Source organism: Canis lupus, chromosome 1, assembly GCF_011100685.1.
Source record: "Canis lupus familiaris isolate Mischka breed German Shepherd chromosome 1, alternate assembly UU_Cfam_GSD_1.0, whole genome shotgun sequence".
In the NCBI taxonomy this organism is placed as follows: domain Eukaryota; kingdom Metazoa; phylum Chordata; class Mammalia; order Carnivora; family Canidae; genus Canis; species Canis lupus.
Genome location: NC_049222.1, coordinates 69,907,457 through 70,195,814, shown reverse-complemented (window position 1 = coordinate 70,195,814; position 288,358 = coordinate 69,907,457). Strand labels below are relative to the sequence as shown.

Below are 288,358 nucleotides of genomic sequence, written 5' to 3'. Positions count from 1 at the left end.
TACCGCACAATGAAGTTAGCCACTAACACCCATTGGAGCGAGTCTAGCTATAAGCAAGATTCAAAGCATACTTACTTCTGAGAGTTGAGCTCATGACCTGTATCTCCCCCATTCTGATTGCATGTACACATACTACTAACATCCTTATGTTCGATAACGGACAGAAGTTGTGTGAGAAGCAAGTGAACCTTGTAGGCCCAGATGTCTGGTGTGTCCATGTTGAATAAGTAGATTTTTTAGGAACATCGTCACTTAGAATGGAGATAGATTTTAACTGCAAATAATGAGAATCCTGATGAAAACGAGCTTTAAAACATACTTACTTCTGAGAGTTGAGCACATGTGCTATCCCACTCAGTTGTACACTGCCTGTGGATATACTTTCTAACTTCCTCATTTTATATGCTGCTCAGAAGCTGTGTGTGAGGCAAGTGACAAACTGCAGGCATGGAGAGCTCGTGTCTCTGAGTTCAATACACCTTTTGCAATGGAAAATCCTACAGTAGAATGATGTTTGCTTGTAACTCCAGTAGGCGCAAGTATACCTGTAAGCTGGCTACAAGACATTACTTACTTCAGAGAGTTGAAAACAGTGCTGTCCCTGGCCCTTTCACACCGCCTGTTGATACAATTTATACATCCTATTTAAGATGATTGTCAGAAACTGCAAGAGATCTAGACAGCAAGTTGGAGGCCTAGAATGTTTGTGTCCCCTTGTACACTACAGCGGTTTAATGGAAGCCCCTCACCGACACAGGTGCTAAGTTCTTACTCCAATAAGAACGAAGCTAGTTGAAAGCTGGCTTCAAGACATACTTAATTCTGAGAGTTGAGATTATTGCAGGAAACCCTCACATCCTGACTGCCTATAGACTTAGGTTCCAATATCCTTGAGTTTGATGCTCAGAGAACTTGTGTGAAAAGCATGTGGAAGTTGCAGGCCCAGAGGCCTGGTGTATCCGATTCAATACAGCGATTTCCTAGTAACATGCTCAATTTAAATGGAGCTGAGTTCTAACCTGCATAAATAGGAAGCTAACTGAAATCAGGCTCGAATGCATACTGACTTCTGAGAGTTGAGCCTAGGAGCTGTCGCTCACAGTCCCACACTACCTGGGGATTTAGTTTCCAACATCCTCATTAGATGTGTGACAGAAAAGCCTGAGAGGCAAATGGCAAGCTGCAGTCCTGGAAGGCTTGTGTCTTTGAGTTCAAGACAGCTTTTGTTTGGCAAATCCTACCACACAATGAAGTTAGCCACTAACTCCCATTGGAGCAAGTCCAGCTAAGCTGGATTCAAGGCATACTTATTTCTGAGAGTTGACCCCATGACCTGTATCTCCCCCTCCAGGTAGCGTGTACTCTTAGCTTATAACACTTATTTTCGATGGCTAACAGAACTTGTGTGAGAGGCAATGAACATTGCAGGCCCAGATATCTCGTGTGGCAATGTTGAATACAGTGATTTCCCTGGAATGTCGTCACGTAGAATGGAGCCAGACACTAACTGCCATAATGAGAGACCTGAGGAAAACTGACTTCAAGGCATACTTACTTCTGAGAGGTGAGCACACGTGCTGTCCCTTGCAGTTACACACTACCTGTGGATATAGTTTCTAACCACCTCAATTTATATGCTGGTGAAAAGCTGCATGTGAGGAAACTGGCAAACTGCAGCCATGGAGGGCATGTGTCTCTGAGTTCAATACACCTTTCGCAATGGAAAATCCTACAGTAGAATGGTGTTTTCTTGTAACTCCCGTAGGAGCAAGTATACTTGTAAGCCGGCTACAAGACAAACTTACTTCAGAGAGTTGAACAGAGATGCTGTACCTGGCCCTATCACACTGCTTGTTGATAATATTTATGACATCCTATCTAAGATGATTGTCAGAGGCTGCAAGAACCTGAGCAACAAGGTTGCAGGCCTGGAAGGTTTGTGTCTCCTAGTACAGTATAGCGGTTTAATGAAGCCCCCTCACCGAGAAAGGTGCAAAGTTCTAACTCCAATAAGAACGAAGCTAGTTGAAAGCTAGCTTCAAGACATACGAACTTCTGAGAGTTGAGCTTATTGCAGAACACTCTCACATCCTGACTACCTGTCGACTTAGGTTCCAACATCCTTATGTTTGATGCTGGCAGAAGTTGTGTGCACGTGGAAGTTGCAGGGCCAGACACCTAGAGTAACTGATTCAATACAGAGATTTCCTTGTAACATGCTGAATTTGAATGGAGCGGGGTTCTAACTCGCATATATAACAATTTAGCTGAAATCCGGTTTGAAGGCATATTACTTCTGAGAGTTGAGCCAAGGTGCTGTTGCTCCCAGTTCCGCACTGCCTGGGGATTTAGTTTCCACCATCCTCAATTAGATGCCTGACAGAAGAGCTGAGAGACAAATGTCAAGTGCAGGCCTGGAAGGCTTGTGTCTCTGAGATCAATACACCTTTTCAAATGGAAAATTCCACAAAAGAATGGTGTTTGCTTGGTGTTTCCTAACTCCCGTAGGAGCAAGTATACTTGTGTGCTGGCTGCAAGATATACTTATTTCAGAGAGTTGAACACACATTCTGTCCCTTGTAATTTCACTGCCTGCTGTGTAAAATCTTAAATCCTATATTAGATGATTGTCAGAAGCTGTGAGAGAGCTGGGAGGCAAGTAACAGGCCTAGAAGTTTTGGTCTCCTGGTACACTACTGCGCTTTAATGGAACCTCTTCACTGAGATAGGTGCTAACTTGTAACTCCAATAAGAATGAAGCAAAGTGAAAGATGGCTTCAAGACATACTTACTTCTGAGAGTTGAGCTTATTGCAGAACACTCTCGCATCCTTACTGCCTGTCAACTTAGGTTGCAACATCCTTATGTTTGATGCTGACAGAAGTTGTGTGAAAAGCATGTGGAAATTGCAGGAACAGACGCCTGGAGTATCTGATTCAAAAGAGCGATTTCTTAGTAACCTGCTGAATTTGAATGGAGCTTGGTTCTAACTGGCATACATGAGAGGCTAGCTGAAATCAGGCTTGAAAGCATACTTACTTCTGAGAGTTGAGCCTAAGTGCTGTCGCTCCCAGTTCCACACTGCCTGGGGATTTAGTTTCCACCATCCTCAATTAGATGCCAGACAGAAGAGCCTAAGAGGCAACTGTCAAGTGCAGGCCTGGAGACTTGTGTTTCCGAGTACAATACACCTTCTCAAGTGGAAAATCCTATAAAAGAATGGTGTTTGCTTGTAACTCTCCTAGGAGCAAGTACTCTTGTATGCTGGCTGCAAGATATATTTACTTCAGAGACTTGAACACACGTTTTGACCATTGTAATTTCACTGCCAGCTGTATAAATTCTTACATTCTATTTTAGATGATTGTCAGAAGCTGCGAGAAATCTGGGCAGCAAGTAAAATGCCTAGAAGTTTGCGTTTCCTGGCAACTACAGCGCTTTAATGGAACCCCCTCACAGAGAAAGGTGCTAAGTTCTAACTCCAATAGAATGAAGCGAGTTAAAAGCTGCCTTCAAGACATACTGAATTCTGAGAGTTGAGCTATTTGCAGGACCCTCCCACATCCTGACTGCCTGTGGAACTCACTCACTACATCCTGTGTTAGATGCTGGCACAAGTTGGGTGAAAAGCAGGTGGAAGTTGCAGGCCAGATGCCCAGTGTATCCAATTCAATACAGCGATTTCCTAGTAACATGCTGAATTTGAGTGGATCTTGGTTCTAACAGGCATACATGGGAAGCTAGCTGAAATCTGGCTTGAAGGCATACTTACTTCTGAGAGTTGAGCCGAGGTGATATTCCCACCTCCACACTGCCTGTGGATTTCACTTCAAATATCCTCAGTTAGATGGCTGACAGTAGAGCATGAGAGACAAATGGCTGGCTGCAGGCATGGGAGGCTTGTGTCTCCGAATTGAAGACAGCTTTGCCTTGGGAATTCCGACCTCACAAGGAAGTTGGACACCAACACCCATTGGAGCGAGTGAAGCTGTAAGTGGGATTCGAGGCATACTTCCTTCGGAGAGTTGAGCTCCTGTGTAAATCCCCTGGACTGATTGCCTGTTTTCTCAGCTCCCAACATGCTTTATGTTTGATGCCGACTGAAGTTGTGTTTAGGGGCAAGTGAACCTCATAAGCCCAGATGTCTGGTGAGTCCATGTTGCATACAGTGATTTCCTAGGAATATCATCACCTAGAGTGGACCTAGATTCTAACTGCCGTAAATGAGAGGCCTCATGAAAACTGGCTTAAAGACATACTCGGTTCTGCGAGTTTAGCACACGTGCTGCCCTTCGCAGTTCCACACTACCTGTGGATATAGTTTTGAACACCCTCATTTTAGATGCTGTTCATAAGCAGCGTGTGAGGCAAGTGGCAGAGTGCAGGCATGGAGGGCTGGTATCTCCGAGTCTAATGCACCTTTTGCAATGGAAAAATCCCACCGAAAAAGGGTGTTTGCTTGTAACTTCCATAGGAGCAAGGATGCTTGTGAGCTGGCTACAAGACTTACTGACTTCAGGGAGTTGAACAAAGGTGCCATTCCTGGCCCATTCACACTGCCTGTTGGTATCATATATAACATCCTATCTACGATTGTCAGAGTCTGTGTGAAACGAAGCAAAAAGGTTGGAAGCCTGGAAAGTGTGTGTCTCCTAGAACGGTAAAGAGGTTTAATGGAAGCCCCTCACCAAGAAAAGTGCTAAGTTCTAACTGCAATAAGAACAAAGCTTGTGGAAAGCTGGCTTCAAGACATACTGACTTCTGAGAGTTGTGCTGTTTGCAGGACCCTCCCGCATCATGACTGCCTGTGAATCTCACTCTCAACATCCTGTGTTAGATGCTATCCCAAGTTGCAAAAAAGCCTGTGGATGTTGCAGGCCCAGAGGCCCAGTGTGTGCGATTCAATACAGCGATTTCCTAGCAACATGCTGAATTTGAGTGGATCTTGGTTCTAACAGGCATACAGGGGAAGCTAGCTGAAATCTGGCTTGAAGGCATACTTACTTCTGAGAGTTGAGCCTAGGTGATGTCGCTCCCCCTGCCACACTGCCTGCAGATTTCATTTCAAACATCCTCAATTAGATGCCTGACAGAAGACTATGAGAGACAAATGGCAAGCTGCAGGCATGGGAGGCTTGTGTCTCCGAGTTCAAGACAGCTTTTGCCTTGGGAAATCCTACTTCACAAGGAAGTTGGACACCAACACCCATTGGAGCGAGTGAAGCTGTAAGTGGCATTTGAGGCATACATCCTTCTGAGACTTGAGCTCCTGATATGTCACTCCCCTGGGCTGATTGCCTGTTCTCTCAGCTCACAACATCCTTATGTTCGATGCTTGACTGAAGTTGTGTTTAGGGGCAAGTGAACCTCGTATGCCCAGATGTCTGGTGAGTCCATGTTGCCTACAGCGATTTCTTAGGAACATTGTCACTTAGAGTGGACCTAGATTCTAACTGCTGTAAGTGAGAGGCCTCAAGAAAACTGACTTCAAGGAACATACAGTTCTGCAAGCTGAGCACACGGGCTGCCCTTCGCAGTTCCACACTACCCGTGGATATAGTTTTGAATACCCTCATTTTAGATACTGATCATAAGCAGCGAGTGAGGCAAGTGGCACAGTGCAGGCATGGAGGGCTGGTGTCTCGGAGTCTAATGCACCATTTGCAATGGAAAATCCCACTATAAAAGAGTGTTTGCTTGTAACTCCCCTAGGAGCATGTATGATGTTAGCTGGCTTACAAGACATACTGACTTCAGGGAGTTGAACACAGGTGCCGTCCCTGGCCCTTTCACACTGCCTGCTGGTATCATATATAACATCCTACCTTGGAGGATTGTCAGAGGCTCTGTGAAACTAAGCAACCAGGTTGCAAGACTGGATGCTGGGTGTCTCCTATTGTGGTAGATCGGTTTAATGGAAGCCACTCACCGAGAAAGTTGCTAAAATTGAACCGCAATAAGAACGAAGCTACAGAAAAGCTGGCTTCAAGACATACTGACATCTGAAAGTTGCGCTGTTTTCAGGACCCTCCCACATGCTGACTGCCTGTGGATCTCATTCACAACTTCCTGTGTTAGATGATGGCACAGTTGCTTAAAAGCTTGTGGACGTAAAAAAAAAAAAAAAAAAAAAAAAGCTTGTGGACGTTGCAGGGCCAGAGGAGGCACGGTGTGTGCGATTCAATACAGTGATTTCCGAGTAACATGCTCAATTTGAGTGGATCTTGGTTCTAACAGCCATACACGGGAAGCCAGCTGAAATCCGGCTTGAAGGCATATTTACTTCTGAGAGTTGAGCCTAGCTGCTGTCAAACCCACTGCCACACTGCCTGCAGATTTCATTTCAAACATCCTCAATTAGATGCCGGACAGAAGAGTATGAGAGACAAATGGCAAGCTGTAGGCATGGTAGGCTTGTGTCTCCGAGTTTAAAACAGCCTTTGCCTTGGGAAATCCTACCTCGCAAGGAAGCTGGCCACTAACACCCATTGGAGCAAGTGAAGCTGTAAGTGGGATTCGAGGCCTACTTCCTTCAGAGTTGAGCTCCTGAAGTGTTAATCCCCCAGGCTGATTGCCTGTTCTCTCAGCTCCCACATCCTTATGTTCGATGCCTGACTGAGATTGTGTTTAGGGGCAAGTGAACCTTGTAAGCTCAGATGTCTGGTGAGTCCATGTTGCAAACAGCGATTTCCTAGGAGCGTCATCACTTAGAGTGGACCTAAATTCTAACTGCTGTAAATGAAAGGCCTCATGAAAATAGGCTTCAAGGCATACTCACTTCTGCTAGCAGAGGACACATGCTGTCCTTTGCAGATCCACAGTACCTGTGGATATAGTTTAGAACACCCTCATTTTAGATGTTGGTCAAAAGCAGCGAGTGAGGCAAGTGGCACAGTGCAGGCATGGAGGGCTGGTGTCTCAGAGTCTAATGCACCTTTTGCAATGGAAAAATCCCACTGAGAGACGGTGTTCGCTTGTAACTCCCCTAGGAGCATGTATGATGTTAGCTGGCTTACAAGACTTACTGACTTCAGGCAGTTGAACACAGGCGCGACCCTGGCCCATTTCACACTGCCTCTTGGTATCCTATGTAACATCCTATCTAAGAGGATTGTCAGAGGCAGTGAGAAACTAAGCAACAAGGTTGCAAGCTTGGATGGTGTGTGTCTCCTATTACAGTAGATTGGTTTATTGGAAACCCCTCACCGAGAAAGGTGCTAAGTTCTAACTGCAATAAGAACGAAGCTATGGGAAAGCAGGATTCAAGACATACTGACATCTGAGAGTTGCGCTGTTTGCAGGGCCCTCCCGCATCCTGATTGCCTGTGGAACCCACTCACTACATCCTGTGTTAGATGCTGGCACAGATTGGGTAAAAAGGTTCTGGACCGTGCATGCCCAGAGGCCTGGCATGTGTGATTCAATACAGTGATTTCCCAGTACCATGCTGAATTTGAGTTGATCTTGGTTCTAACAGGCATAGAGGGGAAGCTAGCTGAAATCTGGCTTAAAGACATACTTATTTCTGAGAGTTGAGCCAAGGTGATGTCGCTCCCACTGCCACATTGCCTGCAGATTTCATTTCAAATATCCTCAATTAGATGCCTGACAGAAGAGTAAGAGAGACAAATGGCAAGGTGCAGGCATGGGAAGCTTGTGTCTCCAAGTTCAAGACAGATTTTACCTTGGGAAATCCTACCTCACGAGGAAGTTGGCCACTAACACCCATTGGAGCGAGTGAAGCTGTAAGGGGGATTCGAGGCATACTTCCTTCGGAGAGTTGAGCTCCTGACCTGTAAATACCCCGGGCTGATTCCAGTTCTCTCAGGTCCCAACATCCTTATGTTCGATGCCTGACTGCAGGCACAGAGGCTCTGTGAAACTAAGCAACAAGGTTAGAACCCTGGAAGGTGTGTGTCTCCATATACAGTAGAGCGGTTTAATGGAAGCCCCTCACCGAGAAAGTGCTAAGTTTTAACTGGAATAAGAACAAAGCTACTGGAAAGCTGGCTTCAAGACATACTGACTTCTGAGAGTCCTGACTGCCTGTGGATCTAACTCGCAACATCCTTGTTACATGCTGGCACAATTTGGGTAAAAAGTCTGTGGATGTTGCAGACCCAGAGGCCAGGTGTGCGCTATTCAATACAGCAATTTCCTAGTAACATGCTGAATTTGAGTGGATCTTGGTTCTAATAGGCATACAGGAGAAGCTAGCTGAAATCTGGTTTGAAGGCATACTTACATCTAAGAGTTGAGCCTAGGTGATGTCGCTCCCACTGCCACCCTGCCTGCGGATTCCATTTCAAACATCCTCAGTTAGATGCCTGACAGAAGGATATGGAGACAAATATCAAGCTGCAGGCATGAGAGGCTTGTGTCTCCGAGTACAAGACAGCTTTTGCCTTAGGAAATCCTACCTCACAAGGAAATGGGCCACTAATACACATTGGAGCGAGTGTATGTGTAAGTTGGATTCGACACATACTCCTTTGGAGATTTCAGCTCCTGACCTGTAAATCCCCCGGGCTGCCTGTACACTCAGGCCCCAACATCTTTCTGTTCGATGCCTGATTGCGGTTGTGTTTCAGGGCAAGTGAACCTCGTAAGCCCAGATGTCTGGTGAGTCCATGTGGCATTGAGCGATTCCCTAGGAACATCGTCACTCAGAGTGGACCTAGATTCTAACTGCCGTAAATGAGTGGCCTCATGAACACTGGCTTCAAGGCATACTCACTTCTGTGAACTGAGCACACCTGCTTTCCTTGCAGCTCCACACTACATGTGGATATAGTTTCTAATACCTTCATTTTAGATGCTGGTCATAAGCAGCCTGTGAAGCAAGTGGCAGAGTGTAGGCATGGAGGGCTGGTGTCTCGGAGTCTAATGCTCCATTTGCAATGGAAACATCTCACCGTCAACTGGTGTTTGCTTGTAAGTCCCCTAGGATCAAGAATGCTTTGAGCTGGCTACGAGACTTACTGACATCAGGGAGTTGAACACAAGTGCCGTCCCTGGCCCAGTCACCCTGCCTTTTGGAATATGTAACATCTGTTCTACGAGGATTGTCAGAGGCTTGGTGAAACTAAGCAAGAAGGTTGGAAGCCTGGAAGGTGTGTGTCTCTTCGTACGGTAGAACAGTTTAATGGAAGACCCTCACGGAGAAAGTGCTAAGTTCTACTGGCAATAAGAACGAAACTACTGGAAACCTGGCTTTGAGACATACTGTCTTCTGAGAGTTGCGGTATTTGCCGGAGCTTCCCGCATCCTGACTGCCTGTGGATCTCACTCGCGACATCCAGCGTTAGATGCTGGCAGAAGTAAAAAGCCTGTGAACGTTGCAGAACCAGAGGCCCGGTGTGTGGGATTTCCTAGTAATATGCTGAATTTGAGTGGATCTTGGTTCTACCAGGCATACAGGGGAAGCTAGCTGAAATGTGGCTTGAAGGCATATTTACCTCTGAGTGTTGAGACTATGTGATGTCGCTCCCACTGCCACACTGCCCGCGGATTCCATTTCAAACATCCTCAGTTACATGCCTGACAGAAGGAAGGGTATGAGAGACAAATATCAAGCTGCAGGCATGAGAGGCTTGTGTCTCCAAGTACAAGACAGCTTTTGCCTTAGGAAATCCTACCTCACAAGGACGAATGGCTACTAACACCCATTGGAGCAAGTGAAGCTGTGAGATTCGACGCATAATACCTTCGGAGAGTTGAGCTCCTGACCTATAAATCCCACGCGGCTGGTTGCCTGTACACTCAGCTCCCAACATCCTTATGTTCGATGCCTGACTGCAGTTGTGTTTCGGGGCAAGTGAACCTCGTAAGCCCAGATGTCTGGTGAGCCCATGTTGCATTGAGCGATTTCCTATAGGAACATCGTCACTTAGAGTGGACCTAGATTCTAACTGCCAAACTGAGCAGCTCCGTGAAAACTGGCTTGAAGGCATACTCACTTCTGCGAAGCTGAGCACACGTGCTGTCCTACGCAGATCCACACTACCTGTGGATATAGTTTCTAATACCTTCATTTTAGATGCTGGTCATAAGCAGCCTGTGAAGCAAGTGGCAGAGTATAGGCATGGAGGGCTGGTGTCTCGGAGTCTAATGCTCCATTTGCAATGGAAACATCTCACCGACTACTGGTGTTTGCTTGTAAGTCCCCTAGGATCAAGAATGCTTTGAGTTGGCTACGAGACTTACTGACATCAGGGAGTTGAACACAAGTGCCGTCCCTGGCCCAGTCACCCTGCCTTTTGGAATATGTAACATCTGTTCTATGAGGATTGTCAGAGGCTTGGTGAAACTAAGCAAGAAGGTTGGAAGCCTGGAAGGTGTGTGTCTCTTCGTACGGTAGAGCAGTTTAATGGAAGCCCCTCACTGAGAAATGGCTAAGTTCTCACTGCAATTATAATGAAGCTACTGGAAACCCGGCTTTGAGACATACTGTCTCCTGAGAGTTGTGCTAATTGCCGGAGCTTCCCGCATCCTGACTGCCTGTGGATCTCACTTGCGACATCTAGCGTTAGATGCATCGAACCTAGGCCTGTTAGGAGCGAAATGTACCTGCAGTCAGCATGTGAGAGGAACAGGCCATCAGTTCTACTCTCAGAAGTGTGTATGCTTTGTAGGCAGAAATCTGCTAGACACTTATTGATGGGAGTTAGAACTGAACTACACTCTAATTGAACAAGGACGTTGGCAATCGCTGTATTCAACTCAGATACACATGAGTACAGGCCTGTCACTTCCACATGCTTTTCACACAACCTCTTCCAGCACCTAACATAAGGATGTTAGGACCTATGACTACAGGCAGTCAGGATGCGGGAGGGTCCTGCCCTGAGCTCAGCTCTCACAAGGAAGCATGCCTAGAAGCCAGGTTTCAACTAGCTGCGTTCTTATGGCAGTGAGATCATAGCAGTATTCTAACTCAGGAGGTTCCATGAATACTACTCTATTGCACCTGGAGACACCTTCCAAGCCTGTATTTTTCCACTTGCATCTCACAATCTTCTAACAAATGTCTGTGGTGAAGATATTCGAAACTCATTCTGCAGGCAGTGTGGTACTGTGAGGGACTGGGTGTGAGCTCAACTCTCAGAAGTAAGTTGCCTTGGGATCCATGGGTGGCGCAGCGGTTTGGCGCCTGCCTTTGGCCCAAGGCGCGATCCTGGAGACCCAGGATCAAATCCCACGGCAGGCTCCTAGTGCATGAAGCCTGCTTCTCCCTCTGCCTATGTCTCTGCCTCTCTCTCTCTGTGTGTGACTATCATAAATAAATAAAAATTAAAAAAAAAAAGAAGTAAGTTGCCTTTGGACACGGCGTTCACCTAGCTTCTCACATATGGAACTTAGTATGCAGCACCAGTCTAAGAGAGCAGATCCTCAGATATCTCTGGATTGAGCTTGGAGACACTAGTCTTGTGGGCCGGCACCTTCCACTTACCTCTCACAACACTTCTGTCACGCATCGAGCCTAGGCCTGTTAGGAGCGAAGTGCACCTGCAGTCAGCATGTGGGAGATACAGGCCATAAGCTCAACTCTCAGAAGTCTGTAAGCCTGGGAGGCAGATTTCTGCTACCCTCTCATACATGGGAGTTAGAACCTAGCTACACTCTAATTAAAGAAGGCCGTTGGAAATCGCTGTATTGAACTCAGATACCATGAGTACAGGCCTAACGCTTTCACATGCTTTTCTCACAACCTCTACCAGCACCTAACATATGGATGTTAGCAGCTACGTAGACAGGCAGGCAGGATGCGGGAGAGTCCTGCGCTGAGCTCAGCTCTCAAAAGGAAGCATGCCTCGAAGCCAGCTTTCTACTGGCTGTGTTCCTATGGCCGTGAGAACGTAGCAGCATTGTAAGTCTGGAGGTTCAATGAATACCGCTCTACTGCACCTGGAGACACAACCATTGAAGCCTGCAGCTTGCCCTTTGCGTCCCATGAGCTTCTGACAAACATGTCTAGTGAGGATGTTCGTAAGTCCATCTGGAGGCAGTGTGGAACTGGGAAGGACCGCGTGTCAGCTCATCTTGCAGAAGGAAGTTCCCCAGAGAGTTAGCTTTCTTTTTTCTTTTTTTTTAAGATTTTATTTATTTATTCATGATAGTCACAGAGAGAGAGGGCAGAGACACAGCAGAGGGAGAAGCAGGCTCCACGCAGGGAGCCCGACCTGGGATTCGATCCCGAGTCTCCAGGATCGCGCCCCTGGTCAAAGACAGGTGTAAACCGCTGCGCCACCCAGGGATCCCGAGAGACAGCTTTCAACTAGGTACTCAGGTTTGGAAGTTAGTATGTAGCTCCCATCTAAGGGAGGAATTCCTCAGAAGTCGGTGGATTGAGCTAAGAGACACTTGCCTCTCACAAAACTTGTGTGCCGTATCGAACGAAATCCTTTGGAAGCGAAGCATACAGGCGGTCAGCATGTGGGAGGTACAAGCCATAAGCTCAATCCAAAGGAGTGTGCATGCCTTGGTGTCAGCTGTCCACTAGGCACGAAATTGACAATGCAGACACTTGGTTCTCACTCTGCTACTGTCCCACATAGAACGAAATCCTGTGGAAGCAAACCGTACAGCCAGTCAGGATGTGGGAGGTACAGGCCATAAGCTCAACTCTCAGAAGTGAGTATGCTTTGCAGGCAGATGTCTGCTAGCCACTCATGTATGGGAGTTAGAACCTAGCTACACTCTAATTGAAGAAGGCCATTGGAAATCGCTGTATTGAACTCAGGTACGCGTGAGTACAGGCCTGACACTTCCACATGCTTTGCACACAACCTCTTCCAGCACCTAACATCAGGATGATAGGAGCTATGTCTACAGGCAGTCAGGATGCGGGAGGGTCTTGCCCTGAGCTCAGCTCTCACAAGGAAGCATGCCTAGAAGCCAGCTTTGAACTAGCTGCATTCTTATGGCAGTGAGAACGCAGCAGTATTCTAAGTCAGGAGGTTCCATGACTACCACTCTACTGCACCCAGAGACACCTTCTAGCCATTTGCATCCCATGAGCCTCTGACAGTCATCTCTGGTGAGGATGTTCGAAATTCAATCTGTAGGCAGTGTGGAGCTGTGATGAACTGGGTGTGAGATCAGCTCTCAGAAGCAAGTTCCATTCGAACACTAGGTTCAGCTAGCTTCTCTCTATGAAACTTAGTTTGTACAGTAATCTAGGTCAGGAATTCCTCGGAAATTGCTGGATTGGGCTTGGAGACACTAGTCTTGTGGGCCAGCACCTTCCACTTACCTCTCACAACACTTCTGTCACGCATTGAGCCTAGGCCTGTTAGGAGCAAAGTGTACCTGCAGGAAGGATGTGGGAGACACAGGCCATAAGTGCAACACTCAGAAGTCTGTATGTCTGGGAGGCAGATGTCTGCTACCCACTCATACATGGGAGTTAGAACCTAGCTACACTCTAATTAAAGAAGGCCGTTGGAAATCGCTGTATTGAACTCAGATACCGTGAGTACAGGCCTAATGCTTTCACATGCTTTTCTCACAACCTCTACCAGCACCTAACATATGGATGTTAGCAGCTACGTCTACAGGCAGGCAGGATGCAGGAGAGTCCCGCCCTGAGCTCAGCTCTCAAAAGGAAGCATGCCTCGAAGCCAGCTTTCTACTGGCTGCGTTCCTATGGCCATGAGAACGTAGCAGCATTTTAAGTCAGGACGTTCCATGAATACCACTCTACTGCACCTGGAGAAACAACCATTGAAGCCTGCCAATTGTCCCCTGCGTCCCATGAGCTTCTGGCCAACATGTCAAGTGAGGATGTTCGAAATTCCATCTGCAGGCCATGTGGAACTGTGAGAGACTGGGTGTGAGCTCAACTCTCAGAAGCAAGTTCCCTTTGGACATGGCGTTCAGCTAGCTTCTCACGTATGGAACTTAGTATGTAGCACCTGTCTAACAGAGGAATTACTCGGGAATCGCTGGATTGAGCTTGGAGACACTAGTCTTGTGGGTCGGCACCTTCCACTTACCTCTCACAACACTTGTGTCATGCATAGAGCCTAGGCCTGTTAGGAGAGAAGTGTACCTGCAGGCAGGATGTGGGAGATACAGGCCATAAGCTCAACTCTCAGAAGTCTGTATGTCTGGGAGGCAGATGTCTGCTACCCACTCATACATGGGAGTTAGAACCTAGCTACACTCTAATGAAGAAAGCCGTTGGAAATTGCTGTATTAAACTCAGATACCGTGAGTACAGGCCTAACGCTTCCACATGCTTTTCTCACAACCTCTCCTGGCACCTAAAACAAGGATGTTAGCAGCTATGTCTACAGGCAGGCAGGATGCGGGAGGGTCCTGCCCTGAGCTCAGCTCTCAAAAGGAAGCATGCCTCAAAGCCAGCTTTCTACTGGCTGCATTCCTATGGCCATGAGAACGTAGCAGCATTGTAAGTCAGACTTTGCATGAATAGAGCTCTGCTGCACCTGGAGAAACAACCATTGAAACCTGCAGCTTGCCCCTTGCGTCCCATGAGCTTCTGACAAACATGTCGAGTGAGGATGTTCGAAAATCCATCTGCAGGCCCTGTGGAACTGTGAGGGACAGCATGTCAGCTCAACTCTCAGAAGCAAGTTCCCTTTGGACGCTGTGTTCAACTAGCTTCTCATGTATGGAACTTAGTATGTAGCACCAATCTAAGAGAGCAGATCCTCACATATCTCTGGATTGGGCTTTGAGACACAAGTCTTGTGGGCCTGTACCTTAAACTTACCTCCCACACCACTTCTGTCACGCGTCGAGCCTAGGCCTGTTAGGAGCGAAGTGTACCTGCAGGCAGGATGTGGGAAATACAGGCCATAAGCTCAACTCTCAGAAATGTATATGCCTGGGAGGCAGATGTCTGCTACTCAGTCATACATGGGAGTTAGAACCTAGCTACACTCTAATTGAAGAAGGCCGTTGGAAATCGCTGTATTCAACTCAGATACATGTGAGTACAGGCCTGATGCTTCCACATGCTTTTCTCACAACCTCTCCCAGCACCTAACATAAGGATGTTAGCAACTACGTCTACAGGCAGGCAGGATGCGGGAGGGTCCTGCCCTGAGCTCAGCTCAAAAGGAAGCATGCCTCGAAGCTGTAAGTCAGGAGGTTCCATGAATACCACTCTACTGCACCCGGAGACACCTTCCAAGCCTGCATTTGTCCATTTGTGTCCCACGAGCTTCTGACAGTCATCTCTGGTGAGGATGTTCGAAACTCAATCTGTAGGCAGTGTGGAGCTGTGAGGGACTGGGTGGGAGCTCAGCTCTCAGAAGCAAGTTCCCTTCGAACACTGGGTTCAGCTAGGTTCTCATGTATGGAACTCTGTATGTAGCACCAATCTAAGAGAGCAGATCCTCACATATCTCTGGATTGGGCTTGGAGACACTAGTCTTGTGGGCCGGCACCTTCCACTTACCTCTCACACCACTTTTGTCACGCATCTAACCTAGGCCTGTTAGGAGCGATGTGTACCTGCAGTCAGCATTGGGAGGTACAGGGCATAAGTTCAACTCTCAGAAGTGTGTATGCTTTGCAGGCAGATGTCTGCTAGACACTTATTGATGGGAGCTAGAACAGAGCTACATTCTACATTCTAACAAGGACATTGGCAATCGCTGTATTCAACTCAGATATACGTGAGTACAGACATGTCACTTCCACATGCTTTTCACACAACCTCTCCCAGCACCTAACATAAGGATATTAGCAGCTACGTCTACAGGCAGGCAGAATGCGGGAAGGTCCTGTCCTGAGCTCAGCTCTCAAAAGGAAGCATGCCTCAAAGCCAGCTTTCTACCTGCTGCGTTCCTATGGCTGTGAGATCGTAGCAGCATTGTAAGTCTGGAGGTTCCATGAATACCGCTCTACTGGACCTGGAGACACAACCATTGAAGCCTGTAGCTTGCCCCTTGTGTCCCATGAGCTTCTGACAAACATGTCTAGTGAGGATGTTCGTAAGTCCATCTGGAGGCAGTGTGGAACCGCGTGTCAGCTCATCTCGCAGAAGGAAGTTCCCCAGAGAGACAGCTTTCAACTAGGTACTCAGGTTTGGAAGTTAGTATGTAGCTCCCATCTGAGGGAGGAATTCCTCAGAAGTCACTGGATTGAGCTAAGAGACACTTGCCTCTCACAAAACTTGTGTGCCGATCGAACGAAATCCTTTGGAAGCAAAGCATACAGGTGGTCAGCATGTGGGAGGTACAAGCCATAAGCTCAATCCAAAGGGGTGTGCATGCCTTGGTGTCAGCTGTCCACTAGGCGCGAAATTGACAATGCACACACTTGGCTCTCACTCCACTACTGTCCCGCATAGAACGAAATCCTGTGGAAGCGAACCGTACAGCCAGTCAGGATGTGGGAGGTACAGGCCATTAGCTCAACTCTCACAAGCGTGTATGCTTTGCAGGCAGATGTCTCCTAGCCACTCATTTATGGGAGTTACAACCTAGCTATACTTTAATTGAACAAGGCTGTTGGAAATTGCTGTATTGAATTCAGATACAGGTGAGTACAGGCCTGAAAGTTCTACATGCTTTTCACACAACCTCTTCCAGCACCTAACTTAAGGATGATAGGAGCTATGGCTACAGGCAGTCAGGAAGCGGGAGGGTCCTGCCCTGAGCTCAGCTCTCACACAGAAGCATGCCTAGAAGCCAGCTTTCAACTAGCTGCGTTCTTATGGCCATGAGATCGTAGCAGCATTGTAAGTCAGGAGGTTCCATGAATACCGCTCTACTGCACCTGGAGACACAACCATTGAAGCCTGCCACTTGCCCCCTGTGTCCCATGAGCTTCTGACAAACATGTCGAGTGAGGATGTTCGAAATTCCATCTGCAGGCTATGTGGAACTGTGAGGGACTGGGGGTGAGCTCAACTCTCAGAACCAAGTTCCCTTTGGACACTGTGTTCAGCTAGTTTCTCACATATGGAACGTAGTATGTAGCACCAGTCTAAGACAGGAATTACTCAGAAATCACTGAATTCAGCTTGGAGACACTAGTCTTGTGGGCCGGCACCTTCCACTTACCTCTCAAAACACTTCTGCCACATATCGAGCCTAGGCCTGTTAGGAACGAAGTGTACCTGCAGGCAGGATGTAGGACGTACAGGCCATAAGCTCATCTCTCAGTAGTGTGTATGCCCGGGAGGCAGTTGTCTGCTACCCACTCATACATGGGAGTTAGAACCTAGCTACACTCTAATTGAAGAAGGCCGTTGGAAATCGCTGTATTCAACTCAGATACATGTGAGTACAGGCCTGATGCTTCCACATGCTTTTCTCACAACCTCTCCCAGCACCTAACATAAGGATGTTAGCCACAGGCAGGCAGGATGCGGGAGGGTCCTGCCCTGAGGTCAGCTCTCAAAAGGAAGCATGCCTCGAAGCTGTAAGTCAGGAGGTTCAATGAATACCGCTCTACTGCACCTGGAGACACAAGCATTGAAGCCTGCCACTTGCCCCCTGCGTCCCATGAGCTTCTGGCAAACATCTCTAGTGAGGATGTTCGAAACTCCATCTGCAGGCAGTGTGGAACTGTGAGGGACTGCGTGTGGGGTCACCTCTCAGAATCAAGTTCCCCTGGACACTGCATTCAACTATCTTCTCTTGTATGGAAGTTAGTATGTAGCGCCAATGTATGAGAGGAATTCCTTGGAAGTCGCTGGATTGAGCTTCAAGACACTTGTCTCCTGGCCTGCACCTTCCAATTACCTCTCACACCACTTCTGTCACGCAACAAACCTAGGCCTGTTAGAAGCGAAGTATACATGCAGTGTGGGACCCAGGAATTTTTTTTATTTATTTATGATAGTCACACAGAGAGAGAGAGAGAGAGAAGCAGAGACATAGGCAGAGGGAGACGCAGGCTCCATGCACCGGGAGCCTGATGTGAGATTATATCCCAGGTCTCCAGGATCGGGTCCCTGGCCAAAGGCAGGCACTAAACCGCTGTGCCACCCAGGGATCCCGGGACCCAGGAAATTTAACAAAAATCCTCTACTCCTGGACAAGCAGAGCAGGACTGATTCCATTTTGTGCTACACCTGCCACCTCCTGTATGACCCCTACATAACCTGCTTATTGCTTAAGGCACTTCCCCACCCTAGTCAAGCCGCTGGGCACACCCTAATCGGAAATCGGCTCATAACAATGTAATCCTGCTTTGTGCCCACCAAAACTGCGTGCCAATTCTGACCAAAGTAATAGGCCAGCTCAAATGGATACTATAGGGTAAGATGTAATTCAATCGGCCACCTGCGTGTGGACCGACATGACTGTGCAACTTTTGTGTATCCCATGGGCCATTAGGCCCTTATAAAGCTGCTACGCCTCTTAGTTTCAGGGTCCAAGTCCCTGCTCCGCAGTGTCGAGTATACTTGGACCCAAGCTCGAGCTTGTAAATAAACCCTCATGTGTTTGCATTGGTGTCGGCTCCTCGGTGGTTTCTCGGATTCGCAATCTTGGGCACAACATTTGGGGTTCGTCCGGGATCTGAGAGACCTCCAGGACCCTATCCGGAGGGTTTCACGCGTGGTGAGTGCACTCAACTTTTTCCACCTTTTGCGCGCATATTCTCTGAGAGCTCTAACCTGTAGGAATTCCAATCTGTATTAGGTCGGCATTGGCTTAGGTGGACGCGCTGGCGGGCCGTCGACCGGGGGTCTTGAGGAGTCGTCCCTTGCCCCTGCCTGGAGGACGGAGGTCCTCATCTGTAAGGAGGATGAGGTCCTCATCTGTATGGAGGACAGGGGTCCTCATCTGTAAGGAGGACGGGGGTCCTCATCTGTATGGAGGACGGGGGTCCTCGTCTGTAAGGAGGACGGGGGTCCTCATCTGTAAGGAGGACGGGGGTCCTCATCTGCAAGGAGGGCCAGCTGCCAGCCCTTCGGATTACTTTCTGTCTTGTCTCCGCGGCCGCACTAGAACGTTTGTCTGTTACTGTGTTCTTGTTACCTGTTTGTGCGCTGGTCTGTGTTACTTGTTTGTGTGCTGGTCTGTGTTACTATGTTCTTGTTAACTGTGTGTGTTATTTGTTAACTGTCATAACTGTCTGTGCCTTGGTGTGGACTAGGGACATGAATGGGGCAGATGCAAACCATACCCTTGTCTCTAATGCTCTCCCACTTCTCAGATGTTAGGGAAAGAGCTCGTATTCTGAGCATAGACATACGGAGAGAGAGATTCCAAATTTATTGCATATCAGAATGGCCAACCTTTGACGTGGGATGGCCCTGAGAAGGAACTTTTCACCTACCTATTATCTTACAGGATAAGGCCGTGAACTTCAGGGACAAACCAGATGGCCACCCTGACCAGATGCCCAACATCCTGGCCTGGCAGGACATGATCGAGAATTCCCCTCCTTGGCTAAAACCCTTTTTAATCCCCAAAGCGCACAACTCGCCTGAAGGTAAGGAGAGACTCCGGGTCCACTGCCAGACTCTAACGGCAGGTCTCCAGGCTGCCGCGTGCAAGACTACCAATCTGGCCAAGGTCTATGATGTGAGACAGGGTAAGGATGAGAGTCCAGCAGCCTTCTTAAAGAGAGTCATAGAGGCTTTTAGGCAGTACACCCCTATGAACCCAGAAGCCCTGGAAACAAAGGCTGCAATTATCATGGCTTTTGTTAACCAGGCTGCTCCGAACATTAAAAAGAAATTGCAAAGAGAGACTGGGAGAGAAGAGCTTGCAGGACTTAGTAATAATAGCAGAACGAGTCTATAATAGAAAAAGCCTGGAAGAACTGCATGTTACCACCCCACACGCTATTAAAGGGGTACTCAAACAGCCCCCAGACAGCTGGATCAGCAATGCCCATCTGACCCATTATCAGAGCCTACTGCTAAACCCCACCAGAATTTTATTTAAGCCACCGACAACCCTGAATCCGGCAACGGTACTCCTTAACCCAGACTGGGACCCCCCTCTGCATGACTGTCAAGAAATTTTGGCACAGGTGTACGGAATCAGAGCTGATCTCCAGGACCAGCCACTGCCGAATGCCGATGCCACCTGGTACATGGACGGCAGCAGTTTTGTCCAAGAAGGAGTCTGATATGTGGGGGCAGCCGTAACCATGGAGACAGAGACCATCTGGGTGGAGCCATTGACAGCCTGAATGTTGGCTCAACGGGCAGAACTGATCCCACTGGCCAAGGTGCTGACCATGGGGGAAGGTAAACGAATAAACATCTATACCGACAGCAGGTACGCCTTCGCCACCGCTCACATCCACGGAGCCCTTTACAGAGAGAGAGAGAGCTTCTGACAGCAGAGGGAAAGACTGTTAAAAACAAAACGGAGATTCTTGAACCCCTGAGGGCCCTCTGGCTGCCCAAGGCCCTAGCCATCATCCACTGTCCGGGGCACCAAAAGGCAGACACGCCAGTAGCCAGGGGAAACCGGCTAGCTGATTTAAAAGCAAAGGAGGCAGCCCTTTTGGTGACCCAGGTCTTAGCAACCACGCTACCCGATCCGGGGGAACGGACCCTGCCGGACACCCCCAACTATAGTGATGCTGAACTTACACTGGATCAAACACTTGCCTATGACTCAGTGATTGTGTGGCTGGTGGAGGGCCGCAGACTCCAGCATCATCTTGCCAGAGGAACTGGGACGGCGAGTCCTATCCAAAATGCATCGGAGTACTCACATGGGAACAAGGAAGATGGAAGACCTCATACGACATGCAAAGATCACTATTAAAGACTCTCGAGCAAAGATCGAGCAGATTGTGGCAAGCTGCCACTCATGCCAGTTAACTAATGCCACCGCCCATGGATCTAACCCGGGCACCCAGGCTCCGGGGGAACCGCCCAGGAGCCTACTGGGAAGTGGACTTCACTGAAGTAAAACCTGGAAAATACGGATACAGGTATTTATTAGTGTTTGTAGATACTTTTTCAGGATGGACAGAGGCATTTCCCACCAAACATGAAACGGCACAGACCGTGACCAAGAAACTGCTGGAAGATATCTCACCGAGGTATGGTTTTCCTGTTAAGATTGGGTCAGACAATGGCCCAGGATTCTTCTCTAAGGTAACACAGGGAGTGGCACTCGTACTTGGGGCAGATTGGAAATTAGATTGTGCATATAGGCCCCAGAGCTCAGGACAGGTAGAGAGGATGAACAGAACATTAAAAGAGACCTTAACTAAATTAGCCCTGGAGACTGGCGGGGACTGGGTGACTCTCCTCCCCTTCGCCCTATATAGGGTGAGGAACTCCCCATATAAGATGGGACTGACTCCCTACGAGATCATGTTCGATCTTCCTTCACCTGTTATTCCCAATTTAAAACCTGAGGTGCTTGCTGAATTTGATGATCACCAACTTCTTTTCTCCCTCCAAATGTCATGAACCCATGAACAGGTGTGGCCTAAGCTGAGGGCCCTCTATGAGACTGGGCCACCCCCGGATCCCCATCAATATCGGCCAGGTGACTGGGTGTACGTGTGGAGATACCAACACCGGACACTTCAACCTCGCTGGAAGGGACCTCACCCCGTGATTCTGACCACTCCTACCTCTCTCAAGGTCGACGGGATTACTCCCTGAGTCCACTACACCCATGTCCGGCCAGCTGACTCACACACCATTCTCAAGAACTTTGTTCCAGAATGGAAAAGCCAACCGGACAAGGACAATCCCCTAAAGCTAAGACTGCGCCGTTCTCACTAATTTCGCACCTCCAAGACTCCCTAGTCTGAGGTTGTCCTTCAAAATAGAAGGGGATTAGACTTAGTCTTCTTACAACAAAGGGTGTGGGGGGGCGGGGTTATGTGCTGCCTTAAATGTAGAATGTTGCTTCTTCGCTGGAATATAAATGGGAGCGAGAACAGCAACAAGGTTGGTTAAAATCCTGGTTTAATCATTCCACCTGGCTCACTCTAAGAGCAACCTGAACCCTTGATTGGATCCTGCATAGGATCCCCTGAAAAAGAGGGGAAGGTGGGACCCAGGAAATTTAACAAAAATCCCCTACCCCTGCACAAGCAGAGCAGGACTGATTCCATTTTGTGCTACACCCGCCACCTCCCCTATGACCCCCACATGACCTGCTTATTGTTTAAGGCGCTGCCCCACCCTAGTCCAGCTGCTGGGCACACCCTAATCGGAAATCAGGCTCATAACAATGTAACCCTGCTTTGTGCCCACCAAAACTGCGTGCCAATTCTGACCAAAGTAATAGGCCAGCTCAAATGGATACTATAGGGTAAGATGTAATTCAATCGGCCACCTGCGTGTGGACAGACATGACTGTGCAACTTTCTGTGTATTCTATGGGCCACTGGCCCCTATAAAGCTGCTACTCCTCTTAGTCTCGGGGTCCAAGTCCCTGCTCCGCAGTGTCGAGTATACTTGGACCCAAGCTTGAGCTTGTAAATAAACTCTCGTGTGTTTGCATCGGTGTTGGCTCCTTGGTGGTTTCTTGGATTCGCAATCTTGGGCACAAGACAAGGGCCTGCTGCCCTGACATCCCTTCCAGGGTCACGCTGACCGCCCCGCAGGCCCTCTGTGCCCCAGGCACACAGGCACGGGGATGTGGGGAGGAGAGGAAGTGCCCCAGAACCAAGCCCAGGCCCCCTGGACAGAGGGAGCACAGACCTCCCAGGTCGCTTTGCACAGACCCTGGTGACCTGAGGCTCCCTGGCTGTCACTCTGTCCCAGACCCTCCTGGCCCACGGGGCACAGGCTGAGTCCCAGTAAAGTCTGTGGGGTCCTGACCTTGGCGTCTGGCTGCCCCTGGAAGGCACGTGGGGACGTCAGCTGTGTGTGCCTGGCGGTGCCCCTGCAGGGGCTGGTTGGGGCCTGGGTGGTGCCCCTTCCTCCTCTCTGGAGGTCTCTCCATGCCCCATGCACAGAGTTCTGGGAGACACAGAAATGGGCTGGCTGTGCATTTTCTCACCACAACACTTTATTGACTTTCTACAGCAAACGGGCTCAGAGCCGAGGGTGCGCGCCTTCCCCTGGGGAGGGAGACCTTTCTGTCCTTTAGGGGAGGGCAAGAATCACACGGGGGGGGGGGGGGGGCAGGTGCTGGAGTCCCCCACCTGGGAGCATGTGTGGACTCCGGGTGGGGGCGTGTGTCCTGAGGTTCTAGCCTGAGAGACGATTCTGAGGACAACAGAGCTGACCTGGACCTGCAGCTCATGGGCTCCTGCGCTGGGTCCCCGCAGGGCAGCTGGACCCCCAGGGGCCCCAGCACCTGGAGGAGCCTGCCTCCTGCTGTGGATGTTGGTGGGGCCCACTGGCCTACCCCTGCTCTCCCCACCCTGGGGTGTCTTGGGATCCCCAGGGCTGCCCTAGGTCAGCGACCTGGATCTGTGGGGCACGCCCAGGGCCCAGGAGGCCACATCCAGGGCCATGGGGGGCTGGATCCCATTACTCTTTGTGTTGGGCCTGGGGGGGGACTCAAATTACCCCAGCCCCCACAGAGCCCGGGGCCAAGCCAGCCCAGGTCCCTCTGGGTTAGGGGCTGGTGTCCTGTGCAGGGTGTGCCGCCCTCCAGGAGGGACACTGGGAGGAGGCAGGGCACAGTGCATCCTCTGCTCCACTCACCTGCACCCACCCTGTCGGGGACTCCCTGCCTTCCCTCCTCCCTGCAACCTCTGGGTACTCTATGGGACACCGGGGCTTCTGATGGAAGAAAGCTGTCCAGAGAGCCCTGGGGAGGATGAGCATGTCCCACAGGGGGCAGCTGCACCAGATCCTTGCTGGGGGCCGATGGGGTGGGGGTGGGGGGGGCGGATGGTGTGGGGGCAAGGGTATGATGGTGGTGGAGTGTGGCGGATGGTGTAGGGGGGATGTGTTGGGGTATAGTGTGGGTGGGGATTGTGTGGGGGTGTGAGGGGGATGGTGTAGGGGGGATGGTATGGGGGCGATGCCATGCGGGGTGATGATGTAGGGGGATGGTGTGGGGGTAGGGAATGAGGGGGATGGTGTGGGGGGCCTGTGGACACAGGGCAACCCTTTCTCTAAGATGCACACGGAGACGTCTACAGATAAAGGCAACCCCAGTCTGGGGTTTGCTGTGACACCTGCCCCTGGGGCCCCATGTGGTCAGTGCAGGGCCCTGGCTGGACCGGGGGCATTATCTGGGGGTCATCATACTATGTATGTTTACAAATTGCAAATTGTCTCAAATAAAATGCATAGACTTTAGAAATATATAAAGCACTGAGGGTGGGTGTCACCCTGACCCGTCCAACCCTCATCGGATCAATGTGTGGCCTGCTCCAGCCACAGCCATGCCGCCTGGCCCCCTGGTCCCCTTACTGCCCCCCACGGCCCCCATCCCAGCCCCCTGCTTTTCAGGGGGCCGTCCCTCACCCCTTTGCTCACGTGGCAACCCCTGGAGGACCCATCCTAGTGGCCTCCTCATCCCCAAGACCCCGGGGGTGGAGGCACGGGGGTCATCCCCAGCACCCTACCATGCAGCGGTGTGTTGTTGGCTGCTGTTGCTCCCCCCGGCCTCAGAAGCCCCGTGTTCCCTACCCAGAAGCCCATGGACCTTCCCCGTGGCCCCGAACCCCCCTGGCCCAGCAGCCTCACCTGACCCCGTAGCAGTCCCAAAACATGGTGTGGCTGCCGAACGTCCTGTTGACGTCCAGGTCTATCTGCGTGATGTCCCTGGAGGAGACCAGGGCCTCCTCCTTCATTTCCTGCGGGGAAAACTGGGGAGGAGGAGCCAGCGTCAGGGACACAGACCCCGACCTGTCACCAGCTGCCATCCTGGGCAGGGAGCCCTGGGGCCACCATGGGAGTGTCTCCTGCCGAAACCTCCTTCCTTCCCCTGGGAGGCCGGGACAGCGGGAGTGCCCACCGTGCCTGTGGGACCTGTGTGAGGGCCTGTGCCCAGCTGTTGTGGGCGGGGAGGTGACTGAGGGTCAGCCTAGGTGGGAGGGGAAGGGGGGTCAGCCCAGGTGGGGAGGGGACACGGGGGTGTTGTGCTCAAGATTGTGAATCCAAGAAACCACTAAGGAGCCGACACCGATGCAAACACACGAGGGTTGATTTACAAACTCAAGCTTGCATCCAAGTATACCCGACACTGCGGAGCAGGGACTTGGACCCCGAAGTGGGTTTTAGCTTAGTTTTTTTTTTTTTTTTTTTTTTTTTTTTTGGCTTAGTTTTAAGGGCTGGTCTTATGGACCTCCAAAAGGGCTGGAGCAATTCCTCAAGTTCTGTTTACATTCTGATATGGGGCCTTCAAGGGCATTGAGCTCTGTTCTTCTTTTAATAGGGGCTTCCTGCCTTTGGCTTGGGCTCAGTTTTTATTCTAATGTGGGGTTTTCTAGGACATTAAGCTGTAAACTATTGTTTTTTTTCCTGTAACTGAAATAAGGTAAATTTCAGCTCTTATTCACAGGGGTCTGGAATGGCTGGACATGTGCTAACGCTGAACTTAAAGTGGAATGGCCTTAATTTTCGTGCCCTCCACACGTCCCATCCTATCTAGCTCCTTCCCCCTTCCCCGGAGCTCCTAAGAGAGCAATTGCAAATGACCTCTGGTGGCAGCTTGTGTTGGGGGACAGGCCCAGGGATTTGTGATTCAATGCTGCAGACTCTTATTCCCTAAGGCTATCTTGACAACTGACTTTGTACATAGAAAAGCTCTCCTTTGTCTTTAAAAGATGAAGAACTAGTCAAAGCATTTTTTCTCTGCCCATCTGATTGCTCAGATTCCAATCTGAGACATATTTCCTGTTAATAAGGATAATTTACTATCTGTAGTACTATGGTTAAAATATTCTGACACAAGTAATTCAGAGGGATGAGGGTTTCTCATCTATTTCTTCACAGCTCAGTCACTCATCAGGAAATGCATCTTTATAGAAGATGTGGTTTATGTATACAATGGAATATTACTGAGCCATTAGAAACGACAAATACCCACCATTTGCTTCAACGTGGATGGAACTGGAAGGTATTATGCTGAGTGAAGTAAGTCAATCGGAGAAGGACAAACATTGTATGTTCTCATTCATTGGGGGAATATATATAATAGTGAAAGGGAATAGAAGGGAAGGGAGAAGAAATGTGTGGGAAATATCAGAAAGGGAGACAGAACATAAAGACTCCTAACTCTGGGAAATGAACTAGGGGTGGTGGAAGGGGAGGAGGGTGGGGGGTGGGGGTGACTGGGTGACGGGCACTGAGGGGGGCACTTGACGGGATGAGCACTGTGTATTAATCTGTATGTTGGTAAACTGAACACCAATAAAAAATAAATTCATTATTAAAAAAAAGGAAATGCATCTTTATGGATTTGGAAAGAACTGAGAGACATTATTACCAATGATCATATTATTATGTTAAGGATTCCTCCCTGAGATTCTTCCCCTGTTTTAACTGACACTGAAACACTGTGAACTCTTTGGAAGACAAATGTCAAGGAAATAAATGTTATGCATTGCTAATTTTAAATGCACTTGCAATATGGTGTCTATTATAATAGAAGTATTTTTATGTGATTTTTGCTATTTATTATCCTTTCCTGCTTTTCAGGTTGAGGAGGCATTATACGTGTTCATGAGTGTTTTTCTTTCCTTCTGATATAAAATTCTTACTTTGTTCCCATCGAAGGAACTCTTTAAGAATAAGGCAAAAATTAATTAAACTATTCTTAAAATGTCTTCACACTTGGAGCCTGATTCATTTAAGTCAATTTTCAAAATAAATCTTATTTATTAGAAAAAAACACAAAGATTTATAGGGAAATTGAGAAGATAGTACAGAGAATTCTCATGCACTTGCACTCAATTTCTCCAATTATCGATATCTTATATTAGTATGGTACAAATATCACTTAATGAATCAATATTAAAATATTCGCATTAACCAAAGACCATACTTTATTCAGACATCCTTAGTTTTTGCTAAGTTACCATCCCTCACATCACATTACACTTGTCCTCATGTTTTCTTAGGCTCCTCTGGATTGTGACAGTTTTTCAGGCTTTCCTTGTTGTTGTTGAACTGGAACACTTTGAGAAGTAGAGTATTTTGTAAAATTTCCCTCAGTTTGGACATGTCTGTTGTTTATCTCATGATTGAACTGTGATTGTGGATTATATACAGAGATATACTGCCATTTTTATTATATCATATAAAGGATAGATACTATCAACATGATTCATCAGTCTTGAGAGGCAGATGTCTGCTATCCACTCATACATGGGAGTTAGAACCTAGCTACACTCTAATTGAAGAAGGCTGTTGGAAATCGCTGTATTGAACTCAGATATGGGTGAGTACAGGCCTGACACTTCCACATGCTTTGCACACAACCTCTTCCAGCACCTAACTTAAGGATGATAGGAGCTATGTCTACAGGCAGTCAGGATGCAGGAGGGTCCTGTCCTGAGCTCAGCTCTCGCAAGGAAGCATGCCTAGAAGCCAGCTTTCAACTAGCTGCGTTCTTATGGCCATGAGATCGTAGCAGCATTGTAAGTCAGGAGGTTCCATGAATATCACTCTACTGCACCTGGAGACACAACCATTGAAGCCTGCAGCTTGCCCCTTGTGTCCCATGAGCTTCTGGCAAACATCTCTAGTGAGGATGTTCAAACTCCATCTGCAGGCAGTGTGGAACTGTGAAGGACTGGGTGTGAGCTCACTCTCAGAAGCAAGATCCCTTTGGACACTGCGTTCAACTAGCTTCTCATGTATGGAACTTAATATGTAGCACCAATCTATGACAAGAATTCCTCGGAAATCGCTGGATTGAGCTTGGAGAGACTAGTCTTTTGGGCCTGCACCTTCCACTTACCTCTCACAACACTTCTGTCACGCATCGAACTTAGGCCTGTTAGGAGTGAAGTGTACCTGCAGGCAGGATGTGGGAGGTACAGGCCATAAGCTCAACTCTCAGAAATGTGTATCCCTTGCAGGCAGATGTCTGCTTGCCACTCATTTATGGGAGTTAAAACCTAGCACGACTCTAATTGAACAAGGCTGTTGGAAATCCCTGTATTGAACTCAGATACACGTGAATACAGGCCTGACACTTCCACATGCTTTGCACACAACCTCTTCCAGCACCTCACTTAAGGATGATAGGAGCTATGTCTACAGGCAGTCAGGATGCGGGAGGGTCCTGCCCTGAGCTCAGCTCTCACAAGGAAGCATGCCTAGAATCCAGCTTTCAACTAGCTGCGTTTTTATGACTGTGGTGTCCTTCTAACCTAACCTATACTTGGTCACTCCAGTCCCCAACTGGGCCTCAGCTGGACCTGGTGCCTCTGGTACATACCTTGGCCTCACCTGGACTGGGTGACTGTGTTCCCACCTGGGCCTCAACTGGTCTTATGACTTTTGTCCCCACCTGGGCCTCACCCAGACCAGGTGACTCTGTTCCACCTGGGCCTCACCTGTGCCTGGTGAATCTGGTCCCCTCCTGGGTATGACCTGGACCTGGTGACTCTGGTCCTCACGTGTGCCTCACCTGGACCTGGTGACTCTTGTACCCACCTGGGCATGATCGGGATATGGTTACTCTGTTTCCCAAGTGAGACTCTGGAACATTTAACTTTGGTCCTCACCTGGGCCTCACCTGGACGTGGTGACTCTGGTTCCCACATGAATCTCACCTGGACCTGGTGTCTCTGCTGTTCTTCTAGCCTCACCTGTCCCTGGTGACTCCAGTCCCCCCCACCCCGGGCCTCACCTGGATTTGGTGACTCTGGTCCTCAGCTTGGTTTCACCTGGACCTTGTGAGTGTGGTCCCCATCTTGGCCTCACCCGGACCTGCTGACTCTGGTTCCCACCTGGGCCTCACCTGTACCTGGTGATCTGGTTCTCACATGGACCACACCTAGACCTGGTGACTGTGTTGTCCTTCTAGACTCACCTTTCACTGGTAACTCTGGTCTCCACCTGGGCCTCAACTGGACCTGGTGAATCTGGTCCCCACTTGGTCCTCAAGTCATTGGGACATGGTTATTGTGTTCCCCACCTGGGCCTCCCCTGGACCTGGTGATTCTGGTCTGCACCTGAAACTCACCTGGATCTGGTGACTGTGGTCCCCACCTGGGCCTCACTTGGACCTGGTGACTCTGATCCCCATCTGGGCCTCACCTGGCCCTGTTGACTCTGGTCCTCAACTGGGCATAATTGGGACCCGGTTACTGTGTTCCACAACTGGGTCTCACCTGGACCAGGTGACTCTGGTCCCCCTCTGGGTCTCACCCTGACCTGGTGACTGTGAACCCCACTTTGGCCTTATTTGTACCTGCTGACTCTGGTTGCCACCTGCGCCTCACCTCGAACTGTTGACTCTGGTTCTTTCAAGGGCCTCCCCTGTACCTGGTGATTCTGGTCCCCACCTGGGCCTCACCTGGACGTGGTGGCTGTTGTCCCTACCTGGGACTCACCTGGACCTGGTTACTGTGTTCCACACCTGGGCCTCATGTAGACCTGGTGACCATGGTCCCCACCCGGACTCACACGGACCTGTTGCCTCTGGTCCCCACCTGGGCCTCACGTGTACCTGGTAACTCTGGTCCCCACCTGGACTTCACCTGGACCTGGTGACTCTGGTCCCCACCTGCACCTCACCTGGACCTGGTGATTCTGGTCCCCATCAGAGCCTCGCCCATACCTGGTGACTTAGGTCCTCCCATGGGCCTCACTTGGACCTGGTGAATCTGGTCCTTACCTGGTCCTCACCCGGACCTGGTGACTCTGGTCACCATCTGTGCCTCACCTGGCCCCGGTGACTCTGGTCCCCACCTGGACCCAGTGACTGTGGTCCCCACCTGGGCCTCACCTGGACCTGATGACTCTGATCCCCACCTGGGCCTCACCTGAGTCTTACCAGGACCTGGTGACTCTGGTCCTCAGCTTGGCCTCACCTGGATCTGGTAACTGGTCCCCACCTGGGCCTCACCTGGACCTGGTGTCTCTGGTACCTATCTAGGCATCATCAGGACAGGGTTTCTCTGTTCTCCACCTGGGACACACCTGGATCTGTTAACTTTGGTCCTCACCTGGCCTCACCTGTACCTGGTGACTCTGGTTCCCACATGGACCTCACCTGGACCTTGTGTCTCTCATTTCCTTCTAGCCTCATCTGTACCTGGTGACTGTGTTCCCCACCTGTGCCTCACCTGGATCTGGTGACTGTGTTCCCCACCTGGGCCTCACCCTGACCTGGTGAATCTGTTTCCCACCTGGGCTCACCTGGTCCTGGTGACTCTGGTCCCGTCCTGGGCCTTATCTGGATTTGGTTTCTGTGGTCCCCACATGGGCCTCACCTGGATCTGGTGGCTCTAGTTCCCACATCAGGTTCACCTGGACATGGTGACTGTGGTCCCCTTCTTGGCCTCACCTGAACCTGGTGACTCTGATCACCATCTGGGCCACACCTTGACTTGGTCGCTCTGGTCCTCACCTGGGTGTCATTGGGACCTGGTTAATCTGTTCCACACCTGGGCCTCACCTGGACCAGGGGATTCTGGTCCCCTTCTGGGCCGCTCCTTGACCTGGTGACTCTGGTCCCCTCCTGGGCCTCACCTGGACCTGGTGCCTCTGGGCTCCACGTGGGCCTCAACCTGGACCTGGCCTTTTTGGTCCCCACCTGAGCCTCATCTGGTGGTGGCTCTGGGTCCCACATGGGTCTCACCTGTACCTGGTGACTGTGGTCCTCACGTGGTCCTCACCCAGACCTGGTGACTGGTATGTGAGGAGTCTGCTCCAGATTCCCCCTCTCCCTCCACCCCTCCCCACTGCACCCTCTCTCAAGTAAATCTGAAAATTAACATCAAGACATGTGAGCATCTTTATCCCCTCTTCAGAGGTGCCTTCATATGTGTAATGACCATTTTAATGTCTTTCATGGACCCACCATGAGTCCCATCAGAAACCCCTTTTCTTTGATATTATTGAAGTACAGTCAACACACAATGTTACAGTAGTTTCAGGGCTATGACTTAGTGATTTGACAATTCTGTGCATACTCAGATCTCCCCACAAGAAGAGTCATCACCATCTGTCCCCATACAAAGTTGTCACAATAGTACTGACTCGATTGCCTAGGCTGTACTTTCTAAATATCTGTGACTTATTTATTTGAGAACCAGATACTTACAGCTCTTAATATGCTTCATCTATTTTGCCCATCTCCCACCTGTGTCCCCTCTGGCTATCAGTCACCATGATCCATCACATTAACAAGAGAAAGGACATGGGGAAGCCCGGGGGGAGGAGGGGGGTGGGGGGGTGGGGGGGTGCTCAGTGGTTTAGCGCCTGCCTTTGGCCCAGGGCATGATCCTGCATTCCTAGGATTGAGTCCCAGGTCCGGTTCCCTACATGGAGCCTGCTTCTCCCTCTGTCTATGTCTCTGACTGTCTCTGCCTCTCTCTCTCTCTCTCTCTCTCTTGCTCTCTCGCTCTCTGTCTCTCATGGGTAAATAAATAAAATCTTAAAAACAAAAACAAGAGAAAGGACAAAGGCATACAATCCTCTCAAGAGTTGCAGAAAAAGCATTTGACAAAATACAACATAAAAAGCATAGTGGGTAGTGAAAGGAAATATAAGGGAAGGGAGAAGAAATGTATGGGAAATATCAGAAAGGGAGACAGAACATAAAGACTCCTAACTCTGGGAAACGAACTAGGGGTGGTGGAAGGGGAGGAGGGTGGGGGGTGGGGGTGAATGGGTGATGGGCACTGAGGGGGGGCACTTGATGGGATGAGCACTGGGTGTTATTTTGTATGTTGGCAAAGTGAACACCAATAAAAAATAAATTTATTGTTTAAAAAAAAGGCATAGTGGGTTTTTTATTTTTATTTTTTTTGGCATAGTGGGTTTTGAGAAAATGTATATCAACAGACTAAAGGCCGTGTAGGAAGACCCGCAGCTGACATCATCCTCAAGGGTGAAAACTTGAAATCGTCTCCCCTAAAAGCAGGAACAAGCCAAGGAAGTCCCCTCTCAGCACTGAAAGTCCTACCGTAGTCAACAGACAGGAAACAGAAAAGGTTCCACACCTGTAAGGGGGACGTCAAACTGTCCCTATTTGCTGAAGACGTGGCATTAGAAACAGGAAACCCGAGAGACTCCACCAAAAACTGTTAGAACTAATGAGTGAATTCAGTAAAGTTGTGGGACACAAAATGAACAGAGATCAGTAGCCTTGCTGTGTCCCGACAATGAGCACTCAGAAAGGAAATTCAGGACATGACTCCTTATCAGGAGCATCCAAAAGAACAAAATAATTAGACTGAACCAAGGGAGTGCAAGACTTGTACACTGAAAATTACAAGACTTTGGGAGGACATCCTGGGCTCGTGGGGTCAGAGCCTTCATCTTGTTAAAATGTCCACAGTTCCAGAAGCCACTCGCAGTTCCAATGTCATTCCTATCAAAATCATGGTGGCCGATTTTAGAAATAGAAAAAGCACTCATAACATTTGTCCGCCCCCACAAATGACCCTGGACAGCAAATCAGTGTTGGAGAAGCAGGACAGAGCTGGACGCAGCACTTTCCTATTTCAAACGATGTCACAGAGACACAGGATAAAGCCGTGTGGTTCTCAGGCCCCTGGCTGGCTCCGTTGGTTAAGCATCCGACTCCTGACCTCACCCCTGGTCTTGATCTCGGGGTCATAAGTTCTAGGCCTGTGCTGGGCTGTGGACGAGGCATGGAGCCTACTTAAACAAACCAAACCCATAGGGGTGTGGTTCTGGCATAAGCTGAAGGAGCAGAATAGAGAGCCTGGAAGAAAATGCACTGATACAGTAAACTGATTTTTTAAAGTTAATTTAATTTAAACCCAATTAATTAACAGTATAGTGTATTATACTTTCAGAGGTAGAATTCAGGGATTCACCAGTTGGAGATAACACCAGTGCTCATGACATCACGTGCCCTGCTTCATGCCCCTCTACCAGTTACCCTGTCCCTCCACCCTCCTCCCCTCCAGCGACCCTCAGTTTTTTTCCTGTGATTGAGTCTCTTTTTCCTCCATCTCTGTTTTCATCTTATTTGGTTTTCCTTCCCTTCACAGATGTCCATCTGCTTTGCTTCTTTAATGTCTCCTATGAATGACACCACACGGTCATTTTCTTTCCTGACTGACTTATTTCACTTAACAGGATCCCTCTAGTTCTATCCGCGTCATTGCAAATGGCAAGATTTCCTTCTCTTTGATAGCTGAGTAACATTCCTCTCTCTATGACCATCATCTATCTCCCATCCTCTTTATCCATCATCTGCGGGAGGACACCGAAGCTCCTCCCAAGTGTGGCTACTGTGGACCCGGCTGCTGTGGACATTGGGGTGCAGGTGTCCCCGAGTCTCACTGCATCTGTATTTTCGGAGTGAGCTCCAGGCCGTGCACCTGCCGGTCGCAGGGCGGCTCTATTTGTAACTTCCTGAGGAGCCTCCACACTGTTTCCAAGGCGGCTGCACCAGCCCGCGGTCCCGCCCACAGTGGAAGAGGGTTGAGGGAATTTTGCGGGACGTGGTAAAAGTTTGGTCCACATTTCATTTCACGTCCTGTGGGCTCCAATTCATTGTCCTTAAGTATTTCTGAGGAAGCCGGGTGTTGGGCTCCGTTTCAGTGAGACGTTTCCGAAGCTCACAGGCCTCAGCTGGAGTCTGGAAGGAGGCAGGTGCGGGCCCTGGCACGGACGCCGCCTCCTGCACGGCCTCCTGCAGTGCCTGAGCGTCCCGCAGGGGGCGCCTGAGCCCAGGCCCCGCCCAAGGAGCGCGCGTGCACAGTAGCCCTCGTCCACCTGCACTAACAGGAGCCGGCCTGTGCTTGGGAGGCCTGAGGAGGACGTGGGGTCGCGTCCACGCTGATGAGCCCCAGCCTCCTCAAGACCCGCGGGGAGGCTTCAGGAAGATGTGGGCCCGCATCCACGCTGACAGGAGCCCCTGGGCCTCCTCAGGACCCACGGTGAGGCTTTGGGAGGACGTGGGGCCACGTCCACACTGACAGGACGCTGACATCCTCAGGACCCCCTGCATAGACTTGAGGAAATATGGGGATGCCTCCATGCAGACAGAAGACCCCAGCCTTGTCAGGGCCCGTGATGAGGCCTAAGAAAGATGTGGGGACCACATCCACACTGACAGGTCTCCGGCCTCCTCAGGACCCACTGTGAAGTTTTGGGAAGATTTGGGGCCATGTCCATGCTGAGAGGAGCCTCCAGCCTCCTCAGGTCTTATGGTGAGGCTTGAGGAAAATGTGGGGCCACGTCAACACTGACAGGACCCCCGTCCACCTCAGGACCTGCACTTTGGCTTTGGGACATATGGGGCTGCGTCTATGCTGACAGGTGCCCACAGCCTCCTCAGGACCCGCGGTGAGTTTTTGGGGGGACGTGAGGCCATGTCCAGGCTGACAGGAGCCCCCGGCCTCCTGAGGACCTGCTGTGAAGCTTCCAGAGGATGTGAGGCATAGTCCACAGTGACAGGAGCCCCTGTCGTCCTCAGGACCCACTGACTATGACTCAGGAACACATGGGGCCACGTCCGCACTCACAGGAGCCCGGCTTCCTCAGGACCCCCTGGAGGACTCTGGAGGCACCGTTGGGGGCCACATCCACATCAGAAGGGACTACTCAGAACCACAGGGTAAGTGAATGGGTAGAATTAATGGTAGGGTTAGAGGAGGGGAGGCAGTTGGTGGTTAGGGTTAGGTTAGATGGTAGGGGTTAGTGATTATGATTATGGTTATGGATTAGAGGTTAGGGTGAGGGATAAGGGTAAGGGTCAGTGGTTAGGAGTTAGGATGGGGGTTAGGGATTAGGGAAAGGGGTTAGGGTTAGGGACAGGATTTAGAGTTAGGGTTAGGGTTTAGGCTAGGGATTAGGGCTGGAGGTTAGGAGTTGGGGTTAGGGTTATGGTTAGAGTTAGGGTTGGGCTTAGGTTTGCAGTTAGGGTTAGGGGTTAGGGTGTGAGTTAGGGTTAGGGGTTAGGGTTAAATTTAGGGCTAGGTTTAGGGTTAGGGCGAGGGTTAGGGTTAGGATAGGGGTTAGGGCTAGGGTTAGGGTTAGTGTTTGGTTAGGGGTTAGGGTTAGGGTCAGGTCAGGGTCAGGGTACGGTTTTGGAAAAGGGTAAGAGATAGGGTTATGGAGTGGGTTAGGGGTTAGTTTTAGGGTACAGGTTAGGGTACAGTTTGGGGTATGAGATAGGGTTAGTGTTAGAGGGTTAGGGTTAGGGTACAGTTTAGGGTTAGGAATAGGATTTGAGTACATTAAGTTAAGGTTAGAGTTAGAGGTTAGGGTTAGATTTAAGGTAGGGGTCAGGGTTAAGGGTTTTGAATAGGTTTAGGAGTTAGGGTGAGGGTTGTCAGGAAGGTTCAGTGAATGTGTTTCGGTCTTGGGGTTTGTGTTTGGTTTTCGATTAGTGATAAGTCTTGTTTAAGGGTTAGGTTAACATTAGGATTAAGTGTAGGCTTAGGGTTATGTCTGTGTATGGTTAGAGTTTGGGTCTTGGCATGTGCCTGCACTGGGCCTCCTAGTATCTTCAGCAGTTTAGTTTTATGCACTATATTTAGGTTTTGGATTCAAAGATAGCCTGACTCCACCAAGTCAGTGGCCTCCCCAGAGAATCAAAATCCAGGCTTCTGAAGCTGGGGTGAGAATAGACATGGCAGGCTTCTACTGAGCTGAGCTAAGGAGGGGATTTGTGGCTCTAAATACTCTTTATTTGGATTTTCAGTTGCCTTTTTGTTTTTATCTCTTGTGCGCACATGTTTCATCAATCCTACCAATTATTATTTTAAAGTTTTACTTGAATTCCTGTTTGTAAACACAGTATGATATAGTTTCAGGTTTACCACATAGTGATTCAACCCTTGGATACAACGCCTGGTACTGGTCACAGGTGCCCTCCACTATCCCCATCCCCTGATTCCCCATCCCCACCCCCACCTTCCTCTGGTATTTATTAGTTTATTCTCTGTGGTTAAGAGTGTGTTTCTTGGTTTGCTTCTCTCATCGCCCCCCTCCGCCCCTTTGCCAGTTTGTTTGGTTTCTTAAAATTCACATGTGAATGCAATTGTATGGTATTTGGTATCTGTCTTTCTCTGACTGAGTTCATTTAGCATAAGTCCTTTCCACTTCTCCCATGTCATTGTAAATGGCTTCATTTCATCCCTTCTGATGACCGAGTGATGTCACAGTGTGTATATTTACCACATTGTCTCTGCCCATTCATCTGTCGATGGACATCTGGGCTGTATGCACAGTTTGGCTGTTGTTGATAACGCTGCTACAAACACTGGGCTGCGTGTCCCTCTTCGAATCTACTAAACTACTTTTGTATCCTCGGGGTAAATACCTAGCTGTGCAATTTTGGAATCGGAGGGTAGCTCTACTTTTAACTTCTTGAGGACCCTCCACACTGTTTTCCACAGTGGCTGCAACTGTTCGCATGCCCACCAGGAGTGTAAGGGGGCTCCCCCTTCTCGATAGCCTCACCAACACCTGTTGTTTCTTCTGTTGTTAATTTTAGCCATTCTGATGGCTGTCAGGTGACATCCCATTGTGGTTTTGGTTTGCATTTCCCTGATGATGGGTGACGCTGAGTGTCTTTCCATGTGTCTGGTGGCCATCTGGATGTCTTGTCAGAGACAAAGTCCATTCATGTCTTCTGCCCATCTGCAGTTGGATAATTTGTGTTTAGGATGCTGAGATTTATATTTGCTTTATGTATTTTGGATACTAACTCTTTATTGGATGCGTTGTTTACAAATATCTCCTCTCATGTTGTATGTTGCCTTTTAGCTTTGGTTGTTTCCTTCACTTTGCGGAAGCTTTTCAATTTGATGAAGTCCCAATAGTATTTTTGCTTTTGTTTCCCTCGCCTCAGAGGCATATCTAGAAAGAAGATCCAATGGCCAATGTCAAAGACGTTGCTGCCTATCTTTTCTTCTTTTTCTGGTTTCAGGTCTCACATTTAGGTCTTTAATCCGTTTTGAATTTATTTTTTATATATATGTGGTGTAAGAAAGTGGTCCAATTTCATTCTTCTGCATGTGGCTGCCTGGTTTTCCCAACACCATTTGTTCTTATCCTGGGGTCAGGGTTAGGGTTTGTTGAAGAGACTGTCTTTTTGCCATTGGATATTCTTTCCTGCTTTGTTGTAGATCATAGAGTTACAGGTTTGTATCTTCTTTTGGCTTTCGATTCTGTTCTATTGATCTAAGCGTCTCCTGTTGGGAGATTTTTGATTGCTGATTCAATTTCTTTGCTGGTTATCTGTCTGTTCAAGTTTCTTATTTCTTTCTTTTTCATTTTTGCTATGTTATATATTTCTAGGAATTGATCTATTTCTTCCAGGTTCTAGGTTGCTGGCATATAATTTTTCATAATGTTCTCTTATAATCGTTTGTATTTCTCTTGTGTTGGTTGTTATTTCTCTTTTCTCATTTGTGATTTTATCTGGGTCCTTTCTCATCTTTTTATCTTTTTTCTTTTTTAAAGATTTTATTTATGTATTCATGAGAGACACAGAGAGGCAGAGGTATAGGCAGAGGGAAAATGAGGCTTCATGCGGGGAGCCTGATGTGGGACTTGATCCCCCAGGACCCCGGGATCATGACCTGAGCCAAAGCAGATGCTCAACCACTGAGGCACCCAGGTGCCTTGCTGATTCAATTCCTTTGGTAGTTATGGGTCTGTTCACATTTTCTATTTCTTCCTATTTCAGTTTTGCTCGTTTGCACATTTCTAGGGATTTGTCCATTTCTTCCAGGTCTCCCAGTTTGTTAGCATATAATCTTTCATGGTATTCCCTTATAATTGTCTTATTTTTCTGGTGTTGATTGTGATCTCTCTTCTCTCATTTGTGATTTTATTTCCTTTTTTTTTTTTTTTATTTTATTTCTTTAGGTCTTTTCTCTTTTCTCATTGATAAGGCTGGCTAGGGCTTGATCCATTTTATTAATTATTTTGAAGAACCAGCTCTTAGTTTCGTTATTCCATTCTACTGTTTTGTTGTTTCTGTATTGTTTATTTCTGCTCTCACCTTTTTTTTTTTCCCCTTCTTCTGTAGGCTTTAGGCTTTGTTTGCTATTCCTTTTCCAGCTCCTTTAGGTGTAGGGTTAGGTTGTGTATTGGAGACTTCTTGTTTCTTGAGGTAGGCCTGTATTGCTATGTACTTCCCTCTTAGGACTGCCTTTGCTACATCCTAGAGGTTTGGAGAAACATGTTTTCATTTTCATTTGTTTTAAATTTCCTCTTTAAAAATAAATAAATAAATAAATAAATTTCCTCTTTAATTTCCTGGTTGCTCCATTCATTCTCTAGTAGGATGTTCATAATCTCCATGTATTTTTGGTCTGTCCAAATTTTTTCTTGCTGTTGACTTCAAGTCTCATAGCATCGTGGTCCGAAAATGTACAGGGTACGATATCAACCTTCTTGTACCTGTTGTACCTGTTGAGGGCTGATTTGTGGCCCACGATATGATCTGTTCTGGAGAATGTCCCATGTGCACTTGAAATGAATGTGTATTCTGCTTTAGGATGCAATGTTCTGACTATATCTGTTTAGTCCCTGTGGTCCAGTGTGTCAAGGCTATTGTTCCCCTGTTGATTTTCTGCATAGATGATCGGTCCATTGCCATAAGTGGGTGTTAAAATCCCCTGTCATTGTATTATTATCAGTGAGTTCCTGTATGTTTGTTGTTAATTGGTTTCTATATTTAGGTACTTCCACGTTGGCAGCATAAATATTTAGTTGTTTGATCTTGATAGAGAGTCTTTTTAATTATGAAATAATGCCCTTCTTCATCTCTTCTTACAGTATTTGTTCTTTCTTTTTTAAAATTTAAATATTTTATTTATTTATTCATGAGAGATACACAGAGAAGCAGAGGCAGAAACATAGGCAGAGGGAAGAAGCAGGCTCCCCAAAGGGAGGCCAATGTGGGACTCGATCCTGGGATCCCAGGATCACACCCTGAGCCGAAGGCAGATGCTCAACCACTGAGCCACCAGGTGTCCCCCAGGGTTTGGTTTCAAATCTAGTTTGTCTGATATAAGTATGAGTCCTCCAGCTTTCTTTTGATGTCCATTAGCATGATAGATGATTTTCCATCCCCTGACTTTCAATCTGCTGGTGTCTATAGGTCTAAGGTGAGCATCTTGTAGGCAGCATACAGATGGATCTTGTTTTTTTAATAACGTTTTTATTTATGAGAGAGAGAGAGAGAGAGAGAGAGGCAGAAAATTAGGCAGAGAGAGAAGCAGGCTCCCCACCAGGAGCCCAATATGGGACTCGATCCCAGATTCCAGGATCACACCCTGAGTCAAAGACAGAGGCTCAACCCCTGAGCCACCCAGGCATCCCGGATCATGTTTTAAGCCACTCTGATACCCTATATCTTTTGATTGGAGCATTTAGTCTATCAGCATTCTGAGTGATTATTGAAAGATATGAACTTAGTGCCTTTGTGTTACCGGTAGAGTTGGTGTTTCTAGTGACGTTCTCTGGTCCTTTCTAGTCTTTGTTGCTTTTGGTCTCCTTTTTTCCTCCACTAGAAGAGTCCCTCTTAAAATTCCTTTCTGGACTGGTTTAGTGGTCATGAACTCCTTTATTTTTTGCCTGTCTGGGAAACTCTTTATCTCTCCTTCTATCCTAAATGACACCCTTGCTGAAGAAAGAATTCATACAAATTGGACTCCAATAAAAAAAATTTAAAAACATAAAATAAATTTTTGCTATTATGATTGAGGAAAATGGCATTTTATGTTCAGAAATTTTTAATTTCTTCCTAGGGAGATTAAATAAATTTTGATGAGTATTCTTAAAAAAGCAAAAGAAAGAATTCTTGGCTGCATACTTTTCCCATTCAGCATATTGAATATTTCCTTCCACTTCCTTCTGGCTTGCCAAGTTTGTGGACACATCTGCTGCAAACCGATTTATCCTCCCTTGTAGGTTAAGCACTACCCCGCCCCCCAAAGCCCCACCTCTGCTGCTTTCAGGATTCTTTTCTTGTCTGTGTATTTTGTGACTTTGACTCTGATGTGCCTGGGTGATGGTCAGCTTCTGTTGAATTTATTAGGAGTTCTCTGTGCTCTCGATTTCAGTGTCTGTGTCCTTCCTCAGGTTAGAGAAGTTTACATAGTTTGTTCAAATAAAACTTCTGCCCCCTTTTCTCTCTCTTCATCTTCTGAGTTTCCTATGATATGAATGTTATTGTTTTAATAAGTGGCTGAGTTCCCTCAGTCTGCCTCTGTGTTCCATAACCTTTCTTGTTTTTAAGGCTTCCACTTGGGACTGCATCTCAGTTATAGCATTTTTAACGTTGGCCTGACTAGATTTTAGTTCTTTTATTTCTACAGTAAGGGATTCTCTAGTTTTCTTCTAGAGTTTTCCCGCCCCCCAGTGCTCTTTTTCCAGCCCAGCTGCTATCTTTAGAATCATTGTTTTAAACTCTAGTTAGACATCATATATGTGTATTGATGAACTTCCTGGCTGTGAGTACTACCTCATGTTATTTTATGGAGGTGAATTTCTCCATCTCATTATTTTTTCCAGAAAAGAAAGAAGGAATAAAAAGAAAAACCAAGAAAAACAATAACAACTGCCCTCCCAAAAAAACACCAGATTCTGTGTTTATTTTGGCCTGCTTGTTAAAAGATTCTAAATCCCAAAATAAGAAACACAATTAAAGGACCATGAAAGTAAAAAAAAAAAAAAAGAAAGAAATATATAAGGTACATACATAAAAATTAAAATAAAGCAATTAATAAAAAAGAATCAAAGAAAATAAATGAAAATAAAGCACAAAGTACAAAGGAAGCTAGACTCTACTTTCCCGGCTGAGCTGAAGCTCTGCAGCCTCTGTGGTCCGACCACTTGGTGGCAGCAAGTGGTCTGTGCCTGGTCTGGGGATGGGCCGTGGAGCTGATTGTCAGGTGCATATCTGCCTGGGAGATGCACCTGCGGGGTCAGAGGCCGGGTGGGCGTCAGCGCCTCTGGCCTCCAGCGGGCGGCGCTGTGCTGCTCCCTGAGACTGGGCGCTGATAGGCGGGATGCGGGTGGGGACGCTGAGTCCTCTGGCTCTGGGGCTGAGCATCCCGCCCCCCAGTCTGCAGGGGCCTCCACAGAAGAGCCACCGAGCCCCCGGGTCTCCGCCGCTTCTCTCAGAACCCTGCATTCACTCTGCCTGCGTCCGAGCTTCTTTTGGTTTTGCTTTTTTATCTCAGACTGTTGTGCCCAAGATTGCGAATCCGAGAAACCACACCGATGAGAGAAGCCGACACCGATGCAAACACACGAGGGTTTATTTACAAGCTGGAGCTTGTGTCCAAGTATACCCGACACAGCGGAGCAGGGACTTGGACCCCGAGGTGGGTTTTAGCTTAGTTTTAAGGGCTGGTCTTGGGGACCTCCAGAAGGGCTGGAGCAATTCCTCAAGTTCTGTTTACATTTTGATATGGTGCCTTCAAGGGTATTGAGCTCTGTTCTCATTCTAATAGGGGCTTCCTGCCCTTGGCTTGGGCTCAGTTTTTATTCTAATATGGGGCTTTCTAGGACGTTAAGCTGTAAACGGTTTTTTTTTTTTTTTTTCCTGTAACTGAAGTAATGTAAATTTCAGCTCTTATTCACAGGGGCCTGGGATGGCTGGACTTGTGCTAACGCTGAACTTAAAGTGGAGTGGACTTAATTTTCTCGGCCTCCACGTCCTGTCCTATCTAGCTCCTTTCCCCTTCCCTGGAGCTCTTAAGAGAGCAATTGCAAATGACCTCTGGTGGCAGCATGTGTTGGGAGACAGGCCCAGGGATTTGGAATCAGGAAGACCTGGAGCGCGGGCGTCCTGGCTGTGCAGCGGGATTAGATGCTGCAGACTCTTATTCCCTAAGGCTATCTTGACAACTGACTTTGTACATAGAAAAGCTCTCCTTTGTCTTTAAAAGACGAAGAGCCAGTCAAAGCATTTTTTTCTCTGCCCATGTGATTGCTCAGATTCCAATCTGAGACGTATTTCCTGTTAATAAGGATAATTTACTATCCGTAGTACTATGGTTAAAATATTCTGACACAAGTAATTCAGAGGGATGAGAGTTTCTCATCTCTTTCTTCACAGCTCAGTCACTCATCAGGAAATGCATCTTTATGGATTTGGAAAGAACTGAGAGACATTATTACCAATGGTCATATTATTATGTTAAGGATTCTTCCCTAAAATCCCAAGAAGGCAGTTTTTCCTCGGGCTTGCGGAGGCCTCTTGGAGTGAGGTTAGAATCAGAAATTGTGTGTTTGGGTTTCAGATAATGGAACTGGTTAGCTAAGTAAACACGGACAGGCACTTAGGTTCTTTTTGAATTTCAATTCCCTTAAAAGCTATAGAATAATTTCTAAACACCTCATTGGACTGTTGTAGGATTTCTTTATTGCTAATATAAGTTAACATTCATATGGCACATATTATGTGCCAAGAATTGTGTCATGCTTCACATAAAAGAACTCATGGGATCCTCCAACAACCCTATGGGCAGATACTGTCATCTTGATGGGCCAACTAAAGGATAGGAAGAAAACATCTTGTCCAAGGTCAAACAGCTAGTTAAGCGGATTCGAACTCAGGAAGCGTGGCTCCAGGCTGTTATGGCCACCAGAAAATATTTATTAAGTACTTACTAACGTCCTAGGTATTGTACAAATGAAGTCCAACTCTTTACTCATTTGAACTCTATGGCACAGGCATTATTACTGTCACAGTTTTGCAGAGAAAGAAGTAGGTTCAGAGCCTAAGCTCAAGGGACTTGCCCAGAGCCCTACAATTCAGAGGCAGAAACCTTCCTTTTCCTCATAATATTCTCCTTCCACCACTTACCTTCTCCTTTCTCTAAGTCTTAATATAAATGTTGCTTCTTCTGGTCATCTTCTCTGAGGCCCCAGTTAGACTAAGCCTTCTTATATGTACTTGTAGTAAGCTGTATATTTACCTTTATATTGGCTACTATAATCTTGTTTAGTTGTCTTTCTGTCACTTTTTGGTTAGTATCCGTCTCTCCAACCAGCATGGCCTGGAGGGAGATAGGGACTGCATCTATGTCTGGTTAACTTGGTATTCCTAGCACCTTGCACATAGTAGGTATGCACCAAATACTTAATAAATTAATGGATCCCTAACCTTCTTGAGTTGATGTTGATAAACATTAGAACATGAAATGGACAAAGATAAGAATGAAATTGCTGAATGAAATGATAAAAAGCAATTTTATCCATTCACTCATTCAGTATGTTATCAGGTGCCTACTGTGTGCCATATCTGAGTGAAGGAAAACGACACGTGATTCCATTAGGGTATTATAATAGCAACTTAAAAATTGGCCTTCTAAGGCATTTGCTATAGTTGAAAGCTCTAACTAAAAGGCTCGGTGATTAGGAAGGAACTCAATAAAATCAAAATAAAGTATTATCTGGGCAGTAATTTCCCAGTAAATTTGGTTTAATAAAAATTTCACATGAATCATTTTTTAACTGACACTGAAGCACTGTGAACTCTTTGGAAGACAAATGTCAAGGAAATAAATGTTATGCATTGCTAATTTTAAATGCACTTGCAATATGGTGTCTAATATAAAAGAAGTATTTTTATGTGATTTTTGCTATTTATTATCCTTTCCTGCTTTTCAGGTTGAGGAGGCATTATACGTGTTCATGAGTGTTTTTCTTTCCTTCTGATATAAAATTCTTACTTTGTTCCCATCGAAGGAACTCTTTAAGAATAAGGCAAAAATTAATTAAACTATTCTTAAAATGTCTTCACACTTGGAGCCTGATTCATTTAAGTCAATTTTCAAAATAAATCTTATTAGAAAAAAACACAAAGATTTATAGGGAAATTGAGAAGATAGTACAGAGAATTCTCATGCACTTGCACTCAATTTCTCCAATTATCGATATCTTATATTAGTACGGAACAAATATTACTTAATGAATCAATATTAAAATATTCGCATTAACCAAAGACCATACTTTATTCAGATTTCCTTAGTTTTTGCTAAGTTACCATCCCTCACATCACATTACACTTGTCCTCATGTTTTCTTAGGCTCCTCTGGATTGTGACAGTTTTTCAGGCTTTCCTTGTTGTTGTTGAACTGGAACACTTTGAGAAGTAGAGTATTTTGTAAAATTTCCCTCAGTTTGGACATGTGTGTTGTTTATCTCATGATTGAACTATGATTGTGGATTATATACAGAGATATACTGCCATTTTTATTATATCATATAAAGGATAGATACTATCAACATGATTTATCAGTCTTGGTATCGACCTGATCATCTTGCTGAGGTAGTGTTTGTCAGCTTTCTCCATAGTAAAGTGATTCTTTATTATTATTATTATTATTATTATTATTATTATTATTATTATATTATTATTTTAACTTTTTCATTATATACTTTGTAGAAGGAAGTTACTATGTGTATTCCACACATAAGAGTGGGAAGCTATGCTCATCAACTTGAGGGTGGAATGTCTGCACAAATTGTTTGAAATTCTTCTACATGGGAGATTTCTCTTTCTTCTGTGTTTGTTTCTTTTTCAAAGATGTTATTTATTTATTTGAGAGAGAGAGCAGAGAAAAAGCATGAGTGAGAGGGGCAGAGGGAGAGGGAGAAGCAGGTTCCCTGCTGAACAGGGAGCCTGCCTTGGGACCTGGATCATGATCTGAGCCTAAGCCAGAAGCTTAACTGACTGAGCCACCCAGGTGCCCCTCTTTCTTTCTTTTACAATTTTTAATATTAGTATAGATCCATAGATATTTATTTTACACTTTGGGTTATAATCCAACACTACTTATTTTGTTGCTTATATTGTCTCTGCTCTGGCCACGGGAACTCTTTCAGTTGACACCTGTGTCCCTTTAACATATTTCCATCAGTATGGAGTCTTTTGTCTGTTCATAAATTTTTGAAAGACAAACTTTATGTAAATCTCACTTTTGATTGGCACTTTGTTTCTGTCCCCATCCCTATCTTTGCCTCCTTCCCTCTCTCTTCACTGTTTCATTTCTTTCTTTATTATGATCTGAAAATAGGAAAGGACATAGGATTTCAAATTTTGCTATGTTAAGGTAAATCAATTCTCCTTGGTGCCTAGCCAGTGGTTCTCAAATGTTAGTGTGCAAAAGAATAACCAGGAGAGCTTGTTAATATGGCCAGCTAACATTTTAATTCTTTTTAAGTTAAAGGAAAGGGCAGGTTAGGATTCTACATGTTAACAGGTACCCTCAGAAAATAATAATGGAGTTCTTTGACGGCTTTGCTTTGAAAAGCAGTGAGCATGAGGGCAGATGGCTGTTCTGATACACATATTTATTATTTCTAGTGGCTTAGACCTATATACCAACTGCTTGTGATAAAAAGGGATATAGATTTGGGTATTTTCTATCGCCATAGGAAAGAACCCTAAAATACTCAGGATCTATGCTCAGAATTAGTTTATATTTTAGCATTTGAGTATATATAAGATCCCATGTCTTTTTGTACTCAGTATAGAGTATTTAGGACCCCACAGCAGCATTTTAGGTCTGAGAGGGAACTGAGGGATCATCAGCTCTGGTCCTCTCTTCTGAGGCACAGGAAAGAAACTGAGAGTTCCGGAGGATTGGATTGTCCAAGTTCACATGCTTATTGGTGGTGGAGCAAGGTCTGAAAAAGGTCTTCCTAGAGATTATTCCATCAAGACAGACACCATTGAACATAACTAGTTTAGATAGGCTTTTGTGAAATAGACAATTTTGGGTTACTCTTTCTGCTTTTATACTTTCATATAAAGGTACGACTGCATCTAGGTTTCAGGATTACCCCTTCTGTTAAGTTATAAGAGTAGATGATGTAAATATCAGTGTTTGCCATTTGAAATTCTCTGTTTAACTATTTTTAAATTGAGTTTTAAAAATATTAAAACTGGCACTTAGTTCTTGGCTTGGACAAACTTAATCTGAGTAAGGTTGGCTTCTATGACAATATAGGCAATTAGATATAGAAGCATGAAGACTTGGAAAGTGAAAGGGTAGGCAAGGCCTCAAGGCTGAGGTGTTTCCAGGGAATACCTTTGTTTAATTAATTCATCAGGCAGTATTCTGATGATGCACATGGAGACATAATTCGAATCCCTTTTCGGGTGCTTCATGAAATGTAACTAGCTGGCAGAAGAAAGACTACTTTGGTTGAATGTTTTATTGAGCTAAAGCGACATTAATTCTAGATGAGCCTGAAGCTATGATGTTAACGTTTTGTGGTCATTTAAAGAACTCTGGACCAGAATCAAGTCTTGGCTTTGCCCCTTGCCACCCGTGTGATCCTGAGCAGTGTGCATTACTTCTCTTGTCTTCTCAGTTTCCTTATCTGTTAGTTGAGGGGATCGGTTTCCATACCGTTCATTAACTCTTTGTTTTTAATGACAATCATGGATTTGTCATTATTGGACCATCACTAATAAATATCACAAAAAGTGAATTCATTTCTCTTTCTCCCTCTCCCTCTTTTTTTGCATTTCTCCATTCTGGAACTTTGATTTGCTTTTCAGAATACTTATTTATTTGAACTGGGAAAGAGTTTCAGGTCATTTTCCATTCACATTCGTAACTTTTTTTATGATCTACTGAAGGCCATTTCATAAATGAATTGCTGAGGATGGCTGAGCCGTCCAGTACCTTTTTTTAATTTAAATTTAAATTTAAAAAAATTTTTTATTTAAATTCAATTTGTCAACATGTAGTATAATACCCAGTGCACATCACATCACATGCCCTCCTTAATGCCTGTCCCCCAGTTACACTATCCTCCCACCCACCTCCCCTTCCACAATCCTTTGTTTGTTTCCCCGAGTTAGGAGTCTCTCATAGTTTATCTTCTGTGAGACCCAGGAAATTTAACAAAAATCCCCTACCCCTGGACAAGCAGAGCAGGACTGATTCCATTTTGTGCTACACCTGCCACCTCCTGTATGACCCCCACATAACCTGCTTATTGCTTAAGGCGCTGCCCCACCCTAGTCAAGCCACTGAGCACACCCTAATCGGAAACACCTGCCACCTCCTGTATGACCCCCACATAACCTGCTTATTGCTTAAGGCGCTGCCCCACCCTAGTCAAGCCACTGGGCACACCCTAATGGGAAATCAGCTCATAACCATGTAACCCTGCTTTGTGCCTGCCAAAACTGCGCGCCAATTCTGACCAAAGTAATAGGCCAGCTCAAATGGATACTATAGGGTAAGATGTAATTCAATTGGCCACCTGTGTGTGGACTGACATGACTGTGCAACTTTCTGTGTATCCCATGGGCCACTGGCCCCTATAAAGCTGCTACGCCTCTTAGTCTCGGGGTCCAAGTCCCTGCTCCGCTGTGTTGGGTACACTTGGACCCAAGCTCGAGCTTGTAAATAAACCCTCGTGTATTTGCATCGGTGTCGGCCTCCTGGGTGGTTTCTCAGATTCGCAATCTTGGGCACAACACTGCCTCTCTAATTTTTCTCCACTCAGTTTCCCTCCCCTCCCTTATGATCCTCTTCACTGTTTCTTACATTCGACAGAAGAGTGAAACCATATGATAATTCTTTCTCCACGTGGCTTATTTTATTCAGCATAATACCCTCCAGTTCCATGTCCATGAAAATGGTAGGTATTCATCTTGCAGATGGCTAAATAATAATCCATTGTATATATAGACCACATCTTCCTTATCCATTCATCTGTTGAAGGACATCAAGGCTCCTTCCACAGTTTGGCTATTAATATTGCCGTTGTGAACATTGGGGTGCAAGTGTCCAGTCATTTCATTACATCTGTGTCTTTGGGGTAAATACCCAGTAGTTCAATTGATGGGTTGTAGTATAGCTCCATTTCCAGCTTTTTGAGGAACCTCCACACTGTTTCCAGAGTGGCTGCACCGGTTCACATTCCCACCAACAATGCAAGAGTGTTCCACTTTCTCCACATCCTCTCCAACATTTGTTGTTTCCCGTCTTGTTAATTTTCCCCATTCTCATTGGTGTGAGGTGGTATCTCATTGTGGTTTTGATTTCTATCTCCCTGATGAAAAGTGACATGGAGCATTTTTTTTTTCATGTGCTTGCTCACTCTGTGTAGGTCTTCTTTGGAAAAACGGCTGGTACCTTTAAGTTGGAGATGGCATCTCAAGGGGTGTTATTTCCTGTCATGGCCACATACCAGAAGGCTCTTGAGTATGTGTGTGTGCGTTTGCCTGTGCCTGTGAGGAGAGGTCGGATAGAATTTGAAAGCAGATCCTCTCCATATTTATAGGTCTATATCTATTTCTCTCTCTTTCTGCACACATCTATTTCTAAGCATTTTGTCTCTATCTCTATAGGGAGATCTATATATGGACGTATAGAGATTAGATATAGAAATATTTATTTTGCATATTTAAATATAAATATATAGTTCTGTTTATAGATAATAATTATTATATTATCAGTAATACATTTAATAATAAATATATTAAGTGGAAACATAGATTTATGTTTATATGTTTGTTTATATAAACATCTATTTATGTTCCTGGGATTGATCTACCAGTAGATCTATCACTCTATCATCTACCTAGCTAGCTAGCTATATATCCCAGGAAGAGAAAAATCCAGATCGAACAGATGGGAGTGTCCCCCTCCAGAATGTGTCATACAAGAAGATAGGCAAAAATCTTCTGTACTTTCCTGATGTGCTGATGCAATTAACTCAGAGATGTACCTGTGATGTACTGTGGGCCAGGAGCCAGTGGTCAAGAGAGAATCCTTGAGACATTTTCCATGCAAAAAGGTGTTTTTATTAAAGTATGGGGACAGGACCCCTGGGCATGAAGAGCTTCACCAGGATTATCAGGAGCCTTGGTTATAAACTTTGAAGTTGCTGTGTGGGGTGGGGACTCTAGAGATAAAAGAAGTTTCCAAAAGGATTTTCACACATGCAAGATTTACAGGATCCTGGAGGTCTGGCTATTAGCAAACAAATGTTGCTTTTGGCCTCTAGCAAAGCATTAACATTCAGGCAGCTGTGAATTCTTTGAAGAATGTCCCACTCTGTCAGTTTCAAGTATTTGTTTATGGACTGCAAGTTTGTTAGGAAATGTAATTGTAGGGATGCCTGGGTGGCTCAGTGGTTGAGCATCTGCCTTTGGCTCAGGGCATGATCCTGGGGTCCTAGGATGGGGTCCCACATTGGGCTTCCTGCAGGGAGCCTGCTTCTCCCTTTGTCTCTGTCTCTGCCTCTCTCTCTTTCTCTCTCTCTCTCTCTCTCTCTCTCTCTCTCTCTCTGTGTCTCTTATGAGTAAATAAACAAAATCTTTTTTTAAAAAAAGCAGATGTAATTTTAATCTATATTTCTTTGGCCTTAGTTCCCCCTATCACCTGGGTCTTCTCTCCCTCCCTGCATCTCTTGGTTTGTTGGCCTTTGGTGGTGAAGAATCCAAAGGATATGAGGCAGGAGAGTGAGATGGGATTAAGCCAATGAAGTAATTTCCCAGGGAGCTTGGGTAAGAGAAGTGCAGCAGGTGGAATGAAGTGAGAAAGTCAAGTTCTTGTCTCATGGAGTCGAAGAATGAATCTGGTGGACAAAGAAGAGTGAATAAAGCGACGGGAGTTTATTAAGCAAGGATACCGAGAAAGCTCTCAGGAGTGGGAGGGGCCCAGGCTGGGTTGCCCACATGGGCCTCCACTGATAGTTTTTCATTTAGAACTGATCAGGGAGCTTGTGGCCTTCTCATTCTTGGGATGTCTTGGTTTGAGTAAGGACTAGTGATAACATCTTTAATGGTTTACTTCTTTTTAGAGTCTGGTTGTTCTTTGTTGGGCACAGAGGACTGTCATAAAAAAGATCCTCTCTACCCATACCTAGGGCAGGGTGGTCTCGTTTGTTTCTTTATTTCTGGTTTCCTTACATCTCAGCATCTTTAGGATCTTTGTGAGCCTGAATCTGTAGCCCCCTACCTATTTCTCCCTACCTAGACTCTCCTGTCCCTCAGTCAAGAACAGGAGAGATGTGGCTCTGAGAAAAGGTGCACTAAGAAACATTGTCACAGTTTCAATATTCCCTCCCCACGATTTGTGAGACCCAATTACTTCCAAACTCCTTTTTCCTCCTTTTTGTTTTGGATGGCAATGCTGCTCTGTGACTGACCTACACAATCAATGACTCAGTAAGTATCACAACAGTTCAACTCTGTGGAGAGAACCCAAGGGTCTGCTGGGGAAGTATGAAGGAGAACTGTGGACTTGCTTGTTTTGCCTTCAGAAATCAGCATTAAGGCTCCTGATATAAAGTTCAAAAGACTGCAGGTAGTACTCTGGGACATAGATCGAAATCCGGTTGGGATGGAGCCTGTCTCTGTACCTGCCATATAGAAGGCCGAATAGACTTCTTTTTGGAATAAGTGGGTGTTGAATAAATAGGAGAATCTGTGTATGCTGGGTCTGTTTCAGGTCACTGATTCATACTTAGGGAGAGACATTAATCCAGGGACTGGTTCTCTGAACAAGTCTTGGGAAAATGTATCCTAAGTTATTTGAAAAGGAGTAGTAAGATAGATAAGGAGTTCAGAATTGAGAAAAATATTAAAATCGTCTGAGGAAAGTAGAGGTGTTGATCACGGAAGTGGGTTTCTTGCAATTTATTCACTTACAGCTTGTATATTCTGAACAGAAAAAAGAAAGGGAAGGAACTGCATGTGCTTGAGGTCATCAATTTCATCTATAAAAAGGAAATAATACCGCCTGTCCCGCAACACTGTTGTGAGGACTAGAAGCAATGGCTGCTGATGTAAAGACTTGCTAGGTCCAGTCACCATAAAATGTAAAAACAACACACTTTATTAATATAGCTACCAATATAGCTGCAATATACTTTTTAATTAATTAATTAATTAATTTATTTATTTATTTATGGAGAGAGAGAGAGAGAGGCAGAGACACAGACAGAGGGAGAAACAGGCTCCACGCAGGGAGCCTGACGTGGGACTTGATCCTGGGTCTCCAGTATCTCACACTGGGCTGAAGGCGGCGTTAAATCGCTGAGCCACTGGGGCTGCCCTGCAATATACTTTTTAAAAATATATTTTATTTATTTATTCATGAGAGAGAGAGAGAGGCAGAGACACAGGCAGAGGGAGAGGCAGGCTCCATGCAGGGAGCCCGAAGTGGGACTCCATCCTGGGTCTCCAGGATCACACCCTGGGCAGAAGGCAGTGCTAAATGGCTGAGCCACCCAGGCTGCCCCTTTTCAATTCTTCTTAAAACACACAATTCGACTTCTTTCTAGCAAAGTTTTATGTGAGTTGGTGTACCTATCAATTAAAAGCTTTAGGGTATGGATCCCAGACTGCCCCTAAGGTGCATGTTCAGAGCCCTTCCAACTCCTCCAAGTGCAGCCTGGAAACCACCGAGCTGGTCTGAGGACACATCCACAGCTGTGGGAACCAAGTGCCAGAGGCAGTCACGATTTACTGGATCAGAAACCCAGTTCTCTCCTGAAGCATCTGAGTCAGGGAATTGGTTTTTCTCAGGGCAGGGTGAAAAAAACCTTACACTAATGGATTTCTCTCATCCCAAGAAAAATGCTTAGCGTTTTTTTGTTTGTTTCTTTTTTCTCATGTTGCTTGGCTATTTCTCTTGTCACATTGCCCTACTTCCTTTGGTAATTAGTTTTGGAAAGAAATCACTCACATAATGAAAATGATCTAGAAACTCAGGTTAACAAAATTTTCTAGCCAGTGTGGATATGTGTGATTCACAGTTGCTTTAAGTCTACAGAAATTTGTTTGCACAAATTAATAACAACTTTTAATAAACGGACTTTACTGTTCACTGCTAAAAATATTCCTGTCAGAGGGGCAAGATGGCCAAAGAGTAGGGTCCCCAAGTCACCTGTCTCCACCAAATTGCCTAGTTAACTTTCAAGTCATCCTGAAAACCTATGAATTCGGCCTGAGATTTAAAGAGAGAATAGCTAGAGTTCACATTTCTATCAAGGCTGTTCCCACCTGGGCCTCACTTGGACCTGGTGACTGTGATTCCCACCTGGGCCTCACCCAGACCTGGTGACTCTAGTCCCCAACTGGGCCTCACCTGGGCCTAGTGACTCTGGTCCCCATCTGGGCCTCATGTGGACCTGGTGACTGTAGTCCCCACCTTGGCTTCACCTGGACCTGGTGACTGTGGTCTCCACCTTGACCTCACCTGGACCTGGTGACTGTGGTCCCCACCTGGGCCTCACCTGGACATGGTAGCTATGGACTTCATCTGGACCTGGTGACTGTGGTCCCCGCCTGGGCCTCACCGTACCTGGTGACTGGGCTCCTCAGCTGCCAATGACTAGGATCCAGGATGGACCCTTAGTTGCTACTGACACCGGGACCATCCCCAGGGTCTCACTTGTTCCTGGTGACTGTGGTCCTTGTTTGGGCTGACCTGGCTCATCCTTGGCTCTGATCCTCTCCTGGGCCTCCCCTGCTCTTGCAGGTATGGTCCCCCCTCTTGTGGGTGTGTAGTGTCTATGGTCCCTTCTGGACCTCACCTGATGGTACTGGGCCACGATATTGGCCCTTTGCAAGGCCAGTAGGTTCTCTGAGTCCTCCTGCATGGTGCTGCAATCCAAACACATCCAAGAATGACGGCGCATGAAAACCTTCCAAGGACACATGCGTCCGGTGCTCCCCGTGGACAGGTCCCCCTCCGTCTGACTGGAGCCGGAGACAACCCCATAGCCCTGAGGGGCACAGGCTGGGCTGGAACATCACACACGGGCCCTCACTGCCTGTCTGTCGCTCACCCAACTACAGTCCACCTTCCCAGCCACTGTCCCAGGACACGCCATCACGCTGGGATCACAGAGCGCTCCCACCACGGTATCAGGAGCACACGGGCGGGGGACCCAGGAGGCTCTGGGGAACTGCCGATCTGATGCTCGGGGTGATGTCTCCCAGCCCAGGGGAGATCAAAGGTTTCTCTTAGATTCCACAAGCACAACGACCAAGGGGAGAAAGCAACGGACTGGACTTCATCAAAATTAAAACCTGATGCCAGCAAGAGTGCGACCAAACTCCCCACCCTGAGGGCAACGATGCGTGAATAGCCTGAGGGGGGTCTGGGGGGAGCACGAGGGACTCCGCGTTCCAGTGCGTGAAGAATAAGCCTGCTCACCGGCCAGGGGGACCCAGCAGGCCCTGACTGTCCTCCCCTCACCACAGGGTGGGGCGGGGGGGTGTGTCACCCCTGTTGGGGTCCATGCGTCTAGGACGGGCTGGAAAGGTCATGTATTGGGTCTCCCTGCATAGATAGCACAGGCCTTACAGGGGAGCGGGGGTCCCGGGGGAGCTGCCGAACTCCAACTGCAGCCTCCTTCCCTGGACAGGGCCTTAGGGGGCCGCCCTCACCCTGTGGGGCTGTGGAAGGGCTGCAGGAGCTGCTCACAGTCATCGCATTGGGGTCGGGGTGTTTTGGACCCCAACCCCGAGAGGCCAGCACCCCCACCCGGACCCACAGGCTCCAGAGTGGCCCCCGGGGAGCAGGCATCAGCGGCCACTCACCTGTGACCTGTCGCTGTGTGAGCGCCTCCTCTTTATGCACCGGGTACTGGGGAGAGTGGGAGAGTTGGGGAACTGGAGAGAGTGGGAGTTCTGGGGTACTGGGGAGAGTGGGAGAGTTGGGGAACTGGGGAGAGTGGGAGAGTTGGGGTACTGGGGAGAACGGGAGAGTTGGGGTACTGAGGAGAGTGGGAGTACTGAGCTATTGGGGAGAGCGGGAGTCGGGTCGCTGTGAGCCAGATCCAGAGCACGAGTGCTTCCGAAGGTCTGCGGACGCACAGTGAGCACCAGGCAGCGGTGGAACCCAGAGGCGGCACAGTTCTGCCCACAGTGGGGTCCCGCATCATGACTGTGGGCAGGCGGTGTCCAATCAGCAATCACCCTGAAGGCCAAGGGTCCCGGGGGAGGGTCCTGTCCCCACACCAGGCAGGAAGGGGATGCAGGCACCCACCCACATCCTCAGTTCCCATCCTCGGGCCCTGCAGGCCTCCCACCATTCTAGGCAGACTGGGGGTCACAGATGTCCCCCTGACCTCCAGAGTTCACAGCATGTGGTTGCACTTAACATTTGAGGGGCTCCTGGGTGGTTCAGTCGGTTCCACGTCGACTCTTTAGTTTGGCTCAGGTTCAGGATCTTGAGGTTGTGGCGTGGAGCCTCACGAGGGGCTCGGGCTCTGTTGGGTGAGGAGTCCGCTCCAGGTTCCCCCTCTCCCTCTGCCCCTCCCTACTGTACCCTCTCTCAAGTAAATCTTCTAAAAATTAACATGAAGACATGTGAGCATCTTTATCCCCTCTGCAAAGGTGCCTTCGTGTGTGTAACGACCGTGTAAATGCCTTTCATGGACCCACCGGGAGTCCTCAGAAACCCCTTTTCCTTGATATTTATTGAAGTACAGTCAACACACAATGTGACAGTAGTTTCAGGGCTACAACTAGTGACTTGACAATTCTGTGCCTTACTCAGCTCCCCCCACGAGAAGCGGTGTCACCGTCTGTCCCCGTACAAAGGTGTCACAACAGTACTGACTCTATTCCCTAGGGTGTACTTTCTAAATTTCTGTGACTTATTTAAAACCAGACACTTATAGCTGTTACTATTGTTCATCTATGTTGCCCATGTCCTACCCACGGCCCCTCTGTCCATCGGTCAGCAGGATCCATCACATTAACCAGAGAAAGGACATGGGGCAGCCCGGGTGGTTCAGCAGTTTAGCGCCTGCCTTTGGCCCAGGGCGTGATCCTGGAGTCCCGGGATCGAGTCCCATGTCAGGTTCCCTACATGGAGCCGCCTTCTCCCTCTGCCTGTGTCTCTGCCTCTGTCTCTCAAGGATATATAAATAAAATCTTTTTAAAACAGAAAAACAAGAGAAAGGACAAAAAGCATACGATCCTCTCAAGAGTTGCAGAAAAAGAATTTGACAAAATACAACATCAAAAGCATAGTGGGTTTTGAGGAAATGTCTATCAACAGAATAAAGGCCGCTAGGAAGGCCCGCAGCTGATGTCATCCTCAAGGGTGAAAACCTGAAATCGTCTCCCCTGAGCAGGAACAAGCCAAGGAGGTCCCCTCTCAGTGCTGGAAGTCCTAATGTAGTCAACAGACAGGAAACAGCAAAGGTTCCACACCTGGAAGGGGTCGTCACACTGTCGCTATTTGCTGAAGACGCGGTACTAGAAACAGGAAACCCGAGAGCCCCGCCAAAACCTGTTAGAACTAATGATTGAATTCGGTAAATTCACGGGACACAAACTGAACCTACAGAGCTCAGTAGCCTTGCTGTGTCCCGACAATGAGCACTCAGGAAGGAAATTAAGGACGTGACTCCCTTCTCAGGAGCATCACAGAGAATATTAATGAGACTGAACCAAAGGAGCACAAGACTTGTGCACTGAGCCACACCAGGCTCTGGGAGGAAGTCCTGGGCTCGTGGGGTGGGAGCCTCATCTTGTGAAAATGTCCGCAGTTCCTGAAGCCACCCTCAGTTTCAGGGTCATTCCTATCAAAATCATGGTGGCAGATCCTAGAAATAGGAAAAAAAAAAAAAAAAAAAAACATAACATTCGTCCGCCCCCACAAATGACCCCGGACAGCAAATCAGTATTGGAGAAGCAAGACAGAGCGGGACGCAGCACTTTCCTATTTCAAACGATGTCACAGAGACACAGGATAAAGCAGTGTGGTGCCCGGGCCCCTGGCTGGCTCCGTCGGTTAAGCATCCGACTCCTGACCTCACCTCCGGTCCTGATCTCGGAGTCGTGAGTTCTAGCCCTGGGCTGGGCCATGGACGAGGCGTGGCGCCTACTTAAACCAGACTCACAGGGGGTGGTTCCAGCATAAGCTGAAGGAGCAGAACAGAGAGTCCAGAAGGAAATGTGCTCTGATACAACGGATTTTTTTAACTTAATTAAATTTAAACCCAATTAATTAACGTATAGTATATTATACTTTCAGAGGAAGAATTCAGGGATTCACCAGTTGGAGATAACAGCAGTGCTCATGACATCACGTGCCCTCCTTCGTGCCCGTCCACCGTTATCCCCTCCCCTCTCCCCTCCCGTCCAGCGACCCTCAGTTTGTTTCCTATGATTAAGAGTCTGTATTTCCTGCATCTGTTTTCATCTTATTTGGTTTTCCTTCCCTTCACAGATGTCCATCTGCTTTGCTTCTTTAATGTCTCCTATGAATGACACCACACGGTCATTTTCTTTCCTGACTGACTTATTTCACTTAACAGGATCCCTCTAGTTCTATCCGCGTCATTGCAAATGGCAAGATTTCCTTCTCTTTGATAGCTGAGTAACATTCCTCTCTCTATGACCATCATCTATCTCCCATCCTCTTTATCCATCATCTGCGGGAGGACACCGAAGGCTCCTCCCAAGTGTGGCTACTGTGGACCCGGCTGCTGTGGACATTGGGGTGCAGGTGTCCCCGAGTCTCACTGCATCTGTATTTTCGGAGTGAGCTCCAGGCCGTGCACCTGCCGGTCGCAGGGCGGCTCTATTTGTAACTTCCTGAGGAGCCTCCACACTGTTTCCAAGGCGGCTGCACCAGCCCGCGGTCCCACCCACAGTGGAAGAGGGTTGAGGGAGTCTTGGACGTGGTAAAAGTTTGGTCCACATTTCATTTCGCGTCCTGTGGGCTCCAATTCATTGTCCTTAAGTATTTCTGGGGAAGCCGGGTGTTGGGCTTCATTTCAGCGCGACGTTTCCGAAGCTCATAGGTCTCAGCTGGCGCCTGGAAGGAGGCAGGTCCGGTCGGCCCTGGGCGCGGGGACGCCGCCTCCTGCACGGCCTCCTGCAGCGCCTGAGCGTCCCGCAGGGGGCGCCCGAGCCCAGGCTCGGATCAGGGAGCGCGTGTGCGCAGTAGGCCTCGTCCGCCTGCACTAACAGGAGCCCGTCTGCGCTCTGGAGGCCTGAGGAGGACTTGGAGCCGCGTCGTCGCTGACGGGAGCCCCGGCCTCCTCAGGACCCGCGGGGAGGCTTCCGGAGGATGTGAGGCCTAGTCCACAGTGACAGGACCCCCTCGTCCTCAGGACCTTCTGTCTGTGACTCAGGAAGACATGGGGCCGCGTCCGCCATGACAGGAGCCCGGCTTCCACAGGACCCGCTGGAGGACCCTGGAGGCGCTGTTGGGAGTCACATCCACCTCAGCAGGGGCTACTCAGAACGACAAGGTAAGTGAATGGGGAGAATTGAGAGTAGGGTTAGGGTTTAGGGTGAGCCATAGGTGGTTAGAGTTAGGTTAGATGTTATGGATTAGTGATCATGGTTATGCGTACGAGTTAGTGATTAGGATGAGGGATGGAGTAAGGGTCAAGAGTTAGGAGTTAAGGTACGGTATTAGGGATTAGGAAACTGAGTTAGGGTCTGGATTAGGGTGATGTTACAGGTTATAGGGTTGAGGGTTAGGGGATAGGGGGAGCGAATAGGGTTAGAGTTAGAGTGGGAGATGGGGTTAGAGTTTAGGGTTAGGGGTTAAGGCAGGGTTAGGGTTAGGGCAAGGGGCTTGGGCTAGGTTTAGGGTTAGGGATTAGGGTACAGGTTAGGGTATGGGTTAGGGTTAGACATAGGATTACGGTTAGGGTACGGGTTAGGGTATGGGTTAGCGTATGGGTTAGGGGTTAGGGCACGGGTTAGGGTTAGGGTATGGGTTAGCGTACGGGTTAGGGGTTAGGGTACGTGTTAGGGTTAGGGTACGGGTTAGGGTATGAGTTAGGGTACGGGTTAAGGTATGGGTTAGGTTTAGGGTATGGGTTAGGGTACGGGTTAGGGTACGGGTTAGGGGTTAGGGTTAGGGGTTAAGGTTAAGGTTAGGGTATGGGTTATGGTACAGGTTAGGGTATGGGTTAGGGTACGGGTTAGGGTATGGGTTAGGGTTAGACATAGGGTTACTGTTAGGGTACGGGTTAGGGTATGGGTTAGGGTACGGGTACGGGTTAGGGTACAGGTTAGGTTTAGGGTATGGGTTGGGTTTAGGGTACGGGTTAGGGTTAGGGTACGGATTAGGGTTAGGGTACTGGTTAGGGTTAGGGTATGGGTTAGAGTTAGGTTTAGGGTACAGGTTAGGGTACGGGTTAGGGTTAGGGTATGGGTTAGGTTTAGGTTTAGGGTACGGGTTAGGGTATGGGTTTGGGTTAGGTTAGGGTTAGGGTTAGGGGTTAGGGTATGGGTTAGGGTTAGGGTATGGGTTAGGTTTAGGGTTAGGGTTAGGGTACGGGTTAGGGTAGGAGTTAGGGTACGGGTTAGGGTACGGGTAGGTTTGGATTAGGGTTAGGGGTTAGGGTTAGGGTTAGGGTTAGTCTTAGGTTTGGAGTTAGGGTACCGGTTAGGGTTAGGGTACGGGTTAGTGTTAGGGTTAGGGTTAGTGTTACGGTACAGGTTAGGGTTAGGGTACATGTTCGGTTAGGTTTACGGTTAGGGTTAGGGTACGGGTTAGGTTTAGGGTACGGGTACGGGTACGGGTTAGGGGTTAGTGTTAGGGTTAGGGAGTTAGGGTTAGGGGGTTAGGGTTAGGGTTGGGTTAGGGTTAGGCTTAGGGTTAGCGGTTAGGGTTAGGGGATTAGGGTTAGGGGTTAGAGTTAGGATTAGGGTTAGGGGATTAGGGTTAGGGTTAGGGTATGGGTTAGGGTACAGGGTTAGGGTATGGGTTAGAGTTAGGGTTAGAGGTTAGGGTTAGGGTTTAGGGTTAGAGTTTGGAGGTTAGGCTTAGGGTTTAGGGTTAGGGTTAGGACTAGTATTGGAGGGTTAGTATAAGGGTTACAGGGTTATGGTTAGGTTTAGGGTTAGGTTTGTTAGGGTTAGTGTTAGCGTTATGGTTAGGGTTAGGTGTTATGGTTAGCGATAGGGGTTATTTTTAGGGATTCGGGTTATATTTAGGGCTTATGGTTACGGGTAGGTTAAGATTAGGGTTAGAGTTAGAGGTTCGATATAGGGTTAGTGTTAGGGGTTAGGGTTTGGGTTAGGGTTAGGGTTTAGGGTTAGGGTTAGTGTTTGAGGTTTAGTGTTAGGGGTTAGGGTTAGGGTTAGGGGTTATGGTTTGGGTTAGGGTCAGGGTTAGTGTTTGAGGTTTAGGGGTTAGGGGTTAGGGTCAGGGTTAAGGGTTATGGTTTGGGTTAGGGTCAGGGTTAGGGTTAGGGTTAGGGTTGTTAGGGTTAGGGTTGTTAGGGTTAGGGTTGTTAGGGTTAGGGTTTAGGGTTAGCGTTAGGGTTGTTAGGGTTAAGGTTAGGCGTAGGGTTGTTAGGATTAGGGTTAGGGTTGTTATGGTTAGGGTGTTAGAGTTAGGATTAGGAGTTTAGGGTTAGGGTTAGGGGGCTAGAGTTAGGTTTAGGGTAGGGTTGTTAAGGTTAGGCTTAGGGTTGTTAGGTTTAGGGTTAGGGGTATGGTGGTTAGGGTTAGGATTGTTAGAATTAGGTGGTTAGCATTAGGAGATTAGGGTTAGGGTTAGGGTGTTAGATTTCAGATTAGGTTTAGGGTAGGGTTGTTAAGGTTAGGCTTAGGGTTGTTAGGGTTAGGGGTAGGGTTGTTACGGTTAGGTTTAGGGTTAGGGTTGTTAGGGTTATTTGTTAGGTTTAGGGTTAGGTTTTCGAGGTAGGGGTAGGGGTTAGGGTAGGGTTAGCTGTTAGGGTTAGGGGTTAGGGTTAGGGTGAGGGTTAGGGTGAGAGTGAAGGGTTATGGTTAGGGTAGGGTTAGGGTTTAGGTTTAGGGTTAGGGTTAGGGTTGGGTTAGCATTAGGGTTAGGGCTTAGGTGTAGGATTAGTGTTAGGTGGTTTAAGGGTTAGGGTTAGGTTTAGGGTTTAGTGTTAGCGTAATGGTTAGGGGTGAGTGTTAGGGTTACTGATAGGGGTAGAGGGAGGGGTAGGGTTAGGGCTTAGGATTAGCATTAGGGTTAGTTTTAGGGTTAGGGTTAGGGTTAAGTTTAGGATTGTTAGGGTTTGGGTTGTTAGGGTTATTTGTTAGGTTTAGGGTTAGGTTTTCAGGGTTAGGGATAGGGGTTAGGGTAGGGTTAGGTGTTAGGGTTAGGGTGTGGGTTAGGGGTAGAGGGAGGGGTAGGGTTAGGGTTAAGGGTTAGGGTTAGCAGTAGGGTTAGTTTTAGGGGTTAGGGTAGGGGATAGGGTTAGGTTTAGGGTTGTTAGGGTTAGGGTTGTTAGGGTTAGGCTGGTTAGGGTTAGGGTTGGGTTTGGATTAGGGTTAGGGCTTAGGTGTAGGATTAGTTTTAGGTGGTTAGGTTTAAGGGTTATGGTTAGGTTTAGGGTTTAGTGTTAGCATAATGGTTAGGGGTGAGCGTTAGGTTTAGTGATGGGGTAGAGGGAGGGTTAGGGTTAGGTTTAGGGTTGTTAGGGTTTGGGTTGTTAGGGTTATTTGTTAGGTTTAGGGTTAGGTTTTTGGGTTCGGGATAGGGGTTAGGGTAGGGTTAGGTGTTAGGGTTAGGGTGAAGGTTAGGGGTAGAGTGTGGGTAGGGTTAGGGTTAAGGGTTAGGGTTAGCGGTAGGGTTAGATTTAGGGGTTAGGTAATACGGCTAGGTTTAGGGTTGTTAGGGTTAGGGTTAGGGTTGTTAGGGTTAGGGTGTTTAGGGTTAGGGTTAGGGTAGGGTTAGGGTTAGGTGTTAGGGGTAGTTGGTAGGGTTTTGTTAGGTGTTAGGGTTAGGTGTTAGGGTTAATGGTTAGGGTTAGGGTTAGGTGTTTGGGATAGCGTTAGGGTTCGTGTTTAGGGTTAGAGTTTGGGGTTTAGGGTTAGTGTTTAGTGTGAGGGTTAGGGTTAGTGTTAGAGGGTTAGTGTTAGGGTTAGAGGTTTAGGGTTAGGATTATGGTTAGGGTTAGGTGTTATGGTTAGCATTAGGGTTTAGGATTACCTTTAGGGGTTAAGGTTAGGGTTAAGGATAGGGGTTAGTGTTAGGGTTATGGTTAGGGGTTACGGTTAGGTTTAGGCGTTAGTGTTAGGGTTAGGGGTTAGTTTTAGGTTTAGTGTTAGGGGTTAGGGTTTGGCTTAGGGTTAGGGGTTAGGTTTAGGGTTAGCGTTAGGGGATAGGGTTAGTGTTAGTGTTAGGGGTTAGTGTTTCGGTTAGGTTTAGGCTTAGGCTTAGGCTTAGCTGGTTAGTGTTAGGGTTAGGTGTTATGGTTTGTTAGGGGTTAGGGTTAGTTGTTAGATTTAGGCATTAGGTTTAGGGTAGGGGTTAACGTTAGGTTTAGGGTTAGGGTGAGGGTAGGAGTTAAGGGTGAGGGTTGTGGTTAGGTTTAGGGTTTAGGGTTAGGGTTAGGGGTGGGTTAGGGTTAGTGTTAGGGTTACGTTTAGGGTATTGGGTAGGGTTAGGGTTAGGGTTAGGGGTTAGGGTTAGGGCTAGGTGTTAGGGTTAGGCGTAGGGTTTGAGTTAGGGTTAGGGTTGTTAAGGTTAGGCTTAGGGTTATTAGGTTTAGGGTTAGGGGTAGGGTTGTTAGGGTTAGGGTTAGGGTTAGGGTTAGGCATTAGGGTTAGGGTTAGAATTAGATGTTAGGGTTAAGGGTTAGGTTTAGGGTTACGGTAACGGTAAGGCATTAGGGTTAGTTTAGGGTTAGTTTTAGGGTTAGGATTAGGTGTTAGGGGTAGGGGTTAGGGTTAGGGGTAGGTGTTTGGGTTAATGTTAGGGTTAGGGTTTAGGGTTAGAGTTTGGTGGTTAGGGTTTAGGGTTAGGGTTAGGACTAGTGTTAGAGGGTTAGTATAAGGGTTACAGGGTTAGGGGTAGGTTTAGTGTTAGACTTATTAGGGTTAGTGTTAGGGTTATGGTTAGGGTTAGGTGTTATGTTTAGGGTTAGGGGTTATTTTTTGGGTTAGGGTCAGGGTTAGGGTTAGGGTTGTTCGGGTTAGGGTTGTTAGGGTGAGGGTTGTTAGGGTTAGGGTCTATGGTTAGCGTTAGGGTTGTTAGGATTAGGGGTAGGGTTGTTAGGATTAGGGTTAGGGTTAGGGTTGTTATGATTAGGGTGTTAGGGTTAGGGTTAGGAAATTAGGGTTAGGGTTAGGGGGCTAGAGTTATGTTTAGGGTAGAGTTGTTAAGGTTAGGCTTAGGGTTGTTAGGTTTAGGGTTAGGGGTATGGTGGTTAGGGTTAGGATTCTTAGAATTAGGTGGTTAGCGTTAGGAGATTAGGATTAGGGTTATGGTGTTAGATTTCAGGTTAGGTTTAGGGTAGGGTTGTTAAGGTTAGGCTTAGGGTTGTTAGGGTTAGGGGTACAGGGTTGTTACGGTTAGGTTTAGGGTTAGGGTTGTTAGGGTTATTTTTTAGGTTTAGGGTTAGGTTTTTGGGTTAGGGGTAGGGGTTAGGGTAGGGTTAGCTGTTAGGGTTAGGGTGAGGGTTAGGGTGAGAGTGAAGGGTTATGGTTAGGGTAGGGTTAGGGTTTAGGTTTAGGGTTAGGGTTAGGGTTGGGTTAGCATTAGGGTTAGGGCTTAGGTGTAGGATTAGTGTTAGGTGGTTTAAGGGTTAGGGTTAGGTTTAGGGTTTAGTGTTAGCGTAATGGTTAGGGGTGAGCATTAGGCTTAGGGATAGGGGTAGAGGGAGGGGTAGGGTTAGGGTTAGGGCTTAGTATTAGCTTTAGGGTTAGTTTTAGGGTTAGGGTTTAGGGTTAGGGTTAGGTTTAGGGTTGTTAGGGTTTGGGTTGTTAGCGTTATTTGTTAGGTTTAGGGTTAGGTTTTCGGGTTAGGGATAGGGGTTAGGGTAAGGTTAGGTGTTAGGGTTAGGGTGTGGGTTAGGGGTAGAGGGAGGGGGTGGTAGGGTTTAGGGGTTAGGGTAAGGTTAGGTGTTAGCGTTAGGGTGTGGGTTAGGGGTAGAGGGAGGGGTAGGGTTAGGGTTAGGGTTTAGAATTAGTGTTAGGGTTAGTTTTAGGGTTAGGGGTTAGGGTTAGGGTTAGGTTTAGGGTTGTTAGGGTTTGGGTTGTTAGGGTTATATGTTAGGTTTAGGGTTAGGTTTTTGGGTTAGGGATAGGGGTTAGGGTAGGGTTAGGTGTTAGGGTTAGAGTGAGGGTTAGGGGTAGAGGGAGAGGTAGGGTTAGGGGTTAGGCTTAGCAGTAGGGTTAGTTTTAGGGGTTAGGTAATAGGGTTAGGTTTAGGGTTGTTAGGGTTAGGGTTAGGGTTGTTAGGGTTAGGGTGTTTAGGGTTAGGGTTAGGGTAGGGTTAGGGTTAGGTTTAGGGGTAGTTGGTAGGGTTTTGTTAGGTGTTAGGGTTAGGTGTTAGGGTTAGGGTTAATGGTTAGGGCTAGGGTTAGGTGTTTGGGATAGCGTTAGAGTTCGTGTTTAGGGTTAGTGTTTGGGGTTTAGGGTTAGGGTTTAGTGTGAGGGTTAGGGTTATTGTTAGAGGGTTAGAGTTAGTGTTAGAGGATTATGGTTAGGGTTAGGGTTATGGTTAGGGTTAGGTGTTATGGTTAGCGTTAGGGTTTAGGATTACCTTTAGGGGTTAGGGTTAGGGTTAGGGTTAAGATTAGGGTTTAGAGTTAGGGTTTTGGTTAGGGGTTACAGTTAGGTTTAGGTGTTAGTGTTAGGGTTAGGGTTAGGGGTTAGTTTTAGGTTTAGTGTTAGGGGTTAGGGTTTGGCTTAGGGTTAGGGGTTAGGTTTAGGGTTAGCGTTAGGGGATAGGGTTAGTGTTAGTGTTAGGGGTTAGTGTTTCGGTTAGGGTTAGGGATAGGGTTAGGCTTAGGCTTAGGCTTAGCTGGTTAGTGTTAGGGTTAGGTGTTATGGTTGTGTTAGGGGTTAAGGTTAGTTGTTAGGGTTAGGCGTTAGGTTTAGTGTTAGGGGTTAACGTTAGGTATAGGGTTAGGGTGAGGGTAGGAGTTAAGGGTGAGGGTTGTGGTTAGGTTTAGGGTTTAGGGTTAGGTTTGGGTTAGGGTTAGTGTTAGGGTTACGGTTAGGGTATTGGGTAGGGTTTGGGTTAGGTTTAGGGTTACGGGTTAGGTTTAGGTTTAGGGCTAGGTGTTAGGGTTAGGGTTAGAGGTTAGGGTTGGGTTAGGGTTAGGGGTAGGGTTTGGGTTAGGGTTAGGGTTGTTAAGGTTAGGCTTAGGGTTATTAGGTTTAGGGTTAGGGGTAGGGTTGTTAGGGTTAGGGTTAGGCATTAACGTTAGGGTTAGAGTTAGATGTTAGGGTTAAGGGTTAGGTTTAGGGTTACAGTTATGGTAAGGCGTTAGGGTTAGTTTTAGTGTTAGGATTAGGTGCTAGGGTTAGGGTTAGGGATATGGGTTTGGTTTAGGGCTAGGTGTAGGGGTTAAGGCTAGGGTTAGTGTTTATGGTTAGGGTTATGGGTTAGGGTTCGGTTTAGGGTTTAGGGTTAGGGTTAGGTTTAGGGTAAGGGGTTAGGGTGAGAGTTAGGGTTAGGAGTTAGGGTTAGGGTTTGGGGTTAGTGTTAGTTTTTAGGGTTAGGGTTAGGTGTTAGGGGTAGGGGTTGGGGTTAGGGTTAGGGCTAGGTGTTTGGGTTAATGTTAGGGTTATGGTTGAGGGTTAGAGTTTGGGGGTTAGGGTTAGGACTAGTGTTAGAGGGTTAGTATAAGGGTTACAGGTTTAGGGTTAGGTTTGTTAGGGTTAGGGTTAGGTTTAGGTATTATGGTTAGGGTTAGGGGTTAGGTTTAGGGTTTAGGGTTACATTTAGGGGTTATGGTTAGGGTTAGGTTAAGGTTAGTGTTAGGGTGAGGGGTTAGATTTAGGGTTAGTGTTAGGGGTTAGGATTTGGGTTAGGGTTAGTGTTAGGGTTTTGGTTTAGGGGTAGGGTTAGTGTTTGAGGTTTAGTGCTAGGGTTAGGGGTTAGGGTTAGGGGTTATGGTTTGGGTTAGGGTCAGGGTTAAGGTTAGGGTTGTTTGGGTTAGGGTTGTTAGGGTTAGGGTGTTAGGGTTAGGGTTAGGAGATTAGGGTTAGGGTTAGGGGGTTAGGGTTAGGTTTAGGGTAGGTTTGTTAAGGTTAGGCTTATGGTTGTTAGGGTTAGGGGTATGATTGTTAGGGTTAGGTTTGGGGTTAGGGTTGTTAAGGTTATTTATTACGGTTTAGGGTTAGGTTTTCGGGTTGGGGTAGGGGTTAGGGTAGGGTTAGGTGTTAGGGTTAGGAGTTAGGTTTAGGGTGAGGGTTAGGGTGAGAGTTAAGGGTTATGGTTAGGGTTAGGGTTTAGGTTTAAGGTTAGGGTTAGGTTTGGGTTAAGGTTAGGGTTAGGAGTTAGGGGTAGGATTAGTGTTAGGTGGTTTGGTTTATTGGTTAGGGTAGGGTTTAGGGTTTAGTGTTAGTGTAAGTGTTAGGGGGGAGCTTTAGGGGTAGGGGTAGGGGTAGCGGGAGGGGTAGGGTTAGGGGTTAGGGTTATGGTTAGGGTTAGGTTTAGGGTTAGGGTTGTTAGCATTACTGTTAGGGTTGTTAGGTTTAGGGTGTTTAGGGTTAGGGTTTGGCTGAGGTGTTAGGGTTAGGGCTAGGGCTAGGGGTTAGGGTTAGGGGTTAGGGGTAGCGTTCGGTTTAGGGATAGGGTTAGGTGTTAGGGTTAGAGCTAGGGGTTAGGGTTAGGAGTTAGGGCTAGGGTAAGTGGTTAGGGATAGCGTTAGGGTTAGGGATTAGTGTCAGCATTAAGGGTTAGGGTTAGGTTTAGGGGTTAAGGTAGTGTTAGGTGTTAGGGTTACGGGTTAGGGTTAGTGTTAGAGTTAAGATTTTGTGTTAGGGTTAGGGGTTAGGGTAGTTTTAGGGTTAGGGTTAGGAGTTAGGGGTTAGGGTTAGGGGTTAAGGTTAGGGTTAGGTGTTAGGGTTATGTGTTAGGGTTAGGTGTTAGGGTTAGGGTTACGGCTTAGGGTTAGGGTTAGGGTTAGGGGTTAAGCTATCTTTCAACTAGCTGTGTACTTATTGGTGTGAGAATTTAGGAGCATTCTAAGTCAGGAGGTTCCATGAATACTGCTCTCCTGCACCTGAAGACATACCTTCCAAGCCTGCATTTTTCCAGTTGCATTGCATGAGCTTCTGACAAACATCTCTAGTGAGTATGTTCAAAACTCCATCTGCAGAATAGGGGCAACTTTGGGGAAGAGAAGGGTCCCCAAATCACCTGTCCCCACCAAATTACCGAGATAGCCTTCAAATCATCCTGAAAATCTATGAATTCGGCCTGAGATTTAAAGAGAGAACACCTGGAATGCTACAGTGAGAAGAGTTCGCACTTCTATCAAGGTAGGAAGACGGGAAAAATAGAAATAAGGAAACAAAAGGCATCCAAGGCATCCAACCAAGGGGTCCTGAGAGGAGCTGGGCTAAGGCAGGGGCGAGTGCCCCCAGGACAGGAAAGCTCCGTCCCAGAGAAGCAGAAGCTTCACCAATCTTCCCGGGTGGAAAGGCACTGGCAGGGAGTTAGAGCAGGATCCCAGATGGGTGGGGATGCCCTCAGGCTCCCTGGGACACTAACAGACACCTGTGCCCTGGGGAGAGCGTGCCACATCCTGCGGCTGAGGTCCCTAACAGGCTGCAGCACGCACACAACTGGACCTGGGAGCAGCTTGGAGGGGCTCGGGTGGCAGCTCCGCAGAGGAGGCTGCACGGCCGGGAGCGTGAATCCAACAGCGCAGGCCCTGGAGCCCAGGCCGTGGGGGGACACAGCCCAGGATCTGATCTCCCCCTGGGACAGGCAGAGGCCAGGAGGGCCCAGGACATCAAGGACGCTCCTGCCCCGAGCTGAGCAGATCAGCGGCCCTGCCCCGGAGCATCCGGACCCCTGTAGATGGAGAGCTCTGTAGTTACTGTGGGAGCTGAATCCAGGGCTCCAGAGCTGGCCGCCGCCACTGTGGTTGTTCCTCCTGGGGCCTCACAGGGTAAACAACAACCCACACTGAGCCCTGCACCAGGCAGGGGGCAGAGCAGCTCCCCCAAGTGCAGACACCTGAAAATCAGCACAACAGGCCACTCCCCCAGAAGACCAGCTAGACGGACAAGTTCCAGGGGAAGTCAAGGGACATAAAGTATACAGAATCAGAAGATATTCCCCGGTGTTTTATTTTATTTTTTTCTTTTTGTTTTTGCTTTTTGATTTCTGTATGCTTCCCCCACCCTTTTTTCCCTTTCTTTCTTTTTCTTTCTCTTTTTCTTCTTTTTTTTTCTTTTTTTCTTCCTTTTTTCATTTTCTCTTTTCTTTCCTTCTTTCTCTCCTCTCTTTTTCTCCTTTTCCCAATACAACTTGTTTTTGGCCACTCTGCACTGAGCAAAATGACTAGAAGGAAAACCTCACCTCAAAAGAAAGAATCAGAAACAGTCCTCTCTCCCACAGAGTTACAAAATCTGGATTACAATTCAATGTCAGAAAGCCAATTCAGAAGCACTATTATAAAGCTACTGATCGCTCTAGAAAAGAGCATAAAGGACTCAAGAGACTTCATGACTACAGAATTTTGATCTAATCAAGCAGAAATTAAAAATCAATTGAATGAGATGCAATCCAAACTAGAAGTCCTAATGACGAGGGTTAATGAGGTGGAAGAACGAGTGAGTGACATAGAAGACAAGTTGATGTCAAAGAGGGAAACTGAGGAAAAAAGAGACAAACAATTAAAAGACCATGAAGATAGATTAAGGGAAATAAACGACAGCCTGAGGAAGAAAAACCTACATTTAATTGGGGTTCCTGAGGGTGCCGAAAGGGCCAGAGGGCCAGAATATGTATTTGAACAAATCATAGCTGAAAACTTTCCTAATCTGGGAAGGGAAACAGGCATTCAGATCCAAGAAATAGGGAAATCCCCCCCCAAAAAATCAATAAAAACCGTTGAACACCTCGACATCTAATAATTAAGCTTGCAAATTCCAAAGATAAAGAGAAGATCCTTAAAGCAGCAAGAGACAAGAAATCCCGGACTTTTATGGGGAGGGGTATTAGGGTAACAGCAGACCTCTCCACAGAGACCTGGCAGGCCAGAAAGGGCTGGCAGGATATATTCAGGGTCCTACATGAGAAGAACATGCAACCAAGAATACTTTATCCAGCAAGGCTTTCATTCAAAATGGAAGGAGAGATAAAGAGCTTCCAAGACAGGCAGGAACTGAAAGAATATGTGACCTCCAAACCAGCTCTGCAAGAAATTTTAAGGGGGACTCTTAAAATTCCCCTTTAAGAAGAAGTTCAGTGGAACAATCCACAAAAACAAGGACTGAATAGTTATCATGATGACACTAAGCTCATATCTTTCAATAGTAACTCTGAATGTGAATGGGCTTAATGACCCCATCAAAAGGCGCAGGGTGTCAGACTGGATAAAAAAGCAGGACCCATCTATTTGCTGTCTACAAGAGACTCATTTTAGACAGAAGGACACCTACAGCCTGCAAATAAAAGGTTGGAGAACCATTTACCATTCAAATGGTCCTCAAAAGAAAGCAGGGGTAGCCATCCTTATATCAGATAAACTAAAATTTACCCCGAAGACTGTAGTGAGAGATGAAGAGGGACACTATATCATATTTAAAGGATCTATCCAACAAGAGGACTTAACAATCCTCAATATATATGCCCAGAATGTGGGAGCTCCCAAATATTTAAATCAATTAATAACCAAAGTGAAGAAATACTTAGATAATAATACACTTATACTTGGTGACTTCAATCTAGCTCTTTCTATACTAGATAGGTCTTCTAAGCACAACATCTCCAAATAAACGAGAGCTTTAAATGATACACTGGACCAGATGGATTTCACAGATACTTACAGAACTTTACATCCAAACTCAACTGAATAGACTTTCTTCTCAAGCGCACATGGAACTTTCTCCAGAATAGACCACATACTGGGTCACAAATGGGGTCTGAACCGATGCCAAAAGATTGGGATCATCCCCTGCATATTCTCAGACCATAATGCCTTGAAATTAGAACTAAATCACAACAAGAAGTTTGGAAGGACTTCAAAAACGTGGCGGTTAAGGACCATCCTGCTAAAAAAAAAAAAAAAAAAAAAAGGACCATCCTGCTAAAAGATGAAAGGGTCAACCAGGAAATTAAGGAAGAATTAAAAAGATTCATGGAAACTAATGAGAATGAAGATACAACCGTTCAAAATCATGGAAACTAATGAGAATGAAGATACAACCGTTCAAAATCTGGAACTCAGCAAAAGCAGTCCTGGGGGGAAATACATCGCAATACAAGCATCCATTCAAAAACTGGAAAGAACTGAAATATACACCTTCTTACACCTGAAGGAGCTAGAGAAAAAACAGCAAATTGATCCTACACCCAGCAGAAGAAGAGAGTTAATAAAGATTCAAGCAGAACTCAACGCAATCGAGACCAAAAGAAGTGTGGAACAGATCAACATAACTAGGAATTGGTTCTTTGAAAGAATTAATAAGATAGATAAACCATTAGCCAGCCTTATTAAAAAGAAGAGAGAGAAGACTCAAATTAATAAAATCATGAATGAGAAAGGAGAGATCACTAACAACACCAAGGAAATACAAATGATTTTAAAAATATATTATGAACAGCTATACACCAATAAATTAGGCAATCTAGAAGAAATGGACGTATTTCTGGAAAGCCACAAGCTACCAAAACTGGAACAGGAAGAAATAGAAAACCTGAACAGGCCAATAACCAGGGAGGAAATTGAAGCAGTCATCAAAAACCTCCCAAGACACAAAAGTCCAGGGCCGGATGGCTTCCCTGGGGAATTCTATCTAACGTTTAAAGAAGAAACCATACCTATTCTACTAAAGCTGTTTGGAAAGATAGAAGGATATGGAGTACTTCAAAATTCGTTCTATGAGGCCAGCATCAGCTACATCCAAAACCAGACAAAGACCCCACCAAGAAGGAGAATTATAGACCAATATCCCTGATGAACATGGATGCAAATTTCTCAACAACATACTAGCCAATAGGATCCAACAATACATTAAGAAAATTATTCATCATGACCAAGTAGGATCTATCCCCGGGACACAAGGCTGGCTCAACACTTGAAAATCAATCAATGTGATTCATCATATCAGCAAGAGAAAAACCAAGAACCATATGATCCTCTCATTAGATGCAGAGAAAGCATTTGACAAAATACAGCATCCATTCCTGATCAAAATTCTTCAGAGCGTAGGGATAGAGGGAACATTCCTCCACATCTTAAAAACCATCTACAAACATCCCACAGCAAATATCATTCTCAATGGGGAAGCACTGGGAACCTTTCCCCTAAGATCAGGAACAAGACAGGGATGTCCACTCTCACCACTGCTATTCAACATAGTACTGGAAGTCCTAGCCTCAGCAATCAGACAACAAAAAGACATTAAAGGCATTCAAATTGGCAAAGAAGAAGTCAAACTCTCCCTCTTCACCGATGACATGATACTCTACATAGAAAACCCAAAAGCCTCCACCCCAAGATTTCTAGAACTCAAACAACAATTTGGCAGCATGGCAGGATACAAAATCAATGCCCAGAAGTCAGTGGCATTTCTATACACTGAGACTGAACAAAGAGAAATTAAGGAGTCAATCCCATTTACAGTTGCATCCAAAAGCATAAGATACCTAGGAATAAGCCTAACCAAAGAGGTAAAGGATCTATACCCTAAAAACTATAGAACACTTCTGAAAGCAATTGAGGAAGACACAAGAAGATGGAAAAATATTCCATGCTTGTGGATTGGCAGAATTAATATTGTGAAAATGTCAATGTTACCCAGGGCAATGTACATGTTTAATGTAATCCCTATCAAAATCCCATGGACTTTCTTCAGAGAGTTAGAACAAGTTATTTTAAGATTTGTGTGGAATCAGAAAAGACCCTGAATAGCCAGGGGAATTTTAAAAAAGAAAACCATAGCTGGGGCCTCACAATGCCAGATTTCAGGTTGTACTACAAAGCTGTGGTCATCAAGACAGTGTGGTACTGGCACAAAAACAGACACATAGATCAATGGAACAGAATAGAGAATCCATAAGTGGAACCTCAACTTGATGGTCAACTAATATTCGATAAAGGAGGAAAGACTATCCACTGGAAGAAAGACAGTCTCTTCCATAAATGGTGCTGGGAGAAATTGGACATCCACATGCAGAAGAATGAAACTAGACCACTCTCTTGCACCAGACACAAAGATAAACTCAAAATGGATGAAAGATCTAAATGTGAGACAAGATTCCATCAAAATCCTAGAGTAGAACACAGGCAACACCCTTTTTGAACTTGGCCACAGTAACTTCTTGCAAGATACATCCACGAAGGCAAAAGAAACAAAAGCAAAAATGAACTATTGGGACTTCATCCAGATAAGAAGCTTTTGCACAGCAAAGGATACAGTCAACAAAACTAAAAGACAACCTACAGAATGGGAGAAGATATTTGCAAATGACCTATCAGACAAAGGGCTAGTTTCCCAGATCTGTAAAGAACTTATTAAACTCAACACCAAAGAAACAAACAATCCAATCATGAAATGGGCAAAAGACATGAACAGAAATCTCACAGAGGAGACATAGACATGGCCAACATGCACATGAGAAAATGCTCCGCATCACTTGCCATCAGGGAAATACAAATCCAAACCACAATGAGATACCACCTCACACCAGTGAGAATGGGGAAAATTAACAAGGCAGGAAACCATGAATGTTGGAGAGGATGCGGTGAAAAGGGAACCCTCCTGCACTGTTGGTGGGAATGTGAACTGGTGCAGCCACTCTGGAAAACTGTGTTGAGGTTCCTCAAAGAGTAAAAAATAGACCTGCCCTACGACCCAGCAATTGCACTACTGGGGATATATCCCAAAGATACAGATGCAATGAAATGCCGAGACACCTGTACCCCGATATTTATAGCAGCAATATCCACAATAGCCAAACTGTGGAAGGTACCTCGGTGTCCATCAAAAGATGAATGGATAAAGATGTGGTTTATGTATACAATGGAATATTACTCAGTCATTAGAAATGACAAATACCCACCATTTGCTTCAACGTGGATGGAACTGGAGGGTATTATGCTGAGTGAAATGAGTCAATCGGAGAAGGACAAACATTATATGTTCTCGTTCATTTGGGGAATATAAATAATAGTGAAAGGGAATAGAAGGGAAGGGAGAAGAAATGGGTAGGAAATATCAGAAAGGGAGACAGAACGTAAAGACTGCTAACTCTGGGAAACAAACTAGGGGTGGTGGAAGGGGAGGAGGGCGGGGGTGGGGGTAAATGGGTGATGGGCACTCAGGGGGACACTTGATGGGATGAGCACTGGGTGTTATTCTGTATGTTGGCAAATTGAACACCAAAAAATAAATTTATTATTAAAAAAAAATAAAACTCCATCTGCAGGCAGTGTGGAACTGGGAGGGACCGCATGTGAGCTCAACTCGCAGAAGGATGTTCCCCAGGGAGACTGCTTTCAACTAAGTTCTCAGCTATGGAAGTTAGTATGTAGCTCCAATCTACGGGAGGAAGGAATTCCTCAGAAGTCGCTGGACTGAGCTAAGAGACACTTGCCTCTCACAAAACTTGTGTCCCGCATCGAACGAAATCCCGTGGAAGCGAACCGTACAGGCAGTCAGGATGGGGGAGCCACTGGCCAAAAGCTCAACTCTCAGAAGTGTGTATATCTTGGAGGCTGATGTCCGCTAGAAACTCATTTACAGGAGTTAGAACCTAGCACCACTCTAATTGAACAAAGCCATTGGCAATCGTTGCATTGAACGCAGATACACGTGAGTACAGGCCTGACACTTCCACATGCTTTTCACACAACCTCATCCAGCATGTTACATAAGGATGTTAGGAGCTATGTCTACAGACAGTCCGGATGCGGGAGGGTCCTGCCCTGAGCTCAGCTCTCACAAGGAGGCATGCCTAGAAGCCAGCTTTCAACTAGCTGCGTTCTTATGGCAGTGAGAAACTAGCAGCATTCTACATCGGGAGGTTCTTTGAATACCTCTCTATTGTACCTGGAGACACCTTTCAAGCCTGTGTTTTTCCACTTGCATTGCACGAGCCTCTGACAAACATCTTTGGTGAGGATGTTCGAAACTCAATCTGCAGGCAGTGTGGAACTGTGAAGGACTGGATGTGAGCTCACCTCTCAGAAGCAAGTTCCCTTTAGACACTGCGTTCCACTCGCTTGTCATGTATGGAAGTTAGTATGTAGCACCAATCTAAGACAGGAATTCCTCAGAAATCACTGGATTGAGCTTAGAGACAGTTGTCTTGTGAGCCTGCACCTTCCACTTACCTCTCACAACACTTCTGTCACGCATCAAACCTAGGCCTGTTAGGAGTGAAGTGTACCTGCAGGCAGGATGTGGAAGGTACAGGCCATAAGCTCAACTCTCAGAAGTGTGTATCCCTTGCAGGCAGATGTCTGCTTGCTACTCATTTATGGGAGTTAGAACCTAGCACGACTCTAATTGAACAAGGCTGTTGGAAATCCCTGTATTGAACTCAGATACACATGAGTACAGGCCTGACGCTTCCACATGCTTTGCACACAACCTCTTCCAGCACCTCACTTAAGGATGATAGGAGCTATGTCTACAGGCAGTCAGGATGCGGGAGGGTCCTGCCCTGAGCTCAGCTCTCACAAGGAGGCATCCCTAGAATCCAGCTTTCAACTAGCTGCGTTTTTATGACTGTGGTGTCCTCCTATACTTGGTCACTCAAGTCCCCAATTGGGCCTCAGCTGGACCTGGTGCCTCTGGTACTTAGCTTGGCCACACCTGGACCGGGTGACTGTGTTCCCACCTGGGCCTCAACTGGTCTTATGACTTTTGTCCCCACCTGGGCCTCACCCAGACCAGGTGACTGTGTTCCACCTGGGCCTCACCTGTGCCTGGTGAATCTGGTCCCCTCCTGGGTATGACCTGGACCTGGTGACTCTGGTCCTCACGTGCGCCTCACCTGGACCTGGTGACTCTTGTACCCACCTGGGCATCATCGGGATATGGTTACTCTGTTTCCCAAGTGAGACTCTGGAACATTTAACTTTGGTCCTCACCTGGGCCTCACCTGGACGTGGTGACTCTGGTTCCCACATGAACCTCACCTGGACCTGGTGTCTCTGCTGTTCTTCTAGCCTCACCTGTCCCTGGTGACTCCAGTCCCCCCCACCCCGGGCCTCACCTGGATTTGGTGACTCTGGTCCTCAGCTTGGTTTCACCTGGACCTTGTGAGTGTGGTCCCCACCTTGGCCTCACCCGGACCTGCTGACTCTGGTTCCCACCTGGGCCTCACCTGTACCTGGTGATCTGGTTCTCACATGGACCACACCTAGACCTGGTGACTGTGTTGTCCTTCTAGACTCACCTTTCACTGGTAACTCTGGTCTCCACCTGGGCCTCAACTGGACCTGGTGAATCTGGTCCCCACTTGGTCCTCAAGTGGAGCTGGTGACTCTGGTCCCGAGGTGGGCATCATTGGGACATGGTTATTGTGTTCCCCACCTGGGCCTCCCCTGGACCTGGTGATTCTGGTCTGCACCTGAAACTCACCTGGATCTGGTGACTGTGGTCCTCACCTGGGCCTCACTTGGACCTGGTGACTCTGATCCCCATCTGGGCCTCACCTGGCCCTGTTGACTCTGGTCCTCAACTGGGCATAATTGGGACCCGGTTACTGTGTTCCACAACTGGGCTTCACCTGAACCAGGTGACTCTGGCCCCCCTCTGGGTCTCACCCTGACCTGGTGACTGTGAACCCCACATTGGCCTTATTTGTACCTGCTGACTCTGGTTGCCACCTGCGCCTCACCTCGAACTGTTGACTCTGGTTTTTTCAAGGGCCTCCCCTGTACCTGGTGATTCTGGTCCCCACCTGGGCCTCACCTGGACATGGTGACTGTGTTCCACACCTGGGCCTCACGTGTACCTGGTAACTCTGGTCCTCACCTGGGCTTCATCTGGACCTGGTGACTCTGGTCCCCACTTGGGCCTCACCTGGATCTGGTGACTCTGGTCCCCACCTGGACCTCTCCTGGACCTGGTGACTCTCTTTGCAACATGGACCTCACCTGGATCTGGTGACTCTGGTCCTCAGTTTGGCCTCACCTGGACCTGGTGACTCTCATCCCCACTTTGACCTAACTCAGACCTGGTGAATCTCGTCCCCACCTAGGCCTCACCCAGACCTGGTGACTCTTGTCCCCAGCTATGCCTCAACTCGACCTGATGAATCTGGTCCTCATGTGGCCTCACATGGACCTGGGACTCAGCTGGGTATAATGGCTCTGGTTCCCACATGGGGCTCACCTGATACTGGTGACTGTGTTCTCCTTCTATGCCTCACCGGGACCTGGTGATTCTGATCCCCATCTGGGCCTCGCATGGCCTTAGTGACTCTGGTCCTCACCTAGGCATCATTGGGACCTGGATCCTCTATTCCACACCTGGGCCTCACTTTGACCGGGGACCTCTGGTCCCACTCTGGGCCTCACCCTTAACTGGTTACTCTGGTCCCCCGTGGGCGTCACCTGGCCCGGGACTCTGGTCCCCCTTGGGCCTCACCCTTACCTGGTGACTCTGGTCCCCACCTGGGCTTCACTTGGACCTGGTGAATCTGGTCCTTACCTGGTCCTCACCCGGACCTGGTGACTCTGGTCATCACCTGGGTCTCACCTGGATTTGGTGAATCTTGTCGCCACCTGAGCCTCACCTGGACCTTGTGACCGTGGTCCCCACCTAGGCCTCACCTGGATCTGGTGGCTCTGGTTCCCATATGGGGCTCTCCTGGACCTGGTTCCTGTGGTCTCCTTCTTGGCCTCACCTGGAACTCGTGACTCTGATCCATATTTGAGCCTCACCTGGACCTGGTGACTCTGGACCTTACCTGGGCATCATTGGGACCTGGTTACTCTCTTCTACACCTGGGCCTCACCTGGACCTGGTGACTCTGGTCTCCCTCTGGACCTCACCCTGACCTTGTGACTGTGGTCCCACCTGGGCCTCACCTGGGACAGGTGACTGGTTCCCACATGGACCTCACCTGGACCTGGTGAATCTGGTCCTCACATGGGCATCATGGGACCTGGTTACTCAGTTCCACATTGGGGTCTCACCTGGACCAGGTGACTCTGGTCCCCCTCTGGGCCTCATCCTGTCTTGGTGACTCTGGTTCCCACCTGGATGTCATCTGGACCGGGTGACTCTGGTCCCCCTCTGGGCCTCCCCCGGAGCTGGGGACTCTGGGCCTCAACTGGGCCTCAACTGGGCCTCAACTGGACCTGGTGAATCTACTCCTCACTTGGGCCTCGTCTGGACCTTGTGACTCTGGTCCCACCTGGGCATCATTGGGACATGGTTACTCTGTTCCCCACCTGGGACTCACCTAGATCTGGTGGCTCTAGTTCCCACATCAGGTTCACCTGGACATGGTGACTGTGGTCCCTTTCTTGGCCTCACCTGAACCTGGTGACTCTGATCACCATCTGGGCCACATCTTGACTTGGTCGCTCTGGTCCTCACCTGGGTGTCATTGGGACCTGGTTAATCTGTTCCACACCTGGGCCTCACCTGGACCAGGGGATTCTGGTCCCCTTCTGGGACACTCCTTGACCTGGTGACTCTGGTCCCCTCCTGGGCCTCATCTGGACCGGGTGACTCTGGTTTGCACATGGACCTCACCTGGAGCTGGTACCTGTGGTGTCCTTCTGGCCTCACCTGGACATGGTGACTCTGGTCCCCATCTGGGCCTCACCTGGCCCTGGTGACACTGGTCCTCAGCTTGGCCTCACCTGGACCTGCTGAGTGTGGTTGTCACCTGGGTCTCACCTGGACTTGGTGACTCTGGTCCCCACCTGGGCCTCACCTGGTCTTGGTGAATCTGGTCCCCACCTGGGCTTCACCTGGACCTGGTGACTGTGGTCCCCACATGGGCCGCAAATGGACCTGATGGCTCTGGTTCCCACATGGGACTCACCTGGACCTGGGTCCTGTGATCTCCTTCTAGGCCTCACCTGGACCTGGTGACTCTGATCCTCATCTGGGCCTCACCTGTACCTGGTGACTTTGGTCCCCTCTTGTGCCTCAGCTGGACCTGTTGACTCTGGTCTTCAGTTTTGCCTCACCTGGACCTGGAGACTGTGTCCCCACCTGGGCCTCACCCAGACCTTGTGACTTTGGTCCCCACCTGGGCCTTACCTGGAGTTGGTGAATCTGGTCCCCACCTGGGATTCACCTGGACCTGGTGAATCTGGTTGCCATCTGGGCCTCATCTGGACCTTGTGCCTCTGGGCTCCACCTGGGCCTCAACCTGGACCTGGTCTTTTTGGTCCCCACCTGAGCCTCATCTGGTCCTGGTGGCTCTGGGTCCCACATGGGTCTCACCTGTACCTGGTGACTGTGGTCCTCACGTGGTCCTCACCCAGACCTGGTGACTGGTATGTGAGGAGTCTGCTCCAGATTCCCCCTCTCCCTCCACCCCTCCCCACTGCACCCTCTCTCAAGAAAATCTTCTGAAAATTAACATCAAGACATGTGAGCATCTTTTTCCCCTCTTCAGAGGTGCCTTCATATGTGTAATGACCATTTTAATGCCTTTCATGGACCCACCGTGAGTCCCATCAGAAACCCCTTTTCTTTGATATTATTGAAGTACAGTCAACACACAATGTTACAGTAGTTTCAGGGCTACGGCTTAGTGATTTGACAATTCTGTGCATACTCAGATCTCCCCACAAGAAGTGTCATCACCATCTGTCCCCATACAAAGTTGTTACTAGGGCTTGAGGCTGGGCCTGGGGTGGGCTGGGGTGTGTTCCCCGGCAGAAACCATAGCCAGTGAACTATATGTAGACCAAGAGCCCGCAGATGTCACTGTATGTCATGATTCTCAGCCAGAAGTGATTTTGTTCCCCACTCCCAACCCAGGCTAGGGGACATCTGACAATGTTGGGAGATATTTTGATTGTTGCCAATAAGTGTCTAGTGAGTAAAGGCCAGAGATGCTATTAAACATCCTGCCACGTATGGACAAGCTCCCCACAAGCAAAAATCATCTGGTACAAATAGCCATTGTAAAAGGTTGAGAAACTCTACCCTTCCACCCCCACCCCCCAAATACGTGGTGAGAGGAGAGAGATGTCCAACAGGAGGAGAATGTTCTGTTTCTGTCTGGTCAGAAGCTGTGCTTCGTTAAGATGAAGAGTCTGCAAGGGAATGCACACGCATGACGCTGTGTGCAAACCGGGGCTTACACGGTGGGTAAAGCACGATGCTGCTGGCAGTTGTTTGGACCCGTAGGCCGGTGACTCTGGCAGGATCCACAGACCGTTCCCAGCAGGGCCTGGGCACGTCAGCCCTTTGAGCCAACAGCAGAGCCACGGGAGCAAGCGGTAGTGACAGAATGAATGATGGAGTTTGGGTTTTGTTTGAAATAGCAGCACTGGGACGCCTGGGTGACTCAGTGGTTGAGCATCTCCCTTGGGCCCAGGGTGTGACCCCGGGGTCCCGGGATCGAGTCCACATCGGGGTCCCTGCAGGGAGTCTGCTTCTCCCTCTGCCTGTGTCTCTGCCTCTCTCTGTGTCTCTCATTAATAAATAAATTAATCTTAAAAAAAAAAAAGAAACAGCAGCACTTCCCATTTCACAGGCAAACAAACACTAAAGCTGGTTTTAAAAAGCATGCATTCTGTTTTTCCAGCTTTATGGAGATGTAACTGACATATTGTGTTCATTGAAGATATAGAATATAATGATTTGATAATTATATATGCTGCGGAATGACCACCATGATAAATAAGTCTAGCTGACATCCACCGCCACACATAGTTACACACTTGTTTCCCTTGGGATGAGAACTGCGATGAAATCTGCTCTCTTAACAACTTTTGAATGTACAACACCGTGTTGCTAACTCTAGTCTCTGTTGTACAATACATCTCCAGGACTTACTTAAAACTGGAAGTTGGTACCTTTTGACCACCTCTACCCATCTCACCAACCACCTACACCTGCCTGCCCTCCCGCATCTGGCAAACACCAATCTGTTCTCTGTCTCCGTGGGTTTGGTTTTTTAGATTTCACATATAAATGAGATAATACAGTATTTGTCTTAAGAATATTTATCCTTTATTCTGGCTTATAACCTGGAACTTGTTCAATGCTAGTTAATACTTCTGAAGGACATTACGAAATGCCTTGCTTTCAGAGCGAAGAGATAATGGCCTCAAAATAAACTTGTAAAAGAAAACCCTTAGTGCTAAATTCACTGATAAGAACAGAAATGTATTTTCACAAGGAAAAGCCAAAGCATTCAGTTAAGCTTACTAACTCTCCAACTCTGACCCCTGATGTATCTTCTGGACACTTCTGTCCATCTGGAGCCCTCAGTTTTAAGGACACTAGCAAATTCCCAGCCAGGTCTCACCCTGCCAAGGGCAACCCCAGGTGCTCAGGGCTGCTCAGTTAGGTCCCTCCCTCTGCCTAATCATGCGCCGCTGTGCACCAAGGTTTTGATAGAACTACTTAGGACAGAGCTGGGTGAGCTATGGGAAGGAAGGGGAGCTGCCTTCCCATCTGAATACAAATGGAAGCAGAAGGCCTTCTATGGTTGGGCCTACCCACATCCCTTCCCCTTGTATTTATGCCTGAGAAGGTGAAAGAAGAAAGTAAAACTCTGCTTCCACCCTTTCTCTCCCCTTTCAATCCCAGTTTTTACCCGTCGGGCCAGAAGTTTCCAGCTGCACATTTACTTCCCCGTCCTGTGGTAGGTTCTTCCTTTACTAGGCTCATGGCCCAGACAACAGGCTGTGGCCCTTCCTCCTTCTTCCCTGCTCCAACCTCGAGGCTAAACTGAATGATGTCTGGGGAGCAGGAGAGGGAACCCATGAGAGAACCTAAGAAGAGAGACAACCTTCAGCATTATATCATTATATTAGACACGATTAGAGTTCTTTACCTCTGAGAAAAAGAGGGTCAAAAGGACATGGTTACAGAGTTAGTGGGTGGTGGAGGCAGGATTCAAACTCAGTTCTCGTTCATCAACATGTGCTCCTCTGGTAAGAGCTATGGAAAAGCACAGTGGGAGAATCAGAGTCCACTTCTCATTAGCTCTGTGATCTCTTTACGCCTCAGTCTTCTTATCCATAAAATGCTGGTGATTATAATAGCACCCGTCTCCTGGGAATGTTACAAAGATCAACTGAGTTAATATATGACAGTATAAAGCAGGAGGCAAATGTCAGGAGGAATTATCGTTGTGATAAATGCTGCACCCACCACGGTGGTGATAAGAGAGTTCACTCTTGCATATAGGTAATGCTGAGGTTCTGTTCCTCCATTGTTTTCAGGAATTAGGCTGCCTAATTAACAGCTCCATTGACTGTATGAGTGATTAATCTCTGAAGTCATTATCTAAAGAGATATTGCTATTACCATTCTACCTCTTAGGCTCCAGAGTCAGTGTTTACTCAAAAGCATAATCTCATTCTTGAGAGCTTACAGGTTGGACTGGTCTAGTCCCTGCAATTGCTTCTAAAAGCATAAGTCATAAAAGTGTATTTGTCTCTGTGAGCATAGTGTGAGTTTTCTTAAAAGGAGATTTACTTTCCAATTAAACTTGATTTAGTTTGTTATTAACAGAATTGTATATTACCTTAGCGTGTGTCATCACCTGTCATCTCTGGGAAACCTGTGCTGTAGTCCCATTATTATTCTTTTGTCTCCTTCTGCATTTATCCTCTATGTTACATGGTTAATACTCAGGTGGTTGGCACCACCTCCCCCAGTGAACACCACCTCCCCTTCTGGGGCACCTCTTCACTAAGGGCAGTGTTGTTCAAATGGTTAGGATGGGACTGAATCTCCAGCAAACCAGATCCCCTTCTAACAGTGACCAGCTCAGGGACAGGCACACAGCAGGGCCTGGGGAATAAGGGTCTTCCCAAGGACTTTTCTGCTGGAGCTTTCCAGGGAGAAAGCCCAGAAAGCCCCCAGCTTCTCCAGGGGGTTCCTAAACTGTGGGTGTGAGCTTTGATTTATGACAGCCATCTTGCCAACGATCTGGGAAACACCTGCCCACGGAATGAATCTGAGCAGAGATAAAGTAAAATAGAAAGAGTGAAGCCCTGACAATATCTGAGCTCCTAGAAACTGGCCAACCTAAAAGCCTGCTACATCCCAGTTGTGTTTCAATAAATTCCTCCTCTACTTCCAATTTATTTATTTTGTTATGGCTTGAGTTGGGGGTCTGTCACTTGCAATTAAAAGCACCCCAATTCGCAGCCCAACTGAACATTTGATTTTTATCTCTGTGAAAGTGAAGCACATCCTAAGTCTAGTGTCTGATGCCACAGACATACAATAGTTCCTTCCAACCATGATTTCTCTTCTACTTCCAGGTACCCTGGTCAACCAAAGTCTGAAAGTATAGGAGCTTCCTTCTGATTTACTGTCATAAGGTCGGCAGTAGCCTTACACGGCTTCACAGTGCCTACATCATCACGTCACTTCATCTCCTCATGGAGCATTTTATCATCTTACATCAACACAAAAAGAGGAAGAGTGAGTACAGTACCATAAGATATTTTGAGAGAGACCACATTCACATAACTTTTATTATAGTATATTGCTATAGTTGTTCTATTTATTGTGAGTTATTGTTGTTAATATTTTACTGTGCCTAATTTACAAATTAAAATTTATCCTAGGTATGCATATATCAGAAAAAAAAAAACATAGTACATAGAGGGTTTGGTATTATCCACAGTTTCAGGCATCTGCTGGGGGTCTTGGAATATATCCTCCCGGATAAGGGGAGACATCTAACCCTACACTCAACAGGATATTATCAGTGAGGTAGTCTCAGTGATTGAGAGTCCCCCCGCTCAATGCCTGTGGAAGAAGAGTCAAAGCCCAGGGGATGGTTATTCACTTGCTCCCTCACTCATTCTTTCTTTATCTCTTTCATGGAGGCTGTTTATCTTGGTTTCCTCTTGAATTTCAAGTACTATCCTGAATTTTTAGAGTGCAGTAGAACCAAGATTCCTGGATCCTTGTGTGATATCAGAAAACCCATTTCTCTCTTAACTTCCTTATCTTCATATATCGAATCAAAGTGATGGGTTAATCTTGGAAAATCACTAGTACTCTTATGAAATCACTATGATACTTGGGTTTTAGTTGTTTTCTCCATTTGTCTTACTCTCCCACAGAAATCATAAGCTCTTTCTGTACAGAAATAAGACTTTAAACTTCTTTTGTGTCCTTACCATGGTTGGTTTATATCACTCAAAATATTTTGGCTGGCCAAATGGAAATGTTTTTGAAATAAAATTCCTTTTTTTTTAATTAACAAAGCAATTGAAAATAGAGTGGTGAGAAAGTAGAGCAGTCTTTCACTGCTCTCAGTGAAAAGGGGGTTGAGAAACCCAGAAAGTTCCAAGCATTAGAATAAAATCTCCCTGACTGGCACCAATAGTTGGAACTAAGATTTCATCAAAAATATAAAAGCATACACCACAGAAGGATAATCAAGGATAATAACTTCTTAGCACAAGATTACTCATATAAATCTTTTTCTAAACATTAGTTTTTCCTCATTATAGAGTTAGTAACAATTCTTTTAAGTTCTGAAAATATTTTTTCAAAAGGAAAGAAAAATCTTTTGTAATAATTTCATGCAGAAAAAAATTAATATTACAATCTGATCTATCTTTTCAATCTTTTTGGGAGGGACTACTATTTTTTTTCATACCCAAATAGGGAGCAAATGGTATGTCCTATTTCTTTTCACTTAATATTATAAACACTTTTTCATATCATTAGCTTTGAAATCATTTTTGATGGTTACAAAATATTCCACCCTGGAGGCAGACCATAGTTTATTTTATTTTCCCTACCTTCAAGAGACATTCAAAGTCATTTCTGATATTTTTTATTATAAATAACATTTCAGTGAACATTCTAGTATATAAATATTTGTGTGCACCCCCTCTTATTTCCTTAGTTGGATTAATTAGTTAATTAACTCATAATTTAATAATTATGATCATGGTATATTCATGGTAATGAATTAATTAATTTACTCATATGGAAAACCTTGAGATATTTAATGACCAAAGTTCTTGAAAGAGGTTTCTCAGCAAATACAGAAGCAGTTTCTATGCTGCTTCCTGTAGGGATCCTAATTTAAAGCCAAATATAGAATTTTAATATGCAATTTAGCAAAGGTGATTTTGAGAGAGGCCTCGGTGATGAAGTCCATGCTGCAGAATCTGATAGAAGTATCCTCAGGATTAAATCTCAGGACGCCCCCAATGCTCAGAAGTGTGCTGTCCACTCAGCATTCATCCTCACAAGAGTTTCACCGTCTGATGCTATTCTGTGATATTAATAAGCATGTCACCTCTACATCTCGCTGTACAATTTACCAGGCACTTTCATAGGCACCATGTGATTCCCCCAACACACCTCCTACCAGGAATATTTTATCTCGTTCCTAGGTGAAGTAAATGAGGATCAGCATTCTCTCTCAAAAAAATAAATCTATGTCAAACCCCATTCTCTCTTTCTGAAAGTCTCTGTGACGGAAGATTGTATTCCATGGACTTTGACCTTCACGGTAAAATCCTCCATGTTAAAAGCATTCCTCAGCATGTGGCCTAAGACCCTCCTGAGACGACCCAAACCTCCCTCTCCTCCATCCCCTTCTTCTGCCTCATCTTCTCAGTCTCCCTACCCAGCAGGCCCTGCACACCTCCCTCCGGGCCCTTCCCCCATCCTTTGGGGCCTCTCCCTCCATTGCCTGATAAACTACTGTCATCCTTGTAGACTATTTCAAATGGTACTTTTTTCCAGAAACTATTTTGAATTCTTAAAGATATAGGTTTTTCATGTAGAGTCCAGGGCCCTGTATTACAGAACTTACTGCCTCATCTTTGTATTGTGTCTGATTATATATCCTTTTCTCCAACTAAATGAAACCCCTTTAGGAAAAAAAATCATTTCTTATTTATCTCTATAATCCTAGTACCTGGCATACTGCCTGGCACAGGGTGGGTGCTTTGTTGACTGAATTAGTTTGGGGACTGGGTCTCAAATGCTCAGTGTGCACTGACATGCTCTAGGAATCTAACGGAAGCTCCCAAACCACCATTAGAATAAAAACATTTGGAGAAAAGCAGTGGTGTACAAACACAAGCATCTGAGTTCTAGTCGGTATGTTCCTGCCCTCCATCAAAAGTCTTATAATTGGAAGCAAAGCTGATTTTTTATAAAGTGAATTCTTAAAGGAATAAAGAAAAAAAGCTAAAAGCATTAAAGAATAATTTCACGTGGCATGTGGCAGAAAGAATCCCGGGCAGGAAGCCATGATGCTTGTTTTTTGTCTTGATTAGGCCACTGTCTAGCAATTAATGAATTAATTGGCAAACACAGTACCTTTCTAGGCCTGGCTTCATCCTCCAGGAACAAAGAGACCAGGTTAGGTGACTCTAACACGCTACCAATTCTATTAATTAACTATGAAAACACTCTGATGTGTTCCACATAAAATCGATTCCTTTATATTATTTTATCATTTGGTTTTCTCCTAATTTTTTTGTCCCTGTCAATTTTCTTTTTTTTTTATTTTTTTATTTATTTATTTATTTTTTTTTATTTATTTATGATAGTCACAGAGAGAGAGAGAGAGAGAGAGGCAGAGACACAGGCAGAGGGAGAAGCAGGCTCCATGCAGGGAGCCCGACGTGGGATTCGATCCCGGGTCTCCAGGATCGCGCCCTGGGCCAAAGGCAGGCGCCAAACTGCTGCGCCACCCAGGGATCCCTGTCCCTGTCAATTTTCACTAAAATTACCTAATTCATATCTGTTAAAGGTTTTTCTGTAACTGAGAGGAAAACATAAAGTCTCCTTCTGAATTCTGTAAAGCCTTTCCCTCTTCCTGAGCCAGGAGCTTAGATGCATGTGAGATGGATCCGAGAGATGCGGCTCAGGATCAGAGGAGCTCCTCCTCAGAGGAAGCACCAGCAACCCCTCAGGCAGTGGGCACCTTCCCCCGGGTTTTAGCCAGGACTTGCCAACCTAGTACATTCCATCAGAGGCAGCTGCCGGCTGTGTTAGTTTGGGAGCCGCCAAGGACACTGATCTATAAATGACATTAAATCATCACAAAACTCATTTAAATATGCAGCGCCAGTCACCTCAGCCTCATACATCCCTCCCTGAATACTCTGAAGAAATGAAAATTGGCTCCATCAGAACTGAAATGCACAATGCATTTATGCGAGGAAAAAGAAAACCACACACCAGGTATTTTTGCACCGTATGGGAGATGTGCTGGAGGGCCCATCGTCACAGTCATATCACCAGTCGACACCTAGGTGAGGGCGGCAGAGCTAGCTGCTGAACCTTCAAAAGATAATAGTATGCGATGTTGCACTGTTCATGGAAATGAACCACTTATTTTAATATTCCAATTTTGGACAATTTACTATGCCCCCAAGTAGTGGCCTGGTTTGGAAGAATTGCTCAGACACCCTGACTGAGTTTAGAATCCCTGCAGATTTTAGACTCCAGTCTGCAATCCCAACTCTGAATTTCCAACCTACTGGCTTGCTTTACAGATTTCAGACTTGTCAGCTCCCACATTAGTGTGAGCCAATTCCTGAAAATAAATCTCTCTCCTTCTGAGCTCTCTCTCCCCCATATATATATATATGGAAAATGTGTATATATATATAATGTATATATATGTGAAAAAAGATATATATAATGTATATATGTGAAGTGCTGTGAGATATATATATATATATATATATATATATATATATTTGAGATACATACACATACACACACATACACGGTGTATGTGTGCATCCTATTGGTTCTGTTTCTCTGGAGAGCCCTAAATACACTCTAACTCTACCAAATTCAACTTGAACCAGTTGAACTCAAAGAATGCCTGCCGGCAAGGGCATTAAGGAAAACCCTGTACCAGTGGAGGAATGAGGGCTACAGAGTGGGTAAGGCAAGATTTGAAAGCAGCAGCTCTATTTGAGATCAGGGATCAAGATGATTTTTCTTGAGAAGAGGTAGCTCCTAAATGTAGCCCCCAGACAACAAGATAATCTATGCATCCATGTCCAACAAACAGCTGTGGTCCTTGCTGAGCACTTTCCCAAGGCCAGACACTGTTCTAAGCTCTTTACATGTAATAAACCATCCATCAGAACAGCAACCCTAATGGAGATAAATAATAAATTTATCCTATAACACAGAAGAGGAGAGTGATCCTCAAGGAACCCAAGTAAATTGCCACTGACTTGTGAACCCAGAATCTATAACCTATACTTGCCTGACTCTTTTTTTTTTTTTTTCCTGACTCTTAATCATGATCCTAAAACTGTCTCCCTAGAAAGAAACAGTGTCTGCTGAAAAATCAATGGAAGGGATAATAAATATTTTAAGTGCAAAGAAATTAGAGAATGTAATGGATCTTGTGGTATTTGGGGCCAAACTCCACTAATCTTATCCAAAGGCCTTTGTATTCCAGGCTTCAGTGCTCATGGGCTTCTTATCAGTTGAGAGAGGTCAAGGGTATGGAAGAAGAAAGAGAAACACATGTACTGAGCACTTGCTGTGTGCTAAGCACTTTACATATATTTTCTTGTTAAATCCTGACCATAGTTCCTGGGGCTGGGGGAGGCATATTATCCCACTTTTCAGATGAAAAATCTGAAACTCAAAGAGATTCAGTAATTTCCTCTGGAATGAGCATATTGAACTAGCAGATTCCAGGTTCAAGCCCAAGTCCCTCTGATCTTTGTTTACACATTTTCTAAACACTAATTGCCACTCTCCTATAAACAAAGTGTGCAAAAGGGCACAGGTCACCATTTATTAGTTGTAGTTAGGATTCAGAAGTCTATGATTTGGTGTGGATTTCTGCAGCCTGCTTGAAGTTTACTCAGCTTCTAGAACCTATGGATTTATGTCTTTTGCCGAATTTGAGGACTTTTCAGCCATTAGTTCTTTGAGTATTTTTCTGACCCCACTCTTTCTCCTCTTCTTCCAGACTTTCAAGAAAACAAATGTTAAATCTTTTGTTATAGTTCCACAGGTCCTGGAGGAATATTTTATTTGTTTTTTGCAGGCTATTTTTCTCTATTGTTCAGATTAGATAATTTCTATTGTTCTGTCTTCCAGTTCATAAGATTCTTTCTTCTGTCCCCTCCATTCTGCTGATGAACTCATCTGCTGAGTTTTTTTTATCTTGTTGATTATATATTTCAATTCTATACTTTCTAGCTGGTTCTTCTTTATATTTCCTAATGCTTTGCTGAGCCTTTTATTTCTTTGCTGGGACTTTTTTGTTTTCTTCATTTGTTTCAAGTGTGTTGATGGTTTCTCACTGAAGCATTTTTATGATGCTACAATGCAATTTTTGTCAATAATTTTAAATTTCTGACATCTTAATGTTGGCATTTATTATGGGGTGAATTATGTCCTCCTCAAGCTCATTTGTTGAAGTCCCAACTTTTCAAACCTCAGAATGTAACTGTATTTGGAAAAATGACTTTTCAGGAGGTAATTAAGGTGAAATGTGGTCATATGAGTGAGCCCTAAATTATATGACTATTTAGACATGGAGCCTTGAAAGCAGCGATTAAGTCAAAATAAGACTGATGGAATGGGGTCCTAATCCAATATATTGTGTCCTTATAAGAAAAGGAAGAGATAGCAGGGTTTTGCTGTTATATGAGGGCATGGTGAGAAGGTATCTACCCGCAAGCCAAGGAGAGAGGCCTCAGGAAAAACCAAGCCTGCCAACACCTTGATCATGGACTATCAGTCTCCAGAACTTTGAGAAATAAATTTTGGTTGTGTGAGCCACCCACCCTCTGGTATTTTGTCATGACAGCACAACCAAACTAATACAACATCTATTGTCTTTATTCATTAAGCTTGAGATCTTCCTAGTTCTTAGTATAATGAGTGAATATCAATTAAAATGTATACATTTTAGATGTTATGTTATAAGATTCTAGGGCCTATTTAAACTTTCTGTTTTAGCTGGGCTTCATGGGACACTACTCCAGCATGGAAAGGGGAGGTATCACCTCATTACTGCCAGGTGGGGGAATAAGTTCAACTTTTCCATTTGTCCTCCTTTGACACCTGAGAGGTCTCTTCACTACTATCAGCCAGGCTGGGAGATCCAGCTGCCCATTAAGTCTCCACTAGTATTTCCCTAGTTGGCAGGGTCAGAGCACCTTGTTATTGCTCCCCAGGTGGCCTTCTATACTACAGAAAGGGGTGGGCTTGTTATCACTGGGCAGTAGTAAAGGCCTACCTCTCCATTAGGTCTCTTCTGCCCCTACTCTAGTGGGGAGAGCATGGAACACCTCTTCACTGCTAGTTTGGGGTGGAAGACTGGGCTCTCCACACAGTCTTCACAGATACCAGGGGGTAGTGGCTCTTATTACTACCCAGTGTGGGGAAAAGCTCTGATGCCCTAATCACCATTTTCTGACACCATCTTGGTGGGGGGATTGGAGTGTTATAGCCTAACAAGGGTGGGAGTCTAGACTCCCCACTGCTGGATAGGTGGGATGAGGCTGTAGCACAATAATTATTGCCTAAAAGTTTTCTGTTTTGCTAGGCTGCTGTTTTCCTGGTTCTTTAGCTAGAGAAGACAGGCTTTTGTCAGGGTTTTGTTTTGGTTTTGGTTTTGGTCTACATTCATGGACATTCTGGGATGATGGCTTCTTCAGCTCCTAGTCTGGGGTGTATTAAGCTAAAGGAAAACTCAAAGAACTCACCACTGTATCTATCATTCCTTATGTTCTGAGGTCTCTAGAAAGTCTGCTTTCTTCTCCCCACCTCTCAGGGCCTGCTTATGTTTGTTTCATACATAATGTCCAGAACTTTTACTTGCACTTAGCAGGAGGAATAGGGGGGAATATGTGTACTCCACCCTCTTAGAAATAAAAGATTTGACCCATTTTGAGCATTTGCAAAGACAATTTGTAAAACCATTTTATAAATAACCTTAAGTTGAAGGGTAGTCACTACAAGTCTTAAAAATGTTTTCACAGAATCTAGTCTCAGCCTAACACCATCTTTTTGGATCTCTCCTGCCCTTTTCCCTTTTGATGTAGAGCAAACCCAACAAAATCTTGCCCATCCCTTCCCCAAAATCTCTGTAGTCTGTTGTGTGTCTGCCATGTGCCCAGTTCTGCAGATTGTATCCAGTCAAAACCTTCCTTTACCCTGAGCAGAGAGAAGGTTGCTGAAACATTATTGTGCTGCTGTTTATTAAGTGACCCTGACTTGTTTCAAAGCTAAATCATAGATGATGATTATTTCAGACTCATTTCACATTATCTTTTAAATCGGGTCCAGTTTAGAAGCTACAATATGCTTTAAAAGATCAGCCACTCAAAGTCATCTTTAGAAAAGTAGCAACAGAATGAGATAAAGGGCTTCAGATTTGTGCTTAGTGCCTTCTTTGCTTAAGTGCTATAATTTAATTAATGAATTAAACTTTGAAATCTTCAACAGTGCATCTTGCTGCTGAAAATAATGGCTATTAGTGCCTTTTAATCTATTTGGAACATATTTAAGTTTTCCTCTAAAATAAGTAAAGAATCCAGCATAACAGTGATTAAATAAATATATAATCTCATCTTCTGAATCATATATATATGCATATATATAAATTATATAATAATTCTAAATCATTTCTCATGTACCACAATGGTTAACTTATTTTAAAAATAGCAAATTCAAAAAGACATGTTTGGTGAAACTCAGAAATCTATAGTCAAGTCCTCACTTTGGAATTCTTATATGAAAATATCAAATGAAGGTTTAAAAAAGAAAAACAGGTGGTTAGGGATGCCTGGGTGAGCAGGCAGTTGAGCATCTGTCTTCAGCTCAGGGCATGATCCCCGGGGGCTGGGGATAAAGTCCCATATCGGGTTCTCTGTAAGGAGCCTGCATCTCCCTCTGCCTGTGTCTCTGCCTCTCTCTGTGTGTCTCTCATGAATAAATAAATAAAATATTTTTAAATAAATAAATAATTTTTAAAACAGGTGGTTAAATACTCTTTAAGAACAATTGAGGTAAAAATGTAAAGCATTTCAATTAAATATTCCCAAGATAGTCGATTTTGAAAGTAACACAAACATACTAAGAAGTGAAATATACTTGCAGAAATTCTGGATGTTATCTTTTTAAAAATCTCATTCCAACAAGTGCAAACAGGTATTTCTGGACAGTCGGTCTACTCTGCGCCAGCCCAGTGTCCCAGCTGGGAAGTACTGTGGAGACAGGAAAGACAGCTGCTCTGCTAATGGGGAAGACTGAAGATACACATATAAACAAATAAGGTGGATCATATCAGGGGGTGCTTAGAAATTAAGAAAATAAAAGAGTGATGTTTTGGAGCACAACTAGAAGAAGAGAAGCACTTCCAGGGAGGGGACACCAGGGAAAGTCTCTTAGAGAAGGCAGCTTCTAAGCTGGTGCCTGAAGGGTGGGAGGACACTTCCAGGCAGAGGGAGGAACAGGAGCAGAGCCTCTAGAGGGGAAACAGACACGACCTGTTTGGGAACCTGAATGATACCAGTGCCCTATAGCCCAGTGAACACGATGGGAGTCAAACAAGATGGCCCAGAGAGGTGAGCAGCTGATATCGTCACTCTGACTTCGAACCGCAGCAAGGACTTTGTACGTCATACTCCGTATCAGTAGAGCACGCTGGGGAGAACTTGAAAGAAACAGGTTAAAGAGATCCTGAGCACTCTGGTATCCTCCGTTCAGGCCGAACTGTTTGTCAATATTGAAATGCATACTTAGCCAGGAGGTTCGAAATATGAATCAGGAGCCCAGGAGAGAGTCTGGGCGGGAGAGGCAGATTAGTGACTGGCATGTACAGTTGGCACTTGCCCTAGTGTCAGTTCTGCCAGACATAGACCCCAAGTCAGGCATTTGGATACAAATATATTATTTGGGAAGTGCAGAAAACAGTAGTAGGGAAAGTGGGAAGGAGTTCAAGCAAGGGAAGGTAAACATTTGAAGAGATAGTAGAAAGCTAGTTACACAAGCAGGGGTGACCGGAAAGTCTGGGTAAAAGTACAAAACACAGTACCCAGAATTCCCCCATCTAAAAGCTGATTTCTGAAAAACCATTGGTCAAGGATATCCTCCTGGCCTGCTACATGCCTAAGTAGAACAAACTTCATGGTATAAGACCCACAGTTGCAGGTACTGGCAGTGGAAGTTGGCCAAGCGTCACTAGAAGACCCAAGAGAAGCAGGAGAGCCACTGCCAATGTCTACGATGCCCTTTTAAGACCATGAAAGCTGGAGCATTGCACATGAATCCCAGCTCTACCATTTGCCACCCATGTGACCTTGGGTCACGTGTAACTGAATCTCTCTGAGCTTCCTCATCTGTCAAATCTAGATATTAGCCACGGTTCTCCAGAGAAACAGAATCAATAAGACAGATAGACAGAAAGATAGATAGATACATAGACATACACATAGATTGATAGATGAGAGACAGACAGAGAGGAATTGGCTCACAGAAACAGAATCAATAAGACAGATAGACAGAAAGATAGATAGATACATAGACATACACATAGATTGATAGATGAGAGACAGACAGACAGAGAGGAATTGGCTCACATGGTTATAGAGGCCAAAAAGTCCCACAACATGCCAGCTGCAAGCCGGAGACCAGAAAAGCTAGTGGTATAACAAAGTCCAAGTGTGAAGGCCTGAGAACCAGGGTTTCTGATAGTGCAAATCCTAGTGCAAGGTTAGACAAAGACCAATGTCCCAGCTCAAGCAAGCGGGCAGAAAGAAAAAGTGGGGCAAATTCTTCCTTCCCTTGCCTTTTGTTCTATTCAAGACCTCAACAAATAGGATGATGCCCACCCGCAGAGGAGGGCCATCTGCTTTACTGAGCCCATCAATCCAAGTGTTAATATTGTCCAGAAATAACCTCATAGATACTCCCAGAAATAATGTTTAATCGGGGCATCCAATGGCCAGTCAGCTGACACAAAATTAATCCTCACAGGGATGAAACTCCCAATCTCAAAGGGGCTGTAGTAGATTAAATTATGGAATATATGCAGAGTGCTTACAATAGTACATAGCATATGGTGGTAGAAAAGTATCTTCTATCATTATTACCATCATCATCATCATCATCATCACAATTACTATTACATTATGTATCATCTGGGGCTAGATTAAGATTTCCTAGATCAGGGATCCCTGGGTGGCGCAGCGGTTTGGCGCCTGCCTTTGGCCCAGGGCGCGATCCTGGAGACCCGGGATCGAATCCCACGTCGGGCTCCCGGTGCATGGAGCCTGCTTCTCCCTCTGCCTATGTCTCTGCCTCTCTCTCTCTCTCTCTCTCTGTGACTATCATAAATAAATAAAAATTAAAAAAAAAAAAAAGATTTCCTAGATCATTCATTTGAGAATGTGAATAAAGATGAAGGCTCGGAACTGAGAGGACTTCAACACTTTAGAAGAGAAAAAGCTGGCAAAGAAGAAATGGAAGGAGGGAAAGAGTGGTGGGGGAAACCAGACCAAAATGACGACATGACCCATGAAAAAACAGCTTGTCAAGAATGAGTGAAATTCCCATGTGCTGAAAGATGCTGAGAGTTGAAGCAAAGGAGGATGGAGATATGAACCTGGGGCTTAAAGCAAACGTTTGTACACTGGGGACAGCAGGGTTCCACCTGGTTTGCCAGTGTAGACCTTTCTTTAAAACATCTATGTTAGTCAATGCAAAATCTTCTTGTAGACACGTCCTGGTTTTGACTGTCAGTTTCCCTTCTTCTTTGTTCTGGTAGCAGTATCCTACATCCTTGTGAGATTCCCATGCCGGACTTAGTGTATGGCCCGGTGAACCTGTCCACTATGGGCTAGCTCAACAGAATCCTTCCCAGAATGGGCTATTTCAGAGTGGGGAGGGGGGGAATGCTGTACTTTTGTTGTTAAGCAGGTAGGATATTAGTCTGGAGTGATACACAGACAACTACTTAGCTGTGGCAAATGGGGAGGCCCACTGAGGGAGCCAATGGCAGAGCCCTGAGCACACTGTTGGAATGTAATGTCAAATCTTGTACACACATATTGTAGAAAATATATATGTAACACTTCCTTAGGACTGGCTCTGGTGGATCATGGACTCATCGAGAAGGAAATGAAAATACAAGTAAAAGAGTTGGCAAAGTCCCTGGCCCTCAGCAAGTACCATATACGTGTTAGCTGCTATTGTTGTGAGCACCAGATCAGAAAGCCAGAGGATGACTCATAGCAGGAGTGATACCAGCCAGTAATCACTTGAGCTATTGAACTAGAACTTCATACCAGCCTCCGAGGGAGAACAGGATTGATGCCAAATCCTGAGGCAAGGTTGAGCTCAGTCTGGCAACTGCAATTCTTCTACCTCCCAGCTAGAAAGCAGAACTCCTTGTTACGAGCTGAACCGTCTCCCTACTCTGGAAATTCATACGTTGAAGACCTAACCCCCACCTCCTCAGAATGTCACTGTATTTGGAGATAGAGCCTTCAAAGGGGTAACTAAGGTAAAATGGAATCCCGGTGGTATAAAAGGTAAGCCCTAATCCAACAGAATTGAAAGAAGAAATTAGGACAAACATAGAGATGTATAGAGAGAAAACCATGCAAAGGCATCTATAAGCCAAGGGAAAAAGAGGTTTCCTCCCTCAGGAGAAACCAACCTTCTCGACACCTTGACCTTGGGCTTCTGGCCTCCAGAACCATGAGCTAAGGAGTTTCTGTTGCTTGAATCACCAGTCTGGGTACTTTGTTAGGGTAGCCCTACCAAACTAGCACACGTCTGAATTAGCAACATCAAAGTTCAGAGCATCATCGGCCTGCCCCAGTTGTGCCTGGCCTGTGAGTTTATGAGGCAAAGCATAAGAGGTCAGTAAACCCTGGAGGTATTATCCCATGTTGGTAAGGAAATAATCTTCTAGAAACTTAAATGATAGAAATGAGTTTGGCAACGCTCACTGGTAATCATAATCACCAATTAATACAAATTTCCGACGTAGAGAATACATCTTTCTTTTCTAAGTCATTAAGCAAGAATTCACAATATCCAATAATTACTGAAGGTTTTAACATGCTAGATGCTGTAACTATATTATTTGCTATGTTAAGCTCATTTAGGGGCACCCCGGTGGCTCAGTGTGGAGCATTTGCCTTCAGCTCAGGGCATGACCCTGGGGTCCTGGGATTGAGTCCCGCATCAGGCTCCCCGCAGAGAGCCTGCTTCTCCCTCTGCCTGTGTCTCTGCCGCTCTCTGTGTATCTCTCATGAATAGATGGATAAAATCTTTAAAAAAATAAAATAAACTCATTTACTGCTCACAACAACCCTATTAATATTACAATATTAATGTATGCATTGTTAATGTGAATGTAAACAGCATTCTAATTATATCCCTAACATAAAATCCCTTGCACAGATAAATAGATGAATCACAGAAAGGCAAGATAATTTTCCCAAGGTCACACAGCCAGTAATTGGTAGATTTAAAAACTATAGTCTAGCTCCAACATCTGCACTCTTACCCATTCTTCCTTTTCCCCATCATGGAATTTGTTCATCACAATATATTTAGAAAATTTTGAAAACCCATTTTAAAAAGTGAAAAGTACTAAGAGAGTATCTGAGTTTGTGTGTGTGCTTGTGTGACCGTGGCAAACTGGAAAGTAAACCTCTTACCTTCTGTCACTTGAATTCTTTACCAATCAGAAGTCCTTCTTTTGCCCTAACAAATGTCAATGTGACCTTTTTTTAAAAAAGCAAAAAGAGGTTAACGTGACCATTTCTTTTAAGAGTGGTCAATTGGATGGGCAGCCCGGGTGGCTCAGCGGTTTAGCGCCGCCTTCAGCCCAGGGCGTGATCCTGGAGACCTGGGATCGAGTTCCACTTCGGGCTCCCTGCATGGAGCCTGCTTCTCCCTCTGCCTGTGTCTCTGCCTCTCTCTCTGTGTCTCTCATGAATAAATAAATAAAATCTTAAAAAAAAAAAAGTGGTTGATGGTCAGGAAGAGAAATCATCATGTGTGAAGTTTTGGTGACCCTCCCATGTAACCCTATTCCTTTGTCATCCTTTCTTCAGTATGAAAATTCTCATCATTAATGTGAATATGACCAGTATTCTAATTATGTGTTTACACAGAGACTCCATCTCTCCTTTATTTTTTCTCAGCCACAGTTTTCAGTATTTGGCAATCTCAGTGCTGAGGGTCAAGGTTTGAAAGCTGCCCTGGGCCCCCCACCAGCTTTATTTACAACCTCACCCAGTTCCCACATAACTACAGATGGGTCCTTGGGCCTTAGTCTGCCACATATTCCTTCCTGTAATGCATGAGGAGTGACCCAGATTTTTTAAATGCCTACAACCTCCTCTGAAATAGCAGTTGCTTCAAAGGAAGCACTTATTATGGACAATACAAGCAAACTATTTCAGCCGGGAGTTACTCAGAGATTTTATAATTTGCCATTAAATGGGATTCCTTGTATTGGCAACAAGAAGGCATCCCACCAACAGCGGACCATTTCAATCAATCAGAGCCACTGTCACGTGGCTAAGAAGGCAGAAATAATCTAACTGCCCCAGTGGCTCCGTAAACCGGCCAGAACACGTATGGATACACCTCCAGGGTGCTAGTTTCAGTTTCTACCAACTGAAAACACTTACTTTTTCCAAGTCCTTGGTCAAATAATTTTTTCTAGGTACTGTCTTAGAGCAAAAGCCCTTTTTCCAAATTTCTTCCGAAGTGTGATATAAGAAAATGCCCAACTTCTTGGAAATTTCCCTAGTCTTCTTCTAGAACACTGACTTACAACAGTATGATATACCTTTGAGACAGATGAAATTTATAGTCCGTGATTTTCTCATCTTTATCTACACAACTGTATTAGGAATGATACCTAAAATTCATTATGGTTTCAAAATAAAGTCCACAAATGTCTCATGCATCCTGTGCAAAACAGTCTACTCCATAGTGCTTACCATTAAATATTTGCACCGTGATTGCTGGAAATCACAAGAGGCAAGGTAGCTGTTCTTGACTGGCACAAACAGATTTTTAATGTGAAAAAAAAATATCCCCTTTTTGGAACTCAAGCCTACAGCTGGCATACAGACCGTATAAAAATCAAAATCAGAACCATCTTGAGGATAAACACCTTCAAATTGTATTTAGTATTTTATGCAACTTTCACTGCTCCTCTAACACCTTCCCTGGCAGGGGCAGGTACAAACAGGGAAAGGTTACCTTTGAGAGGGCTTCCACCTGGCGCTGCCTTAGGACTCCGCTTGGGGAGCAGAGCGCCTACATACCACCTTCGGCCCAACCTCGTCCGTACCCCCCACCCTCTACCCCCGCCCATCCCCAGCTGCTCTGGCCTTAGCCTGGCTCACATCCTTCTGGCCCTCAGAGGCGCATGCAGGCAACCCCTGCACCCCGACTGCACTGCAGCCCTTCCCCTCGGTGCTGTGGCCTCTGCTGCCCTTTCCCAGCTCACCCTCCTCATGCCATGGACTCACAACTGAGGAGAAACTAGTCTGGAGACCGGCACACAAGCACTTGGGATTAGAGAAATGGAAGTGGTCAGAAATCACTGAGGTGCATTCTGTCTCTCGGGTGTCAGGGGCAGGTTGTGGAGTTACTCCCATTCCTTGGTCCTTAGCACATTACCATCAGCCATCTACACAAGGTTCGCTTTTTGTGTTGTAAAAAACAATAATTAAATCAATTATTTATTTACTATCTTGTTCTCATAGCCAATTCTATTTCCTTGACGCCCCTGTAGAAAACTATTCGGATATGTTTGTATATATTTTTTGATTAAGTGTGTTGCTGCAAAATGCTCATTGATATGTGTACGTGTTACAGATACCGTTCTATTTATGGCCTCACCTCAGATTATTTTTGAGATTCATTATGCAGCTATGTATAACCCAATCTGTTACTTTTAACCACTGCATAATGCTATGCCCTACGCCCATTCTCCACGCCGTGTCTATTTACATTCCCAGGGATGATTACTCAGCTTGCCTACAATTTTCTGACACCACGAATGATGCTGGAAAGAACACCCTTATACATATCCTATATGGGACTTTGTGATCATTCCTTTAAGCTTATACTCAGGAGTGGAATTCTGAGCCATCCTCATGGCAATGTCTAGGAGTATCATACCCATATCTCCTTGGCCTCTGCACTGAACACACACACACACACACACACAGGCTTCCTCAACTGCCTCCTGCCAGCATCTGCATCTCCTTGCCTCTGGGCTTTCTCAGCAGCCCCCAACCAAGTGAAATCCCTCCAGTGGACAAACTATGCAGTTCCTGTTCTCTACTGGTGCCTGGAATCCTCAGTCAAGCTCCATTAACCCACAGTGGTAACCTGCTTGAAAATATACTCTTTATTGAGTGCCTTTCCTTTTCTATCTTGCTTCTCCACTCCCCTACCAGGGTTTCCTGGGCTCATCTCCCAAATAAATCACTTCCCTTAAATCCCTATCTTGGGGTCTGTTTCTGGAAGAACCCAAGCTGAGACACGGGGTGTTTACTTACCTTGACTAAGTAGTAACTGGTTGCTCACCAGAATGACTGCATAGATGTCACTCCCACCACCTGCGGTGAGGGTGGTACCCATTGTTCCACAGTCTCCCCAACACTGGCATTATCCAACTCTCTCATTTATGCTTATTTAATTTGTTTAAAATGCTATCTCATTGTTATTTTAATTTCCAGTTCTCTGGTTACAAATCTTTGTGAGCTTTGTTTATCTGGTGTATTTCTACCCCCACCTGGCCTCTGCAGCAAAGATTAATGATACAGCTAACCCTAGATCATTTGTGCATATTCTGAGGCCATATTGCAAGAACACTCTCTCTATATTAACTTATTAAATCATGACAGCAACCCTAGGTACTATTCTTGTCACCCACATTTTAAAGATAAACCAAAACACAGAGATATTAAGTAAGTTTTCTCAAAGTCACGTTGCTGGCAGGTAATCGAGCCTGAATTTAAAGTTAGACTCAATTTTTTATATTCCCCAAATGAATGGGACCATATAATGTTTGTCCTTCTCCGATTGACTTATTTCACTCAGCACCATACCCATTCATTTGGGGAGTATAAAAAATAGTGAAAGGGAATAAAGGGGAAAGGAGAGAAAATGAGTGGGAAATATCAGAAAGAGAGACAGAACTTGAGAGACTCCTAACTCTGGGAAATGAACAAGGGGTGGTGGAAGGGGAGGTGGGCGGGGGGGTGGGGGTGACTGGGTGACGGGCACTGAGGGAGGCACTTGATGGGATAAGCACTGGGTGTTATGCTATATGTTGGCAAATTGAACACCAATAAAAAATAAATTAAAAAAATAATAAAGCTAGACTCAAGCTGAGAACCTGCGCTCCTAATTCCCTTACTCCACTGTCTTTCCTGATTCAACATTTTAAGAACCTTTCCCTCTTCCATTCTAGGGTTTCCTCTTTGCCTGATTCCCCTTCCAAGCAAGTCAATAATGCAGGAATTGAGTCCTAGAAATGGGTGGGAATTCATTATCTGAGGAACTGTGAACCAAACCTCTTCAACTGAACAATACAAAGAATCCTTGATTAGCACAATCATTACAAAGTGAAATATTCTACTTAATTACTTGGGCCAACTGAGGATGATGGGGCTACCACATTAAAATGTAAAAAACAGTACCCTAAAATGATACTTTTATATTAGTTTTCTTTGCTGCTGTAAATATTACCACAAACTTAGTGGCTCACACATTGCCAGTGTATTAGCCTACCAACTATTGCATTGGGCATACTAATACTAGTATTATTTTTTTTAAGATTTATTTATTGATTTTAGGGAGAGGAGGGGCAGAGGGAAAGGGAGACAATCTCCAACAGACTCCCCACTGAGCATGGACCTGAAGCAGGGCTCAATCTCACGACCCTGAGATCAAGACCTGAAAGGAAGCCAAGAGCCAGGTGACTAACCAATTGGGCCACCGAGGCACCTCTTGGACCTCGGGGCATTGTTTTTATTTGCTAATAAATAATGGTTTTGGGTTTGGTGGAGAGACTAAACTTGGGGCATGATTTTTAATATGCCTTCAAAATTCTCCTTTTTTCCTTTCCATGTTGCTAGCAGTCTGATTTAGCACCTCCGAGAAGGAAGCCAGGACGGGGCATTGGGAAGGAGTGGTCCCCCAGGGGAAACATCTCTGCTTCCCGACAATGCCTGTATCTCAGCTCACTTCTACACGCGTGCACTGGAAATACCTGTCAGGAGATTCCAATGGTTTATTATCTAATAAATTTGCAAATTGCTTAGCTCACGAATGAGAGTTTCTTTAAATCAACATTTCTCAAATTATGGGTCATGGACCACCTGTATTGGAGTCACGTGAGATTCTTCTGTAAAAGGCTAACTTCTGGCTCCCACGCAGACCTAGTACTTGACTCGGAATCTGTAATTAATACATGTGGGTCTTTAAGATCTGGCCCCAGAGAATGTATAAATGTGATTTGAATTGAATGTTATGACTTATTTCTTCAATTGATCAGCCAGTGTGGTCTAGCTAATAATTGCTTGTGATTTCTTCACTTCCCCACCTTCTCTGGCCCACGTACCTAGGTAAGGAACACAGGAGTGAGCTTCCCAGGCACCACAGCCTAAAGCACACTGGGCACCCCTGAGGACCCAGCCAGGGAGAGGCCAGCACTGTGAGGTAGTGCCAATGTGCATGATTCTAGGATTTCTCCACGATGAGTTCAGTATCTGCAGGACATTCCCAGTTGAGACAGCCTCCGTTCGATCTACACCCAAGGAGGGAGTTACATAATTCCCCCCAAAAAATGGAGAATTACATAAATCTTATTCTAAAAAGTAATTCAAGTGTGAGGATATATGCTAAGACACTAAAACTACCGTTTAAATATCCTGTGGTGTTTCTATTAACGTTCAATCCCTTCTCATTTGGAATCAGGAAAATCCTTAGCCAGGTATGGTTCAAGAAATTATCCTCTTCCTGGTCTCATCTGGATTGTTTTTCCTTGCCTGGCCCCTGTATTGTGCCCTATTCATCTCCTATTTTAGGCTGATCTCACTGGAATGGCCATTTCCTCATTATATGACACTTGATACCAGCATCCCAACATTTTCAGGCCTCCTGGAGTTGCTCTGAGTCTGTATCTTAGACGCTGAAACTGCATCAATTGGATTTCTGTGCTCCATCTCACTCCCTAATTACACAGAATTAGAGTCGTTCCCTCTGAGTCGCGATCTCTCTGAAAAATGTCTGTCCCTAGAGAAAAATGTGCAGTTTGCAGTCTGCCCCTTGGCTCCCAGCCTCCTACGGGCTGCCTGTCACTGTCACAGGAGGACTGCCTGTCTCCTCAATCTGGCAGGTGTGAAGGCCTTCTAAATTAAGCCCGTCTTCCTGGAAAAATTCACTAGCTACACGCACACAACACACACACCCCTTGCGTTTTTATTATATTTCCTGTCACCAAACACCCTCAAAGCCACCTGAGTCACACTACCATGGCCTGCATGGCCCTCCCAACCTGTCTGCAGGTGGGACAATAAGGTGAACTCTCTCTCCCTGAGGGGGCAAAGTCTTTCTGCAGTGCATCCAGATCAGGTACCTAGAAATGGGGAAAGCAAGTGTTTATGGGACGCTTCTGTCAGGTGGGTGCTCTGCCTTCACAGAGCAGCCCAGGAGCTGGGGCAGGTTCACAGGGTATCTGCAGGGAAGATCCTGCTCCTCGCTTGATGAGTGATCACGCACAACCCGGGGACATTAGTAATAGAACTTTGGATGGATAAGGAAGAGGCAATAATATTGAAGGAGCCACCTGCCCTTCCTCCCTTAAAGCATGAATGTAGTTAGTGACCACCAGGTTCACATAGACATAATCAGAGGGTTGGAAAAAAAACTAGATTTTTCGTCAAAAACTAAGCCATTGTTGTAATCAGATGACAAAAACACAATGAGTAGAAACATAGACTTTTCCTGGGTACGTGGTAGGTATTGATGGATCCTCCAAAGCAGGAAATTGAATTTTAAACTGTTCTTGGATTTTGTTCAATTTCAATTTTCAAAAAGATGAGGTGTTATAATTTTTTAAATCACTGCAGAAAATTAGGCTTTCTCAAAAATAACCTATTCCTTAAGGAAGACATTCTATAATGAAAAGCAATAAAGATCTATAATTGCATGAAATGAGCATTTTCTTGTTAATTTGGGCAGAGAACTGAATCCATTTGGAAAATCTATGCCACCAATCTTTGATCCTCTAACTACAGGAGCAGCAGAGCCATTTACATTTGTTTTGTGTGTTTTTTGTTTTGCTAGAATTATTTTGACAATACTATGTAGGCCTGAATTATTAAAATGGAAACCTGATTTACTGGAATAACTTTCCTCATGGGAAGAACAAAAAGTATTATCACTATGACTTTTAAAAGAAAGAAAAATGGGGGAAGGAGATTTCAATGTAGAAATCCCAGGCTCCCTCTAAGCAGAAAGCAGACTCACATAAATGAAGGGATAGATCCAAGGAATTCATTTATTCATTTAACAGATATCTATTTGCACCAGAGCCAAGCTAGCCTACACAGTAATGGCCATTCCATTTCTTTAGTCTTTTGGATGAAACAGCGATACATGCATCAGGAAACATTTCCAAAGATAAAGATGTTTATAAAGGAAGGTTGTTTCCTTTCCTGTCTCCCCGAATGGGCATTAACAGCCCTTCGTTAAATCCCACTAAAAATTTCAAGCGAGTCACTCTACACTTCCTTTATTTAACTAATGATATGCACATATATTTATCATTTTTACACTATGCATATTATAAACTATAGAATATATACATACATATTACTTTGTAACTTTTTTTACTTTATTCTATATCGATATAAAGACATGTGTAGAGATATATTTCAATATTTTATTTGGCTGCATAGTGTTCTGTAAACTAAAGCTCATAATCTAAAATATTCAATCACTACCTTATTGACAAGCCTTTATTTTTTTTCTACTTTTCATAAATAAGAAAATCGTCATACACTTGTTTTTATTCTTTTTTTTTGTCACACACTTGTTAATGTATACATTAAATTTATAAGACAAATAATTTTTTGCTGCTGAATATATTCTCAAAGGTTTGCACTGCTGTGTTAAAGACATATGCATTTTCAATTTTAATAAAAATGCCAGATGACTTTTGTGTAAGTTCTGGCAATTTACAATCACACCAATGATGCATGTGAATTCCTCAGACCCTAGCTGGCACTTGATATTGTCATTATTTTCTTAAGATTTTTATTTATTTATTTATTTATTTATTTATTTATTTATTTATTTATTTATTTATTTATGAGAGAGAGTGAGCAGGAGAGAAGGGACATGGAGGGAGGGAGATGGGGAGAGAGAATACCAAGCAGACTTCAAGCTGAGCCAGATGCAGGGGTCCATCCCATGACCTCAAGACCCTGACCTGGGCTGAAATCAAGAGTTGGACATGCAACCAACTGAGCCACCCAGCTGCCCCAATATTGTTATTGTTTTCAATATTGGAACCTAATGGTTAAAAATGGTAGCTCATTTTTGTTTTAATTTGTATTTCCAGATGACACAGTTTCATATATTTTGTTGGACATTTCCCCTTTCTTTTTTGTGAATTGCCTGTTGATATCCTTAAGCCATATTTTTATTGGGTTGTTTATAATTTGCCTGCACATTTGCTAGAAGCTCTTTGAAATATAATCCTTTGTTATGTGTATTGCAAACATTTTTCTACAGCCTGTCTTCTGGCTTTTTAATGTTTTCTTTTGTCATATTGAAAGTTTTAATTTCTGTGTAAAGTTCTCTCAGATTTTCTCATTTATTCTTTTTTCCTAAGAAGTTTACCCCACTGCAATCTGCACCTGAAAGATATACAGAGATTCTCTGCATTCTGTAGTCTTACAACTGTAGGTTCCATGACACTTTTCAGAGCCAGCCTTTGCTTATTTTTTCCCAAACTCTTTCTACCTATTCTCTGGCCATGCTGCTTTCTCTTAAGTCATCCTGGATTTCATGGGGAGAGTTTGTTTGTCTTTTTTGTTTGCAGACTTTATCTGTTTTGTCAAAGGAGAAAATAATATGGGAATATTATTAGCAAGGACATTTTTGTTATACAAAAAGACTAGAGAGAAGAAAGTGCCTAATGCAGGGAGAGCAAATATATGACATCATCTCCTGCCACACATACCAACCGCTGCAGGTCACCACACTCCAGCACTCCCGTGCGCCATGGATGTGGCCTGAAACCCTTCTCAAAAAGCACCTTTAGCAGATGGTGTTGCTCAAAGATGGCCAAGCTGTGTCTTTCTTCCCATGAGCTTTCCAACACTTTGTTGCTCCCCAACCAAGAGACGGAGTCCAATTCTCCTCCTCGTAAGTCGGGGCAGATAGATTTGTGGCTCACCTATAACCAGCGGAATGTAGCAGAAGCAACTCTGGTGGCCTTCCGAGGTAAGTCATCAAAGATGATGTAGCTTCTGCCTTCTTAGCAGAAATGCTCACTCTTAAAGGTGGAATACATGCTTCCTTGAAGTCTTCAGCCATTCAATTACCCTGAGGCCTATGAGGAAGTCTTGAGGAAAGACTATCTATGGTAAATCAGTTGCTCAATCGATAGACATAGATAAATAAATAAAAAGGGAGAGAGACGCCCCTGTCAGTCCCCAGCTGCTCCAGACCCCCACTGCCCTAATCACTGTCTGACCAGCCTTCATGGGAGACATTCACATGAGCCCTTTCTGAATTCCCAACCTACAGAAGCCAAGTAATGATAAAATGTTTACTGTTGTTTTAAGCCACTAGGTCCTGGGATGGTAACATATAATTATAATGGTGCACTTGATGGAGACCGCCAATGGAATGGAGATGCCCATGAACTGAAACCCATTTACCATCCCTTGCCCAACTGTAAGTGAAATTTTAGGCATGTACAAGTAAGATATTTTTAAATAGATAACCTTTATACATTCTTCAAATCACTCAGTGGTGTTTGTTTATTTATTTTCACCTTTAGGTATCATGCTGGCTCTGCTACCTTTCCGGAAAATTACCTCACCAAGATGTTCCCATCTTACCATCATGCCCCACCCCGCAACCTCCCAGAAAAAGCATAAGAAAAATATGAGAAAATAATCTACAACGGAGTGCCAGGGCAGCCTTAGAGCAGCCTACATCCTGTCTTCTGGTCCATATCAGCCCCCGCTTGACATGTCCAGGCAACACACCTTTCAGCAAGTGCCCCAGAATTATCTGCGCTACACAAGCCCCTCCAAAGTCTAAAGGAGAGTTAATTACTTTCTACATCTTTCTATGATCTTAGAGATGTGCAACACTGTGATCACATACAGGCTTCACCTTATTTTTTCTTGGCACTCACTTGCCTCTCTCCTCGCGGTCCCCCACACACAACCCATCTCCAAGGTAACTCATGTTAACTGCTTACATGCATCCATGTACCCTTCCGTATTTCCATCTGTGCCCAAATAACTCTACACAGCCAGAAGCACGCGTACATTACCATATAAAAAGCTAATGCTTTTAAACTCATTAGTCACACAGACTGTAACTGCCACTGCTGAAGGCAAGCCACACCTCCATGCCTTCTCTTCCTCCCCATTTACCCTTTGATGCAATCCCAGCCCCCTTTTCTCCCTCTCCTGGGGCTTACTTCAATTCAGATCATTTGGAGCCATGACATTGCTATTTAGGTATTCATCTTTCCATCCCTCTTTCCGTCCTTCCATCATGCTCTTCCTAGCAATGCTTATTGTTATTCTTTTGATTTCTTCTCAAGGAACTGGGGCAAACAAGTGAAAGCTGGACATTTAAGCAGAAACTCAGAGGATTGCTTGGCAAAGTCTCTTGTCCTTCTTGATTGGGAGAACAGACAATGCCTCACTGGAGGGCTCATCACTGACCTCGCCCTTCAGGAATTGCTCTGCTGCTGCTTTCGTATCTGCTACACATTCCAGAAGGCAAGGTAGAAAAACACTATTAGCTTTTCCAGCTATCATTGTCCTATTGTCACCATAGCGACAGATGTTATGTGAAATCAGCTGCTTTATTGTGAAAACAATGTAGGTTGGAAACTAGCCTTGGGGAAGTTGCAAAGAACATGAGATTTAATTCTGATATACTCCCCCATGGATTCTTTTCTATATTAGCTTTTATTTTAAATAAACTTTATTGCACAACAATAATATAAAATAAAAGAAAAAGTCAAAGGGTCATCTTTTAAATTTCTACAATGGTTATTTGACTCAACACTATGAGAACAGATCTTGGTGGCAGATGTGAAAGCAAAATCAAATATGTACAAATCCAAAGAACTTCAAAGCAGCCAAAGAAACTATAATGGTTAATGTGTTGTGTACTGAACATTAGGTTGAGGTAATTTTATTCTTCTGAACATTAAATTCTATCTCTGTGCCAGAATTAGGAATAAAAATACATACACTTGGAATCTGATCCTATCTCATTAACTGATTAGAATCCTGATTCGTCATAAATGAGATCATTCAGAATCCAAATGGCTGCTGATAAATCAAACTAAATAATGGCACAATCAAAATTTTAATCCCCAAAAAGATATATACATATCCAGAATGGAATAATACAATGGGGTGAAAAGAAAAGAGTAAGAAAGCTGTGTTATCATCATCTGTTTGTGCCAACAATGAATTCAGGAGGCATGTAACCTAGAGAGCATGTTTCTGCAAGTGGTAGGTATGTGTCATTCACTGAATGAGCCATTAAGGTCAGAGGAACTTTGGACTAAATTTGATTTCAAAGACAAGAAAAATGCCTGCGGTTTTGCATAAAATCACCCAGGAAGAAGCCAAGCACAAGAAAAGAAATTTACACCACCAGGAAATATGGAACTAGAAAAAAGAATTGGATGGTAGATAGACACAGTGTAGTTTCCATTTCTAATCCTGCTGTTACAACCACACATTAGAATTTGGGTATATTGCAAAGACAAATTTTATGAACTTCTTTAAAAATCTCCTTTTTTAAAGTAAAAAAAAAAATCTTTTTTTTAGTATTTAATTTTTTTAGCAATCTCTACACCTAACATGGGGCTCAAACTCATGACCCCAAAATCAAGAGCTGCGTGCTCTTCCAACTGGCCCAGCCAAGGCACCCCTTTTTGAACTTCTTTAAACAATTACGGATACCAGGTGGTATCACATCATCCATCAGCCAGCCTATTTCCTTGATGCTAAATATCACCATATATGGTGATTCATGTAGACAAAATTTTAAATTAAGAAATCAAAATATTTTGAAAACCAAAGAAGGAGATCTAGTGAATCTTAAGGAAAGTTATGACTATATTTCTATATGAATTATTCTAACTCTGACTAAGGAGACTTTCTAGGAGTAGAAAGCATTGGTACCAAAAACCTGAATTCAAACCTGGAATCTGCTCCATATTAGTGAGTGATTGAGGTAAATTGCTTAATTTCTAAACATCAGTTTCCTTATTTGTAACAACCACTTCATGATGCATTGTGAGGATTAAATGAAAGAACACATGCAAAAAGCTTATTTCAACTCAGAACTTTGATGGTTACTGTTGGCATTCAGCTGTGCAACCCACCTAACAATTTCAACAGCTTTTTTCAAACCTTGGGTGTTTATAACTAATCATAGTATACATTTTAAAGCTAACTTTATTAGTGTTTGTTTGGAACTGGCATAAAAAGATATGTCCGTTGGTCTCCATATTTACATATGATGCCAAACAAGGCCTGAAATCTATGTATTTCATCTGGCGTTTCTGACCAGGACTAGAATTCATCACAGAAAATACTTGAATCTGAAAAGAGTTTTTAAAGAAAGTCTGCAATAATCTGGACATAGCAGAATAAAAATAAGAAATAATGAGAAATAATGAGAAAGGAAATTGGAAATAAACCCATGTGCTTGAAATACTTATTTCCACAATAAATACTAACCTTACATTTGCAACATCATATTAAAAGAATGTAAATGTCAACTTCTTTGGAAATTAGGTTGCCTAGGATTTATATCAACAAGCTAATGTCATGGATAAATGTGCTCCTTCAGCAATCCGCAGCAGAAGAAGAATCAGGAAATAGTGAAGAATTATACAATTATATGACATTTGTTTAATTTGTGAAGTTGACAGGCAGTTATTTATCTCCGAAATTGGTTTCTGAGAAATGAAAAGAACACAGGGAACATGCAGAAAAATCAAATTAGGTTTGGTTAAGAACGTCTCCGAAGGCAAGGTACTTCCATTTAGAAAGCCGTTCCTGCCTGGGCCTTGTTCCAGAGCACAACCTGCAGGATCTGACATGATTTGACACAGTGGGTCTCAGACGTTTTTAGTATTAGGGTTTGCCGAAGAAGTCCCTAAGTAGCTCCTGCCCAACTCCCAGCCCTCGCACCGCGCTGTGCCCCCAGTACAACCCTGAGCCCAGGGCGGTCCACCGGCCAGGCTGCGGTAAGGCCGGCGTCCAACCAGGACGGCAGCGTCTGGACCCTGGCCACCTGTGTCACACCTGTGTCACAGAGGCAAGCCCCACTCACCCAACCCGAGGACCAGCAGCCACTTTCCAATCCCTACTGGGGACCGACGCATTCTGTATGATTCAGGCTCAGAGAAAAGGCTTCAGGCGTCTGGACGGGCCCAGTGTCTCCGGACGTCTCTCTCCTGGGCCCAGCCTCCAATTCTCCCTCGGCCCAGGACTCCTGCAGGGACCCCGGAGACCCAGACTGTGGCGGCCCCAGTGTTTCTGTGGGCAGGTCCGGGCCTGTCACAGATGGACTGGGGTCCGGGTCGCCCTTCAGTCCTGCAGGAGGGAGGAGGGTCACACCGGGCAGATTCTGGCCAACGTGGAACCTCAAAGAACACAGATTTCCTCAAGAAAATCAAACCAAGAAGCTTGGGAAAATCATTATACCACATCCCCCTCTCTTCAGTAAAAATATTTTTCATGGGCCTATAGGTAGGCAGAGCACTTGCAATCAGTGTGCTGGGGAAAGTACGAATTCTAGAAATCAACGCATATTATTCACCGACCTCGTCTGTTCAGTGCATTAAAACTACGCTTACATGCCCTAAAACTATATTTTACAGCTGGCAGAAAAACTCAACCCTCCAAACTCTACCCTTGCTCTGGACTCCATTTTAGTTTGTCTTTTTATCTTGAACATGTCTCCATTAGAAATAAATCTTTTATTTCTCAATCAGGCCTGAGGTCCGGCTCCTTTGTCAAAGAGGATATTCTTGAACTAATTTCCAAGAAAGCCTTCTAGCAACACCCATAACCTGTGCCAAATGGTCTGGCTCATTAGGGAAAATGTCTGGTAAACATCCCCCAACATCTGGATAGTGGATCACTGAGGCTAACGACTTTGGCATCACTTCTGTTGTTGTTCACCTTAATGGTTATGAAAACCCAGACCCTGTTGAAGGACCAGAAGGAGCTAAGTGCTTTTAGCGGAAATTCAGTGAACACACAAAAGAATCAGACGCAGTTCCTGGCAGAGCATGCCAAGAGTGGTTTTTTTAAATTTTATTTTATTTTTCCAAACTCAAGTCCAATACCAGCTTAGTAATCTCTGATTCTTCAGTGGTCACCTGCTTGACTTCTCCTCCTCTCTCCACAGGTTCTTGCCTCCCTGGGGAATCTCAGAGACAGGGCAAAGGCTGCCTGATTTACCTTCAGACCCTTAGGTCTGTTCAAGTTCAAGACTAAGTCTATCAATGAGTTTAAATTAGTTAATATACATATATTTCCCTCCCAACCCCATATCACACTGGAACTAAAAGGGAAGTGGGAGGTATTCAAGACAAACTGCCAATGCTTTCACTGTATCAGACCTTCTTCAGGAGCAAGAAGACAACGCATGTAGCTTCTTTGTGGAAGCACCGGATTCTCTTCCTTGCATCTGCCGCTCCTCCTCTTCTTAGTTCTTTGAGCCGAAATAGATTTCTGGTAACCCACTCTTTGCCTGGGCTTGGTGACATGGCTCACTAAATATTAAAACAAATATTCATAAAGCACTAAAACTTTGTAAAGTGAGTAGTAGTGATAGCAATGTTATGCGACTTGCTCTCACAGTTGACTTTAAGAAACCACAAGCTTAGAGAATTTACGTTTCTGATGCCTTAAAAATAGAAGGGGGACCTACCTAGATTTATCTATCTAGATAGATAAGAGTGGAAATTGCAATGTTCTATGTACTTCTAAACATGTATTTACTAAAATCTTTTTAAATTCACTTAGCTTTTTTTTATTTCTAACTTTAGGAAACAAGTTTTAGCTTCCACTACTAGACTAGATTATGGTTATGTGAACAAAACAACATGGCTTACAATTAGATATTCTCAGGGCACCAGGTGGGTCAAGTAGTTAAGCATCTGACTCTTAATTTTGACTCAGGTCATGATCTCAGGATTGTGAGATCCAGCCTTTTGGCTGGCTCCATGCTCAGTGGGGAGTCTTCTGGAGGTTCTCTCTTTCTGCCATTCCCCTTGCTCTCTCTCTCAAAATAAATAAGTAAAATCTTTTTTAAAATTAGGTATTCTCTTGTGCAAGGCCATACTTAGTTAGGCATTCATAATAAATATATTTCCCACACTGAAATTACTGTTGTCCTACTTGATAACATAAAAATGTGTGACTTTTATTACCCATTGTTTTGTAGAGCATCTAGATGTTTTGTTAGGGAAAAAAAAGGGAGGAAAAGAAAGAAGAAACGGAAAGAAAATGAGGGAGGAAAAAAAGTTGACTCTTTCTATGAATAATCCACTGCCCTATCTTCAGGCAGCCATCCAAGCACAAATGTTAGATTAGTTAGAAAATAGCTTTGTTGTCAAACCTACACAATTGATTCTCCTATCATAGAATTCCCCTTAATACATAATGCAGTAAGTTGTCCCCAATTCTAAGTTGTCTTTCCTCAAAATCTTAGTTACGCACTTTCATCAATCTCTCCTTTTTTTATTTACTTGTATAAGTCACTCTTGTTGAGAATCTTCAAGGGAAAAGAAATGTGAAAAGTGAAAGTGGGTATTCCCATATTCTGTTGAAATATAAATTGGAACAAACATTCTGGGGGGCAATTGAACAATGTGTACCAAAAATCTTTAAAATGTGAATAGATTTGGCCCGGAAATTTTGTTTATATGGTTATAATTGAACAAACATAAATTTCTAGCCATTAAGTATTTTATATAGCATTTTTTTTTCTTAAAAGGAAAAATATCAGAAGCAACCTCAGTACCCTACAATGGGTCAAACAGTTGAGTAAATTGATTGAAGTCCACACAATAGAGTAGAACACAATCACATCTAGTGTTGAGGGTATGGTTTTCAAAAGGTTAAAAAAGTGTTGACAAACAATCATGAGTTTTGTTTAAATCCTTAGTTAGTAAGGAAACATTATTATGATAAAACTGGTCCAAAGAGCATCTGAGAAGATAGGCATTTATAGACAAGGTAATAAACAAATGTTCAGAAAAGTTTGCAGGATAAGAAACAAAATTAGTTAATGTCCAAGAGGGCAATGAACCATAACCTTTGGGATTACCAAATCCCCCCTGCACTGGCCCACCAACTCAAGAGAAATTCTCTGTGTCTCAACACAAATCTACAAGCTGACCTCTGCCTCTGTGGAGTTGCAAAATAATCCATTCAGGCAATAGAAAATCAAGATAAGTTGCAAGCCCAGCCATGCCCTCAAAAGTCACCCACTCATCTCTTTTCCTTGCTTTTTAGGCTTCAAATAGTTTCTGACACTCTCTTGTAGGGTTGAATGAGAATTGCATGTGTTAATACATGCGAAGCACAGAGAAAAGTGCCTGGCACAGAATTGTCATCAGTTACCATCATCATGATCATCATCATCACACCTGGGCTTTTAGATTTTATTAATTAATTAAAGACCATTCACTTATAAAAAGGAAAGGAGATAAAGTAGATGACAGAGTAGGAGTTTTCTAATGAAACCATATGTGATATACTGAAAGTTGAGGGGAAAAAATCATCACAGGACTGAGTCTTTTCTAAAAGAGGGTACTGGAACATTCTTAAGAGGTGCTATTTCACTCTATTTGTCTCTAGAACACCGTGGGCCTGGGAGGTGGGAATCAAAATCTTCTAGTGACAAAACTTAAAAGGTCTTGAACATTGGAACCAAGAATGAAACTAAGTAGGCAGTAGGAGGCAGGGAGGAGGAGGCCTTCTTAGAATACATATTATCAGCAGCAAAGCAAAATGAATTTGAAAGCAGCTCAATAGGGGATGATGAATAAGTTCTGCAGAGTTAGAAATGGTAAATGGAAATTAATTTTATAATGCCCATAATTAACTCTTGTAGTATTTATGAAATGTCACTTTTGCTTACTTATTGAACACGTTTCCCCATTTACATTGTTTTAATAGGTTTACAGACTATTATAACACCTTTCAGGGCTTCACTTGGATCCTCAATCCTGCCCCCCATAACCGTTTCCACCTCAAGGCTTGGATTCCTTAATCACAAATTCTTCTTTCACAAAGATTCCAAGAGCCCTCACAGTTTAGCAAGTCCCATTTGTACCTTAGAGTCTGTGCGAGACATCATAGCCTTACAATCTCTATTTCTTTATTTTTTTAATGCTTTTTAAAAGTTATTTGAGAGAGGCGGGGGGGCGATGCAGAGGGAGAGGAACAAGCAGACTCTGTGCTCAGCATAGAGCCCAACATGGGTCTCAATCTAACGACCCTGAGATCACAACCTGAGCCAAAACCAAGAGTTGGATGCTTAACCAACTGAGCCATCCAGGTGCTCTCAATCTCTGTTTCTTAATTTCTAGTAAAAACAATAGTTGCAAGAAATAATCCTCATGGAGTTTTGACCAGAGAAGCTATTTATTCCAATTACTAAGAATGTGATCAGAGTTTTAGACCTCCTCCCTAGAAAAAAAAAAAGGGCATACATCTATATAGACAATATTTTGTATATAAGTCTAGGAGATCCCTCTCTGGGTCAGATAAGCCTGTATTAAGAGCTGCTATTTTGAGTTTGTTTGTTTAACCTTTTCTTACAGAGAATCTCGAACACACAAGAACAGACCAGAATAAGCAGTATGACATAATGAACCTACACGTATGCATCACCCAATCCCAACAGCCATTAGTCCCAGGACAATTCTGTGCGGCTTTCATCTTAATCTGGCTTTAAATCAAGCCAGACAATCAGATGACCAGACATCTGAGTTATATTATTAGCCTCTGGACTGCTTTCACCAAATTACATTTAGCCATGGTTGTAACTTTGGAATGCTTTGATGAATACTTCATGAGACTCCTAGAAAAAAACTGCTTTTGCCCTTCTTATAAATCCATGCTCAGGAAGTCATGCACTCCTTACACACCATTCCTCTCCTAGAGCTCAGTACTAGGACAGTATATATTTCTCCTGAGCTATTTCTCTGAAATTATTTTATGAATATTATGCATCCTATAACTGATCATTTTCTATTAAAGTTTTTGGTGTATGGTTTAAATATTGGTTGCAATTGTGAATACCACTTCTTTTTCCATTATATTTAAACTCATTCCTGGCTTAAAGGTATACTTTTGGTGTCATTATCATGTATCCTGCCATTTCATTGAACTTTACAATCAATTTCTAGAAATTTTCTGTCAAGTCTTTTGAGCCGTCTATGTATGATGATATATGATAGGTATAGGATAATGTCATCCAAAAATAATCATGTTGAGACTTTCTTTCTAAAATATCTATTAATCCAGTTTTATATCCTATAACACTGACCAGAAGTTCTAGACTGTTATTAAATAATGCTATAGGATCACCTAATGTATTTCTGAGTTTAAAGTTTGAGTATGAGTTTCAGCAATAAATAGGCTCTAGGTTGTTGGTTTCAAACTGATTTGCTTTGTCACATTAATGAATGTTCTTTCCATTCTTACATCACAAAGAGTTTATGTTATTTTATTTAAATAAAAAATGAGAGGATTATCTCAAATACTATATAACCTCCTTTGAGAAGAACATATTCCATTCTCAACTTACTAATTAAAGTTATTTCAGTAAGTTTCCTAATATTAGATTTAACTGCCATTGTATTCCTAAGATAAACTCCATTGTACATGATAGGTTATTATCTTACATACTACTAGATTCTACTAGATCTTTTGTTTATGAATGTTCACATATAAATCATTAAGTAAGATTCACTATGGCCTCTTGTCTATATCTATTTGATATTGGGATTGTGTTTATTTCATAAAATGAAGTAAGAAATAATCAATATTTTTCTCCATTCTGAATTCATTTCTATAACCTGAGAATAAATTGATCCTGGAAAGTAGAAAGCAGTACACCTATAAATCGATCCAAGTTTAGAGTCTTTGGAGGAATATGGACAACTTTTTCATTTTATTCCATATTCATGTTTTGTGCAATTTTTTTAAAAAAATGTTCATAAGTGGTTTTACTTTTTCACTTATTTTTATTTTTGTTGAAATATAAAGACCTAAACTATGCCCTTAAAATGGGTGAATTGTACAATATGTAAATTATACTCTGATTTAAAAAGTAAATCAGAGTACAAAGAGATTTAAAAAGTAAATCAGAGTACAAAGAGATTTAAAAAGTAAATCAGAGAAGGTCGGAAGCATAGGAAAAATCTGAACTCTTTTGGATTTCCTAATGCTTAAAAAAAAATTTAAGCCTTTACATTTAAGTGCAGTCTGATAGTCTGATATTTCACAGATATTTCATTTTTCTTCTATGATTATGAGAAAAACTATTCTTTTTCTGGAACAATAAAAACTGGAAAAACTATTGTTTGAAATAGTTCTAAAACTTCATTGTAACAAGCCGATGCTGTCTTGTACTATTGAAAATGAAAGCAGCATAGACTGGGAGGTACTGGTGACCAACTTTCATTGTCATGTGTTAATTACTGCAGCACAGAAGAAACCTAAATTTTTTTTTTTTTTTATGATAGTCACACACAGAGAGAGAGAGAGAGGCAGAGACACAGGCAGAGGGAGAAGCAGGCTCCATGCGCCGGAAGCCCGATGTGGGATTCGATCCCGGGTCTCCAGGATCGCGCCCTGGGCCAAAGGCAGGCACTAAACCGCTGCGCCACCCAGGGATCCCAAGAAACCTAAATTTGATGCTCAGTCCTAGTACTAATCTTTTTGAGTATGTGCTAAAGTATATTATATTAAAATCTATGGTACCTGGGATATGTTCAGTGATTGTGAATTGTATTCGTTTATTCATGTAATTCTGGTATCCTATTGAGGAACCTGTTGTCAAAACATTTGGTTTATCAAAGGAAAGGGAAAAACTAATGGTTTCCTTCATAAGCACAGTGTGAATCACTCAGAGAAAAGGAACATCTGAGCTTGTTCTTTCCATTGTTAATACTCCATCTTAAAAAAGAGAATTGGTAACCAGATAGGACAGACAGCAGAACTCTAAGAAATCATATTAACCGTGTGCCTGGTACAGGATTTCATATCCAGCCCCTGATAAATCTAATAAAACCCAGGCCTCACCCGTGATTAAAGGAGTCAGTGGACAGAGTTAAGAAAACATTTGGAAGATCCCTGAAGCCTTCCAAGGACTGGTCAGGGATGACCTTCAGCATCGTCCAGCCACTCCTCAGTCACACTCCTCACTCCTACTGCCAATCCGCTCTTGGTAACTGAATCACTGTAGAAAACATACACCTATAAGAGGTGTAGACGTTGCCAAAGCTTTGGAACTTTTGGAAGGTTTCTGATGACAATGAAAACGTTGTCTCCCTAACAGTTTATAACGAATAGCGATGGTAGACAGGATTCCTCTGTTCACTGAAAAGTCTTTCAATACCTTGGCATTCACTGGGTCAGACCCAAGCAGAAGATGAACTGAGATCAAATTTATTAGCCCAAGCATATGGGCAAGTAGGACCCAACAGATGGCTGTATCCAAAGGGAGCAGGGAAGAACATCCCTGAGAAAAGGAAAATCAGGGGTGAGGTGGGGGCTGGGGGTATTGGGAGCATCCAATACAAATGGGGAAGTTGGCAGAAGGACGATCTTTGAAACTCAGTACACCTTCTTCAGCTCATCCCAGGATACAGAGCTGAGTCCTGGCAGTCCCGTTGGCTTACGGCTGGATAATCAAAAACTCCATCTTACTGTAGCATCTACTGCAGATTCTTTGCCCACAGTGTATTAGTCTCCAGACTGGTGGGGACTGGCAACTAACAAAACATTATATGTTCTGCAGAAGAAAAACTACGTCAACCGAGGTTCCAGCTCCTCAGAGTATCACAAGGATATTTCCCCAAATTCTTGGCAGTGTGGACTCGAAGGATCTCTGGCCTAATCTCACAGTTTTTGGTTGGTTTGGTGAGTGGCACAGACCACGCTGTTCATCACCGGCATCTAGGGAACCCATTGTTCTGGGGTATTTGGGGAAAACCTCACAATCCCATCCCTTCCATGACCTGGTCAGGGTTTATAGTAGAAGAGCGTTCCCCTTCACCAAAGGCAAAGTCTACACTTTCTATCCTCATTTCAACGGGCACCTACTAATGAGTGACCCGTCCCTTCTCCTTCCTGCGTCTCCTACCTCTGCCTCTCCAGTGCATCTTCTCTCACTAGAAACAAACAAACTAAAAAGCTCCCACCCAAGCCAGCTAGTTCTCTCTCTCCTCCCTTCTGTAACCCGATTTCTTAAAGTGGGGCCTGTTCTCACATCTGGTCTCATTTTCCAGACAGTCTTGCACTGTCTGTGCTGCGGCAGCTGTGGCACCACTTCTTCCAGTGACACTGGCCCAAGCTCCCAAGGGCAGCTTCAGAGCAGCTGCTTGGCCTACTGCTGAGACCTGGCCGGCCACCCCAGAGGCCTCGGCCCCAGGCCCAGCCGTGTCACCCGCCCCTCGGGGCCCGGGCTCTGGGCTGCCCACTGGCTGCCCCTGCCCACGGGCCCTGCGGGGGCTCATCACCCATCGATGACGACCTCACCTGCCCAGGGCGCGGGGTACACTCAGCAGGTCGGGGAGCAAGGCCTCCAGCCCAGCGCCGTGCCCGTGTTCCTCCTCGGCGCCTGGGGCTCCACAAACTCGCCCAAGAGAGGGCGGCCTCGGAGCAAAGGACTCGGGATGGTGGTTCTGGGTGATTCTGGGGCAGACGGCGGGGGGTGGTGCGGCGACCAGAGGCCCGCGGCACTGCCCGAGGCCCCAAGGTGCAGGCCCCGCAGTGGAGCCCACGCTGCAGCCCCAACGGCAACCCGGGCCCTTGCCACCTGCACGGGCCTGACCTCGGGGACGACCTCTGGGCCTGACGGCGACCTTGGGGACGACGTCTGGGCCTGACGGCAATTTTGGGGACGACCTCTGGGGTGACAGCAACCTTGGGGTGACCTCTGGGCCTGACAGCAACGTCAGGGACGACTTCTGGGGTGACGGCGACCTCGGGGCGACCTCTGGGCCTGACGGTGACCTTGGGGAGACCTCTGGGTCTGATGGTGATCTTGGGGACGACCTCTGGGCCTGACAGTAACCTCGGGGCCTGATGGCGACCTCGGGGATGACCTCTGCGCCTGCCGGCAACCTTGGGGACGAACTCTGGGGTGACGGTGACCTCGGGGACAACGTCTGGGCCTGACAGCGACCTCAGGGCGACCTCTGGGCCTGACGGTGACCTCTGGGCCTGACAGCGACCTTCGGGGATGACCTCTGGGGCTGGAGAAGCTCACAGACATTGCATTTGCAGTTACTGAGTATCTTCTCCGACTGCTTGGATTTAAAACTTCATCAAACTTCAATTCACTATGGAAATGGAATTCCTAATATGGACTCAGCCAGGTGCCACCCACAAGACAAGAGCCAAGCAGAAGGTCTAAATTCGGTTCTCTGATGCCATTTGTTGGAACTTTTTTCATCTCAAGATTTTGCTGTTATGCGGAGCGGCATCGGTTGTCCCCAGATCTGCAGCCGACAGCTTGCACCCTGCCTTCGTTCCTCTCCAGTGGCCTTAGGCATATGACCACGTTTCCATTCTCCCAGTCATTCTTCCACTTGGCTTTCACTAATAGCCCTCTTTCTGAGCACTTTGTGTTTGCAGGACGTCGCGTCGGGTACAACAATGAGTGAGATGCCATCTGATTGTCCACAAACTGGTAAAAGACACGAGAGAGAAGAGGCGAAGTGCACACTTTAGAGTGTAAATGAGCATGTAATCCAAGCATCTGCAGGAGAGTGAAGCGCACAGGAGAGGCAACCCTGAGAAAGGAGGACAAACTGCACCCCAAGATGTATTCATCCTCAACTATTCATCGTGGTGGGGCTGTACCTGAATGCGATCCATGAAATCTTTATGGCCTACCAGAGCAGGAAGACCGAGCCCCACGCTTGCATCGTTCAGGCTATAACCTCTTCTATAAAACAGGAGTAATAATGAACTAGTTTACAGGACTGCCATGTGTCCGTGCAGTCTAACAGTACCTGCGTGTGTGATGTCGCGCTATGTCCCGCTTTCCCGCAGGGTGCTCTTAGACCCAGCCTCCGGAGGCTCTGCAACTACAAGTCAGGGACCATGCTTATGGGATAATCTAGGTTGAGTTTCAGGAACCTATGCATTCGTTTTTCATTTATTATCTATGAGTCTGTGCGCCTCTGTCCTCCCATCTGCAAAATGAGAGTAATAATCACGCTTATGCTAACAGACTCATAGGGTTGACATGAAAATCAAGAAAAGTAATGTTTGGAATGCTTTAAAAGGGGCTATAACTGTTAAGTATTAAGGAACAAAAAAGAAATTCATTTGCCCTTAAAAGGAGAAATGTTTTACTCCTCGGTCTACTCATTTTCCCTTGGAAAGCCAACCCCATGAAATAGCACTATTAACATTTTGGTGGCTATCCTTTCTTGAATCTCTTTATGCCCGTAAAGCTCCTCACACACCCCTTCCTCACACATACGTAGTATTTCACTTGAATAGAATTTCACAACATATGATTTGTTTGTATTTGTTTTTTAACAGTATTTGGTATTTAAAAAACACAGTCGCATTCCTTCATCTTTGACCCCTTGCGAAAGCATTTGGGAATAGTCAACTCGAGCTACATCTCCTTTTTTGAACCCCTCCTTAAATACTGCCTCCACAAGGTGCAATTTCTCCTAAACCCCTGAACCCCATAAATGCCTCAGTTACAATACCCAGTGCTTTATGGCATTTCTTTCTCTCTCAGCTATTGTTACCTCTATAAAAGCAAAGACTGTGTTTTAACCTCACTTCATATCACTGGCATCTAGTACAGTACCTGGTACACTATAGGCACTGAAGAGATAATCAAGGAATGAATGAAAGAACAAATAGATGAATGAATGAATGAGTGAACTGCTACCTAAGATGCATGAACAAAACAATTTTAAACAGCCTCTTTCTAAATTAGGAGGCAAATCATAAAATCGTTTTCATTATGTGTGTCCCAATTATATGTGCACACCTCATTAAGGCATATATAATTTTAAATTACATATATAGTCATATCCAAAATATAATGCTCATAAAAGTTCAATGATACCTTGAGAATAATTTTTATAATTCAAAATCTTTGTGCTTTTTGCATGATTCCACTTATTTTTATTTTTTAAAGATTTTATTTATTTATTCATGAGAGACAGAGAGAGAGAGAGGCAGAGACACAGGCAGAGGGAGAAGCAGGCTCCCTGCGGGGAGCCCAATGCAGGACTCGATCCCAGGACCCCGGGGTCACATCCTGAGCCAAAGGCAGCCGCTCTGCCACTGACACTCAGGTGTCCCACATGATTCCATTTATATGAGGTCTCTAATGTAGTTAAACTTATAGAAACAAACAGTGGAATAATGGTTGCCAGGGTCTGGAGGGAAAGAAAGATGGAGAGTTGCTGCAGAAAGAGTATAAGGTTTTAGTTTTGCAAAATGAATTAATTCTAGAGATATTGTGCCTCCAATTAACAATGCTGTATTGTACACTTAAAAATGTGTTAAGAGGATAGATCTCACGTTAAGTGTTCTTACTACAATAAAACATAAAAATAGGAGCTGTCACTACCTAATATATAATTAGGTTATTCCATTTACTCAAAGTCTTATATCACTTCCTTTGGTGTTCAGTAATCTGCTAAACTACAGTAGGCAAATTTTCTTTTTTAATCCCATTTTCCTTTGTTTACCTCCTTGTATACTTTTATCCATAAAGAAGCTTAAAATTAAAAAGAAATCTAAAGTGCACAGGTGAATCAGGAGAAATTATGAAGCCAACATGATTTAGTCAACCCTTGAAAGTCTGTCTCAAATGTCACCTCCTCTGCAAAGTATTCCCTAAATCCCAAGGCAGGATGAATCTCTCCTTCCTCTCTGTACTTAAAGCTTATATTTAATAATATATTTAAATAATTTAATATATTAAATAAATATATTAATATATTTAAGGGTTATATTAACACGTATTACCTTCCTAACTCAGCAAAGAGAGGAAGGGTATTGTAACTAGCCTTGTATCCGAGCCTAGCACACCTGGCACACTGTAGATACTCAATAAATATTTGATTGATGAGTGAAGGTAAACACTTTTAGAGGTGCTTGGAACCTGTGTTATTTGTATAAAGCAGCAGCCCCCTTCAGTTGATTAAGTAGCAACTGAAATGGACTAAAACACTGAGATAAGGCAGACTGATTGCTAATTAGAAGTCTTCTCTAATAGTCCTTGCATTTGTCCAGTTACTAAGCACAATTTTTTTTTTTGGAAAAATTTGCAAGTGATTTCTGAAGCCACTGACATTATCCTTTCACTATATTTCCTCGTGTGTTTTTGCAAACCCCACCCCCACTGACAATCTTGAGGAATCTACTGAAGTGTTTCTCATGTTAATTCCTACAGTACTTGACAGATTAAAGCATTTTGTAATTCTGAGGTTCTGTTCCATGAACCCGTCTCAATATTCATGTTTAGCTTTTTTTATTCAAAGTCTTGTCAGAGAATATAGTGAATCAAAGTTGCTAGAGATCTCATGTGTGAAGTTTGAGAATCAGTGGGATGATGCTGTGCACTGGTAAGATCGCTGCTCCTTCATTCCTCTCCAGGATGAGCTACGCCGGCTCAGATGAGCTGAGGGTTTGGTAATGGAGAATGAATGTGCAGCACTTCTAAAATTTTAATTTATACAGAATCCCCTATGAATCATGTTAAAATACAGATTCTGATTAAATCTATCCTGGTAGGGTCTAAATTTCTGTATTTCTGAAATGTATCCTGGGGTTGTCCATTTTCTTGGTCCATGGCCTGCCCTTTGAAAAGTAAGGCAATGAAGAATAAGAAAAGGTAATTGCTGTCAACTTCATTTCCAGTGACAATATCTCAAGTCTTAAATCACTATGAACTTAACCACTGCCTATTCAGACCCCAGTTATTGAACTTGTTTTATGAGAAGGAGAATACTTATTATCAGTTCACTCACCCTTTTTATTTCTTGAATGGTTTCTATGGAGAACTAATTTAAAACCAGAAAATCTTACAAAATTTAATTCTGAGATATTATCACCTTTGCTGCCAGAGAAAACATTCCATCCACTCATATGTATTTCCAAGATATCAAATTTAAAGGAAGAACAAGTAAAAAAATGTATCATGTTCTACGTGCAGCACAAACTCCAGAAGCTGAGCCCGACACTGGCCATCCAGCTCAGAACACACGGGTGAACCATCCAGAAGGCAAAGCTCCCCCTGCCTAACGCGACGCAGACCCTACTAACAAAGAGTGTATTGAACTCATCGGTCAGTGTGCGGGGTACTGACATCTGAGCGAGTCTTCTGATTCATCAACACGGTATATCTCTCCATTTTTCAAGGTCACCTTGGTTTCTCGCAGTTTTGTAGTTTGCACTATACTGATCTTACATGTATTTTATGAAAGTTATTGCTGAGTATTTCATGTCTGGGGAAGCGATGGTAAATGACTTTTTAAAATTTTAGTATCAAAAAACAAACAAAAAACCAAAAAATATAATAAAATAAAAAATAAATAAAATTTTAGTATTTAATTGTCATAGCTAATCTGTCAAATACAGCTAAGTTTTGTATTGGCCTTGTATCCTATGACCTTGCTAAGCTCATTTACGAATTCTTCTAGCTTTTTAATACAGTCCATGGAATTTCTATGTATATAAGTATTTCATATGTGAATTAAAACCGTTTTAATTATTCCTTTCATTTTTTTTCTTTGCTTTATTGCATAGGCTAGAACCCCTAATACAACAATGAATAGAAATTATCGTGAGAGGAGGCATCCTTTCCTTATTTCTGATCTTATCGGGAAAGCATTCAGTCTTTCACCACTAAGTATGATGTTAGTGATAGCTTTTTTTTTTTTAAAGTAAGTTGGGGATCTTTTTTTTTTTTTTTAAGATTTTAATTATTTAATCATGAGAGACACAGACAGAGAGAGAGGCAGAGACACAGGCAGAGGGAGAAGCAGGCTCCATGCAGGGAGCCCGACGTGGGACTCAATCCTGGGGCTCCAGGATCACGCCCTGGGCTGAAGGCGGCACCAAACCCCTGGGCCACCCTGACTGCCCTAGCTTTTTTTTTTAAGTTTTTATTTAATAAATTCCAGTTAGTTACCATACAGTGTAATATTAGTTTAAGGTGTAGAACTTAGTGACTCACATACAACATCTGCTGCTCATCACTGATAGTTTTGAATAAATGCCCTTTATCAGAAAGTATTTTCTTTCCCTCGTTTACTGAGAGTCTTTTTTCCATATAATGAGATGATGTCACGTTTTGTCAAGTACTTTTTCTGCATCTCTTGAAATAATTATATCGCTTCCTCCTTTATTTTATTAATGTGGTAAATTACATTGATTTTCAAATATTAAATCAACCTTTCAATCATAAGGTGAACCATACTTGACCATACTTGGTACACACTCTCAGAGTTAGATTTTGTTTGTTAAGTTTTTTTATTTTGTTTTGTTTTTACTTACTACTCTGTCTGTTTATGAGTATTATTGATCTGTAGTATATTTTTCCTTGTATTTTCTTTGGTTTTGGAATCAAACTTATTCTGGCTTCATAAAATGAGTTTTAAAATGTTCCCTTTCCCATTATTTGGAAGAATTTGTGTAAAATTTACATGACTTGTTCCATAAATATTTGTTGGAATTTGATACTGAAGCAGTCTGAGCCTGAAGTTTTCTAGGTATACCAACTATTCAATTTTCTATTTTTTTTCTTGGGTCAATGATGGTTATGTATATCTTTCAAGGAATTTGTCCATTTCATCTAAGTTTTTTACTTTATTGGCATATAGTTTTCCATATTCCTTTACTATCCTTTTAATATCAATAAAATCTGTCAATGTCACCTTTTTCACTCCTGGTGTTGGCAATTTTGCATCTTCATTCTATTATCTTCATTGGTCTGGCAAGAGCCTTGTTTATTTAATTTCTTTTTCATAGAATAAGGATTTGTTGGGGTTTGCTAAATGTTCTCAATTATTTCTCTATTTTCTATTCCATTGATTTCTGCTCTTGTTTTATTATTTTCTTCACTTACTTTGGATTTAACTTCTTCTGGCTTCCTAAGGTGGAAGCTTAGATCATTGACTTGAGAACTTTCATTTTTCTACTATACTTAAAACTATAAATTTTCTTCTAACCACTACTTGAACTGTATTCATAACTTTTCATATTCTTTGTTTTTATTTTCATCCAGTTTGAAAGAATTTATAATTGCCCTTGTAATTCTTTCTTTGGTCTATTTGCACATTTGTTGTTTAGTTTCCAAATGTTAAGCATTTTCCAGAAACCTTTCTCTTCTTTCTTAATTCCTCTGTGAAAAGAATGTTTGAGTGGAATATTCTATAAACATCAATTAGGTCAAGTTGGTTGACAGTGTTACTTTAGTCCTCTTTGTTTTTGATTTATGTATTTTGGAACTGTGTTACTAGTTTATACATATCTATTACTGCTTTGCCTTCTGGATGAATTTTCCTTTATTGTTATGAAATGACACACTTTACCCCTGATAATCTTCCTTCTGAAGTCAACTTTGACTAATATTAACATATCCACGCCAGATTTCTTTTTTTTTTTTTAAGATTTTATTTATTTACTCATGAGAGACATAGAGAGAGAGAGAGGCAGAGACACAGGCAAAGGGAGAAGCAGGCTCCATGCAGGGAGCCTGATGCGGGACTCGATCCTGGGACCTCAGGATTACACCCTGGGCCAAAGGCAGATGCTTAACCACTCAACCACCCAGGCATCCCATGCCATTCTTACCTTGTAACTGGTTTTTAGAAATGTCTGATTTGCCTTGGTGTGGGCTTGGGTATATGAAAGCATGGATATGTGGGTGTTTATCCTTAATTAAATTTATTGAGCTTCTTGAATTTGGGGATTTATAGTTTTTATCAAATTTGGATTTTTTCCGGCATTATGTCTTCAACCATTTTTTCTATCCCACACTCAACTGTAATATCTTCTTAAACCCCAGTTATAAGTAATGCCAGACTCTCTTTGATACCATCTCACAGACCACTAAAGGCTCTATTTTTTTCCAACTGTTTTTCTCTATTTCATTTTGGCCAATTTTATTACTAGGTGTTCAATCCCACTAATTTTTTCTTTTTTAGGATCTAATCTGCTCTTAATCCTATCCAGTGAAATTTTCATTTCAGATATTTTATTTTTGATCTCTGGAAGTTCCACTTTTGGTCTTTCCCTTCTCTTCTCATTGTTATGTTTTCCTCTATGTACTTTATATACTTTTCATTCTCGTTCTACCAATATTCTCTGCTAATTTCATCATTTTGAGATCTATTTCTCTTGACAGTTTTTCTTTTCATGGATCACATTTCCTGCTTCTTTGAATATCTAGTAATTTTTTTTATTAGATGCTGGACTTTGTCATTATGAAGTGTTGAGTATCTGGAGTTTGCTGCCTTCCATTGAAGATCAGTGGCTTTTGTCTTCAAGATAGAAGGCTATCTTTAGCCTGCTTTAAAACAAGCTTTGTTTTAAGCTATGTGAGAAGGGTGCTGGTCTTCTGTGTAACTCCCCTTTTCCAGAACTCTGACCCACAACTTCCAGCCATCACAGCTTCTCTGAACATTGATCTCCACTCTCAACTCTCTAAGGTTACCCATGTTTTGGGAAGGCTCCCTTTCCAGTCTGGAAATTTGCCTTTGGGTGAAAGCTGAGGCATGTAGGGCTTGTTTCTTTCCTCTCAATGATCACAACATTATTCTGCTTGTTTTTTTTTTTTTTTAAGATTTTATTTATTTAATCATGAGAGACAGAGAGAGAGAGAGAGAGGCAGAGACACAGGGAGGGGGGAAAAGCAGGCTCCATGCAGGGAGCCGGATACGGGACTGGATCCCGGGACTCCAGGATCACGCCCTGGGCTGAAGGCAGGTGCTCAACTCCTGAGCCACCCAGGCGTCCCTTATCTTGCTTGTTTTCTAATGTCTAAACACAATTGTGTTATATATTTTGTCCAGTTTTCAAGTTGTTTGTGGGGAAAAATTATCTCTGGTCATTGATATTTCATTATAGCCAAGAATGGACTTTTGAAGTCATTTTTCATGAGTGACATTGTAAGACTAGGCAATGTGTTTAAAAGCCCAGATGATATTGTGCCACAATATTGAAGTGAGGGGGAGAACTCTCCATTTCTGTGAGAAATAATCATGCCTTTACCCCGTAAGTACTGATGGGAAGGCAGCAGCACTTTGTCGTCTGTGTTTTGGCCTTTGAGATGCAGCAGAGAACACGGCTCTGCCCTGGAGACCGTTCTGAGAGGCACCAGAGGCGTACATAGCGAGCATGGGGAGTGCATGGCGAAGCTCCGGCAGCTGAGACTGGCCACTCCGGGCAAGAGAATGGCGGTGAACAGCACCTAGGGCACAAGGTACTTGAGTCCTCTTAGGTGTTCTTGAAATATAGGGAAGAATGACCTGGAAAATGACATTTTTTACAGAAAATTGTCTAAACCTGCATTTCCAAAGCCATAGTGTACTGTTTTTTTAGGTCTAGAAAAAATGGGAAAAAAATTATAATTCTCAAAAATTATATTTAGTCAAAAATATTTATTGAGACCTTACATGTACAAAGAAAAAGTTCCTGTCACGGGAGGCGTCCAAGACACCTGAAGGAAGGACAACTGCATTAAGGCCAAGAGTTCTAAGAGTGTGAGCGTGTTCACGGTGTAACGAGCACACAAAGAAGAAGTATTTACTGCCGTTTGGGTGACAGCCAGACAGACAGTTCCAGACAGACCTTCCATTATAACATTCCTGAATTCAAAAGAGAGCAACCCAGCCAGAAGAAGTGGAGTTAATTGCATTTTCCCAGTGAGGTACGTATAAACAATGGCCTACTCATTTTTTAGTCTTTAGCACAGTTCTTTACCCTTCTCCAGCGGGGAAGACATACCAGTGAAGAGTCCCCCGGTCTGATCAGCACAATGGTGGTGATCTAAGTAGAAATATCTAAATGCTGTGCTTGGTGATCGAACTACTCCATTTCTTGATCACAGACTTTCCATAATTTAAAACACAAAATTTTAAATAAACAGAGAACCTCAACAGAAATGCATTAAAAAATTAAAATGGGGGAAAAATCCATTTGTAAATTATAACATGTTTAAAAGGAAGCTCTAGGAAGTACAGAGCTGAGCTCATTGGAAAAGATCAACTCAAATTGCCTGATATTAACCATTAGAAGAAATGGAGTGAGTTTGCATGCAGCCATTCTCTAGGGTCTTCTCCACCCTAAACAACCCACAGCACATCTGCTTCCTTAGGGCTCTGTATCATTAGGAACGCCAGAGCAAACCAGTTTGCAACGTAGACTGCTCCCTGAGGGCCACAGTTCCGCATCCCCCACAGCACACGAGAGTGAATGTGTGTGCCTGTGTGCACCTGTGCGTGTGTGAGGAGAGCTGGAAGTGCAGGTTGCTGGTTCTGTTTACTCAGCAGGCACGGAACTCTGCATCCGCTCACCATGCTCGTCCGAGGGGAGTTCCGAGCACAGTATTCGTTCCCTCCCAAGTAAGGGCTCCGTCTACAGAGAGCAGCTCCAGCGCGGGAGGAATGTGCTGCTTATGGTGGAAGTGGGAGCCTATTGATGGAAGCTGCAAGTGCCCCTCAGGCCATAAAGTGCAAGCCTTGGCGCTTCCTGCCTCTCACGGATCCAACTAATGCTGTCTGCGCAGAGTTGTGCTCCTCAGCACAGCCCAAGCCGAGTGCACCCTGACAGCTGGGGAGGTCAGCAGTTTTCCAGGGAACAAGGAAATCTGCTGCTGAGGAGTATCTCACCAGCCACGGAATAGGTTCAAGTGCCCATCTAACTAACAGATTTAATTAAAAACTGAGTAATTAGGTGTCCGCATGCAGAGACCGAGGAGGTCTGTAGGGCGGCCAGTTTGCTTCCTTCCATCAAGCCTCGGGAGGACATGGACAGCCCGGAACAGAAGAGGCAAATCCGGATGCACACGCTTTAAAGACTAGGCACTCGTTACAGATGAAGGGAAACGGTGTCTCAGCAGTGTCTGCGGGACTTCTCCGCCTCTTTTAGGGTATCAGGGCACAACCCATGTAAGGCCTACAGTAACTGAGGCTTTCCTGTACTCCTTGATCTTGTATTCAGCAAAAATAAACATTCTTTTAAAAAAAATGTGTATGTATTATGTTAAGTGAAAGAACGTAGCCTCGGATAGATTCCTGCTGTATGATTGCCCTGGCGGAAAAGGTGAAAATGTAGGCACAGGGAACAGGTAAGTGGTTAGCAGGGGCTCAGGGCGGAGGGAGGGTCTCAAGACAAAGGGGCAGCTTTCATTACTCTGTAGGATATGAAATTTTTTCTGGGTCTTGTCTGTGGTGGCGCTTACAAGAACTCACACATGCATAAAAACTCATAAAACTGTAGGCCAGAAAAAGGAATTTTGCTGCATAGAAATGTTTGAAACGGCTTAGAAATTACTTGAGTGCCTATTTTGTGCCACGCAGCAACGAGACTCTCCCTGTTATAATACTGTTGGATTTTTCAGCTTCTCACCTACAGTCTTACTTGGCACCCATAGAGCCTTCTTAGAGCATCGTTAAAATGCTGCCTCCAGCATCGTGACAAAGTGGCTATTCCCTGTCGAAGCATTCGAAGCGGTCGCCTAAGTCACCTGAGACTGAAGTAATTAATAGCGGATGTGAAGCACCTACTTCTCCCATTCCCCTCACTTTCCCTTCGTGCCCCCAGCTCTGGGCACTATGTTTAGATGCACAAGCAGCAAGATACGTGCCTGACGAGATCAATAAGAACAGGATTTTGATATCCCACCAAGGTGGGGCTCGCCGCAAATTCTCTTAATGTTTCCCTCACTCCCTTCTTTCTTTAAAAGAAAAAACAGAAATTGCAAGAAATTTTTGTCAGTTGCACGTTTTTGAAAAGCAGTTTGCTCTGTAACTGGGGAGCCACGGTGCCGTGGCAGGTGCACCTGGAGGCTCATCCCGGGGAAATGAGAAAGGCAAACACTGTGTGTTATCACGTACACGCGGATCCACGGGTTTTAGGAGCCAAGTTTGGGGGGTGGGGTGAAGGGGCCAGAGGTGACACCTGCAGCGACCGCAGGGAGACCCTCCAGGGTCCCACGTGCGGGCCGGGCCGTGACTATGCAGAACCACACAGAGGCCTGTGCCTGAAACTCACCGAGTAGTTAGTGGGGTGCTGGGTGGACGCCCTAATTCCCGACCTTGGTAATCGCTCCACAGTGTGTACGGGCAGCAAGTCACCAGATTGGTCACTTTAAGTATGAACAATCATATTTGTCCATTACTCCTCAAAAAAGTTGGGGAAAATGAACTCAGCCTTCCAAGTTCAAAAAAACCCTGATGCTGGGAACCCAGCTTTCAGAGAAGCCCTCGTGTGTGGCTCCGTACCCCCCTTTGTCCCCTCCCCTCCCCTCCCCTGTCGTCCAAGTTGCTCACGAAACCTGGTCTCTAACCTCAGGCTCGAACCACACAGTTGCTGCAGGGTGTTGTCTCCAACCCCAGCAGCAGAAGCAGAGCGAGGACCCGCTCATAGGAGAGGACGGGCCCACGGCCACCCTCCCTCTGGCGCCTCCCCACCCCCTCCCCGGGGGGCATTTTCTGTCTTGCTGTGCTCCTGGGGACATGCGTGTCCACACCATGCGTTCCACCAACCGCCCGGCCCTTCAAGTCCTGCACTAGCAGCAAATCCCCGAGGTGACCTTTGGGGGCGACCCTCTCCTCTGGGTATGTTGCAGGGCCTGTCACTAGGGGTCCTGGACACTCACTCCTCGGGGCTTCCTGCCTCACCAGCCTTGCGAACCTGCACCCCCCCTCCCTCCCCACTTGCCCCCCATTTCCTGGTCCCCTGTCCTTGTCCACCGGGTCACTCCACTCATTCCCCACGTGAGACTGAGCTTCTCCTGAAGCCTCTGCTGCTCTGAACTCCATCCTCCAGTTCCCCAGCCCGGACCCCCACGGAGTCCCTGGGCTGAGGGTTGCTTAAGACTCCCAGGGCACCGACAGAGAGGGGATCCCAGCACCTTCCAGACCCTCAGTCACAGTCTCCAAAGGAAGCATCTTCAGAAACTTCTTGGGTATCCTTCCAGAACTTTCCCAAATAGAAGCATATTATTGGTATTGTCTTGTGCTTTCCACTTTGCTTAATGTACTTACTGACCTTTACATTTCAAAACATCTCTATCCATTTTATTCTTTGTAACAGTGGCATACACCACAATGTATTAATCAGACCTATTTTGATTGAATTTTAGTTATCTTTTTTTTTTTTTTTTGCTGTGGTTGCCAGCATAAGCTGTGGTGCAATGAACATCCCTGCACTTGCATTTTTGCAAGCACATGCAAATATAATTATAGAAAAATTTTTGCAGTGGAACTAAATTCTAGGTTAACATTTTCAGTTTATGCGTCTTCATAAATTTCACTAAATTGTCCTTCCAAAATGTTATATCTATACATATTCTTACCAAAATGATAAAAAGATTCCCGATTCACACAATTTCACCAGCCTCATATATTATCAAACTTCTAAATCTTTGCTTGACTCTTTATGTTCTGAACGGTTTTAAAAAGGTACCTCATTACTGTCTTAACTTGTTTTATTTAATTATTAGGGAGGTCTGTATCTTTGCATATGATAACATGCTTTTGCCAATTTATATCTTTCCATTTACTGCAGGTTTTGCCCATTGTGGGGTAGAAGCCGATCTCCCCAGCCCTGAGGCCTCTGCAAACCCATCAGGCGGTGAAGGCAGCTGCTCTCACGCCTCCACTGGCCAGACGAGCCCCGCACCCCTTCGGCTCTTAAGGGTGACTCGGGACAGCAGCCAAGGGGTCCTTCTATCCTAAGCCGGCAGCCTCCCTGGCGCTTCCACCAGAGAGGGCTGCGGACAGGGGGCCCCCACCCCCCCCAGGGGAGCCCCTGCCCCCGCCCCCCTTGCCCCCCGCGGTGCCTCTGCCCAGGCTCAGCCCCTGGGACGAGGAGCCCGCGGGGGAGAGAGGCGGGAGGAGGAGGCCTCCCCGCAGCCCGAGGTCGGAGCCCCCGCGGGGCTGGCCGTCGAGGCACCAGGTTTGAAGGAGGGACCCCGCGCCCGGGCGTGGAGCGAGGCGGTGCGTGGAGAAAGCGGGCGGAGGGGAGTCACAGGGAAGGACCGCGGGCGGCGGGCGCGGCTGCCCCTGGCCTTGGGGCCACTTAGGCTCCCGGCCCTGCGGGAGGAGGCCGCAGGCGCCCGGTTCCTCCGGAGGCTTCCGTCCCCCAGGAGTGGCCCTCGGGTCCTCTGGGCGGAAGGAGATGCATTTAGTTCCCAAAGGGATGAGGGAGGGATTCGCACTCAGACCAAGGGAGGTCGAGGGTCGGCTGGAACCCAGGGCGCCCTCAGGTCCCCACCCCCCCGCCCGGGGAGCTCCAGGAAGGGCCATCAGGGTCAGGGCCCCAAGCTGGGCGGGTCTGGGGCACGGGTTCCCCTGGACTCTTCTGGGGAGCTCCCCTCTGCCGGAGGGCAGGCCTACACCCCGGCCCTCGTCCTCCTCCCCCTCCTCCTCCTCCTCCACTGCAGGGGCACCAGGAGGTTCACTTGGTTACCTGTCGACTCCAGATTTTGGCTCAGGTCATCATCTCAGGGGTTTAGGATGGAGCCCCACCTCGGTCTCCGTGCTTGGCAGGGAGTCTGCATGAGACTCTCTCCCTCTCCCCTCTCCCCTCTAATAAATAAATCTTAAAAAAAAAAAAAAAAAAAAAGAATTGGGCCACTACGAAAATCAGCCTTCTTTCTTTCTCTTCTTATTTTGGTTAGCCCTCCCCCCAAAGATAAGGTCTTATTTGAAATGAGGTGGGCGATGAGGAGAAACAGGGATTATAAAGAAAGGAATAAACACATCGTTCCAACAAATGGGTCTTTCATGTACTAAGCACCCAGCCCAGTATCTGGCCCACGGGAACACTGAATGAATGAATGAATGAATGAATGAATGAATGAATGAATGATTTCTGAGTAGTGCAATGTTTACGCAGCACTTATGGCTCTGAAGAAATCAACTGATAGCTGAACAGATTATTTTTATTTTAATGTAGGCTTTAAGATTTTTATAGGAATAAATGTTAATTACATGACATTTTTAAAATGCTCAAACGCACAAAATAGGAATTAAGCTCACTTGTAATCCCATCACTCAGAATTCATCACTGTTAATATTTTATAGTCATATATCAACATATTGTATAAATTATTTAAAAGCAAAACTACTAAATGATAAAAGAGTAAGCTAGGTTATATGGTACAGAATTCATATAGCCTCCAAGTGCTACATCCTGCCTGGATTCTAGGGCTTTTTTTTTTTTTTTTTTTGGCACAATTTTGCTCAAGTTTTCTGTTGTGTTTCAGTTTGGCTTGTAGGTCCGACCTAGTCAGCTCTTGCTGCAAGAATGCTGCATAACAAAAAACCAGGTGACAGAGAACAGTAAGCATCTATTTCTGGCTCCCATATCTGCACGAGCACACCTGCTCGGGGCTGGGCTTGGCTCCAGGCTGCAGGGATGTTTCAGGTTTGCTCCCCAGATCTCAAAATTTCAAGCCTTGCTTGCTTCACATCCAGATACATCCCATTGGTCAAAGCAAGGCACGTGGCCATGCCCACCATCAAGAGGGCAGAAAAATACAATCTGCCTTTAATGGGATTAACTGTTAAATCACAGGAAACAGGCAATCACATGGAAAAGGGTATAGGGAGGGGTGAAGAATTGGTGCCAATAATCCAACCTACTCCGGCCTAACCATACTAATTTATCTCATTTTCTTCTAGCTAGATCTAGAATAGTCAGATTTCTTTTTTTAATAATTCATTATGGAAAGCAACAAACTATGAGGTTTATTTATCATAAGCATAAAAGGCAGGCATTGTGAATGCACTGAACACTGGTCATTTATCACGGAAAGTCTGAATCTTCCACGATCTATACTTAATGTGATGGACTCATTTCCTTCTGGCTCTTTAGTACATCCCATTGGTGTAAATGTGCCACTGAGCTCTTCTCTGTATTTCCATGCATGTCATTTGTCTCAGGAATCCAACCTTCGGGTTTCAGTGGAGCCCATAGTAATAGCTCTTTCCCATTTTTATGTCTGAAATCTTTCTAGCATGCCTCTCAGGGAAAACCAGGATTGTTCATATATTAAGGCATTTCTGTACTTCTAACTTCTCTCCAAATTATCATCTTAAAATATCCCTACATCTGCTTCTTACAGACTTTCGCTCTTAAGCACATAATGTAAAATATTTATTTTTATGAAATAAGTAGGAAATAGCCCTATTATTATATTACCCATCATATGATATTGCTTTAGGATTCTAAGTCTGCCCCTCAAATTATATAAACCTTTAAAATCCTTTCAATGGTGATACCACTACCATCACAATTGATCCTGTCAATCATTTTCCAGGGACAGCAACCAGGTCTTCTGATCCATGTCACATACAATGTGCAGGTGGGTTTTGTTCTTCTGTGTCGACCTGGGTATCCGGTAAAGCGTGGACAGAGCCCCCGTGAGCACATCCTCTTTGAGGCCTAAATTACTTGTTAAGAGTGGGCATGAGAAGGAGCCCGGGCTCTTCTGTGCTGCCAGGGGCACACAGCTCAGTAGTACGCACCCCACTGGGGCTTACGTTGCCCCCAATCGGAGGGGATTTGGGGTGTAAGGTGTGTGTTCAGTTGTCACAAGGGCCGAAGCGGGCTGCTGACATTACGGCCGGAAGCCAGGAATGGTCACTTCAGCCAGGAGCATCCTGCTCTGCGGAGACGTGTCCCGTTCAAAATGCCAGTTGTGCTTGGTGTGCAAACACCGACTCAGGGGAGTGTAGCTGGTGTCGATCGGGAGTTTTAGTCGCAGGCAGCGTGTCGGCTGTAAGTGCATGAGGAACTTTAGGGTAAGGTACCAGGAGCTCCTAGAATCCCCAGGAGGTGCAGAGCATCAGGCTGGAGACCCAACAGCAGCAGGAAGGCCCCACTACACGGCCAGCTGCTCCAGGGGACCCCCAGGGGACCCCCCCCCGGCCACTACCATTCCCAAGGGCCGGCCACCCCTCCACCACCCTCACTGGAACGGGTTGAGTCCATGCAGTCAGCACTCGCCTGGGGTACCCCAGGTCATGTGCCTGAACCCCAGTGACAAAGAAGGCTGACAGAGTGAGCTCCAGCCCCTACCTCAGGCCCTCTACCCTGCACTTGCGGTAGCAAGTTCTCTCCCAAGAGGAAGGTGTTCAAAGATGCTGGGAAGTCAGAGTTGGCAAATATCCATGAAATCCTCCGAAGCCCCTATCACAGCTCCTTCATACAGACATTTCTCAAGCAGGAACCGGAGAAAAATAGCTTCCAAATGTGCTTTCTAGAGTCTTACAAGGGTATACTTAGCTTCTCCCCACTGTTCCATATTCATTCTATTTTTTCTGCCTCAATTACCATATCAGGTATTTTTTGGATTGGTGCATACATATCACTAATGTTGCCTTTGTCAGAACTATAATTCCTGTCCAGGTATAAACTTACTCTTTGTCCTCTCTCCGCCTGCAGCTTTATAGATCCCACACAAGCATTTACCAAAAAAAAAAAAAAAAAAAGATTTTTAAAAATTATGGATACCATATATGTGTTTTTAAAAATAAGCCAGGAGAGGACACTGACCTTGTGCCCACCCGGGTTCTGGCGGGAAGCGTGGGAAGCAATCTGAAGGGTCGTGCCAGTTCGCTCTAAGGTTAAGAACGAGAGCCCCGAACGCCATACAGCTGCTCAGGCTGGCAGGCCTGCAGGCCGGTGGGTCGGAGTTGTGCCGAACACACACAGGTATAGGGCAGCGTCCTGGGATAGTGGCTTTTCAGAAATGGTTTGAACCACTAAAGGGAAAGAACGGAAGTTTACTGGAAAGTATGAAGTGACTCCTCAGTTGTGTTGTTCCTAACTTTGATGCTTTGACCTTAAGGACTTAATGACCTTCCCATAAGCGACCAAGGCAGACTCTGCAGAGGAGCAACTACTGCAGTTTGCATCTTAAAATCATCCCAAGTCGCTTCAGGGTATCAGCTGCCCTTACCGGGTGCAAATAAGCAGCTTCCGGTGTATCACATTGGTGATGCCAGCGCCCTCCTTCAGCACTCAACTTCCTTTTTATTCCCAGAACCATAATCCAGGGGGAAAGTTCTGTAGCTGTATCAGAATTTTAAATTCGCTGACTCAAAGTGAATTTCTTTAATATTCATGTTTACTATGAGTGAAATAATACAAGGTTTTGTGTTGTTAGCCTGCGTGCTGCTATCAAATTCATGTAGGGACTTGGAAACTATTTTTTTTTAAAGTACACTGGATCTATTTATTTTTTATATGGGTTCTCTTTACCTGAGAAAGATTGGAATTCAGAAATGCATCTACAATTTGTCCAAAGAACAAATTATTATAATAGAATTTTTGAACATGATGAATACAATGGATAACAATCGATCATCCGAGTTACGTTTGGACATACTATAGGTTTATTGTCTTTAATTACTTAATGAAATAAATCTGAATTTGTCACATAACATGGTAGCCGGTTTATGCATCTGTGAGTGTGTGCGGAAGTGCAAACGTATCTTATTGGTCATAGATCTGAAATGAGGTGTAGAATATGCAGTTAACACTGATTGATTTACCTCCTTGGGAGAACACCTGGTGTTTGGAATAGCTGGGTGGGGGCACACTGGGGTTTGGAGAGAACAGTGTGAATCCTAAGCATGCTTGCGCTCCCGAGTCGGCAGGTCTCACAGGGCGGTAGTTAGCCTAGACCGAGAAGTGGATTGATACGGTGAGAGAACGTTCTGCAAACAGGCCAAGTGCAAAGCTGACGGACTCTTGTCCTGCTGTTGAAAATATAACTTTAAAAAAAAAAAAAAAAGAAAATATAACTTTTTAACACCCCTTAAAGTAGTTATCTAGGACCTACCATTTTTCCAGTGACTGAAAGATGTTGGACTTTTGTTATAAACATAGGTACCATCGCAGTTTCCCTGCCTCAAGATGGGAACTAACACGCATGGAACAGAATGTGAAGCATCCAACTCTTGATTTTCAGCTCAGGTCTTTATCTCGGGGTTGTGGGTTCAACCCATATTGGGATCCTTCATTGGGATCCGTGCTGGGCACAGAGTCTGTATTAATAAAGAAAATCACTTCTCAGTGGTGGACGATCCAGAAGCCACAATGCATGTCCTGGACCAAACCAAGACCAATTAATACCATCTTAGGACAACATATTCTGGTGATGTAACCCTACAAGCAATTACTCTATGACTCTGATTAGTGGGGAAAGGTCATTTTGAATATTTCAGATCCCAAACTTAGATTTTTACAAATTCTTCTTTGGTTTTTAGAATGGATCCATGAAGAAAACAACATGTTTTGCCGTATATTTTCCATTATTTTCAGAAACCTTCTTTAAAGGAAGATTTTATTGGTAAGAATTAGAATTTTTAAACCCTAAATTAAATATCTGGGGATCCGTCCTCTCCAGTTCCATCCTATCAGCTGACAACTCTGATGTTATAGAACTTCAGGGCTTCAGGGAGCTGGCTGAGTCATAAGAAAGTGACCCCCTTGGTTGCCCGTTAGTCCTTAACGTGGTAGAGAGGAAGTGTTGCATTGTGGAAAGTCGGTGGCTTTGAAGATCCAAGTCTAAATTTAGCCCCACCTTTTATTAGCTCTATAAATAGCCATTTAGCTTTACAGCCACTTAACCATTTACACCCCAGCCCCCCACCCTGTTTCCTAGCTTCCTAATCTGTAAAACAATCCTAGTACCTTCCTAGCAGGGTCAGTGAAGGGAAGAAAAGTAAGGACCTGCCTAAATCACCTGGCACGCAGGCATCTAACCAATGGAAGCAATGATTCTTACCTAAGAGACCTGTAACCCCAGATTGCAAACAGGACACTCCCTCAGCCTTTCACTTAGTTTGGGAAGACTGGAGGAGTTCCTTGGGAATAAAGGTTATTTATGGATACAGGCTGAGAAGAGCTCTTTCTCCTGAAATCCTGTTAACCTGGATTATGAGACAGTGAAAATTGCCCCGGAAAGTTGAGATGGGGCCCCGGGGTTGCAGCTCATGGCCAGCTCCCTAACAGCAGAGGCCTTGCATTAGGCACTCAGTCTCCTAAAGGCCATTTCTTCATTTGAAAATCAAGGCAAGCCCCAAAATATCTTTGCTTCCTATCTTAAAGGTTTATGTAAGGAAGCTGTCTCGGAGCAGGAAAGCCCTCCACCATCAAGGGACTTCATGGTAGGCAGCTCCCTGCCTTCCAGCTGGAAGGCCTCACTCCTTTCATCTTTGCTCCTGCTGTCACTTCCCTGGCACATAATTAGCAGTTTGTGGGGTGCTATTTGGGTTTTCTTTGTGTTTGGCGTTGTTTTGTTAATTCTCTGTGAAGCTAAGTGATTTGAGGTGATTTAAAATTCTGAAGTTGACGGTGCTCTGGCAATGGTGTTGTCCGAGCATGAAGAATAAGGACGTGTAAGTAATGGTGAAAACACACTGAAACTACCAGAGCTCCTGCTTAGGACTTCCTTACACCAACACAGCACCCACTTCCATGAATGAGGAAAAAAGTGAGGAGAGGCAACAAGGGAAAACGATACATTTATTAAAACGCATGAAAATGCATAAACTCATTTATAAATAAATGTAGGATTTGCCCAGTGAAAAAATAGCTAAAATCCATGAGTAAACTGGATTTTACATATGAAATGATTACATATTTGATCTCCAATAATTTCCCCTCCATCATGATCTCTTAGTAGCAGCAATTTTGCAATGACTTATAGAAAAAGCCGTTACCAGTGAGTATCAAGGGGGGGTGGGGGGAGTTTTTCAAGGATTTTCTTTAAAAATGAACCAGTGCAAACAAATTCAGGTTATAAGGAATACAGTAAGACCTAGGGCTTATCTTCAGAAAAGTAGAAAATAAAAATCCCAAACATTCATTCATTAAGAAATGAAAAAGCAAACTACATTTTGATCATTAAAAAATAATACATATGGATGTTATAAAACATTCTTAACTAGTAATTATAATAATTACACTTAGAAACGCTCATTCAAGTACTAGTGTTCAATAAACATTCAGATTCCCATTAAAAGTAACACTAGATAGAGACTTGTGTGGACAATACTACTTCTGATTTAATAGCAACAAAAAAAATCACATCAACAGAAGGCAAGTGACCATTAAAATACTGTATTTTTTTTTTTGTCTGTAAATGATTTTTCACAGTCTGTGCACATCACCTGCGGGAACCCAAGGACCATGTCGCGACAGCTAATGAAGTCCTTTCTGTAAAATGATTCTTGATATTACAGAAACAAACATGCGAAAGCACAGGGTCAGCTCTAAACACAACAGGGCAGAACCAGTTTTCTTTGGCAAGAAATCGTCAGCTCCTGGCGGAGCAGTCGTGGCCTGTTGCGTGGCCGCGCTCAGGGCCTGGGGTGCGGGGGGGCGCCTGGAGCACCCGGTCACCCGGGTCACCGCCGGGCCGGCTGCTAGCAGGTCTTCCTTCCAGAAGCTCCCTCCTTATCCTGGCCTGAGTCTCCGGTTTTAACAAGAGTTCCTTTATCTGCTTCACCTTGGACTTCAGACCCATCCTTTCTCGCCGCAGAGCTTCACGAATTAAGTCCTGGAGTCCAATGGGCCTCTTGCCTGCGGGGAGAAAAAATTATATGACACATTTTACATTCAAATGCCAGTGAAAAGCATTACATAGGGCACACCGACTTACCAAAGGAGGTTAAAAGAAACCTTTATGTTGTTGCCCACGTTTTATAGAAAAGGTGGTTGCATTTTGCCAAAAAATATATCATTTGCACGAAACGAATTTGCTGTAAATAAAAGTCCCCGCGTGGCAACAGCAGACGGAGGACAGACGTGAGACACTGTGGACCAACAGGGTGGAGGACGATCCCGACGGGCAGGGTCTTCGGTTTAGCACTTGCAGCTGCCAGCCAGGCAGCAGGGATGGCAGGGCTCCCTCCAGCCCAGGCCCTTGGTGGCCTTCCGTCTGTGTCCAGGAGGCACAGCCCAGAGCCGCCCGCCTGGGCTGTGCGGAGGGCAGGTGGGACCTGGGCCCCTCTTCTCCCACAGTGCACCTGCTGCCCGTGGCGCCGTTTGTCCCCCGTGGTGCTTCAGAAACGCAAGCACATTGGCCACGGACGTAGGAGGCCGTCTCCACAGACTGGACGAGAGCCGGCGGTGCAGGCGGTGCGGGCGGTCGGTGGGCCCGCGGGCCCGTGGGCCCGGCAGAGGGGAGCAGGTGCCTCCCGGGGCGGGGGCCTGCCCGGGCCTCACCTCCCGCTCTGGTCGCCGTCAGCACCACCCCGGTCAGCCGCTCGGGCCTTCCCGGAGCTCCCATCCGCGGGCTTGCCTCTGCTCTGCGTCTCCTCCAGGTACTGCTGCACGGCCTTGAGCACTGCGTTCTCCACCAGCCTCTTGCTGAGCCTTAGCAGCTCAGCATCGTCGGGCTCCCCTCCGTTCTTAGCACCTACATTCCGCGACAGAGAAGAGAGGTCACAGAGGTCATACTGCCACCGGGACTCGCACGCACGGCCGGCTAGCTCACTTAGCTAAAAAGTGCAAGTGTCCTTCAATCTGGCAAATTGGACCTTTACATCCGAGAACACAGGTTTGGCTTTTCATTCGGTATTTGCAGAAACAGGAAATTGCCTATTCCTGGAGATTTCAGATTGAAAAGTAGTTCAGTAACCCCAGTCTAAGAATACTCCACCTCCTCATGCTAGAAGCTTCCCATTTCTAGAATTTTTGTTCTTCTTTCATCCATGGCTGTTTGCTACTATGAAAGTCCATGTGCCCACACCGGGAGCCTCTGGCACGTGGACTGCACCTACTACATCTGCATCTGCTTTTCCTTCGCCACTGCCAAATGTCAGGTGATTAGGATTTCCCAATCAACTCGTTTTTCCCAATCAACCTGCTGGCCCACAGGTTAGTTGCTAATAAACTTGCAGAACTTCCGTGAAGACGATTACTACTGCTACGAACTGGTTTAACCTTGTAAAACTAATATTCTTTTTTTTAAATCTCAGTGCTATCACTGCAATTGAAGAAATAAAAAACTCTTCAAGAGTTAGGATGATGACAGTAAATTACCAGATGTTAATACTTCATAGCCATTTTATTTCCCAGCTAGTGATGATCAAGGTTTGACTATTCCATCTTTCATTTTACTGTAAAAGGTCTGGTTCTCATCTATTCCTATGCTAGACATTTCCCACTCACTCTCTTCCTTGTCTCCATTAACTGGGGAAAAAACATACGGGACTCGTGGCTCATGCCCATTCAGTCCCTCATCTCCTTCCACCAAGCTGCTAACCCAGAAAGGCAGATGACTGGAGGCAAAGACATTCAAGCACCCAAATATGATAAACAAATATCAACAGATCCCAAGTAAGTGACAGAGAGCAGTAAAATAATAGTTGGGGATTTCAATATTCTACTTTCAACAATGAGAGGATCATCTGGCCAGAAAACCAACTGGACTTGAACGATACCCAGGGATCCCCTGAACGATACTTTAAACTAAATGGACCTAACAGACATATACAGAACGTCTAATGGTAGTCAAAATAGTATGGTATTAGCATAAAAACAGACACATAGACCAAGGGAGCAGAATCTAGAGCCCAGAGATAAACTCATGCATAATATTTGACAACGGAGCCAAGAAAACACAATGGTGAAAAGACAGTCTCTTTGATAAATGATGCTGGGAAAACTGGACATCCACATGCAAAAGAATGAAACTGGACCTCTAGCTTATGCACATACACAAAAATTAACTCAAAGTGGATTAAAGGCTTAAACCTAAGACCTAAAACCAGAAAACATCTAGAAGAAAACAAAGGGAAAAAAGCTGCTTTACATCGGTCTTGCAATGATTTTTTTGGATGACCCTAAAGAGCAAGCAATGAAAGTAAAAATCAGCGAGTCAGACTGTATCAAACTAAAAATCTTCTTCAGAGCAAAAGAAATAATCAACAAAATGAAAGGGCAATCTACAGAATAGGAGGATATATTTGTAAATCATATATCTGATAAAATATCATATATTTTGATATTCAAAATATATGAGGAACTCCTACAACTCAATAGCAAAGACATAAACAATCCAGTTTAAAAATGGGCCGAGGACTTGAATAAACATTTTTTCCATGACATGCAAATAGTTAACAAGTACATGAAAAGGTAAAAGGTGCTTCAATATTACCAATCATCAGGGAAATGCAAATCACAACCACAGTGAGATATCTCCCCACACCCATTAAAGTTATCAAAAAGCAAGAGATAGCAAATACTGACAAGAATGTGGAAAAAAGGGAGCCCTTGTGCACTGTTGATGAAAATGTAAATTGGTGCAGCTATTATGGAAAACAGTATGGAGGTTCCTCAAAAAATTAAAAATAGAATTACCATGGGATGCAGCAATCCCACTTCCAAGTATATATCTTTAGAAGACAAAATCACAATCCCAACAAGACATCTGGGCTCCCATGTTTATCGCAATATATTTCACAACAGCTAAGATATGAGCGTAGTGATGAATGGATAAAGAAAATGAGGTATTTATATAAAATGAAATATTCAGCCATAAGAAGGAGGAAATCCTGACATTTGTGACAACATGGATGGAACTTGAGGGCATGATGGTTAAAGGACACAAACTTTCAGTTATAAGATGAATACTCCAAGATCTAAGGGGCCCCAGGTAACTAGAGCTAACAACACTGTGTCGTGTACCTGCACTGTTGCTATGAGAGTAGAGCCTTAATGTTCTCACTATAACAACAACAAAATATAATTCTATGAGGTAAAGATGTGTTATTTAATATTTTTGTGGCAAACATTTCTGTAATCTACATATGTACCAAACCATCACATTCTATACATGAAACTTACACAATGTTATATGTCAATTACATCTCCAAAAGGTTGGGGAAGAACAAGAGGTAACTAGAGTGCTTGCACGTGAAGGTCAGCTCAGTTTTGGAATGTCATCCGTGGTCTCCAGAAGGTAAAAGCCCAGTGTTGAGCTTGCATTCTTAGGTCTGGGGCAGGTAGTTACTAAGGGTGTTGAGCAGGAAGATGGACACTTATTTTCTATCCTTACATATAACAGGGATTGAAATTCAAAAGCACATATGCTAAAGGTCTCCAACCCTCCTTCGGAGCCCACCACGTCTACTCAACCCACATCCAGGAGCAGCTCTGTTTATAACCATCAATCCTAGCAACATCCAAGCCAATGAGAGATACGTTGAAGACCCATCTAGACTTGCTACAAGAGGGAGGCCTTGGCCTTAGCAATGGCTTTCTCCTCAAAAGTGGCAACATGGCAACCCAAACCCATGATCAAATGTTCTAGAAAGAACATTTGTGGTGCAAAATATGCTCAGAATTCAGTAAGCTTCAACTCCATAATATCTACGTGGAAGTCGTTAAACATAAATATGTTAGGATATTATTAAAAGAAAGATAAAGAAATTCATTACTAATACCACGTGTGAAGGCAATTTAGGACTATTTTTATTAGTAAGAATGAATGAATATATTGCGTAATACTTAAAGGATTACACCTTATAAGATGTTTATACTGTGTAGCTAATACCTCCAAATATGTTACCCATCTGGAACTATCTGTATAATGGCCCTTCAAATTTAAAAGGGAGGTTGTGCCTGGGTGGCTTAGTTGGTTGAGCATCTGACTCTTGATTTCAGCTCAGGTCATGATCTCTGGGTGGTGAGATGGAGACCCGCATGGGGCTCCTCCATGCTCAGCAGGGAGTCTGCTTAAGATTCTCTCTCTCTCCCCCTCTGCCCACCCTTCAACTCATACTCATGCTTGCTCTCTCTCTCTCAAAAAAAAAAAAAAAAAAAAAAATCCCCCAAACATAAAAACATTAAAAAAGGAAAACTCAAATTCCAAATAAAGGAATGCTCTTTAAGTACCCTCCAAAACACTGGAGATGACTGTACCTGCCACCCTACTTGTGCTGTGCGCCTAGGCCAAAGAATGCATTTCTCTAGGCTGTCCCTTACCCTAGTCAGCTTGAAGATAACATCAGTCATCACGTCACTGACAGGTCATCAGTAAGAGAGCAGAGGTTGTATTGGAGTCTGATCTAACTCATTCCCTAAAATGCCTCAGGTCAAATAATCTCTGTTTCTGAGATTTTTTCTGTGTGCTATGAAATGTTCTCATTACTTCAAACACTAAAAGATTTAAAACACAAAAATCTTCCCACAAAAAAGTTAATTTTCCCTTCTGCTTTTCCTATTTCTGATCATGTTTTCGCTCTTATCGAAGTCAACCAAGCTCAAGACTGTCTTCATCTCTGACTCTTTCATTTCTCTCATCAATTGATTTAATCACCAAGCCCCATCAACGTGCTTTTCACAATTTCCTCTCGTCAGTGCATCTGGCATAATCCCTCTAGATTAATATTTCTAAAATGTCCCTTTTAGTCTCCATTGAATCTATAGGAAAATTTAAACTCATCTTCCTAAGCTTTCTAAAATTGACCTTTGGTGATCTCCCACCACTGCTGTGCTCCCACTGTCAGCTTCCGGTGTCTCCTGAGGGGCCTCCATATCATCCTCTATTTCTACATGACCCTCCCTTTCTCTATTTAAAATCCCACTGCTCCATGAAGCCTTCCCTGACTAACCCAGCCAGGATAGTACAAGGTCATTCGGTCATTCATTCACATATGCACTGAGGACTTCCAGTACACCTGGCTAGTCTAACCTATGGAGATGGAGCAGAGAACAAAACAAAGTCCTACTGGTTTTCCTTTAGAAATTATGAGCATTGTTTATGAATGTATTTATTCAACAACTATTGATTATCTGCTCTGCTTAATATACGGTCTTGAGTACAGAAGCCAGGTCCTAGGCTTCTCAGTCATCTCTCACTCTTCTAATGTATGAGGACAGTTTATCGAATACCATGAGAGCTCAACAAATATTTGTTAGTCTAATGAACTATTGATTAAAATCCTTGAGGACTCTAAATGTTGCTATCTTGCTATAAGGATAGCATACCTTGGCCAGAAATCTGCATTTAATATTAATTTAAAGCAAGAGCAGAGAATTCCAGAGTAATTCAAATAGTCATGTGAAAAATCTCCAAACATTTGGCTTGATAAACCTGGCCAATATGACAAAATATCCAGCCTAAGGGATAAATATTAACCATCTACGATAACGAACCAATCAACCAAAAAAGCAAAGAAATTTAGAAATGAATCTTCCAATCTGTCCTGAACTTTACCTTATGATTTCCATAAAGCATCATCAACCCTAACCATGAGCTCAAGGAAGACCCTACTGGAAGGTTCATCAAGGAGCCTCGAAAGAGCAGAGCAATTCCAAGAATGTGTGTCTTCATTCCAGTAAGACCTTATTTGTAGTCCCGCTTTTAACAGACTTATTTTCAACTTACTTAACAAAAGGCATCCTAAGATTTAAGTAATACTGTATTTTTCTTCCACCTACTACTTGAATAAATGTATGTCTCCAGAGTGACCTCTAAGATAAATGGCTACCTTCCTTTTACCTGAAGCATAGAGTAAAATGGCATTTCAACATGTCATTGCAAGGTACACAAACTATCTTTTGATATTCCAACAAAGGCACACACAAAAATATTCCCAACCTGGGAAGCAATTTCTTGGTAAAATTTTCTTTCTTGGTCTAGTTGGGTTATTCAATATCATACCTACTTAAAGTTACAGATTAACCTGTGTGTTTGACACTGTTATTTTAGAAATCTCCCTAGAATATCTTCAATAAATTTCTTTTTTTTTTTTAAAGATTTTATTTATTCATGAGAGACACAGAGAAAGAGGCAGAGACACAGGCAGAAGGAGAAGCAGCCTTCTTTTTTTTTTTTAAAAAAAGAGTAAGTCATGCTAATCTTTTTTAAAAAGAACAAAAGAAATCTCTTTTACAATGCCATGCAAGACCAAGGGAGAAAGTACAACCACATTAAAAGTACTCAATTGTCCCAATCAAAATCCCAGCAAATTATTTTATGGATATCAATGAACTGATTCTAAAGTTTCTATGGAGAGGAAAAAATAACATAATAGTGGAGGAGAAGAATAAAGTTGGAGGACTGAAACCACCCACCTTCAAGACCAACTATACAACTATAATAAGACCGTCTGGTATTGACAAAAGAATAGACAAATATATCACTGGAACAGAGAGAGCCCAGAAACAGACCTACACAAAAACAGTCAACTGATCTTTGCAAAAGGAGTAAAAGCAATACAATGGGGCGGACAGTCTCTCTAACAAATGATGCTGGAACAACTAGACATACACATACATGCAAAATAATGAATCTAGCACAGACTCACACCCGTCACAATAATTTACTCAAAATGCATCACAGACCTAAATCATAAAAAGCAAAACCATAAAACTCCTAGCAGATAACATAAGAGGAAATCTAGATGACCTTGGGTATGACAATAACTTTTTTATATAAAACTGTGAAGATACAGGGACACCTGGGTGGCTCAGTGGCTGAGCGGCTCCCTTCTGCTCAGGGTGTGACCTCGGGGTCCTGGGATCAAGTCCCGTATCCAGCTCCCTGCAGGGATCCTGCTTCTCCCTCTGCCTGTGTCTCTGCCTCTCTCTCCGTGTCTTTCATGAATAAACAAAATCTCAAAAAAAAAAATACCTGAAGATATAGCCCATGAAAGAAATAACTGATAAGCTAGACTTCACTGAAATTAAAACCTTTGCTCTGTAAAGAAAAAAAAAAAAGTAAAGCAAATTGGAATACAAGCCACAGTCTGGGCAACAGTAAGAAAACAAATAACTCATTTAAAAAATAGGTCAGAGATCTTAATGGAAATCTCACCAAAGGAAAAAAAAAAATATATATATATATATACAGAGAGAGAGAGAGAGAGAGAGAGAGAGAGAGACAGCAAATAAGCATATGAAACAATGTTCCGTGTCATAGGCCATCAGGGAAATGCAAATTAAACAACTAACGAGATGGCAGGGCACACCTATCAGGATGGCCCAAATCCAGAACACTGACAATACCAAATGCTGACCAGATAGGGGCTCCAGAAACTTTCATCCGCTGCTGGTGGGAATGCAAAATGTTTTAGCCACTTTGGAAGATGGTGGGTGGTTTCTTACAAAAACTAAACATATTCTTACCGTACAATCAAACAAGCATATGCGTTAGTATTTACCCAAAGTATCTGAAAATTTAGGTCCATACAAAGACCTGCACATGGATGTTAACAGCATCTTTTTCTTCATGTTAACTCTTTTAGTTCAATTTTATATTTATTTTTATTTATAGCATCTTTACTCATAATTGCCAAAACTGAAGCCAAGATGTCCTCTAGTAGGTCAATGGATAAACTGTGGTACATCCGGAGAATGGAATATTCTAGGCAGTGCCAAAAAGAAATGCGCTATCAAGCTATACAGTGACACGAAAGAACCTCGAATGCATGTTAGTAAGGAAGCTGACCTGGAAGGGCTTCCTGCTGCCTGGTTCCGAGTCTATGATACTCTGGAAAAGGCAAAGCTATGGACACAGTAAAAGGATGGGAGCTCGCAGGGTGGGCTGGGGAGGTGGACGGCAGAGGGACAGTAAGCTATAGGACAGCATCGTGGGGGGACACTAAGCTGTAGGACAGCATCGTGGGGGGACGCTAAATTGTAGGACAGCATCATGGGGAGAATGTGGCAGGGTGTGCTCGTCCAAGGCCTTGGACCACTGACACCTAGAGGCCCAGGTGTAGCGGGTCCACACAGGCTCTGGGCGGAGGCGCGGGTGGGGCGGCTGCATGCGAGGGGGACGGGGCCAACAGGAAATCTCTGTACCTTCCTCTCAATTTTTCTTTGAACCTAAAACTGCTCCAAAAAAACAAAGTCTAAAAAAAAAAAAAAGTTCCCACTAGCTCACATCCCAGCTGCCAGGAACTTGCCGTGGTACCTGAACAAAGGCCTCCCAAGCTCTCTGGCCACTTGCCCCATTCCGCCTCCACTTCCCGTGGCATAACCGTGGGCTCCTTAGCAGTGCATTTTTTTTTTTTTTTTTGACTGAGCTTACCTTTTTTTTTCATCTACCCAGGTAAAACGAGACGCTAATATAGATCTGTAGGTTCTTCTGAAGATTAGGGTGGCACAGTCAACTGCCCTGCACACCACTCCCAACTTAACTGTGATGAGGAACAGATCAAGAATTGTCCCCAAGTGCACATTTAACTCACATTGTCCTTGGGCGCTTATCCACCCAAAGTGTTAGCTGTAACACTCCAGGAAATAGAGTTCCTATAAATAAAGCTTCCCTCTTCTTGCCAAATACCAAAATGCCTTTCCATCGCCAACATACACAGACATGCGCGTACACACACACACACACACACACACACACCCCAGAATATTTTAGAATAAAAACACTAAAACTATATTTTAAATATTTCCTATAACATAAATTTCAAAAGGGGGAAAAAACATGCCTTTGTAAGTTTTATTCTGGATTCAGTAGCACAGATGGTGCTTTATGTAAAAAAAAAAATGGACAATCCCTCCGGAGGGATCCTGGAGATCCCCACACTGTGTCCCTCCATCCACCCCACCCTTGACATTTTTAAATTGGAGGGGCAGATGGCATGCAGTTAAACTGAATACCACTAATAGCCTTAAGGGGAAACAAAGGAGAGATAAGGTCCCAACAGGCAGTCGATCTACAGCCGCAGCCAAAGCTGTCGTGATGACAAAGTTATGAGCCTCTCAGGTCTTTTGTTAACACACTGGTGCTGGTACCTACAGAGTCCTCACTTCATTCCACTGTTCCCCGGGTCGCAGCCTGAACCCAACCCCCGATCCACACATCCTTGTAGGAACCTTGTAGGATCCTTGCAAACATTCCAAATCATGTGGCTTAGGATGGTTCTCAAGACCGCCCTTCCTACAGTCATATCACAGAAGGGACAAGACACATTTGCTGGATGTCTGTAGGCCCAACAGCCTGCCAAAGAAATCTTTCCAGACATCATGTAATCGCCTTGTAGAGATTTCTCGTTTTCCTCCATCTGTAACATCGGTTCTCTGAGTCCTTATTAGGATCCACACTGTTCTCATACAAGTTTTACTGTAATGCTATCATGTCTTATTGGAAGCCTTGGTGACGAGCTAGAACTCTGGGTGGCGATGTGACAACTCCTACTATGTGCGTAAGGGCAGAAAACTATGTAGCTATGAGTCTGAGAGCCAATCTGCCACTTTCTATCTGTACAGCCTGTTCACAATCTCTCTAAACCTGAATTTTCCTTCACTAGGTCATTTGTGAGGATAACATACTTTGCATTGCTGTTGGAAGCATGAGAGATAAGGTATGGAAAACACTTAACATTGTACCTGGAATATAGTAGGCTCTCAAAATACGGTGCCTATTTTATTAGTACATTTTATTTTTTTTTATTTTTTTTATTTTTTAAAGATTTTAATTTTTTATTTATTTATGATAGTCACAGAGAGAGAGAGAGAGAGAGAGAGAGAGAGAGGCAGAGACACAGGCAGAGGGAGAAGCAGGCTCCATGCACCAGGAGCCCAATGTGGGATTCGATCCCGGGTCTCCAGGATTGCACCCTGGGCCAAAGGCAGGCGCCAAACCGTTGCGCCACCCAGGGATCCCTATTAGTACATTTTATACATGTATTATGATTAGATCTGAGTTCAATGTTTCTTTTAAATTTTATTTATTTATTCACGAGAGACACAGAGAGAGAGAGAGAGAGGCAAAGACACAGAGGGAGAAGCAGGCTCCCTGTGGGGAGCCCGATGTGGGATTCGATCCCAGGACCCCGGGGTCATGCTCTGAGCCGAAGGCAGACACTCAACTGCTGAGCCACCTAGGTGCCCCAGAGTTCAATTTATTTTAAGAATGAGCTCAATACTTACTATAAGCTAATCATTAATTTACTCAAACATTTTATTAAGTGCCTACTATGTGCCATTGCTAAGTATTTAAAAATAAATGTAATTGGAGCACCTGGGTGGCTCAGTTGGTTAAGTATCCAACTCTTGATTTTGGCTCAGGTGATGATCTCAGGGTCGTGAGATGGAGCCCTCATCAGGTTCTGCACTGAGCATGGAACCTGCTCAAAACTCAATCTCTCTCTTTTCCTCTGCCTTTGCCCTGCCCACCCGCCTGTGCTTCTCTCTCTCTAAAAAATGAATAAATGAATGAATGAATGGATATAAAATCTAATCTCTGACCACACAAAAGTCAGTCTAGGAGGATGAGAAATAATGATTGTTAAACAAATACTTAAGGAACTGAAGGTACTTCCATGGTACTGGCCTAAAGTGGTGAAAGTGTCATGGGTAAGGTGGGGGTAGCGCAGGAGGAAAGAAGGCTGGAGAGCAAGCACAGATAAAGGGCCTGTACCATGTACTACGTACCATGCTATGGAATCTAAGTTCATTCTATAGGCAACAGGCAATTATTGAAGAATTTTAAGCATAACATATTTTAGAAAATTCACTGTTAATTGCCATGTGGAATACGGAAGAAGGGTTGGAGAGGAGTAAAAATAGGGACAAGTTTATGAAGACAAAAAGAGAAACAATAAGGACCTGAACTATGGTAGAGGCAGGAAAATAAGAGACATATTACAGAGAGAGTTAAAACACAGGAATATTGGACCAGGGACCCAATTTAATTAGGAAAGGGTTTTAAGGAAAGAGGAAGTGGAGCGTGAAAAAATACATATGAAGAAATGTGACCAAAAATGTTTGAAATTCTATAAAAACTTAAACTCTAAATTCAAGAAGCTCAAAAATACCAAGTTTAAGAAATGTGAAGAAAATCATACCAAGTAACATCATGATCAAACTGCTAAAACCAATGTTAAGAGAAAACCATCAAAACAGCCAAAAGAAAAAGGATGCATTATACACAGAAGAACAAAGACAAGAACGACAGCAGACTTACTCATCAGAAACAATGCAAGCCAAAAGATAAGATTAACAACATCTTTAAAGTACTAAAAGAAAAAGAAAAGGCAACATAGAATTCTTTATCTGGACACGTTATCTTTCAAAAATGGGGATGAAAGATTTTTTTCAGACATATAAATGCTGAGTTAATCATCAGCCAACCAGCACTAGAAGAAAAAGAAAAACTTCAAGCAGAAAAAAAAAAAAAAAAAGATACCAGATGGAAATATGGATGTACTAAAAAACAAAAAAGAACTAAAAACTATGCATATGTAGATAAAAATTAAAGAATTTCTCTCATTCTTACTCTCTTTAAAAGACCATTGTTTGGGAGCACCTGGCTGGCTCAGTCAGTTGAGCATGTGACTCTTGATTTCTGATTGGGTGGTCATAGTCTCAGGGTCACGGGCTCTGTGCTGGGTGTGCAGCCTGCTTGAGATTCTCTCTCTCCCTATCTCTGTGCCTGTCCCCCCTTGCTCTCTCTCTCTCTCTCAAAAAAAAAAAAAAAAAAAAAAAAAAAAAAAGGCACCTGTTTTAAATGGAGTTTATAAAATACATAGATATAAAGCCCATGACAGCAACAGCACCAAGACTAGGCAAGAAAATGGAAATAGCTATTGTAAGGTTCTTATATAAAATGTGAGGTGGCATACTATTATTTGAAGGCATACCATCATAAGTTAAGAATGTATATTTTAAAACCCTAGAGCAACCACTAAAGTAAAAATTAAAAAGGGTATAACTAATAAATCAAATAATAAACATAGGTGGAATTCTACATTCTTAATACAAAATAAGCAGTAAAAGAGGAGGAAAAAGAACAAAGCAAGGTGGAGGATTTAAACTCGCCCATATTGCTAATCGAATAGGACAAAGAATAGTCTAAACACTTCAATAAAATGTTAAAGATTGTTAATTTGGATAAAAAACAAGAATCAACTATGATGTCTACCAAAAATCTACTTTCAAAATACAGAAAGATTAAAGGTAAAAGGATGGAAAGTGATATATCATGCTAATGCTAATCAATAGGAAGCTTGAGAGTCAATATCAAACAAAAGCAGATTTCAGGGGAAAAAAAGAGAATTACTTGAGATAAAGAGGAACATTTTATAATCTTAAGGAAATCAATTCATCAAGAGGATATAAAAATCCTAAATGGGGAATCCCTGGGTGGCTCAGTGCTTTAACACCTGTCTTCAGTCCAGGGCATGATCCTGGAGACCCGGGATCGAGTCCTGTGTCAGGCTCCCTGCAGTGGAGCCTGCTTCTCTCTCTGCCTGTGTCTCTGCCTCTCTCTCTCTCTCTCTCTCTCTCTCTCTCATGAATAAATAAAATCTTAAAAAAAGAAAATATTGTGAACTAAATGAAAATTAAAAAGAAATTAATTAAAACATATCAATTCTGTAGAATACAGCTAAAGCTGTACTTAGAGGGAAATTTATACCATTTTATGCTAAGATTAGAAAATAAGAAAGGTTGGTCTCAAATCAGTCATCAAAGCTGCCACATTAAAAACATAGGAAAAGAGAAGCAAATGAACCCCAAAGTAAATAGAGAAAAGGAAATAATTAAAACAATAGCAGAATGAATAGAAAACAAATACACAGTAGTGAAAAAGAAATAAAACCAAAAGCTGGCTGGTTGAAAAAAAGAAATCAGTAAGATTGATAATTCTCTATCCAAACTGATCAAGAACAAATAATAGAAGATATATATTACTGATATCAGGAATGGGAAAGGGAACATCACCATTAACTTATAAACATTAAGAGGATAATAATATTATGAACAATTTTATGCCAACAGATGCAACAAACTAACTACAATGAGCAAGTTCCTTAAAAGAAACAAACTACACAACTATTCAGGAAGAAACAGATAACTTAAATAGCCCTATTAAAGAAATTGAAATTATAGTAAAAAAAAAGAAATGTTTTGGGGTACCTGGGTGGCTCAGTCAGTTAAGTTTCTGCCTTCAGCTCAGGTCATGACCTCAGGGTCCTGGGGTGGAGCCCTGAGTTCGGGGGGTGAGGGGGGGCTCCCCTGCTTGTCCCTCTACTGCTGCCCCTACCTGCTTGTGTGCTCTCTCTCGCTTGTTCTCTCTCTCTCTCTCAAGTAAATAAATGAAATCTTGAAAAAAAAAAAATCTTTGACGGATGGCTTCACTGTTGGTAAATTCTACCAAGTATTTTAGGAAGAAATTTTTACCAATTCACAAAATCTTCTGGAAAAATAGAAGAAAAAGAGAACAATCCCCAGTTCATTCTATGATACCTCAGCCAGACAGACACTGAAAAAAGGAAACTATAGAACAATGTCCCTCACAAATAGAACACGAAAACAAAAACCCTTATGAAAATACCGCCATATCAAATAGAGCGATGCATGAAAAAGATAATATATCATAAACAAGAGGAATTTATTCCAGAAATGCAAGATTGAGGTAAATTTGAATATCGGTATAATTCACCATACTAACAGACTAAATAAAGAAACACAATCACCTCAATATATTCAGAAAAAGAATTTGACAAAATTTAATATTCATGATAAACATGATGATAAGCACTCTTAGCAAACTAAAAATGGAAACAGTCTTAGGCTTAAAAGAGCTCCTATGAAAACCTATAGTAGGGATCCCTGGGTGGCGCAGCGGTTTGCCGCCTGCCTTTGGCCCAGGGCGCGATCCTGGAGACCCGGGATCGAATCCCACGTCGGGCTCCCAGTGCATGGAGCCTGCTTCTCCCTCTGCCTATGTCTCTGCCTCTCTCTCTCTCTCTCACTGTGTGCCTATCATAAATTAAAATAAAATAAATAAATTAAAAAAAAAAAAAAAGAAAACCTATAGTAATGTCATACTTAACTGGTAAAAGGCAATGATTTTCCCCCGAGGTCCGGAACAATATTAAGATCTGCCCTCACCACTCCTACTCAGTACTGTACTACAAGTCCTAGTCACTGCAATTAGACAAAACAACAACAACTGAGTAAAAAGCCTCTTGATTGAAAAAGGAGTAAAACTGTCTTCATTTACAATATATATGATCATCTCTCTAGAAATCCTAAAGAAAATCTACAAAAACATACCTAGCAAGGTCACAGGATACAAGGACTATATTTTTAAAAGTAGCTGCATTTCTATATACTAGCCCAAACAACTCTAAATTGAAAATGAAAAATTTTTAAATATTTTTAATAGCATGAAATATAAAACATGTAGGGACAATTCAGCAAACTGTCTGCAACACCTATACATTCTGTATACACAACTACAAGATTTCCTGAGGGGAATTAAGACATAAATAAATGGAGAGAGAAACTATACTCATTGATCAAAAGATACAATAGTGTTCAGATGTCAAACCTCCTTCAATTGTCCGACAGATGCAAAACTATATCCATCACAATCTCATCTGGATTTTTCATAGAAATTGACACGTTAATTCTTAAACGTATACAAAAATGTACTAGGAAAATGCAAAAGATACTAGAACAGCCAAAACAATTTTTTTAAAAGAGCAAAGATGGAAGACTTCTAGTACCTGATTTCAGACTTATTATGAAGCTATAGAAATAGAGAAAGTATGGGTGTCAGCATCACCATCAATGAAACAAAACAGAAAATCCAGAAATAGACTCACAAACATATGGCCAATTGATTTTTAACAAAAGTGCCAAAGATAATTCAACACACAGAGAGAATAATCTTTTCAATAAATGATGCGAGAGGGCACCCAGGTGGCTCAGTTGGTTAAGTGTCTGCCTTCTGCTCAGGTCACGATCTCAGGGTCCTGAGATCAAGCTCCATGTTGGGCTCCTGTTCAGCGAGAGTCTGCTTCTCCCTCTCTCTCGCTGCCCCTCTCCCCCACTCATACTCTCTCTCAAATAAATAAATAAAATTGTTTAAAAAAACTAAAAGGTGCTATGACCATGGTATAGGCACATGCAAAAGAGAACTATGACCCTTATTTCACATTATATATAAAATGAACTCATAACGGATCACGGATCTAATATAAGAGCCAAAAGTATAAAGTGTCTAGAAGAAAATATAGAATTTTTTAGTGACCTTCGATTAGGCAAAGATTATTTATTTATTTATTTAATTTTTATTTATTTATGATAGTCACACACACACAGAGAGAGAGAGAGAGGCAGAGACATAGGCAGAGGGAGAAGCAGGCTCCATGCACCGGGAGCCCGACGTGGGATTCGATCCCGGGTCTCCAGGATCGTGCCCTGGGCCAAAGGCAGGCGCTAAACTGATGCGCCACCCAGGGATCCCTAGGCAAAGATTCTTAAATAGGACCCCAAAAACAAAATCTACCAAAAAAAAAAAAGAAAAAAAAGGATAAAGTGAATTTCATCAAAATGTAAAACTTTTGCTCTTAAGACATGATTAAGGGGGAAAGGCACACAGAGTGGAAGAAAATATTTGCAAGACGTAGCCATTAAAGAATGTGTATCCAGAATACAAAAAAAGAACTCTTTCAATTTAGTATAAGAACAAAGAAGAAGATTAAAAATGGTCAGAAGAATTGAAGAGTTACTTCACAAAAGATATACAGATGGCCAATAAACGTGACAAATGCTCAATGTCGTTAGCCATCCAGGAAATGCAAATTAAAATTATCATGAGATACTGTCACCCACTAAAATTAAAATGTAAAAGATTAACAATATCAAGTGTTGGTGAGGATGAAAAGCAATTAGAACTCCTTCCTGTTGGTGGAAATGCAAAAATGGTACAGTCATTTTTTGTAAAAACAGTTTCAAAACTTCTTATAAAAATTGTTCTTATGAGAGTTGGCCATATTCTTTTTTTTTTTATAAATTTATTTTTTATTGGTGTTCAATTCGCCAACATATAGAATAACACCCAGTGCTCATCCCGAAGTTGGCCATATTCTTGACATGTAACCAGTGATCTCATTTCTAGCTAGAATTGAAAACAAACGAAATAAAATAATATGGCCACACAAAAACCTATACATAAATGTTTGTAGTAGCTTTATTCCTTTTTTTTTTTTTAATTTTAGTAGCTTTATTCCTAATTTCCCCACACAACCGAAATATCCTTCAACTGGCGAATGCATCAACAGACTGTGATGTACCACGTAATAGAACAGGACTTGGCAATACAGAGGAATGAGTGCTGATACGTCAACAACACAGATGAAGCCGAAGTGCCTGATACGAAGTGAAAGAAGCCACACTCAGTAGATGCATAACACAGGAGTTTACTTTATGACATTCTGGAAAAGGCAAAACTATCAGCACCGAAGGACTGGGCACGAAGGCAGGGGTTGGCCTCAAAGGCGCACACGGGGATTGGGGCGATAAGGGAACACTTCCCGGTCTTGATTGTGGTGGTGGTTATGTGACCCTACATGTTGATCAAAACTCCCCAAACCATACGCACACACGAAAAGAGTGAATTCTATTGTATGACAATGACACCCCAATTTTAAAAAGTACTAAGAACAATTTCTCCCCACGATGAGGGGCAATGCCGGGGCCTACTGGGGTCACCGGTGGACCCTGCAGTTGGCACGTCGCCCCTCTCTGTTCTCTGCTGTCTACCTGCGGTCTCTCGCGGCTGCAGGCTCCAGGCACAGGGGCTTTCCTTCTGAATCCTATTCTGTATCGTGCTCGATACAAAAATCTGAAAAATAATTTCCAGTGTAACAGACAACGGGTGGTTTCTGATAATGAATGAAATCCAAATCATTTTGATTCTCCCCTTTGGTGTACAAAACATGTATCATTTGTTCCAATGATGGAATAAATGTTCAAAAAGAGCAAACTAACGTGGCAGCCGGTCCCCGCCCGACGAGCGGTCACTGTCACTGTTGGAATCTGTTTCCGAGGGGCGCTGTGCTCACTGCGGGTTGTTTCGCTCACTCGTTGTGCCTTGTATTGCTTGTACGCTTTCCCTAACCTAAAATGTTCTCTATTATATAGAGAGCATGCGGTTTGTTTTTTTTTTCTCCCTGAATTTTGATTCTTATATTTGCTCAGGCTGGAACGTGAGGAGTTCTCAATATCCTTGACTGTTTGCTCAAGGGCCCCTCCACATCATTTTGTGCGAAAATGCCCGGGAAATGCCGTTCAAGTTGTAATAAAAGCAGCAGAGGTTTCAAACACAAGCCCTGGGACAAAAGAGTATCAACAGGAGCATGGTTATGCCTAGAAAATTGTTCTTATGACAGGGAGCAAATAAATGGTAGTTTCAACCATGTCAAAGGCATCATGATCTTGTCTGACAGAAAAATAAGGGGGCTAGAAAATGAGCGTCGCTTTAAATCGTAAAACCATGTTCATGTGATTTTTTTTTATCATCTTAATATTTAAGAGAACTTTACATAAAAGGGGGCCACCTGGGAAGCTCAGTCGGTTGAGTGTCCAAGCCTTGGTTGCGGCTCAGGTCAGGATCTCAGGCTCCCAGGAGCCGAGCCGCACGCCGGGCCGGGCTCTGCACGAGTCTGCTGGAGATGCTCACTCTCCTGCCCCTGTGCCCTTCCCCCTCCTCTCTCAAACAAACAAACAAATAAATAAAATCTTTGAAGAGAGAGAGAGGGTTTTACATAAAACTTAAAAGCACAACTAGCTGGGATTAACTTTCACTTGTTCGACCAACGCGTGTGCTCGCGGGCCTGGGCTGACGTTCCAGGCCCCGGGTTGATTCAAGCAGAGCAAAGGCCCCTTTCCTGACCGAAGGTGGGGCCAGCAGGTAGGCCAGCAGGTAGGCAGCAGGTAGGCCAGCAGCACAAACGCTGCCGTCACTCTAATCCGCTGAATTAAACTAACTGTAGGTCCACGTTCCCTCTTGCACAGGCAATAAGGACGCACCGTGATCTAAAGGTCCCGGCCGAGAAAATCCCCATGGGCCGGTCGCCGATGGCGGTCACGGGGATACTTCCTTCCACTCGGTTAGCTGACACCCCACACTTCTCAACGTGCTCTCGGAAGCATTATTATTGCATCTGGTTCTCAAACATTCCTGTTGAGGTGAAATAAGCGTTGTTCTGCCCAGATGACAAGTAAGAACAACGAGACGCAAGGGGTCACACACACTGAGGTCACACAGCAGAAGGGATGGAAATCCGGACTCTCCCCCAGATTCAGGGGGATGGGTTCATCCAGGACACCGGCCCCAGGCACACACACCGCAGCGCTCGGGCCCCACAGCCCGGGGAAGCCGGAGCCTCCATGAGGGAAGCAGCATGGCTGAGTGGTTGGCTGACTAGGAAAACCAAATTCAGCAAGTTTCGCTCTCAGATGAAGATTTTTATACTAAATCATGGAGACGGATTACTGAAGTATAACCCTGTCCCTCCATCCCCCAGCTCTCCTTCTTCCTTCCTTCCATGTCCCCTTCCTTACACGTTTGGTGAGCTCCCTTGTGTGGGATCGCATCGCTGCTACAAACACAGAAATGAACCCAACGTGGGCCCTGCCATTGGGACCCTTGCGACGTAGCCGAGGTCGAAACACGTGTTAAGAGAGAAATAAAGGGTGGTGAACACCTAGAAGGGAGGTAAAGAGTGGTCAGTTCTAACAAGGGGAAGGTATCAAAGTCTCCTGGAGGCAGTGACACTTGAGCTGGACCTTCTAAGTGCTTCTCAGGGGGCCAGGGTAGAAATGACGTGCCCAGTGGAGGTGGTGAGACGACCGGCGTGCTCAGGTAACCGCAGAACGTGGCCTCGGATACAGTGACTGTTAGCAGCGGGAGGAGGACGATGTGGCTGGTGATGGGCTCGGGCGAGAGGCCACGAAGGCTCCACCGGGGAAGACCAAGTAGTTCGCATCATTTATTGCGACACCAATTATTTAGTCTTGTCGCCCAGGAATTCCTTATTCAAACCCATGAGGTATCACGTTCAAGAAAATGAGATATTCACATTCCTGATGACGTTTAAAAAATACAAGCCTGAGTGAAACAATGTCCCTGTTATTTTATAGGAGAGCATCAGATCCGCCACTAACCAAAAATTTTACTTCATTTTGTTTTAGGTTCAAGGTAAATCACCAGTCATTAAGCTCAGTGAGACAAAATACAACCATAACTACAAGGTGAGCAAGAGCATCGTAAATACTTCAATATCATGGAATGAGATAAGTCGTATTTTTAAAAATTATTCAAAGCATAGCTCCTTTTAACTCAGTTGCCTAAACCAAACTATTTTTGGGTGAGACTGGAGAACACATCTTATACTACAAAATCTTTCCAACTAACTACTCAACTAGCCAACTCATAAAATACATTAAACTGACACTGTTTTCTCTGATGGCTTCAAAAAGCTAATTTTTAAACTCTGGCCAGTGACAATCCGGGTACACACAAAGCTATTTGGTCAGTGATTTTTGCTTGTGAGTACTGACCAGTCCACGGACCGTACCTATCAGGTATTCTAAAAGCAGCAATAGCAGGTCAAACAGAGAATCTGTTCTGCTAAAGAAAACTTGGAAGACGATTCATCATTAAAATAATAAATAAATAAATAAATAAATAAATAAATAAATAAATAAATAAATAAATAAATAAAATAAAATAAATAAAATAAAATAAAATAAAATAAAATAAAATAAAATAAAATCAGAGGGGGTAGCGGAGTGGCTCAGTCAGCTAAACGTCCGACTCCTCGTCCCAGCTCAGGTCCTAAACTCAGGGTTGTGAGTTCAAGCCCCACGTTGGGCTCCATGACCAGCGTGGAGCCTACTTAAAAAAAACAAAACTTTTTTAATAAAACAAAATAAATAAAACCAAGAGAAAACACAATTTAAGGTCATTCTTGCCATTCTGCAGGGCATGTGATAAAAATGAATAAAGCAACAGAGTGTATTTGTGAGCACTGAGTTCCTAGCCCTGGAACCAGCTTCTCCAGCCGAGAAAGGGGCCAGTCATCCTACTCTGCTGTAGCTTCAGACCATTGAGAGGCTCCAAGGGGGACGCATAAGTCCCTCAAGAGGGAGAGGCGCCAAGAGGTGATGCCCCCCACCCCCTAGCCCTGGCCGCCCTCACTTCCTCACCTGCACTGGCAGCTCGTCCTCGTGAGACACAGTCTCATTACTCATTTAAAACAGACCGAGGTATTATAGGGTCTCATTCATTTGGGGAATATAAAAAACATTGAAGGGGAATAAAGGGGAAAGGAGAGAAAATGAGTGGGAAATATCAGAGAGGGAGACAGAACATGAGAGACTCCTAACTCTGGGAAACGAACTAGGGGTGGTGGAAGGGGAGGTGGGCGGGGGGGTGGGGGTGACCGGGTGACGGGCACTGAGGGGGGCACTTGATGGGATGAGCACTGGGGGTTATTCTATATGTTGGCAAATTGAACACCAATATAAAATAAATTTATATAAAAAATAAAATAAAATAAATAAAAATAAAGCAGACCGAGGCGTGGGGAGCCCACACACGTGTTGCTTTAGCTTCAGGAAGAATGACCGAAGTACGTGATTTAGGATTTACTTTTCTTTTCTCAATGACCTGTGACTATCGATTTACCAGAGGCTTCCAGAAAAGCACTCCGACGAAAATGAAACAATCCTGAAGTTCCTTTTGGCGCTACCTACCGTTTACGAACCTTCTCTGAATACGGGATTCCCACAGCAGGAGCTGGCCCTGGCATTTCCGCTTGTTGAGCAGGTGCGGGAGGCTCCACGGGGGACCCGACTCACCCCGTCAGCCGAAGTCTGCTTCCCCAGCCCCGACCCCTGCTCCCAGCAAGGAGTCTCCAGAGTGGGCAGGAAGCCGCCTGTGTGTCCCGGGGCCAGGGCACCGTTAGGGCCACACTGGGCTTCCTATCCCAGTCCCCCGGGGGGCAGCCTGGCGCCCTGGGGACAGCAGGCACCAAAGACACAGAGGAGGGAGATCAGAGGTGCCCGGGGCTTGCCCGGCATTTTTCTCTGAAGAATAAGCCAGAAGCTATCCTCCGTATGGCTGCTGGGGCCTCTTCTCACACAGCACCCGGGAGGCTGAGGAGCCACATTCCCCGTCACCAGCGTCTCCGAAGACCCAGGGTCCTGCTCATGGAGCCCTGAGGCGCTCTCTGCCCGTGTTTCCGCAGCACCCACTCTTACTTTACTTACTCATAATAATCATATTTGTAGGTCCTTTCAATAATAGTAAACCTGCCTAATATTAAGTGCCTGTTACGTGCCTGGATTTCATTTAAGTGAAAAGCTTACTATTATTATCACTATTTTACCAATGAGAAAACCAAGGATCAGAAAAGCCAACAGACTTGCCCAAGCCCATGCAACTAAATACAGCAAACCGGGACTCAAACCACACTTTGCCTTCAAACCACGATGCTGCTCCCTACCTGCAGCGGGAAATATATTTCTATGATGCTGAAGACATCATATGTCTTCAGCACTAAAATGAGACTTCCAACCAGATAATGTTTAAAATGCTTCCTATTACTCTATAGGGTCAGAACCCCAGGACTAGAATCCTAGCTCCTCCGTTTACTAGCTCTGTATCCCTGTAAAATCTGCCTAACCCTTCTGAGGTTCATTTTCTTTACCTGCAAACCAAGGATAACAGAAGTTCTGTACCTTACGGCTGTTGTGAAAATTAAGTAAGATAATAATACAAAACAGTGCAGCACCCCCCTTATAGTAAGTATTCAACACAATTAGCTACTTCACTGTTTTGGTTGTAAGTGGAGGAGATATCAAGACCCTCCCGTAACATATGAGGTCTCAAGGCTATCTGTTGATGACCTCCTTGCTGTACACCTCTGTAAGCAAATGCAGAATGAGTACCCTACTCACCGTACACAATATGTTTCTTAAAACAGTGTTGGAGTGACGCAAACAAGAAATGTGTGCATTGTTCTTTAGAGCTCGAATTTACTTGCTTTTGCAACTGAACAAAGAAGAGCTACTGCTAGTTCATCTCGCAACAGGCCTTTCAGCAGACGCATGAAGACAGCAGCTGAAACAATGAGGTTCCGATGGTTTTGGGTTTCTAGAGGCACCACACTGAATGTGAGGCATTGAAACAGCGATTTTCTGTAAATCGTAAATGATAAAAACAATCACATGAGTCTAGTTTCTATGCAACTTTCCAGGGACATATCTACTTTAGGACGTGCAGGATGCATGTGTAGTGATTGTCACGATCTTTGCTCTTGTTTTCCTAGGAGGGCCACTCCATTCCTTCAGCCGCATGCTTCTTTCTATCATTCGTCGGTTCCTCATCCCATCTCAGGAGATGTGAGATAATTAGTGGCAAGAAATATATGTAGTACGAAGTACACGATAAGTAAAAAAGTAAAAATCGGCACCAAGGGAAGACATTAATTATAACAGCAAGAACAGAGGGAAGCATAGACCACACAGGTGCAGATCATCAGAGCTACAAGCTGGATTCTGAGCTTCCCAATGTTTAGAATGAAAGGGGATGCACGGTGGTTCTCCTTGTCAAGAACTAGAAGACCATGGTTCCTCCAGGATCAGTGACGGCTCCACTGCGGGCCACCCCACAGGGCTCCAGGCCACGTCCACTTTATGATTGGCCCAAATCCTTTTCTCCCTACCACCCGCCCTTTCTGATAAGAGCCCCCACTTCACTTCTCCCCTGCAGTCAACCGCTGGTCGCACATCCCACACTCCATAGGACATGTGTTGTGCCCATGTGAATGCGTTCAAGTGCCCCTTCCTCAAGACACTTCATTTCTACTGCTTCAAAATATTTTACAATGTACAACTTTTATAACTGTGCAGTTGATAACCCGTACCTTCCTTCAGATTCTATATGTGGGGATTAGAAAAGAGAGACCCATTCTTCTCAAAATGCTCCAAAGAGCTGCTGGAGTGAAGCTGAGAGGGTGAGAACACAGACGCCGCTGGAAGGGGTGGAGGACTGACAATACCCGTCAGCCTCAAGGTCAATCGAGGTGCCTTGTTGTTTGTATGTGGGAGCCTATAAGCTCTCCCTTTTAATAAAAAAAAAAAAAAAAAAAAAAAAAAAGAATAAATTTGCCTTGATGTATGTGACTTCCTGGCATCTAACCTCACTGTCTTGACCCTTTTGACTGCTCTTTTTCTATTTCTGTTCTGACTGATCCAAGATCCTTTTAAAAATTCCTCAGACTTTTCAGAACATTCCACACCCTGCCTTGGCCTCCTGGCATCAGAGCCTTTGGTTCCCTTTAATTTCCAAAGCCATGAGAGCACCGCTTATCATTCCAAACGCCAATCTCTGCCTGGCTGCAGCTGTACCCCCCCACCTAATCCACTAACCTGTCCCTCTGTCATGCATTCACTGTGAATATCATTAATTTGGAATGAGAGGATTGGTGTAAAGACATATTCGCCAAAATTATGTCAATTATATCTTGATAAAACTGGAAAAGAGAAAATATTCACCAAAAATATACTATAAGTAAGACTGGTAAGATTGCAGAACACAAACTTTAAAAAGATAAATTATTTTTAACAAATTTCATAAACTTTATGAATTAGTTTCAATTTTTTTTTTTAGTTTCAAAAAATTTTGTTCTAAGCTTGCTACATTGGGCTGGGTGATGGGTTTCCTTAGAAACATCTTAACAATGAGTTTGATTACTACTACCTATTTCTTTTTTTTTTAATAATAAATTTATTTTTTATTGGTGTTCAATTTGCCTACATACAGAATAACACCCAGTGCTCATCCCATCAAGTGCCCACCTCAGTGCCCACTACTACCTATTTCTAAACTGCGTTTCTTTTGAAATATTCACATTTCTACCTAGTTTATAAATACTTGTGATATTTTATACCCCCATTATTTTAATACAATTATTATTATTTTTATCCCCAAAGAAATAAGGGCCACAAATTGACAAACTAGAAGTTTATCTTGGAAGGATGAAAATAAAAGACAAGTTTAAAACACAGCCAATTACTGTGAGCCAGTTACTAACCTACTGGCCCTCAGCTCTGGACCTTCATTCAGCTTTATGATCCTGGAGCTGGGACTCAGCAAATGTGTTTCTCCTTTGCCAGGGAGGTCTCTGATGCGTATGATAGTACCCTCCAGGTTGTGCAGTCTACAACCTGTACCTTCCACAGCTTTTATATGTGGTTCTTCCAAGAAGAAGCTCCAAAGGGACATTGGACAGCTGTATGAGGGGGAAAGGAACCTGCCCTTTGCTGTTTGCTCATTGCTCCCATAGGGTTGCCCTAGCTAGAGCTCGACCCCCTGACAGCGGCCACTAGTTCCAATTGGTTCCAGTTTTCATTTATTTCCTTGCTCCTGGAATGCACCTCACTGCCTTCCCTCAGAGAGAAGAGGGCCAGGGTCCCCTCCTTGGAGGCTGGCATCCTAGCCCCCCAGGGCCTGGCTGTGCTCTGGGGTACCTGCTGGGAGGCAGCAGCCCCTTCTCCAAAGCCTGAGTTTCAGCCCCCTGGGGTCCTTCCCCCAAGTGATCCCAGCTTGAAAGTCACTACCTATGTTTTTCCTCAGTATTGGCTTTTCATTCTTTATTCCTCCAAAATCCCTGCATCATTTCCCTACATTAAATTCTCTCTGTTAAAAAACCTGGTGTAGTTCCTATTTGCTTGATGGGACCCTAACTGACATGATGGGTTTCTAATCCTTCCCCCCACAGTGTGGTATTTACAGAGGACTAAGATATGGACGATTAAGAGCAAATGGTACAAAGTTAGAAGCAGCTGTAAAGCTGATTTTTTTTTTTTAGAAAAACTGCATATTTCATGAACTTGCCTCCCTATAAAACAACTTATTATGCCTTTGAATTTAATATTCAAATTTCATATAGTTTTATGTACACATCTTTAAGTTCTATAAACCCTACAAATCTGTAAATCTTATTTTACATAGAAAATTAAGTACAGTGTACAGTACACAGTAGTGGCACACAAGGGCATCACAATGTATTGTTATCTTAAATTTACTATACCCATATTTAATGTAAAATCTAAATTTGGATAAAATGTTTTCATAAAAATTTCATTTATAAAAACAAAAGGCAGTGCACCTTAGCTTGATGACTCTAGGATTTATTGATGCCAACTTCCCACTGTTACTACTGAATTCAACAACCAACATTTAATGTTGTGCTTATGTCATACAACAACATATCTAGGTAAGAACCCAAAGTTGTATATTACATTTCGGTTTTAAATATTTATTTATCCATTCATTCATTCATTTGAGAGTATCAACCTTGAGATCATGACCTGAGCCAAAATCAAGAGCCCGATGCTTATCTGACTGAGCCGCCCAGGTGCCCCTACATTTCTATTTTAAAGCAAGTCAGTTGATCCTAAAGAAATTAGTTTAAAATGATCATTTAATAGTTATTATAAGATAAAAAATAATAAAGAGGCATACATTTTTTTCATAAAAACTCTGGTCTTCCATTTAGAGTGGATCAAAATGAAGAATTATTAATGCAGAGGTGCCTAGGTGGTGTAGTCAGTTAAGCATCCGACTCTTGATTTTGGCTCAGGTCATGATCTCAGGGCCATGAGACTGAGTCCTTCATCAGACTCCCTGCTCAGCCCGGAGTCTGCTTGAGATTCTCTCCCTCTGCCCCTTTCTCTTGTGTTCTCTCTCTCTCTCTCAAATATATACATCTTTTTAAAAAACTATTAATGGGAAATTTGACTATGATAATTTCTCTGTGTTTTAGGACTCCATTTCAGTATTTCCATTATTTTAAACAAGAGTTATTACAGACCTAATTAAAGTATTACTGGGTTTTATATATCTAAAACCACCAAAAGAAAATATGTAAAAACAGACACCCATTGTCCTAATTCTGGCCTGCTGGAACCATACAGAATAATTCTTTTCTTTCCACATTAGAGGTCCTTCAGGGGCGCCTGGGTAGCTCAATTGGCTAAGCGTCTGCCTTCAGCTGGGCTCGTGATCCCAGGGTTGCAGGATCCAGCCCCTCATCATGTTCCCTGCTGAGCGGGGAGCCTGCTTCTCCCTCTCCCACTGCCCCTAGCGCTCTCGTTTTCATTCTCATTCACACACTCTCTCTGAAATAAATAAATAAAATTTTAAAAATAAATAAATAAAGGTCCCCCAAATATTTCAGGACCACTAATTCATCAGCCTTCTTTCCTTCTGGCTCAGCAGCCATGGTCTCTCTTAGGATGTGGTTTCCAGGTTCCTCACCATCCTGGCCTCCCTCCTCAGGACACACTCCCACTTGTCAGAATTTTAAATAAGGTCCAACTGCTACAGATCTAGATAGAAGGTCTTAGATTAACAGATCATCTGCTTGCCACTTTATTAGCTATCATAAACATCAATCAAAACTCTGAAAAAGCTGAGCTTCACAGCTAACTTTAGCTGGATATTTTAAATGCTTAGAAAGTGTGAATTTTATTTTTGTTCTAACAGTCAGATGTGAGACCTCAAATTGAAACTTGCAGTAATTTACGTGGCAAATGCCAATACCAACAGTCTAACCACAAGACGAAGGCGGGGGGGGGGGGCTGCGGGAACACGTGAAAAGTGGGTCACCCTTTTCCATGGAATTCTTTCTTCCCTCTCCCATCTGTGTCACCAACCAGGGGAGCTCCAGCTCTCGGGAAATCTCCTCTCCATCTACTCCAGGCACCCTGTTGTCATGTCACTTTGTCTCAGGCACTACCATTTTTCTGAATATATGTCTTAGGCTTACAAACGTCCCTGAATAAACTCACAAGTTTTGGGGACAGTATGCGGAAACAGAAAATTACAAACTTCAAATATCTTTGACTCAGCCTTTAGTAAAATTAACATCCTTCATAGCCAAGTTTCCACAGACTTTAAGTTAAAACCATTCTTGTTCTTTATATTTTCATCATGCAGCTCAGTTTCTGTCTATGACTACTTGCTAAGGGCAACGAAGTTGACTATACAATGGGAAGGTTGGTTTTACGGGTTCCAAGTTCTGCTAACTTGTACCTTTGGCATTATAAATGTTTGTTGTAGGAAACTTAATTTTCTAAAATGTTTGTTGTAGAAACAGTGTTTTTGCTTGCATCAAGCTATAACCACTGCCTGTGACGGGTGATTGAGGCGACTTCTAGTTGCAGCTCTAATGGACTCGTTCTGACTGGACTTGGCACACACAGCCATGGAACCTCCCTGGTGTGGAAGGGGTGTGGCCCTGCTCGTCTGCGAACACCAAGGCCTTTTATCTTGGCTTTTTCCATTCAGGGCATAATAAACACTGGGGTCCAACACACCTCTTTTTATTTATTTATTTTTTCTTTTTAAGGACTTTTTATTTATTTGAGAAAGAGCAGGAGAGAGAGAGAGAGAGACAGAGAGAGGGAACAGGCAAAGGGAGAGGGAGAAGCAGACTCCCCACTGAGCAGGGAGCCTGATGCCGGTCAGATGCTTAACTGACCGAACCACCCAGGTGCCCCCCAATACACCTCTTTTTAAAAAGTCATGCAAATTAAAAAGAAATCCTTCAACAACAGGGACTGTGTATCAGCATTGCACCTTCCAGAACACATGGTTCAGAGATTTCCAAATGTATGGGGCTCAAAATATTAGTTGAAGTGGACAGCTATCACTTAAAGCTAAATTTCATTGCCATTAAAATGGAACATGAAGGTTCAGAAAAGATCAACTTTTACTTCTTCTTCTTCTTTTTTTTTTTTTTTTTGAGTTTTTACTTCCTTGCCAGATTTATAAATATTTGTTTCAGAATGGGCCCACTTTTACAGATACTGAGTATCCTCCATAATAGTATCTGAAGCCTTTTGGTTGCAGGTGACAACAATTTAACTCAAGCGAGTTTAAGCCAAGAAAAAGAGGAGGATTTAATGCTTCTTGTAATGAAGAAGATAACTCAGAGGCTCAAATACTATCATCAAGACTGACTCTTTTCTCTCTTCTTCTCTGGCCTCCCTTCTTCTATGCTGGTTTCATTCTCAGGAAGACTCCCACTGGCTCCCTCCCAACTAGCAATCTTATGTTTATATCCTTTCTACTCACAACCCAGAAGGAAGACAGAGAAGACAGACAGACCCTCTACCAACTCTTAGGGAAGACTCTCAGTTAACTCTGCTTGGACCACACGTCTCTCCTCGGGCAGGGAATTAATGCATCCTGATGGACAGACCCCCGGGAGAAGGGGAGGGAGTGCCCCAAAGGAAAAATTGCCACACTGATAAGTCTACTCAACAATTCAAGGTCTGAAATTGTAAGTTCTTTTGTTTTCCTTCTGGGCATGATAGAAATAAAACCATGGTTCTGCCAAGCGGACTTCTAAAATGACTACAATTATACAGTACACTCTCACTGGCACAGAGAAATGATATTTACTGGGTCTACTCTACGCCAACGACAGTGTCAGGCATTTTATAGACATTGGCTTATTTGATTCTCATAATATGTAGATATTTAGGATGAAAGTACAGAGGTTTAGAGAAGTTACATAACAAATAATAGAACCAAAAATGTAAGTTGAGTCTACCTGTCTTCAAAATCCCTTGCTTTCAGCACTGAGAGTTTTAGGGCTCTTTTGAGTTTCTTTACTGTGGATATCGGAAATTTATGGATAAAATCTCAAAGACCTACAGATCAAACAAGGCCAATTTAATTAAAAAGAAGGCAATTACGCATAGAAAGTGATTTATCAGATGTCCTGAGAGAGTTTTACTAGTTGCCCAAAATTCCTCCACTAGAGATTATTTTGGACTAAGTAATTACTGCTGCTTAGCTTATTTTATTTTTTTCACTATAAATACTTCCCAAGAGCACTTGGGATACTTGGGATAATGAGCCTTGTTAAAATGCAAATGCCCCAGGAAGGGGTAATACATGAGGCTTTCTTCTATTAGCCAAGACCTTTATGTCCATCAGATCCTCCACTCCTTTTCATATGGCCCTTCCCCAGGAAAGAGACAGGAGACAGGTCACGTCACATTGCTCGACAGAACATCTGGGTAGAGCTCACAGCAGCCAGTAGACTGCAAAGAGGCTGGGAAAAATTCTGTAACCTTTGTACTCCCAATGAAAATTACTCAGCATTTGATCATATAACCCAGGAAAACTGTAAAAAGGCCTGAGAAGAGCAACAAAAAGAAATACAGTTACTATATAGATTATGAATTAGCAAAGAGAATCAGGGAATTAAGACAGGAATAGTAACTGTGAGAATTTACACTAATGTTTCCATACTTAATTTTAGAAACATAAACCTCTTGGGTATACATTATTTAGTAAAGGGGGAAAAATTTAATCTTTAATGACTATGGTTAAATGCTTTACATCACACAACATTACTGGTGCTACCACAATATTACCCACGGGAATTTCATACAAAATGTAGTCTCAGGTTACACCACTGGCTTCACGGTGCTTCACTGCTTCAGCAAGGGGGCTGGGGGGATCCCTGGGTGGTGCAGCGGTTTAGCGCCTGCCTTTGGCCCAGGGCGTGATCCTGGAGACCCGGGATCGAATCCCACGTCAGGCTCCCGGTGCATGGAGCCTGCTTCTCCCTCTGTCTGTGTCTCTGCCTCTCTCTCTGTGTGTGACTATCATAAATTTAAAAAAAATTTAAAAAAAAGGGGGGGGGCAGGAAATATCAAAACGGGAGACAGAACATAAAGACTCCTAACTGGGAAACGAACTAGGGGTGGTGGAAGGGGAGGAGGGCGGGTGGGGGTGAATGGGTGATGGGCACTGAGGGGGGCACTTGACGGGATGAGCACTGGGTGTTATTCTGTATGTTGGCAAACTGAACACCAATAAAAAATAAATTTATTATTTAAAAAGAAATAAATAAATAAAAAGAAAAAAAGAAAGGGGGCAGCAGATAATGGGTCCCAGCCTCCTGCCAGCCTCCCACGCCACAGCACCTCTGGACGACTTCCTGAGAATGCCTCCTAACCACTGGCTTTCAGCCACTTCCCCTCTGAACTGGGACAGTTAGGAAGCATTTATTTCCTAACAGTTTCTCTTCATAAGCAATTTTGCAAATGAAATTTTAATTTGCATTCAACAAATTAAAAAGAAGAGGTGGTGGGGGTGGACAAAAAAGAGGGAAAGGAGGGAGGAAGAGACTGAAGGAGGAAGAACTACATTCTACCTATAATATTTATTTCCTAGACTCTTAGTTCCAAGGGACAACTGGAGAGAAAAAACTTTCAAGGTCATAACAGTTCAACCCCTACTTCTTCAATATGAGGAAGTGAGGCCCAGAGAGGTTAAGAACTTCCCCAGTATACCTTCATGCCAAGGGACAGGCCAGGCGTTGTCAATAGGCAGCAGCAGGACTGGAGTGACGCTGTGTCCCTGTGTATAAAACCATTTCTGCAGGCAAGGAAGGAGGACAGGTGTTGTCGGCTGACGGGAGGTTCCCTATCACACATTTCTTGGGGCGCATGCTGTAGCATCTACATGAGAACACATTAAAAGCCTTCTCTGATACACTCAGTTACCAAAGTTCTTGACAGGTGACAGCATCAGCCAGAGTCATTCCAAATTCTGTCCTCTGCCAGACGATGTACACCCAAGTTCTCTCGTACTTGTTAACAGGAAATGCGTATCATTCTCCTCACTAACAAACATTTAGACCACGCCTCCTCTGGAAAACACTAAGGCAGCCTCTGGAGCTATGAAGAGAGGTACATAGCTTGGGCCCTTCATAGGCAGTGCTTTAAATCTGTGATGAGCTAGCACACACATATGAAAGAGGACCTCAAAGTTGGTGTATCTAAGTACAAATGAGAAGAGCAAAGGATAAGGCTATAGGACTTCTAGGAAGACCTCCAGAGAATTAGAAAATCTAAACATAGACTTCCCTGAGTATAGCTGAACAATATCCACTGTGGTAATTAAGGTTCAAAGATAGAAGTATTCACTGGACATGAAACACTGCTTATCTCAATTTTTATATTAATGTTATGGCATCCAATTGCAAATCATCCGAAACAAAATACCTTGAGATTTGGCTCATATTTATGAAACAAATATGATCCTGGTACCTCATGTAAACAAAAAGACTATATTGAAAAATATCTCAAATGTAAAATAAAATATGTGTATATTGTTAAAACACCTACTTATAACCTCCCAACAAGCAAAAGTCCAGGGCTGGATGGCTTCACTGGTGAACTTGACAAAACATTCAAAGAAGATTTAATACCTATCCTTCTCAAATCCTTCCAAAGAGTTGAGGAGAAAGAAGTGCTTACAAACTCATTTTATGAGGCCAGCAACCCTGAAACTAAAGCCAAAGACACCATAAAAACAAAAAGTTATAGGCCAATATTCCTGATGAATAAAGAGGCAAAAATCTACAATCAAGTATTAACAAACTGAATTCAACAATCCATTAAAAAGATCATATGCCAACATTAAATAAGATTTATTTCAGGGATGCAAGGATGGTTCAACATCAAATAATGTAACATTAATGAAGCGAAAGATAAAAATCATATGATGACCTCAACAGATGCAGAAAAAGCATTTGACAAAATTCAACATCCATTTATGATAAAAACTCAAGAAAATGGGCATAAAGGAAATATACCTCAACATAATAAAGGCTATATATGACAAGCCCACAGCTTTTAAGACCAGAAACAAGACTTGGATGCCAACTCTCCCCACTTTCATTCAACATAGTATTAGAAGTCCTAACCACAGCAATCAGACAAGACATAAAGAAGAAATCAATGGTACCCAATTTGGTAAGAAAGAAGTAAAACTGTCACTGTTTAACAGATGGTACAATATCATATAGAGAAAACCCTAAAAATTCCACCCAAAACTGTTAAAAGTAATAAATGAATTCAATAAAGTTACAGTAACAAAATTAAAATACAAAAATCTGTTGCATTTCCATACACTAGTAACAAGCTATGAGAAAGAGAAATCAAGAAAAAAAATCTCATAATTCCATCAAAAGATACCTAAAAGTAAACTTAACCAAAAGGGGAAAGACTATAAACTAAACTATACAATGTTGATGAAAAAAACTGAAAATGAAATAAATAAATGTTAAGATATTTCACACTCATAGATTGGAAGAATTATTATTGTTAAAATGTCCATACTATCCAACATAATTTACAGATTCAATGCAATCCTTATCAAAATTCCAATGGCATTTTTCACAAACTAGAACAAATCATTTTAATAACTGTATGGAACCACAAAAGACTCCAAATAGCCAAAACAATCTTGGGGAAAAAGAACAAAGTTACAGGTATCACACTCCCTGATTTCAAACTATAGTACAAAGCTAGAGTAATCAAAACTATATGATATTGCCATAAAAACAGACACACAGATTAATAGAACAGAATGGAAATAAACCCATGCATACATGGTCAATTAGCTTATGACAAAGGAGGCAAGAGGATACAACGCAGAAAGGCGAGTATCATCGTTGGTGTTGAGAAACTGGGCAGCCACATTCAAAAGAACAGAACTGAACCACTATCTTACACAATACACAAAAATTAACTCAAAATGGATTAGATTTGAATGTGAGACCTAAAGCCATAAAACTCCTTGAAGAAAATATAGCTGGTAAGCTCCTTGACAATAATGTTAGTGATGTGGTTTTGGGTCTGACTCCAAAGGCAAGGACAACAAAACCAAAAATAAACAAATGAGAGTATACCAAATGTAAAAAGCCTCTAAACAAAACAAAACAAAAGCTTCTACATAGTCAAGGAAACCATCAACACAATTAAAAGGCAACCTACCGAATGGGAGAAGATATTTACCAATTATATATCCCATAGGGGTTAATATCCGAAATATATAGGGAACTCATATAACTCAAAAACAAAACACAACAAAATCTGATTTAAAAAATGGGCAGAGGACCTGAATAGATATTTTTCCAAAGAAGACATACAGATGGCCGATAAGCACTCGGAAGCTGCTCCACATCAGTAATCATCAGGGGAATGCAAATCAGAACGGCAGTGAGATATCGCCTCACACCTGCCAAAATGGTTATTATCAAAAAGACAAGAAATAAGAAGTGTTGGTGAGGATGTGGAGAAAAAGGCACCCTCATGCACTGTTGGTGGGAATGAAGTTGGTGGAGCCACTGTGGGAAACATTGTGAAAGTCCCTCAAAAAATTAAGAATAGAATTACCATGCGATACAGCAATTCCACTTCTGGGTGTATATCAAAACACACAGAAACACTAATTTGATAAGATACACGCATACTCATGTTCACTGCGGCCTTCTTCACAATAGCCAAGATTTGGAAACAACCTGTTGATAGATGAATGGATAAAGAAGGTGTATCTCTCTCTCTCTCTCTCTCACACACACACACACACACACACACACTATCCAGCCACCAAAAAGAGTGAAAATTACCATTTGCAACAACATGGACAGGCCTTGACGGTATTATGCCACATAAGGTAAGCCAGACAGAGAAAGGTAAATACTGCAGGATTTCACTTATTTGTGGAAGCTAAAACCAACCAACAAAACAAAGCCCAGACTCATAGACACAGAGAACAGACTAGTGGTTGCTAGAGGAGAGGATGGGGAAGTAAAATGGGTGAAGGGCACCAAGAGGCAGACACCAAAGTCCACTTATGAAATAAGTCAAGGAAACGTAGCACGGGGAATCCAGCTGATAACACTGCATTAACTTGGGCAACAAATGGTCACTACGCTTATTCTGTTATCAGTTCCTGAAGTGCACAGATGTTGAATCATGTGTTGTACACACGAAATTTATATAATATTGTATGTAACTTATACTTCAATAAAAAGACACAGACTTGTAAAATTAAAACATGTGCCTTGTTGAAATATATACTGTTTTATTTTCGGTATCACAGAAGATTAGGGCGAGAAAGTAACCGAGGTGCCAGTGTCTCCATTCATTAGCTGTTGCGCTCACCCTTTCAACATCCCTACCCGTGGCTTCTCATCCCATGCTTGAAAACCTTAAACTATTGGGATTTAAACAAAATGGGTGCAACTGCTTTGTGCTGCATTAACTGAAGAATAAACCAAGATGGGTTCTACTATATTTGGCTCTTCACCCCATTACCAAGACTTCTAGCTACACATGCTGGTAACTTTTCACACAAACCTAGGCCTCTGGCACAACTAGTTGATTAAACAATCCTCTTGTTTGCTATTGATAGGTTAAAAGAGTAACACTAACAGATGAATTAAATGGCAACACTTTCCATCTACCACCACCACCAAGGGTAAAAGCAGGATAGAGCAGCTGTGGGAGGGGAGAAGGGGTCACTTGACTCTTACCGCTTGGCCAGCTGGGTCTATTCTCTGTGTACCTCTGCAGGACCGTAGAGGACGGGCTTTCCAACTCACCTGTGTTTTGAGAACGACATCCACAAATTTAAACTTTCATCAAAACCTCATTTAATTCTCCGTAATCTGAGCTGCCCCGAGGAGCCATCATCCTTTACAGCAGAATTGCAGGGTGTAGGCATGTGCATGTTTGTGCTCTGCCTCTTGTACTCCCCGCTGAGCATGTGGCTCCCAGCAGACTAACCAGGCTTCTAGGTGGGGACACAGTGATGAGACCCAGGAGGTACTGTAGCATCCAGCATGGATCAGAAACATGCTGGGCCCTCGCAAATGTCTGCTACGGATTCTTTCACACGTTACCAACACAACGTACGGACTGGCTACCTAGAGTTAGAGCTAATTTATGGCTAATGACTTCTCTGCCACTTTATTCTCAAGCCCCCTTTGTAAGTACTGTAAGACACGTGTTACCAGCAGCACAGCAGTCGGGGCCTGGCAGAGAAGCTTCCCTGAGACCCTCCGGTAGCAGAGAAATTACAGAGCATCAGAAAGCAGCTGATGGGATGTATGATGAGGGTGTGGAGCAGATCGAGAGGAGCAAAACAGCGAAGGAATGTCAAAATCAAAGACAAACACAAGAATGGGGAGGGGACAGGGGAAGGTCAGCAGCCAGTGGGGGTGGATGAGAAGAAAGGGGTGCAAAAGCACTGAGGATTCCAACCGTTAATTTGCACTTCTGAACTAGAACTTTCCTTCAAACACAGTGCCCTGCCTTCATGTCTTTTTAAAATTTTGTAACTTGAGGAAGCAACCCCAAAAGGCAGCATATACCACTCCCTATCAACCAGTATTAAAAAGCACTGTGCATAAACCACGAGACTTTGCACCCCACAACCCCAGATGAAAAAGACAGAGAAAGTGCAAATTCCTCAATGAGGTGAAACTTGACCTCTGTTAGCACCGAGAAGGCTGCTTAGGAGTGGGGAAGGAGAGAAACAGACGGCACAGGAGGAGAGCAGGTGTTGCAAGGGGATGCCTGGAGCAGGGGAATAGGAAGCGGCGCCAGTAACGGAGGAGAGAGAGGGCTTCACTACCCCTACAACCGTCCGCAGCACGGTTCCCCCCGGGGTACAGATGTTCTCGACCAATGACTCCATCGACCAAAACCCTCAGGCACCACAAATAAGTCATCCTGACAGATACCTGAAAAGTTTCAGGCTGCCGAACTACTGCCGATGCTCAGTGTAAAAAAAAAAATGAACAATTCTGCTGTAAATTCATCTCAGGTTTTAAGATCAGGACCGTCATGTATTGTACACTAGCATTTTCACAAGTAAAATTCAGATAACAGTTATCGGCTCTTGTTAATAATCAAATGCTCTAACGTCTCCCAACATTTATTCCAAAGCACTCCCAGAAGATTTCTTATAAAAACGGGCATATTTCCCAAGTGAACAGGTATAGAATGTGTATCAATTTTTTAAAAACCTGTCCCTGGCGAGTTTCCTAAAGAACCAGCAGCAGGAATTATAAGCCAGATGTGGACCTTTCAGGGTCTGAACCAGATATCGTGAGAGTCTACAGACCTATTCGAATTTACTTAAATAAAGCCCTGATGTGACAGAAATATGGCTGCAAATATGGTTAACTATGGACTACAAACATTTTATGGAAAAGGAACTAAAGATTGAGCATTTGGGGGCAACCCCAGTATAAGGCAAATTCTATTCAGCTCCCTAGTTAAAACGCCAGCACTGTGTCAAACAAAGCCGAGATGTGCGTGAATACACGTAATTCAGAGAGGAAAAAAATTTAATGCAAGTGTCATCAGTTTAAGTTCTGCTTTCCAAACCATAAGCAGATGTTGACTCTGCCTGGCCTTAGCTTTAAAATATGCATCAGGCTTTTGCTGGGAAGCAAAGCGGCATCACTTGTTTGGAGACGTCTTACAGTTACACCTGAATCCCCTCCAAGGAGAACAAAGCACAGGACACGTGAAACTACCTGCAAATGTGTAATATTCATCAGTTTAGAGCCAGCTTTACTTCTCTGTGTGCTGTTATCCAAGCACTGCTCTGAAAACATCCCCATTCCCGATAAGAAAAACGAAGCCCTGCTTACACAACATACCAAACTGCATGCAGGGATTTAGAGAAAGTCCAACTAAACTCTGGCTCTAGACCGTGTGATGAGAATTGAGCTGTAGGATTTTAGCAAAGGGCGAAAATCAAGAATGAGTTTCCAGGATTTTGGATTTTTACCGCAGCCCATGCACTGGCTTCCTGCGCTCTGCAAACCCGTGAATTAACTACATACCTACAAACCCTTTTAAGCAGAGCACAGGAGGAATCGCAGCCCACTATTCTGTTACCCTTCCCGGGGGAAGAAAACACAAACTGGGGCTGGGAGACAAGCACGAATGCCCGCTGCAAGCACACTTACTGATCTTTTCCTCATCTCGTGAGAAAGGGAAGCAGCAGAGCTGGCCCATGGCCCCGGCGCTGTCCCCCGCGCGGGGCTCGGCTCCCGGGTACCCCAGCGACCCGCCGCAGCTCGCCCGCCCGCCGCTGCTCTGCGCCCCGCGGCCTCCTGCAGCCCAGGAGCAGTCCCGGGCGGGAGGAGCCAGCGCGGAGGGGGAGGGGAGGAGGGAGGGGCCGGGAGAGAGGAGGAGGGAGAGGAGGGGAGGGGGAGGCTCCCGGCTGGGGGGAGGGACGGGAGGGGTTGGGAGGAGGGAGGGAGAGGAGGGCAGGAGGGGAGAGGGAGGCTCCCGGCGGGGGGAGGGACGGGAGGGGTGGGGAGGGGTGGGGAGGGGTGGGGAGGGGAGAGGGGAGGAGGGAGAGGAGGGGAGGAGAGAGGATAGGGGAGGGGGGAGGAGGACAGGAGGGGAGGGAAAGGCTCCCGGCTGGGGGGAGAGACGGGAGGGGAGGGAGAGGAGAGGAGCGGAGAGGAGGGGAGAGGAGGGGAGAGGGGAGAGGAGAGGGGAGGACGAAGAGGAGAGGAGGGGGCAGCTCCAGGTGGGAGCAGAAAGGCTCCGCCTCCCGCAGCTGCAGCCGCTGGGGGACCGCCTGGGGCAGAAGGGACCACGTGCTCTGGCTCCCGCAGGACCGCCCCGGCCTCCTCAGGACCCCCAGGGCCCCCAGGACCTCTCAAGCCCCCCAGGACGCCCCCTCAGGACCTCCCCGGCCCCCCAGCACCGCGGCTCCGCCTCCCGCGCAGCCCGCGGCCCCCAAGCTCAGGGCACGTCGGGCCTCGCCCGGGGTCGCGGGGGGGCGGGGGAGGCGGGCCCCGCGTCCGCCGGGAAGGGGGGGGAGCGGCCTCGCCCCAGCGCCCTCCGCCCCTCGGCCTCTCCCGCCCAGCCCCGCACCTCCGCCCTCCTCGGACTCAGAGCCCCGCCGCCCGCCGAGCTCGCAGCCCCCGCCGCCGAGTGCGGGGTCACGGATCCGGGGCCCGGAGAATAGCCCCGATCTGGAAGCCCGGGCGGGAAAGAGCAGGGGCCGCGGCCGGGCCCGGAAGGCTCCCGGGTCTGCACCTTCGGGGCGCGGCGACCGCGGGCACGGCCCGACCCGAGCACCGACCTGGGGGGGCGGGAGGGAGGGGAAGGACCCAGGGGAAGGGACCCGAGGGACCGGGTTTCCTTACTCTGCACCAAGGAAAGAACTATTCCTAGTGAAGCCTCGTCATTGAACAAAACGCGAAGCCCTGAAGGCCTGACCACCACCCCTCACCCCCCACCCCCCACCCTGCTGCGGCCCAAGACCTTTGGAAGCAGCAAGACAGAGGCCCCGGGGGCTCCGCGGTCGGGCGAATAAATAAAATCTTCCAAAAAAAGAAGTAGGAAGCCAGAGGTTTGAGTCCCAGACCCGTGGGGTACCAACCGCTGGGAAATCCTGGCCTGAGTGTGGGGGCCTTCCTGTGGACCTCCAGGCCAGGGAGCTCAGGATCAAGTGTTTAAGTCATTCCAAGGCAGACAGTCTGGGAGCAAGGCAAGGCCAGAGAGCGGGTTGAGAACCTGTCCCCACCTGCACCTGCGTGCACCTGGTCCCTTCAGCTTGGCCACCAATCTCCCTCCTCCTCGGGTTCCAGTTTCCTGCCCCGGAGCTGCCCTGCCCTCGGGGCAAGAAGGCCCCTCCGTGAATGCCGCCCCCAGGGGCCAACACTCTGTCCTGAACCCAGACAGCAACTTCACTGTATTAACTAATTCTTTTTTTTTTTTTAATTTTTATTTATTTATGATAGTCACACAGAGAGAGAGAGAGGCAGAGACACAGGCAGAGGGAGAAGCAGGCTCCATGCACCGGGAGCCGATGTGGGATTCGATCCCGGGTCTCCAGGATCGCGCCCTGGGCCAAAGGCAGGCGCCAAACCGCTGCGCCACCCAGGGATCCCTAATTCTTTTTTTCTTAAAGATGTTATCTATTTATTCATGACACAGAGAGAGGCAGAGACCCAGGCAGAGGGAGAAGCAGGCTCCCTGCAGGAGCCGGATGGGGGACTGCATCCTGTGACCCCAGGGTCAGCCCTGGGCTGAAGGCAGGGCTCAACCGCTGAGCCCCGGGGCGCCCCTATTAATTAATTCCTATTGGCACTACTTCTGACAACATGTAATTAAGAATAAAAATAAAAGTAAACCTCAGGATATTCTGCAATATAAGGAGGAAAGGTATATATATGGTATATTTATATAATATAATGTCATATATATGACAGATATATATATAATATAACGTCAGATTTATGTTTCATAAGCATTAACTGAATCAACCATAACACGAGATTAGAAAACAACTGAAAAATTCAAGACAGGAATTTTTAAACTGGCTTTTAACTGTGCAAATAATTAGCATATCATTTAACCTCTCCTCGAGGACAGGAGTCTGGTTCCCAGCACTAAGGTTCTTCTCTGTTCTGGAAGGCTATGGTTTCATGCTGTAGGTTACAGCTACTCTCAGCCCAGGATTTCCAGGAATGGTCTTCACATTGCAAACTTCTTTTTTTGATGAAGATGATTCACTAAATACACAATTAAATGTAATTTCTCTTCTACAGATTTCATAAGAGTCTCCATACACCCAAAATTTTCAACTCAAAATAATAGAGACATTCCTAGGTCTGCATTTTTGTTAGTTTGAGAAACAAACCATAGATAGGTTGGGAATAGTGGTTAAAAAAAAAAAAAAAAAAAGATTCCCCACTGCCCCTGCCATCACATGTCCCTCCTCAAATTTGAAGAGCTACCCTACAGAACGACCTAAAAAGTAGTCATCATTTCCCCAATTGTTTGGGAATACAACAGGGTGTAACCGACCTGAACAGCAGAGGATCTGAGCCCCTCCCCGCCCTTCCCTCTCTCACAAAAACAATCAAGTAGCTGAACAAGAATAAATGCTAAGGTTTACTGGGCACTTACTATAGCCAGGCCCTTGCTCACTCCTTTACATTTACACATTCGTTTCATCCCTACCACAGTTCTGTGACGTAGGTGGCATTTCTATCCCTTATTTACAGCTGGAAACAGTTGAGCTCAGAAAAGTAACTAAACCAAAACCTCTCAGACACTATAGGACGACAATGGGATTTGAACTCCCATTTTTTCGGCTGCACAAAGCCTGAGCATCTCACCCCAGAGGTCTTAGTATTAAACACAATTTGCATGTGGTATCAGGTATACGCCTTATGAGGCAACTTACTACAATTTCAGAATGTGCAGAAAAGTAGCTATTTAACCAAGCTCAACGATAATATGTTTAAATGTCTTGGTTTCTCATGTTTGGTCACCAAATTCCTTTATTAGTAGGGCAAGAGTAATATAATCGTCCTCTAAGGCAGAACCCTTACTAGAGCGGGGGCCTAGCTCTGGGGCCTGCGCACCGTGGGGAGGCCTGTCCAGAGCACAGAGACCCCAGAATGGCCCCTGCAAGCAGGCACCTTCCAGGGGAAACAGCAGCTCATCCCACTCATGAGTAACCCCTGAGAACATTAATGGGATTTTATTAGGAGATTAACAGACTCCTTTCAGTCACTAGAGAGATGTACCATAACTAGAAGATTTTTTAAAAAGTTGACCCGAATGAGCAAAATACCTGATACGATACCAGGTTCGTGACTTTAAAGCTATGACTTTTCCGCGTTTTCTTTTCTCACAGGCCTCGCTGTGAACAAACTGTTGCTGGGACGGATACCTGTATGTTGCGGTTGCTTGGATTCTTGTTAAAATGGTAGGAGGGGAACCAAACAGCAGGAGGGGGTGGCAGCCGCCTCTTCCCCATGGGCTGTCAAGTATCAGCTCTGACAATATTGTCTCTACTGGGAAAAGAGAATTCTTAACTATGACCCAAACTCTATTCTCTGTATCACTCGGTGACATTATTTTCAATCTGAAAACATATATATTTGAATTTTGGAGCAGCCTCACTATATAAAAATCTGACTCAAAGTAAAGAATAAGTCTCACTGTAAGATTATGAAGCTGTCCAGATCACCACCTCTTCTGAGGCCTCCAATTAATCAATTAAAGCTGGGTTTGACAATTTACAGAAATGCGTGAGAAAGGAAAGAAAAAAGTAAATGTTCCTTTATTAACCAGAGTAGACAGAAAGAGGACATTAAACCATGAAGTGTAAAGAAAGGGAAAAAATAATTTTAGCCTCTTAGGAGGGATATGTCTCAGGAGACATGCCTTCAAGCATAAGGGACACACTTTGGGAAGATTTCATTATACAGAAGATTTCATTATTATATTCATTATTCCGTAAGGCACACTTACGGAAACTGTTATGCCAAGAAATGTCACGGTTTCAGTGAAAATGTACCTAAGTTCAAGAAATGCTTGACAATTCATGAAAACGCGACTCATAATAATTGGGATGCTCTGGAATATATCGCAATTTTTTATGTTGACATCGGGGTGCCAAAAGACAGTCAATCAGGGCCTGAAGAAGGCTGGATGCATATACTCAATATTGTATTCTGTTTCTCTATGTTCTTAGAAAACCAAACTTCAATTCTCGATAATCAATCCACAAAGCATATATCATCCAGACCCAGCAGTTGCTCCTCTAGTCTTTACCTCCTGCTACATGTTTGCAGCCGTTTTGTAACCAAAGGGCAAGGTTCTGAAGCTACATGATTAAATATTGATCTTTGAGAGCTGTTCTTATGAATGTCTGTAAGGAAAAGAGGCTGAAAAAGTTATAACTGAAAAACTTTATGGATTACTTATAAATCTCATGGCAAATCCTGTTTTTAATTTACTAAGTAAAAGAACCTTGATCTAACTATGAAATTTGGAAGCCAAGAATATTGTTTTATTACCATGTTACTCATATTTTCTTTTTTTTTTTAAAGATTTTATTTATTTATTCATGAGAGACACACACAGAGAGAGAGAGAGAGAGAGAGGCAGAGAGAGAAGCAGGCTCCATGCAGGGAGCCGACGTGGGACTTGATTCCGGGTCCAAAGGCAGGTGCTAACCCGCTGAGCCACCTGGGCTAACCCCCCAACTTTAAACAATGTATGTAGTCGTGGCCCTTCCCTTAATTGCTAATTAGGGAAATTAAATTAGGGAGGAGAACTTATCTTCCTGCTCAGGGAACAGACAACAGTAGAACTCTTGAGGTAGTAGCCTGGAGGAGGGGCTGACAGGTCACATGATTACTAGGACGCCTCCAATCTCTATTATACCATGTTATCAGGTCACTTTGATTGCAGCCACTATTTATTAAGCACTTGTGTGTGCTAATAATGATGACCACAGAGGCTCTCGAGGTGAAGTTAACTTTTGAGACGAGGATAAGTGAGAGAGGAAAGCCAGGGCCAGATGGGGTAGGAGGCAGACATCTGCAGGCGGGAGGGGCGGGGGCATCGTGGTAAGTCCCACTGGACGGTTCTATTAAGGCGACGCAGCAACAGGAGAACAAAGGCCAGCAACAGTCGTCTGTTCCAGTTAGCTGCCGTTCAGGCCTGCTTCCACACTGTCCTTCTTTTCAGGCATTAACAATGAAACCACAAAACCTGACATGAGTTATTTAACTCAAGGACAAGTTAAATGATTGCACCTTTTTTTTTTTTTTCAAAAAGCAAAGAATATACTTAATCTGCTGGCCAGTATTTGTATTATCTGACATAGCTGCCTTCTTATTCAACTGCTTTTAATCCTTTAATGCCCTGAGCCTTTTGAAGACAAAGCAACATCCTTCACAGCAAGGAAAAATGTATTTCAGGAAAGCCAGGAGGACCCAATGAGTAGATTTTATTCACAGTTTAACAATGTAAACAGCAAAAACTTGGTTGTAATGGTTTCTAATTTACTGGGGGTTTTCACAGTTCCTAATTATTCTTTATCTGGAATATCCTCAATCTATCTTTAGCTCTAAAAGTGCTCCACTGGGATCCCTGGGGGCTCAGGGGTTGAGCATCTGCCTTCAGCCCAGGGCATGACCCCGGGGTCCTGGGATGGAGTCCCACGTCAGGCTCCTTGCATGGAGCCCGCTTCTCCCTCTGCCTGTGTCTCTGCCTCTCTCTCTCTCTCTCTCTCTGTCTCTCATGAATAAATAAATAAAATCTTTTAAAAATAAAATAAAAGTGCTCCACTGCTTGACCTTGGGCAAGACAACAGTCACATTGCCTGCTATATAAAAGACTGAAAGATTTCAAATAAAAGGTGTTTTAATAACTCCATGCACTATTATTCAAGTTTTTTTTCCCCCTCTAATAACAGTGAAAGGGATGAGGAAGAATGAAATTAAATCCCAAAATAATGAAAAGGAAATTCTCTTATAGTAGATGAAAGGTGGTGAGATCAGGATTGGCTTTGGCAGGTCTCAGTACCCGCCGTGATCTGCTGGCCCAGGGTAACATTCCTCCGCTACGCGATGTCAGTGCTCATTCTGTTTATGGACACTTCTAGCGTTTGATGACTGTTGTTTAAATACCCATAAAACCAGGGCACCTGGCTGGCTCTGTCCAAAGAGCAAGTGACTCTCAATCTTGGGGTCAGAAGTTTGATCCCCATTTGGGTGTACAGATTATTAAAATAAATAAACTGAAAAAAAAAAGTTTAAATACCCATAAAACCAAAATACTGACAATGTGTAAACCAAAGGCAAAAGAAATGTAGATAAATTTAAATGTCCTTACACCTTTGCAGTCCCAAGGACTAGTACTGGAGATATCCCCCAAGGAACTCACAACTGCCTTAATGTCAATGCTTTGCTTAGAGGCAAAAAAAAAAGCAACCTTCTCTTGGCATTAGCTGGGTCTTAGCTAGGTGACCTTGGGGATCCCGTAGGTCCTCTTTAACAGATGAAAATCCTTTTGGAGACTTCCTTTATCTCTGCTTTTCCCCACTTAAAAGTAGATAATCAATAGCTCCTCACGATCCCAGTGCAGCTCTTTCTGCTCAAAGGTCCTGTTCCTGTGCTTTAATAAAACCACCTTTTCTTGCACCAAAAACGTCCCAAGAATTCTTTCTTGACCGTTTACTCCCGAACCCCAACATCACATCACTATGACTATTTTCTGTTAATACATTTCTTATTTCACATCCAAAATGTGTATCTGGTGCATGCAGCTGCTTAGTAACAAAAAACTCTTGATTCAAACAGTTAAAAAATGAAGAAACTCGTTATCTCCTATAATCAGAGAACACAGTGGCTTGAAGGTGGTTACTTCGGTGGCTTAACAAGATTGAGATTCACCTTTCCGGTCGCCCATACACGGTACCTATGTTCGTTGGCCCCTGGGGTCCCCTGGTTCGGATGGCGGCTAAGTCCTGGCGTCACATGCATACCCCGTAATTTCCAGCTAAAAAATGACATTCTCTTCCTGATGAAGTCTCTAGGTCTCACCCAAAAGACTGTTGTCTGAGGCCCCAAGTGGGTTTCCCCTCAAATATCAGAATTGGGTCACATGCCACTTCCTAAACTGATTCCGGGCAGGAAGAACGGGATCAGTCACCAGCAGGCCTAAGCCGGTGGCCGATGTCACCCCCCAGGGAGGGAGGAGGGAAGACAAGGGATGACCATGACCTGCTGGTGGTCAATTAAGATTTAGTAGAGTTAGTGAAAGGGCCGATGAATAATTTTGCATAGCAGGAAAGGTTAGAAGCTCTAAAAAGTAGATAATTGAAAAAGAATGCCATGCTAGGAAAAAACAAAGAGCAAAACTAAATGTCGCCCCGTATAGCTGGGGACAAGCCTCCCGGGCAATGAGTAGACTCCGATCTTCAGTCCTCGTGGTTTTTACCAGAACAAGCTTCTCTGCAAAAGAAGCAAACCTGCACCGTAAAGGAGCATTTTTTTTTATATATATATAAGATTTTTACTTATTTATTTGACAGAGAGACAGGGCACGAGTGGGGACAGAGACGAGTGAGAAGCGGACTCCTGGCTGAGCAGGGAGTGGGATGCAGATGCGGGGCTCCATCCCAGGACCCCATTCCCAGGACCCGGGATCATGACCTGAGCCACTCGGGCGTCCCCAGGAGGGGACGTCTTTATGCCACAGCTGTCCTGATCCCATAGACCAAGAAGAAACAATGAACAGATGTGTCATATTTGCTTAATCAACTTCCACCACCTTTTATTTTAGGCCCTTGGTTTCAGATCTCCTTCCTCCCTCGGCAACAGTCACCCTGGGTGCTAACCTGGTGTGACGCCCCAGGCTCCCAGTGCCCCTCCGTGACGTCATTCACACCCACAGCTTTAACTACGCACCTAATGCTGCCGAATCCTAAATCCATCTCCCGGATGGGTCGTCTATGCCCCACATCTCCTCTGGGGAAAGTCACCTCACTGGGCCACAGGTATTTTAATACGTCTAATAGGTCAAAAATCAAATTCATCTTCTTGTCTCCAAAATCTGTTTTCTCTTTTATCCCCAACATTGGTGGGGGCCCTACCGTTGACCCAGCGGTCACACCCCAAATATGGGAGCCCTCCTAGACCTCTCCCCTGCCGTAATCTGCCAGGTCATGACCTGAGCCCAAGGCAGACGCTCACCCCTAAGCCCCGCAGGGGCCTCCCCTTAACTCCCTCTTCAGCCCTCCCTGTCCTAGGCTTTAGGATTCTATACACATTGGGGAACCTGGTGGCACCATTGGTGAAGTGACCGACTCTTGGTTTCTGCTCAGGTCGTGTTCTCAAGGTCATGAGACCGAGACCCACACCAGGCTTTGTACTCAGTGTGGAGTCTGCTTAAGACTCTTCTCCACCCCCTGCTCTCTCTCCCTCTCTCTGTCTCCCTCTAAAATAAACAGAATCTCAAAAAAAGGAAAAAGAATTCTACGGACACTGTAATAAACAGGGCAACAATGGGCCCTAACAGTGGGCACGGGTGAGTGAGCGCGGAGGTGAGTCAGGCACGAGGCCAGGTGCTTTCCTTGCAGTAACTCATCCAGTCGCCACAGCATCCTCACGAGCGGACCATCATTATAAGCCCACGTTATACTGGGGAAAGGGCCGTTGAGTCATGCGTGCAAGGCTACCAAGCTGGAGGGTCTGTCTCACTCTGGGAACGTCTGGGTTCCTGTGCTTCTCCCTCCCTAGTGTGGGCACTGGCCCTCCACTGTTCTACATCCTCTCTTAATTCCTTAGTGCTCCGCTGATACGGAGATGAACTTCGTGAGCTTTACGTATTTGTCTCCTGTGACCTTGTCACATTATCAAATGGGGTTTTACAAAACCACACTCCACTAAAGGGGACAGGCCGCCAACTTCGTCGTGTTTTTCCTACAGCCAGGAAAAAAATCAAGAGAAGTTTTTTTTATCCTCCCGTTGTACTTACATATATAAATGACATAAATATATATGCAATGGAAACTATCACCTAAATACGTAAGTTAAAAGCACGATATATATCCATGCGTTTTATTTCTTGAATGCACCAATATTAATCACAGGCCATTAAAGGAAAGCATTAAGAGTAACGCAAGTCTGTAACTACCTGAAATGGGTGTTCTGATGTTAGGACAGTAAGCATACCATGGCGATAAGCATTCTAATAGGACCACAGCTCATAGAGGACATATTACTAGTACAGCTATTAATATGAATAACTAACACTTTTATGACATTATGTGTTAGGCACCGTACTAAGCACCTTTAGACCATTAACTAATGTGGTGAAAACGTGTATTCGGTCAAGCGATAGGCTAGTGAGTCATAACCTTTGGCAACCAGAAGGGTCTCCTACACTAGTTTTACAGCACATCTTAGTGCCTTGGTTTGACCATGGACTCTGCACTCTAATATTATCATCCACGTAGTGTTTTTTTTTTTTTTCTTTTTACTAGAAATTCAGTATTTACTTTCATATTTTCTAAAATACACTTAAAACCAAAGGCTCTACAAGTAAATCATAAAATAACACAAATTGCTATTGCATCACTCTCACACCGATGCTTATTGTCAGATCGTTATATTCACCGCAGAGCACTGCTCCTTTAATACTCAGGGTTCCTACGGCACCTAATATAAATCGTAAGGTTTGAAACCAGGCCAACAGATGGTTGCATTTTCAAAATAGCCTGAGCCGCAGCTTCCACTTTGTGTTAGCATCAAGATTAATAGCTGATACGCCAGTTAAAATACAATGAGCCATCACTAAGATTAATTTTCTCAGTTACTTAATCTGAGGCTTCCTCTAACTCAAGCAAATGTAAAGAAATAAGCTGAGAGTTCCAATTATCAGTTGCTTTTTATTTTTACTAAGGGTATATGACAATGAAATTTCAAACACTTTCTTTTTAGAAGGCACAGTTCACCAAAGAAATGCTTAAGAGGAGGACAGTTATATTACGAAAGGGAACAATATGGGCCCTTGAGTAATTTTAACACATCAAAGGCTCCCCTTTTTCAAGAGCATTCTGCTTTCGAGGCAAGATGACACAGTCCCAGCCAAATCTGGACAGTCTTGGCTTTCTTTCTTCTTCCTTTTTTTAAATCCCAGCCTAGTACCCTCACAAGGGTACATTTAAATGATCAATTACATGGTCACTCAATTTCTGTGTCAGAAAGTAAATAAATAATTAAATACTCTGTACTCAGCAATGATTAATTTACTTGATAATTTTGAACAGAGGAAATTTCCAACTGCTCAAGTTTTCAAGTGAAAAAAAAAAAGTACAGTTTTCTCAGATGATAAACTGTCTTTTCACTTCTCCCTCTCCTAACACGCTTGAAATAGATCCGTCTTAATTGGTCTAAGCAGAGATGAAATTTTCTTAATCATCTTCCCTGTCAGCCTGTGCAGAAGAAAACAAGGCAAACTTTTGGTCCTGCCCACCACAAAAGAGACATTCTATATTATAGAATCTCAATTTCACATAATTAGGATTTTTAAATGAGTCATTTGTATAGATATGCTACTGTCAGTCTGGGGTGTTTTTGCACTTGTTACATTTTTACCACAGAATTAAATGGAAACTAAAGAGGGATGGAGAAAATAGTAGATAGCTGTGCAGCCATCAAAATTAATTTGTTGGGAGGAAAGGTTGGAAATATTGATCAAAATTGGGTTTGGAGCGGGGCACCTGGGTGGCTCAGTCCATTGAGCATCCAACTCTCGATTTCAGCACAGCTCATCAGGGTCCCGAGTGAGACCCGTGTCAGGTTCCTGCTCTGAGTGTGAAGCCTGCTTAGGATTCTCCCTCTCTCTCCCTCTCCCTTTGCCTTTCCTTCCCCCACTCATGATCCCATGCACTCTCTCCATAAAGAAATAATAATAGTAATTAAGTTTGGAGAGTTGTCTGAGGATTTCATGGTTTTCTTGGACCATGAACTGAAGCAGCAATTTGTAAATATTTTGGCCTCAGGAACACTTTACAGTCTTAAAAATTACTAACAATCTCCCCATCTTCCTGCCCAAAGAACTTTAGCTTATGTGGGTTATTGATTCTCAATATTTACTATATTCAATATTAAAACAGAATTTTCTGAAAATTTACTAATTCATTTCAAAATATAAACCCATATGATAAGTAATAAAATATTATTAAGAGCATTTTTATGAAAAAAAACTATATTTTTAGTTAAAATAATTATAGGGTAGCCCGGGGGGCTCAGTGGTTTAGCGCCGCCTTCAGCCCAAGGCCTGATCCTGGAGACCCGGGATCGATTCCCATGTCGGGCTCCCTGCATGGAGCCTTCTTCTCCTTCTGCCTGTGTCTCTGCCTCTCTCTCTGTCTCTGTGTCTCTCATGAATAAATAAAATCTTTAAAAAAAATGTTTGTTTTTTTTTAAAGTCTTTACAGTGAGAAGAATGGCACAAATTTACATTTTTGCAATTTTCTTTAATGTCTGGCATAATCATAGACAACTTTATCCTCTTGTCTGATTCTGCTTTCAGTCTGTTGCAATATATGGTTTCATTTACAGCCTAAGAAAATCCAGCCTCACATAGATACAAATTTTTTAAACAGGGGAGAATAATAGCCTTTTCGGATAATCGTGGACAGTCTTCTTTGATATTATACCCAAACTCAACAACCTGTAGTTTCTTAAAAGTTGAGCTGCAATATGGAATCTTAAAACTTGATAACTTTTCTTATTCTTTACAGTCAAATATTTTGGTATCTTGAACTTTCAAAGGATCTTTTATCTATCCACATCTTTATAACACTTATTGGTCATTTAAAAAATACTGAGTTATGCAGATTTTCCATATTTTGACATACTTCATTACACAACATCCAATGAAAACCACATTAGGGTACCTGGGTGGCTCAGTCAGTGGGGCATTTGACTCTTGATGTCAGCTCAGGTCATGATCTCAGGGCCACGAGATCAAGCGCATGGCAGGTTCTGCACTCAGCAGGGAATCTGCTTCAGATTCTCTCCCTCTGCCTCTCTCCTCCAGCTCACTCACTCTCTCTCTAAAATAAATATATCTTAAAAAAAGAATTTAAAACCCAAGGGAAGTGCAGCTCTGTAAATTATCAGGACATTAAATCATTCTTAGATAAGCACAGTGAGGCACATTTTTCTACAGCAAAAAGTAAATGGTTCACATGAGAAAACTAAACAGTCAAGCATACGTCTATCGCCAATACTCCTTCCCACAAAGCGGACCTTCAAGAGAACATGTTATTTAAGCAAAACAAATATTTCCAAAATAAACATTTTAAAAATTTGTTATTTATCGTTGATCTAAGTTTCAGATTGGAAGGATTCTAGAAAGCTCTAAGATTTTTGTGCTACTTATGTCTTTCACTTAAGGAAGAAAAATTGTTGACTTCCTTCTCTCTCTACCCCTTCATGCTGCAACAGCCAATGGGTCGATTACACGGACAATATTATCTTCCATAAAGAAGACCCTCATACCTACAAACTAGGTGAAATCCTGAAGTGGACAACTCCGTGCTTTGGGAGCTCTGTCCTAAGGGGAAAACATACTGAAGATTAAGCCATCAAAGTTAGGGCACGTGGGTGGCTCAGTGGTTGAGCATCTGCCTTCAGCCCCAGTCGTGGCCCCAGGGTCCCGGAATCGAGTCCCACATCGGGCTTCCTGCATGGAGCCTGCTTCTACCTCTGCCTGGGTCTCTGCCTCTCTCTAGGCCTTTCATGAATAAATAAAATCTTAAAAAAAAAAAAAAAGCCATCAAAGTTAGAGCTGAGGATTTCCCCAGATGTACCCCTGAAAGTCTTTATCTTCTGACTGAACCACCACCTAGAAACAACTACTAGAAATCCCCTGGTGAACCAAGTCAAACCTTTTAAGACTGACATGACTGTCTTAGCCGTCCAGGTCTCTAAAGGGGGATTCTCAAGTAAGATACATTTGGATGGAATAAATTCATTGACTCACATCACTTAGACTTCTCATAGTGTTTCAGCCCATAGAGTTTGAATCTGGTATCTTGCTGGTATCTCTGAATCTGGTCTGACCTGGGGGGCATTGGATATAGCCTGAATTGACTATAGTTGCATCGACTTAACTTACCTAATCATGACCCTTTTTTCTCTTATAACTATATCTGTGCACAACTAAATGCTTCTATTTGAGTCAATGGCTGGCCCAAGCCTAACCCCCTCATTGCCTCCGTGTTAGAGTCTGAAACTAATTCAAAGCCTTATCTTCAGGATCCAATCCTTTGTCATTATGTGAAGTACTAAACTGCATCCTCTTTTATCCCACATCTACTTACTCAGTATTTTTTTATTACGTATCCAGTGTCTCAGTATGTTTGACTGTGTGCATCTCCTTTCCTACTCCTTCACCTACTCCTCTACACATACCTAGCAAGCTCCCTGCCATAGTTCCCTCTGCTAACTAGACTGCAGGTTCAGTCAGTACAGTTTTTGTAGTGTGCCTCCATTCATTAATATTGCCTCCAGCCTGCTCCCCAACTCTTTGCTTCTTTCCCCCATAAATCACACCTGCTGCTCTTGGAAGGTGTCCTTTCCCTGCTCTTCATCTGTCTACTCAGTCTCATCCTCTTCTTCCGAGCTCTCCTCACCCCCACACTAGAAGGTAAAATCCTAAGTTTCTTCCACTGCGTCCTCACAGAGCCCACTACTGTTAGGGGCAAACCCCTGTTCATCTATTCCTCCTTCCTCTCCATTTCTCACTGCCCACTGACTGTCACTCTTAAGGACTTCTCTGTATCTCACGATACCAAAGAAATGCACACATGCATTGTATGTGCTTAATAACACTCATTAAATCAATGTTGAATAATTATTTAAATCAAAAAATAGTTGAGGTTCCCAGAAAATAATGGTTTTCACCTCTACTTACAAAAGTAATAACAAAATATGCTGGCCTGCAAAACAAAAAACAAAAATCTCTAGACCTTTCCAAATTCCCCACTGCCTCCTCTAAGATACGTCTGACGGCTGAAAGTAAACTAGTCTTTGCAAGCATTAAATTGCTCATCAACCTTACAAAGGGCGTCATTTAGTCAATTCCCTTCCCTAAGGAAATACAAAAGGAATACAGCTGCCGGAGAAAGATTAATTCACCCAACTCTAGTAAGTAGCTCACTGAGAGCAGCTTCTACCACTCTAGGGTATCTGAGCCATGTTTCATTTCTGGTTTCACCAAGAAAACCTTTTTTCTTTCTAAGTTTGAATTTTTGCCAATTAATGCAGTTAGGTTTACAATGAGTTGGAGCCCAATATTAAGTAATATTAATTAATCTTCACCCAAAGTTTGGACTATGAGAGAACTAAATGGAGAACCTTTACTGGTATCTGAAAATATGAACATCACCTCCATATCCTACCAAACTCCCCTAACACTCACATAGAGGTATATGATGGTTGAAGATGGAGAGGAAAATGCTCGGCCTGGAAATATAAAGCAGGCACAGAGAACAGCAATAACTGGCAGGGGAAATCCAAATGCAGATGCCTCTAGGAGCCAAGCATGTAGTGTGAATGTGTTCAGCAAATTTATGGTAAGAACAACAGTGAGGGGGTGATAAAAGGCAGCTACCTCTAAGGTCAGTGTGCCGACAGCCCCATCCAGAAAACTGTTACCATGCAAGAATGTAGAACTAGTGTCACATCTTCTGACTGTTCAGAAGACAGCGGGAACCCAGATTTTTTTTTACATAAAATTACCCCAATGTTGGCAAGTTATTAAAATTAGAAAAAAATAAAGCAGAACTCTGTGCAATGAAATAAAAAATGAAAGGCTGCTAATTTATGATCTCTGGAACACAGAGTTGGGGTCTAGAAAATATTTTAAAATATATTGCTAAAATGAAATCTCTGCTTCATTCTCACTTTTAGTGACTAGATTTCTGTATTAATCTTCTGGGTTTGAGCACTTATATTAATGATCATATCAGGTAGGTTAAAAGCTCAAATGCAAAAGCAACAACAAAAGCACTGGAAAAAATATAAATGAGTATGTATCAAATCTCTGATTTGGAGATGACTCTTAGAATTAAAGAAATCACAGAGGAGTTTTTAATCTATAGTTTAACAAAACTTAAGAATATTTATTGTGAAAAATGCCTTGTGACCAAAATTAAATGTAAAATAAAATCTGGAGAATATTTGAGCTGATATGACAAAGGGCGAATTGTCTTTACTGTAAACAACAAAACAAAACAAACAGAACCTTCAGAAACTGATAAAAGACACAAAAATAATAAATTCTAGCACCTTATTAACAAGGATGATTTGCTGTTGCCAGCTTCTAATCCAGTTCAAAGCAGGGCTTTGACATCTAGGGCTGAGATATCTGCCAAACCACACAAGTACAACACAATGAGCTCTCAAAAACCTAAAAAGTACTAGAAGAAAGGGAGTGCCACAAAAGATCCAACAAATAGAAGAATTCATACCTGAGGAACTAGAGATTTTAAAAATATGAAAAGTCCTGTTTGGAAAAATGTTTATTTAGCTCTTCTATCCATTTAAAAATCAGATTAGTTGTATTTTTGTTCAAAATGGCTAATAGACACATGACAATGTCACTCACCATTAGGGACATTGCAAATCAAAACTACAATGCCGTATCACCTCACACTTGTAAGAATGGCTATCATCAAAAGACAAGAGGCAACAGGTGCCAGCAAAGCTATGGTGAAAATGGAGCCCTTATGCACTTTTGGTGGGACTGTAAATCAGTCCAATGACTATAAGAAAGAATATGGAGGTTCACCCAAAAATTAAAAATAGAAATACCATATGACCCAGTAGTTCCCCTACTGGATATAAACCCAGAGAAATGAGAATAGGATTTTGACAAGCTATATGAACTCCCATGTTTATCACAGTATTATTCACAATAGCCAAAATATGAAAACAACCTAAATGCCCAACAATGGATGAATGGATAAGAAAGATGTGGTACATACACAAAATGGAATATTATTCAGCCATCAAAAAGGAGGATATCCTTCCACTTGCAACAACATGGATGGGCCCCAAGCACATTATTTGCTAAGCAAGGTAATTCACAGAAAAACAAGTACTGTATGATGCCACTTATAGATGGAATCTAATAAAGCTGTAAAAAACAATAAAATGGTGGTTCTCAGAAAATTGGTGGGTAGGAGAGTAAGATTAATAGTATTTTATGGTGTACAAACTTATACCTTATTTACTACTTGTAAATAAGCAATCAAGACCTAATTACAGTATAATGAATATAGACAAAAATATTATACTGTAATTATGTAATGTGATAAATATCATATTACAACACATAAAAATGCCAAAGTAAAACCTTGTACTCCTTAAATTTATACTATATATCTAATTTATTTTAAAAATAAAAATGAAATAAAATATTTTTAAATACACAAAAAGAATATTAACAATTAATTATATTAAAATCCTCAAAGAGATAAATGAAAGCATAGCATCCATGAAGCAAAGAACAGAAAAGGAAAATATGAAAAAGAATCAATGACAAATCTTGGAAATGAAGCATATAGTCATTGATGTTTTTAAAATAATAATAATAAGATGTCCTAAATGGCATAATTGAGACAGCTGAAAAGAAAATCCATGATTTGTAATCTAGTTCTCTACAAGAATGCACTATTAACAAATTAAGACATAGGAAATGATGCAAATCTAATGAATTCTCTCCCCAGAAAAATCCACTTATGTACCTACATAGAAAGTTTTATAAACAAAGTTTTATAGACAATTCTTAGAGTCTTTGAACCCAATTTCTACCCTAGAATTCTGAATGCAAAATATCTTAAAAATGGAAATCTGCCCCACTCTATTAATATAATACAATATTAATACAAGGAAATACTGGTTCAAGGTATAGAAAACAGATTTAAATTTAAGTTAGGATCAAATTAAAAAAACAAACAATTAAATCTGATCAAGAAATGAAACTCACAAAGAAAGTGTCCTGAATCTTCCTAAATATTGTTACAAAACTCAGGTAAGATTAAGATAGAGAAAATCAATAACTATCCCCAGCAAATAAAGGACTTCTAGTGTGTATTAAAGTTGGTTAATTATAACATAATAATTATCATTTCAGATGCAAATATGATTTTAAAGTTCATTTTGGCATCACAAAATGCGACTGAAAAAGTAGAGCATTTGTAATGGGCAAAAACCATTTTTTCAAATAATATTAAATGATCAGTATGGGGATACAAGATTGGTGGTGGAGTTTAAAAGAAGCTAAATTGCTCTGCATTAGAAAACATGAGAGATAAAGGAGCCTGAGGGGAAAATCTGGAGATATTGCCTAGAATAAGGGGAATTTTTAAGAGTAGGCTGAAAAGAGCAATAAAATAAAAAATCACTGTTTGATACATTGTGATTCAGGATGAGCTGAACAGAGCTGTCCTAAGGCAATGTAGGGGATACATGCTATGATACCAATCCCAGGATACCTTCAGGAAAATATACATACTGCTTGGGGGTTTTTTGTTTGTTCTTTATCCAAGAGTAGAAGAGTCAAGGAAGAACATTGAGTTCTCCTTCAACATTGGCCTAACCTATGTACACATGGACAGCTACCCAACATCTGTGTTACACAAGAAAGTCTTAAATTTGCCCTTTGCAATGAACCTAAACAGAAATGTCTGGTCCTCAACAAAACTTCGATGGAAGACAGCTCTCCAACCAAGATTCTGAAAACACAAAAATCTTCCTTAAAAGAGATGTGAAATGTTTCAGAATATAAACTCAAATGACATACTGAATATCTTCCGTTTAAGACAGCTAAGATCTTTGGAAGGTAAAGTGATGACTTCTCTGAAGAGAGCTCTACTGAGAATTTATATTAAAATTCAGGATGTGTATTTCCACAGGTTTTCTTGAAGCTGATGTGGAGAGACATTATCTTGATGAAGACCATGAAATGTTTAGATACAGGTATTTGTCTTCTTTGAGTATTGTCAAGTTACTTCAAAACCATACAATCAGATTGTCTTGATGTTCACAATTTTATTTTATTTTATTTTTTTACTTTTTTTTTTTGAAGTTCACCATCTTAGAAGAATGCTGCCTGGGTTTGAAATCGCACATTTGCATCACAACAGATCAGGTTCCTTTGAATACATTCAACACTGCACAATAGCCCTGTTCTGGTTAAAAAAAATCTCCGTTTGATGTAAACTTTCCACTCGGAAACATGATTGTGTATGACTCTGTCTCGGTCACAAGCCAACTCCCTGATAAGATGATAGAAGCATTCACGTATGAATCTTTGTTTCCCCACAAAATATGTTTCCTTTGGGGAGGAAATTGAAGGACAAGTTTTCAACCTTTGCAGGCCACCTAGACTTTATCTTCTCACAGTGAAACTTCTTGGCCTGGAATATTCTATTCCTAATTAAAAGCAGCAAACATGAAAATGCCTGGTGTGGGATGGGGTGTTCACATAGGCCTTCACTGAAGACAATGTTTTCTTCATATTCATGAAATAAAATTAAACTGGAATGAATTTTGAATCAACATTTCAAGACTTCATTATATATAAAACACAAAAACATAAAAACCATAGGTACTAAAATCTTGACCACAGTGAATAATAAATGTGTTCTATAAAATTTCAAATGTACTAATGCCAAAATATAATATTTCCAAAAATATGTCAGAGAAAAATACATACAACTAGCCCTAAATATCTGCCAAAAGAAATGATGCTAAAGAAATCAAAACTAAGATAATAAGTAATTTTTAAATGGCACTCACCAATCACAATTGAAGACTCACAGTGATAATAACCATTACTTTGTTTTTTCTTTAGCATGGAGCAAAGATCTATGCGATGTACCATTTCTTCTCCAAATGTATGACTGATAAATTTTTCATAGAATTTGGGGTCGATTTTTTTCACTCCCTTGAAATGATAAAACAAAATCACATCACTCAATCATTCCACCGAGGCAGCTAGTTCATATTTATATCACTGTCTTAGAATGTGACATACTTTGGTATCTAGTTCTGCCTAGAGGCATTTGAAAACGGATACCCCAAAATGGTTGAATCTGTTTTTAAAGTCTCCCTCTCTAGGATGAGTTGTATTATTAAAAAAAAAAAAATCATCAAAGAGTATTGGGTTTAAATTTGGTGGCATTCAGAACCTTATATGCTTTAAGCTTCTGAAATAATGAGGTATATCAAGTTGAAATTTGAGGTATCAAAAAAAAAGAGTAATCATCAACAATGGAGAAATGGATGAATTTTTAAAAAGTGATATAGATCTTAATATTTTATAATGTATAAAATGTTTTAATAAGATGTATGCAATTTTGAAACTCCTGACATAAGAGTCATTTGAAGACGGTTAATGATTATTTGAATTGGAGGAGGGGCAGTGCATCTCCCAAGTCCTTCTCTATCTGCCCCTCCTTATTCTCAGTACCTTCCATAGCAGGAAGGGGGTGATTGGTGAAAACTGACAGTGGGAAACCTTGCTGTCTCTGTGGTTTCCCAAAACGTGGGAATGAACGTCTCCCCCGCCCCTGCCTATGTAATGGTCCCTCTCCAGCCTCACAGACCCAAACACAGTCCATAACGTGAAGGTACAGTACTTTACAAGGCAAGTTACTGACTGACCATGTGTGCGCTTTTCCGTTCAATTTATAATTGGTAAAAATTTTACCCTAGCAATACCTGCTGTTTGTTAAAAATCAGAAAATATAAGGAATCTAGGGGCAGCTGGCTGGCTCAGTCAGTGAGGTATGCAACTCTTGGTCTAGGGGTTGTGAGTTCAAACTCCACACTGGGTGTAGAGATTAGTTAAAATATAAAATCTATTAAAAGGAAAGAAAAAGAAAATATGAAGAATCTAAAGAAAAAGAAAAATCATTCATGTCCCTGCCATTTACAGAAAATATATGAACACTATGGGTACATCTTTCCACCACTCAGGTCTTTTTCTATGCATACATATATTGTATTTAGATCATACTTAAATAAATAATATTATAATGTAGTTAGAATACATATTTTCCCTTTTTATTCACAAAAAACTTTGACAAAAGTTTTAAAAAGATGTAAAAACAAAAAAATTAAAATAAAATCACCCCACACTGCAACTACTAAAATTTTATTATGTATTTTATTTTTCCTATGTGAAACAAAGTATGTTTTTTCTTTTTTATAGAAATATGGTTGAGCCATGATTTAGCAATCAGCTATTTTTGCAGTTAATACGTCAATAAATAATATACAGATGTGCACCCTATTTTTAATATTTTAATTTCCATAGTACTTCACTGTATAGGGGTATCATTGATCTATTCATTCAAATTATTTATTGTTAGAGGGCATTTAGGTTGCCCTTAATTTTTAACACCGTAATCAACATGTTTTTGTGGATGTATGTTCTTGTTCTGTATCCAAGCTGAGCTGCTGACCTTTCCTACCGGCTCCACTCACAGACCCCACAGGTCACTCAACAGCAACTCTAGTCCAGCTGATCAGGCGAAAAGCCCTGCGGTGTCCCCGAGTCCCCTCTTTCTCTCGCTGTCCCCTCCGATCCAACGGCGTTGGCTCTCCCCACGACCTGTGACTCATGGCCACCACTCCCTTGCTACCCTTGTCTGAGCTTCCCTGATCTTTCACGTATATCGTCCTAACAGCCTCTGTTTTCCTGCCCTCGTCTCCTCTACAGGCAGAATTATCCTATAAAAGCATGCATCACATCAGGTCACTCTTCTGCTCAAAATTCCTCAAACGGTTCTACTACCCTCAAAGGAAGAGTGAACTGCCCCAGGAGAGCCCACCAGGTCCTGCCCTGCCCACTCAGTGCTCCCTGGGCCTCGGCTCCTGCTCCTTCCTTAGCCTCCCCTCAGCCTGACCTCCTCCCTGGCCTTCTCCCCGGCCTCCACCTCAGCCTCCTCGGCCTCCTCCCCAGCCTCCTTGGTCACACCAGTGCCATCCCCTGGGACCTGTGTACTGGAAGTGGTCTCCCCAGACCCCCTCGTGGCCCGTCTCCTGCCTCCCCGCAGCCCTTGCTCCAACCTCACTCTGAGGAGAACTTCGCCTGGCCACTCCCTTGAAGGCGCACCTCCAGGTCCTTCCCTCCTTTCCCTCCTTCTAAACACTACGTACAGTTTTCCACAGCACGAACCACCCCCTGCCATCCTGGAACATCTACCGTGCCCGCCTCTTGGGGGTGTCATTATCTGTCCCTCCCCATTCGACTGTATGCTCCGCACAGAAAAAGATTTTGGTCTGATGTGTATTTACTGAAACCCCCCCAGTGCTTAGCCCGCTGCTGGACACGAACAGTGCTTATGAAATAATCGTCACAAATGCAGATCAAGTTCCAAAGGCAACATCAGACGCTGCTCACTCGCCAGCTCGAGTGGGGCCGGGGGCGCTCGGGGCTTGGGGAGGCGGGCAGCAGGGCCTCAGAGCACCTGCTGGGGGCAGTGGAAATGTGTGAGCCCAACGAGCTCTGCTGCTTCTCAGGACGTGGTTTTGCTTCAGTTTCCTCGTCTGCAAAATGAGGTTAACAGTGGAACCTACTTCAAGTGGTAGATGGACTAAATAAGTGAACTTATAAAAGCGTTCAAAGCAGTGAAACAGAGTAAAGGCTACATATTTATGTGATATGATAAATATGATAATACATATATATTGTTAGTGAATTTTAAGGAACTGCAGGAGAGATACGGTTTCAGAAACTTTATAAAGGTTCTGAGTAAACAGAAACTGGCCATTCTGATGGGTATGAAACGTCAGCGTGTGCTGGCCGCTGGCTGGGGAGGCAGCGGGCCGGTGTCACCCCGGGGCCAGCAGCGGGAGACCCGTCATGACCCTGCAGGGAAAAGAGGAACTTCAGTTTTCAAGATACCAGCGCTGGCCAGCTGCCGGCACCTCTGGTGTGGCTTTGTAAGACGTCATGATTTCTTTAAAGTAAGAAATAAGGGAAACGTGAACAGTGACCATTTGAGAGGCTTAATTTTGGCAAAAAAAGTAAGGGCCAACTATTTTTGCAAGAGTTCTTCACAGATGACTTCCAACATGAGTCTTTAAGGAGCAAATTTTTATTAGAGGGTGGAATGTAATTCATTCTTTAAGTCATAATTTATAGAGAGAACTGTGGTTCAAAAGGCCTGGCTTAGGAGGCACTGAAATTATACGCCGTGAACAGAAAACACCTTCAGTGATAAAGAGCCTAGAAATAGATAAAAATCTGCTTGGTCTGATATATAATATTAACATGATCTTTGTGTTCTAGGGAATTTTCTGTTCAGCAATATATTTCTTCTTCTTTTTTTTCCCCCAGGCTCTTTTTCCCATAGCAATAGGCATCGTTTCTAATAAAATGTATCTGAATCGGTGTCGCCACCCAGCTGCAGCAGGTCGTGTTCTTCTTTCATAAGAAGAGAAAGAACTATCGTTCTGAGAAAATAGATGAGCATATCAAAATTGGATATCATTCAGGGTAAGGCTAAGAAGGCTCCTATTTTCTTTTTTTTAAAAAAATATTTATTTATTTGAGAAAGAGCCCAAGCAGGAGGGGCAGAAGGAGAGAGACTCTCTAGCAGACTTTGTGCTGGGCATGGAGCTGACGCAGGGCTCGATCTCACAGCCCTGAGATCATGGCCTGAGCCACGCAGGCACTCCAAGGCTCCTATTTTCTGAATGCATCCACTGAGCCTCCAAAACAGTCCCAGAGACAGTACCCTCCAGTTTAAAGCTAAAAAGACTGGGTTAGCACGATTTTCATGTTTTAGGACCCCCAAATTATTCTCTGCTTCCCTCCTTCATAGGTCAGGCCCTTTCCAAGGTACTTTGTATTTAAGGATCAATGAAAGTATAACACATTAGAAGAGCTCAAAAAAATTACCAAAAAAATAAAATAGTTAAAGCCAGAAAAATTGACCTGTAAAGGCTAAAAGAGTTGGGACTATTTCAAGTGCAGAGAAACAATGTATAGGGGGACTTCACCTAAACCAGGTGAAGGGTGCTGCAACCCTGAAATTGTGGACACGCTTGGTGGCTGCCTAGGACTAAACTTGAATGTTATTTTTGCCTTAAACCTAGCCGAGACAGGGCATATTTTCAAGGGCTTTGCATTTATAATTTTACCCAATATAACTGACTTATCAATTAGGCAGCATAACGCTGAAAGATAAAATAGGAAGTTAAATATAAGATATCTGACTTTGAAACAATAAATTAGTAGCAAGAAACATCAAACAGAAAAACTTTTCAAGACTGTCTTAATTAGTCATTAGAAATGACTAAAGTTTTACTTTCCTTTCAGCCTAGTTTCAGGCATGGTTTAGGAAGAATTATCAACGATGTTCAAAGCCACTTGATAATCTTTGATAAAATGTACTATTAAACCCTGAGAACTTCATTCTTGATTGTAACTTGGCACCCAAACAGCCAATCCAGGAAAAATGCCATTGAGACCATGATGAGTATTTTTAGAATCATCTGAGGCTGCATCTGCTAAATAATGGAACCTATTTACTCAGAAAGCATCCACCGTATCATTTACGTTTAGCTAAATGATGTGTATAGTTTAATATGTACCAAAGAGGACTCAGGCTTATGTTACTATGCACCAAATTCTATTTTCAATATAAATGATGTAAAGAAAGCTATGAAATATGAAAATTCACTTTAGTTCACAATCTGTATATGAAAGTCATCCTAGGTTCTGAAAGATAAAATTTAATTATTTCTATGACAAAGTTATTGTGATTAGAGGAACAAAGAAATGCCAGTTTCATTAAAAAAAAAAGTTAAGACTTTTATACAGTAGCAGATAATTTCTTATTGTGACTTGTTATCTTATAATAATCACAACTTGCATGATGAAAACATAAATAGGCTGCATATCAGACAAAGAAATTATGTGTCCTACTGATGGTAAAGCCTGACACTCCTGGAGCTCGGCTGTGTTTCCTGATAGTTTATTCCTGTTCTGCAGTGGCTACACAGAGATGCATGTCTCCTGTGATAATGACTTGAAACCAAAATTCATAAATAAATTAAGAGCCATACCAAAGTGGTTCATCATTTTGAGGATCAGCTGATCAAAGAAGATTGGTAGTCTTTTGTTAAAAAAGATTTTATTGGGATCCCTGGGTGGCTCAGGAGTTAAGTGCCTGCCTTCGGCTCAGGGTGTGAACCCCAGGTCCCGGGATCGAGTCCCACGTCGGGCTCCCTGCAGGTGCCTGCTTCTCCCTCTGCCTGTGTCTCTGCCTCTCTCTCTGTGTCTCTCATGAGTAAATAAATAAAATTAAAAAAAAATTTTTTTTTAAATAAAAAAGATTTTATTTATCTATCTATTTGAGAGCGAGCGTGCGTGTGCACACATGCATGAGCAGGGGGAGGCGCTGACGGAGGAGAAGAGAGACAATCTCCAGCAGACTCCCCACCGAGGGTGGAGCCTGACTCAGAACTCGATCCCAGGACCCCGAGATCTTGCCCTGAGCTGAAGTCAGGCCGGATGCTTAACCCACTGAGCTACCCAGGCGCCCCAAGAGTTTATGCATCAGCAGTGGGATAGCATCAGTCAAAAAACGAACATCATTTTGAAGGGTCCCTGCCCCTAATGAAAGGTCAATCCTGGCCATTCCAAGTGACTAAGGAACGTACAGGCTGACCTGGGACCTCCTGGAGGCAAACCCTCCTCTGCAGTTCTCAGCGCTCCCTCCCTCACCCCTTGGCCTCACTGCACTCTGCTCCGCTCTGTCCCTCCCCGCTGGCACAGAGCCGCCCATTGCCTTCCTGTCAGTCCCAGCCCTCCTCAGCCCCTCTCAGGGGGGTAACGGAGCCCCCTACCCTGGGCTCAGTCCCCCCAGCCTGTTCCCACAGGACAGAGGAGCCCCAGCACACGCGCTGCTGGTGGTTTCAGGCCCAGGGTCCAGCACCCCTGGGTGGGAGCTGCCTGGCAGCTTCCCGTGCCCTCTCCCCGCCCCCGGGTCATCCCTGGCTCCTGGGCTCTGCTCTGATCCCTGGCCAGCACCTGCTTCCTGCGTGAGGCCCTGACACCCTGCCTCACGTCTGTCACTAACTTCAGAAGTGATGAAGCAGGAGCACGGAAAATAGAAAAGACAATGTGGTCTCTTGCGTGTTGTTTTGAGCCAATCTGAAAAAAACTGATGCTCTGTGGCCTGTATGACCACAGTAATAGAAAACACTCACACAGTACTATGGGCAGGCACTGTTCTAAACACTTTTATTAACTCCTTTAATAATCACAATAGCTCCATGAGATTGACGCTGTTATTATCCCCAGAGGGAAAACTAAATCACAGAGAAATTAGGTCACTTACCAAAGGACCCATAGCTAGTGAGAGGTGGTGTGGATCCACATTCAAGATAAGAGGAGAATGCAGACACATTGAAAAGAACAGAATGATAATATTCAAGCTCATCACTATTTCCTTTAAAATATTAAAATTCTAAGACTGTTAATCATCCATAACATATAATGATATATACTATGATATTTCTAAAATCAATATGAGAATTACTTTGGGAATCTCTAGCATTCTAAAAATACCTGCCTTTAACATGCTGCATTAATATTAATAAATCAAGTGATAATTATATGTCCATAATAAATGAAGTCCACAGAGGGAAACGAGAAAGAATTCATAAATGTTACTTACAATATGGAAAAAATTACCTGCTCCTCCCATGCAAAGAACTCTTCTTATCCTGCCAATACCCAAATAATTGAGTAAAACATTGGCAGAGATTGCATTTTCTAAACCAGCTATTTGAGTATACAGTATTTCTCAAATCTTCATTTTACTTATGATGGAGCGTCACCATGGGGTTTTTAGATACGCCATCTCCTCAATCCCTCTATTTATAAATTTGCTTTTAGCATGACTGCCTTGTCTAATCCTGAGGCTTTAGAGAAAGAAACAGCAGAAACTCTTTAGCCTACCATTACGTCTAATATTTATAATATTACATCTTTCAGCAAGTAATAAGTAGACATAGAGCTGCCGGAGTTCTATGTTCTTTTTCTACTGTTGACACTTCCTTCTACCTATCTTAACACTTTGAGAGGAGCCGAATGCTCCTCAAGGGGCAAAGAAAGACATCACGGAGTGAAGATGACGTAGAACTCCAAACAGCACAAGAAATCACCAAGAGAGTACGCGGTTTTGCCGCCTGGAGTTTCTTTCCATGAGGTGCTGGCATCAGAAAGCACAGAAGAATCCACATTAAGTTCATTTACACTGAGGACCTATTAAACAAGTTTGATGGTATCCAGGCCGTCCTCCAGGTCACCAGCTCCCTGGGAAAGTACACCTTTATTTACAACATAGTCCATTGCTCCATAAGCTCATTCTCCGACCACTTGGGAAACCTCAGTTTTCGGAGTTCCTCCTCAAGCCGCATGAGAGAGCCTACGCTGTCGGCCATGCACGTCCTGTGGCTTTTCTCATAACGTTGAAACAAAGAAGGACTCCTGCAAGTGAGGCACCCGAGACGGCTCCCTGTACAGCTCAGTCTCGGTTGGACTCTCCCTTCCCCGTGATCCGGCCCAGCTGTGTGCTTGGCTCACCACCGTCCTGTGGTCCCTCGGATGTCAACCAGCTGCAGCCTTCCTCCCTATCACATCTGTTTTCCTAATAGTTTGCTGTTTGGAACAAATAACAACATGTTCTCCTGAATTCACCAGCTTAGCCATTTATTTCTATAAACTAAAGATAACACATAAAACATCCTCCAACTCAAAATTTATCACCATATGTGGTCTATGCACTCACAACCTCAAATGTTCTCCTCCTTCAATCAATAGCTTTCCCTTCTAATCAATACTTCCCAACGTGAAGTAATGCCAGCAAGTCAATGGTGTGAAAAAGTCTCAGGGTCTCAACAAACACAGGAGTAAAAATAAATCATTCAGAAAAATCCTGACAATTTTAATTCGTCCTATAACACTGCAACAAACATATATTGTGGTTGAATGTATTCTGATTTTATAGCCCAGAGGTCAAAACCATTCACCTAAATTGGTCAGACTGTCTATATAGACAGAACTTCAGAAGTAATTATAAGGTTAAAATATGGTCCAAATAAGAGTTAAACACTTAGATAGCATACAAGGGGCTGTATATCTGACAAAATATTTTAATGCATCTACAGGCATCACTAACTGTAGCCTTATAACGTTAAGAAAGACCTAGAAGGTTTCTGTAGCTCATCATACTCCTATGCATCTAGTACTCACTTCGTTTTCCACTATCTTATGAATTAATCAATTTCCTTGGTTTTCTTCCCATCAACATTCTTCCTTCTTCCTGCCGCCCCCATCATCCCCAACAGAGCGCTCTACCTCACTTGCCCAGGCCTATTCTGTACACACGACTTAGGACAGAGGAAGGTGTCCCAACGAGGGGATGTTACAAGAAGGGAGTGAAAGAGCAAGAAAGAAATAACCATGCTAAGACGTACACCGAGTGTGCTGTAGGTTAGGAGATGGCACAAGGTAGAAAGGTGCCGGATGATGCACGCCTTTTCACTCAACTTGGTTGGAAACATTCCCTGGATATCCTATTAGCTAAAAGAGAGTTCGGTAGGGGAAAAAAAAAAAAATTTACATATGAAACAGTCTTTAAAGATACAACCTGGGAATCCCGTGTACTTTATAAACTAATTTCAAAATCAGTACTTCTCTTCAGGTAGAGCAAGAAATGGATCAAATGGTTTCCTTTTTTAATATGATACGCATTGCTATGCAAAATAATTTTGTATATAATATACAACTGGAAACTTTTGTCCTCATTTCAGACTTAATCACATTTGATGTTTCAAAAAAAAGAAAAATCACATTTGATGTGAAATCTCCCTGAAATCTCTACTCTTGAAATACAGAATTACAGGGATTATGAATATGATATTATATATATTCTTCAAGAAAAGGTACAGAGAGAAAGATACCAGACTCATCAGGAATTTTCACACAACTTTCTCTTTTAGAAAATTTTTAAGTACCTTTTCAAAAATTTGGGAAGCACTTCTAGGCTAGCAAAATAAGCAGTGCGTTTGGTAGAAAAATAAATTTTTAATGGAAAAGTTAAGAAGCAAGGGGATTCGCATATGAGGATAAAAGTATGCAAAAAAAATCACATGCACTGGCATATTCCTTTGGCTCAGCTGGTCTGGGCCATCGTGGTGGGCAAGCTAGCCCGGCCAAACCTGACCCCACCCCCTCCATATCCACTGAGCCTATCACACATCTTCCTTTCCACCCCACCCGTCCCTACCGACAGGGATTACCATTTTGGCGCCTGCGGTAGGGAGGCAGGGATACAGAGGACAGACAGTTACCACCTGCTCCGCTGTATTTCCACACCCATTCAGCTTCTTCCCAGGTGACCCCTCCCCGCACACACACACAACTCCACTGAATGAAGTTCGAGAGATGTTTATGTTGCAAGTCCAAGGGTACAGGGTACCCTGTCTTCCATCCTTTGATCATCAGGGTAGGTCAGGGAGGGCGGGAAGTAGGAACCCAAGAGGACTAAACCATGGCAAGGAGACACGTAGGAAAGGGGGGACGTGGCTAATGGTGCTTTACAATAGGGGCAGTCCCACAGAACACCGTCCCGGGGACTGCTCAGTAAGATCTCGCAGGAGTGCTGGAGACCAAACCTGAAATTACTGTAAAAGAAATATTCTGGCCCAAAGTTATGTAACAAATTACTATAATCACATTCGGCTGTGGGGAAGGCAGTGGCCAAGGAGGGGCGAGGAGTGCTCTCATAGTCGGGTCATCGGCTTCAGGGCGGCCACCGCTGCGTTTCCAAGGCCTCAAGGACAGGTCTCCAGGGGTATCATATATTTTGGCAACAATTACAAGTGTAGCCAGCAGGGAGGCTTCGGGGAAAGAACCTCAAGGCCGGAGCGAAGCTGGAGCTCCCGTGGTCACCAGTGGCTCGGCCCATAGGTGACAGGAGCAAGTTTCGTTAGGTCTTCACACACAAGGTGAGGTTTGGCCGTGGCCTAAGAGCCCAATAACACTTTTTCCTTTAACTTACTAGAGTCGCCAATAGAGAGAGAACTGAGCAACTTAGTAATTAAAACTGGTATTATTCTGTTTTTAAAGTGCCTCTCCTGGAGAGAATAAGGTTCTACTGAGTGGCCGAAAGTCATCAGCTTGTATTTAGGAACAGAGGTGTAATTCCAACGTTAACTCGTACAGTTTTGGATTGCAACCTTTGTTTTCCCTAATCGAAGTGGGGCTCTCAAGAAAAAATATAGCTTTCTCTTCTTTTCTTATGGGATTCACTAAAATTAGCAAGAGGTAGATGACCACTCTCCAGTGGTGGAGAGAATCTTATTACCATCCGAATAATAAATACTAATTGGTTTGCCTTTATGTGACTAATCAAGTGCATAAAAAAAATCAGCTACTGTGACTAAACAAACTAAATAATTCTGTATCAACGCCATTTTGGAACAAACGTTAAGTTTTCTGGATCATGTGTTCTACTTTGCCTTTAACCATTCTACAGGTTTCAATTTTAAAGACGTATAAAGTATTAATGGTTTCAAATGAACATTCAATTTACCTGTATAGGTGTCGTTTTCCATTGTTAAATAATTGCAAACTTAGTGGGTTTTTTCAACATAAGTGAAAGAGACAATACAACAGCATGAAGTTGAAAAATGTATTAGAAATATAAATGAAGTCACTTGCTATAAATAGTGCTCTTTGACATGCAGTAGATGACACAGTTGACTAATGGCACCCAGAATACTCAGAAGAAATTATTATTCCATATCACAGCAGATTTCGCTGAATTTTTAGTTTTAAAAAACCATTAAAATGGAGAGATGTGTTGCTGTGTTTTGTTTATTTGCTGACTTTTAATTGAGAAAAAATCCAATTTCACTCTAGCCTTAGATCTAAGTGCACCGGGTCATATGAAGAAATTCAAAAACAACTTCCATGTCACGAGTAATTTAGACATTTGGCATTGGGAGAGTCAGTAATAGGCTACCGAGGCAGTCCGCTCTATCTCGCACCAAGGATGTTTTGAGACAAGCTTTTGTCTGGAAGGAGAGAGGTCTGCTGGTCCCTCAGTGCCCTCCCGCAGGGAGGGGAGTGGCAGGGCCCTGGCAGGCTCTTCTGCTAAGGCCTCCTCGTCTGCTGCAGGGCTGGGCTGTGTGGATGAGGCCTGGCCTGCTCTGCCTCTCCAGCCATGGGCTCCTTCTCTGCCTCTGGAGGGATTCCCTCCCCTTTGGACTTGGCACTTCCTGAGATTCACCTCCTCTGGGCCCCCTCTCTTGCTTTCTGTACCTTCTTAGGGCAGAATCCTCACCCTCCGGGAGTGAAAATGTGCTGATCCTTTCTGAATCTGTCACCAATAGCCTGTTCCCTGCTCTACAGTCTTCCCCATCCTGAAGCAGCTTCTCATCAAAGTCCTGCTGGTGCCAGTTGCTTCTGGCCATACTTGCACGTCATTTGCTTTTTACAGATTTCTCGATCTCCTACTTTCATGTAATATGCAGCTTGTGATGTTTTCCCCATTGTCTTTATTGCTCCGTGTGGTTTCCAGGAGGAGAAAGGAAAAGTCCAAATCTATATTACCACCATCTTTCTATACTTAAAGACCCCTCTCCTTTCTGCATACAAGAAAACTTATCTGAAGTTTAAAAAAACAAACATCTATGTGAAGCCAAATTTGCCAATTGGGTCAAAATGCTTACCTTATAGACATTTCAGAATAGCACAGAAGTCAGGAGTCATTAAGACTAAACTCCTTCTTTAACTAGGAGTTAGCAAAGGTCAAGAGAGGTTATAAGATTTGTCCAAAGCTAAACAACAAAGCTAAAACAAGAAAACTCATGCTCCTTCAAATTTATTATAGAAACTCCTTGAAAAGTATAGTCTTCTGCTCCTAAACTAAACTACTACTCCTGAGTGTTGAAATGGCTTATAAAGGCACATTATCACACAGGCCCAGGAGAGTGAGTGGCAGCTAAATTATACCAGGCCACTTATCAAAATTCTGAGGAAATATGCTACTTGCTAGATACAGAAGAGTAAATAATGGCAGCAGGTGAGAAAAGACAGCAGCAGGGGCTCTTGGCAAGGGAAGGATGAAGGAGAAGCTTGGGATTCAGGCAAACTAGCATAGAAATTTTGTGTTAAAATCTTGGTTCTGTAAATTGACTTACCAAACAATTTAGGGACTGGGTTTCCCCCTCAACTGTACTGTCAGAACACAGCCTTCGCCCACACACTCTCCTCTTCCACATCCCGTTGCCATTTCTACCGATCACTGCCTTAACCTCTTCCCTGCTCCCCCTCAGCCTCACCATCCTGGGGTCTGATAACCACCCCTCCACCTGGGCTTTGCGCATGTCAAACCCTGCACTCAAACCAATCTAAGTGGCAGAAGCAGCTAACAATTTCAGGGGATCAGGTCTTTCATTCTAAATTTCTCTAACTCTGTAAAAGGCTGAGACAAGGAAGCGCCAGTTATAAACTAGCTTGGACAGTTTAGTGCTACATTACTAGTTTGAAAGAGCCACAGATCAGCAAAGGTATCTAAAAAGGCCAGAAAATAATTAGTGCTTAAAAACAACTGATTTATCCATGAAAAGATCACATTTATTTCTTAAGGAATCTAGACCTGCATGAAGATACTTGTTTGATTTGAAACTGGTCTTCTTCTGCCACCAAGTGTTAGCACACACTTCTAACCAACCAGTTTCCGCAATGGTTAAACCACAAGGTCACTCGATGAGGAAAAGACTTCCAAAAGAAGGTGGTACAAAAAAAACAAATATGTTCCAAGAAAATTACACAAAGAAATTGAATGTTAGTGACTATTTCAGACATATGGTGATTTAATAAGATTTTTTTGAGGCTCCATTCATTTAATGAAAGAAACTACAACTCTGAAAGCACAGTGATAATTGAACTAGCTTTAGAATACAATGACTAAAAAAAAAATAAAAAATAAAAAATAAAATACAATGACTACTTTTAATATTCTCTTATGCAATATACCCTCCTAGAATTTCATGAAACTAAGACTATGCAAAACACATTGACTAAATGCCTCCTAGTGTTAGAAAAATAAATAATGCCAAGAAAAATCTTAAGTGCCTCAGAATCTGAATTAGAGAACTCAGTTCTGACCTTGGGAACCAGAATACCAGGCTGTAGCAGAGGAAGATCCCTATCAGGAAATGTGAAGAAGAGTTTCTGTATTTTCAAAATTCTTTTTTTTTAAGGTTTTATTTATTTATATGAGAGAGGGAGCATGAGCAGAGAGGAGGGGCAGATGGAAAGGGAGACGCACGCTCTCCACTGAGCAGGGAGCCCGATACAGGGCTCGACCCCAGGACCCGGAGATCATGACCTGAGCCAAAGGCAGACGCTTAGCCAACTGAGCCACCCAGGCACTCCTGTATTTTCAAAATTCTGATCACAGTCTATAACTTTTGGTTATCCCACTGGACTTTTGGTTAATTCTACTAAATGGTATTACCTACAAATACGAGCCTACCAAAGGATGGCATCCCAGAAGCCAAGGGACTTCTGCAGCCAACACTGAATACCACTGGGAAATCTTCACACTAGATCTTTAAGATCAGTCCAGTGGCAAACATTTATCCCCCGCAGCAGACCTCCATCTACATCTTTCATATCAAGGAGATGCTTTACCTTCATGAACAGACCAATTATGGCTCCATAATCTTTTTTTTTTAATCTTTTTTTTTTTTTTTTTTAAGATGGCATGGATAGCAGTTTTTTAGAACATAAGAAATGACCCGGGATGTGGTTAAAAAAAAAACAAAAACAAAAACAAAAACAAAAAACTAAGGTAATATTACAGAATAACTGGTTACACCTCCTGCAGATAATAATGAATGGATTATCTTATCTCAGAATTTGCCTATAATGCTCCAGAGCATTCCTGTACCCAGAACACTCCTTTTACCAATAATTATCATGTCTACCCTGACAACAGCACCACCACTATCTTAGGAGTATCTATCTACTCACTACAAAAAATATTTCCAGTTGACCTTCTAAGAGGTCAAACTGGAATAGAAAGAGTATATCGACCTTCAAAACAGAGCATCTTAGTGGGAGATGTTGTTAGCTCTTTTCTAGATACTTTCATTATGCACCACACATCCATACTAGAAACTCAAAGAACATTCCTCAAGATAATGGAAAACCTTCAAGTTTTCTGCATCTAGTGACTTCCCTTGACCCTTGATTGTCATGAGACATCTAACTTGCCCATCACCATTTCTATGATCAACCCTGTAAGGCTCCACTCTTCCTCAGAACCTAAGCAAACAAACCCCCAATCAACCAAGAGAGAAATTTTGGGTGTGTCAAGGGGAATTTACTATATTCCAGATGACATTAAGGTCAGCTGTAAATACTGATCTACCAAAACAATTAAGGACTAAAAGAGCAATTGTGGGAATCCACGTTTTACCTCCAAAATACAAGAAAGCACATCAAGCTGTGCTGAGAAAACCCAAGGAAACTATCTTATACAACTTTAATTATGGTTTATATTTTATTTACCCTTTTAATACTATTACACAGCTTGTATAAGTATAGCCTCTTAAATCACTTATGATTTATTGTAATTGACTTGAAAATTCCGGGATCTCTGGGTGGCTCAGCGGTTTAGCGCCTGCCTTTGGCCCAGGGCGTGATCCTGGGGTCCCGGGATTGAGTCCCGCATCAGGCTCCTGGCATGGAGCCTGCTTCTCCCTCCTCCTGTGCTTCTGCCTCTCTCTCTATCATAAATAAATAAATTTAAAAAAAAATTAAAAAAAAAAAGAAAATTCCTTTACTGTAAAGGAAGTTATTTTTAATTTTTCCTCTATTATAGATGGTGCTTCAGTAAACATCTTTATACATAAAGAATTTCTTCTTTAAAATTATTTCTTAGTTATAAAACAAATAAGTCCTGGGGATATAATGCACAACATAGTGATAATAGTTAAAAATACTATATCATAAAAAATATGTACTATACTATATATTTGAAAATTACTAACAGTCTTAAAATTTTCACAATGAGGTGATGGATGTGTTAACTAACTTTATTATGCAATCATTTTGCAATACATTCATATATTAAATTATATTGTATACCTGAAACATATGCAATGTTATATGTCAATTTTATCTCAATTAAAACATTGTTTAGGATAATCCCCAGCAGCATAAACTTCTTAGTTAAAGAATATGAATATTTTAACTTTTTATGGGAATTGCTTAATTCACAACTCAAAGGGCCATACCAAGCCACCATTCATAATCTTTGATGGTCCTTCTACCTCAAGCTTATCCTAACAAACGCTCCTTTAATACAATGTGCTTGAATGTATAAATTGGGGCCATTGTTTTAAAAGGCAATTTATGGTGTTTTTCAAAAGTTAAAATGTACACTATCCTTTGATCTTGACATTCCACTTCAAGAAATTAGTTCTTTGAAACTGGCATGTCTACCTGAAGGAAAATGAACAAGGATCCTCACTGCAGCAATGTTTGTCCTAGCAAAGAAATAATTAATATAATTATTCATCAAGAGAATAAATTATGACAAATCAAAATAATATATATTTATTTCTGCTTTAAAGAAGCTATATGCAGGTATTTGCCCCTATACGTATTTGCAGTGTATAGGAAAAAGTGAGGAGGATATACCAGCCATAACCTACAGAGAGAAAAATTATATTGGGAAGGGGGACAGTAGAGTGGTGGTAAAGGAAAACTTGTATATTTCACTCTATAGGTTTGCATCTATTTGGACTGCTTATAATGAGCAAATATTCACCTAACACTTTCATAATCAAAGTCACTTTTAAAATAAAAGAAGGTACTTGAAATAAGAGGAAATTTTAACACGAGTATTAAGAATCTATTTTCTACTTCCCCCTCTCTCCTTTTACTACCTTATCAATCTAAACAACACTGAATATTAGTAATACATTCCACTACTGAGCGTATCAGCCCACTCCCTTACAAATGAGTGAACCTGAATAAAAACCCAGTAGAGAATTAGTGCTGAGAAAGTAGGACAGTAGGAGAGGTAAAAGGTCAAGGAGACTGAAGAACCATATATTTTCAAATAATCTGTATTACAAACCACAAAGCATAATAAAAATGCACGTTTATGCATGCTACCTTTTCATACTGGCTTTAACTTTTACAGTGGGACAAATGATTTGCAGCATAAATAAAATGTTGGCTATTTATTTAAACCTGCAGGTTTCTGAGTAGACTACAGAGAATCTGGCCCAGAGTCACCTATGGCATGATTGAACATCAAAAGTCACAATCTTAAAAAAAAAAAAAAAAAAAAGTCACAATCTTTAGGTACAGCTCCAGATCTGAAGCTAGAAGGTGGAAATCTGCAGCTTCAGTGCTGACACATGAATCCCACAGTTTAAAATGCACTTTCTTAAGCATTCAGAAACACTGGACATCCCAGTATTACATAGGAACAGAATCATTCCATTATTTAAAAGAAAAAAAATTTCATTTGGTTTTCTGAAAGGCAGTGAGGTCATACTTCATTTTCTAAAGATGACACTTCCGAATCTAAACAAAATGCAATCTGATTTAGATTTTATACACTATTCAGCAGGGCCTGTTTCTATTTTGATCATAACTCTGGGCCCAGCATCCAGTGTCTGGCATGTATTAAGCATGCAGTAAGTATTTATTGAATTAATACAGTTTGGACCAGGGAGGTCCTCATGTGAAGACAGAAATTAACTTGGATGAACTGGACGTGGCCAGTGGGAGAGAAGAATCTGAGCCTGGAAAAGGGAGAAGATGGATTCTACACAGGGCTCTGGGACTGGAAGGATGGGATCTCATTTCAGCTGCTTAACATTTAAGTTTCATAACCCTTCTCTAAAAAATAAGGGGGCAGATTCTGGGAAATTAACTGCCAAGGAATCATTTAAATTTAGTCTGAAATGTTGAAATTGAGATTCTGGAGTAGTTTAAACACTCTTGATAAATGTCCTTGTGTGCCCTCATGTAAAATTTAATACTGCACAGACAAAGAAACACTCTGAAATGTGGGTATTACCTTCAACAGATTTTTCATTCTGTGACTAAGTTTGAAATCACTGGGAGGAGGACAACCCATTTGGAAGCAAAACAAGAAACATAACGAGTAAAAAAGTAAACCGTCAGTCTGCAAGTTTTGTCAGTTGTTAGTCCAAATTTCAAAACGTATTTTTTAAAAGATTTTATTTATTTATTTATTTGAGAGAGAGAGAGAGAGAGAACATGAGCTGGGGAGGAGCAGAAACAGAAGGAGAGAGGGAGAAGCAGACTCCCCAGTGAGTACAGAGCCTCACAGGGGGCTGGATCCCAGGACCCTGAGATCATGACCTGAGCGGAAATCAGACACTTACTAACTGAGCCAGCTAGGTGCCTCCAAAACCTATTATTTATCAAATTATTTTTACCTAATTATTCAGGAATGGTACCTGATTCAGTTATTATTGAATGTAGGGCATAGTTATCAAAAGAAAAAAAATGCAAGATATCTTTTTGAAAAGGTATTCACAATAGTTTGGAAAACTCACGACCATGGGATGGCCAATCATCCAAACACGTGCTTTTAAAAGATCAAAAACACTTCTGTGCCCAGAGACGTTAAGTACAACCTGTGCCAAATGTAGAAAAGAGATCTACTTACTAATAAACACGACCTTCATTTACAGAGCTGCAAGTCAGTCTTAACTGCAGCAAGGGGTCATGGAAAACAGGAACAAATACAAATCTGCATGCCCATCTCCAAAACTCGGGTATATTAGAGCAGATCAGCAGATGGCTACACTTGCATGAGAGGCTCCCTAGGCTGAAATGGGGAAAACAATGAAGGGTGCCCTTAGGATTCCAGGAGAAAAGCTCATGAATCCAGAAGAAAACCAAAAGTTACTCCAACCTCTGAGAGAGGAGAGGGTGGCCTGGGAAGGCAGAAAGTTACCCTGAGATGTGAGAAGCCAAGAGACATGTCCCTCGGTTCGTGTCACTTCCGCCCATCCTCGGGGAGAAGTACTTTCAAGTAACAAGGGGATGGGGGCTCCTCAGTTACCCTCTTGCCCAGTCCCACAGAGCACCTGTTCCAAGCCCTCGGTGAAGACAACTCCTGAAAGCACAAGGTCGTCTTCTGGAAATCTTGAAAGAGCTGCATAAAGGGGGGGGGGGTTAAGAAGCTTGTCCCACTGGGGCAGCCCCAGTGGCCCAGTGGCTTAGCGCCTGCCTTTGGCCCAGGGCGTGATCCTGGAGACCCGGGATCGAGTCCCACGTCAGGCTCCCTGCATGGAGCCTGCTTCTCCCTCTTCCTGTATCTCTGCCTCTTTCTCTCTCTGTGTCTGTCATGAATAAATAAATAAATAAACAATCCATAAAAAAATTAAAAAAAAAAAAAAAAAGAAGCTTGTCCCACTGAAGACCCCAGCTCCAGTGGGCAGCATCAGGCTTTGCAGGCCTGAGGAGGACGCATGGAGGACAAGCTGGCTGCGATAACCACAAGCAAAAAAAGCAATAAAACAGGACCCTGGCCCTGCCTAGATGCTCTTCAAGGGATGAAGCCGATGCAGCAGCAGATGAAGCAGCAGGAAATGTTGGTCAGAGCATGCAGCTAAATGTTGGCAGATCACGCAGGGTAAGAGCCACAATGGCCAAGGAGGGCACAGGTGCGGCAGCCTGCATGGAGTCCCGTGAGCCAACTCAGCATCCCTGGGAGTAGGAAACCAGTGGACTTGGAATCCCAGGACCAGCAGGGTGTCAAGACCCACTGCAAGTGCCATTCATGCCCCCCCGGGCACACGTATTATGGCCGGTGTAGCCAGGAACAGAAGGCTTACGGTAAAAATGTTCACTCACCTTCCTCCGGAGCCATGGCGTCCTAGATAATTTCATAAAAGTCAAATGAGGCTTAAAACTCCTGTTTTCTCCTGCCATGAAGCCCTTTTCTTGAAATGTCCTTTTTGCAGCCTCTAAAGAAAATAAAAATACAAAAATGCTACTGTAATACATGGCTATCTTTTATTATAAAAATAGCAATTCAAAAAATAAATTACTTTATAATAAAGATTACTTTATGTGCCTGTATGGGATATTATTTTCTTTTTTTTTTTTTTTTTTTTTTGGGATATTATTTTCTAAGAGAGGAAAAAAACTACAGTGTGTGGCAACAAACGTGTTATTAAATCTGCAGAGATTTCGAACTCTAAGCCCACAAAAGCAACAATTTGAAAAGGAAACATTTAATAAAGGAAATAACCATTTGTTACGATGCTGATTTTCACTGAATATCCTAGTGCTGCCCATATTCATAAAAAAGAACTAGTTCATCTGTAATTCATAATACCTAAAACAACTACTTCTGACCAAGATGGCATAACACAATCAGGTTTACCCTCCCTTTTGAAACAATAAAAGGGCAAAGTATATAAAATGATGGTTTGTAAGATAATCTACTTATCAGGCAATGAAGGTCAGTGATCCCTTAGAGATGAGAAACCAACAAAGTGAGCCCTACGACTGCCCCGCTTTCATCGCTGAGAGTCTAAGCCCCTGTGCAAAGAGGAGAAACCCAGGTGGAGCTGAAAGGAGAGGTGAAAGCATCTATAGTTCACAGGAAAGAGTCCTGGAAAAGTGAAATACGCACAGAGAAAAACCCACAGATCTGCAAAGGGTTGTCCTAGAGTTTTCAGCTGAGTATAGACCAGCACATGTATGTTAGCAAACTACCCGAGGATGGAGAAACACATTCAAAAGTGTTAGAGGGAACAGTGCCCGGTGCTCATACAGGGGCAGGAGAATTGTCTGTTCCCATGAGCCAGACTGGAAAAAACCTCGAGATTTGTGGAAAACTGGGTAGAATGAATCAAAAGGTCTTACCTCAGCGGTGGGGAAAAATTAGCTTTGAACTGGTGCTGTTCTAGTCCCATCTAAAAAATCTTAGAAGCAAGATCCAAAAGGAAAAAACTGTTTCCAAGTAACTTGTGTCCCAGAACAAAGCCCAAGAGTATTTATAGGAATACAAAACTATCCAGACCCAACAAGGTATAGACTTCAAAACACCTGGCATCTAATAAAAAAAATGTTCAGGTATGCAAACAAAAAGGAAAATGTAACCCACAATAAAGAGATAAATCAATTCATCAAAGGGACCCAGAACTGACACAAATACTAGAATTAGAAGATGAGAGAATCAAAATAGTGACTATGATGGCATGCTTTATGCTCAAAACGTTAATAGAGACATGCAAGATAAAAAAAAGACCCAAGTCAAATTTACAGAGATGAAAACTGCAATGTCTAGACAAAAATAAACACTGTATGGAATTAACAACAGCTTAGACATTATAGAACAATAAATTAATGAACTTGAAGACAGCAATAGAAGCCACCCAAAATAAAATACAGAGAAAGAAAGAAAGAAAGAAAGAAAGAAAGAAAGAAAGAAAGAAAGAAAGATCGTTAAGTGTGGGGTAACAGCAAGTCATCTTATATACAAGTGAAGTCCCTAAAAGAGAGGTAAGAGGAAGACAGAGAAAAATACTTGAAGAAATAATGCCTGTTGGGGAACGAGAGTTGCCACAACCACGAAGGAAAATAATCTAGGTAATAATCTTTAAAATTTAAACTGCACAAGTATTTGAACCAACAAATTCAATTCTAGGCAAATACACAAAATAAAATTATCAGCACATAAAATTCTATATAGAAGATATTTAGCAATGTTCAAATTCAAACAAAGTAGAAATAACCTCATCAATAAAGAAATGGTTGCTGAATTACCATATGGCATACTAAGCACTATCACAAGAAAAAGCAAATCAGAGCTACACATAATGTCCTGAAAAGATGCCCATGATCTATTAAGCAAAAAAAAGGCAAGTTGCATGGTTAATATAATAATAATAGGATTCCACAGTTTATTTAAAGAAGGTAAATTCTCTGTATTTATGTTCTATTAGCACAAAAATTGGAACAAAATACCTTAGGATGAGGGTTGACATTGAATAGAGATAGATGAGACTAGTAACATTTTCTTTACATACCCGTACATTGTTTGGGAGGTTACAATGAGTGTTTATTACTTCTGAATAAAAAAAGTGGAAAAAATTAAGTAAGCACAACAACTGACTATGCATGAGCCATACAACATTATTACAAGGGCACAAGCATCACACTGGAATGCACGAAAAGAATTTTTGGCTATATATATGAAAAAATCATACTTTTCAAAGATCTTTGGTAAACAACTTCGCATCTGTTCTCTCTACCTCAAAATCAGGCAGGGCTAATTCCTAAGTTAATTTTAAAGATTAAAAAAAAAAAAAAAACAGAAACATAAGAAGGTCAATGCTCCAAGTCACATTCCTCGCCAGGAGGAAAGAAGGAACTGGAACCCAGATGCTGTCGTGTCCACTCTGGTCATGTTTGAAGCTGGCTAAAACCTCAGCTTCCAGCGGGCTCAGCGACGGGCAGGGAAGCTGCCCCAGCAAGTGACTGAGGAAGAGGAAGGCAGGGCATGTGTCCCGGTCCACTATGTCCACACACGCTGGATGTAGTGTCCAGTCAGAGCAGCTCCCCGGTTTTACGCATTTGAGCTTCTAGGTAGCCTTTCATTTTCTAAAAGGATTCCAACATTTACCCGAAAAAAGTTTGAAAAATCAAGCCTCAGAAAACACACAGAGACGGTCCCTTTAGTAACAATAATCCTGCCAATAATGTCCATTAAAAAATACTAACGGGTGAGTTATAAGGCAAAAAAAATGTCTTTGAAACTCAAATAAAACCACATCCAATCCAAACGTGTTGAGAAAAATTGTTCCTTTTAGATTCATTTACTTCTTAGCAATGGGAAATATGCTCTAATTTTTCTGACAATTAAAAATCACAAACCTAGTGGGAGACTATCTAATCTTTCCAGAAAACACCAGGAGGATGCCTGGGTGGCAGCCAGTTGAGTGTCTGACTTGGTGTCGGCTCAGGTCCTAATCTCAGGGTCATGGGCTGGAGCCCTGCATGCATGCTCAGCGTGGAGTCACCTTGAGATTTTCCCTCTCCCTCTGCCCCCCCCACTCCTGCTCTATCTAAAATAAATAAATCTTAAAAAAAAAAAAAAAAAAAACAGTGGGAGGATTAGACCAGGCTGGGAGGCTATAAAGCCAAGGAGATGTCCAAAGTCATCGTGGAGAACGGGTCCGTTGACACCCCACCCCACAGGGCCAGACCTGCTGCCACCTGCCTTACACTGGGGGTAGCCACCACCGAGGACACAACCCATCACCCCAGAATAGACTCTGCACTGTCCTTTTTTGTTCAAGTTGCTGGCTCCTGATTCAAAGCCAAGACCAAAGCAAGATTGCGTTTCCAGCACCAAAGCCAACTGCGGAAGAAGGAATGTGACATGGGAGAGAATGGGGAAGAGTTCAGATGCTGGGCAGCTACAAAGGGAAAGACAACAGTCCGGCGTACACATGTGCTAACATGATAAGAGTGCGTTTATCACAACTACTGTTATAATTAACTCATCAGCGTTGGTTCACATAATGAATCATAAGCAGGTATGTCTTTCCTCAACTAGCCTGTCCGAATAGCTTTGGCCCTCTCTGTTGTGGCATATCCTCAACCGTTTTTTAACAGACCTACAGAGTTAAAATATTAGGCTGAATTATGCAAAACTGTCATTTTTATGGATCAAAAATAGTCAAATACTGGCAATGTCTGATGGCTTGACATATGCCATGGGGGACTAATGGACTAAGTTCCTAGGATCTGACTGAAGGGATCAGGGCATACTTTCTAAGTCTTCAAGTTTTTGAAGGATTATCATATACAAGAGTTACTGATAGTGACTCGGCAACATGTTCATATCAACCCAGAAAACAGAAATGGCATGAAGGTGTGAAAGCAAAAATCTGTTTCTTCTTTTATTTACTGATCACTTCCCAGGTATGCCAGGTACCGTCTGCTTATGACCGCGGACATGGCCCTGCTTTCGCTAAGTCTTAGGGACAGAGCTGGGCCCAATAAAGAGGACTCAACAATGTTCAGAATTATCAAAAACTATAAAAGATACAAGGAAAGAGGTTTTGTTAAGAGAAATTAAAATGGTAGGTATTTGTATCGTTCATTACTACCTAGAGTAGTTTTCACATTTTTTTTCATATAATAATCTCATTATCAATTGATTGTAAAGATACAATATTTTTCTATTTACTGGTTTCACTTACTTTAAATTTTGACCCAGCAGTTCTCATTACTCACTGGGCCTGAAATCTTTGATAATGGAGAGCCATCCATAATACTGCTTTAAATAATACTTGTCACAAAGCACAGATAATTTGTTATTAATGTGGTTTTCCAGTACAGTACATTCTCTAGGGAGAAAGAAATAGGGAAAAAAGAAAGTGTCGCCTTCTTTTGGAAAAGTATTTCTTAGTGTTGTTGTCCCCCGCCCCCCCACCGCATTAGCAATATTATCTATTGCTTAGCCAGACTACAGGGTAATGGTTAGGGAAATATTCTTGAGATTAGAAGAGTTTTTGAAAGAAGAGTTTGTGAAAACCACATGTCATTTTTCATCCACGTTAACTCATGTTCTGGAGGAGAAGCTTATGAATAATTTAAGAGATTGTTCAATTCCTCCTAGTACCACAGACATTCCTCCAAGCACTAAATAGAAAATCACACAGCAAATATATCAGATACCCTTCAAAAGTCAGCGAGGAACACTTCCTAAATAGTATAATTTACCTCATTGCTAAAGATGCAAAACATCTGAAGAACCATTTCTTAAAATGTATTTTAAACACTAAGAGACTTGGCTGTATAAAAGAATACTGAGATGAATAATTTTTTGAGATGAATAATTTAATAAAGAAACAATATTTTGTAATCCTAACAAATACAGCACAGTTTTATCTGTTTGGGCGAGTTTGTTTGTTTTATTCAGCAGACATTTATGGAGTATGCTAAGTACCAGGAAGTTTTTCCTGTTTTTTTAAATTTTAAATATACATATTTTTACATAGGAGATTTTCTTCAAGTGAACTCTTAAGTATGTAGCAACGGGACGCCTGAGTGGCTCAGCGGTTGAGCGGCTGCCTTCGGCCCAGGTCATGACCTCGGGGTCCTGGGATGGAGTCCCACATCTGCCTCCCTGCAGGGAGCCTGCTTCTCCCTCTGCCTGTGTCTCTGCCTCTCTCTCTCTCTGTGTCTCTCATGAATAAATAAATAAAATCTTTAAATAAAAAAGTATGTAGCAACAGTAAATTCATATGTAAAATGTAAAGAAATTGCTAAAAGTTCTCTGAAAATAAACCACAACAGATCAATTTTAATAAAATCTTAATTATATACACTTTTTAAATTATATACACTTTCTTATAAATTTTTTTCCTTTTTTTTTTTTTGCTATTTTTCCCTGTTTCTAACATGGTGAGGGATATTTATATGATACCATGATATATGAGAATAATCACAAAGGTTAATTTTTTTTATTGAGGTGTATAAATGAGATTATTAATAAAAGTAGCCTAGAATATGAAATATAAATTAGGTAGTCCTAATATATTCTTTTTTTCTAATATATTCTTAAATTTAAATATTCTATTTCAGATACACCAGAAATAATAAGTTGGATTTTAGTTTTAAGAAGACCAATCTGTGATGGGACAATACACCACAGGACAGGAGGTGGTAAGGTCTTCCCATCTGGAAGATACTTCCATATACCCTTGTAAGTTACAGTAAAACTATGTCACATATAATATGAAAAATCTCGATAGAATTTTAGAATCACTTTTTAGCCATCTAAAATTTTAAATAAAAGTGATACAACTGTTTTAACGGTTATTACTATTTAAAGGATTCTTGTTTCCATGCGCTACTTAAACTGTTCCATTTTTAGATGTTTTAGTAAATCACCTGAACTCTATGCTTCAACATAACGGCTGGCATAATGTTGAAATGAACTTCAATTTAAAATTTTTATACTCATCATTTTAAGCAGGTATTTCCAATCGATTACTTGTAAAACTGTCAAATAGAACTTTAAAACATTTCATTCTTAAAAGCAAGTCTTTAAAATTACACCTTGATGCCAGAGGAATCACATTCATTCCACTGCAGTTGAAGAAAGAGACTCTGGGTGAGCATTCTAACACCAGCCTAGTTCTCCTATTATTCAACTTGTGTTCTTGGACAGGTCACTTGCCCTCAACAGTGAAAGTGATGAGGCCATTACGTTTGATCTCACAGGTCCCTCTACTTATCTTAACAATGAGCTAGTCCAAGTGAACAGTCAGGGAATGCTGGTGCATCATCCATCAGGGATTCTATTTTTTTTTTAAGGTGTTCTTTATTTATTAGAGAGAGAGAGAGAGAGAGAACAAGCAAGGGGAGGGGCTGCGGGAGAGGGAGAAGCAGGCTCCCCGCTGAGCACAGAGCACCAGGCAGGGCTCGATCCCAAGACCCCAAGATCATGACCTGAGCCGAAGTCAGATGCTTAACTGACTGAGCCGCCCAGGTGCCCCTCCTTCAGGGATTCCAGACACCAGGCCTGGATTTTACTGTCATGCGAAGATTTAGACATGAATATAAACAAGGGAAGAAAGACTACATAAAGTTAAATGTTCTTTCAACTGCACTTTTATGTTTACATCATACATTTTTTCATTTGTTTACATATCAATTTAAAAGATATTTATTGGATCTCTATTACATAACAGGCTCTGGGGACACAAAGAGGAAAGATTCCCTCAAAGAGCTCTCACTCTAATTGAGAAACACTGATTCCTAAACAATCAAATACAATGAAATATTACATTTTCTACCATAGATATCCATCTATAGAATACAGGGGGGATTAGGGGAGAAAATAGTCATTTCTATTTTGAAGAAATCAGAAAAGCCTTTATTTTGGAAGTAATATCTGAAATAAGTTGTTTTTTTGTTTTTGTTTTTTTAGATTTTATTTATTTATTTACTTGAGAGAGAGAGAGTGCAAGCAGGGGGAGGGGCAGAGGGAGAAAGCAGCAGACTCCCTGCTTATCCGGACTCAGGCTCCCTCCCAGGACCCCAGGATCGTGACCTGAGCCAAAGGCAGACATTTAACCAACTGAGCCACCCAGGTGCCCCATGAAATTAGTTTTTTTTTTTTTTTAATTTTTATTTATTTATTTATTTATTTATTTATGATAGTCACAGAGAGAGAGAGAGGCAGAGACACAGGCAGAGGGAGAAGCAGGCTCCATGCACCGGGAGCCCGATGTGGGATTCGATCCCGGGTCTCCAGGATCGTGCCCTGGGCCAAAGGCAGGCGCTAAACCGCTGCGCCACCCAGGGATCCCTGAAATGAGTTTTATAAAAGATCAATAATACAGTCTGAAAAAGAAATTTAAAAAACAATTCCATTGATAGTAGTACCAAAAATAATAAAATACTTAGTAATTAACAAGGAGGTAAAAGACTGACAACTACAACATATTGCAGAAAGAAATTAAAGACAAAAGTAACTGGGAAATGGACATCTCATGGTCATGGACTGGAAACCTTAATGCTGCTAAGATGGCAGTAACACCCAAAGTGATCTACAGATTTAATGCAATTCCTACCAAAGTTACAGTGACACTTTTTGCAGAAATAGAAAAAAAGTCATCCTAAAATTCACTGGAATCTCCAAGGATCCTAAATAGCCAAAAACTATTAATAAGAACAAAGTTGGAAAGCTTACACTTCTTTGTTTCAAAATTTACTACAAAGCTACAGTAATCAAAATAGCGTGATTATACGTGTCAGAATGGTTAAAATCAAAAACAAAACAAAACAAAAACAACAGGCGTCGGTAAGGATGTTTAGGAAAAGCAACCCTTTTGCACTGTTGGTAGGAATGCAAACACCTGCAGCCACTGTGGAAAACAGTGTGGAGGGTCCTCAAAAGCTAAAAATGGGATTACCCTATGACCCAGCAATTGCACTATTTGATCTTTATCCAAAAACACTTATGCAAAAACACTAATTCAAAAGTATGCATATACCCCTATGATTATTACAGCATTATTTACAATAGCCAAGATATGGAAACAGCCCAAGTGTCCATCGATACAGGTAAATGGGTAAAAAAATATGGTATATACATACAATAGAATATTATTCAACCATAAAAAAGAATAAAATCTTGCCATTTGCAACAAAGTAGATAGAACCAAAGAATATAATGCTAAGCAAAATAAGTCAGAGGAAGACGAATACCATATGATTTCACTCATATGTAGAATTTAAGAAACAAATGAACAAAGAAAAAAGAGACAAACCAAGAAACAGACCCTTAACTATAGACAACAAACTGACGATCCCCAAAGGGGAGGGGTAGAGGGGAGGGGTGAGCTAGGGGATGGGGACTGAGGAGGGCACTTATCATGATGAGCACTGAGTGATGTACAGGACTGCTGAATCACTATATTGTACACCTGAAACTAAAATAATACTATGTTAACTGCACTGAAATTAAAATTTTAAATATAAAAAAAAAAAATCCCTCCCCTAAAAAAAGTTTACAGATAGGCTTAAATAATGAATGGACAATATACAGTGAGAGAGGAATAGAGGGCGTGCACGTGCACACACACAGGTGGCTGAGGGGAGGCAGCGGGTGGGGAGAAACCAGCAAGATTTCGAGCTCAGGCCAAGTAGGATGCAGGGCTCCCACCCTGAGATCAGGATCCGAGCAGAGGCAAAACCAAGAGTCAGCATTCAAGCAACTGAGCCACCCAAGTGCCGCCAGAGTAAATCTTAAAAGTTCTCATCACAATAAAAAAATGTGTAACTATGTGAGGTGATGGATGTTAACCAGACATATGGTCCCATCTTTGGGGGAAATGACAGTCAATGTAAGAGAAAGTGCAATGTTCAAATGGACATCCTAAAAACCTTCCACTTTTCCTTGTGTGAGAGAAATACACTTAGAATCTTCTATCATGCTAGCCAAGGGCACTTTCCTCATTAAAAAAAAAAAAAAAGATTTGCAAGAACTATCGTAATTCTAGCAGGCTAAATTTTTAGCAATCTCTCAATCTAATACACATCTTAACAAAATTATATTTTTGCTGAAATAAAGGAATGAGATCACATATTCATTTCTACACAAAAGCTTTGCAGTGCAATGTCATTATTGTAGGATGTGGAGAAATGCCATATAAACGCATAATTTTCAAAATCTTCTTAGCTCTATCAGCTCCTGTGTACTGCTAAGAAAGGAGAAAGTAGGTTCTGTTTTATTCTGGAAAAACAGGATCTCTCAAGGTCAGGCTAGGAAGCTGACAGACACACAGAGCTCTGAGGCCACACACCCTGCGTGGACACTATGGGCAAAGATGGGCCTAGTGTCTTCAGCTCACTGGCATCTACCGGGAATAACACTTGGCAGCAACGTACCTGTATGCATAGTTCAAGTACTGATGGTAAAACACATCTATTCAGACTGTATTAGTCCAAAATACAGAATACATGTCTTCAATTTTACATTAAAAATTCTAAATTATTCTTTATCCTGCAATATTTCAACAATAAGCTAAAATATTAGAGTCTAAAATTCACTTCTTTTTTCATAACAACTATATAATTTAAAAACTTGTTTGAGGGATGGTCATTAAGGAGGGCACATGATGTAATGAGCAGTGGGTATTATATAGACTGAGGAATCGCTGACCTCTACCTTTGAAACTGATAATCATTTTATGTTAATTTAATTTAAATAAAAAAAATTTTTTGGAGTTTGTTTCTTTTAACTTGCAAGTTTTAAAACTCTAAAAACTAGGTAAATCAGACTATTCATGAGTTATAATGTTCAACTACTTTTCAAGGTAATTTTACTTCATAATATGAACTTAAACTTCTTTATTAATACTTTAATAACTAAATTTATTTTCTTTAAAAATTCTGCTCTTCCACTAAGTCAAACTAGCTCTACCTTGACAATTTTGAACAAATAAGATTTTAATATTCTTTTATCGGCATATACATAAACATAGTTTATTACAGTTTTAAGAAATGTAGGGCTCTGGTCAATTCTAAATGTAGAACTATATCATTTGAATAAGTAGTTTATAAAAAGGACACAAAAAAATAAAAATAAAAAATAAAAAATAAATAAAAAGGACACAAAGACAAATATTACATTATTTACTGACACTGAATAAGTAGTTTATAAAAAGTGACACAAACATTACATTATTTACTGACACTGTTGGACTAAAGCAATACTAATCCTGAGGCATTTTTGTCAAAATAAATCCAATAAAGTGAAATATTGACAAAAATTCCCTGTATTGAACACTGTATCTGAACATTATATATGTGGGGTATTAATCCATATATTCACTAAACTTCAATGAAAATTTTCCATATACATATTTAAATATTGATTTCTTATAAAAGTGCATAAAAGTATAATCAAAAGCAACAGTATAAAATACACAAGAGATTAAAAGCAAGCATAACAAGCAGTGATTATATGAGGACAGAATGCTATTCTCCCTCTATTTTCCATTTTTGTAACGTTTTGTTTAAATTTTAGAAAAGTATATATATATTTTTAAGTAACAGTCTCTCACATTGAGAAAAGAATTACAGGGGCAGTGGCCTTTCCTAAAATGACAAACCAACACCCTTGGGCTCATAGTCATACGAAAGCTGGCAAGATCTCACATTCCTCAGCATACAATGGATCTTTCATCAATTCTGGAAACTGCCTTTGTGAGAATATTTGCTAAGAATGGATGGAATTCTCAATGTTGCAAGCACCCATTGAATTATTTAAAAGAACAATGAATGAATGACTAATTAGAAATGTTTCTTGAGATCAGGGATATTTATATTCCAAAAGAAAAAAAAAACCTATACCTAGCATTTTCTCCAGAGCAGTTAGGAAGAACAGATTAAGTTTGTTATCTGTGGGCATTGGATCCCAAATGCTCTGCTCTCAAAACTGTTAGAGTTGCCTTTTTCTTGACCAACTAATAATTTTAAATCCTTCTTGACTCAAAAATATTGTTTGCATGTTTGTTTATATGTACTTTGCTCTACAAAAGAAAACATAACCAACAATAAAATGAAACTTGATCCTCACAATGTCTCCCTTAACCCAAAAAGAGATGCCCTTTTTTTTTAAAATTATGTATTTATTTAAGTAAGCTGTATGCCCAGTGTGGGGTTTGAACTCACGACCCTGAGATCAAGAGTCACGTGCCCTTTAGACTGTGCCAGCCAGGCACCCCAAGAGATGTACTTCTGAATGGGTAACTATAAAACAACATAAAGACAATATGACCCTAAGTAGAAAAAAAAAAAGTATGTCTCAAAAAAAATCATACATAAGGTTAAAACCACTTAAAAATACATATACTTTGGGAGAATATAAGGAAATAATAAACACTGACTTCAGGATGATGAAGGATGGCCATATAATGGATTAATGAAAAGGATAATACAGTTAAATTATTACCAGTGTCCAACTTTTGTTTTGTGGACTTTGTTTTGTGTGTTTTATTTGGTGGTGGATTTCCAGGTGATTATGATACCATTTAAAAATAGATGGATGGATGGCCAATAGATTGACAGATAGACAGGTAGATAGATGGATAAAGTTAAATGAGCATGGACCAATGATGAGTCTGTTACAAACCAAAAATCACTAAACCTGAAATGAAAGGACACGAGATGATGTGACATGATATGAAAATAAAAATTCTTTACAGCATGTAGATTAACACTCAAACTACAATCTGTAGATCAACTCAAAAGTCATTCATCCAGATTTTGTAATTTTCTGCTTCTACTTCACTACATACTTTCAATTGTGCTACATGAAGTAACCTGTGATACCTTCTAACATCACCAAAGGACCTCCTGCTCCGAGTAGCACCTAAACAGAAAGTGGGGAAAGTACCACAGAGGAAAATGATGCTGCCTCACTCAGGGACTCGGGGACTCTCTGGAACGGGGTGGACAAGTCCCATAAGTCTCGGAATAGGCAATCAGTGATTCTTATCCATACTGTCAATACTTACTTAATGCCAAATATATGTCAAATGTCATGAAAAGCACTGGAATTCTGCAGACTTACGATCAGGACAGTCCTAGCAGATACTTAAGTCCAGCCCATCACCATCCAGACTGCCCAGAGTCAAGATATCCTCAGGTCGAAAAATCAAAATAATACAGTCACTGTGGAAAACAGTATGGAGGTTCCACAAAAAATCACAAAGAAACACCATATGATCCAATAATTCCACTCCTGAGTATTTACCCAAAAAACAAAGACACTAATTCAAAAAAACATACGCACCTCCATATTAACTCCAGCATTATTTACAATAGCCCAAATACAGAAGCAACCTAAGGGTCCATCAACAGGAAGATGTGGTATATATACACCAGAATATTACACAGCCATAGAAAAGGTGGGATCATGCTATTCGAGACAACATGGACGGACCTAAGCATATTATCCTAAGTGAAATAAGTCAGACAGAGAAAGATAAATACCATATGATTCTAGTTATAAGTGAAATCTGAAAAAACAAAACAAAACAAATGCATTAACAAACAAAAAAGCAGAATGAGGCCTCTAAATACAGAGACCAAAACAACAGCTGCAGGAAAGGAGAGCGGTGGGAGGTTGGGCAAAGTGGGTGAAGTGGTGGGAGACACAGGCTTCCAGGTATGGAATGAGTAAATCAGGGGACGCCTGGGTGGCTCAGTCGATGAAGCGTCCAATTCTTGGTTTCAGCTCATGTCATGATCTGGGTCGTGAGATTGGGCCCTGCAACGGGCTCCCCACTCAGCGGAGTCCTCTCCCTCTGCTCTTGCCCCCAACTCTCTCTCTCTCTCTGCAGTGGATCAATATTTTTAAAAAAAGAAGTCATGGGAATAAAAGTCACTGCATAAGGGATAAAGGCTGTGGCTGTAAGAGGGATGTACCGGGTCAGATGGTAGCTACACTCGTGGTGAACGTAGTATAAACTTATCAAATCACTATGTTGTGCACCTGAAACTAATGGAGCATTGTGCGTCAACCATACTCAAAGGAAAAAAAAAAAAAACTCAAGATAACTTTCAGGTGCTTTATTTGGCTGCTCACCTACACATGCAAATACCGAAGCAGCTCATTGCTAGCGTAAGGTTATAATGGCTCTCCAAAGCTAAAAGGCGTCAAACGTCTACTAAGAGAATTGGGGATGGGAAAGAGATTGCTTCCTCAATACAGGAGATTTCCCATGGATTTGCTACTGTTTTGCTTTACCTGCTATCTCCAAAAGCGGATTTATGTGATGTCCTTCTGCCAGCTTCACAAATCCAACCTGATTTCCAAAAGTGTCAACCCCTTGAAAGGGCAAAATCAACTCTTTTCCTTGGAGGATTTCTTCTACAAATGGTTTTAATTCCAAAAGAGCACCGATACCACTGGGAAGAGATGATATATTTTTAAGTAATGAAATATATAAAACCAAACAAGAAACAATCAGTTTTAGAAAGATAAGTTTTGATATTTGTTCTAATTAAGGTTCAAAATCGAACCCATGTGATTCAAATTAAACATTAATTTCCCACAAAAATTATGGAAGAAGTAAATTAAATCTTTACTTAATTGTAATTTACATTAAAGACATGAAAGAAAATACTATTTTATAGTTCACCAAGAGGTTTTTAATCAAGAAAATGCTGCACAAGCAACTAAAAAAAAATTACTGATAATATATTCCAAAAAACTTAATATCACAAAAGCTTATATTAGATTATATGGAAAGTTCTAGATTCTTATGAAAAGTACCAATATAGTAATTACTATCTGCAAAGCACTAAAACTTAATATTCATTATCTCTTAAACCATAACAGCCTTCATAATAAGATAATACTGTAACTGGATTAAATGAAAATACAATCTTCTATTTGCCAACTACAACCATCTGAGTTTATTTCTGTTTAATGTATGTGATTATAGGACTATTCTGTGTTTCAAATACTTTATTTTTCTTCATAATAACAAATGTTTACTATATGAATGAATCAAACATTATCAGATTTGGAATATTTTAAAAATTAGGATAAATTCCTTCCATCTTTAAGAGAATTCTAGTGTAGGTATGGCGTTATGAGAAAAAATTAAAATCTCACTAGATGGCAGCAATTACTCCAAAAAGAAAAAGGTACATTCTTACATAATGGAGATGGCCTTAAAATACCCTTCAGAGAAAACATCTTTATTTTCAACTAATCAGTGTGATTTGTTCACCAATAATTATATGTCAAATGTGTGAAAAGAAATTTAGGTACTTTTCTAGCTCTTTCGTATTTCTAAATTAGTTTTCATATATAAAGTCTGTAACTGATTCCATCCATAACTTCATACCGAGTTTCAATTCTTGTCAAGGCCATAACATAACGTACAATAATACTTCAAAACACCTTCGGAGAGGTCAGCATTTGCCATTGTGCCTCCCAGTCCACGTCCTAAACCCAATCTGTGCTGACTGCATCCGTGCAGAAGACACAGTGTGTGTCCCTGTCCAGCCGCGGGACGGGCCTTGGCTGCGGGGGTTAGAGCCGCGAGGGGAGGGCACCCACTCTGGCCCATCGCTCACTGATTGGGGAATTCGAGACACTCATTTCAGATGGAGGCCACATAAATAAATTAATTAATTAATTAATTAATTAAAATAAAAAATAAAATAAAATAAAATAAAAAAATAAAATATAAAATAAAATAAATAAAATAAAATAAAATATAAAATAAAATAATAAAATAATAAAATAAAATAAAATAAAATAAAATAAAATAAAATAAAATAAAATAAAATAAATGTAGGCCACACAAAAGCCTAGGGCTTTTCATAGACAGCGAATCCTACATGCTATTTTTCATTAAAAAAAAAATCTAGATAATCCAACGTCAGTCCAGTTTCAGCTTTTTCAGTTTTCTGGGTGCATAGAGCACGAAGTCCCAAGGAGACGTCACCCATCACAGAGAGGAAGAGTCCTGGGGTCTATTGGTAAGTATCACAGACTTCCAAATTCTTTGGAATAGCGTATCTTCTCAAGAATGTTTTATACAAAGACTTCTCCATGGTAAACCGAGGAGAAAGTGTACGCATCCAGGAAACGGCTCTGAAACGGGGCTTCGGCCCCGAAGGTGCGTCTGAAATTAAGGCAGGAAGCGCAGCCATTCTTCAGCTCAGCAGCTGGGTTTGGCCTTAAAATTTCTATCCCTTTCTCCCACGTTCTGAGGACAAAGGACCTGAAGTGGTGTCTGAAGAAATTCATGATTTTAAAAAAAATCTTTTTTTTTTTTTTTTTTTTAAGTAATCGCTGTAGCCACCATGGGGCTTAAACTTGTGACTCTGACATCAAGAGTCAGCCAGGCGCCCTGAAGAAATTCGTGATTCTAGAAACTGCTTCCACGCACCCCACACCCAACCCACTGGTCGATAGATCACTAAGTACCTCGATGACCATACTAGATTTTGAAAAGAACACAGACAAGAAAATGACAATACAGAAGCCAGCTTACTATACGGTATAGGATGGAAGGTAAAATTAAAAGATCAGAGACTCAAATAAATAAATAAATAAATAAGATCAGAGACTCAGAAAATCCTTCATATATATAATGTTTTACCGGGAAACCAGATCGGTTCCTCTCTCACTATCAAGCTCCCCGAGTGAAGACACATCTTGATTCTGCTCCTCCTTTGAAGGTTCACGCTGCGGGTGCCTAGGTGACCGGGTCCCTGACTCGGCTGGCTCGTCGTGCCCTGGGCTCAGGCCGCGACCTCAGGGTGCTGGGGTGGAGCCTGCTGGGCGCCCTGCTCAGTGGGGTGGGGGGCCGGGGGTCTCCTTCCCCTGCACCCTCCCACTCTCTCCCTCTCCCTCTCTCTCTGCAAGATAAATAAATCCTTTTTTTTTTTAATAAAATAAAAAATACAAGCTAACACACTGCCACAGACACTTCCCTGGCTTCCCAAACTAGTAGGAAATCTTTTGTCCTTTGAAATGCCATTACTGCTTCGTGCCTTTGGAACACGGCGGTTTGTCCTCGTCATCTGCCATGGCCATTTCAGGTCAGCGGGCATCTAATGACGGCAGCTGCATGACCCAGAGCGTAGGGGCCGTTCCTGGTTCGTCCTTTTCCCCAAGCACCTGGCTCAGGACCCTGTGCGGGCGAGGTCCAGGAGCTGTTGCTGTGGTTCCTACAACAGGCCTCGTTGGTTTCCTAGAGCTTTCATTACAGTTTTGTTGAGAAGAATCAGGGATCCCTGGGTGGTACAGCGGTTTGGCGCCAGCCTTTGGCCCAGGGCGTGATCCTGGAGACCCTGGATCGAATCCCACGTCGGGCTCCTGGTGCATGGAGCCTGCTTCTCCCTCTGCCTATGTCTCTGCCTCTCTCTCTCTCTCCCTCTCTCTCTGTGTGACTATCATAAATAAATAAAAATTTAAAAAAAAAAAAAAAAAAAAAGAGAAGAATCGCTAAGCTGCCAGTACGTGCTCATCACCTCCGAGGAGGGACAATATTCCCAGTACCAGGAGGTCGCACCAGGTCGCCACTTCACGCCGCGGAGACTCGCTGGACATTTGGTTCTTCGCGAAACTGTGAGGATCTGCGAGGAGCCCCGGCTCGGGCTGGGCCGGATGGGGGCCGGATGGGGGCCAGATGGGGGCTGGATGGCTGGGCCGGATGGAGGCCGGATGGGGGTAGATGGGGGCTGGATGGGGGCCGGATGGGGGCCGGATGGGGGCTGGATGGAAGCCAGATGGGGGCCAGATGGGGGCCGGATGGGGGCCGGATGGCTGGGCCGGATGGGGGCCGGATGGGGGCCAGATAGGGGCTGGATGGCTGGGCTGGATGGAGGCCGGATGGGGGCTGGATGGGGGCCTGATGGGGGCCGGATGGCACGGGGCCCTAACGGGCAGCCCAGCGACCCTCCCCTCACCGAGCCCCACCGTGACAACCCAGAGGGCCCCCAAACCTCCCTCAAAGCATCCTGCCTGCACCGGGACGTGGACCAGCCTGGGACGGGGGAGGCACCTGCCGTCACCTGGCCCTGCTGCCCACCACGTGCCCCTCACTGGAGGCCTCGGGCTGTAGGAGGCCATGGTGCCCAAGCAGGGTCTCTGCCCCCCCATCCCCCATCTAGGCCCCGCAGCCTCATGCTGCCTCCCTGAGTGGTAAGGGGACCGACTGGCTCCGGCCTCCCTGCTGACCAGAGTTGGCCACTTCCTAGGGCTCCTGCCTCCTCGCTGGGGCCTCACTGCGGCCTCCACTGTGGCCTCCCGCTCCGTTAGGAGAACAAAGGAAGCCACATCCGTGGGGGTGCAGCCTGGGGAGCAGAGACCCAGCTCCAAGGACACAGATGGATCCAAACCCGCTGATGACGGTGGCTCAACCTTTTCTGGTTTAAAAAGGTCTCCGGGGTACAAGCCTCCTTCCAGGAGGGAGCCCCCTCCCCTCCCCTTCCCGGGGCCCACGTTCTCCTAGGAGGACTGAGTAGGCCCTCTGGTCGGCCTGCCCATCCTCAGGGTCCCACTTCGGGGACACAGCCGGGCCACGTCCTGGGTACCCCGGTGGCGCCCCGCGCACCCTTGCTCCTCTGGCCTTGGGAGCCGCACGTGCTGCCGAAGCAGGGGCCCTGCCAGCAAGCCCCGGGCTTCCTTCCCACCCGCCCGCCCGGCCTCCGAGGCCACCCGGCAGGACACAGGCCCTGCGGCACTGTGTCTGGGTCCTGGTGGGCCCGGGGACGAGGGTGCCCACCGAGGCACCTGCTGGGCTCGCCCATCTCCGTGACCCGGGTCTCCCAGCCTTGCTGAGCCAGGGCTCCCCCAGAGTGTCCCTGCCGCCCGTGGCGGCTCCAGGTTGGACAGGACCGTGGGTCCCGACGGGCGGCCGCCCCCAGCCAAGCCGTGTCCTTCATTCTCTTGGGAAGCGACAGGCGACGGAGAAAACGGGAGCGACTGCAAGGTGGTAGGACTGCTTCTCCAGAGAGCTAGAACCCAGAACCCAGGCTGAACCAGAACCACACGGAGGGTTACCAGGAAGGAGCCATGACATGCGCCCGCAAGCATCCCCAGGGGAGGGGAAGGCCGAGGCCCCCCACCGCAGGCTGGCGGCAGCGGCATGCACTAGAACTATTACGGTCCCCGTTTCCTCAAAAAGCGCATGATTCGCCCTGAACCAGGCAGCCATTCAGAGGTGGTTGGGCCGTGGCTCCCGACCTTTACCAAGAATCCGAACCTGCGTGGTCAGCCCCAGAGGGCGTCCACGATCAACGCAGGCAGCAACCACAGACCCAGGGCCACTATTTGACGACAGTAACAGAGTTTAAAAGCCTAGATTAGAAGGAATATTTGCATTGCTAATTCCGCACATTGACTATTAACTGAAATAAATTATAACAAAGGATGTTTCCTCAGAATTTCAGCGCCTCTTTGGGTTCTGCTATGTTCACTCATACCAAAGTAATAATCTGGAAAATGATATTCGAGGAAGACGTAGTACTCACAGGTTGACTTCATCTTCGTTTAATAGCTGCATCACCAGCAGGGTTATGTGAAAGGAGCCGTCACTGGTCATGGCTTTGGCTAGTCGCTCATCTTGCTGGAGTATTGCATTTTGCAGGATCTTAATTCCTCTCGTAATCTAATCGCACACACACATATATACACAGAACAGAGGTTAGGTAAGCAAGATTTCCTAAGACGACACGTCAGTCAAGAAGAAAAATAAGCAACGACCAAAATTAGAACGATGTCAAGATTCCTCAACTCAACAATGCTTAATTACCTATTTGTTCTCAAATACCCTGGATAAAATGAATTTTGGAAGCTTAATAGGATATATAAGTCTTGAAGAATCGTGCAATCCGTGTCCATCTTAAAAACATCAAACCTACGGGTGCCTGGGAGGCTCAGGCGGTCAAACACCTGATGCTTGATTTCAGCTCAGGTCCGGATCTCAGAGTCATGAGGTCGAGCCCCATCTGGGGCTCCGTGCTGAGCAGGGCGTCTGCTTGAGATTCTCCCCTCTCCCTTTGCCCCTCCCATTCTCTTTCTCTCTCACACACACACAAATAAATAAATAAAGCTTTAAAAAAAAATCAAGCCTAATACCCTTATTTTACAAACTGAGTCACTGGGTTGAACCCCCTGGTTGACAATCTCTCAGTGACCATGCAGCTTTTCAAAAAATGGTCCTTAGAATATGCAGTATGACTCATGATAATCATGATCTTTCCTAAAATAAAATAAAAAAAAGTTTTATTCTTGCCACAGAAAGGTCAAGCCAGCAGACAACATTCCATTCCTGTTGGAAGTATTATTTATTTGTCCCCAAGTGAATGTGTCTGAGAACCCATTCTTCACGGCCTTTAAGATTTTTTAGGACAGCAATAATCTCAACAGGAGTGACTATTGTCACTTGCCCAGATGTATGAGGAGGGGCACAGCCGGGCAAGGAGAGTCGCTGAGAAGCTCACAGCTGATGGCAAAGCGAGCCACCCTCGGAGAGGAGAGCGCTCCCAGGAGCCAGGAGGCTGGGCGCTCATTCAGTGACCAGAGGGAGGGCAGGGGCCACAACAGGGGCAGGGGCTACTATGACACTGCGAGATCGGACAAAGGGGCTCGGAGCACAATGGACTGTCCTGATGCTGGAGTCGCTACTTTCTCCCAACAACACTCCCAGTACCCACAGGAGGGAACTGGGCAAACCCCGAGATGCCCTCAGGGACCTGGCCTCCTGGGGACCTGGCCTCCTGAAGACCTGGCCTCCCGGGGACCTGGCTGGCCAGGGACCTGGCCCCCTGGGGACCTGGCCTCCCCGGGGACCTGGCCTCCCTGGGACCTGGCTGCCCGGGGACCTGGCCTCCTGAAGACTTGGCCTCCCTGGTACCTGGTCTCCTGGGGACCTGGCCTCCCTGGTACCTGGTCTCCTAGGGATCTGACCTCCCTGGCACCTGGTCTCCCGGGGACCTAGCTGCCCGGGGACCTGGCCTCCCAGAGACCTGGCTGCCCGGGGACCTCGCTGCCCAGGGACCTGGCCTCCCGGGCAGCTTCACAGTAAATCTGTGTCCCCACAATCGCCTCGCCGGTCTCTTTCCCTTGCCATCTGGGCGATGGCGACACAGGAAAGGGGGTTTTCTGGGAGGCAGTGATGTAGCAACACCTGACGTGCGATGGCCCAAGGCCAGGGGTCCCTTCGACGAATCCCAGAGCCTGAGAAACCAAGTGCTCCTGACCCGACGGCACATGAGGGTCGCGCAGAGTCCCTCTCCTCTAACTCTGTATCAATAAAATTCGACTGTCAACTCCTCCAGGGCCATGTTTATTTCTCTAACCCACCACCACACCTTGGCTATTCATAACAGTAAGAGAAACAACATGCAAAAGTACAGCTGAAACCAATACAACACTGTGCGTTCCCTGTGCCGGAATTAAAGTAAAGTTAAGATAAAGAAGAGAACTGGAAAAAAAAAAAAAAAGAAGAGAACTGGCCTGAGGATACATCAGTAACGGTCAGGTCACATCATGCTGAGATGTGCTTTTGCACCTAAAATTTATTAGACATTTTCCAAATCATTAAATATATCGAATATCTTCATTTTCTTTAATGGCACGGGGTTCCAATTGTATGCCCCATAATTTAATTATCTACTCCCTTACTTACAGAAATAAATTATTTTTTCTCAAAAAAAGTTTAATTAAGAAAACAAAACAAAAAATAATAAAGAACAATAGCACTAACTAACCTATATGGTGTGATCACTAGGTTCTAGGTACCAAAGTGAGCATTTTACACATATTAGTCCACTGAAGCCTCTGAACATCTCTATGTGGTAGGTATTGGTATTAACTCTATGAAAATAAATTGAAAAATAGAAGATAAAAAAAATCTGTTTAAAATCATATACCAAAACAAAGAAATTTAAGAATAAATTACAACACACAAGAAAAAATGCAACAGATACAAGGAATTGGCTTGTTTTCTAGATGGGACAAAGGGGGCAGAGATGTGGGTACTGGCTTAAGAATGAAACACTGAGGGGGAAAAAAGGAATTCAAAGATTTTTAGGAAGTCTTACTGGATACTGTGTGATGGAATACATTGGCCCTCTCAAAAAGACCTTTAAAGTAAATTTATATTACTCACAAATTATTTTAAATTTGAATTTTTGAGTTTTTTCCAGGTATAGCGAAATACTGAAATTGGCTTATGGGCCTAACAAAGCAACTTAAGAGGGTCAAGGTTCATATGGAAAGGGCCTCACCCAGTGTCAAGGGCATCAGAGGTGCTCAAAGCTGTTAGACCTCTGGCACTGGCACAAAAATAGACACAGAGATCAATGGGACAACACAGAAAGCCCAAAAAAGAAAAATACACTCATATGCTCAATTAATCTATGATGAAGGAGACAGAAATACAACAGGAAAAAGTCTCTTCAACAAATGGTGTTGAGAAAACCGGAAAGCAACATGTAGAAGAATAAAACTGGACCACTTTCTCAAACCATAGACAAAAAATAAACTCAAAATGGATTAAAAGACCTAAATGTGAGACCTGAAACCATAAATCTCCTAGAGGGAAACAAAGGCTATCATCTCTTTGACATTGGTCTTGGCAACATTTTTCTAGATACAACTCCTAAGGCAAGAAAAACAAAGCAAAAACAAACTATTGGGATCACACCAAAATAAAAAGCTTTTGTACAGCAAAAGAAATCAACAAAGTGAAAGGGCAACCTACAGATTTTTTTTAAAGATTTTATTTACTTTTGTTTTTTTTTTTAGATTTTATTTATTCATTTATGAGAGACACAGAGAGAGGCAGAGACACAGGCAGAGGGAAAAGCAGGCTCCATGCAGGGAGCCCGACATGGGACTCGATCCCAGGTCTCCAAGATCAGGCCTTGGGTCAAAGGCGCTAAACTCCTGAGCCCCCCGGGCTGCCCTTATTTACTTATTTGAGACAGAGAGTGAACACCAGCGAGGAAGCAAGAGCAAGGGGGAGGAGCAGTGAGAAAGGGAGAGGCCGACTGCTCGCTGAGTAGGGAGCCCAATGCTCAACCCCAGGGCCCTGGGATCATGACCTGAGCCGACTAAGCCACCCAGGTGTCCCTGGGGAAGATACTTTCAAATGACATTTGTTTAATAACCAAAGAATATATATAACTCAACACCAAAAAAACAAATAATCTAATTAAAACATGGACAGAGGACCTGAAGAGACATTTCTAAAGAAGACATCCAGATGGCCAACAGACACATGAAAAGATGCTCAACGTCTTCATCATCAGGAAAACACAAATCAAAACCACAGTGAGATATCGCCTTATACCTCTCAGAAGGGCTAGAATCAAAAAGACAAAAGAAGAAGAGAAAAGAGAAAAAGAAAAGAAAAAAGAAAAGAGAAAAGAAAAAGAAAAGAGAAAAAAGAAGAAAAAGAAAAGAAAAAGAAAAAGAAAAAGAAAAAGAAAAGAAAAGAAAAGAAAAGAAAAGAAAAAAGAAAAGAAAAGAAAAAAGAAAGAAAAGAAAATAACAAGTGTTGACAAGGATGTGAAGAAAAAGGATCCCTCATGCACTGTTGGTGGGTATATAGTTACAACCACTGTGGAAAACAACATGGAGGTTCCTCAATAAATTAAAAATACCATGTGATCCAGTAATTCCACTACTAGGTATTTAACCAAAGAAAATGAAAATAATAATTCAAAAACATACATGCACCTCCATGTTTATTGCAGCATAATTTACAATATCCAAATTGTGGAAGCCACCCTGGTGTCCACTGATAGAGAAGATATTATACATGTCTATATAATTCCACTATAAATATCTATGTATATTTATATATTGGAATGTTAATCAGGTATCAAAGATCTTGCCATTTGCAAAAAACATGGACGGACCTGGAGAGTATTATGCTGAGCCACACAGAGAAAGATAAATATCCTAAGAGTTGACCTCTATATGGAATCTAAAGCACAAAACAAATAAACAAAAACCAGAAACAGACCTACAGAAACAGAATTCACACTCACGGCTCTCAGGGGTAGGTAGGAGGGTAGGATGGGCAGCGGGTGGGGGGTGGGAGACGCAGGCTCGCGGTGGGCTGAGCAAGTCCGAGGATGAAAGGCACAGCGCGGGCAGCATGGCCGGTGGCACGAGCTGGGGCTGGGGGGTGACCCACGGGGGCTGCACTCGGGGTGAGCACGGCCTAACGTAGATGGCCAAATCCCTAGGCTGTCCACCCGAGACGACTGGACGCTGTGTGCCAACCATACTTCAATTTAAAAACAAAGTCATGCCTCTAAACGATGTAATTACATCTCCAAATCTCAGGGGTACAAGTGGTAACTCTGGTTTGGCTGAACAGGGAGAGTAGCACAGGATGAGAACTCACATACGCAGAGCGATGCTAATTAAGAATGCTGAACTTGGCTCAGAAATTCTGGATTTTAACCCGAGTCTACCATAGGTGTGAGGCCACACAAGTCACCTCGTCTCACGGAGTCTTGGCTTCTTCAGCTGCAAAATAGGAATGTTGGAATCTGCATGGCCGAACTCACAGAGCTGTGTCACGGGTCCCAGGACATAAGCTCCGTGAAAATGCCCCGTAAGCCCTACACCACTCGCCTGATTCGAGGGGTGGGACTGCCCCAATTATAATCTGTGGCCCTCTGCCCTTGCGGTTCTGCCTCCCAGGGACCGTTCAGCAATGTTTGGAGACGATTATGGCATTGCTAGGGACTTGCTGCTTGTTTTTGTTTGGTTGGTTCATTTAAAGGTTTGTTTTATTTATTTGAGAGAGGGAGAGTGTGTGTGTGAGTGGGGGCAGAGAAGAGCCCCGAGCAGACCCCCCACTGAGCACAGATTCCATCACAGGCTCCAGCCAGAACCCCAAGGTCATGACCTGGGCCAAAGACAAGGGTTGGATGCTCAGCCACCTGTGCCCACCAGGCCCCCAGGGGCTTGCTACTTGCACCTAGCAGGTAAGTTGTCTGCATTTTCATACAAACATTCTTCATTCTGGGCTCAAATACTAATTATATATAAATTCAGGATAATACTAAAAAACTGCATTTGTTTGTGTATTCAACATCATAGTGCAATGCCCAGCATGGTAAAATCGTTCCAGACCATCCAGTAGCTTGTAAATTAAATATGGTAAAATAGTTCCAGACTATTTTAAATAAGTTAAATATTAAAAACCATAAAATACTTTGAAGATTAATTCCCTAATGTCACACAGCACTTATAATACAGGATTAACCTCAACCTACAAAAATTCTAAAGATAATGTAATGAAGTGATTTCTTTCCTTTTTAAAAAAAAAAAAAAGTTTTATTTATGTAAATAATCTCTATATCCAACATGGGGCTCCAACTCACAACCCTGAGATTAAGAGTTGGATGCTCCTCCAACTGAGCCAGCAACGCGCCCCGATCAGGTGATGTATTTCCAGCCACGCTTTGATGCTCCCTATGATGCTCCAGATTAGTTTACATATTGCTTGATATCATCTTAAGAGCTTTTTAAATGTTTTTTTGTATTCCTAATTACATTCTTAAAACATAAAAGAAAAACGAAAAAAACTTCAGTCTTCTTCTGCAACCCAGTGTATAAAGTACCAAAGTCAGTAAAGGCCAAAGGAAACTAATTGTTGCAGCCACTGTTTCAAAGTCTACAAAGCCCTTAAAGCTTATCCGTCACCACAATCCCTAGCCACTGACAGCACCATACAGGCACATTCAGAAAACCTAATACTAGAGAGTCATATTTAAATAGAATATTGACAGAAACTTTTAAAAATAAGGCATCATTAAAATCCTAAATATTAAAAAAATAATAAAAATAAAAAAATCCTAAATATTTGTGTTTAGGGAATAAGCACACACTTCCACCTGTTAAACCTCAGCACTAAGCCATGCCCCACATGCCTAAAAATAATGCAGTTAGAAAATTCACTTTTATATCTTTTAAGCTTTCTAATTGACTCAAAGCGTTCATGGGTGCAAAGGCAAAGCCTTAAAGTTACAGCGCTTCTGCACGAGGAAGACAAGCCACACACCAGCACAGACGAGAATGTCTTTGACCCCCATCTTTTGACATTATTTTCGGAATTTTTTGAAGCTGTTAACTTATATTGTTCCCAAATTTGCTGCCTCATTAAGATTTACTAGAATTTCACTTCAATTTGCTACCGTAACTTTTCTTCAATGCTGAGCACTTTCATTTTTCTTGCTTTTCTACAACCATGAAAAGAACTTGAAAGATTGATGACAGAGCAAAACTGGAGTAAAAGTAAAAAATCAATCTCCAACAGGAGGATTTTCCACATCTACCCAGTGGTTCACATGCACACAATGGTATCAAATACTTTCACAATTATACTTCCCAGGAAAGAACTGAATGCACAAATATGCAATTATTATTGTGTAAGATCAGCAATTTTCACGTTACAAAATGATGAAATATGGGATTAAATGTTGCAAATGCCTTTTAAAACCCCCAAAGAATATTTTTCCATTAGTGTAAAAAATTATCTTGTAAAAAATTAACATTCTCCTGAATTCAATCAGTTTCTAATTGTTCCCTTGCGTTTTTTCAGCGCTGATTTATCTTATAATATTACTACTCATAAGAAAGCACATAAAACCAACAAAAGTAAATCCAACTAGAATTAACAATTAGACAATTCTAGCCATTTAAGAAACATGTAAGATTTATTATATTAAATATTTTTCTTCTTATTTTTAAGCTAATGTATAATTGCAGGTAGTGGAGAAACAGACTCTTTCATATACTTGAAATTAGGATATTTATATGCGGCCATTCTAATTCATTGTCCAGTTCTATTCCTAAAAAAAAAATATGAATTTCCATTAAGGAAGAATTTCAAACATCTAAGAATGGGTTTTAAAATCAAAGACCCATGTAAATCTGAATCCTTTTTTTCTTTAAAACTAGATGCCAAAAAACAACAACAACAAAAAAACTAGATGCCAACAAGTAGAGGCCAAAAGTAGAGCAGCTCATTGTGAATGTGCTCCCTTCCAGAAGCCTGTTTGCAGGTCACTTAATTGGAACTTGGCACACAGTCTCCCATTGAAACACGTTATAAACGCCGCTTCTTTTCCCAGGCCTTCCCACAAAAGCCCATAAGCAGTTTTTAAAGAAAAATAACATTTGATACTTTAAAACAAACAAAAAAGACGTTCATAAAAGATGCAAAATGTACGTCGTGACCCTGTCCCCTCCCGCCTCTGCGCCCGTCGTCGCCCACACAGCACCCTGGAGAGGGAAGCGGCCAAATCCTGGGCCTCCAGGCCCCTGGCCCCTGCGGTTGCCGAGCCACCCCACCCCATGGCTTCGGGACCTCTATCGTGACCCTGGAGTTCCTGAACCCTCCGCCACTGCTGGTGTGACTGGGTGTGCCCGAGCACCTGCAGCCCCTGTGGGCACCTGCAGCATCTCTGCTGCTACCAAGCTCTGCTCTGGGTACAGAGGACGAGCCGGAGAGGCTGGGGAGGGTGACAACCGTGCTCAGGTGGCAGGGATGACAGGTCATGTGGGGGCCAGCGACTGGGCGGGGGTCACCAGCAAAGAGGGCGGGCTGAGATTTTGTCATTAACAAAACCAAGAGGAGAAAACCAAACCAAAACAAAACTCCCGGACAGGAGAGGCCTTCTCTGGGGGCAAAAGGAAGCCGGCAGGTCCGAGGTCACAGGGTCTCAAGCACAAGGAACCGGTGCCAAAGCGGGGAAAGCGGGTCTGTGCAGAGCCTCGGGGGACATGGCAAAGCCATGTCTTAGTCCTGACGCCCGCGGGGAATAGGGAGACACAGAAGCAGGCGGGTGGTGGGCCCAGATGTGGGTTCAGAAAACAATGATCACCTCCATTTTACACCTAAAGAAATGTAAAATGACACAAATCAAGTCACCTCCCCTACCTCCGCAGGAAGTCTGTACCCGGATGTCTTCAAACAAGGCCCATCTTCCAGCTGTCTACACCGCCTCCCAGAGAGGGAGAGGCAGACTCACAGGCTAAGGCAGCCTGCAAGGTGAGACCCAGAGCGCAGGCCATCCTCTCTTCCCCTCCTCCGGGCACTGCTGGGGCCCAAATCCCGAACAAGGTGCACAAGGAAAGAACTCCTGGGCCACGTGCCCTCCACACCTCATGACCCCAGTGATCTTCACTGGAGAGGCAGGAGGCCAGAGCTAGGCGAGGAGGGCCAGGCCAGCCTGGGGGGGTGGGGGACTGCTCAGATCACCCCGAGGGCCCGGACGGACGTGAGAAGGGGGCAGGCCCCACGGAGGGCCGGGTAAAGCAACTTAGAGAAGTGCTCCCCCAGATTCTACACTGAGGGAAGTAGTAGGACAAGCTCTCCGCAGCAAAGCAAAATACGGAACCTGGGGGCTCTCCCAATCATAGATTGGGGGTCCCTGCGAAGTCACCTTGCCTGTTCCACACTCTGGGTCCTGAGGACTTAGCTTCTGACTTCTCCGTTAAACGGGACCACCTTTGCCCTCCAGCTGTCTTCTGACTTCCGTGTGTACCTACGATCCTAAATTTCAAAGAAAACCTGTCCAAATAACTCACAAGTATTTTATTTTATTTTATTTTATTTATTTTAACGATTTATTTATTTATGAGAGAGAGAGAGAGAGAGAGGCAGAGACACAGGCAGAGGGAGAAGCAGGCTCCATGCAGGGAGCCCGACGCGGGACTCGATCCCGGGTCTCCAGGATCACGCCCTGGGCTAAAGGCAGGCACCAAACCGCTGAGCCACCCAGGGATCCCCCAGGTATTTTAATATAACATATAACATAATAGATCATTGCTGATGACATTAAACTTTGTGTCACCTAAATACTCTGAAGGACTATCATAATGTTAACCCATCATATTTTACAGGTATGGACCAGTAAGATCATAATCTAATTGTTTACTGCATTAAGTTCTAAAACCTCGTATCGTGGGGCAAGGTCGGTTAAGTGCTTTCGGCTCAGATCACGATCTCTGGGATTCCAGGATCGAGCCCCGAATCAGGCTCCCTGGTCAGCGGGGGAGTCTGCTTTGTCCTCACCCTCTGCTCCTCCTCGGGCTCATGCCTGCATTCTCTCTCTCTCTCTAATAAATCAATAAAATACTTTTAAAAACTCTCTCTCTTTATCTCTAATAAATAAATAAAATACTTTAAAAAATAAACTATAAAATTTTAAAAATAAATAGAAAATTCTATTTTTTACAAAAATCGCTAAGTAATACAAATTTCTTTTTTTATGTATCTTCTCTCCCCAGCTAAACTGTGATCTCACAGACCAAAAATTGCCTGGAATGCATCAAGAATATTTTTTTCTTTTGATATTTATTTGATTTCAATTTTCATTTGCTTTGATTTTTTCCAAATTCATTAGCATTCCCCAGAAACATTCTAGTTAAATAAGGGGAGGAGCCACTGCAAAAGGTGCCTTAAAAAGAAACCAGAGGCCCAGAATGGAACCACAGGGGCGAAGGGCCTCGTGTCGGCAAAGCAAGAAGTGACACCTACCCTAACCGCCCCAGGGACTTACCCGTCGCGTGGGGTTTCCTGGTGGGCACGAGTAAGTTTACTGACAGACCTGTCCTTTCTCCTTCGGAGGGTGACCTTGCCTAAAAGGATGGATCCTTTGCCCACAGTTTCCTTCTTTCCTCCCCATCTCTACCTCTAAACCCTGCCCTCTCCTGCAGCCTGACGGAGCCCGTTCCTCTTCGCCAGATGAGAGGCTGCCCCGTTCAGGACTTGCTCACTAAAGCCAACCGGGTCTTCAAATGTACTTGGGGTTTTTGTTGTTTAATACTAGTAAAGGGCATCATGGTCCACAATCAAACGGAAACTCAGATCTGCCTCTCGAACCGCACCAAGATGTGAAAACAGCCAGTCTTCCAGGGCAGCTTCCTTCCCCACCCCCTGCTCCAGCAGCTTTAATTAGATACTGCAGCTCTCCGCCACATACAAGGGGTTCTTAGTTTGGGCCAATTGGCTGGTCCTGTTTATTATTCATACCCCATTAATTTTTCAGATTTTTAATAGACTTCTACCCAAGTTTATCATGCAATATTAAATTGGTACAACAATGAGTAATTTTTTAAGAAACTACTATGTTGCAGTCATCCTCACCATACACAGGACTAAGCAGCAAGAAACCCACTTTACTTTCCAGAAGAGATTTTGGAATCCTCTTTTCCTACCTGGCCACTGCTCCCTGCTTCTGAAGGGTTCCTCCATTACGGCAAATACACACTTACAGAGAACCGACCCTGACATGCCACCTGGCAACACTTTTCAAAAGGCTTTTGCAAAATTAATGTTTAAATAGGATTGCTTAAATACTATTTCCCAAAATTACTGTTTAAATGCATTCTATTGTTTAAACAGGATTATTTCTCATATACCCAGCTAAAATGCCACCAAAGACACTGAAGAGCTGAGAGCAAATGGGCTTATAAGCATTTAGTGTAATTTAAATTTAAAATAAACTTTAGAGTAAAACAGTTAAAAAAAAAAACCTTTAAAAAAAACAAAACAAATGAATAAACAAACAAACAAAAAAGCCAAAACAAACCCATAAATACAAAGAAGTGAGGGTGGCCTGAGGGGAGTGTGGAAGGGGGATGGGAAAATGGTGAAGGGGAGGGGGAGGAACAGGCTTCCAGTCAAGGAATGAACAAGTCACAGGGATGAAAGGGCACAGCGTAGGGGTCGCAGTCCCCGGTGTGGACAGACGGGGGCTATTCCATCTGTGACGGGGTGCAGCCCACTGTACAGACCGTCACGTCCCCATGCTGCACAGTTGAAACTAAAGTGACATTGTGTGTCAACCATACTCCAATTAAAAAATCAAAGCACCTCTTTGTTGGTGATCGGAATGGATAGGAAATAGTTGGGTTGATAACCTTTTTGCTTTTTTTTCCTCTTCTTTATTTGATCTTTACTGATCCGTTCATTTTCTTTACTTCTCTCCAAATTTATGTGGGGTGCATCAGTGACTAGAGAGAAAAAGTCAAACAATAATATGTCTGATGTATTTAAACAAAGATAATTTAGTGCAAAAACAAACCAAACAAACAAACAAAGGAAACAAGCACTATATAAGTACCAATCACCCATTAGAGTCATTTTCACGTCGAAAGCAGGACCAAGCAAACTCTTCTGTAAAGGACCCCAGAGTAAATATTTGGGGCTTTGCATATCACATGGTCTTGGTCAAAACTATCCAAGTCTGCTGTAGACAAACACAGAGGAGTAGGTGCAGCTGTGTTCCAATAAAACCTCTTTACAAAGCAGAGGGTTGGCCAGAAGTGGCCCATGATCTAGAGCTCCACTAACAATCATCCTCTCCCCGGGGCCACAATTCTCATGATATCAGAAAAGATCATTTTTTTCACCCATCTTGTATATGTCTATTTGTGACTTCCACAACATAACCACTGATAGCAACGCCACTCCAAGTCTGGTCTGTGGTCGGCGTCAAGAGACTGCTTTAGAAACTTCCATAGGAGGAAGCAAAGTAATTTTGTCTATTGAATTTTGGTTTCTATTTTGTGGGGTTTTTTTTTCATTTTTCTAATAGTTCATTTTTTTACTCTATTTTACAAAAATATCAGTTGGCAACAAATAGGAAATTAAAACAAAACAAAACTGGTCCTTAACCACAAATAGTTGAGAAGCACTTAGGAGCCTACTTGTTAACGTCATCTTCAAAAGACTCATTTACAACACCCAACAATTCTAATTATGAAGCTATGCCCCCAGAAATAATTACCAAATCAGTATGAAAATGCTGTTGTCTCCTTTTTTCACAGACTCTATCAGCAACTCCCCTGTGCGTACAAAATCACCACTGACAGTTTTCAGGCTGCGCCTTCCTGGACAATAACTTACTGTTCAGAATGGAGTGCCTTGCAGAGACTTAGTAAAAATTCAAGTATAATTGCATATTCTGAGGTATAACCTTAGAAAAGGGTATAACCTTAGAAAAGAAGAAACCCCCTTATTTACATTCAATCCTAGAGGTCAGTTCCATCTTTGGGATCAACTCTAAGAGACCCTAGTGATCATTACACACAATGCCTTGTGGGAAGTCAGCTCAACCCGCAGCACAAGCCCGTGTGCCTACGCGATCCTGATCTTACCAAACTCCTTATTCTAAATAAATAAATAAATAAATAAATAAAATCTTTTAAAAAATTAGTAAAGTATGTTTACAATTTAAAAACTAAAGGTTTGTAGAAATAGACATGCTGTCTTTCCAGGACTAACATACACTTGTGACATCTAGAAGGTAAGGGGTAAAGTAAGGGCAAGGCAACCCGGGTAATAAGTCTAAGTACAGCACTACGAGTTAGGGCAAAATTATCTGGTGTGTTTGTGCATGGACTTCATTACTATATTTTTCAACAATATACCTGATGATTAATATGGTTAAAATGATGTATCTTCACAGAGAACATGTATTTGAAATATAAATTATTATATGCTTCCTGTTTACAGGTAAGCTTGTCAGAACTTTATAAATCCTATTACTAAGAAAAACTTTGCCACATTCTCATCTGCATCATGAGCATTGATTGAATTGCCTCATATGATGCCATTGGGTTTTATTTCCCACGCAATTCTTTAAATATGGAAAATCAAATCAATATGCTATCGAGCTGCTTGCAATTTTAGACATCTAAGAAACAGTCCTACATTTGATCGTAGTAACAAACTAAATCTACTAATTTTAAACAGAAGCCACAAAATATGCTAATAAAGTACCATATATATTTGAAAGCACCGTCTGCAGACATTTCTAGCCCACCTCCATCTGCTCTTGGTAAACCAGTGCTCTAGAAATGGAAATCTGTTTTAATATAGTCTGGATCAGAGTTTGTGGGATGGAATCCTGGACCCCTACTTACTAGCTGTGAGACTTTACATTAGTCACATGAATTCTCTTTACTTCAGTTTCTACCTGTATAATCTGAGAATAATAATTATAATAAAAATGTATACATATTATTAACAATAATAAATAATAATAAACAGCTACCGCACAGGGCCATTTTTGAGTGAGTTCATACATGAAAGCTCTTCGGCTACTTCCTGGTACAAGCTAAACTACTAAATTATGAGATGGCACCCCGAACTACACAGAATTAGGGAGATAGTGTATCTGCTAACATCATTTAGAAGACTCCAAAAAGAAACTAAGATGAAGAATAAACTATCTACTATTTTTCATCATCCAGACCACTTGTACTCTCTGTGATTATGGAAAATGAAGAACAATCTTGAGCAGTTTTCTAAAAATTAAAGATAGCACTGAAAAATATTTCTAAAGCAAAACACCCATTTTTAAAAGTAAAATCACAAACTAATTCTAGGTAAGTTCCCAGCATCCTTCCTTTTATATCCCATTGTCCAAACGAGGACACGAGGCTAACCCCAAGCTTCACTGGAAGCTGGGACAGGGAGCTATCAACCTATGTCTGTGTGGGAAAAGTAGCTACAAAAGGAAAAGGAGAGGCGCGCCCCGGTGGCTCAGTTGGTTGAGCATCTGCCTTTGGCTCACGTCATGATCCCGGGGTCCTGGGATGAGCCCCCACATCATCAGGCTCCCTGCTCAGCGAGGAGTCTGCTGCTCCCCCTGCTTGGACGAGCTCTCTATGTGTCAAATAAACAAGAGGAAAGAAAGAAAAGAAAGAAAGAAAAGAAAGAAAGAAAGAGAGAAAGAGAGAAAGAGAGAGAGAGAGAAAGAAAGAGAGAGAGAGAGAGAAAGAGAGCAAGAGAGAAAGAGAGAAAGAGAGAGAGAGAAAGAGAGAAGCGAGCTACTATAGATCTCCCACGTCTCATCATCGTACATCCGCCCATCGCAGCTCTCCCTATCTCCTCTCGCCAAGCTCCCCTCTCGCCCTCTCTATTACCGCAGACCCTATCTCCTCTCTCTCTCTCCCTCTCTCTCTAGCCCTCTCTTCTCTCCCCTCTCTCCTCTCTCCCTCTCTCTCTCTCCCTCTCTCTCTCCTCTCTCTCTCCTCTCTCTCTCCTCTCCCCCTCTCTCTCTCCTCCCTCTCTCTCTCCCTCCTCCTCTCCCCCCCCCCCCCCCCTCCCTCCCTCCCCTCCCCTCCCCTCCCCTCCCCTCTCCCTTCTCTCTTCTTTCCTTTCATCTTTCTTTCTTTCTTCTTTCTTTCTTTTCTTCCTTTCCTTTCCTTCCTTTCCTCCTTTCCTTTTCCTTCTCTTTCCTTCCTTTCTTTCCTTTCGCCCTTTCCTTTCCTTTCCTTCCCCATTCCTTTCCTTCCTTTCCTCCTTGTCTGGAATACCACCCTCTCTTCCCAGGCAGCTAGCACTGTCTAGGTCTCGTAGAGGCAGCACTAGATAGTGGAAGGGACAATGACCCAAAGACTAGTCTTCCAGCAAGAATTTTCCATCAAGTCACTTCATTTATCTGAGAACCTAAAAAGTTGGCCAGTCCTTAGAGAAATAGCATATTCTAGGCCTGAGGCACAATATATACCAGAGGAACCCAGATCTCAGACTCCTGGCAACATATTAGAAGGTCTCTAGACCCAGTTTGCAAGTCCACCCCCGCCCCCCCCCCGCCTCCCTGGGGCCAAAGACGGCACAATTTGAGCATCAGATAGAATAACTCCAGTAGCCTGAAATAGATCAACTTTGTCTAAATCCATCAGTTCATTATAATACTCAAAGGAAAAATTATAACCAAAATTCACAGGTCACCTTTGGAGTAGCCTAAAGAACTATTATTCTACAAACCTGGTGATAAAAGAGGAAAAAATATCAAGCATTTATCCTGCCTTTCCTTATAAGCAAAGAGTCATACAGGGAATCAAACTGTTAACTTAGGCAAAGTTCTTTACAGAAATTTTCAGCTAATGATGCAAAAAGAGTTACAATATTAGCATTTTGAAACCTTTTAACAGAATGATGGATCAACACAAAGATTATCAATGGATGATCCATTGAACAGAAAGCTGAAGGGGAATTTTAATAAGGATACATGAAGTGACAAGATGGTAAATCTTAACATCACCAAAAGGCAGGACAACGAAACCTTATGCCTCATGATGTCACACGATAGGAAATTCGCAGCATTCTTGCAAATATTCAAAAACTTAATCCAGGGTCCTTAATCTAGGGCACCTGGTGGCCCCATCACTTAAATGTCTGCTTTCAGCTCAGGTCATGATCCCACAGGCCTGGGATCTAGTTGCCCACTGGGCTCCCGAGGCCACTTCTCCCTCATAAACAAACAAACAAACAAATAAATAAATAAATAAATAAACAAACAAACAAACCTTTTTTTTAAAAAAAGAGTCCTTAATCTACCAGTTTACTGGAATATAAAGAACAGAGAAATACGTTAAATGACCACGATCTATACAACCTAATTTATTTAACAAACACACACAAACACAAAAAAGGGGAAATCTATAGATGAAAAAAAACTCAAAAGACGTGTCAATCATATATAATGCGTAGACTTTGGATCCTAATTCAGAACAGTTTTTTTAAAAATTATAACAAAGAGAAATGTGAATATTGACAGAATATTCGATGACTTAGGAATTACTCTTATTTTTATGTCATGGGAAGAATATTTTGGATATGCTTTTTTATAAAAAGATTCCTTATCTTTTAAAGATACATACTAAAGTATTTACAGATAAAATATGTCTGGAGTATACCTCAAAATAATCTAGTGAGAAAAAGGTGACAAATAATGAGGTTCAGTCTACTATCCTACTTTTGAAAATGCTTGAAAGTTTCCATAAATAAATATTAAGGAAAAAAAAAAGACAGGGGCAGGGGCAGGACAGCTAGATAATGTCTATTTAGAGTCTCTTCTAGGTACAGTTTTCTGTGATCAGTAATAAAGGTACTAACTTAACACCTGTACTAATTAGGAATTGGTGAATTGGTGCCTTACTGGCGCAGTTGGAAGAGCATGAGACTCTTGATATTGGGGTCATGAGTTCAAGCCCCACGTTGGATATAGAGATAGCCAAAAAAAAAAAAAAAAAAAAAGAAGAAGAAGAAGAAAAATATTTATAAAAAGAAGAACGGTGTCCAAACTAATAATCCAGCTGATTTTATGACCTCTAGTTCATTTCAAAATTAACATAGTAGAAAGAGACTCCTGAACCTATAGCCTAGTTTTCCTTTTTTCAAACTGCTAGTATCAACCCTCTAGCAAGTTATGAAATCAACTTGAGAGAACATTAAAAAGCACGTTTTAAAGGCTGGAATGGAGTGGAATGGGGTGGGGTAGAAGAGAATGACACGGGGTAAACGAAGAACAGATGCTACAGAACAGGACGGAACACGAGCAGTATCGTCAATACGTGGCTTCGGCAGGTGCTCCCCAAAACCCAGGGCCTCTGTACACACCTGTCCTGGACGGCACCGTCCACTGTCAACTAAGCCACCGAATCACTTCTGTTGTTTCTTACTCAATACGAACAGACCTAAAAACATGGGTATTTAAGAGACCACTGAGGCTTTTAGCATTTTAAGTTGTTTTGTGCTTTAGATCTAAACTGCTCTTCCTGTAGCGACTTACCTTTGCCATTTCAAATGTTCCGTAAGTCAGTTTTAGGGACAACCAGGGAAGGAAGGCCATACTGCTGGAAGGGGACATCTGTAATTGTTTGACTCTTAGCGATTCTGGTATCATGAGAATGACACCGCATAAAATCCCAATTCAAAATACAACCTCCTAAAAACAAACAAGAGGCCCCTGGACGGCTCAGTCGTGAAGCATCTGCCTTGGGCTGAGGTCGTGATCTCAGGTCCTGGGACCCAAGCCCCGGCTGGGCCCCCTGCTAGTGGGGGGTCTGCGTTCCCCGCCCCCCCGCCCACTTCAGCTCCTGCTCTCACTGTGTGCACGCTCTCTCTCTTTCTCCCAAACAAATAAAATCTTTACAAACCAACCAACCAACCTCCGGCTAAAAATAAAGAAGTAGAGGGTTTTTCTAAATCCCCTTAGTTTTCTCTAATCTTATCCATTACTACTTAACTTTCTTTTCAATTGGATTATCTAAAATTCTCTTTTGCAGGGCACCTGGCTGGCTCAGTTGGTGGAATATGCGACTCTTGATTATGAGTTCAGGATTTTGAGTTCAAGCCCCACTTTGGGCATAAAACTTACTTTAAAAATAAATATGTAAAAATAAATTAAAATTCCTTTTGTTAGACATCACTGACAGGGCAAAGTTTAAAATTGTATGATGAGAGCTGGACAAAAAAGAAAAAGAATCCTATGAATATTTACTTCTATAGCATAGTTTTATTTGCTCTTGTAATAAGTTTGCTTTTTGTTTTTTTAAGTTCAGTGAGCCCTGGTGATTTGTGGTCAGGGTTATACACTGAGCCAAACCTCTTTTCCCTGGTTTGCATATCTTCTTTGCCCTTTATTTGTCAACTTTACTTGTATGGCTAGAGCATCAAATCCCCTCTTTCCTTACTGAACTTCATTTTATTTCTAACCTTAAAATCATAATCTACATATTCTAAAATACAATTTGCTGGAGCACCTGGGTGGCTTGGCAGCTAAGCGTCTGCCTTGGACTGAGGGCGTGATCCGGGGTCCCGGGTCCCAGGATCCAGGCCCATATGGGGCTCCCTGCATGGAGCCTGCTTCTCCCTCTGCCTGTGTCTCTGCCTCTCTCTCTCTCTCTCTCTCTCATGAATAAATAAAACCTTTTAAAAAAATAAATAGTAAAAAAATACAATTTGCTATTATTCTTTCAATTTACTTTATATGAAAATAATAATGAGCAAACGATTCATGTAACATCTAGTTTACTAATAAAAGCATTAAAGATCAGTGATCATAGAAGCAAAACAGAGAACGCTTGGCCATGCGCCCTGGATCTTTCTCTGGATTAGAGCTCATAACCTCATCTCATAAATTTAATTTATTACATTGTTAATTTTCATAATGATTTCAGTAGCCATTTCAATGTGCTCTAATGAATTTAGTCTTGTTGATAAAGGCTGTAATTCTCTAATCCAATCATTTGTTTTTCTGCCCAAAGCATGTGTCGTTTTATGAAAGTTATTTAATTTTTCCTTAAGTTTTATTTATTCCCTCAAAAAACTACAAGAGAATGAATTATGGGAGAAACTGCTTTAATTAAGTAGACCATCTGTCATTGGTGGTTGTTCTCACACTTCCTCTTAGCCAAAAGGCTGAGAACAAACTAGATTCTTTGTTTCGATAATCTTTTTTTTTTCTTGTTCTGTAAATAGTCAAAATCTTTAAAGTAGCCATTCTTAAGACTCCTGAACTTATGACTTAACAATATTACTTTCTCTAATTCATAGAGAAACACATTACTAAAACTTCCTAAAAAAAATTTACCTCCCTCACTGAGTTTCTCTGAGGATTAAATAAGAAAATATAAAGCAGTTAGCAACATACAGGAAGCACTCAATAATATCATTACAAAATATTGCTCTCAAGATGAAAATTTGTTTAAATATTTAATTTAGCAAGTACACTTAGGCAAAAAATTTTGGTAAGATTAATAAAAATTTACGTGTATTAACAAGCTGAATCCTCTCGACTCCTGAAATAAATCAATTATTATGCCAATTTTATAGATAATGAAGTTGTGCCTGGACACTTGTTTAATAGGCACAGTACGGATGTGTAGGAGCATGGTGCTGGGAAAACTGGGCAGCTACATGCAGAAGAATGAAACCGGAACACTTTCTTACACGACACATAAAAATAAAATCAAATGTATTAAAGTTCTAAATGTAAGAGCTGAAACCATAAAACTAAAAGAAAACAGAAGCCATAACATCTTTGACATTGGTTTTAGCAACATTTTTCTAGATGTCTCCTCAGGCAAGGGAAACAAAAGCAAAAATAAACTGATGAGGCCACACCAAAACACAAAGCTTTTGCAAAGGAAACCAACAACAAATGAATAAGCAACCCACTGAATGAGAGAAGATTTTTGCAAATGATATATCCAACTAGGGATTAACACCCAAAATATATAATGAACTTGTACAACTCAACACCAAAAAAAAAAAAAAAAAAAAAAAATTAAACATGGGCAAAGGACCTGAAGAAACATTTTTCCAAAGAAGACATCCAGATGGCCAACGGACACATGAAAAGATGCTCAACATCACTGATCATCAGGAAACTGAAGATCAAAGCCACAGCAAGATATCACTTTACAGAAAGGCTAGAATCAAAATGACAAAAAAAAAATAAGAAATGCTGACAAGGATGTGGAGAAAAAGGATCACTTGTGCACTGTTGGTGGGAATATAGATTATTGCAACCAATAATCAGTATGGAGGAAAACAGGATGGAGGTTCCTTAAAAACTTAAAAATAGAAATACCATATTATCCATTAATTCCCCTAGTGAGTGTTTATCCAAAGAAAATGAAAATGCTAATTCAAAAAATATATGCACCCCTATATTTATCACAGCGTTATTTACAATAGCCAAGATGTGAAAACAACCCAAGTATCCATGGGTAGATGAATGGACAATGAAGACATGTTGTGTGACACTCGATGGAATACTACTCAGCCATAAAAAAGAATGGGATCTTGCCATTTGCAACATGATGGAGCTAGAGGATACTATGCTAAGTGAAATAAGTCAGACAGAGAAAGACAAATACCATATGTTTTTACTTACATGTGGAATCTAAAAAAACAAAGACACAAACAAAAACCAGACCCTTAAATACAGAAAATAAACTGATGGTTGCCAGAAGGGAAAGGAGGATAGGTGAAATAAAGGGGATTAAGAGGTACTAACTTCCAGTTATAAAATAAATAAGTTATGGAGTTGAAAAGTACAGTATAGGGAATAGAGTCAAAAATATTGTAATTACGTTGTGTGGTGACAGATGGCAACAGAATAATGTAGAGAATTGTTGAATCAGTATGTCGTATACCTGAAACTAATATAATGTCGTATGTTAATTATACTTCCACCCAAAAAAATTCTGTAAGTTTATTTATTTATTTAAGGAATCTACACCCAACCTGGGGCTTAAACAAGGCCCTGAGACCAAGAGTCATATACTCTTCCAATTGAGCCAGCCAGATACCCCCAAAAAAATTTAAGAGAAAGTGTAGAACCCTGACAATCTGCCCCCACAGCTGTAGCTATAACTGCCATAGTTTAACACTACTAGGAATAATGTTGTGGACAGGGTCAGAGGAACAAGCTCATCTAGCTCTCTATTTAATGAACCAATGGAGAGTACATCTTTTTTTTTTAAGATTTTATTTATTTATTCATGAGACACAGAGAGAGAGGCAGAGACACAGGCAAAGGGAGAAGCAGGCTCCCTGCGGGGAGCCCGGTGTGGGACTCGATTCCAGGACCACGGGGTCATGAAGGCAGAGGCTCTACCCCAGAGCCACCCAGGTGCCTCTGAATCAATGAAGTTTACATCTTTAAAGGCAACTTTTTAAGCACATTTTACAAATTCTAATTGTAGGGGCACTTGGGTGGCTCAGTCAGTTAGGTGTCGGCCTTCAGCTCAGGTCACTCCATTCTCAAAGGACTTAGAACAGTACATTGTCACAAGTGATGTAGACATGACATTAAAATCACTGAGTATTATTTGGAAAAGATATTGCCAATCTGACAAGTTACAATCATATACCAATGTGCATCTTTTAATACTTCTAAGATTGGATAACTCTCCATATGTTTATTTGCTAATTGAATTTTATCTTCTACGTTGTTTACGCAGCACCAATTGTATCTGCTATGAAGCGGGCAAGTCAATATAAGTGTGTTGAATGACTTAAAGAATTCATTTGGGCTTTTCCAATTTTTTGTTTTCCTGTGTGTTTTCTTTAAAGGAAAAAGATGTAAAACACTTGTATTATTTGAGACAAATATTTGCCTCAAGCCCCTTTCTAAAAATTTGGAATATGTACTCCACATTTCCCAGAGATGACACAGAACATAATTTACACTCCGTTCTAAGTTTATCTTTTTTAGTAATCTCTACACCCAACGTAGGGCTCAAAACCATGACACTGAGATCAAGAGTCACATGCTCTTCTGACTGAGCCTCCAGGTGACCCACTGTATCCTTTTTAAAAATTCATCTGGAGGCACCTGGATGGCTCGGTCGGTTGAGCATCTGCCTGTGGTTCAGGGCGTGATCCCAGGGTCCTGGGATTGAGAGCCATGTCGGGCTCCCTGCTCAGCCGAGAGTCCGCTTCTCCCTGTCCCTCTGCCACTCTCCCCTGCTCGTGCTCTCTCTCTCGGTCTTTCACTCTCTCAAATAAATAGATAAATTTTTTAAAAGTAAATTGATTTAAAATTGATTCAGGAATGGTGCCTGGCTAGCGCAGACTGTGCAGCATGCAACTCTTGATCTCAGGGTTGTGGGTTCAAGTCCCACATTGGATGTAGAGATTAAGATCACTTAACGACAACAACAAAGATGTAGGACCCCCCGGGTGACTCAGCTGGTTAAGCCTTTGACTCTTGATTTCAACTCAAGTCATGATTTTAGGGTCATGAGAGTGACCTCCAAGTCAGGTACCATGCTCAGTAGGGAGTCTGCTTGGGATTCTCGCTCTCTCTCTCTCCGTCTCTCTCTTCCTCTACCTCCCCTTCTGCCCCTGCATGTGCGCTCTCTCTCTCTTTCTCTCTCGGAAATGAATAAATCTTTAAAAACAATAAAAAGTTAAAACTGACTCAGGATAGTCACTTACTACACCAGGTATTGAGGTTCAATCTTTATTTGATACAGTATTTTTCTATTAAAAAAATTCTTTTCAGGAAAAGGTAGATTTCAATTGATATTCTAAAATATCTAAAAGTTAAAGTACTTTTTTAAAATACAACTTAATGGTATTAGCTAATAAACAAGTAACAAAATAATAATTTCCCATATCTTTAAAGTCTGCGGAAAAAAAAAATAAAAATAAAAATAAAAAAAGTCTGCGATAATTATAAGGTTAGAATTCTGCATGAAGTCTAATAAGGATTATAATAACTTTGATATACGACCAGAATTCCACACTTATGAAAGACAAATGACTAAAAAAAAAAAAAAAAAAAAAAAAAAGACTCTCAAATTATTTTATTTTCAATCTTGATTTAAATATGGCTTGATAGTTAAGGACTATGAGTCTCTCAAGAGAACTGAGCCAATTAAACTAAAGCTCCCAGGCAGCCCCTGTGCCCCAGCGGTTTAGCGCCGCCTTTGGCCCGGGGTGTGATCCCAGGGTCCCGGTATCGAGTCCCACATAGGGCTCCCTGCATGGAGCCTGCTTCTCCCTCTGCCTGTGTCTCTGCCTCTTTCTATGTCTGTCATGAATAAATAAATAAAATCTTATAAAAAAAGAAAAAAGAAAAAAACCTAAAGCTCCCCACAGACTTATCCCCCATGGGACGCACGCTAAGCCATTCCTATCAGCGGTTGACTCTTCATGGTAGACTCGTCCAACTTTCAGAGGCAAGACTAACAGCAGCTCGAGGCATTCTCTGGAGGTTTTGCTGGGTTTCTAACCAACTGACCAATGACACTTCCGCCCTCTAAAGAGAACAAACCCACCCGGGCCCAGAGCAACAAGTCACTAATGTTATATTTTCTCCTAGAACATGTTCAACCTATAAAATCCAGAAGATGTGGCTCAGACTGTATTGCTCCTTCAACATTCCTAAGAGGATTTCTTTCATATACATTTGGATATTTTATTTCCAATGTGTATATTTATATTCTAGTATATATAATTCTAATGCATTCTATATTTGATTCAATATTCGAATACATTTCATATTCCTTTTTTAAGTAGGCTCCGTGCCCACTGTGGAGCCCAATGCAGGGCTTGAATTCACTAACCCTGAGATCCAGGGTCAGATGCTTACCACACTGAGCCAGCCAGGCACCCCAAATACATTTTGTATTCTAAGATACAATTATCAAGTAAATAGTTCTCTTTCAAGTAAATAGAGTAAATTCAAGTAAAAAGTCTCTTTTTTAATTTTTAAGTAAATTCAAGTAAAATAGTCTCTTTTCAAAAACAAAACTAAGAAAAACCATAAGGACAAATTTCAGCCAACCAGACGGCAGGACACCTAGTCATGACAGTGGCCGTGCTGAAGGTAACACAGTTGGCAATTGGCAACTAAGTCTGAGCCAAGCACCGGGGAGTGTTCTTACTGGCAAGGATCCTCCTTCCCACGATGTTCTTGTCAGCACCACTCTCCTCCTCGCCCTGCCAGGTTCCTATCAGCAAGAACGTCTTGGCAGTTCCCTCGCAATCTCTACCCACCAAAGGAAACTGGAAGAACCAAAGGCGACAACCAGCAACTTGAGAATTTTGAGGCTGCTGTCTACCACAGTCCAGTAAATCGATTAAATTGCCACGTTACTAAACGTAAGAGAAAGCCGCATTGAGTCCCATCGAGCCACAAACTGGTTATCCTGTTTTTTGAATACAAACACTATTGCTAACTCTATCTTAAGTTTAAGGGTTGACAACAAAACTCCCAGCTTTTGTGACTTTCTATAAAAATCTCATTTCATAAAAACTAGAGTTTCCAGTTTGCAAAGAATTTTAGTATTTGTTTCTAGGGTCTTAGGAAATGCTGTTGTAAAAATGGGAGAGAACGAGTTGTCCCCAGATAACTAAGGGATATGTTTCAAAGTTTTTGTACGTAGCATCTGTGCGTTATTTTGCATTTTAATTGCCCCCTTTACACACATTACCTCCTCTGATCTGCACAGCCAGGCTGAGGGGTGACCAGGAGGGACTCAGCACCAGTGACCGTGAGGAGTCCAGCTTTAAGGGTCCAAGGTTACGGGAGTAGAAAATGAAATGAAATGACTAAAACTCAAAACACAAGTTTTCTATTTCTATTTCTCTGACACTGTGTAAGCTGGAGTTTGGAATTTGAAACCCATCTTCCCACCAAAGCAATACTGTACATGGTGGTTTGGAGGCTAGCCTAAGCCACGGAGACCTCCTCCTCCCGAAGACAGAACCTCCAGCAGGGGAGTCACACAGCTAAGGGACTCGCGTGGCCTGCAGGGGCCCTGAGCTTACACTAACATCACGTCTTTAGTGATGAATGGAACACATACTGAGGGAAAGGCCCTATTCCTATAGACCACTGGCCCGTCTTCCCAACGCCCCCCTGGAAGCAGCAGCTCGGCCCTTCCTTCTTTCCAGTCCCAGGGGCCGTGGCCTCTCCCCACCGGTGGGGACAGAACACAGTGGCTGCAGAAACACTATCTGCCCCCTGGGCTCGCTGCAGACTCAAGTGGAGGCTATTGTTCCGACAGACAAGCCCCGTGTCAGCCACGTGGGATCCCGAGGCCCCGGGGGACAGGTGCTCCTCTCGCCCCAGGCTAGCTGGGAGCACTGCAAGGGGATGATCCCGGCTGGACCGGGTGGGTGCAGAGGCAGGAAGGGGGGCGGGAGATGCCCCCGGGTGTGCAGGCATGGCCATTCAGGAAAACTCTTATTTTATATCCAAATTAGAGGAAGTAGTGAAATCAGAAAGAAGTGATTGCACTTTTTAGGTATATTCATTTTATTTGCTCAAAAAGTAGGAAATTAAAAAGGAAAACATGATTAAACCCTTGGTATCCTTGCCCCTCGTTTCCAAAAGGGATCTTCTTCTACCTACCAGGTACACTAATTCTCCAAATGAAGAATTTCTCTAAGAGCTGGAAAACGCCCCCAAAACTGTTTTTCTCTACCGGCCAGGTGTAGAGGGAAAGATGGGAAAACGTCCCATGACTGAGCAAATACCTCTTTGTCCTTCCTTTTCCCCTTGGATTATGGAATGGGGGGGGAGTGATTAATAAGTTATCAGAGATATGACTCATTTTAAGTATCCCTCTCTCCTTACATCACCCCAAAATGCGAACCAGACTCGCTGGATAGGAAGACAGTGAGATAGAAAGCAGTGTGTTTCCGAGACTGGATGAGCACCAGAATCACATGGGATGCTTAAAAATCAAAAAGTTTCCTTGGCCCAACACAAAGGTGGAAAAGAGGAATCTGGAGTTTACCATCACACCCCAGAAAACCCAGATGATCAGTTAAGTACAGGACAGTTAGTACAGAGGAGAGAACCTTAAAGCGTTCACCTGTATCCAGCAGGCCTCTCCTCCTCTCAAATATCCAGGAAGGCCTTCCAGGGCACCCACCCACATCCAGGTGAGAGGCCTCTCTGACACACCTTCGCCCCAGGTAAGCCCACAGAAATCATGTACAACATTCGTCTCAGGAGGTTATAGCTATTCATCAAAGAAAGGACTAACGAATCAGAAATCACAGATTCTGTAAGTAGTTCTTTTTGTTTTTTAAGATTCATTTTATTTGAGAAAGAGAGAGAGAGATAGGGTGTGTTTGCACGAGGTGGGGAGGGATCATCTCAAACAGACTCCACTCTGAGCATCGAGCTCAACGGTTGGGGCTCGATCCCATGACTCTGAGATCATGACCCAGGCCAAAACCAAGAGTTCAACACGCAACTGAGCCACCCTAAAGTAGTTCTTTTCCATTATGTGCATTTAGCTGATTAACTTCTCTGAGTCTTATTTTTTTTTCTTGGAAATGAAGAGATCAAACTAATTTTTTTTTTTTTCACACTACCACCAGGCTTTATTGCTCAAAATGTAAGCTAAACATTGAAGGTAAATGAGGACCCCAAGAAGACAGAGTCCAGACCCATGGAGCCCAGGCAGCCCAGCTCCTCTGCCACCGGACAGACATTCCTTGCAAGGCAGCACCCCACCCTGGGGGAGATCAAACTAATTTCTTATGGATCCTCCAGTTTGGGAAGCCCAGTCGAGACCCAACTGTATCAGATCACAGCAAGGTTCTACAGGAGACTGGATGTAAAATAAGTGGTACAGAGCATACAGTCAACAAACATTTGTGGAATACGTTGGTGTTTTCCCCTATTTTCTCTTCACAAGTAACCTGGGTAATAGGCAAATCTGTCTCATTTTCAATACTTACTTTCACAATCATCTTTAATATCTATAGTGGCAAATGGCATGTCTTTCAGAGAATCCATGGCATCAGCTTCAAATTCTTCTGACATTTCCTCTTCTCTGGACACATTTTCACACTCATTGGAATTTATTGCTCCTTTAACATATCAAAAAGAAAAAAAAAATGTATTATTTATTTTTTAATTGTATCCTAAACTAAGACAAGTCAACTGAATTCAATATAAATTAACATTTGTTGAGAAATGATCCTTGTATTCGAATATATTATAGAGTAATATAAACATTATTTATACTATAGTCTACATTTCTATAAATGTACTTTTATGTTAAACAGCTTTAATAATTTTCTGAAGCATAGTATTCCACTCAGGGTTAGAGGAAGACTGAGTAAATCAACAATCCTCCAGATCTTTTATAGCTAAATTTTCTTAACTCTAAAACTCCATTTTTTAAAAAAAATTTAAAAATTAAAAATCCATTTTTTCCATACTTTTTGAAAACAAACCAATAGTTTTGTCTGTCTGTTTATTTTTAATAATATCACTTACGTGTTCTCATTTGTACAAGTTCTGACCTTTATTTTTTCTTCAATAAAGACATTTTTTTTCTGTTATTAATTAACATTGGTAATTCATGGCTCTAAATATGCTTTCCTAGAAATTTAATGATTAAACACCAGAAGATTGTATCGTTTCCCTGACTGCCCTCCCAAGGATATTTGCTAATATTAAAGCCACATTTCACACTTGGTTTTTGTTTTTGTTATGGGTGGAACAACCATGTTTCGGGTGGAGGTTAAGGGAAAGAGAGTGTCTGTTTAAACTGATAAAATTGCTAAATGTCTCAGTAGGTGGTCGTCCCAGTACCATTATTTTCCACACTTCTATTGACAAAACACAAATGTTGTTTGAACTAGGACTGAACAAAATCTTGGGATAATTGTATAATTTTTACCCTATGTATTTACTAAAGACTAACCTACCATTAAAGATATTCATGAAGTCATGTATTTCTTTCTGTTGTAATCCTCTATTTTCAAATATCTAAAAACCACATTCCATTAAGAATATGGCTTACAACATAATAAGGTCATGAAAGGTCATAGTTAACATACATACCAAAAAAAAAAAAAATCTAAATTTTTATTGCAATTTGAGTGATCTTTACTACTGCTCGCACACACATGCACACACACGTTCCAGATAAAAGTGAAAAAATAAAAAAATAAATAAAAAATAAAAAAAACAAAAGATTTATATATAGTCATGTTCAATACCAAAACAAACAAAAAAAGTAATAGTACATTCTTAATAATGATACTATTTATTTACCAAATATGAGTGCCTGGCACACAAGTGTTCAACAAATATTAGTTTACTATGAGCCTATTCATAAACTTATAACAACTTGAAATATGAGAACAAGTAAATGTTTCCTATTTTTATGCCTGAGTTGAAAAATACAAATGCAGATTATACCTAAACAAAAATTTTAATAGGTCAATATATATCTTATACCTTCAGGCACATATAGCTACTCATAAAGAATCATCACTGACCATGCAGCTTACTCTTGAAAAGGTAGCAGCAGAGTATTTAGGCAGGTAAATATGCACAAGGCAGAATGAAAATCAGAACAAAATGAAATAAACCCAACTTTTGTGTTTCTCTTGCATTCTTAATCTAAGAACGTATTACTAATCTCTGAAGATCTAATGTACAGCATGGTTACTGTAGTCAATACTGTACTATATATACTTGAAATGTGCTCAGAAAGTAGACCTTAAGCATTCTCACAAAAAAAAAAAAAAAGGAACTATGTAACTATGTCAGGTGATGGATGTTAATTAACTTGACAGTGGTAATCATCTCACAATATATACTTGTATAAAATCATCACACTTTAAATACATACAATTTTATTTGTGAGTTACATCTCAATAAAGCTGGGAGGAAAAAAGAACTCGGTGATATGAAATTGGCCCATTAGCACTGACATTTCAATAGCTTTAAAGTCTGTGTGCCCCTGGGAAATAGATTGGATTCTTGGCAATGTGTGGAATGGCCTAAGAGGCTGACTTCTGTGCTCTAACAACATACTGTCAAGGCAAAAGGAAGACTTGAATGGCATGATGAATTGTTATTTTTTTCCATGAAAAAAGTTATTGAAATACTTTCAGTTTATCTCGAGCTCCATTAACCAATAGTTAGAGAAGTGCTACGTGGATCATTCTGCCTCTACAAAAGCAGAATCAGGAAGGAACAATATTGAAAAGAGTGCCATTTAGGTAATGACGCAAGGCAAGCTGGCCGATGTAACAGGGAGGGTTTAGTATCAGAAATTAGAAGGCAGATATCCTAGTGTGGTGCTTCCACCTCACTAGCAGTATGATCCCAGGAAATTCATATGAACTCTTCAGGCCCCACTCGGTAGCCCCTCTCCTAGATGACATCATTGTCCTACTTGAAAAACTATAAATCCTGGCTGCACTTTAGGATCACCTGGAGCTTTTTAAAATGACCAATGCCTGGGTCCCACTCCAGGCCAATTAAATTGGAATCTCTGGAGATCAAGGCAGCTGCTGGTATTTTCTTAAAGCCTTGCAGGGTGACTCTAATGTGTAAGAGAAGATGAAAAATGACTGCTCCCAAAGATCCCTTCTCATCTCTTCCACACCTTGATTCTTCTCGAGACCAAGCGACTATGTTGACAATTGAGAATAATCAACTTAAAAGTAGAAACTCAGATTAGATGTTTACTATTAGGGGAAACTCTTCTGATCCCCAGCTCACAGCTGAGTTAGGTAATCCCATCTCCTTCCCAATAGCTAGTGTTTCCTCCAGTCACCGCACATGTAAGTGTCCATCTGTCAGTCTTGTCCATTAGACACTAAGTAAAAGTGATCATATACTTTACCACCCCATATGGGATACTTCAGAAAGTGAAAGGGAGGACTTTTCATAATGACACTCCATCCATAAGTATAGACCCCCCATTCTAAGTTCCTTAAGTGCCACATCTTATCTTTATTTGATTCCTCAATGTCTAGTACAGTGTTCAGCTCACAGCTGGTGATCAATACGCTTGTACTGAATGACAGGATACAGGTAAGCACACATTCTAGAGTGTTTAATAATAAATCACTCAAGTTACACTGCAGTACAACTATTTCGATGCCCAAGAAAAAATAATTTGTGGTGTTTAAATGGCAGCTTCAGCACATCACAGAGTCTCATTTTCACAGGATGATGAAGGAAATGTACTGCCATCTCATTTGATATAAAGATAAAAAGTATAGTAGGACTTGCTCAATATCATTCTCCATCTTGTTAAATAAAGCATATAGAAACTTTTGAAATGCAATGCTACAGCAAAATCAATAATCCAGAACTTGAAATAAACTTTGTTCCATGAAACTACAGAATAATAGAAACAATTTTTGTAGATATGAATCATTAACTCTGAAAAAAAGAGAACACCATTTCCAAATAACTCTTCAAAGAATTGCTGGTCATTCTCTAGAGCAATGTTTCTCAACAGAGTTCAAATCTGGAAGCTTTTCTCCAGTTCTCTAAGCTCCACTGTCTGGGCAAAGGTGACAGATATCACTAAGACACCAACTACACTTTCTCTCTACAGAAATTAGAAGTATTTTGCTTCTGAAAAACTGCCTTAAAATAACTGGCTCTTAAATAAAGCATTTAAACCATAAAATGGTCATTTTGAGTACTTAAAATTTGGTCTGATTAAAACCCTATCTTTTGCACAAATCCAAATAAAATAACAGCTAACACTTGAGCGGGCAATAACACTACGCAGAGCTGTAAGCACTTTATAGGTAATGACTCATTTAATCCACAGAGACAGCTATCAGGGAGGTACTATTAGTTGTTTACTGAGTTTACAGACTGGCCAATGAAGTAACTTGCCCAAGGTCACAGCTAAGTTTAGGGTTGGAATTTGAATCCTGTCACTCTACTGTCAAAACTTCTTTTTCTGGCAACATGCTCCACTGCCTGTTAACATATGTAGTTCACGGAGCTGTAAACTGAGGGAATTCTTTCAAAAGGCACTCTGGCAAGAAATAGGTCAGGAGCTATAAAAATGTTCTTCTTACTAATGTATCTGTACCACATAGGCTGACACGGGCGGGACAATTCCCAGCCCGCGTCCACCTGTATCAGAGTGTAATTAACTAACTCTTTATGTGCACCCTAACACCTCAAAAAGCAAGCAGGAAGAAAAAAAAAAAAGGAAGAAAAGGTGGAACTTACATGCCTAATAATAGAGGAATGAATAAAGCATGCTCACACTAATGACAACTGAAAATAAGGGCTATAAAGTCTGCAACAACTGAAAAAAAATTGATAACTACTTTAAAAAGCAAATACAACATTGCATGTCTTCTGTCATTACGGTACTGCAAAGGCTGGAGGACATAGATTATTTCTAAGTTCTGGCCTAGCTGCACTCTATTTGTATTTTTCCCCTGTCATTCAAATATTTTAAATAGAATATCACTTTTATAAAAAGAATTAATGCACACATTTAAAACATAGGGTGTTATATGTCAGCACACTGGATTTAAATAAAATATTTTTTAAATGTAAAACCACAAAGTATACACCAATATTCAAATATACGTGCACTTCAGCAGATGACTTAAGGACAGTTTTGCCTTTTGTCACCCAAAATGCAAGCTTCCTATCTGGATAATGGAATGTAAGTCCCTGAAGTAGGCCTGTCAGGTGCCCTGTGCGGCTGTCCCCTGTGTGCCTGTCCGCTGTGCGCCTGTCCCCCATGCCACTGTCCTCTGTGCCGCTGTCCTCTGTGCGCCTATCCCCCATGTGCCTGTCCCCCGTGCACCTGTCCCCCGTGCACCTGTCCCCCGTGCCGCTGTCCCCCGTGCCGCTCTCCGCGTGGTGCTCCCCAAGCCCCAGGGCAAGCGCCGCGGCCACGGAAACGGCGGCGTGTCCACCCGCGGAGGGGCTGGGCTGCGTGACCCAGCCGGGCGTCCTCCTCACGGAAAGAACAGCAACGCAACCCGTTACTAGAGAGAAATGGAGCGCGCAGTCCGCACGGCCCACAGGGCGCGGGGAGGCGCCCAATCAGGTCGCCGTCAACTTGGCCCGCGAGGAGCTGCCCCGGGCCCGAGGCGCGAGGCCACGCGGGAAGCTCGGGGCCGGGCCACGGGGGGGCGGGGGGGGCCGTGGGGGGGCCGTGAGTCCCGCGGGCGCCCCCGCCCCCCGCCCCCACTGCAGGGCGGCCACCGGCGGCCGGGGTCACGTCCCGGCGTCTCCTCCCGTGTTTATCCACGAGGGGCGCGTGTCACCGGCTCCGGCCCGTCCCCGCGTCCCCCGGGGCCTCGGGTGCGGGCTCTCCCGGCGCCCCCTCCGGGCCCTGCAGGCCGCGGGCGCCCAGGCGGGGCAGCCCCGGGGGTCGGGCCGCGGGGCCGGGGCGGGGGGGACGGCGGGGACGGGGCCCTCCCGGCCTCCCCCGGCCTCCCGCCCGCGCTCACCGGCTCCGGGGCGCTCCATGGCGGCGGCGGAGGAGGAGGCGGAGGAGGCGGAGGAGGCGGAGGAGGCGGGGCGGGAGCAGGCGGGCCCCGGGAGCGGCGGAAGGGGCCGGGCGTCCGCGAGGGACCCGGATGGGGGCGGGGAGGGCGCCGGGCGCCGCGGCGGGGAAGGGAGGGGAGGGAGGGGAGGGGGGAGCCCCGCGTGCCCGTGACCCGGCCTCCCCGCCCCCTCCCCCTCCCCCGCGTGCCCGTGACCCGCCCCTCACCCCTCCCTCCTCCTCCCCCCGCGCCCCCCTCCTCCTTTCTCCTCCCCCCGTCCCCCCTCCCCCCCCTCCCCCCTAGCGCCTGGGGACCCGGCGGCCGGAGCGGCTTGCGGGGCGGCGACCCGGGGTCTCCTCAGGCCCCGTGGGTCTAGTTTTGAGAAGAGCTTTCGAGACAGTCCTCGTTACAAAATACTTGGGAAGAGCGACACGCTCAGGAATGCGGCCGGGTCCATCTGTATGACCGGATGTTGCTGCGCTGCAAAAGAGAAAAAGCCAGATTGTGGCAAAGTCTCGAACTTTTAACAACGGTTTTGTGCCTAGAAATGGAAACCAGCTACTTGATTTTTGCAGGTCAAAGCACTGGTGCGAGTTAATGGGGGAGAAAAGCAATTTACTTCATTTTGGGGGGAAAAATTCTTGGAACAGATTTCTACTGGGCTCTTAAGGGCAAAGAAACTCTGCAGCAAGGAAAACGAGGTGCACCCCTCAAATTAGTGTCGCTGTTTGGCGAAGACCCCTTGAGGTACCTTAAGGGACCGGCGCAGGCACCGCCTGGCACAGCCACAGGTGACATAAAGACCACACACGGGAAGGAATAAAGCTTGTCACGCTGCTTCTAAGATGATTCTAGCAATTTGAATATTGGAGTCGCACAGGTGAACAGGACGGGCCTTTTTCTTAAGGAACTGATCACCTGGGATCCCCGGGTGGCGCAGCGGTTTGGCGCCTGCCTTTGGCCCAGGGCGCGGGATCGAATCCCACGTCGGGCTCCCGGTGCATGGAGCCTGCTTCTCCCTCTGCCTGTGTCTCTGCCTCTCTCTCTCTCTGTGTGACTATCATAAATAAATTATTAAAAATAATAATAATAAAAAAATCTTTAAAAAAAGGAACTGATCACCTAACAACAGAAAAACATGAGCATCTTCAATAAGTAATAAACTAAAAGCTGCAAAAAAAAAAAAAGGGATCCAGGCCTATATTGAAAGGGATAAGAATGCAGCGCCCCAAAATGTGCCGCTTGGATTTGGGGCTGGAGCTATTGAGAAACAGCCGCAAGAGACCGCTCCTTCCCCCTTTATGCTAAAAGCAAGGCTTACACTACGCTTTGTAGAAGGTGACGTAAGCTCCCATTTGTAAAGATTCTCCCCTCTTCTGGAACAGGTAGAAATCGAACCAGAAGAGAAGAGTGGATATCTGCATTAGGAACCTTATGAAACAACCTTTATTTACCAAACGTTTCCTACTCTGACCGCCTGAAGGCGGAGGCAAGCGTCTGTATTCCGGAGGGCATAGGGTTACTCAGTGAATAGTTGCTGAATGAAGGAAACTTTTGTGAGCCCTAGATCTGTTTAAGTAGCCAGATTTGTCAAAAAAGAAAGCAACACATCTAAATTAACTTCATAACAAAGAAAGAGGGTTATAAGACCGTCCTGAAGCTTCACCAGCCTGAGGCAGACTAATAACTGACGTTGACGTTGACATTGACCCCCGAATGTTAATTGCTAAATGACCCGACCTGCCCCATTGATGGCCTGGTGCGACCCTCCAACCTACAGTGGTCACTAACCTGCGTCTGGGTCCTACATGGGCCTGACATGGCCTATGGACCATCCAGGCTGCCGTCTGGCCCAGCCTTTGCCCTGCCGAGCCCCCCCCCCCCCTTCGGGGCTCAGTCTGGCCCAGCCTTTGCCCTGCCGAGCCCCCCCCCCCCTTCGGGGCTCAGTCTCCGCCCCAGGAAGCGCTGTGTCCTCACCAGACATCAGCTCCCTGGTGGTCCCCTGGCCACGTGGCTCGCCTCAGTCCTCAGGCTTACAATCCTCTTGCAAAGGAGAACACCAGTGCCCCCTCCCCCAGCTTACATTGTGCTTCGAGGTGTTGACAGACAACATACCCAAGGTGGAGTCACTTATGCTAAGTGTCAGTGAACCAGGACTCCTTTCGGACCTAATTACAGTTTCCCCTCTCCCAGGAAATCGGAAACTAGTAAATCTGGAATGTCACCGGTGAGGTAGTCCACCTGACGGACCCCTTCTGCTCCCCAAAGAAAGATCGTCACCTGCCCTTTTCTTGTCCCTGGCCCCCTTTTGACTATAAAAGTCTCACATTTTGTTCAGTTCCTCAGAGCTCCTCTGTATTAGCTAGGGGTGTGCTGGCCCTTTTCATGAATCGTTGAATGAGGTCAATATGACCTTTAAATTTCTTCAACGGAATTTTTTTTTTATTAAAGATTTATTTATTTATTTATGATAGACATAGAGAGAGAGAGAGAGAGAGAGAGAGAGAGAGAGGCAGAGACACAGGAGGAGGGAGAAGCAGGCTCCATGCCGGAAGCCCAACGCGGGTCTCGATTCCGGGACTCCAGGATCGCGGCCTGGGCCAAAGGCAGGTGCTAAACCACTGAGCCACCCAGGGATCCCCTGAATTTTGTTTTTTAACAATGGATGAAATGACACCGAAGATGATTTGTGTAAGAGAAAGAGAATTCATTGAGACAGTATGTTCCTTTTGTCAAAAACAAGACAACACACCGAAACAGAGTCACTTCTGCTAAGCCCCACATCACCAAACCAAGACCTAATTATTTTGACAGCAAACCGGGCGGTGGGGAGTCACCTGCCCATCAGCCTAAAGGAGAGTCAGCTTGCAAGGATCAACACTCTGTGCCCCTAGTATGACCTCCGCCCCCACCCCTGCTGCTTATGACAGCTTTCACTTGGTATAGCCCCCCAGCCTGAGCTCCTGTCCCTCTGTGAGATTAGAGGCTACCTGCTTCAAATCAGTTTTTGTTCAAATTGATTTTGTTCAAATAAACTCTTAAAAGCTCCGTATGCCTCAGTGTATCTCTTAGCAGGTCACACACACGGCCAACTTCTGCCCAGAGGACAAGGTGCAGTGCCAAGGCTGCGGGACAGGAAGGGTCCCATTCAGGCCACAGCAACAGTCCTGCACAGCCATCCCCCTCCGCCTGCAGGGCCTGCTGCAGAGGCCACGCGGGTGTCAGGCCAACTCCACTCAGTGTGCTGAGCTCTCTTCAGATCCCTCAGTTCTCCTTTGTGCTAGGGTCTTGTCCCCCTGCATTTCTGCCAAAACCATTGTTGCTGCTTTAGTGTTCATCCTAGAAGGTTCTTTGGGCCTCCCAATAAACTACACCCACTAATGGTTATCAAGGAAAGTGAGGGCATGCAGTCCACAAGGCACAGCCAAACATCAGTAGAAAGTCAGCTGGTTCCCTTGGTCGAGCGTGACTCAGGATGACATCTCATTCCTCAGGATGAGGAATATGTGTGTAACTATAAAACATGTATTTTTTTTAAAGATTTTATTTATTTATTCATGAGAGAGAGAGAGAGAAGCAGAGACGCAGGCAGAGGGAGAAGCAGGCTCCCTGCAGGGAGCCCGAAGTGGGACTTGATCTTGGGACCCCGGGGTCATGCCCTGGGCCAAAGGCAGATGCCCAACCACTAAGCCGCCCAGGCATCCTTAAAACATGAATTCTTTAATATTTGGGTATATTCAAGAAATCACTGTATATCTCTCGATACAGGCAAACACACACGTGTGCAAGCACGAATGTGTGCCATAGTATATATTTTATAAAAATAGAATGATATTGCATCTGGTCTTATAACTTGCTTTTTTCCTTGCAATATATTGTGACTAATTTCTCAGTCCTTAAATATTCTTTTATACCATAATTTCAAAGGCTGGATATTAAACCTTTATGTAAATGCGTTCCTGACATACGCAGTATCCATTCACCCCATCTATCCCTGCTGCTCCATCAGCGTCCCCTGCTTGTGTGTGTCATGAGGATCAGCGCTGAGGTCCCAGGAGGCCCATACCTGGAAGTTTCTCTAAGCCGCGACACATACTTGCTCTATCGGAGAGACGCAGAGACGATGATGCTCCATCCACAGGTGTCCCGTGTACACCTAATACCTCCTGACTCTTAGAACCTCTTGGTCCTTCCATCCCTTTTAACGTGCGACTACATGTAAAAGGTACGTGTTTCACTTCCTATTGATCTGTGTATGATACAGCCTCATTCATCTTCTATAACAGAAGAAACAATTATAACAGTTTTCTTAACATTTGAATATTCTTGTATAACATCTGAAATGCAACTGCATCTTACAGATCTAACCCGATCCTCTGTCTAATCTGCTGCGATTTTAGCAAACCTACCTAACTCACCTTGGATATTTCAATTTAGCATCAGAAAATCTCCAGAAAGTCTGACCTTACCTTCTGGGTTTTATAGAACTCTCCTAGCACTGAATAGCTCCTACTTTGTTTCCAAGGTAACAATAAAAGGAAAAGGTAGTTGACCTGTCTAGATACTCCTCTTGGTTTTAGGATTCATACTTTTCCCACCTGCTTAGCTCCTTATTAAAACTCCTCTACATTGGGGTGGGGGGAGGGACACCTGGGTGGCTCGGTAGGTGAGTGTCTGACTCCTGACTCCAGCTTAGGTCATGATCTCAGAGTCCTGGAGTTGAGCCCCCACTCAGGGCCCGTGCTCAGCAGGGAGTCTGCTTGAGATTCTCTCCCTCTCCCTCTGCCCCTCCCATGCTCATGCACACTCTCTGTCTAAAAAATAAATCTTTGAAAAATAAAAAAAAAGATAAAATGAAATAAAACTCCTTTACTTGGAATGTATCTTTGTATTTACCTTTGGTCTTCTTAGTTCCTTCAAAATTAATTCATTTCTTTAATTTATATATATATATAAATCATATATATGTGTATATATATGTGTGTGTGTATATATATGTATGTATAGGAGGAACTGCAGAAATGGGCTCCCTCTGGCTACGTGTTTATCTAAAGTTGCCCCACTCGGCCTATCCTTCGGGTCAATAAGGATCCTCACCTTCCTTTTCCCTTCCTGGAGTTTTTTTGTGGACAGCCCTGACACCTGAGTTTCCAGAGTAGGTATCCTCAGGAGGCACTGCCTTCCCTCCTGCCCAAGAACTCTCAGCACACATAGTACAGGTGGAGTGACCAACTGTCCTGATTTGCCAAGGACTACTCAGTTTTAGCCCTGAAAGTCTCATGTCCCAGGAAACCCCTCAGTCCCTAGCAAACAGGATAATTGTCACCCTAATACAGATCAAAAAAAGAGGTGATGCATCCAAAGGATAAAGATTTCTGTGGGCTGCGAGAGCCAGGAAAGGCTTGGAAGAGGGGGTAATATTTGAGACCAAGTCTGGAAATGAGTGGATTAAGAGAGCTGGAGCAGGGGGGTAGCACATTCCAACCTGAAAGTCAGGACTACACAAGTAGATACAAGAGAGAGTGGGTCTACCAGTTTGACTGGTTCAGAGGACTGAGAGATAAGGCTGGAAAATTCAGTCGGGACCAGATTATAGAAGGTCTTAAATGTCAGTATAAGCAACTGGGACTTGACTACATAAGAACTGGGATTTGCTAAAGACCTCTGCCCTTGGAACTGACCTGGTGAGTGATGGCTTTAGAGAGACACACCTTTCATGTCTGTGCAGGATTTGCTGGAAACGAAGGCGGAGAGAGTCAAGGCCCCAAGTCTAGTTAGTTCACTGTGTGCTGCAGTCATCAAAGCCTGAGAGGCAGACACCTGAAGCAGGGGCAAGACAATCCCTCGCAAACTTAGCAAACAATAATGTGGAGAAAGAGAAAATTGGTTGGCCGGCACCAAGACATTAGAAATGGGGTGAGGTGGGTGTCCCGGAGCAATCCAGAATGAAGAGGATAGATGAGAAGTGAGAGGGCGAGTGGAGCGAGCAAGAGGGCAGGAAGTGTGTGCTGGGCAAGGCAACGCTTCTCATGCCTCAGGCATCTTGAGAAAAATCAGTAATTAAGTTCGCCAATTTTAAATGTGAGCGATTTTGTTGTAGAAACCGAAGAGAAGGCTGAGGAGCACAGGAACACGAGGAACCTGTGCTTAGAGCCTTGGGATCCTCTGGTCATAAGCGCCTAAGAATTTGCAGCAATTGTACAAGAGTGGTTGGACTCTCCTGTGCCACCAGAATTTGAGTGGTTTCAGCCGCTCTTGAGGGGTGTGAGTGCCATTCAACTCAGTTCCATTTAGAAGCTCGTGGAAAGGAGCTAGTAGGGAGACATACAGTGAAGGAGGAAAACTGATTGAGCGATGTGGGGGGTATAATGTCGGAACAAGATGAAGACTTTGATCTTAGAGAAATAGGAAGGATTCGTAGGATAGATAGATTCTGGTGAGTTTTTGGATAGGGTTGCATCAAGGGGGCTACTTTCTAGAGATGTCATGAAAATAGGTGGTGGAGTCATGTGCTGGGAGGAGAAGACATTGAAGAAAGAATCTTGGTGACTTAGGAGTTTAGGGATGTACCAGCGGTCGCTGAAACTATGGGTTTCATTGAAGACACCCAGGGAGAGTGTATGGAGTTAGGGAATGATGGCTGGAACTCTTTCATGGTCTTTGTTATTGCAGTCAGAATCTTTTTTTTTTTTAATACATTGCATCAGCTGTCTGAATTACTACCTACTTATTACATTTCTTCCTTTCTGGGTAAAAATAAGAAATAATCACCATAAGAATATATTCATCAAGGATGTGAATATATTCTTCAGTCAAATGAAATGGGATCATTTAATTATGGTGAGGAATGTGCTGGTTTATATCATTACTTAGAGATAATAATGTTCTTATATTGTTGGTCTTGAGATAATTTCTATTTTTATACACTAAAGCAGTTAGTGTTTCTGACCACATTTAGTCACATGCCAAATTGTGAGATTAGGCTTAATAGCTCTAATTAGGCTTCCTGAATTTGTTTAGTGCTAGGGATTTATTTCTCATTTGACAGTTTATCCTATAAGACTTAGCTCGGAACCACCTGTTTTCTTGGCTATTTTTTGCATCATATACATCATGTAAACCATCATGCTTTCCAATAATCATTCAGTATTCATGATTTGTTGTTACTTTCTGATAAGAGCTTCTGAATACTGAAATGAAAGTATTATGAGCTATGTCAGACTCTACTTTGTGGGTCATCAAGGCTAAATATTATATGTTGGTTTCATTGTCCTCTAATGTGTTAGAAAGTATTGATGTGATTTATGTTTGAACTTCTCACCATCCATTTTAAATGTGTGTGATAATTCCTTTTCAGCAACATAGTAACAGATTATATTAATAGGATATTAAAACCTGGGTTAGCAGATTTCCAAATGTAATCACCTCACTGCTTACTTGGCATAAGTATTCTTCATTTTTCAGTTGTGTGATTGACATTTAAAACAATATTACACAAGATGGCACTGGCAAGACTAATCTTCTTTGTATGCCCACCAGAGTATGGTTGGCAATTGTATTATGTGGTTTTATTTTAATTGTATATGAATTAGATGATATAAGGAAGGGAAAAAAATAGAAAAAGTCTAAAACTGCCAGAAAGAAATAGAATCAGAGTTCAAGAAAACTTGAATCTCCTCTCCATTATACAGTAAAAGATTTCCTTAGTGATAATCATCTATTTGAATATATTCACTACCTAACAGCTTTTGCTCAGATATTGTGTGGTTTCAAATCAAAGAATATATTTTTTTCTGTTGATCTAACTATATAATGAAAGCCAAAATAATTATAATCAGCCAAACTGCAAAAATCTTCTCATCACAGCTGTCAACAACCCAAGGTCTTCTGACTTTCAATCTTTATCACTTTGTAGTAACACTGTATATTTTCTACACATAATTTCTATATGTAAATAAATGATATATAATAGTTTATGTCACCTTTTTCTTTAATATTTTTGCTAATAGCTATTTTAAATAGGTATTATATATACCTATTTAATATATAATATATAAATATATATAGCATAATTATATATATATGTATATGTATATATATATATATATATATATAGCATAATTTGCACTATGTTATGGTGTTTTATTGTATCATGGCAGTCCCCAAATCTTGATCATTTTGACAACACTGGCTTCCAGTAGAATGTACTTACAAATATCCTTGGACTTTTTTCCCCATTAATTTGTATTATTTTCTTGATGCATACATCAAAAATAAACTTACCAAAGTAAGAGATATTCATTTGATTTTAATGTCTTTTGTTAGTAGTATATCAGATTGATCTACAGATTTAAAAAAAAGATAGTGTAAAGGCAAGGCATCTGCTCCCCAAAAGCCTTCACTATATTGGATTTACTGTTCACTTGGTACTTTCCAAGTGTTTACAGTTGCACTTCTTTTTCCCCCTTCCCTTATTTTTTTAAAAGTAAGCTCTACTCTCGACATGGGGCTTGAACTCATCACCCAAGATCAAGTCAGCTCATTTTGCCAACTAAGCCAGCCAGGTGCCCCTATAGCGGTACTTCTCAAATCATCAGCAATGCCGAAATTTTTCTAATAGTCAAATATTTATCAAGTGCCTACTATTTTGCCAAAAAATCACTGGATCCTGTAAATAGGCATCCTTGCCCATAGGTAGCATAGTGGAATGTTTAAGAGCATGGACTTTGAAAGCTGCTTTGTTATCTGTGATGAGCTTTTGAGGCCAAATTCTCATGCAATTAAGATTGCCTACCAAATTAAGTACAAGTTCAGTTATGCATCCATGACCACCAATATTCATTTCTATACACTCTTTCCTAGTGCAATATTTGGAACATGCTTAGAGTGAAAAATTATTCATTGTTTATCTGAAATTTGAGTTTAACTGGGCATCCTCTACTTTATCTGGTAACCTTGGCAACCCTGCACACGGATAGCTTGAATTTGGCTTCAAACATACATAAGGGCTTGCTTTAGGTTATGAAATCTCAGGGAATTTTGTCCACATTCTCCCAGGGCAAATGTTGAGATGGGTTAATTTGAAAGACCTTCTTCTTAAAGGTAGTTTCATTTCTGGCTCACTCATACTGATAGTGTTGCCTATTGGAATCTCAAATCTATGGAATGATCTTGCATAGCACCTTGGCCGTATCTGCTAACTTCCACATACTGTGTCATTTGCAAAATGTACAAAGGTCCCTTAGGTTGATCAAAGGGGTGAAAATCAGCTTTATAGATCACTTGTCTTTCAGGACTCTTCCTTTTTTTGTTGTTTCTATAGATTCCTTACTGTCCTGCCAACTATGATACATAGTTCATCCAGTATTTCTAGTTGGTTTCGGCAGCAAGGAATCAAGGAGAAGGGGTTGTGAGGGGAGAGACACTCATATATCTCAAATGAGATTCTATCCGAACCCGTCCTTCGATCCCTTGTTCTTGCTAACTCTGAAATCTGGTATCCTCCGTCTCTTTCAAGTTTTCACATTCCTTACCAGTCACTGGGTCTAGCCCAGAGGAGTTCGTATCATTTGACTTTGCTTTCATACTCTGCAAAGCCTGGTGATCCATTTGTGACAGAGTATGGGAGCTTCCTCTGAGTTCCATCTAACAACTTGAGCCACTACCGTATTTATTTCCCATCAGTGTTCTTCCTCTCAGTCTGAACCCATTTCCCTGGTCACTAATCTCTTGAGTTCTATAGAATATAAATCAGACTAATGCTGTCACCATCAGCCTCCAACTTGTTTTCTGATTAATCCAAGGAATTCCATTCTTACTGGTGTTTCTGGAACCACACCTGAGATCCTCATGGGATTAGCTTTAGATTAGTTTTCTACTTGCCTTTAGGAAGATCAGATTTCAGAGTGAGGTGCCCCTGGACACCCCTGCCTTCCTGGGTAAGTGACCAGCAACTTCTTTTTCCTGTTGATCCTGATGTCTGAATTTTAGCTTGTTTTTATCCTAGGTCCACTCAGCCCTGTACAGTCATGGTACCAATGGTGTGCTCAGCTGGCTCATGCCTGATTGCCAGAGCCAATTGTTTGGCTTCTGGAACTGAGAACTGGTGAATAAGAACAACTATGTTTCTAGAAGAAAACATAGGATTCAATCCTTCTGCCTTGAGTTAGGCAATGATTTTTTTTTTTAAGATTTTATTTATTTATTTGACAGAGAGAGAAAGAGAGTATAAGCAGGGGGAGTGGCAGGCAGAGGGAGAGGGAGAAGCAGGCTCCCAGTAGAGCAGGGAGCCTGACCTGGGGCTCAATCCCACAGTCCAGGCCGATCATGACCTGAGCCTAAGGTAGATGCTTAACTGACTGAGCCACCCAGGTGCCCCAGGCAATGACAACTATGACACCAGAAGCATAAATGACAAAAATAAAAAAGTAGTTAAATTGGGCTGCATCAAAATTTAAAAGTTCAAAGGACACACTAAGAAAATGAAAATACAGTCCACACAATGGAACAAAATATTTGCAAATCATGTATCTGGTTAGGGATTTATATCCAGAATGCATTTTTAAAAAGATTTTATTTATTTATTCATGAGAGACAGAGAGAGAGAGAGAGAGAGAGAGAGAGAGAGTGAGGCAGAGACACAGGCTCCCTGCATGGAGCCTGATGTGGGACTCGATCCTCGGGCTCCAGGATCACACCCTGGGCCGAACTAAAGGCAGAATTAAACCACTGAGCCACTCAGGGATCCCCAGAATACATTTTTAAAAACTCCTTTAACTCAATAATACTTTTAAAAAATAACCGAATTAAAAGATAGGTAAATGATTTGAACAGATATGTAACCAAAGCTATACAAATGGCCGATAAGCACATGAAAAGATCCTCAACATCATTAGTCACTAAGGAAATGCAAACCAAAACCACAATGTATAAATACTTCATATCCACTAGGAAGGTTATAATAAAAAAGATAGACAATAGCAAATATTGGCGATTCAATGGTTTTTAATACATTTACGGAGCAAATGGGAGGAAGTGGGAAAATTAGGAATGTCCAGGCTAGGCATATTCATAGAAGCAGAAAGTAGATTTGTGGTTGCCTAAGGCTGGAGGGGAGAGAGTGATGACTTGGAATAATCACAGGTGTAACTGAGCCCAAGAGCACGCAGCAAAGCCAATCACTGACTTATTAAGTAGGTAACAAGGAAAGGGTTTATTCCAGAAGCAATCAAATAAGGAGACAAAAGCATAGCTCAGTCTGTCTCTCCCGACTGAGATTAGAATAAGTTTTTATAATCTATAGGGGTTGAGGGATCCCTGGGTGGCACAGCGGTTTGGTGCCTGTCTTTGGCCCAGGGCGCAATCCTGGAGACCCGGGATCGAGTCCCACGTCGGGCTCCCGGTGCGTGGAGCCTGCTTCTCCCTCTGCCTGTGTCTCTGCCTCTCTCTCTCTCTGTGTCTCTCATGAATAAATAAATAAAATCTTAAAAAAAAAAAAATCTATAGGGGTTGGGGTAACACACATATTGATGAAAAGGGCAGGAAGATTTATGACTATTGGTGAGGAAGGATGGAGCATGTGCATTGAGCAAACATATGTAACATCCATCCCATGTTCATTTTGGGTTGGAAACTTAACATTAAAATGAGGCAAATGGGGCAGCCCGGGTGGCTCAGCGGTTTAGCACCACCTTCAGCCTGAGGTGTGATCCTGGAGACCCAGGATTGAGTTCCACGTCCGGCTCCCTGCATGGAGCCTGCTTCTCCCTCTGCCTGTGTCTCTGCCTCTCTCTCTCTCTCTCTCTCTCTCTCTCTCTCTCTCATGAATAAATAAAATCTTTAAAAAATAAATTTAAATAAATAAATAAATAAATAAATAAATAAATAAATAAATAAATAAATAAATAAAATGAGGCAAATGTTGGCTTCTTACACCAGAAGGTCATCTGTAGGACAAGGAGAGGGACTCTGGGCATGCTCTGGGAGAGCTGGGTCTTGGGCTTATTAGCTCGGGTAAGAAATGCGGGGCCTTGCTCACATAGGCTGGAATCATATCCGTGACCTTCATTTGTATCAGTCCAGGCCTCTGCGAAAACAGCTGGTGGTTTGTTAGTAGGGTCTGAAAAGAAACAAAAGCTGATTAGGGAGAAAGAGGTCTCCGAAAAATAGACTTTAATTTTCCCAATAGTCTTACCTTCATTAACCCTCTGGGGCACAGTTTCACAGACTTCCTTTTTGGAATATTGAACACGTTCTAAAATTAGATCATGGTGATGGTTGCACAATTCCGTAAATGTACTAAAAACCATTGAATTGTGCACTTTAATTGTGCACTTTACATACCACACAACTGTATGTGTCAGTCATGGATTATATGTCAATAAGCTGTTAACCCCTCCAAAAAAAACAGAATCATACTCAAAGCACACCCCTTTTTGATTAGTTTCTAATATTTTAGTATTATCTGTGCTCTTGAAGTTATTTACTAAGAGGTGGTGCCCAAGTGGCCCAAGAATGTAGGGTCGGGCTGTATATGATATTAAACTGGCAAAAACTGTTTAGCTCAACTAAGATCTGGTTTATTTCTTCGTGTGAGAAGCAGCAGCCAGATGGCAGGGGTGATAACGCGCCGTGCTAATCCCTACCGAAGACTCCTTTGCCTGAGATTTAGACACAGACAATAATGATCCGCACATTATGAGACATAGGATGATGCCACAAAGGGCTTCCTGACAAAACTATTAGAATCCGTGTGCGGTGGACCCAGCCAGCCATCCTGCTGCGCTTCATCAACAGATTTTGTTAAGTATTACAGAAACTGCGAAAATGAATTAGATCCCATTTCTGTCTGCAAAGCTCAGTCAAACAGTAGAAACCACTTTAAATATTTAAAGCCAAAGGCATTTCATACAGAGAAACGAGTGCTTGGGAACTTCTGATTGGGGTTAAGGAGTGAAAGCTGTGGGGCTGCCACCAGCTTCCCGATTCACTAAAACTACACCTGAAGCTTCTTGCGCTCATGCAGGAGTCAGAGAAACGCGGAGATGGAAATCAGTGGCCGTGGGGGTCTTGCAGCCCTGGGCCCCGGATACAGGGCAGGAAGGGAAACTGATGCAAAAAGTCGTGTCCTGATTCCCATTTCAATGGTGGGAGGAAGGCTCGGCTTCTCCCCTCCCCGCCTTCAACCCAGGCCTGGGCTCCGTGGCCTCCGTCCCCTCGGGGCTCGGAACTGTCCTGGCAGCGCTTCTTGTGGCTCCTTTGGCCACTTGCAGGGCGACAGGCAGGGAGCGAGGGAGCCGGAATGACGCCAGGTCCCAACAGGCGGCCGACACTTGCCGCCCTCAGGGGCAGCCGGCTACTCCCTGGGAGCAGGGATGGTTTCCCAGACGGAGGGGTGCAGGCTGCGGTGCTTTCTCTCCCCTCCTGCCCTCCCTGCTGCCTGCAGGCCTTGGCCCGGGATGCCGAGCATGCACCTGCTCCCGAGTGTACACCTGCCCCCGAGCGTGCACCTGCCCCAAGCGTGCACCTGCCCCCGAGTGTGCACCTGCCACCCGCCGCACCGTGGCAGCAGGACGCGCACCTGTGAGGCCCCGCCTCTGGCAGTGTCAGGGACCAGGGCGCTGAGCAGCTGACACCCCTGGGGCCCGGGCAGGGCCAGAAGAGGGGCTCGCGGCTCAGCGGGCGACAGGACACGGTGCCCTGCCCCTCGGGGAGAAGCCAGCGGGTCCAGGGTTGCAGCTGCTGGGTACCGAGGAGCAGGCCCCAGAGAGCCTGCAGGCCGGTTGTCACTTTCCAGATGGAACCCGCTGAGCGCAGCGCCGCGCACCTGGGCATCGAGCAGGGGACCGAGGACTTGGGGACAGCGACCACCGCCCTCAGACAAAGACAGAAACCCAAGTGCTAGCTTTACTTCCTGAATGAAACCGTGGCCCCTCCATGGAAAGCAAGCACGGAAGTGTATTTCCAGGAGTGCCTGGCTGGCTCCCCGGGGAGCGTGACTCTGCATCTCGGGGTTGTGAGTTCAAGTCCCATGTTGGGTGTAGAGATTACTTAGGACAAAGTCTTTAAATTAAGGAAATACATAATAAAGTGTATTTATAATAGTTCCAACCAAACACTCTTTTTCCTGAGAACTGTGCTGTTCTCTTAACCTCTGACTTAAAAAAAAAAAAAAAAAGTCTATGTACATGCTTTACACCATTGGGCAAAGTGATTTGCAATATTTGATCAATAATTCATTATAAGTTCTAAGGAGGCACATTAAAAAAAAAAATCTTTGTTCTGAAAAACCTCCAAGGCCAATTTCAGCATGAGTTGGGACTCTCAGTTAGAATTCTCTGGAGGATCACTGCTGCAGTGTCGTGCTGCCCGAAATGAAGGAAGGCTGGCCTCCAGACTGGAGCGTGGGTCTGTGCTTCCCAAGCAAACAAACTCTCCGAGTTCAAAATCAGAGGTCATGACCTGAGCAAAAACCCCAGGAGTAGGAGGCTCAAGTGACTGAGCCGCTCAAGCACCCCAAGTGGTGGTAACTTTGATAGATCATCTACTGCTACTTGGTGATATTAAACACATAAATATATACCAAGCACTGCCCCCAAACTGCGAAGAAGGTGACCAGGAGAAGGGAGACACAATTGCAAACTTTATGGCAAATGCTGTTTATAAAGTTATTGGACGAATGGCCTCAAAAATATGCTTATGCGACTATGTGCAGATGTAGGCTGAAGAGGAGGAAGTACTTTTTAAGAGTTCAGTTGGGATCTTCTGAAATATTAACCGCAGAAAGTCATAAAGTGTCCTTGGATAGCTTTTATTATTATTATGAAAGAACCAGTTTATCTTTGGGGAACATTTAAACATAGTCCCGCTTAAAGTCAGCAGCTGTCTGAAATGCTGCCCTTCTAGATCTCTTATTCTCTGGTGCTGTCTCTGGTTAGCGAGGTGTCCCCCCACCCTGTGACTTGAATGTCCTCTCAATCTGTTGGGAAAGAGCTGCGATACCAGCTGTGGATGTGCTTCCTGAAGTATGTGCCATTGAGCTCTGTGCCACCAGGCAGCAGGAACAAGCAGGCCTCGCTCCAGCTTCTGGCTGAGCCGCACGCCATCCGATTCACCAGCTATTTGCTTACAGTCTAGCCGATAGGCATTTATTATGCACATGCTATTACTAGATCTGTAAAGACTATAAAATAGCTTAATAACACTTTCTCCTATCTAGTAGATTTCGAGTTGCCTCGTCAAAACCTATGCTAGGGGCACGTATGAATTATCGCCCTCATTAGAAAGACCAGTGAAGACCAAAGGAAAGGAAACCAGAGGTCAGCAACGTGGTCGTAAGCAGCCAGACTGTAAATATTTTAGGCTCTGCAGGGCCGTATGGTCTTTGTTGCAGCTATTTAACGCCCCATCCTAGTATAAAAGCATCTACAGATAATATGTAAATGAATGGATGTGGCTATGTTCCTATAAAATTTTATTTATAGACACTGAAATTTGACTTTCATATAATTTCCATGTGTCACAGAACATTATTCTTTCGATTTTTTAAAAAGTATTTAAAATGTAAAAACCATTCCTAGCTTGGCCATACAAAAACAGGCCATGGGCCATAACTTGTCAGTCCCTGATCAATGAAATTACTGCCTAACACAGTTGTGGATAAACATGAGGATGCAGGCAATATAACAAAATATTAGAATGTGTGTATGAAGCTATGGTAAATATTTAAAATATTTTCATACCAAGAGTTGGAAAGATTTTACCATCTTTCCACTTATGTGGGTTCTGTATTTAGATAGCACAGACCTAGCTCTCCTTAAACGAGTAATTTCAGCACTGGTACAGAAGTCATTCAAATGACTGCAAACTAAAAGATGAAAAATAGACACCTAAAACCTTCAGATTTGTCATAGTTCTTAGCCTTATGTCACTGGAAGTTGAATTGCTTCCCGTACAATTCTCTTATACCTGGCTTATTTTTGTTTTTGTCTTCTGAACAACTGACCTGCATATTTATCAGGGTTCTCCAGAACCAATGGGAGTATATATATATGAATGTTGGGTTTTTTATTTTATTTTATTTTATTTTATTTTATTTTATTTTATTTTATTTTATTTTATAGATTTTATTTTATTTATTTTTAAGATTTATGTATGTATGTATGTATGTATGTATGTATTTATGATAGAGAGAGAGAGAGAGAGAGGCAGAGACACAGGAGGAGGGAGAAGCAGGCTCCATGCCGGAGCCGGACGTGGGACTCGATCCCGGGACTCCAGGATCGCGCCCTGGTCCAAAGGCAGGCACTAAACCGCTGAGCCACCCAGGAATCCCAATGTTGGTTTTTTTAAAGGCAGGTCTAGGGTGGGTCCTGAGAGCCTACATTTCTTTTTTATTTTTTTCTTTTCTTTTTTTTAAAGTAGCCTCCATGCCCAACATGGGACTTAAACTCACACCCTTCTAGATCTATTATTGATGTATAGATTGATCTGCATCAAGAGTCGCATGCTCTACTGACTTAGCCAGCCAGGCACCCCTATATATGTGATTTTTTTTTTTAAATAAGAAATTGTTTCATGTGATTATGGAGGCTGAAAGGTCCCAAGACCTGCAGTCAGTAGGCTGGAAACCCAGGAGAGCCAGTGATGTAGTTCCAGTCCAAGCCTGAAGACCTAGAGACCAGGAGGGCCAACGGTGGAAATCCCAGTCTTAGAGCAGAAGACCAGTGTCCCAGCTTAAATAGCCGGGGGGAGGGGGAGCAAATTCTCCGTCCCTTCACCTTCTGAATTCTATTCAGCCCCTTGGCAGGACTGTATGATGGCCTCCTACCCTGGGGAGATGATATTGTGACCTATAGTAAGGGATTATTTTCCAACAGTGATGACCTCCTCACAAGCACATGCCTCTCACGAAGGCTCTCCTTCACGGCTGTCCACAGAGTTGAAGAGGGACAACGGGGGTGCAGAGCCCCGGTGCTACTCGACGGATGTGAAACACCAGCAGGGTGTAAAGTCCCCGCCACCTTTGCCCGAACCACTCCACGGTCCTCTGGCCACTTGCGGGAGGACGGTCCTTCAGATGGGGGCGGCTGTAGGAGCACCCTGGACCAGGTGAGGGAGAAACTATCCCAATAAGTACACTTTGGATTGTAAAGGTGTGTATGTACATTTGTCCATCTACGCATTTGTACGTCTGTCCTTGTTGCTGGTATAGAGCTCCCAAGTGGTTAGAATTTTCCGATAAAAGAAATTGGGAGGATCTTTTATTATAATAGACTCTTTTCCTCAGTTCCGAAGTCCCTTCAGAGCCCTCCAGGTGAAATGGTCGTGTTGTTGTGCAGAACAAGCCCTTTTCAACTACAGGTGAGTCTACAAGGTGACTTTCAGGAATCCTGGAAAGATGGGGGGTGAGGGGTGCTGCCTGTCTGAAGAATCAATCATGTGATTGGGGGGGTGGAATCTTCAGTCCAATCCCCTGCCTTCCTGGGAGAGGAGGGGGCTGAAAATGGAGTTCAGTCATCAGTGCCCGAGGATTTAATCAGCCATGCCTCTGTAGGGAAGCATCCATAAAAACCTGAAGGGAGAGGGTTCAGAGAGCTTCCCGGTCGGTGGATGTCAGGTTGAGGATGCCAGGGGAGTGTCTCCATGTCCCTTCCCGCATCCCTTGCCCTATGCATCTCTCCATCGGGCTGCTGAACCGTATCCTGTAATATCCCTTATAACAAATCGGCAGCCCGGTGCATAGAATGTTCTTTTTTTTTTTTTTTGAAGGTGGGCTCCATGCTGGGTATGAACTCATGGGGCTTGAACTCACAACCCTGAGATCAAGACTTGAGCTGAGATCAAGAGTTGGACACTCAACAGCCGCCCGGACGCTCATGTAAAATGTTCTCCAGAGTCTCCGAGCTGCTCTAGCAAATTAAGTAAGCCCGAGGAGGAGGTTATGGGCCCCTCCGATCTACGGCAGATGGAAGCCGGGGTGACAGCCTGGGCTCATGACCGGTGTCTGAAGTAAGAGTGGGAGCAATCCTGCAGGGCTGAACCCTTGGCCTGTGGGATCTGAAGTGATGTCCGGGTAGGTACAGTCAGAACTAAGCTGAACTGCAGGACCCCCAGCTGGTCGGAATCCCCCCACCCCACACCCTGGTGTTGGACACCCCTTCGGAGGACCATTGGTTTTACTCCGTCTGCCGATTCCGACGTTAGCTTCACCCAGAAGCAGCCTCACAGACACACCTGGCTGCCCTGTAGCCTGGTCCAGCCGGCACGTAAAATGCATCATCACACCTGTATTTCTTTTTTTTGTTTTTTTTTTCACACCTGTATTTCCAAAGCGATGCGTCACTCATGGATAGTACGATGGGAAGTAGATCAATGGTGTGTTGTGAGAAGACCAGTCAGCTCTCCCAATAAAATCAAATGTTGCGTTGGTTTAACACCCATGTGTAGCCACGGGCCTCCCCGATAGCATGGAGGGGGCGGGGGTGTTTGCTAGAACCTACCTGGCATTCAACAAAGTGCAGACTGGAAATGGGAGGGTATTCAGGTCTCCTGGGTGGTGTGGGACCTGCGTGGTGGGTCAGGTGCTCCACGCCTCCTTTCCTTAATGGCTAAATCTGAGGCTGCCTGGAAGGTCCTGGTAGGATGGCATCTGTTATTGGCTTTATCCTTTCTTATTCCTCAGGCTGTGAGTGGGGGTGAGCAGGGTGCTTAGAGCACCTTTGTCCACCTGAGAGAACAAGGCACCACACACTGGGTGGTTTAAGCAACGAAAATGCATGTTCTCACTGTTCTGGAGGCTGGAGGTCCCTGCTCAAAGTCCTGCAGGGCCACTCGCTGGTGGGAGCCCCTTCCTGGCTTGCAGACAGTGATCGTGTCGCTGGGGCCTCCCGTGGCCTCTCCCCGGGCATGTGCCGTAGGCGAGCAAGCTGAGACCTGTTGCATAAGGGCTGCTAATCCCACCCGACCAGGCCCGGCCCTCAGGGCCTCACCTCATTCTTTTTTTTTTTTTTTTTTCCTCACCTCATTCTAATCATCTCCCAACGCCCCCCCCCCCCCCCCCCCCGGTCTCCAGGTACCATCTTCACTATATGAATTTGGGGAGGACGCCAACACTCGGGCCGCAGCGCGAGGCAAGACGGATCTGTCTCCCTTGGGGAGTCGATGAATTATTTTCACTGGCATGAGGGTCCTGGCGTCAGAGGCCACCACTCATCTTCCAGCCCTCTGATCCACCTGATCCGAGCCTGCTCAATCCCTTTACCAACAAATGCGGGACGTGGGTGATGCTATTGTCGCCAGTCGTGAGGGGCCTGGGCTGTGAGAGACTCCACGGGCCTCTGAGGCCTCGGCGGAAGCCTAGCTCAGCTGGCGGCTCTAAGGACTGGCCCCAGATTTGCCCTCGGTCCGCGGTTCTCAACCCTGAACCCCGGCTGCTCACGGAGTAACAGAATTACCTGGGGGGGGGGTTGGGGGAGGCTGGTGCCGGTTGGGAAAATACCAAAGCCCTAGTCCACCCGCAGAATCGGATGTGGCGGCTCTGGAGCAGGGGCTGAAGCTTCGGTTTGCTCTAATGTGCAGCCTTCAGGGTGTAGGCGGCCGCCCCACAGGGGCCTGCGCCAGTTGCCCACCATCCACCAGGAGCTTTGTCTTTTGACATCAGCTTTGATGCGGGGTTATATTTGCCAAGAGGCCAAACAATAGTAAGCTTTAAAAAGTTGTTTGAGGGCAGCCCGGGTGGCTCAGTGGTTTGGAGCCTGCCTTTGGTCCAGGGCGTGACCCCGGGGTCCCAGGATCGAGTCCCCCATTGGGCTCCCTGCATGGAGCCTGCTTCTCACTCTGCCTGGGTCTGTCTCTCTCTCTCCATCTCTCACGAATGAATAAATAAAATCATTAAAAAATATTTTAAAGAAAGTTCTTTGAATCACCTAGGAGAAAACAAACATCATTCTATCTAAAAACAAAACATTGCCGACCGAAGTACCAATGTGCACAGGAGCATTTTCCACAACCGCCCACAGGTGGAACCGCCGGAATGTCCATCAGCAGGTGAGTGCATGAACCAAGTGTGCTGTGCACATACAACGGAATATTATTCGGCCTTAAAAAGCAATGAAATTCTGACGTGTTATGACATGAATGAACCTTGAAAACAGGAGGCTGAGTGAAATAAGCCGGACACACGATACAGATACTGTGTGATTTCACTTTCAGGAGATGCCTACGGCCCGCAAACCCACGGAGGCGGAAAATAGAAGTTTCCAGGAACTGATGGTCAAAAGGAATGGTTGATCGGTGCTTAGCAGGTAGAGTTTCTGTAGGCATGATAGAAAGTTCTAGACATGAAAAGTGATGATGGTTATATAACATTGTGAACATACTTCATGCCACTGAACTGTACACTTAAAATGGCTGAAATGGTAAATTTTATGTTCTGTATATTTTACCACAATAAAACAACACAAACCTCCTCTTTATAGGGCTGATGCTTCTGAGTGAAGATCCAGGCTACTCTGCTGTCGTCAGGCTTCTACCACTCGCAGTAAAAAGCTGAGTCGGCAATAGTGGAAGGAAATCCCATTTAACAAAGGTTTTTAGAAGGCTTCAGCAGTCTGAAGTCCATATAAGATGATTGTCATTGCAGGACGTTTTTTCAGGTTTCTTTCTTTCTTCTTCTTTTTTTAATAGCAGTAAGTATGTTCAAGTCTAGTAAAGGAAAAATATAATGCTTTCTCTGGAATTTATCTTTCTGAAAACATTGAAGTCAGACTTAATGTCTGAAAATACAAATAATGATCTCATCAACCTAATCTGGAACTATGGATTGACTATGGTTTTTTAGCTACAAGGGTAGGAAGTGTGTAGTTCTCAGCCTCAAACATTAACCACCAGTGATCACCATGAAGTTGCAGCAGTTTACCCTGCTCACCCTGCGGGTGGCCAGAGGCAGCAGCGTATAACAAAGGGTTTGTTCAGACCTAAGACAATCGCATAATTAGTTCTTTCGGGGAGGCCGGAGGCCGGCTAAGAAGTGAGCGGAGTAGATGATTCTAGAGCAAAGACCCTCTTGTAGATGAACCGTCACCGGCTCCCTCTTCCCTTCCAGTCAGTTCACGTGAACCGCTACTCTTTTAACTGGCCTCCCCCCTCCCCCTCCTCCTCTACCCCTCCCTCACCCACCATGAAACAGATCGAGATACCCGACCAATCATAACGCAAAGACAATCGAAGACGAGAAACCCGCCCCCAGCAGTCCTTCCGAACTCCCCTCCCTCCCCCCTCCCTCCTCTCCTTCCCCTCCTTCTCCCCTCCCCCTCCCACTCCCTCCTCCCCTCCCTCCTTTCCCTCCCCTTCCCCCTCTCCCTCTCCCTTCCCCTCTCCCTCTCCCCCTCCCTCTCCCTTCCCTTCCCTCCTCCCTTCTGCCCTTCCCTATCCCCTCTCCCTGGGGTCTCCGTCGGAGAAGCAGTGACCACGGTGGGAAACCTCTTCGCGGAGGGCTCCTGAGTTAGAGATGCGGGTGCCCCCCCCCGCCCCTCCCCCCCAGGCGCCCAAGGCCTCCCCTGCAAGGGGCCCACTCTGGGGTACAGGTCGGGGTGGGGTGGACGCACCAGGGGAAGATGCAGGTGTAGGTCACAGAGGCTCCCAGGGCCGTCCTTGCCCGTCTCCCTTCCACATCCAGACGTGCCCCTGCTCGGAGCCTCCCCCACCCCCTGGGCCTGTGAGGGGCAGCAGGCGGCAGCACGTCCCTCCTACCTTCTGCCTTGACTAAACTTCCAGAAGTTTCCCTTTCCTTCCCCGCTTTCTTGGGACATTGGAGAATCTTCGCCCCAAAGGCAGGAGCTGGGTTCTGGGAGGGGTTTTCTCCTTACCCGGAATCAAACAGGAGAGCGACCTTTCCCTCCAAGGTGACCCGGTCCCCAGGTGCCCCCAGGTGCGAGCCAGGCAGGCACCTGGCCGAGTGCCCCTTGGCCCCTCCTGGTCACTCACCGGCTCCACGTGAACCTCATTTTGCCAAGCGCGGTTGGGCTAAGGCCTAGGCCGGTGGAGAAGCGCAGCCTGCGTGGAGGATGTCAGGGGCGGTAAGAGCCAAGGAAAAGTAGAGGGGTGAGGGGAGGAGGGGGGGGGTGGAGGAGGGAGGAAGGGAGGGAGGAGGGGGAGGGAGGATGGGAGGAGGGAGAATGGGAAGGGGGAGAATGGGAGGAGGAAGGGGTAGGGGAGAGGATTGGAGGAGGGAGGGAGGATGGGAGGGGGAGGGAGGAGGGAAGAAGGGAGGGAGGAGGGAGGAGGAGGTAGGGAGGACGGAGGAGGGGCAGGGAGAGCCATGCGGTGTGAGGTAAGGACCCCAAGGCAGCGCCCTCTGAGGAGGTCCCCCTGCACACAGGTCTGCGGGAGGAGGCGAGGCCCGGGCTGCCTCCTGGGCGGAGCAGCGTTCTGACCCGTGGCAGCGGCTCAGCGAGGCGTGACCGAGGGTCCAGGAGGGGCTGGGGGGGAGGGACGGGGGGCGTCAGGGGCCGAGCCCTGGAGTCCTTGGGGACGCTCAGGGTCTCGGCGGGGATGGAGCCCAGCACTGTGCTGGGCTGCCGGGCGGGAGCCAGCTGCACCCCTGCCCCACTGCCTCGCCCTGCCTCGCCCCGCTTCGCCCCGCTTCGCCCCTTCTTCTCCCCTGCTTCTCCCCTGCCTCCCCCTCCCGCCCCCCTCCGTGCTCGCTCTCAGATAAATGAAATCTTAGAAACCCCAGGAGGTCCTGGACCCAGTTACAGCCTGGGGGTGGGGGGGTGGGTACGAGGCGACTGTGGGCGACGGGAGCCCCGAGCGAGTCGGGGGGGTGTTGGGCAGATGCCTGGTTCGGAGCAGACGGGAGCAGGGGTGCAGGGGAGCAGGGGTGCAAGGGTGCAGGGGAGCAGGGGTGCAAGGGTGCAGGGGAGCAGGGGTGCTGGGGTGCAGGGGTACAAGGGTGCAGGGGAGCAGGGGTGCAGCACGGGGGGGCAGCTAGGGCCCCGGCTGGGCCTGGGCCAGGAGTGGAGAGCATCGCGGGAACCCTGGTGCCTTGCACCCCTGCCCGGCCTGGAGACAGACCCCGAGGACCCCCCACCCCTCCTCGCCTTCAGGGCCCGCAGGTCGCAGCCTTGCTCCGATTCCCAGCTCTTGTTTCCATTGACCTTTCCAGGCTCAGGGGCTGCTAGGGCAGCACCACCCTGGGTTCCCCCTTTTCAGGTTCCGGTTTTTCGCCCCAACTCAGATGTGGCCAGGCCTCTGCATGCACCTGCTACTCAGGGGTTTCAAACCACCTGCGTGCTCCTGGCCCTGCGCACCATCCCCTGTCCCGGCTGGTGGGCTGGTGGGCGACAGCAGGTGGAGGCAGGCTGGTGCAAGAGCACCACGCACCCGAGCAGTGGGACAAAAACCAGCCGATGTCATCAGTCTGAGGTGTCCTAGGGAGAAGAGGGCTCAGTAGAGAACGAGTTCTCTACCTTTATCCAGGACCGACCGCCCAACAAAATTTTTTTTTTTTTTGTCCCCACACTCCCGTCCTGTCCCTGAGATAAACACATAGTCCTCTCGAGGATTTGCAGTGTTGACGCAGTTGGTAACAATGGAAAAATATAAAAAAATAAGGGAATTTTTAAAAGACCCTATGCACCACCCCTTAGACCCTCAAGTGAAAATCCAGTGTCACCTATCCACATGGGCGGGAACGGGAAGGCGGGAACCAAGTGGAAGGGAAGCTAAAGGAGGAAAAGTTGCGCCGGGCTTGGCACTTCCAGGTATTGCATCATGTCACCATCACCACCTTGTGTTGTGAGGGCATGTCTACACCCCGCAGGGGGGGGGGGGCGGGGGGCATCGTGGCTCCCAGCCTGATTCATGCAACTCTTCAGCAAGGGGTGGAAATTAAAAGCGAGTTCTGCAGACCTCCAACTGTGTCCTGTTTCAATATGGTGAACACGCACCAAAACGCACATACGTGGGATCTTACATGATTATTGAAGTCAACATTTAAATATCTCAGTGCTAAGTCGTTGTTCTCCCAAGGAGTAAACCTCTATTTCAATCACAATAGTTTTAAATGTCTAGGCCTGATTAATATGAGAAATCCAAGTGAAGTGGTAACGGTAATTTAGTTTCATTTTTCACAGACTTACTTTATAAGGAATTTATAACAAAAATACCTTCCTCAATGTAACTGTGGCATAACTTCCTCAGTTCTTTAATAGCTTCCAGATGTTTAGATAATTTTGTTTAGAAACTTTGTAAATTATCAAAGTTCTTTGCTGGTTAAATAAGACTAATAATAAAGTAAGTCTTCTCTGCCCTGTTAGACCTCATGATGTTGAAAACCTTTTTGAAGTTGTAACTTCAAAGTAGTTTACATGGTTGTAGTCTCATAATAAATACAAGATTATAGACTTTTCTGTAGGATTATAAAAGAAATGAAATAGAAATAATGACACACTGATTTCCCATGTTCCTATCTCTTCCTTTCAATGTTTACCAATCCTCCAGCAAACTTGATCTGCTGAAACGTCTTATTGACATCAAAGGATTCCTTCTCTAGTACAAAGGGTCAAGTGGAGGGCCTTGTCCGCTCAGACCACTGGTAACGGAGTTAGACAATTTAATCAGACTTGAGATAATGTCAAAGGGAATGACAGTCCATGCAGTGGCAAGTACAAAAGTCCAGATTTGCAGATCGGAAACATGAATAGTAAAGAGTTAGTGAAAGGTGGCAAACTGGGGAAAAGGTGGAGAAATATTCACGAGATGCTCAGATACAAGGGTTATACTCGCAATCCTAAAGAGTCCAAAGATCAGAGAAAGGAAT

The 288,358-nt window shown here is 43.6% G+C and overlaps 1 protein-coding gene and 2 long non-coding RNA genes across 17 annotated transcripts; 2 read left to right on the top strand and 1 right to left on the bottom strand.

The window, feature by feature from the left end:
• The first annotated feature begins 56,886 nt into the window (after positions 1-56,886).
• LOC119875970 lies at positions 56,887-121,309 on the top strand. Of its 5 annotated transcripts, XR_005353933.1 has the most exons (6): positions 76,715-77,347; positions 81,308-81,470; positions 103,877-103,988; positions 104,095-104,788; positions 104,875-105,060; positions 120,759-121,309. It is a non-coding gene; the product is annotated as an uncharacterized LOC119875970 (long non-coding RNA). The 5 variants fall into 5 exon arrangements; XR_005353932.1 differs by lacking the exon at positions 76,715-77,347 and adding an exon at positions 56,887-57,217 and having other exon boundaries at positions 104,095-105,060; XR_005353934.1 differs by lacking the exon at positions 76,715-77,347 and adding an exon at positions 65,861-65,988 and having other exon boundaries at positions 104,095-105,060.
• A 14,986-nt stretch (positions 121,310-136,295) lies between these two features.
• On the bottom strand, positions 136,296-263,622 carry AKAP7 (A-kinase anchoring protein 7). Of its 9 annotated transcripts, none has more exons than XM_038526791.1 (10): positions 263,503-263,622; positions 257,989-258,120; positions 242,845-242,984; positions 231,464-231,600; positions 226,212-226,372; positions 212,774-212,886; positions 193,618-193,765; positions 171,982-172,050; positions 138,096-138,212; positions 136,296-137,374 (listed from the first exon to the last, which is right to left on the bottom strand). In XM_038526791.1, exons 1-10 carry the CDS (start codon positions 263,519-263,521, stop codon positions 137,109-137,111), a joined length of 1,302 nt encoding a protein of 433 aa, XP_038382719.1. In that variant the 5' UTR covers positions 263,522-263,622; the 3' UTR covers positions 136,296-137,108. The 9 variants fall into 9 exon arrangements, with proteins under 9 accessions (XP_038382719.1, XP_038382720.1, XP_038382722.1 ...); XM_038526793.1 differs by having other exon boundaries at positions 137,198-137,374; positions 138,020-138,212; XM_038526792.1 differs by lacking the exon at positions 171,982-172,050.
• Positions 263,623-269,085: 5,463 nt separating this feature from the next.
• LOC102155875 lies at positions 269,086-284,401 on the top strand. 3 transcript variants are annotated; one of them, XR_005353133.1, is made up of 7 exons: positions 269,086-269,222; positions 280,476-280,647; positions 280,826-280,899; positions 281,308-281,611; positions 282,611-283,584; positions 283,750-283,841; positions 284,016-284,401. It is a non-coding gene; the product is annotated as an uncharacterized LOC102155875 (long non-coding RNA). The 3 variants fall into 3 exon arrangements; XR_005353130.1 differs by lacking the exons at positions 282,611-283,584; positions 283,750-283,841; positions 284,016-284,401 and having other exon boundaries at positions 281,308-281,822; XR_005353132.1 differs by lacking the exons at positions 282,611-283,584; positions 283,750-283,841; positions 284,016-284,401 and having other exon boundaries at positions 269,092-269,222; positions 280,416-280,647; positions 281,308-281,822.
• Positions 284,402-288,358: the final 3,957 nt, after the last annotated feature.

What these genes read in the sequence shown, in the direction of transcription:
- AKAP7 (XM_038526791.1), bottom strand. An exon ending in TAGACCCAGCTGGCCAAGCG is followed by an intron (nt 138,213 to 171,981) that starts GTAAGAGTCAAG and finishes CGCGGAATGTAG; the next exon opens with GTGCTAAGAACGGAGGGGAG. An exon ending in GGAGGAGACGCAGAGCAGAG is followed by an intron (nt 137,375 to 138,095) that starts GCAAGCCCGCGG and finishes TTCTCCCCGCAG; the next exon opens with GCAAGAGGCCCATTGGACTC.